Here is a 288,358-nt window from a genome sequence, read left to right on the forward strand (position 1 = left end):
CTAAAATTAGTGAACCAAAAAACACTTCGTGGCAGTTGGCCCCAGTTAATTCCGTACAAGACATATAGGAGAATTCGCGACAAGAACTAAACTCAATCGCGGAAATAGCGGTTAAATTATGTTTGGATGACCTAAAAATAATTTACGTAACATTATAACATGTATTATTTATTTATATTAACCGTTGGCGTAAGTGTATCGTTTCCGAAGGAGCAAAAGCTTTGAAGGCGATAAAATATATTTGAAAAACTAACTGACATTTTGTGTAGGATAATGATCACCGTTCTCCTACAAAAATGTCAGTTAGTTACCTGCCTACCTACCTACTAGGAATTTGATCAATGATTTTGAAATGCCTATTTGTCACCCAGCACCCTTCTTTTATGCAATATTATATTATTACTACTATATATTGTATTATGTGCATAATGTGCAGAGAAATATATTTTTTGATAAATAATTTAATCAAAATAACTAAAATAAGAATTACCCAACATAACAGCTACATATATGCTTGCTAGACACGTTCGACTATAGTTCTTCCTTGTCGTGTTTCATCAATAATCGCACACACGGCGTTTGTATTCTTATCTCTTTCACACTAATGAATTCACCTAAACTTGAGTTTTCTGTCACCCACGTCATCTGTCAAATCGTAGTTAAATGATGTTTTATCAAAGTTTTATTTTGATCATTCGATGTCAGATGTTTAACGTCAATCGTCAGTTGATATTTTTATCTCGATAAGTGCGCACGTAGCGAATGTTAAATAACACCTGTGAATTTAATAATTGAATTAAAATACAAAAGTCTGAGAAAACTCATAAGAGAACAATTAAGAAAAACAATGGCAAAGGTAAATCGATTTATTATGCATAGTTTAATGAGAAGTGGTGCTTTATTTACATTTAACCAGTACATGTTGCAAATACTTATATTTTTGCACCGCACATCAGGCCACCCTATGACGTACCTACATAAAATATATAAGAATGGTACGAATTCATATAATAAGCACATAATTATGATTTACTGTGAGTGAACTACATTGTCATCATTATGTACTTATTATTCCTTCTCTCTAAATATTTTATATTTTTTTTTATAATATTTTACTTGTTTAATATTTACAGTATTATTATAATGTTATTAGTTGTAGAAATGATTAGGTATGCAATATATTTTTTTTTGTAGAAAATACTAATCACAGAATAGTTAACTGTATAATTCCCTATTCTGTTAATTAGTCATAGCTAAAAGATAATTTAACAATCTAAATTGGTTTGTGTAAGAAAATACTATATTATGAACAATTTTTAATGGAGGGAAAGGACAAATAAGAGTTCAAACAAGTCATCGAATGCTATGTGGTCACTGCGACCAATAGCATCTTGTAACACAAGCAAAATTACAACAGTTTTGTAGACCTCCTTATGTATAAAAAACCACATGATTTCGAAAACGCCTTGGTGGGTAGCAGGCAAGGATCGAACTGGGAACACTGTGGTGAGAGTAGGTGGTTATACCTATTGTGCCCTCAACACTTGAATAATATATATAAAGGTATTAAAATTGAATGCATGGCATGTTAATAATAACATATATATTTATGCCCCAATACTAAGATGTAGAATATATTTAATGACATAAAATAAGTTTGTTGCACATTTTTAACATGCGAGGTAATTATTTTATTAATTAGATTTGTTTTCTATATTATGCTCACATAAAAACTTTCACATAGTTAAATCCTGTTCAAAACAATATTTTTCATAACTATTATGTACTCAGGTTTCATCAAATTAGGCATTGCTAATATTATAATCTATAATAGATAAAAGGATAAACAGCAAGGGAAAATATGAAACCTTCAAACTATATTATGGTTAAGATGATTATAATTTATTTGGCTCTTTCATAAACTGTCAGTGATAAATTTATGAAATTCTTACTAATCAGCTTAAGCTAATCAATAACTATCAACATGCTTTTAGTCAATTATATTACAAGACACCATTTGATATAAAAATTATGATTATTCCTTTTCTACATTTTACAGAGACTGTTTACAGCATTTTTGAATAATATTGAGTTTTAGTTTAATTAAATATTTGTCACAGCTTTGACAAAGGAACTAGGTGCATTTAAGTAATTTTTTGTTAATTTGTATTGAAGGTTAGCATACCAGGTTATATTTAAAGAAATGCTTATATTAATAAACTTTTATTATCATACAAATTATAATTATTATACTAATTGTAATTCGAAAGTACCTGTTGGAAATATATTTATTTTTGGCAACACCAATATGTCAATTGTCAAACTCACATTAAAAATCAATACCTACATACAATTCGCGAGTCCCGTGTTTTCCGCACCGGCCGGCGGGCGAGTGGCGGGAAGTGATATTTTTTGTAATACAGACGTGCTTTATTTATGATTTTTTCCAATAATAATGTCTTATTCAATTAAAAAAGCATTAACCCAGGTGAGAACCTGTTACCGGCGTTTTCTCGAAATGAATCGCAGCGACTGTTGGGTATGTTGGAATAGTTTCGGCTAATTAAATTAATTAACATGTTGGAAGAAGTGAGATAAATGAATTTTGAACACGAACGGGACTTATTAGAAAAATCTGATGATTCCTTTTTGCGCTCACTTTGTAATTTGTATCTTTGTACACATTACTCAAAACAGTAAAATACTGCCAACTTTTAAACTTTCAATGATTGAAAGAACAATAAATTAACGATATATAAGTAATGCCAGTTTTATCACCGTTAAATATTTTGTTTTGAAATGACAACAATGAATAAATTAATAGTCTTATTAAAATTGTTAAAATACTTACAGGTTATACTATTATTGTTTACCTTGAAACTCTTTAAGTCAATAATTAATGAATTTTATTTAATTTGATCATGTTGAAATACCACACCACAAATAGGCTCAAATAAAATTTTTATTGTTATTTTTTTCTTTCATGATCTTAGTATAATAACACACTTCAAGATATTATACTAGCATACTGTTAAGCATACTAGCTATTCTAATGAAGACACAGGGTTGTGTTGGACACAAACATTTTACATGATAAATAGCCAAAAATAAAAACAAATAACCTAAGAAAACAAAATATAGGTCAATCAAGAATTAACAAAAGTTTGCCAATCTTAAGAATTGTTTGGTTCAAGATTCTTGGTATGAAAAGGTTGGCTACACTCTTTTGATTCCTCTGGTGTTCCCATAAACTATAGAGTATGTGCCACTAATGGAATGATCACTCATAGCGATGATTCATATTTTAAAATTATAATAATTGAACACTCACCCAAATTGTAGCCTGTACAGACAATGAAACTGCAAGATTGGTTTATTTTAGTTCCTTCACAACATTGAGTCTTTCTTTATGCGGCAATGCTTCTCATATTTATTATAGCCTTGTGCTGCAGAAAAGAGGTGTTCCCATATGCTACATAATTATATTGTGGGACCGAGGGAGTCAGTTACATCTATATTTAAGGATTTTAAAATTATGACTGTTACTAACCAATGAATATTTCAATAATTTTGTATATGTTCATAAAAATGTCAATAGTTTATATGAAGATATCAAAGACAATATTAAAACAAACTCTTAACACCCAGCTGTAGGCTAAGTAAACTCTAAACATTATTCATCAGCAATAATGTTAGTTTTCCTAAAGTCTTTATAAAAATAAAACTTATTGAAAAGTCACATTAAAATGTTAAGGATTAAATGGTAGTAATCTTCGGGTGTGAATTGCTGTAAAGGTCTTAAGTTTTCAGTTAATTTTGGTAATTTATAAGTGAATAAACAAAATATTGAACTTTAATTATTGTAGGTGTTCAGCTTATATCTAGATACACATTTTTTTGTGTTATTTGGTTGAGTTCTTGCGTCAGGAGACTTTCAGCTCATATATTGTCGTGTGGGCTGTACCATCCCCATAAATATGGTTGTGAATGAATGGGTGCCACTTGTGGTGGCTGGATGATCCTGCAATAGGAAACTCAGTTTCAAGTTGTAAATTGTAATCATAAATGTTAATTAATATATTCATAGTTATATAAACTTGTATCTTTATAATAGACAATATAGTGTTCACATTACATTTTTATTTGTTTTCAGTATGTGTAGCCACAGTACTGTACTCAATAACTTTGTGGTTTTTACTTTTTATTATTAATTTATGTTTACTTTGTAACTTATGTTGAAGTAATTTTTTGATGTCAAATATATTTTTGTTGCATTTATATAACTTATATATATGTAATATAATATAATGTATAACATATAACTATAATTTATGTACCACCCACCAAAAGTACCACCTGTATTTTGTAATCCTGTTGTAAGGAGCAATATATTTCTCAAAACAAAAGACTCAGATCAGAAAAGCTAATATCTGCACCTGATGGTGTCCATGGTGTTTAGCTTACTACTGGTTAATTGTATATCTTTCTTTAGAAGCAGTCATTCAACACATTATGTTAGTAATTTTCCTTGTGTACGAACTCATATTCATAGTTTAGCTGATACTCTTGATTGGGCCATTGTGGATCTCAACTTATCTTCTTATCAACTGATTCAGAATCTCTCAGAAAGCTAGCAGGCTGCTATTAATCCTGGATTATGTGGGGGTGGCCAACCAACCGGCAAAAACCTTACTGAATACAATGTCTCTCCAAATCTGTGTACACCCCAGGAGTATTCTAAATTTCTGGAAGGAGCTGGGCTAGTTGGAATGACTAGTCAACACTGCACGCAAAATGGACCCAACTAAGTGGTCTAATTGCGGAAACAGTTCAGAAACAGAAACTGCTGTTGTTCAACCACAGTCTTGTGGTTTATGAATATATGCTGTGGCGTTTCCACTGTCTGCATATGCATCGTATGCATAAAAGGCTGTCACAGTTATAATAAATAGGTACTTTTTGCGGGCCTGCTATTACAATGTAATACCTATAGCTTGTGAGTGTCTGAAGTGGTATAAATGAGAATGCTGATTTGTTAATTGTTACGATTATGATGAACAGCTCATGAGTTAACTAAAGTCAAGTGCTGTGTCTGAGTATGAAACACCTTGCAATTACACTCATTAGATAATTATTTGTTTGTTGAATCAAGCGATAATTGTCGGCTATCAATGCAATGCAATACAAATACAAGCATAAGGTTCGTTACACACATATACTTTCATGTGCAGTGGCATAGTGTATATAAAAATTTGCATGGGTAAAGATTTCTTACAAAAGAAAAAAAAGGTTTGCATGAAATTAAAAGAAATATTTATTCATCATAATTATCTATGTCACTTCTTCCGAAATTTTTACAAACAATTCAAATTATATATACACTGTCCTTACCTTTATATATTTTTGTTTACGCGTGTCAGGGGCACCAGTGGCCCGGGGGCCCCGTATAATTGAATCGGCAGATACGGCAGTAGCTATGCCCCTGAGATTGTGTAAAACTTATGCATATAGGCATAGGCATAGGCATATTAAATTCAAATTCATAAAATATAGTTATTAACTTAGGTCAAAGAGTTACACTTGTGTATATATTTACCTAAACTTCGGAAAAGTTGAGCTCTAATGAGTAGTGGCAAGAAACTCATTGCCACTCTTATATATGTATAATCTATACAAAATGATGTTACAAAAAATACTCAAATATCGGAACAAATAGACAAAATATCGGAATACAATATTACGGAGCTGTATTTTTAACAGTACTGAATACTTTTCTGGCTTCTTCCCCTTCCGTGCTTCAGAGAGCTTCTCTTCATCTGGCCTTATCAGTAGATCCCCAATTTTCTTAAGTAATATTCTTGAACGCAAATAACTCATAACACTTTTAAACCGAGAAATAAATACCATAACTATTGTGGATCGGATCAGATTAATGCGGAAGCCAGGCGCAGTTATGTAGGAAGGCGAAAGATGTCGTCTTACCAAATAATACGAAGGTATACGGCCACGCCCTTGACCTAAATGTGTAATAAACGGCACGACCATAGGTTACGGGGGAAGCGAGCAGCAATCAGCAAGCAGCTTACCTGTGAATAATATTTTTAAATAATTTCTTGAATGTTTTTCGTGTAAATTTGTTTATTGAAAAAATAAATACTTAACTATTAAAAATCTAGGACAACAAATGCAGTTTATAAGTGATTGTACCCAAAGCGTTTCTCACTAATACTATTTTAATAGTTATAATAATAAACATATAAAACTCTATTAGAGTCAATTTCAAGTTGGTATTTTAAAAGATGACAACTTAATTCTGCTGCACCATTATGGCAAATGTCTAAATCATGTTCGTTTTGTGTGTATTCATGGGATTTGGTATTCGGCTGAATATTGCGCGAATCTCAGCCGACTTTCAAATATTCGTCACAACTGAGAGGCTTCTTAGCTAAGTGTGCTGGCTAGATAAGTACCACAGCGACAGTAAAGTGTCTTAAATAGTGAGATCAAAGGGCTATTGAAACTTAACATGTTATGCCTGAAGGAGCTGCTCATGTTTTTGTGTTATTCAAGAATGCTGAGCGGCACTACATTGTAATGTGCAGGGTGTATCACTAAGATACCATCAGCTGTTCTCGTCATCTCTTATCGTCATATAAAATTTCTAATAAGAATAATCAGAGTTGGCCCACGTTTTTGTTTTCTAGAACGCCATACAAAACCAACATACATAATCTTCCATTGCGACGCACAGATGGGTTAATATGTAATAAATTTTGTTTATAACTCTTTAATTTGCATGCAGTAAATATACCGGTATATTATCCGATATGGTGCAACAAGGATTTGTATTATATAGCTTTCTTGGGACAACCTTCTAGCGCTCTATAAGGCGCAGGTCGCGCTACATACGGAGTATTGCTGTCATCTCTGGTCTGGCGCACTCCAGTATCAGCTCGAACCAATTGATCGCGTGCAACGCAGAGCTGCACCTCATGGCACAAGGTTATATCATCGTACCAATTTGGATTTGTTTTTTTTTTCAAGGAGTTTTCGTTGTTGCTCAACCAAACTGAGGAATAAGCTTCCTCGCGTGGTTCTAGGACGATTGGACACCGGTACCATCGAAAACCCTAATAAAAATCAAAGACTTTCCTGTGGTTGTGTGTGGACGGATGTAGACACTTACTATTAGGTCGCCTGATAAACTTTTCCATAAAAATCCAATATAAAGTTAATGTTCTGTGACGAGTCAATATTATGATGAACATATTATCTGATTCCCTTGTTACATATTTTATTAATGATTACTGGTGCTGTGTGTGAAGACGTCATCACTGACACTGGAATCTTGTTTGTGTATGTTGAGAGAACAAACAACAAGATCATAATAACGTCTGGTATCTCTTGTAACTTGACTATGTTCTGAGTGACGTATTAATGTTTAATTGATAATTATGTCGCGGCAGCAAGCCCACGGTTACAATCATTGTTTCAGTGCTAGTTTCGTATTGTTGTCAGTACTAAAAGTAAAATACTGAGACAATCGACCGATGCTTATCAAATCAAATCATTTTAGGTATTATTTTCAGGTACTGAATCCATATTACATAAAGAAAGAAAAAAATACAATGAAATTATTACTACAGTAGAGCCTCGATAATCCGTACTCAGGCTAATCCGAACGTCACTATAATCCGAACTGCATACCCCACCCCACTTCCTCGCCTTCGCCTCGCTGCTATGTTGTTTATTAATTAGTCTGCAGTTACGACTGCCACGTTGCGCGTCCATTCCACGTTTTTCTGCTCTGTACTCGTGCGCGGCGTGTTTTTTGAGGTTATAAAGATGGTTCCAACACCAAAACGCAAACATAAAACTTTGACTATAGCCGAAAAGTGCACCATACTAGACAGTTTAAAGGACGGAGTGTCGGCAACTTCTCTTACTTGTAAGTATGGCGTTGGAAAATCAACAATTACAGACCTCAAGAAAAATGAGCAAAAATTGAGATCTTTTATAGCTAAAACTGAGAAAGGACCAGGGTTCAGAAAAACTCTAAAATTACCAGAGAATCCAGTGCTAGAAGAAGCACTGTTCACATGGTTTTTAGAACAAAGACGACGCCACATTCCATTGTCTGGTGAGGTCGTAATGGAAAAAGCGAGATTCTTCCATAAAAAACTAACAGGTTCGGATTTTTCTGCAAGTAGAGGATGGCTTGATAATTTTAAAAAACGTCATGGCATACGTCAGCTGAAAGTGTCAGGTGAGAAAGTCTCTAGCAATACGGAAGCTGTTCAACCATTCCAAGAAAAATTCCTAAACGAGATAAAAGAAAAGAACCTTTGCCCTGAACAAATTTACAATGCCGACGAATCAGGATTGTTTTGGAAGGTTCTGCCGGACAAAACTTTAGCCTCTTCTGCTGAAACTAGCGCTCCTGGGTCGAAAGTGTCTAAAGAGCGAATAACTTTTATGCCTTGCCCAAACTCTACAGGGAATCACAAATTACCATTGCTAGTTGTGGGGAAGGCAAAAAAGCCAAGATCTTTTGGATCTGTAAAATTACCAGTGCATTATGAAGGGCAGAGGCGTGCTTGGGTAACCAGAGATATTTTTCTCGAGTGGTTTAGAGGCCATTTTGTTCCTGAAGTCAAACGCCATTTAAAAAAAATGGGACTGCCACAAAAAGCATTGCTACTCTTAGACAATGCCCCTGGACATCCAAATGCTGAAGATTTGACAACAGAAGACGGCAACTTCTCTGTACTGTACATGCCTCCAAATTGTACGCCTTTGATCCAACCTATGGATCAAAACGTAATCCAAAATGTCTAGATAAATTACAAAAAGAAACTCCTGATTCAAATGTTCGTGCAGCAAGAAGCCGATGAGGCTTTAACCTTGCATGATGTTATAAAAAGCGTCACAATTAAAGATGCCATTTTTTCGCTAGCGCAATGTTGGGATCATGTATCATCGTCTCTTATCGAAAAATCTTGGAAGCCTCTTTGGCCTGAAAAAATAAATTCAACAGAAGATAGATCAGAAGAAAATTATGACTTCGACGTAGAAGACGATCTCCCGCTCAGTCTTTTACGTAATCGTGGTTATACAGAAGAAACCATTTCCACTTTCTTGTCCATGAGTGAAGAGGAGAATTGCACAGATCCTATAACTGATGATGAGATCATAACCCAAATAACGCAAGAGAATGACGAGTCTTTAGCTGAAGATTATTTTGCTTCAAATGTCAAGAAAATTACTCATTCACAAGCCATATCATCTTTGAACACTTGCTTGGAGTGGGCTGAAGAAAATGACCTGTCCTTATCGGAAAAGATGATGCTACGTAACTTGAGGGACAAAGCTTTTTTCTGGTCCATCAACAGGACTCGCCAAACTAAAATAGATCAGTTTATGACTAAATAGACAATTTACACCTTACGTATTTTATGGTACCTAATTATTATGTAAATGTACGGTAAGCAACGAGCCGGGCTTTTTATTTGCATTACGACTGTAGTCCTTACGCTGCTTGTAATAAGAGCGTTCCCAAGGTCAATATGTAAAGCCCAGCTCGTTGCTTACTGTACCTCTTAAACTATGTATATAATTAAACACTATTTTAAGAATAAAAATGTTTTTTTTTCTCCTTACATACTATAATCCGAACGCTTCGTGAGTCCGAACAGGGGTTAGTTTTTGCTAGTTCGGATTATCAAGGCTCTACTGTACTGTCATTATAAAACTTATTATTGCTAGGTATTGAATTCTATATGATGATTCAGAATTAAATTAATTTTTTCCGAGATAGCATTCGGAATGCTGCTGCCAGTACGCGATCCGTAATATTGTGAAGGTGATCAGAAGGATGTTGGTTTTTCTTATTTGAGCTAACAACTTTCCTTTGTACGTCTTGGTGGTCACGCTCGTGCCGGAGCGGTCGTGGTTGTCAGGAGGTTTTTTTTATCTGGGCAAATGTAATGTGCTTCAAAATTTGTCTTTTATCTCTCTCTGTTAGAGGTTATTCGAGTGCACTCCTGATCGGTTCGACACACAACAGATTCCATTTTGTCGGTCTATCGTATGGGTGACTTTTCGTGCGGTTTGGTGCCTCCTACTTCACCTTGGACTACAACAGCCAGTCATTCCACCACTGCACAAGGACGATGACTCGCTGATCCATGACGTGAAAGAGAAAGCTGATCTCGTGGGTTCCCTCTTTGAATTCAACTTGATTCTGGATGACAAAGGTGCACCACCAACGCATATTCCAGTTTACCAGTGGGAGGCTCCTTTACACAGGATGCCGGCTAGATTATGGGTACCATAACGGCGCTTATTTCTGATGTGAAGCAGAAACATTTCTGTGTTTCGGTCTGAAGGGCTCCGTATCTAATGAAATTACTGGGCAAATGAGACTTAAATTCTTATGTCTCAAGGTGATGTGCGCAATTATTCTAGTGCCGCTCAGAATTTTTGGGGTTTTCAAGAATCCGGAGCGTCACTGCAATGGGCAGGGCGTATCAACTACCATCAGCTGAACGTCATGCTCGTCTCGTTCCGTATTTTCTTTTAAAAAGAATCCACGGTGCGAGTCATACATGCCTGGGTTAAAATTCTGGTATGGCGCCGTGCTTAAGGTGCTCCTCACCTTGGACATTAATAAATCGAACGGGCCCGATGGCTTTCTCCCGATAGTGCTGCGAACATGTGATTCGGAATTGGCGTCGGTCCTTTTCCGCCTCCTGCCCATCAGGCGTAGTCCCAAAATTATGGATGGCGGCTTTAGTGCACCCGATCCCTAAGAAAGATGTACGCTCGGATCCGTCCAACTACCGCCCCATTGCCATTACCTCCATTTTCTCCAAAGTAATGCAGTCGATTATCAACCACTAGTTCTTGGGATACCTAGACGAGCACCAGCTGATGAGCAACTGCCAGTACGGTTTCCGTCAGGGTCGCTCAGCTGGTGATCTTCAAGCATACCTCACCCATAAATGGGTACAAACGTTTGAGCTATGGCGGTGTGTTTAGACAAAGCAAAGGCTTTCGACCGGGTGTAGCATAAAGCGCTTATAGCGATACTGCCATCCTACCCGATTCCCGCTGGTGTCCCGCAAGGTTGCGTGCTATCCCCTACACTGTTTCTTCTGCATATCAACAGTATTTATTGCTATGTTGACGACAGAACAGGGTATGCTTCATACAACTTCCGTGCCAACATGTCTCAGGATAGCGTCGAAGATAACTTGTCTCTAAAATCGAGACCATGCTTTGCAAAGTCTCGGAATGAGGCCGACAAAATTTAGTCCAATTCAACCTCAAGAAGACACAAATTTATGCGTTTACCGTTAAAAAGTCTCCCTTTGTCGTAACCCCTCTATTCGAGATCACTCCTCTAACTGCAACAGCCTGTATCGGCATACTTGGTGTCGATATATCGAGCGACGTTCAGTTCCGTGGTCACTTGAAAAAGAAGGCTAAACTAGCCTCTAAAGAGCTTGATGTACTCAGTAAGGCGAGACAGTACATTACTATAAGCCACCGCCTGCAACTATATAAGGCGCAAATTCGGCCTCACATGAAACCGAGTGAAGAAGCATAATTTCTCTTCATTATGTTTCTTCACTCGGTTGCCGCACTATTATTTTCTATTTTTCCCGATTTTTTTGGTAAATACGATAAAGAGCGTATAGGCTCGGTGTTACTAGGCCGATTATCAGGTTATCACACAATAAAGGTAATTATTATTGCGGGCTAAATCCCCAGCCGCCATCTTGGCACGTGGCGGACTATCTCCCCGTATTCTAGTAATTACATACGATATTGTGATAACGTGTCTTACGAAAGTGTGTATTAATTCCGATTGAGCGTTTATGTCTTTATAGCATCGTGGATATAGGCAGAAGTCATGCCTTAGTTAAAATAGAGGCAGTTTATATATACAAGAAGAAGAATATGTATGTATACAAGAAGTTAATATTATGTTGATCGGATGATCGCACAGAATATAATGAAAACTAGCTGACCCGGCAAACGTTGTTTTGCCATATAAAGTATAATTCACGCGATAGTTTTATAAGTAATACAATATTGCCTATATTATAGCCTGTACATCATTTTGTTCTATTGTCAATAGTTTTTGCAGCGCACGCAAAAATAGGTTTTCGATTTTACACCTTGTGTTACAAAATAGCAATTTTATTACGGATCCCTAATTTTGAAAAAAAAACATAGCCTGTAGCCTTCCTCGATAAATGGACCCAACACTGAAAGAATCATTCAAATCGGACCAGTAGTACCAGAGATTAGCGCGTTCAAACAAACAAACACTGCAGCTTTATAATATTAGTATAGATAATAACCACACAGTTAAATAACAAAACAATAAATACATAAAGCCTAAGTAAATAATACAAATCATTACTTAAAAAAGAAAGGTAGACGAAGAAGATACCTAGAAAAGAAAAAGTGTGCGGCTATTATTATGACCAAATGGAGCTGACTCAGTAAAAGGCATAAAAGGCATTTATTTTCTCAAAATTGATTTCTTTGGAATTCTTTTTGATGTCGTTTTTAACACTACCACCGCTTCGGAAACAAATAGCGCTCGAAGAAGAAGCGGTGCAAGCAACTCTCCCAGCATTCTTAATTGCGCTCTTTTTAAAAATATACAATATTTTTAAAAATAAGCTGCACTGTCGTGGTGGCAATGTAGCACTGGTTTTGAGTAGCCGCAACAATTGAAGTAGCTCCTGGAGTAGCAGATTATTTTTTTATAGTTAGGTATTATCAATATAACTGAATAAATAAAGCAAAATCAGTAAATGGAGTATAAATGGCAATATAAATAAATTTTATTCTTTTAGAATTATTATGGGTCATAGTCTAAGATTAAAAAATAGTTATGATCTATAGGTAGTTGGGACGTCACTTCACGTGAGATGGGGGATGCATAGTGAGCCAGATATATTGCCTTTTTATGAATGCCGTTAGAAGTCAGTCCGGTTGCAGTACTCTTCTAATATTGATTGGATCAGTTCAATTCTCCAATGTTTACCGACACATTTAATAACATCGTGAGGGTGGTGCATGTAACACCGCTCGCGCGGCGTCGATACATTGGGCATGATGGGTTACCACCGCGTCTGATGACCGTTCACAGCAACCTTCAGTCAATAACAACAGAAACATTTAATTAGCTCTTCCTGACATGTTTGCTTCAAGCGGGAACTGGTGAACGAGGACCGACTCGGGGTTTTCCGACATTACAATACGTTTGACTTTGCTAGAGCTGTTTCGCCAATATGATCTGTTACTCCGCCATTGTCCGCTTAATAAAACATTTAATTTAGTACGACTCCAAAAAAGAGGACAAAGAAGTTAGTTGTTTATCGTCTTTCATCATGCAAAAACTACATAAATTTGAGTAAATATCTATTTCTAGGTGATGCTATCATCTAAAATATAAATTTGGTAATATTTTGTAGCAGGCCTTGTTACAAGATTGTTATTTGATTATCTGTTATCAGTTTTTAGATTCATTTGGGGTTTCGTTGTAGAAGCATATATGTGCCTAGAATGGAAAGCGTATCGTACGCGGCGCTTTCTCGCGGACACATTCGTCATAATGTATTATTTTTATATACCTAATTAATTTTGAAGTTATTTTTGTTCTTTTGGCGCGTTAGGGGACAAATTATCAGATTTAATTATTTCGATTCGCGCGCACACTGTCACACAAATTCGACACTCTGACGATAGCTGGTCAACTACACCATTTGTTTCATACTTCAGCGACCATGCCTCTTGCAACACATATTTCTACGGAACCACATTGTATTTGTGTTAGTTTTAGGATCTTGGCTCCACAGTGAACGTGATGTGTGCGGAACCCCAGGAGGCGCGGCCCTGAGTGACCTTATCATCAAGATATCACAGCCGTTGTACGGTGCGCGTGCCCGATACGATACCGCTATCTCTAATACCAATACTACGCTTGTTGTTGATAAATAATAATTTCTATGAAAGAGCATCGCACATAATTTACTAGTACGTACTGACTCCGAAAATTATTTATTACTGAGCACTGAGACGTCAAGCGTCAAACGGGAAATACTGAACATCAAAGAGGATGTATAAACTACGTTATAAGTGGCGGGACTGAAGAACTGAGAGATCTTCAAAAATGGTGTCCATCTTATTCGTAACAGGACGACCAGGTCAAGATGCACCTTTGACATCAATTTTTCCGGACGGACACCGCTCAAACCAACCATGTTTGCATTGCAGTTTTTTCTTTTTTTAATAAAATAATGATAATCGAAGTGTATAGGATTTTTCATAAGTCGTACAAAACAAAAATAGCTGGGAATAACATTTTAGTAATATTTGATTCATTTTGTAAATTCAAAATTTAAATGTCATCAAAACCTACAAATAATACAGCCAAAGATATACGAGTATTAATACAAGTTTAAATTATGTAATATCTTTATAATTATACTTTTCCCCAGCTATTATTTAAATACTTATTATAAATGAGACCTACTCTTGATAAGCGTTGTCATTAAGTTAAAAATAATATGTCGTTGTCCGAGCGGCGAGTGCTCCATGCACTAATCAACACCAGCGTTTGAGAGTCGCTTACCGTTCTGCTGCAACGGAGTGACTGAATGTTGATATTTTGTGCTATAAAAACTGCAGATTTTCTTGTGGGAGGAGTAGGGCGATCTAGCTTACGGAAAACATAGCAAGTGATCACCGCCGCTCACGCACTTTGGCAACACCAGAGGAATCACAGGAGAGTGTCGAAATGCCAGGCATTAAAAAGGCGGGATGGGTGTGAAAAACCCCAGAATGCAACGGGGGTTTGGATAAACTACGTGTCTAATATTAACTGTTGGTGGCACAGTCGGGTAGGTAACCTCCTGGGGTAGTGGCTTTTGAAGGTATTTGGTTCAGGGATGTTCTCCACCATCAGCCTTATACCTCACAGACACCTTATACGGGGCGAATTCTTTCAGCTTTCATCATGTTAGGAAAACAGATCTTATTAAAGTCCACAGTAGCTAATAGCGATTGTTTATAAGTTGTGATTATTACCGTTCAGTACTTCGTGGGCGACCCCAATTGAGTGAATTGCTTGCATTGCAAATATGTAGGTATTAGAGTCTACCGGGTTATGAGGTCCATGTTCTCGACACCAAAGTATGCAAAACAGAGCTGCACTTGGGCGCCACTCAATAGTAGGAAGTAAGTTGGTCAAGTAAATGTCAGAGAGTGAGTTTGTCTGTTTGTTTGTGCGCCAGAAGCTGCAGATGTGCGGCTCGGAGTCGGAGATGCGCGAGGTGGCGGCTCGCATCTGCCGGAACTACCTGCACGGCGCCTGGAAGACCGTGGCGCCCGCAGACCTGGACTTCAAGAGGATCAGGTATCCAAACTAACACTGACAGCTCATCCGACTCAGTGATCGGGACCTGGTCTCACAGTACTCGCGTCATCACTGGTTGCTAGGGTCTCATTCTCCTGAACAAAGAACTGGTCAATGAACTTTTAAAACCTATATTTTAGGCCTACGTCCGTCTCTTTGTCAGCGATGTACATTTTGACAGAGTGTGTTAGGTTTTTTCCATTTGCAGTTGAGTTATTGTCCATATATGACAGAAATATATCGTGCCCTAAGTTGTCACGCCTATTGTTAAATATGTAATAACAATGTCTTAGTTTCCGCTACATTTCATCTTAATTCTACTAAGTGTTATATTCTGTTTAGATAAATAAAATTATGTTCTAATTTTCGAAAATGGTTTCTTGATTGAACCGCATGTGATACCACACCGTGTCGGTGCGATCTTGTTAGACCGGTGGATCTGCCTCGCTATCAACAAATAGTCTTATGAATCTCTGATAGTATTGCAAGCCTTCACATAAAGCTCCCTGATCTTCTTGTATTAAAATTCGATTTTTAAAACATTTATCGTTTAATCTACCACCTACTTTTTAGAATTGTTCAACGGACTTATTTTTCTTAAATTAGCAGTCGCTCGTGGTTTATGAGATAAAGTGACGAGACGAGCGATACGTACGTGATACGCCCTGCTTGTTTAAACGCTCAAGATTGTTGGAAAATGTTCGTCGACTTGAGATATACCTAACGTGTCCCTAGCTGCAGAACACAAGTAGTGCTTGGCAACACCAATAGACTCCGCTGGTTCCGACATATTGAGCAGACAAGCTTCGCACTGGTATTTTTGTCTGTAATTAATCACCTTTAACACACGTTTTGTACATTTTCTGGGATCCAGTTGTACAACCATATAATACGTAATTCGCCCAACAAAAGACTTATGAAATCCTTATCCGAGTAATAAGCATAACAAGTTTATATTCATTGTATATATCAAATGAACATATGATTTATGGTGTTATTATGCCGGTGATATCTGTGCAAAGTTTTTACTGATTATTGCGACCTTGTACAAGATGCTCGTGAAACAAACCAACATTGTCTATTCCAATAGTAAGTACTTCTTATCTCCGACCAGCGAACATTAATCGCAGTCTCAGTCACGTTGAGAGAACGTACTGTTATATGCAATCACCATAAACGTTATGTTGTTAGAAAGCTGATAACTCTTATCAATGAATGTGTGGCGTTCCTCCACAGTGCGGTTTTCAAGGACCTTTCTTCCACGTACCACAAAGCTGTGGATTGAGCTTCCTTGTGCGGTGTTTCCGTGCGATATACATGGGCACACCTCTTAAAGGCCGGCAACGCTCATGTAACTCCTCTGGTAATCACTTAACACCAAGTGATCCTTAAGCTCGTTTTTCCTCCTTTTCCACAAAATAAAATCCTTAAGTTAATCGCCTGCTCTTGGCTCGAGCTGGTCGTCTACAGGCTAGCTGAGATTTTGAGACTTAATACGCCTAAGTAAGCTCCGCCTGTTTGTGTCTAAGTCTGGAATAATCAGAGGACATGCCCCGCCTAAATCCTCTGAGGATCTTACGATTTTTAAAAGTAATAGGTCTCGAGGATATAATTTAAATCTCGGCACAGTAACACGTTTCCTAGTTAGTAGCCTCGATTCTTTTTCTTATCTCATTTTCTTAGACAGAGAGTTGAGGAAAGGTGTGCTAGCTAAAGCAGGGGCACAATAGATCCTCGGATTTTTGTGCATTTTTATCCCCAAATCATAATAATAATTAGTCTGTAATGCAGTCCTTGAATGTGATTAGCATCCTCTTCAAGGCGACATGATATTACTTAGGACTTGTATCATAATCCGGAGCACCAGGATATTCCAAAGATACCGTCACATTGTACTGCTGCAGCTGCCCCGGTGATGGAAGAACCGAAGCATACCACGACTGGTGACGACATCGTTAACAGGATTCATAGGGAAAATAGCAATTTCGTTTCATATAAATACATTTTACCTGTGGGAGGCTCCTCTGCACAGGATGCCGGCTAGATTATGGGTACCACAACGGCGCTTATTTCTACCGTAAAGCAGTAATGTGAAAGCTACTGTGTTTCGGTCTGAAGGGCGCCGTAGTTAGTGAAATTACTGGGACTTCACTGGGAAATAAATGAGACTTGACATCTTATGTCTCGAGGTGACAAGCGCAGTTGTAGTGTCGCTCAGAATTTTTGGGTTTTTCAATAATTCAGAGCGGCACTGCATTTTCATTAAAAAAAAATTCGCGCGCGGCGCAGTTAGGTATAATTACGGTGAATTTTGTAGATTTTTGTTTGTTTAAAATTGATTAGAATTTGTTTCTTTTTTCGAATAACGCGGTTTAAGTGACTAGAAAATTAAATAACCCGTACAGTGCCGTAAATTTAATTCATAAATAATTATCCAATATAACGCTAGTTCGCTATAAGAAATTATTTTTCATACGTGTTAACCAGTTTTGAAAAAATGTTTCTTTCATATTACGTACTTCATACAAATAAATGTTTGTTTGAACTTTTTAAAATATTGAACTTTAGAGTCCTCCAAAGCAGTCAACATTAATGATTTCATCTGTAAATGAAAGCAAAAAAGAATACTGGGGGACTTTCTTACAAAAATAAAATAAAATAAATTATGCATAAATATTATAAAGAGAAAACATTTGTGTTATGTATGTAACACATTTAAAAACTACTAGACCCATTTCAAAAATTATTTCACCATTAGAAAGCTGCACTGAGTGACATAATGCTATATCCCTTTTTTTTTAAATAGAGATCCCTAATAAAAATTCAAAAATATAACCCAAGGTGTAAAAAAATTATCATAAACAATCTGTCATCGCGTGCGCTGCGGAAACTATTGATGATAGAATAAAAAATGCTCTACAGTAATAGAGAACGCATTAATATCTACAAAAATGTCCGCGATACAATTTTTCCAATTACTGTAGCTATGTCACTATAATTTCTCTCTTTACATTTTAAAAGTTGACAATAATCAAACCATATTATTCATACCTCTGTTTTAATCCTTATTCCATTATATGATATTTAATTAAAAATACAATTACAGTTTCAGTGCCTGTAAAATACTTATTAAATTATTAAAATCGGCCATTCCATTTAAAAGATATATAACGAATTTAAAAATGTCAATCTTAAGAAAATAATGCTAATAATAAGTGAAATAAAACTTTTATGTTGACAAAAATAAATCTATACTTAGTCCGACTTTCGACTACCACGAGATCGTTATGTAAGCGAGTGAAACCGCGTGGCATTGCTAGTACTGAAATATATTACAGGTCCTTGCGGCCAATTATCTATAGGCAATACATATCGCTAATACATTGCATACTCCCTAAACTTTCATTTTAAAATAATTTCATGAAAAAAACGCGTACCTACCTGCAGAATCGAGCGATGGGATCCTAGGATATAAAGGAACAAATTTTTTACCTAAATGAATGACTTATTTATCTCTCTCTATAGTTTTATTTTATTTTTTAAGTAGTTGTCTAAAGTTCAGCTCTGAGAACGTGTCTATTTAAAAAAAAAGCACTCAGAACATGATTTGCTAACCACTTAAATACTTTTTGTTCGTTACGAAAACAAGAACCTTATTTTCTTTCTAGCGTCACCCAAATAGAGGTGTATCGTAAAAACCGAAGCGCAATAAAAAGGTAATCGCAATGTAATGTTGTTTAAAATTGACAAATACCAGGAAAACTTGAATGGGACGAGGTAAAAACGTATGAACAAAGCGGTTTTTGTGTCGTCGCCGATTTAGATTATCTGTTTGTTGTGGTACGCGCGGCCTTGGCTCCGCTGCCACTCGAGACGGAAGGTGTTTGTGATAGCGGTGTTAAAACTATAATTCGCCCTTATTATCTCCTGGTACACCTGCATCAACTCTTGCATACTCCATGATATATTATACTCTGGTAACAGGTATAAGTGACGGCACATAAGTCTAGCGCTGAACGAAACGTGGAGCAGAGAGGAGAGGGGATAAGCCGCGAAACTGACAGGCTATTTCCACCAAAGCGGAGAGGAGATGTGCGCTGTGCGAGCTCGAAATCAGTCAATTGATGTCTACGAAACGAAGACGTCATCACGCCCGCCTACACGCATCTACACTCTGTCGCGCCGCTTGATCGCTAGACTAGATTATGGCCTATGGGTACCACAACTGCGCCTATTTCTGCCGTGAATCAGTAATGTGTAAACATTACTGTGTTTCGGTCTGAAGGGCGCCGTAGTTAGTGAAATTACTGGGCAAATGAGACTTAACATCTTACGTCTCAAGGTGACGAGCGCAAGTGCAGTGCCGCTCAGAATTTTTGGGTTTTTCAAGAATCCTGATGGGCAAGGCGTATTAATTACCATCAGCTGTACGTCCTGCTCATATCGTCCCTTATTTTCATTAAAAGAAAGGCGCGGCACAGAATCCTATAGAAAAATCAAACATCACCTCACCGCTTGATCCATTTCCACTAAAGCTAAGCGGAGAGGAGTCGTGGAAATAACGAAATCTGATTGGTAATCAAAATACATCTCCTCTCCTCTCTGCTTTGGTACTACCACCGGGCCTTAGCCTTGTAAACAATTGCAATGTTTCAATGTAAAGCGCAATTACTAAAGTCTGCAATAAACAATAATAATAATAATTCATCTTTGTAAATTATTGCTGTACACGCACACATTCACATAATATTCATTGTGTTTACAGTTATCGTGTCTCGTGTTATTTTAACTTTATAATAATGTTAGTATCTGATCCGCAGTTTTACCCGCGTATTGTTCATTATATAGATATCATTAATATTTAATATTAAGCCAAAAAGTTTTCGCTCAGGGTGCGCTGTGCAAAATAAAACGCCACTTAGTCCAGGAGGAATCGGCGCATTAGTACTGAAAACTATTATTCCACCTCAATTTTTTATGCGATCCTTTTCAAATTGCTCTACTGATGATATAAATGCATGGGGCAACCCCGTCCCATATTGTTTAAACAAGGAATTGTTATTTTTTCAACCGGATAATTTAACAACCGTATAATCATTCTTTATTAAAATACAAATAAAAAAGGTCCTATGACTTTTCACGATAAAGCTAATATTTTTAAAGATATGAATTTTTAAAGGCCAACTTTCTATTTAGACTAAGTAGTATTTTTGGATTCAGTACCCATAAAATATAGACATGGAATTATTCAAAAATTATATAATTCATTTCTTAAATGAACATTTTTACTGTTTTGAGCCTTAATTGATAGTTTTTTTTATATTTTTAAAGAACTCTTCGTACCTAATACTTAATGCTGCTTTCATTAGTCCGATACTGGCTCTGTTGAGCTCATATTTCTTTATTCATCACAGAAAATATGCACTAAAATATTAAGGTAATTTGAATCACTGAATCTACTACATATTTTATGTTGGGAAAAAGATCAGCTCGTTAGAAGAACATAGATGAAACTCAACGGCGACTCTTTTCAATCAAAAAGACTATTTCACAATCGCTTTAATATACATAACAAATTAGTTTGTGAGGTGCTGCATCATGTTTAATTAATATTAAATATTTCATAAAATGTATTAAACTGTTTAAATATAAATTTTCGTATATTGGTTGCATCAACCTTTAGAGCTTGAATTCATTGTTTGCGTAAGGATGCCTCTTGAAAATGATGGTCGTGATTACTGTCACAATTAGTAGTTGCATTCAACAAATACAATTATTTATTAAGTATAACAGGTCGACCTGGCACCACAAGCAGCATCCGTTCACGAGTTGACGCATGTACTTGTTCAGTAACCGTACTGCCCACGTACAACCAAACTATGGAACGAACTTCGTTGGGCCATTCGTTCAGGTATTGAAATGACGACATGGATATTTTCATAAAAGGGAGTACCTATATGAAAAGCCGGCAGCGTTTCTGACTTTTCTGGAGCTGTAGGTATGTAAGCGGCTGGCGGTGACCATCACTAACCAACAAGGGAGTCGCTCGTATGTCCTCCATTCTCTACTTAACTCTATTTATTTCCGGCGATCTCCTTTATTTTTTATTCTCCCCTTCAGCTCAAAGTCTTCTGGTTGTGTTGTTGCTGTGTTATTGTTCAGACACTTCTATCTATTCTACATTTTACTATTAAATAAATATTCGTAAAACTACAAATTACCTTAGTTCATAGTTACAGTGGTCGCACATTCTTGAGACGATGACAAGTGTTTTTATGTAGGTATATTATTTACAAGTTTAGTGTGAGTCACGCAAATATTAATCTACCTTCAATATTGAAACAATTTTTAGTTTGTTTATTTTATGCCTAAGATTGGTTTATTTAGGTATAGTTTATGTTTTTGTTAAATGTGTAAACATTCTTATCCGTTGGAAAGAGCGGTCTTCCCTAAGACAGGTTCTGCGAACTTAAAAGGGAAGTCCTTCAAATACTATTTACTAAAATGCTAAATAAATAAATTTTTGATTTTTTTTTGACTTCTCGTTGTTGTATCGAGATATATGAACATATTATGACCCTTACAGATTTGTATTTCCAGAAATATTAACAGCATCGTATGTTAAGATTTTGTCTAGTTTCTACACTAAGTACTATATAAGATATCTTTCTGTCTCGCTGAGTTGAATAAATAATAAATAGAACTACTATATTAATTTAGGCCTTGAGAATATAGAATGTTTATACCATTTACCATATTAAACATGGCATGGTTTTATTCCTATAGCAATCAGTGTAGCGCATACCCGCAAACAATATTCGAAATAAAGCTAAACATTGTTCAATTAAAATAAATTTCTGGTTTTCGACACTAATTGCGATGTGCTAATTAATGGTCATTAATTGTAACTTATCGTGGACGTGGTCGAGACGAGTTAAAACCAAACCTATCTAATATCTCGCATGTTCCATTCGGTTTATTTTAGTTAATTTTTTACCTAATCCACCCCAGCGTTAACGCGATCAAAGTAATTATACAATTGGTACACATGATTCCTGAGATTTTGCAATATGGCAACGGCAAGTGTATTTATTATGTAAGGGTTAGATATCCGAAATATAAATGGCCAACGAGAAACTAAAATATGATGATGAGAGATGAGATATTATATCACACTAAAACTTATCTCATCAGCAAAAACCTAAGGGCGACAAACAACCAAGTACACTTCTCAAAGAATCTCTCGACTACTGAGGAGGCGCACTCGAGAAATTTCAGTATAATTTTTATTTATGACAGTCAGGGACGAGACGAGCAGGACGTTCAGCTGGTGGTAATTGATACGCTCTGCCCATTACAATGCAGTGCCTCTCAGGATTCTTGAAAAACCCAAAAATTCTGACCGGCACTACAATTGCGCTCGCCACCTTAGACATAAGATGTTAAGTCTCATTGGCCCAGTAACTTCACTAGCTACGGCGCCCTTCAAACCGAAACACACCAATACTCATACACATATACACATTACTGCTTCAAGGCAGAAATAGGCGTCGTTGTGGTACCCATAATCTAGCCGGCATCCTGTGCAATGGAGCCTCCCACTGGTAATACTATTATGCTTTTACTATTATTCACTATACTTAAATAGTCATTTACTAGATATCTTTCATGATGTGGGCTTCTGAATAGCTTCCTTATATTTCAGCGCTGTTATGGAGTGCCCTGTTTGGGTTTACTATACAATGTGTACCTTCACGTAAACCGTGTTCATGCAGGTTCACCCAAGGGTAAGTACTAGGTCCTATCCTTGATGTTTAGTTCAAACGGAAATAATTCCACTCGCTATCATAAAATAGCTTGGGCACGTCGTTATCTGCAGTATTATTCCGATGTCCCACATACTAGATAACATTGTAGCTCCGATCACTACAAGTTATACTGTATTTATTTATTGTTATAATTATCAAAACAACAATCTCATTACTCGCTCTTATTGACTCGGTACCAGTTTTCCAAGTATAAGTTGTTGTTTTTTTTTTTTTGTTATTGTTCGTGATCATCGGACCAATACGGGATGTTTTAAATTTTCGGTGATTACTTCGATACGTCCTTAATACTGCGCAGTCATTCGTGTATTCATTTATGGCTTGCGTATTCATACAAAAATTATCGCCGTCCCTTGCATTTAAGCGTGTTTACCGTGGTTGGTTATTGCGGTGGAATTATTTATTGAACATTAAACGAGAATAAACTCGTTTGACAACAAATACTCTTAAACGAGGAAAAATGTGCAATGCTCCAAGCAGGAATCTTGCATTTTGAATGTCATTATTTGTTTCTCCCTAGAGTTGAAATGCGTAGCAGTACTTAATAATCAATGTTAAATCTAACATACAACACGATTACACAATCTAATATTGATCTACGTGACGATAACCCTTCGCGTATTGCTAACACAGAGTAAGTTCGCTCTCCAAACGCAGGCGACTATCATCTGTTTCTTCTCATCTTGCAAGAGTGTAGGCGGTCTACCTCGGGTTGAGATTTCCACACCGGAGTCGACAGGAACCGTTTAACTAAGACTCTTTTGTGCGTCCGTGTGTGTAGATGACACAAAAGAAAGCGGAATACTTCATTGGCAAAGAAGGCTTACAACAGTAGATTATGTAGGAAATATAATTCTGAATGATACATCATATAGCATCATCTTATTGCTAGTTAACCCGGGGTTTGCCACAAACTTTACCTAGGTCTCATTAAAAGAATCGTAAATGAGTTCTCGGTTCATTAAGTTTGTTTTAGTGAGCTTGTATGGCACCCAAATATCGTCCATTATTGTGCACCTAGTTTTTCTTAAATTGTTCAAAACTGGGTTGTGGCTAATTCCCAATTCTTCTGCTATATCGTAACTAGTGATATGATCTGCTGATTAATAAAGCGTCAATTTTATCCGTAACAGGATGATCAGATCAAGGTGCATCTTTGACAGTAAAAATTCCCGGAATTAAAACGCTTAAGCCAACTTTGTGGTTCTCTTACTGCTTTTGTGAATGATTCGAATTTCTTTATTAGATTCACTCATTTTGGCAAAAAAAAAGAAAAAGAGCTGGAAACAAAATTTTAATAATTTAATTGTTTTTTTGTTAATGGAACCTTTTTAATGTCATCAAAACCAACGAGAAACAAATAGTACAACCTGAGATTTTGTTACAAGTTTACACATACTATTATGCGATACTATTATTATGCGAAAAGTTTTTCCCCGACTTATTAGTCAAATTAAAGTGCTTACTGCTCGAGAAAGTGATACAGGTGCATACGAATATAGCATGTATTTCAAAGTTATTAGAACACTTAATATCGAAATTTGGTTACAGTGTTCTTTTGCATTGATTGGCCAAATTAGATCGTGAATTGGAAAAATACTATTCACGAGTAATAAGAGTAGATTTGTGTGCATTATTATTATGTCATTGTTTTCTGTGTGTTACAAAAAAATATATCATCATATTTTTTTTATAATACACATCTAAAACATTTTACAAATTGGAAATAACACGAGAAGAATATGCTTACACTGCGATGTATATGCTTTTACAATATGACGTCAAAAAAAAATATAAATCAAAATTTGTAACGAAATTCAAAAGAATTGTTAAAAAACGTTTAAGTGGTAAAGGTTACTATAACATAAATGTCTTTCTTAGCACCACAGATTGGGAATGGAGCGACCGGCCTCAGGCTATTTATTAATTATTACATTTTATTGTAATCAAATTTTATTAAGAAACAGAAGCCTGCTGAGTTTTTTGCGCCAGTTTTTCTCAGGTCTGGGGCATATATTGTTTAATGGATGTGGGATTTTGACGTTCAATATGTGATTAAAAATGCTACTTTGAATAAATATATTTGAATTTGTCAAATGAAAAAACAAATATGGTTCTTCACCGTAGCTACGAAATATTATTTCTGGGGGTATTTCTGTTTCGCCACGGCAGCCGACCAATCACGGCGTGCCAGCGCATTCGACGTTTGTATAAAAGAACGTTGTTAGGCTTAAGGTCTCATTTAATTCATTCGTTCCAAAGTTTGGCGAGTCAATAGTCCTGAATATGCTTCGTGTAGAGGCGAAACATTTGTCGAATTCGTTTCAGCAGGGTTTCACATCACCAACTAACACGGTCTTCGAGTTCGATAGTTCAGCGACAAGGCGTAATCAGTCAAGTAGTGTAGTAGTGCTGGCGGGGGAGGTTGCATCCTGCATGTATTAACCAGAGGGAGGCTCGTTTGCACAGGATGTCGGCTAGATTATGGGTACCACAACGGGTGCCTATTTCTGCCGTGAAGCAGTAATGTGTAAGCATTATTGTGTTTCGGTGTGAAGGGTACCGTAGCTAGTGAAATTACTGGACAAATGACACTTAACATTTTATGTACGTTAAGGTGACGAGCGCAATTGTACCGCCGCTCAGAATTTTTGGGTTTTTTCAAGAATCCTGAGCGGCATTGCATTGTAATGGGCAGGGCGCATCAATTACCATCAGCTGAAAGTATTGTTCGTCTCGTCCCTTAAGAGTGTAGTCTAACAAAATTGAGCGGAATTAACACTAAAGTTATTGATTCATAATATTTAAATAATTATGGATTTCCGCAAAATAACGCCTCGTTTTAATTTGACAGTGTGTGAGTTTTGATAACATTGCTTCCGATTCCAAGGCAGTTTGAGAGCACTCACACTTGTTCTAAGCTTTTCCGCGCATGATATTTCCTGTTTCTTTACCAAAGTATTTCAAAACAACATGGTCTTCGGTATATCTTGTACATATTGTGTACGAAGTTATGGAACGAATTTCATTTTTATAAGTGAACGACATTAGTCCGGTTATGATTAACGTAAATGTCAATAAAGTGATAAGTAGTTCATTGTTTTAATTTCAATAAGTACTTAAACACAGAGTGTCTGCTCGCGAGATGTGAGCGAGGGTTTACGATGTCATTGTCAACTCGCGAGGTACTTTCCCATTAAGCACGTGATGATCAATATTTGTTGCTCACAAACAGTTGGAAACCAATTCGAAATTCGAATATCGAAGTTCATTCAGACGGTGCGATTGGAAAATTGGCCAAGATGGCGGAATTTGTAGGAAACAAAAATTTGTAATAATTTATTATTTGTCATTATTGATATAAAGAAACGAGAGCTCCCTTGTACGTTGTAATTGGACTAAAATGCATATTTTTTTTAATGGTTATGATGTTAATGAAGCTAATTAGCTTCGAAGAAGCTGGGCATCATATATAGAGAACAGTAATGCTTGAAGCCGGTCAACGTGCTGAGTATTTCTGTCATCTCTGGTCTGGCGCACTCCACTATCAGCTCGTACCATTTGACCACGTGCAACGCAGAGCAGCTCGAATTGTTTGTGGACCCAGTGCTCTGTGAAGTGCTGATCACTTGGCGTTGCGTAAAGACATCGCTCCATTGTGTGTCTTCTACCGCATTTATCACGGGGAGTGACACGTCACAAATTAGGATATTCCCCACCATCTGGATCTCCACAGTGGGGTTTTCAAGGAACTTTCTTCCACGTGCAACCAAGCTGCGGAATATAATTAAATTAAGCGTCTTTTATTAATAATCTGTTGAACTTAGTGGTGAAAGGTGATAAAAGGAAAGATTAAAGCTATTTTTTTTTATCAAATCAATATTCCTTGAGAGTTGTTTTTGATGTGAGATAATTCAATAACCACGCTTTTAAATAATCTGATCCAATCATAGAAATAAACAATACTCGAAGTATTATTTATTTACGCTGTTTAAAAAAATACCAGACGGTCATAGTCCCTGGCAGGCTAGTCGTTAAATATAGTTCTAACATTAACAGCGGATCCATTGTGTAATTTTTTTTTTATTTGGAGAAAACTCGAGATGGTGTATGTTAATGTAGCGTGATGGTTGTCTAACATTGGCGTGGTTGTTGACAGTGGTGGCCTGTCCAACTTCCTGTACTACGTGGCGCTGCCGCCACCTCCAGATCACGCCGGCGTCGCACCCGCGCTCCCGGAACCCGACGCGAACGCACGGGATGCCTCGCCCGACGCCGACGCGGCCACCCGCCTCCAGAAACATCTCAGCTCATTCTGCATGGACGAGCCTAGGAAGGTAATACACACCCTCTCCTCACCCCCGCCAAACATTTATTCATTGTCCAATTAGCATGGCTGTGCCACTTACACTAATACGACGAAACACAAAAACGAAAAATTACAAACAAAAAAGGAATATTAAAGAAAAATTAAATTAATTATTCAATTTATGACATAACGAAGGATTAACAGTGTAATATATATTTGTGTACAGAATCGCGGGAGTTGAATGCAGATTTCAGGAATGCGATAGTGCTGTGACCTAACCATAATAAGTGATGACCATAATCATTAGTGTTTCGATAAACTTGAACAATTCCTTAAGAACATTTTAACTCAATAATTAAATCTTAAATTTTTGTACTACCTTTCTTCAATACTCATGTCTAAAACATGTTTCACCAGATATCGTATTTGGCGATGAATTTTTTTTTGGTACGGAATCTAATGGACTCGGACCAGTCATTATAAAAATTAATAAATAACACGGGATCGCATCTTCATTATTAACGTGATATCACAGTAAGTGACGACTGCGGCACATCACTACACTAGGCGCGTGAGGCGAGGCGTGCGGAAAGCGGGGGGACTGCATTCAACTAGCGCGCTTAGTGTAGGTATAGTGGATAACCGAATACGAAGCCTGTTAGGATACTTATGTGCGACGAGGCATGGGTATCTGGTGACTAGGGAACCAGACGAGCAAGCAGGTCGCGGCTGGAGGCGTGTTACAGCGTATGCATGTGTGTGTGTGTGTCAGGTGCTGCTCCGGATCTACGGTCAGGTGCACGGTGAGCGCGCCATGGACGCCATCGTGACCGAGTCCGTCATCTTCACGCTGCTGTCGGAGCGTCGGCTGGGACCCAAGCTGCACGGCGTGTTCTCAGGCGGCCGCATTGAGCAGTACATTCCGGTGAGCTCCATGTCATTCACTGTTATCATAACTGAACTTCAGCCGAAAAAAAGAAAACAGGTCGCTAATCGAATGTAACTCGGATAGGCAGCGTTTCGGGATTCCGTAAAATCTTCTCGTCCCAAATATCACAGTGTCCCAAGACGAAGGTCTTTAACTAGTCTGTCGTCGCTAGCTATAGACCATATGAGACAGCTCACGGGCGCTCAGAGTGCAATAGATACAGTCATGGTCGAAGTTTGCCTGCGAGGTCGAATCATAGCCTGGATGATTTCGAATTATGATAACTTGCTACTTACTAATTCTAGTAGACATCATTCCAGACACAATAGACCAAAAAGCAAATGTTATAACGAGCGCTTTACGAGAAACTCCTTGACGTGGCTTTGGCTGTCCGCCAGCCACTTTGTGGAATCAATTTCCGGCTGCTGTTTTCTCGGACCAATTATACGACTCATAGATCTTTAAGCTTAGAGCATACTCCCATCTTACAGGCTGACAACGTTGTGGAATCAATCACCGGCTGCTGTTTTCTCGGACCAATTATACGACTTAGAGGCCCCCTTAAAGGCCGACAACGCACCTCGGTTTTGCGGATGTCCATGGGTGGTTGTTTCAGCACTTCCCACGTTACACTCTCGCCCTTTTGCCCCTTGTTATATATATATAAAAAAAGTGATAAATTTTATACCACCTTATTAAGCATAATGAAGGTACACCGAGAATGTTTATCGGCGCCCTTTTGTTGACGAGAAATGTATTGTAATTCAACTTTAATAATTATTTAACTTATTAAATAAAATAAATAACCTGTAGTGTGCATTGGAGGAATCTCCATACGTATGTATGTAGAATCTTTCTCCACTGGGTACTGTCTTGTCCTGTAAAATTTCTACAATATAGTATATTTCTCCAATATCTCTATTTGATGGAAAAATTGAATTTACACTACCATTTTATTTAATCCATATTAAGATCGCCATTTTCTGACGCCAGTCATTGTGCAAGCACCATTACTTGTTTATTATACGGTTTAAAGAGTATAGGAGCTAGTGAGAAATTGGGATTTTTAAGACTTAAAAACATGCCCCAGGGTAACGAGTTCCATAGCGATGCCGCCCAGTATTCTTGAGTTCCAAGAAACGGCAACGGGCTATAATGGACCGGGCGTAGCTAGTTACTAGCCATGAGGTGAACCTATTCCTCGTCTTATTATATTACAAGCATCTGCTTCATGGAGGACTCACAGCACTGTCTGTCAATGTTCCAGGCTCGCTCGCTACTGACCAAGGAGCTCTCGGAGCCGGCGCTGTCGATGAAGATCGCGGAGAAGATGGCGGCCATCCACAACATGGAGGTGCCGTTGTCCAAGGAGCCCAACTGGCTGTGGAAGACGATGGCCAAGTGGCTGCGGACCGTCAAGGAGGAGAGACTGGCCGAGGGGGCCAAGGGAAAGGTTGACTACCTTCTTTATATACATCAACGTTTCAACAACAGCAAGGGAACTGCATGCTTGTCTGTTGATAACTGATATACAATTATTATTATTTATTTATTAAAATACAATGTAACATTACAGAGTTTCACCAGTAGGAGGCTCCTTTGCACAGGATGCCGGCTAGATTATGTATACCACAACGGCGCCTATTTCTGACGTGAAGCAGTAATGTGTAAACATTACTATGTTTCGGTCTGAGAGCGCCGTAGCTAGTGAAATTACTGGGCAAATGAGACTTAACATTTTATGTCTCAAGGTGACGAGCGTAATTGTAGTGCCGCTCTGAATTTGTGGGTTTTTCAAGAATCCTGAGCGGCACTGCATTGTAATGGGCAGGGCGTATCAATTACCATCAGCTGAACGTCCTGCTCGTCTCGTCCCTTATTTTCATAAAAAAATCCACAACGTTACAAAGACAAACCTACTGGACAAGAAAGAAAAAAAAATAACTTAAAACTAAGTTATTGTATAGAGCTTGCTCAAATCTTTTCTTACATACTTTGGCCAAACATCAAATCGAGCTGGCAAATAAATTACACTATGATGTAATTACCTGTGTTTCGACTTTATAAGTAGGACTTATATTGTAATATTTGTGCCATCTCTCTGATCGTATGTTCACTGTATCAGAATGAGGATGAAGACCGCATCATAGCGCGGCTGCGTGCCGTGGACTGGGACGCCGAGATAGAATTCGTGAAGAAGCTGTGTGGCAACGTGCACTCTCCCGTCGTGTTCTGTCACAACGATATGCAGGAAGGTGGGTCCTTTCACATTGCTCCTGCGGCGATATCATGCGTTATAGTAGTTAGTATAGTTATAGTAGCGCTACATGCACTGTGCACTTCAATACCTCTTCCAAAGTATTTATTTAGATACCTTGCAAAGCTGTATATTTAAATTCGGAACTTATTTTGTGAAAAGCTTTATTTGTTTCGATTAATGCGTCTTAAGGCCTCGTCGTCATGTCGTGAAGGATATCGGCTCGAAGGACCACTGCTTGATGCTCAGCTCAAAGATCTTGAGCGTTACACAAAACATTTTGTTGTTTTTTATTAATATTGTAATTCATTACGATGACCGCGATCATCCATGTCTAATATTTGTAATCTACAGCTTAAGTAAATCGCTGTTTTCACACAAATTGTACTGTTAGTGTTACTAATAATATTTATGTGCACCTAGATAAAATAAAGTTATAGAAATGACTTCATTGAATAGCCAGGTTTCCCCCAGTTTTCGAGGACTCCTTCCCCTAAGACCATAATATTGTTTTATCTTATAGGTTTAATAAAGTCTGATCTGAAAGTTATAGAAATAAGTTTTGTAGGTATCACTATATATAAGACCTAAATTGTTAATTGCTTCTGTAATTAGGTAGTAAGCTCTTATTTAATAGTAAATAAAGAAAATTGAATTTTTTTTAAATTACTTCATATTGTGAAGGTTCTATATGTTTGGCCTAAATAGTCCATCACTGTTTTAACAGATTGTTCTATCTCTCCTTTATTTATGTTCGCCTGGTACCAACCAATAAATAAACAAAATATATTGCATCATATAATAATCGTAAGGAATAACTTATATAAGGATATTTTATAACAGGCAACATACTCCTGCTGGAAGACGAGGCCCCCTCGGGCGAGGAGGAGATGTCCCTGGCGCAGTACTCCCGCAGCCTGGAGGAACACTCGTCGGACAGCGTGTCGTCGCACCACAGCGACTTGGGCGAGCCCCGCCTCGTGCTCATCGACTTCGAGTACTGCGCCTACAACCACCGCGGCTTCGACATCGCCAACCACTTCCAGGAGTGGTGTTATGACTACACCAACCCGCACCACCCCTTCTACCACGAGCGCCAGGAGGATGCGCCCACCCTCGAGCAGCAGGTATTACCTCGTCCGCCGCAAGTCGTGCGCTTTATCAGGTCGTAGCTTAATCTTCTGGAAGGCCGGCAAATATTGCAAGTTCCAACTAAGCGCCCGTCACTCTAGAACACCACGTCGATCCAATCCTTTGGGCTATTATGGTTACGCGTCTAATCCCTTTAGACTTGCAGATTTTCCGATTCACGTGTTTGTAGCAATTTTTAATCCTCCTCCCTCAATTTATACGTCGGAAAGTTTGTTATTTTATACTTTAAGTGTGTCTGGTGACAATTCTAGAAATTGTACGCTCGAAACAAAAATAACTCAAGTGATTCACCCTTCTCATTGGTGCCTCACGTGATCAATGGATTGTCCCTAAGCGATTGAAACCTGCAGCCAGTCTGGCACCACAGCCGCATCCTTTGCCCTTCCGCAGACCTTGAGTAAGCAGATTTGACGTCTTATCTCGTATGTTAACTCTACGAACACACTACTATCGAAGTACCTTTGCTGGAAATACTGTGCGGAAAAATGCAAATGTAACTGTGTCTCCAAATTTTTTATTTTTATTGCTCCAACCTGAAGCCTGTGAACGCTGGAATGCCCCAAGGCTATGTGCTATCTCATACACTGTTTCTTCTGCATATCAATGATATGTTCGACACCTCCAACATACATTGCTATGGAGACGAAAGCATTGGTGATTGTGTCTTCAATCGAGTCCTCTCTTGAAAGGGTCGCGGAATGGGGTAAATTGAACCTTGTCTACTTTAACCCCCAGAAGATTAGTTTGCGCGTTTACCACTAAAAAAACCCCATTTGTACATACTGAATATATGGTCTCCAATTCAGCGGTCACCTGGAGGGCAAAGCCAAATTGTCTTCGAAGACGCTGTGCGTCATAAAGAGAGATCGGCAATACTTCAAGCCAGCCAACATTCTGGCGCTCTACAAAGCGCAGGGCCGGCCACATATGGAGTATTACTGTCATCTATGGCCTGGCTCACCTTAGTATCAGCTCGATCCATTTGATTCCTGCCACCGTATTCCACCTTCGACACGCCACAAATGGGATATCATCCCCACCATCCGGATGTGTGGCGGTCCTCCACAGTGCAGTTTTCAAGGAACACCGTTTCCAGGACGATATACATGGTGCCTTTAAAAAAAGCACGTACACATTCCTTAAAGGCCGGCAACGCTCCTGTGATTCCAATGGTATTGCAAGAGAACGTGGGCGGCGGTGATTCCTTAACGCCAGGTGACCCGTACGCTCGTGTTTTCACTAACTGTTCACGCTTTGTCTTTTCAATCAATATCTGTTACAGTAACAATCGATTCGCTTTCCTTTTCTATCTTGCTGTATCTCCGTTCTTATCTCTCGCACGCTTTGTTTGTCTATAGTCTAGATTACGTATTTCACTATCTGATTTTTTCTTTCTATTTTGACCCAATGGTGAATTATATAATTTCCTTTTTTTTAATTGTCTTTAATAGATTATAGTATTAGGTATATAGTTACAATAAACTTGTCCCATCACTCGGGGAAGTGACCCGACACATAGTAATGTGCGCCACTACGCAGCTTGTGTGAGTTCTGCTTCGTTATAGATCGCGTGACGCCGCGCGGCCGCGGGACTCTCGCGCCGGCTCGCGTGACACGCCCGCACCGCACCGCACGGGACGCGGCGTGACGCGAGCGTTACTAAGTACACCGGATTGATGACCTTAGGGTGGACACTAACGGCACAATACCAGTAATAGAACAGTACCGACTAAGTAACTCAGCGGTCTCATTGAAATTTATACCGCCAGAGCGCTAGGGTTGGTAAATACAAAAAGATTGACGATGCGGATGGCGCGGCGCAGATAATTTTTTGTTTATTTATTGATTCAGAAACAGAGAGTCTTACAAAGGAATTACTTAATTTAATAACAGATGCCAGACCTATAGTTTCCTTAATTAAAAAGTTTAATAGCGAACTTAAATTATAATTATACCTCCTCCTCGCGTTGTTTTCCTCATTACTGAGGGTCGTGACTCCCCCGCTGCATCAGTTTCTCCCGTACGATTCCCCTCCATCTGCTGCGATCCTTAGCCTTATGAAGGGCATCATGGAAGATGATGCTTAGAGCAGATCGTATTTGGTCCGACCATCTCGTGGGACGGCGTCCTCTGGGACGCCTGCCATCTACCTTGCCTGTCACCATCAGCTGTTCCAGATTATGACCCTTCTTACGAGCAATATGTCCAAAGAATTCCAGCATCCTACGAAGGCATATTGTGGAAAGTCTAGTTTTGACGTTAAGTGCTCTTAGAATAGACACTTATATACATACAATTATAATGATACAGACATATAAAAATACTTTAAGAGATCATACAAATCCTATGAGAATTTAAATAAAATTATTTTAATTTGTTTTTTAAATTTAACTCGGACAGCGACCAGTTGCAGCGGCGCACGCCTTGGCACTCAAAAATTTTTTTTTTTTTTATTATTTAAAGACTTAAAAAAGTGAACACAATTTACACCATAATTAATTGACGAAAGCATTAGACTAAAACTTAAGACAATCACCATAAGGCTGGTGATGGAACTGGAAGTCCAATTAGACCGAAGCCTTACCAAAATCGAAGTACGATGTTTCGGTTGGCGGAACGTACAATTTCCTATTACGAAATTTCGGATCCGAAGATCGATACGATGTTCGCGATTAGACATTTTGTCTTTCGTTTACTTTATTCGCAAATTCACTTGACATTTACTTTTTCATTGTTTAACATTATTATGATCGTAACTACAACTTCACTTTTTATGGTTATGTCTATGGTTTCGAAACGAAATCCATCCGCACTATTCAGATACGAAGTACTTTGGTAATAGGATTTAATTCGAAGTTCGTCGTTCTTTCGTTTCGGACCGAAACTTCGGCTTTCGATTTTGGTAATAGACCTCCTGTGCTAGGGCTTTCCAAATATCCTCGGCCAAATTGTAAAAAAAAAAAATTAAAGTTTTAATCTTGAATTTTAATTTTATGAATTATGTACCTAACTAAATTTAATTATTATTAGTTTTCTTTGGATTTTCATATATAAAAACTTAAAAATATATGAAAGTAAAGTTAAATTAAAATGAAAGTATGAAGTTAAAGTGCTGTTCTATTACTGTATCGTGCTAACGGGCAATCAATGTACAAACAATATATCGCTCACTTCTGGGATTAATTATACAAAATAAATTTGTAACCAAAATTTATGAACTCGGGACTCGAACCTGCGACCTCTCGGGTTCCGTCCGATCGCTCTTACCAAGTTAGCCAACAGTTCGAGTGACGCGTGGTTCGTAAATCTTGGTATGCCTTGTTCAACTCACTGGTTGGGGCTCCATCTACTGGATCTACTTTACAGTTGATAACCTGCTCAACCCCAATAATATGCAATTGTTGGGGTAGGGAACTTGACTTGAGATGTCGCTCTTTAAAATCTAAACTATTTGTTTTTTTTTAAGTGATATGCCTCAATTCTGGATTAGCTATACAAATTGAATTTGTAACCAAAATTCATGGATGGTGCAGGACTCGAACCCGCGACCTCTCGGGTTCCGTTCAAGCACACTTACCAAGTTAGCCAACAGTTTGAGTGACACTTCAAAAAATATATGCCAATTACAATAATATTAAGTCATTTTTTTATTTGTGAATAGTTTTTTGGCCGCATGCCTTATCGAATGGCTCCTCATTCTCAGAGCGATCACTAAGTCAGTGTGTACCAACAGGAAATCTTCCTGAAGGAGTACGTCAAGCACTTCTCGGGTGGCGCTGAGGGTCCCCGCGACGCCGGCATCGATGAGGTGAACCACCTGCTGATGGAGGTGGAGACGTTCGCGCTGCCCGTCAACATGTTCTGGACGCTGTGGAGCGTCGTGAACGCGTCCAAGAGTCAGATCCCCTTCGGTTACTGGGTGAGTACTGTGAAACACAGGCATGTCTGCACCAGTCCTTTGCACTGGATGCCGGCTAGGTTATGGGTACCACAACGGCGCCTATTTCTACCGTGAAGCAGTAATGTGTAAACAGTACTGTGTTTCAGTCCGAAGGGCGCCGTAGCTAGTGAAATTACTGGGCAAATGAGACTTAACATCTTATGTTCCAAGGTGACGAGCGCAATTGTTGTCGCTCAGAATTTTTGGGTTTTTCAAGAATCCTGAGCGGCACTACATTGTAATGGGCAGGGCGTATCAATTTCCATCAGCTGAACGTCATGCTCGTCTCGTCCCTTTTTTCATAAAAAAATGTCTTAATGTCAACAATCAACATATGACATCAGCGCTTTATTGATTTACCACTTGACTCGTCTCTTTAAATTAAAAGTATGACATCAGCGCTTTATTGACTTAACAAATGACTCGTCTCTTTAAATAAAATGTATGACAATCAGCACTTTATTGACTTAACAAATGACTCGTCTCTTTAAATAAAAAGTATGACATCAGCGCATTATTGACTTAACAAATTAATCGTCTCTCTAAATAAAAAGTATGACATCAGCGCTTTATTGACTTAACAAATGACTCGTCTCTCTAAATAAAAAGTATGACATCAGCGCTTTATTGACTTAACAAATGACTCGTCTCTCTAAATAAAAAGTATGACATCAGCGCTTTACTGACTTAACAAATGACACGTCTCTTTAAATAATAAGATGACATCAGCCCTTTATTGACTTACCACTGACTTGTCTCTCTAAATAAAAAAGATGACATCAGCCCTTTATTGATTTACCACTGATTCGTCCCATTAAAAATAAATAGACATCAGCGCTTTATTGACTTACCAGTGGTCCCTTCAAATAAAATATGACATCAGCGCTTTATTGACTCACCAGTGGTCCCTTCAAATAAAATATGACATCAGCGCTTTATTGAATCACCAGTGGTCCCTTCAAATAAAATATGACATCAGCGCTTTATTGACTCACCAGTGGTCCCTTCAAATAACATATGACATCAGCGCTTTATTGACTCACCAGTGGTCCCTTCAAATAAAATATGACATCAGCGCTTTATTGACTCACCAGTGGTCCCTTCAAATAAAATATGACATCAGCGCTTTATTGACTCACCAGTGGTCCCTTCAAAAAAAATATGACATCAGCGCTTTATTGACCCACCAGTGGTCCCTTCAAATAAAATATGACATCAGCGCTTTATTGGCTCACCAGTGGTCTCTTCAAATAAAATATGACATCAGCGCTTTATTGACTCACCAGTGGTCCCTTCAAATAAAATATGACATCAGCGCTTTATTGACTCACCAGTGGTCCCTTCAAATAAAATATGACATCAGCGCTTTATTGACTCACCAGTGGTCCCTTCAAATAAAATATGACATCAGCGCTTTATTGGCTCACCAGTGGTCTCTTCAAATAAAATATGACATCAGCGCTTTATTGACTCACCAGTGGTCCCTTCAAATAAAATATGACATCAGCGCTTTATTGACTCACCAGTGGTCCCTTCAAATAAAATATGACATCAGCGCTTTATTGACTCACCAGTGGTCCCTTCAAATAAAATATGACATCAGCGCTTTATTGACTCACCAGTGGTCCCTTCAAATAAAATATGACATCAGCGCTTTATTGACTCACCAGTGGTCCCTTTAAATAAAATATGACATCAGCGCTTTATTGACTCACCAGTGGTCCCTTCAAATAAAATATGACATCAGCGCTTTATTGACTCACCAGTGGTCCCTTCAAATAAAATATGACATCAGCGCTTTATTGACTCACCAGTGGTCCCTTCAAATAAAATATGACATCAGCGCTTTATTGACTCACCAGTGGTCCCTTCACATAAAATATGACATCAGCGCTTTGTTGACTCACCAGTGGTCCCTTCAAATAAAATATGACATCAGCGCTTTATTGACTTACCAGTGGTCCCTTCAAATAATCGTGCATTACTTTTGGTAAAATACAACATCACATGTCATAGATCTGGTATTTCATTGGCCGTATCTCAAAAACTGAGAAAATTTTCGGAAATGTAAACGCTGAATAAATAAAGCGAGACATATTAAGAAGTGGTATCAGTAGATGTTTTTTTATAGACATATATAAGAGGGGGCAAACCGACAAGAAGCTCACGGGATGGGGAGAGATGAGGCAACCGCCCATGGACATCCGCCACAACAGGTGTCAAGAAATGCGTTGCCGGCCTTTAAGGTGGGAGTATGCTTTTTTCTTGAAGGTCCCTAAGTCGTATTTGTTCGGCAAAACCGCAGCTGGTTATTGATTCCACAAAGTGGCTGTGTGAGGTGAGAAATTTCTTGCAAAACGTGCTGTTGTGAAATGCCAGACGTCAATGTGATGCGAGTGGTATTTTGCATTTTGACGTAATGTCCGGTGGTGGAATTCGGCCGCTGGAATCAACCCGAACAGCTCCTCTGAGCACTCCCCGTGATAAATGCGGTAGAAAATGCAGAGAGAACCCACATCTCTACGCAACGCCAAAGAATCAAGCCGATCGGAGATGACTTGAGCGTCGATGATTCGAGTCGCTATTCCTTGTATGCGGTCTAATGGAAGAAGCACCCACCCAGAGATGAGAACAGCATTCCATGTGAGGGCGAAATTGCGCAAAGTTGCAGGCGGTAGCTTTTAGTGAACTTCTGTCTTGCATTACTCAGTTTACTGATTAATGCGAGACAGAAGTTAAGTTGTTGGTTGAAGAAGTTAAGTTACTTGGTTTACCAAGCTTTTTAGAGGCTAGTTTGGCCTTCTTCCAAGTAACCACGGAACTGAACGTCCCTCGATATATCGACGCCAAGTATGCCAATACAGGCTGTGGCAGTTAGAGAAGTGTTCTCGAATGTGGAATACTTGTTCTTCTGATTCAAAATATAAGTTTGGTTGTGATTTAAATTGACAGCCAGTTAGCAGGAAATTTATTTTAGAGCTAAATTAGCTGCCCGTAAATACTTCGTTCCTTCGAGAAGTTCCTAAAGATCTAAACGTACATAGGGACAGACAGCGGAAAGCGACTTTATACGTTTTATACTATGTAGTGATATCGGGCCGGATGCAATAAAAAGTTTATAATAGCAAATATTTATTTGGATAAAAAATTATTTGAGTGTATGTTGCAGGAATATGCACTGGCTCGATTGGAGACTTACTACAGGCTGAAGCTGGAGATCGTGAAGAAGGACAAGTCAGGGTTGCCGCAGAAGAGGAAGATATGTGAAGTGGACATCTGAGCGGCGCCGCGCGCGCTCGATACGGACTCCGGCGCCGCAGTGTAGTGCCGCCATGTTGGATGACGTCACCAGTGTGTAGTGTGTGAGGCGCCACGTGCGCGGGTGGCGGCCATGTTGGATGACGTATAGTATGTGAGTTACTTGTGATAAATAGTTTAGCAGGAGTGTGTGTATGTTTCGGTAGTGAATTGTATATATATATATATTATATAATGTATGAACTGTATGTTTAGAACGGTATTGGATTACAATGGAGTGAATGTAACTCAAGGCGGCAGCATTCCGCGGTGATCACTTGCAGGTGACAGCGCGCGTATTCCGCGGTGTATATATTGTGTAATTACTTGTAACGATTGTGATATAGCTTTTATTGTGAGCGTTACACTCGACGACACGACCCCGATATGACCGTCGGTGTTAGAGCCGTAGGGAGAATGGAACCGCTTACATTCCTATTCGTATTGTAACTCAAACGTGGGCTTTGATTAAGTACTTACTATTGAGAGACATCATTAAACTTTGTCATTTAGTTGACTGAATCCATTGTATTTTCGAAAAACATCGGTCCACGTCCGACATTGTTGTCGTGCGTCGTCTCGTTGACGGTTTGTTTAACTCGCACAAACGTCACTCCTATTGTTTGTAATTCGCTTAACTGGCAAATATAAGTTAAATTGATAAAATATCTTCCTCCGCGATCACAATAATAATAATTTTAATAAAACATATACCCATCTCATTATGATGCATTCTGACGGTTTGGCGTAATTGAATATCAAACATACTATAAATAATAGTCTAGAGATTGTATCTAATAGAATATTGCCCGACTCAATCAACAGATGGCGCTATACGTTTGACACCACACGACAAAGTTGTTGTCAATGAGTGTCAATGTAAATAACTTACTGACTTTAAATGTAATACTTTTAAGAGGATCAGATACGTTGGAAATGATGCAAATAAAAATAGGGTGAATAAAGCAATAGGAAAAAAGACAACTAGTATTTGTGACTCGATACACTAATGTTACTAGCTGATAAAACCTACCCCAATCAGGACGTATTCCAGTGTAAAGGTACGGACAGACGTGCTCAAAAAAAGCGTGCTTTTAAGTATGCTCAAAGTTAGCATGCTCATGCAACTGTTCACATTTGCCAGCAATAAGCATGCTTGCTTAAGCATACTCATAAAGAAGCATGCTCAAAGCAGACATACCGGACAGACGTGCTGCTATTTGGCACCAGGCTCTTGGACAAAATGGATGTACAAAGATATAGTGACAGTGATATCCATACAGAACTCAATAAAATAATTATAGTCGCCCGCCGCGGATCGAGATCAAATCGATAATAGCATGCTAATAAGCAAACCTGTTCAGACGCGCTCGGAGCACGTCCCCTTCTACCCGCGCCTCAGGTAGCATGCTCAAAAATCAAACGTCGATTGATTTTTAAGCACGCTCTAAATAAGAATGCTCATTACAGTACACACGTGCTACTAATGAGCACATGCTCAATATAAGCATGCTTTCGTGCTAGTAATGAGCACATGCTCAATATAAGCATGCTTTCGTGCTAGTAATGAGCACATGCTCAATATAAGCATGCTTTCGTGCTAGTAATGAGCACATGCTCAATATAAGCATGCTTTCGGGCTAGTAATGAGCACATGCTCAATATAAGCATGCTTTCGGGCTAGTAATGAGCACATGCTCAATATAAGCATGCTTTCGGGCTAGTAATGAGCACATGCTCAATATAAGCATGCTTTCGTGCTAGTAATGAGCACATGCTCAATATAAGCATGCTTTCGTGCTAGTAATGAGCACATGCTCAATATAAGCATGCTTTCGGGCTAGTAATGAGCACATGCTCAATATAAGCATGCTTTCGGGCTAGTAATGAGCACATGCTCAATATAAGCATGCTTTCGTGCTAGTAATGAGCACGTCTGTCCGTACCTTCACGGTGCGCGTGCTCACTATATTACTGATTGTTCTAATGTATAAACAATATTATAATATATGATATTTATTTATCACCATTTTGTACATAAATAAATGCCTGTATAGTGTTTATTTTATATTGCCGGAATCAAAGGAGATATTTGGCTTGTTTTAATTATTGCAATTCAACAAAATGATTTATGTTTTCTTTAGTGTTAATTCCGCCAATATTTGTTTCTCTTGCCAGATTTTGACGAGACACGTCCTGAGGATGCCTCGTGTAGAGGCGAAACACGTGTCGATTTGTTTAAAAACAAATATTGGCGGAATTAACACTAAAGAAAACTTAATCATTTGTATAATTATGGATTTTCGCAAAGTAACGCCTGCTTCAATATTTTTTTTTATTGTAATTCAGGTTGTAATGTTATTGTTCATTGACAGTCGCTATCAAATCGGCAATTATATTATTTTTAAATTAAATAAATTTTATTAATGAGTTAGTAGATTGTTATAATCATTGTGTTAATGATGCTGGTTGTATCCAAGATACTGATTAGAGTGACGTCTGTTCTGTTACTATCTTATATACCTATACTATTATATTATTAAGGAATTGTTTCGAAATATTAAAAAGTTATGTAGAGTTGTAAAAGAATATATTGATTTCGTGCGGAAATGGAAGCGATACAATTTGTTGACTTAATGTGATCGGGTCTGGTGATAGTAATGTATCTGTGACGTCAGCAGGCAGTCCTCAGCTCACGAACGGTACAGAACAGTTTGTACTTTAGAAGTGTCGGGCATTATAAGGCTCGAGATCTATATAGCGTACTTAGAATTGGCTTAGTAAAGACTTACACGATTTTTTTAATTTATGCCCAATGCAAAGGTCCCACGCCCGGCCAAGTTTTACGCGAGTAATTTGATACGACATAAACACCTTTCATAAAAGCCGGCAATGCTCCTGTGATTTCTCTGGTGTTAAAAGGCATTTATTTTCTCAAAATTTATTCCTTTAGAATTCTTTTTGATGTCGTTTCTAATTTTTTTGCGCTTTTTTCAATAAAAATATACAATATTGTACAGTCATTTCTATCGCTTTAAAATAATCACAATCTTGTCCCAGGCTGTCCGATCATTTAGATATTCAGCAGTGGAGTAATAGGATTTAGTTGCTAGAGACGTGTGATCAGCGGTGGACGGCGGTGATCCCTTAACACCGGGTGACCCGTACGCTCGTTTGTCCTCCTTTTCCATAAAAAAAAGTCTGAGCCAAGTACGCTCTCTAAATATCAGCCTACGATGACCAGATGGACATGTTCTATAAAATGTGATGGATATAGAGATTTTAATTATTAGATTATGCTGTATTTATGACTGTAAACTATTTAGGACATCCTACTTTAATTCATAGAAAGATAATATTTAGTATTTTATTGTCTAGCTACAACATTATATTTAAAAAAAAGTCTATCTTTAAGTGTATGGCTTTGATCATACAAATAATTGTTGGTGATAAAAGTATTAAACCGAAATGGGTTACTTTGGACCTCCAACAGTTGGTTTTATTATTGCTAAGAAATTAAACTTACTTATTGGCACATATAACATAATAGTAGTCATTTCAAAGAAAAATGGAAAATACGCTTAAAATTGTCAGATTACTCATATAAGATTGTCTTGACCTCAGTGACCTGTACAAACACTGGACTGATTTAATTTGACTCCCTCCATTTTGACCCGCTGACAGCAAATGTGAGTGTACAGACTAAAGTTCACGTTTCATGCGGCGTCTCAATGTGTAATCCGTTATCAAGTGTTTAGTTGTCTCCAAAGGAATGTAATTACTACGTTATAAGAGGCGGGATTGCCTAAGTAAGTAATATGGCATTAAGCATAATCCGGCTATTTGAACGAAGCGAACAGTTGCTTAAGATGTAGTGTATTCCGGCTATCTCCGTTTTTTACAAGACTATAGCCGTCATCTGTCAATCTATCGCTTCTTTCTTAGAGAGTTTCGCTAGGTTGGTTCTCTCTTGTCGGACCTACCTGTGAGTTTAGTATATTGTAATGTTGTAAAGAACATTTACTGTTACATATTTTTTTTTACAATCGACATGAATACCTTAAATTCTATTAAAACGTTTACCTTGAACATATTGCATATTTACAATTAAATGTCAAAATAGTTTCACTGTACCCTCATTGTGGCGCCTCAGTTCCGACACAAGACGCAGCTCTCACGCTATCTCACGTGTAAGCGGGACGCGAGTCTAACGTGCGCGTTATAACGATCAGTGATTTAAGAGCACTGCTCCAAAAAGACTGCCATTTTTTTCACTGGCTGAACATTTCTATGAAATGCGAATGGTCTCATTTGGTAATATTTCACAAACATTTTTATGTTCAATCTTTATTGGGAGGGTAAATTGTGATCTGTTGATAAACATTTTTGGATTGTAATATAACCCTATGACTACGCCTTTACTTAAAAGTTTAACTATAAATGTTAATAAATTATATTGGGTTGTGTAACTTAATTTATTTAATGTTTCGATACTATCACTTCGAGTGTTGTAATGTTAAAAACTGTTAGTGTTAACTTCGTCAGCTCTTACACTATGTACGAATTGCAAAGAGCTTATCTATTGTATGTATTCGCGCAGGCGAAAAATTGTTCGATGACCTAAAGTAGTATGTTGCGTCGATAGAAAACTATATCTATCGCTCCGTTAGAAATTATTGTGCGGACTAGGCTGGGAAATGGTAATTTACTAAATATGTTAAATTGACATTTGAGACGACAACTTCAGTGACTGCGGATAAGTAGTATTGTATTTGCTCGAGCGATCAGTGTCACCGTTCACTGTCTCCTCGACTCATTAGGGCTGTCACGCACAGCGAATCTTACTTGTGCGTGTTTTCCAGCAACGCCACGTTATATGAAAATGTGTAAAGGCCAAAGAGACAAGATAAAAATTGTAAACAAACGGACCGTTACTAAGTTATGTTGTCATAAATACGGCTGATTCGACGAATCATCTTTGTCTAATACCTCTGTATTAGACAGCGATCAGAACAGGTAATCCATAATTGTATATAATTTATTTAAATACATTCTTTATCTCGTCTATACACATTCAAAAATAAAATCACTACCACGAAGAAAATACTTATCTCATATGATTGTTTATTGTTCGCCAATTACTAGTTCCCGTTAGTCATCTAGTCCTGAATATCTTCTATAGTATGTAGACGTTTTCTGTCGCCGCCACATCATACATCGGGTCATTGACCGATATTTCGCGTGCGCTAGCTGCTGTGTTTGTGATATTTGAGATGCGACGGCGTGGTAAAGAATATGTCAAGCAGATGTTGCTTCAGGAACGATGCGATTCGTAAACATGTGTAGCCCTGGGATGGATCTTAAGCGGTATCATGTAATGTGCCGCACAAAGCGTACGGAGAGGGGAGGAGCGGGTCAAGGTATTTCACATCGTTATATTTTGCCTTTGCTTTCAGTTCTGTTTAGGTACTGTCGCAAAATGGACGAGATTGAACCACCTTTGTTTAATGTGGTTACATTTGTAAATAAATAAATATCTAATCATAAACCTCTGTGACTCACGCTGTGTCATATGATCATGTTATAACTGTTACCACTCAATCATATCTCAATCTCTCGCACGAGCTCTCTTCATCTTAAGTCGGAGTCTGTGATATCCATAATCTTTGTATTTAAGCTGAAGGATGGCTCACTTCACTGTGATTTAATTGTTTCTTCTGGGAGAAACTTTTAATTGAGGTTTCGTGATGACAATAATTGATAGTGAGCACAATAAATGTCTTATCTTATGTTGTACTTGTCATTTTTGTGACGTAAACTTATTATTTTTGTTTTATTTATTTAGAGCAATCGTAACAAGACCATCAGCTCTAACCGAAATTCAATAACAGAAGAATATTTAAATCATTTTTCAATATACTCGATTATAATAATGGGCGGAAAAATTCTTGTAAGTTAGACCTCCATATCTGTCACTGCAACATAATTCTATTTCACTGTGACCAGATCATTAATGGCCGTTCGCAATATACTATCTACAGATAGAGATAAATTACTATGTTCTACTGTCAGTAATAAGCTGTCAATAATCTGAAACTGTCCCAATATAGCCGATAAGTAATTCTTATCGCCTTATTTCCATACAAACTTCTATCGCTGGTAATCTGTATGTCATCCCATTGACAGACAGCGTGTACGGATAAGCTGAGTTACCGTCGATAAGTTTATTGGGACAGAAAAGTCAACGATAGTTACGATTTTTATCTCAAGTAAGAGATAGACTGAATATTGGGAACGGCCGTAAGTGTCTTTATTGTACGTGATTGAGGGTCAACTAATGTATTTTTAATATAAAAAAGAAACATTACAGTATATATGATCCGCGTATGCGTATCAATCGCTCACCGCTAAGACCCATTCTGCGGCTTATACAACATATTGGCTCTTTTCTACTATAATAAATAATAATGAACATCATAACCACAATCACATGTCACCGCAGCATCTCGCGACATGACTCAATAATCGCCCTTTTATTATTTGTAACTAATAGTTGATAATTTGATAAATAAATAATTTTAAAACATTCTTGACGTTTTTCTTAATATAAATGACTAAAACCTTGTTTTAATAAATTGGTTGATTTTTCATAAGAGTATATTTAATGAGTCTGAGAGTTTATTACCGGCTGTTTTCAATAACATATCTCTAATTACGAATACATGGCTGTCATCATTTAATGACAAGATCTTATTTATCCATAGTTATGTCCAGTATAGTTACAGTCCAATGCTTTATGTCAATAGGTTATTGAAATGTAAGTAAGTGTAAAAGGATAAATAAACTAAGGATAGATAGGTTATTGAAAACGGCCGTAAGTAAATAAACTGAAGATCCTCATGTGTTTTGAACATTGAAACACAATCAAAAATTTTAACATTTTAATTAGTCTAACAATATTATATCAAGTAGTAGCTATATATGTTTTACTTGTCTAAAATGGCTATGGTGGTCCCTCACAAACACTGATGAAGGGCCACCGAACTATCCGAAACTAGTCAGTACCAACTCCGAAAATGTCAGTAAAGTTTATAATGTCTCACAAGACTTAATTATTTAGTAATAATTTATTAGGTATATATGTTTTTAAATTTGTACAATTATCAATAATATGCAAATATTATTATATTTTCTTTAGCAAAAAGCCTGGCTAACATTATATTTAGTAAATGTTTTATCTCTTTGATGAATTACTCACTTTGAGCGACCGAATATGTTGTTCACTGACCACAATAACCTCACTGGTAACATCACAGTGATATTTCCTCATGTGCACTTCCAACAATGCCTTCCGAACACTGGAGTAGCTACAGTGCTGGCACTTGTATGGTTTGTCTCCTGTGTGAAACGCCTCATGTGCCAACACACTCTCATTCCTAGAGGCTGTATAGTCACAGAATCTACATTTCAAACCATTACCCATATGAGTTGTAGAGACATGGTTCTCAAAATCATACTTTTGTCTACAAGAATATGAGCATAGACTACACTGATATGTGTTGTGTACTTTCTGATGACGCACAAACTGACATTTATATATCGATGTGAAAGGACACTCTGGGCATGACAGGGTATGGTCTGACTTGGATCTCTTATTGTGTAATGCTATTTGTTCTTTAGTCTTTGTTGCAAAATCACAGTTACTGCATTTGAAAGGGCGGTGTTGGTTGCCAGTGTGATGTCTTAGGAAGTGCCTCTGGATGACTGCTTTGAATTTAGATGTGAAATGACAAGCTGAGCACATGAACGGCTTGTCAATATCTACTGATTCCCGCACTACAGTTTGATTTTCATCAGTCAATGAACATTCTCCATTGTCTTTAGGGTCAGAGTTTGACAGAGATGCCAAGTTCTGAACAAGTTCTAAACCTGGAGAGGACTCCAATTTGCATTCCTCATTATCTATCTGAACATCAACCTCAACCATTTCTTTATAGTTATATATATCTTTCAAATGTATTGTTTTATGTTTTTTTATTTCACACTTGAAATGGCTTTCAAAAGGGCAGTGTCTACATTTCAACATTGTCTCCTGTTGACTTCTCTGCTTGTGGATGTTCAGCCTCCAGTTGACAATGGTGGAGAAATCACAGTATGGACAGTGAAAAGCATTCTCGGACACTATCTTATGTTTCTGAGCGAGGTGCCTGGCAATGTGTCCCCTGTGCTGTGTGACAAAAGGACATTGATCACATTGAAAGCTACCCTTGACATCATGTACTTCAGTATGCTTCTCGTAGTTATGTTTGTATGCAGTCTCGTAGTCACACTGTTCACATTTATAAGGTTTGTCCTTTTCATGTTTCCTCTTGTGTGAGCGGATATTACTCTTATAATAAGTTGTATAGTTGCACTCTTCCACATTACATTTGTACAGCAAAGGTGATTTCTGTGACAAAGTTTCCAACTTCTCATGCATTTCTTTCATGTGCACATTGTATGATGTTTGATGTTTGGTCCTATAGTTACATTCAGAGCACTCATATACATTCTTGTCTTGATGGGTGTGCAAGTGCTCGTCCATACTGTTTATATCTGCAGTGGTGAAGTCACATTCATCACAGCTGAACACTTTCATTGGTGCTTTCTTCTTTCTTTTCTTCCTGACTTGTTTACTACAATATAATTTAAAGTAGAGGTTAATTTTAATTAACATTCTTAGCTATAAGATAGTAAGGAAATATAAGATCAGATCTATCATTTAAGTAAATATTCATTAATTCATTTGCCTGCCTGCAATATTCTTGAAGCAATATGACTTTGAGCTTACATACTCAAATGGAATATGAATTCAGCACGACCTCTATAGTCCAAAACCCATAACCCAAACTGCTCTATAATCTTAATGCCCTACTCACTTAAATACATACCTTGATTGGGCTGACAAAGACATTCCTGTGCCAGAAAAATGCGTTTATGTAAGTTGTGAGACAAAGGTTTTTATTAATCATTAAATACCTTCCGACAAACTAAAATATTGGATTTATTTAAATAATTTTATAAATTTTATGTTTATAGGTATGTATATAATTTCACAATACAATTTTTATGAAATAAAACAAATATGTTTTATTTCATAAAAATATCCTGTAAATTCTCAGTGTACCATAATCCGAACGCTCCAGGAATCCGTGCGGTAAATTTTCGAATTAAAGAGGTCCTGCTCTTTTTGTATATTCTTACTTCAACAGCCAAAGTACGTTTCGCTTGAGACATTAAGGGTGTACAGAGATTTGAAAAAAAAAAACATATACCTATTTATAAACGAAAAGTTTGGCAAGCAAATTAATGATAATTTGAATTGTACTTTGTAGTGGTAAATAGCTAAGATTAATAAAATACCTTGCATCAAACATATTTTCTTCACATCCACTAGTATCTTTTTCAATTAACCAAACGTTTTCGAACTGAAAATTATCTGAATTTTCAGACATTTTTGTCAAGAAGTCGAATAATACATTCCCTTTAGAGATTACTTTAATAACATATTACTTAAAAAACACATTTATAATATATATGAAATTGTAAATAAAAATAAAAAACAAATTGCCTCTTTAAAAAAAGTTGCTTTTTGCCGCAGAGTCACAGACACTGTGCACTTGTGCAGGATATGTAGAGAGTACAGACTAGTGACTACAGACTACGGTAGGGGACTATTACTATAAGATTAGAAGAATTATCAATGATTCCTCCGAGGTCACAGGACATATTAGATTGTACAGACTTACCTTCTTTTTCTGTTCCGTAGAAAAGACCTATAAGAAGCGAGAGAGTAGGTGCATACATAGACTTAGAATATACCAGCGTATAGACGACCTCACAGCTTGGTAATGCGTGACGACATTTGATTTGTCAATGCGCGCGTTAGAAAGTGGCCTAAATCCTTAGAATATTAACGCTGCAGAAGAAGCGTCGGTAACATCTTAACAAATAGAAAGGACTATTGATCTTGCTCTATCGCGTAACCCATTTATTTGTTTGGCCAAATGTCAACTTTGGGACAAATGATCAAAGATCTGTCATGACAGATGACATATCATCGAGCTTGCAAATAGTATTTTAGTGATTTTATTGTTTTGAAACATATTTGTTTTGAGATACGGATGACTTTCAACTTATCAAAGTTAAGGCTTTGGTTGGGTGTTGTGTGTCTGGTTGCCAAGGCCGTAGTGAATGTAAAATCCAGGAGTTAGCTTCCACACGCAAGTATTGCTTTACCCTTTTTAATTATTAATTAATTTCTAAGTCTTTATTCACTCAAAGTGCATAGGTATGTAAACTTTCTTATTATTGATGAAATACTGGCTGGTTGTAAAAAAAAATCGATTATGTTTTGTTTTTTTCATAAAATTAAATGAAAGGGTATTTGTTTGAATTTAAGTGCGTTTTTATTGCTACGATTAGTCTTGATTTTATAATTTTACCAACCATTTAAATAAAGTTAGCGACAAAATTGAATTGTTAGATATTCTTTACGTCATGGAGCGACGTTATTTGACGGCAAATGAAATGCAAAGAGCTGTAGGGATGTTGCAAGCGGGAAGTAATCAATCTCAGGTATCTCGGCATTTTGACATTCATAGAAGTGTTATTTGTCGTCTTTGGCAGCGCTACAATAATACAATGAAACCCGTTGGATAGCATTCAGGCCATAAAAGGAGTACAACCACTCTAAAAGGTGGCAAGACCGGTACATACAACTGACTGCAAGACGCCAGCCGATGTTAACCGCTCGAGAGAGAAGTTTGAGGCTATAAAATTCAAGTGGTGTTGATGTAAGTCCCCAAACTGTGCGAAATCGACTGCATGAGTACGGCCTACGAGCTCGACGCCATTAGGTGCCCACCAATACGTCACGGGAATCCCGCTCGTCGAAATGAATGGTGTAGAGAACGCAGAACATGGACCCAGGAACAATGGGATAAAATTATGTTTTCCGATGAGTCGCGATTCGGGTTTAGAAGGGTGCGAGTGTACCGTCCGCCCGGAAACACTGAAAGCCTAGGGCGCAATAATTGTATATACGCCGCAGCTCGTAAAGCTTAAGGAACAAAGTTATGCACTTGACGCGTTATCCACGTGCGACAGTACACTACGGGCAGCGTTTATGCAAAAATTTTCGAGCGCCATTCGAGAGTGTCTCCAAGAACAGGTATACGGCGAGGTGGTGTCGCCTGGCTGCCGGGGTCTCCTAACCTCACGCCGCTCTACTTTTAACCATTAGGAACAAGTGAAAGAATACGCGTTTCAAAAAAGTTGTGACACTGAGGAGGAAATTAGAACCCGGATCATAACAGTATTCGATACGACTAACACGACGGTATTACAACTATCGTGAAATGTTGCACTAAATGTATCGGAGTCAATTGCGGTCACGTCGAGCAGAACCTAAGGTTGAGAGACTCTGAGCAAGTGGATATAATAATGAAGTAAGTATTTAATAACACAAAACTTTCGTGATTTGTGGCCCCCGCCCGCAATCCGCGCGTTTTTCGCAGGTAGCATGAATGAAATGGGTGTGTGGGCGGGAAATATGAAAATGGCTGCAGGCAGAGGTGTCCAAACTTTTATAATTGGGAACATTATTTCTCTTTTTTTTCACATTATTGTTTCCTGAAAATCGATATTTATATGTATATACTCGCTACTTAATACCAACATACGCCTTAAGATACTGCAACTCGTGAGAATCTGTGAATGGCTTTCTGTTATTTTATCATGTATCTATTATAAAGTATTCAGGTGGAAATTCTCCAATAACATAAATAAATAAATAAAGATATATTACAGGATTTTTTAAACAACCTGTGTAAAGTGAAGACAAATATAAAAAAAATAATAGTCATCATTTCATCATTATTTACTAAATTAATTAATGACCTCCTATGAATAAGAGTTTTCTAATGAGAGATTTTTTGACAGGACATAAGCCGCAGTACCAAATATTCAAAAACCGACCAGGGTACGAACGCACACGCAAGGATTACATACTAGGGATGTCTACTTAAAAAAGATATCGATTTTAATCGGCTTCGTCGCCAATAGTGTAAATACTATTACAAATCTCACTGCACGTTTCATACTAAATTATATTTCAATTTTTATTTAGGCAGTCCCGCCATATAATATATACTCTTTGATCTAGACTGTAGTGTCGTTATTGTGAAAAATTAAATTATTCTTTGATAATTGATTATAGTGTTTAAATTCTATTTGATATATTCTTTGGCCTTTGCTGATTGCTCTAGTGTTGGTCAAAGAGTACAATAATATATAGGGATTGGCCTAAAGGTCTAGAAACCAGGCCATAAACTCCAAAAAAAAAAATATATAGGGAATTATATGGTGTTGGTTTTAGCGATCAAAATATTAGTTACTTTGTGTTTGCTTTTATTTAACATAATCGTAATAACTTATTAGTGTTTATGTAATTTAAATATAGTGTAATGTCTGCACAAAATGTGAACGTTTGTGATATTGGGGAAGATGTTAAGGAAGTTCTCAAAAAGTTTCGTTTTCAAAAACACACTTCGAACAGTGCTCTAATACTAAAGGTATTTTTATAATATTTGATAAATATCTTAATGATACGTTCCACAATTTTATTGACATTGCTTTAGTATTATCCGTCTTACAAAATATCTTTACTCATTCCCATTCTATGACCAAGGCTTTGATGAAATTTTATGCAAGATTCTTGGAAAGTTTTTATTAATCTATTACTATTAGGTACATAATATTATATTTCTTGGTGTTTGAATATATTCTTTGTTATTACCTACTACCTACTATTAAATTAAAAATTGAATTGTATTGATAAAATTCTGATTTGTCATAATGTATTAAAAATGAATGAGACAACTCTAGTAAGCAAGACAAGAAGGTAATTGCCAAAAGCAAGCAAGAGCTGGTTAGGTTTTATGTTGCAATAAAAGTATACCATTCAATGTTGCCATGTTTTACAAAATGCTATATAAAGTATTTAAGTATATATTGCTTGCACCAAATAAAAAATTTCAAATTACATTTCATGAGTTAGTACTGAACTTATTAAGTATATCAAATATCAAAAACAAAAATAATTAAATAGAGTTTCCAAAATCACTGTGACAAAAATGTAACAATATTTATTCTTTGTTATGATAATTTAATATATAATGTATTATATATCCTGAGGGTGGTTGAACCATTCCCAATCTGTGGTATCATTAAGAAAGACATTTATTATATAGTAACCTTAAAAAATTATATTACTTTATTGACATGCCAGTATCTTGAACAGACTTTAAAAAAGGAGGAGGTTCTCAATTTGTCAGTATGTTTTTATTTTATTTTTATGTTTGCTATCTCAAAACTTTTGACTGGGTGAACAGATTTTGATAATTCTTTTTTTATTTGAAAGCTGGTGCTTTCCGTGAGAAAACCATAAAAGTCTAAAAAATTCTATACAATTATGTGGATGATAAATTTATGACTAACTCAATATCGTTCCAACCAATTTCTATGACTCTTTTTTTATTGTAAAGGATATACTTCAAAGACAGTTTGGTGAGAGTTTGGCTGGCTTCTGCTTACGGAATCCATGAAAAATTAGAGAACTTTTCAATTCTTAGGAGCAAATTAACTATACTAGGCTGAATCTTTTTATCTATGAATCTTTTTTATTCCATTAGGATATTTAAGTTATCTACCATAGTTATGGTCAAGACTCCTTAATGACTTACAGTTAGGGTGCAATTTGTGGCAGAATTTCTAACTGTCTGTAATCAAATTGCAAAGTGCTTACAATCATTGCTGCATTGAAAAATTTAGTATATACACATATTTATAGAGATAGTTAGTGTACATCAAATTCACTAAAAATTAAATAAATAAAAAAAAATTAACAAAAAACAAGGAATTTCAAAAACACCATTCCAAAACAATAGATATAATATGCATTAAAAAGTATAAAAATAATTGGGTATTTTTATACAATCTAATTAATTAGTCTAGTAACAATTTTTGTAATTTTTGGAGTTGGTGTCATCCAAGATAGGTTTGTTACTACATACATAGTTATAAGTGAGATGTGCATTAGTCGTGAGAAGGCGAGAGGTTAGAGTTGGGTCGCAGCGGGAGGACTCCGATTCCAAATATAACAATAATCATTACTAGAAATAGATTTATTAATTAGATTGTATAATAATACCCAATTATTTTTATACTTTTTAGAGCATATTATATCTATTGTCTTGCAATAGTGTTTTTGAAGTCATTTGTTTCTTGTTATAATTTTTTTTTGTTGCACCACTTAACAAATATTGTAACTGAAATTATTTGTAAAAGGATGAAGTTATAAATGTTTATTTGAGTGAGTGGTAGTGAGTTTTTTGCTACTTCTTCTCATTGGGGCTCAACCTTTTCGGAAGTGGTGGTAACTTAAAAAGAAAAGAAAGTTTTTCACATTAGTAAAAACAATTAATAAATGTTGACCTGATATGAATGATATGTATCAAGTGATCTTGATTTGACTTACATAATAACCTGTCGGCGGAGTTTCTGTATTGTAGTTAGGAGTCAAGTTAGAGACAAAAGTATCCGAAAGATCGGCTTTTACATATGCAATGTGGACGAGGGTGAGGGTGTCATTCCACATTTGAAGCTGCGACAGGGACGGCAGGGTGAAGTTACGAAGAGCATCTTTTGGTAAAGCTCAGAAAATTTATGTTCCAGACAGGTACTTCGAAAACTACTCACCAATTTTTACGACGTGCTTAGATATCTAACGGGTGATTTGCCGCTTAAATAAGCCACCCAGCTTCAGTCAGCTGCTGCATTTATTGACATATCGAACCAGGGCTGTGTCCACCAGTGGGTACTTTACGGTGTTTCGTGTGAAAATATCCATGCCCTGTAGTATTACATCTGCCACTGCAACGGCACCGTCTCTAGGATCATTCAAAAGGAAACAAAACCTGCCTGAAAGGTAGGATGCAAAATAGGAACACATCTTAATTCAAATCCCAATCTGCTGAACCTTCTGCCCAACCTTCTCTTTAATTTGCACCAGGTGAGTAACTTGCCTTGTGATAAACTGCATGTTCATTATTTTTATCGAAGAACAAATTCGTCTTACTTTGTCATTTAACTTAGTTCCGTGTGTGCGCAGGTTAACCGCGACAAGCAAGCTCTGGAAGTGGACGAGCAGCTCGAGGACATCGAGCTGGAACAGTTGCAGGACATCCTACCTTCGCACCAGCCTCGTTTCATTGTGTACAGGTCAGCTAACTGAAAAGGAATATAACTAAATGGTCTTCAGTTTCCAGGTCACACAGGGTGGTGAGGCTGAAATACATTGTGTTGCGCTACAAGTTAGTCATTTTGTGATGGATTAGGAATCAGCTTTTTGTTTCCGAAGTGATGGTAGTAATTATGAGTTACAAAAAGAATTACAACTGGTGGTAAGCAATACCTGCCACAACAATACCTATATGGACTCAGAATTCTTCATTCCACCCAATATTCTGTGGGGCATCGCAATTGCTTGTCACCTTGAGACATAAGATGTGAAGTTTGATTAGCACCAGTAGTTTCACTGACTACTTGTTCCTGTTCTATACGCTCTTGAGAAAGCGGTCCTGATTGTCAAGATGTTTCAATAGGGGCACATGTAATACGCGTCAGATCTCTCTCTGTTAGAGATGCACGGGGCCGCCCATAACAGACTTCAACTGATCAGTCCATCGTATAGGTGACCTTCTACGCGGTCGAATGCTCTCTACTTTACCCTGGACGACAAGGCGTTCTATGGACTTTTTTTTTCTCAAAATTAGGGAAGTGAAGAGCAGGACGTTCAGCTGATGGATACACCCTGCCCATTACAATGCAGTGCCGCTCAGGATTCTTGAAAAACTCCAAAAATTCTGAGCGGCACTGTAGGGCGTATCAATTACCATCAACTGAATGTCCTGCTCATCTCGTACCTTATTTTCATAAAAAACCAGCAGGCAACTTCTGCAAAGAAGGTTTAAATAAGAAGTAGTCTACTACACTGTAGTGTACAAGGAGTGTTGGTAGGAGTGAGGCCACTGTTGTAACAGCCTGTGTTGTTTCAGCTACAAGCTGGAACACAGTGATGGGCGCAGATCGTTCCCGATGTGCTTCATATTCTACACGCCCCGAGACGCACACATGGAGCTGCAGGTATTTCGCCAGTGTTTTCAAGAAAGATGAGGACAAACATATGTACGGGTCGCCTGGTGTTAAGTGATCACCGCCGCCCACATTCTGTTGCAACACCAGAGGAATCACAGAAGCGTTGCCGGCTTTTAAGAAAGGTGTGCGAGCTTTTTTAATGTCTTATCGTCCCGGAAAGACCGCTAGCTAATACTAGTGTTTGTTAAAACTTTGTGTAAATAAATGTTGTGTAATGTCAAAATGTGCCCCAAACAGGACGCTTTCGAGACATTCCATTAACGGGCTAATAACACTAGGGTTTCATACTGGAAGGAGAACTGGGGGGGAAGTCTGTCAGCGGACTGTACCTGTCTTATAAATGGCAATAAATAGACAGATGAAGTTGTAACAGAATGTTAACATATACATTGACATTTACAATATTTTCTAAAACATTATCATTTGATTAGAATAAATGCTTACATTTCCAAATAGTTTTAGAAATCTCTAGATCATTCTGAAATTTTCTAAAACATACCAAATCATTTTAGATTAATTTTTTGCGCCCAGACATAGGGAAAGGGCTACCCTCCGGGATAACGACGGGAGGGAGGTGGTGAATGCTCATGCATACCAACACAGCCTAAGTCTGCGTTGGTTATGTGGGGCTCACGTAAAACCTGTGGTGAATGCTCATGCATACCAACACAGCCTAAGTCTGCGTTGGTTATGTGGGGCTCACGTAAAACCTGTGGTGAATGCTCATGCATACCAACACAGCCTAAGTCTGCGTTGGTTATGTGGGGCTCACGTAAAACCTAAGTGCCTACCCACTAAACACCACCTGAGGTTGGCTTTGGGCAAGTGCCCTCTAAGCCTTCATCGAAGGCTACCTCCTCTTGGGGAGAGAGAGGCGCAAGCGGCACTCCCTATGGAGTATCCGCTGGGATATAGCACAGAAGGTGCTATCTAATTGGGACTAGTGACATCAGAAGGATGATCACAAACTAGAGAATCTAAATGAGTCTGAGGCGAAGAGGCGATCCAGGTCAGACGAGAGTTGGTTAGGGTGATCGGTGAGGGTGTTTCTGGGCCTCCTGACTTGGTGACGTGTAGGAGGGGGGCAGTATAATCCGCTGCCTCCTTAATCAGGGCATTGGGGTGATTGTCTGGGGACTGAAAGAAAGTTTCAGACAAGCGCTTAAAGTGTTGTTGGATGGTGGGGAGCTCTAAGTCCCGGTGAAGATCTGCGTCTCCGACGCACCAGTGAGCATTTACAGCCTTACGGCAGAAAATGGATTAGACCGTTTGGAGTTTATCAATAATGTTGAGTTTCGCATGAGCGAAGACTGGAGCGGCGTAAGTCATAACCGATCGAATGCAAACCTTGAAGAGTGTCCGCTTATTTCTAATAAAATTACTGTGCCTACTTAACATACTGTTTAGGCGGTACAGCTAGAAGCAGGCGATGCTGGTCACCTTCCGGCCGTAAGGCTTGAAGGTGAGCTGAGAGTCGAGGGTCACACCCAAGTACTTGGCTGTGGACCTGAAAGGGATAGGGGAGCCTAATAGACGAATGGGTCGATCCTGGCAGAAGCGTCTGCTCTTTAGATCGAAACGGACTGCGGAGCTTTTATTCGGGTTGAGTGTCGACGCTAGGACGCTAGAAAGACGTCGCATTTATAGACGTCTTCACCCTGTCCACCTGTCACTGTCAACAATATATAGATAACTAGCTTATATGGCAAACGTTGTTTTGCCATATAAATTATTTTAAGTGGTCAACCGTTTTTTATCCGCTTACTTAACAAATCCGACTAATACGAAAAAGTCTATCATTCTTCGGGTTAATATTTATATAAATACAAATTCAAATATTGTTATTCAAATCCTACTTTTTATATCATTTATTGAATGTCAAAGACGGTAGTCTTCATCAATCATCATAGTGGTAACTATGATACTCAAAAAATTGCAGTTTTCTATTGGTAACAGAATTTTCAATGAATTATAAACGCTATAGTTTGAAGGGATGGATAGGTAAGGAATGTAAAAGTTATAGGAAGCTACTGCAATATGCTCCTACAAACTATGTTGGTAAAAATACAAACGAAATAATCCCTTTAAGTCGATAAGAGATGGCGCTATTTGTATTCATTAGTAACAATCGCATTTCTTTTATATTTTGTTTAATTCACACTATAGTTTTATAAATTATAGCCTATTTGTTATTCTGGTGTGTAAGCTCTATTATTGTAAAGTTTCATCAAAATCTATTCAGCAGTTTTTGCGTTAAAGAAGTTCAAACATACATCCAGACATACAAACTTTAACATTTATAATATTACTAGTAGGATTGTTTGTGTCCAGGTTATGTACGCAGGCACACAGCGCGCCCTGGCCGCGGCAGTGGGAGCACCCCGCCTACTGGAGGTGCGGGAAATAGACGAGCTTACCACCGACTGGCTGCACGACAAGCTCACACGGTAGTCACTCCACTCCCAACACCCGACACCTGTTTATAAATCAAGATTAGGGAAGTTTTATTCAAATAATATCTATGTAGATGAAGCCACAACCTGAGTGTTGAACAAAGCATACAAGATTTTATGATGGTCACTTGAACGGTTAGCTCAGTTGGAAGAGCACTCGGACGAGAGGTCGTGGGTTCGAGTCCCGCATCGTTCATAAAATTTTGTTTCCGAATTTTATTAATTTAATATCCTTTGTTACTTGTCAGGCTGAAATCTATAGCGCGTACGCAGACTTTACTTACGTAAAACTTAGCTGATTGTGAGCTTATCATAATCTTTGTTTTCAAATCAATTACCAAGTAGGTCACGGAAATGACACTTATGAATGTCAAAAAAAAATTCTTAGTGAATCTACCGCTACTTCGTAAAGGGTTGAGCTAATGAGAAGAAGTAGCAAGAAACTCATTGCCACTCTTTTATATCGAGATTTACATTTAAGTAGATCGGTTTACAAATCATTTCAAATTACAATATAATATGTAAAATGTAAAATGATGCAACAGACACTCAAACGTCAAATAGTCAATGTCTTTGTCTTTGTCACGAGTAAGTCAAAATAGTAGTATACAAAAGTTATTGAGTACAGTAGCTGCATCATCCACATACACCATAGATAAATAAATAAATAAAAAAAATTTCGGTTTGCGTTCTTCTAATTACGCTATATAGATGTTCCTTTGTGTACGTGCGTCTACTGCACTGACCTCTACTATATACCACTGGACTGGCGGCTGTCAAAGTGCTTTTGTGCCCGTTTGATATTTGCCATTTTGGCGCTGTTGGCCATGTAGTGAGAGTCTGCGGTACTAAAACTAGTGTGATGACAGCCTCAGCAAACAACGATAGATCGTGGGAAACTATTTACAAAAAAAAATTGTGTACTTTATTACGGAAAAAATAAATAACACGGAAAACGAACGAAATTAATTCAAAATCTAAAAATACTTCAGTGTATTTAACGTTCCTTCGCAGCCATTTGTATTATATGTCAAAATTAGTTCTCTGGACGCTCGCGAGTGGCGCTTCAAAAAGCCATTAAATAATTTCTGTCAAACATATGGAACAGCCTATCCATTGGTATTTATGCAGGTCAGTGGTCTACTGTCATTAGGATGATGTCCTGCCACGTAACTTATTAATATTGTTATTAATGACTTATGTAACAATGATAATGATAATAACACATTTTGTATTTATCACCTTGTCACAGTTGTAATCCCATTACATTTATTATTATATATTAGCTGATGGTAATTGATACGCCCTGACCATGCAGTGCCGCTCTTGATTATTGAAAAACCCAAAAATTCTAAGCGGCACTACAATTGCGCTCGTCACTTTGAGACATAACATGTTAAGTCTCATTTGCCCAGTAATTTCACAAGCTACGGCGCCTTTCAGACCTTAACATTTAGCACAACTTTGTAAAAAGTTTATCTTTAGTGAGAAGAAATAGCAAGTAACTCATTGCCAGTCTTTTAAATCAACATTCCAAAAAATTTATCATAAATTCATATATGTCCGAAATTTTAATAAGTACCAATAACATACGAAATTACAAATAGGTGTTTTAATTTATTTTAATGAATAGTCTTCTATACAGTGTGTAACAGAAAGAGGGGGTTTTAGTTCAGTGTTTGGACGTGAGGGGGTCGAGTTAAGGCGACTCTAAATGCCAGCGACCTTGAGCGATATGAGTTCACGGCTGCCGGCCCGCCATCTATGTAACAAAGCCAATATTTTCAAAATTCTTGCGTGGAAAACAGTTTATATGCTTACAATCCTCGTTATTCACTACTAATCTGAATAAATGAACCTACACAAAAAAAGTACAAGCTATAAGAATAACTTTTCTGAGAGAAGTATCAAAAAATGCGTCACGCCATGCCAAAAAACTTGTTTAACTTCAAAGAAAAGTGGTAGTTCAAAAAGGCTCGGCAGTGTTAACTATAACCAACAGCAAGCATTAGCAACCTACAAATAAGACTTAAGGATATGTGTAACAGGATTAAGTAGTGTTCATAGCTCGAAATGCTATACTTTCACCACAAAACTTGTCTAAAAACACCATGTTTTGCGTGTTTTCTGCTTACTCTTCGCCTTAAGAGTATGTATGGAATGGACCCTCTTTGAGTGAAGGAATGATACTTCAAACACCTTTGATCGATCCCTCTGTAGGAACATACGTTACCGCATAATATTATGGAGTTATTTGTTTTATTGTGAATGTGTATATTGAGAATGTAATATATAAATTTGTCATAATTATTATCAAGTAATATTTTAGTGTGATAATGCATTTATACTTCTATTTAAAAATTAAGATGAAATTATTTTATAACAATATATTTACTTCAATGTAAGTTCGTTGTTTTATTTCTGTGCCTCATCATATATATATACAGGATGTCCCAAAGCTATGGGACAGTACAAGTAAAGTGAAGGGAAAGTACCTTAAATATCGTAGATAGGTTATTTTACTGAAAGAAGACTTTATGTTATTTTTAAAAGTTAGTAATTCTGCATTCAAAGATTTTCTAAAAAATACTAGCCTCGTCTGGGAATCGAACCGACTGAAATGTAAAAAAAACACCCCTACTTTTATGATATGTACATATGAGAAAGTAGTCAATTAATTATTTTTTTGTAAATAAATTAATTGAATGCTCAAAATGTGATCCCCTGAACTTTGGGACATCCTGTATATATATAAGAGATTTCCACGTATATAGTCACTCATCACGATATCTCTGGAACCATAAGGCGTAGAGACTTTACGATAATCCACCCACCAGATTTTTTTTATTATGAACAGAACGTTAACGTCTGTCGGGTCAGCTACTTAACAATAATTGCACTAACTGCAGCATTTTATTTTTTTCTAAATAGCGTTTCAAAGCTAAGAAAGAGTATAACTTAAATTTTTTAATCAAAATTGCGTTTTGACATCGCCATATATATCTTCTTAATATATATAAATTACGTGTCACGTTGTTTGTCCGCGATGGACTCCTGAACAGATTTTAATGGGGATTACTTCATGGAGTGCAGTTTAGTCTAACTTAAGAGATAGGATAGTTTTTATTTCGATTTGGGACCCATAATTATTTTTATTTTCAATATTTGTTTTGTATGAACATATTTTTTATGAGAGAATTTAGTGACGCACGGTTTGATAGTTCCACTGTGAAACAATTTCATTATAACAACAGGGAGCATTTTTTTACGAAGTAATTCTTGATGTTTTGAAATATTATTGGCAAATTCCTATAAAACAGTATTTTTTTTTATTTTCTACAAAACGTCTGTCGGGTCAGTTAGTACTTATATAATAAGAACTGTGCACTAGATTTCGCGACCTGAACATTCATACTGTTCTGAACTGTACTGTTATCCGTACACCTTATCGTAGAATACGAGAAACGAAGTCTTCTGGAATAGTAGTCATTCAGTAGTCTAATAAGTCAGTGTATTATTGTTCAAGTGAATAAATAAGTAATATCGTAATCCGCAACATAAATTGTTTATTATAATGCTCCGCCATCTGCAATAGTATGTGCCGCGAGGATAATATAATAATGTTCAAATATGTACGAAGGGAACGATGGCTGGTCCATGCGTCAACACGTCTGCGTCACGAGTGCTGCTTGTGGTGCCAGGTCGACCTGTTATAGTTAATGAATCATTGTATTTGTTGGATGCAATTACTAATTGTGACAGTAATCACGACCATCATGTTCACGAAGCATCGTTCCTTAAAGGCCGGCAACGCTCCTGTGATTCCTCTGGTGTTGCAAGAGAATGAGGGCGGCGGTGATCACTTAAGACCAGGTGACCCGTACGCTTGTTTGTGATCCTTTTCCATAAAAAAAATCCTTACTCAATCAATGAGTTCAAGCTCTAAAGGTTGATGCATCTAATATACGATAATTTATATTTATACATTTAATTCTTTATTACTTTTCATGAAATAATTTATTTTATTTAAACACGACTCATATATTGGATGCACCTTACAGACTAATTTGTTATGTACACCTATTATAGCCATGGTAAAATACTCTATTTGATTGAAGAGTGGCCGTTGAGTTATGGTAAATTCAGAAATTTAATAGAAATATTTGTAGCGACGATTCAGCAGCGCTTAGTTTAGGAATGTTTGAATAAAGTGTATTTGAATTTGACTTTGAATATAATTTGAACCTATGACGACCCCTATAGCCTACTGGTTAGTGACCCTGCCTACTGAGCTAGAGTGTGTGTGTTTCCGAATTATGGATGTTTATATGTATTTATGTATGTTTAAGTAAGTATATTGTATAAAATAAATCATTGTCCCGCACCCATCTAGTTAGGGCAAGATTATATTAAGTGTAAGAGTGTGTCAGTTACATGAATATGAACCTAGACCGACCTTTCCCAACACTCTCGTATGCATAATATTATTTTCTCACCTTTATTGACGAACTGTATAGCCGAGTGGTTAGCGATCCTACTAAGCTAGAGGTCCAGGGTTCGAATCCCGGTAGGTGCAAGCATTTATATGATGAATATGGATGTTTGTTTCCAAGTCATGGATGTTTAAATGTATTTATGTATGTTAAAGTAAGTATATTGTATTAAATATATCATTGTCTTGTAACCCATAACACAGGCTATAATATGTTTAACTTGGGGCAAGATAATTTGTGTAAAAAGTGTGTCAATATTATATTATATTCTGTGCTCTCAATACGTCAACGTTAACTTCGTTTCATCTGTTGCAACTTTCTGGAAATTGCGTTTCGCTGTTCAATCAATATAAAACATAAATAACATTTTATTATACTTCGTTCAGTTACCGTGTTGCAGGCAAATGATAGCAGCGTATGTTACTGTGTTTATTGGAGGTTTGTGTTGTTTTAATAAAATATGTAAAACTAACAAGTTCAACAAGTCACTGTTAGCTCAAATATCCCAGTTGATAAGCCACATGAGTCCAATTGTTAACCTATTATCACAATTAGAATATTAATCCTAGAAGTGAGGGTTATCACTTTAAAAACATAACAAATTGTTTAGATCTACAATAGCGACATCTCAAGTCAATCACCTAATATGCATATTGGGGTTGAGCAGTCAACTGTAAACTAGATCCTGTAGATGAAGCCACAACCTGAGAGTTGATCAAAGCATACAAGATTTTATGACCGTACGTCACTCGAACGGTTAGCTAAGTTGGAAGAGCACTCGAACGGAACGCGAGAGGTCGTGGGTTCGAGTCCCGTATCGTTCATCAAAATTTTATTTATGTATTAATCCTAGAAGTGAGGGTTATTACTTTTAAAAACATAACAAATTGTTTAGATCTACAAGAGCGACATCTCAAGTCAGTCACCTAATATGCAAATATTGGGGTTGAGCAGTTTGTCAACTGTAAAGTAGATCCTGTAGATGAAGCCACAACCTGAGAGTTGAGCAAAGCATACAAGATTTTTAACGTTCGTCACTGGAACGGTTAGCTCAGTTGGAAGAGCACTCGCAAGGAATATATAAATTTTATTTGTGTATTAATCCTAGAAGTGAGGGTTATCACCTTAAAAACATTACAAATTATCACAAGGAGGGTTTGTGTGTATGTACCTACCCAATATAAACATTTTTATCGGAATTGTTTTAATTGAGACTAAAAGAAAATGGCTAATGGATACTTTCTAGGTATAATATTTAAAATTTTAAAAAAAACAACTGACTTAAAAAAAAGTATTCCAAGACATTAATAATAGTTAATATGCACTAAAAAGTAAGAAAATAATTCTAGAACTTAATAATCTACACAGTTTTACAATTCTCCTATGTAAATTGAAATGGAAAATATTACACTTGGTACATAAAATTTAATCAAATTATTTCGACAATATAATGTAGTTACAATTATTGTTATTTTTGGGATCGGTGACATAACCCCATAGCTGGTCAAATTTTAATGGGTGTAATCATATAAAAATGACAAGTAGTTTGGTCGTATCATGATGTTAACCAGATACTGCCTACATCTCCCTATTTCTGAGTGGCTAAAGATATGTGTGGTTGTCATCGATAAAAGACGCTATCCTTTTTAATTGGTCAGTTCCGGAACATTCTCTTAATTTCTTGCATAATGCTTCACCTTACTAGTTGTTGGCAGTAGAGATCCGATTCCAATGTTCTGTTCGGCGTTAAAAGCTCATATGAATAATGCCAAATTTATTATATATTAAAACTAGCCGTTCCCGCCTGCTTCGCTGGGCGAATTTTAAAAGGAAGGAATGCTGGAATTCGAAAAATATGTATGATCCATCTAGGATAAATTTCGCATCGAATGGTGGTAGTTTCATGTCGATACGATCAGTGGTTTAGGCGTGATTGAGCTTCAAATAAAGACCATTTTCATTATATATGTATGTAGATTGTAGATATGACAGATCTGAGGGTCCACTACAAAAAAGGAGCAATAAAACCTGACCTACAGCACTGACATTATTGTCCCGAGACAGCCATGGTGAGCGTGTCCGAGCCGCGCAGATACGACCTGGAGGAGGAGTCCAAGAAGATGTACGGCCATGACGTCAGATCCGTGTTGGACAAGTTCCGGCGGACTCCCGATTACGTCACGATCCTGCATCAGGAGGTGAGTGACGTGTCTATCTCGGTGAGAAGTCCACAGAGCTGCGTTAACATTTTTTTAAATGGTTTTTATATCGCCAAGTTTATTTATTTTTTATATTTATCGCCACACTAAGACCGACTCCTAAAGCTGATTTTGTTCATAAGAAACGGCAAGAAACTCAGCTTGTTTTAAAATAAGGAGCGAGCTCTTGACAGAGGGATCTGGTTGGTCTTAAACACACACACACACACACAACTAACACGAACACACTAACAACGGAACACAATACTAACAGAAACAGTGATTGTCAAGTGCGGTCTAAAACAGTGTGGGTATCGAAAAGGGAAGTACCTACACGCCAGCGGGGACTTACGAGCAAGTAGTGACGCACGCGAGCTTTGTTCACCATCTACTTCACTGATTTTTTATGAAAATAAGGGACGAGACCAGCAGGACGTTCAGCTGATGGTAATTGATACACCCACCCATTACAATGCAGTGCCGCTCAGGATTCTTGAGAAACCCAAAAATTCTGAGCGGCACTACAATTACGCTTGTCACCTTGAGACATAAGATGTTAAGTCTAATTTGCCCAGTAATTTCACTAGCCACGGCGCCCTTCCTACCGAAACACAGTAATGTTTACACATTACTGCTTCACGGCAATAGGCGCTTTTGTGGTACCCATAGTCTCGCCGGCTTCCTGTGCAAAGGAGCCTCCCACTGGTAAAAACTGATCCGACCAATTATTTAAAAATATACCTATAATACCTATTTAGGTTAGGAACATAGTAGGACCATTACGATTTGATTAGAGTTAAATGAATTTCTGATGTTTGAAGTTGACGATCAGCTGTTTCGTTATAAGTTCTGGCCCTACCCTACCTTCTGACGTACTTTAACTACCACGATTTTATAATACATTCTTTGCCACGATATACATAATAATACTACTACGAGTAAGATCTAGGCTAGGTTTATTGTTGTTGTAGTTTATTTATAACATTTGAAATGTCATTTGATAAAAAATAGAGTATAGGCACATACCTAACTGGTACCTAAATATTATTCAGAATAAATTATTATTTATAAAGAAGACAACCCTAATGTCGTTAGAAGAGGTAAGAGTTACACGATTGAAAGAGAGGCAACTAATGTGTATATAACTGTAGGTAATTAGTGCTGTCCGATCTGAATTGCACTTATTGGACGTAGCAAGGGAATTCCCCATTCTTTTTCAAACAACAAATCAACGATTTGTATACACAAATAATGTCATAAAACTGAATTTTAATTTAATTTCTGTGCATAGTTATTATGATTATATTTTCCAAATACATAATTTCCATTCGCAGATCGCGGCATTGTACGACCACATGCTCATCAACGAGATCCAGAACAGATACTACTTCAACAACAAACTGAAGGAAAAAGTGTTCACGGTGGTCACCGGCAACATTACTGAGGCACCGTCTGCCGGGGCGAAGTTACGAACCGAGGGTGTCACTTACACGTAAGTACCTATTTTACATAATATCCGAGCATTATTCTATGAAACAGAATTATAAACGGGCTTGCGGGTAAGGAATCACTTCTGCCTCTGTTATTTCTGTATTCAATATGTTTGATAGAAGGTTCATGTTGAAGATCCGAATAACAGGACGTAGGTAAATGTTGAATAAAAATACTCTTGATGTGTCACGTACGGTCTCAGGAGCCAACGATCCTGGCTACACGTCCTCGAAGCTGAAACAGAAATACTGCTTTCTTACTACTTCAGCATTGCGACACAACAGTCGCTGTTTTGCCCCATAAAATTAAAAGATCTCGAGGATATAATTTAAATCTCGGCACAGTAACACATTTCCTCGTAGCCTCGATACTCTTCCTTACGTATTCGTCTGAATAGGGCGGTATAAAAATGGCATTTTCTACGATGTTTGAAGAGTCATATTTTCTTATGTCGTTAGTTGATTGAAAAAAACAAAATGAAAAATTGGAATACGTTTGTATGGAATAACGCTGCTAGCGTCCCTTCTTAACTTTTGAGTTGAGAGTAGGCGCGCTAGCGCAAGCAGGGAATAATAGCAATAGATCCTAGGATTTAAGTGCATTTTAATCCCCAAATCATAATAATAATAAGTAAACTCCGGAGCCAGTTCGGGAAAACAACCGTGCCAAGCTCTACTGGGACCGATCTATTATCACGGACAGAACTATCACTGATAATAAGCCTGATTGTGTTGGTAGATCGGTCAGGCGTTTATTGTTGATATCATCGTTCCGTGTGATGATAACCTTGTGAAAGCGGAAATAGACAAATTGTCGAAGTACCTAGACCTAGCAAACGCGGTCACTGACATTTGGGATGTTGATTCAACAATAATTGTCCCAATAGTCGTTTCCGTAAACGGTCTTATAGCAGAGCTTCGTCCATAATTTCAAGAGGCTCTCCCTTAATAACTGGATTAAGGCTCAGTTACAGAAAGCAGCTGTTTTGGGAACGGCACGCATCGTGCGGAAGTTCAGTCTGTTGCCCTAACCACCGGGGGAATGGTCGTGAACCAACGCCGGCGGGACTCTATTTTTTATATTTATATTTGTTATATGTTTTTTTTTTATAAATATGTTATATATATAAATGTGGGAAATAAGATAAAATTATAATAAAGAGTATAATAATAATAATAATTGCCCCATAAAATAGCCGATCCTCATCATCCTGATGTAAAGAATCTTCCCATCGGTGGTATTGTTAATACAAGTACCTACTTAGGGACTGATATAATCAGCCTAATAGAATTTTCTAATCTAATGCACACACATACGCGAACGCACAAATAGCATAAGAATCCCAGATTGATGTTATCTCATATCAAAACTCCAACGGTCTAGGTAGTAGCCTTTCCAAAATCTCGCTAACCAGCCAACTGCTTTGCAAGATCGAAGGTTGAGGGGATACATCTTTGTAGTTGTTCTGCACCGCTGTGTCTTTCATTAGAGGTCTTCGTTGCATTAGTAGGTAGATAACCTTATGGAAGATACAAAATACTACAGTCTTGTGGGATTTTAATGCTTGGGCAACTGAATGGCGTAGCGGGACCATAAAATAAAGGGGGCAGATATTCCTCGAAAGGTCTAGAAAGGACTGGACGTAGTTTTCTATAATAGGAGTCACGCAACATTTTTACAACGTAAGAGGTGAAGCGAACTTGATAATGGACGTAACCTTTGTAAGTAGTCTACTTCCAAAGTAAATATCAAAGGGAAAATTACGAAGACCTATAAAGCTGGTTACAACCAAGCCAGAAACATGTTTAACTATAAAATATAGAATGAAAACCAAAATTCTTGGATAAAAAACAGGCAACTTTTATTTCGAAGCTTTTGGAGCTCCACAAATTAAAAGGTAGCCTGATCTAAGTAATGCAATGAAGCAAACTTAATTATTAAGTTGCTGGAATACGCGAAACTAATGTTGATGGATTTGAGACTCACACCTTTTGATTTGACGTGAAAAATTTGCTAATTGAAATATTATATGGCTGCTTGAAGAAAAGCCATTTGAGCCCTATCGAGTTGTATCGAAGGATTCCTTTGTTTGACTGTAATTTGTGGTTTTTTTACTTTTTTGTTTACTAGTTTTGTGCGCTCACAGGTCGCTGGTGGGTCCTCACCGCCAGCCTGTCGTCCGGCAACACACACACAACATGAGCGCCGTAGAGCGGCTGCAGACCTACGGCAAGCTGAGCTCCCTGCTGACGCCGGAGAAGAGGAACCACATGATGGACTTGGGCTTCGAGTACGCCGGGTGAGTAGTGGAGGGGACTATTAGTGAACCAACATATCTTGCATTAGGCGATTTTCAGCTAAAGCTTGTTTACAGGCCGATGCAATATGGATATTACGAGAGAGTTTGGGCGTTTGCCATATTTCATTAAAAAAGTATCCATGCGATGACTTGTCATGATAGCGGGTATGTTTAGTAAGTGAACCGATATTCGGCCTTGTTCATGAACGGCATTCATTGAAAGAATATTGAATAATTGTAATTGATAATTCGGACCCTGTCTTGTTCTAAATTGAGCCAACTCTCTCATTGGATTCTTCGAAAGGGCGGGTTGTATACACTGACTATATATAACTATATATATATAACCTCTCCCTCGTGCTCACTCCATCTAAACCTTGTTCGCAGTCGGTGGCCACTGAATCAATTATTTCAATGTATGTAATATATTAATTGAGTTGTAAGAAAACTAATAGTCGTGAAACACGCGTTTTGAATAAAGAAAATAATTATCTCCCTTGTACCGAACAGGAAAAACAAGATTTTTTGAGGAAGGGTGACACTATGAATGACGTGTTGTAAATTATAGGAATAGATAATTCCTTGTATATCTATATGAAAACTTATATTCTAGGTACGCAATACACGGCTTAATCAAATCGATGGAGCCGTCTGGTAAATCGCTGTCAACTCTTAACCCTTTTGTTGGAGATAACGCAAAGACTTCTTTCCATGATCATAATCATCATCAGGTATGAAAAGAACATGTCTTAAAACAATTTTTATGAGAATTAGTCATTTTTAATAACAATATGTTTTTTGTTTCAATGGCCCTGCAATTTTTATTTTCAATTACTCATAATACATTTTTAAAAGAAATCTTTATTATTGCAACCTTATTATTACTAGATTAGGATTTTTTATTTGAGTATTGATTACGTAAAACTACCGGACGTTACGTAAAAATACGAAAGTATACCCGCATCATATTGACGTCGGTTATTCTATAACCGCGCGTCAAAAGGTCAAAAGTCGGCCAGGCTTTACAGACTCTGGCAAAACCCAGGCTAACCTGCGGTAATAGTAATAATAATAATCTCGACCATCATTTCAAAAGGCTCTCGTTAAATAACTGGATTAAGGGTCAGATCGCCACGTTCTTCGCGCAATTTCAGAAGTTCAACATGTTTTCGTAGGTGCTCGCTCTACCATAACTAATTTGTCGAAGCCCGCCTACAGGTGGATGCAATTTACACAGACTTCTCGAAAGCATTCGACAAAGTCAATCACAAATTGCTGATCGCAAAACTTTCTTCCTTTGGTTTCGGTGGACCGCTCTTCTCATGATTCTCTTCATACTTAGTTAATAGATGCTCATAAGTAGGAATTAAGGGCGATTCATCCCATTTATATTGCGCTTCGTCAGGCGTCCCTCAGGCATCTATTCAAGGACCACTTTTATTTAATATTTTTATCAACGATATTTCCAATTGTATACTTAATTATAACTGTTGATATTGATAGGATTACTGATTGGTGTCAATTAAATAGCACGGACCTTAATCCCACCAAATGTTATTGTAATAGTTTTACACGTAAACGCAATATATAGAAAGCAAATATAAAATTAACTGTCCTTTACAGTAACTGGAATCTGTACGTGATCTAGGGATTACCATCAACTATATCAGTAGATCGGCGCGTATAATGCTTGGCTTCTTATAAGAAGCATTCTGAATACAGAAATGAAAAACCGTTAAAAAACCTTAAAACTAAAAACATATCATTCGCCTTTACGATGTAAACTCGAGTATGGGACGATAATTTGGAACCCCAGTTACCAAATACACAATTTTTTAGAAAGTATCCAAAGACGGTTCACACAATTTTATTCCACTGGACATGACAAAAAACTACCTTACTTATATATCTCGCCTAAAAATATTCAAGTTGTACATGTACATGCTCTATTGAAGTTCCCGCTTTGGAATGGGATGTAGGCTTGTTTGATTTGTCCTTCTATATCATCTTGTATTTCGTTAGATATTTTATCATTGAGTGTGATCATATTTTGATATTTTTCTCAGTTAGTATTCTTAATGTTGATGATAGGTGGTGCAGAAGCACAACACAATAAGATATAACAGTAGCAGAAGCTAGTGCTATCGCTGTATATGTTTATATGTGTATATGTTCAGATTTGTTTAGAATAATAGCAGAATGTTCAGAGTTTAAGTAATAGGCGATTTATGACCTGGTGCAATTTATTTAAGAAGCAGAAATCTGACTATTTAATAATCACAGAGGCCGTGACTGGTGACAATAATATTCAAATATTGTCACGAGAGTGGGTCAGGGATTGGCAATTAATATACAGCTTAAAGGAACGAGCCTTAATTTTCGTTCACTTCCACGTACTTGCAGTTCGCCTATCTGCCGCTGTTCCTCTTCAGATGGCGGCGCCTTCACCAGATCACAACGCACCGAACACTCGTTCTCTTCTATCTTCTCCTCACTAAATCACTTTCCAGTATTCATACTCTTCACTACTTCTTCATCTTTTCCCTTTCACTTTCGAGTCTGAACTAGAACTGCCGTAGGCCACGCTTCCTGCGGCTTATATACCCCGGGGTCTGTTCTATTTTCAAAGTGATTCTCTTCCATCTTTAAATTTTAATTGTACTAGAAATTTTAGTAAACATTTTTCCGCTGTTGAAACTTGAACTGTTGAAATTATCAATGCTTTGAAGTTTGACAACTAACGGTATGTACGTCGAAGCGTCGCCACGCGGCGAATCGATTACATATGTTTATCGTACTGCGCCCGGAACCCTGAGACGGAGAACAGTATATTTTCATGTATTGCGTGCTACTGCGCCCATATGTATGTCTGTACTCTGTGGTGTCCGCAGGTGTCAACGCGAACGGTCATCGAACAAAGCGGCGACGACGAGGCGAGCACACCAGATGTGCGCAACGCGCGCGGTCACCGGGGATACAAAAACCATTAAAACAACACATATTTATATTTGAAATACAAATTGTATGTTATTTTTGTTCAAATTTATTCTGTTTCCGTCAATTTCTAGTAAAGGCTAGTCGTGTTACAAATAAAAACGTAGCTTAAATGGCGCCTCTATCGGCGATTACACGCGAGCTCGATCGTGTGGAGGGCTTTTTCGCTTCTAGTCGCTCGTCACTTGTCGGTTTTTCGGGCACAAATCAAAGGGAATTCGCGTACCCACACGATCACCGGTCATTCATTCACTGGAGGGCAGAGCGAAGCCGTACGTACTTCGCATCGTCGCCGTAGCGGCGTTGTTTTGTTTTCCTTTTATTAACCGACTTCAAAAAAGGCGGAGGTTCTCAATTCGTCGGTATGTTTTTTTTACATAGCGCGAGTACGAAAGAATGTCTACAGAGTGGTAAAATGAAGAAACATTAAAATTCATAGAACTAACCGAAAATATATTATTATATTGGACGTTTTAGTTTATTTTATTCAACTGACAGTCAGCCGGTTAGCTGACAGCCTCTTTTATTAAAATTCATTGATTTAATTTGGCAGCTCAGTATGTAATTCTAAAATTTACTAAATACTTTCTTCTGATTAGTTAGTACTAATAGCTAACTGATAATCCACCCGTCCAACAATCCAGATATGCCAGGAGCTGGTGGTCCACGGGGTTCCATGATTGTTGAGAACTGAGGCTATTGCAACAATACTATAGTAATACAAATGATTTGAGATTTGCGTTAATGTGTTAATTCCGTCAATAAACTAAAGAATACTCGAATCATTTGTATAATTATGGATTTCCGCAAAGTAACGCCCACTTCAATAAATTTTCAACAGTCCTATAGTTGTTTTCAATCATACTAAGCATATTTTTTTAACCTAACTACTTACATCAAAAAAACATTATATAAATATTACATAAAACATATTCTACATATTATCTTAAAAAATGGTACAAAAAGGATGTATGTACGATGTACAGATCAGTTCAAACATATTTAATTGTCTATGTGACAAGTCCTGTCCAGATGGACGAACAGAACCAAAAAAAAAATGTCTATGTGACAGACAAAGTTATCAATTGCCAGACGCCAACAAACAATTATGGGCATAGACAAACTCGATTATTTTGTTTTTTTCCGGGTTCGAATCCCGGTAGGTGCAAGCATTTAAATGATGAATATGGATGTTTGTTTCCGAGTTATGGATGTTTATATGTATTTATGTATGTTTAAGTAAGTATATCGTATTAAATATATCGTTGCTTTGCAACCGCACAGGCTATGCCTAATTTGGGCCAAGATAATTTGTGTAAAAGTGTGTCAATATTATTATTATTATGTTATGTCTATGAAGACTTATATAGAAGATTGTATTTAACAAAATGGACAATATTATGACAAAAAAGGGTATTAAAATACCTTAAAAGGTATAGAAAATAATACAACATCAAAATATAAACTCCTTTATTGCTACAGTAAAATAATATAATGTCTTAACATAACTAGTTTATAAACTTGTTCATAAAATTTTGTTCCAAAATTAATACGTGGGATATTATCATAAATAAAATTTCAAATTAAAAGTTAAACAAAATACCTAAATTAAATTAATAAATTAACACAGCATAAAACATTGCCAGAAGTAAATTAATAACAAAAATTATTTCAGATGTTAGAGTTGAAAGCAAAATATCATTTTATATAAACATAAAATATGTACTTTACAAATATTACTCCTACCGATAAATATTAACACATTTTTTTTTGCTTTACAGCACATAATAACAATAACACAAGTTTGGATTTCTTTAGAGTCTAAAAAGATCACTTAAAAAATTACAATCAATATGATGCAAATTAGGCTCTGTTTATATTCAATAGTCAGAATAACCATAGATTAAAAACAAGTTTTCAAGTTAATTAACTTTTATATTCTCTACATGAACTACCAAAACTCCAGATTTTCTGTCATCATTTAACAAACCTGTCAGTATTTATTTAAGTATAGTTAAAATAATAATCAGCAACTACGAATCTCTATATTATTACTTATAAACCTACTTCTATAAAATGCCGTCATTACTAGTATATTAGTTAACTTAAAATACTTAATTACTGTTAAATTATTATAATTAAGATTAGTGATAAAATAAATAGTTGCATAACGTATTTAGCGAAACAATAACTTAAATATGGTTGGTTAAAATACAGAATGAATAAAACGACATTAAAGATTAACGGCCTTACAAATAAAATTGGCGTAAAGTTATAACTAAGCATAAACCAAGAATATGTAAAATGTATACAAATAGACATTTAGCTTACGAATGGTTTGTTCGGACGTATAACGTTTCCCGCGTTTATTTGCAAAGCAGCTTGTCATTAGAAAAACTTCAGAATTAACATTGTATTGACAATGTTGTCAACGATAATGTAAATATTTTGCATTTTCTTTGTTTATAATCTGTTATAACTTTATACCAAGTTTATTTGTAAGGCCGTTAAAATAAATCTTTTGCTATAAGCGACATTAACTGTTATTTTACGTATTATTTATTGATATTAATCATATTAAATAGACTTAGAATATAATAACGTACATAGAATATATTATAGACGATCTCACACCGATTGTTGTTTGAGCGCCATCTAGTGACAGTAGATGAAAACATCATAGCGCTCTTATGGTTTATATACCAGTGATATAACAGTCGCGTTCAATTCCTTAATTAAATATATAACTAAAACCAGGGTGCCAATTATCAACCTTAAATATCCAAATATTTAATCTCAAATTTGAGTTCTGGGCGGTGGGTTGTATTAGGAGTTTCTAAGTTTTTAACAGTTTCTAGACATTTAATTTAGTCCTGTGTCGTCCAGGGTAGAAGAATACGATGGACTGATTAGATCAAATCTGCTGTGGGCGGCCCCATGTATGACTGGACTGGAATGCCCTCAAACAGAGAGATATGGCGAGAAATTGTGAGGCCCATTACATCTGCCCTTATTAAAACTTCTCGACAATCACGACCACTCTGTCAAGGCGTATTGACCGAGAAGAAAGTCCATTTATACAAATTTGACATGTTCCACTGAATATTAATTCTCACACTGCGAATCTGTATAAGCGAAAGACTGAAAGTGACATATTATAAGTACTCAGATGCATTTGTTGTGTCAATAATGCAATGAGTATAAATATTGTAAGTATTAAAAACTATGAGTAGAAGGTAAGTACAGAAGTGTGGTTCCCTCGCACGAAGAGCATGGGCGGTAGATCTCGGCTCATCATCTCCAACCACGACATATAGAGCGGTGCTGACACCGAGCCCTGAAATAACAGTAGCAATATTCATAAATTTGCCATTTTAAATTAGTTTCACTTCATCTAAGAATAATATGTATTTGCATAAATTTGAGGAGTTCTTTCGATTCCTAGTAGATTCACAATCAGATCTAATTGTGGTATAATGAGAACAATGTGGAAGTATATATACCCTTTAAATTGAGCCCTTATCCAAATTGATCGTAAAAAATGGAATTCTGCGATATCAAACATTAAATTTCACATGAATGGAGAACCTCCACAATTTTTCAAGTTGGCTGGATATATTAAAAATCTTGATCAGCTATATTTCTTATTACCTTTCTTGGCATTGGAAGTGACATGACGACTAATTGTGCGTCTTTTGAATTTGCGAGCAGCAACTCTCGAAGTCTCAGCTGACGGTTGGTCTTCTCGTGAAGCGTTGCCAGTTCTGTTTGACTTATCAAGCAATCTACAATGTTAAATACACATTACATAAGCAGAAACATTATTGTTCCCACCTTATCATTAACACCATCGGTGATCAATTACACAATAACACCAGGTGACCAGTACGCTCTGTTTTGTCGTCCATTTTCCATAAAAAAAGATGGTTTATCTTAAGCTATATTGTAAAGAAGATATTATTTCTGAATTCTATTCTCTACGTCATCTTTTATACTGGTCAGGAAACATTTGATAGTAAATGTGCATGTTAAATTGTAAGAGACTAGGATCATAATATAACTATATTATTGTTCTCTAATTTTAAAAATATCAAATAAATCAACCTTTTTGTTTAAACAGATTTTGAAGAATAAGAAGGAAGATGGACTGTTATTGCTTTTGAGACACGAAATGTGAGACTTAAACTTTACCTGGTCCCATGGCTTCTTCTGTAAACTTTCTGATTGTGTCATCGAACAGCTTCTTGGTCTCGGCTTTTGGGGCTTCTGTGATGTCCTGCACCATTGTCAATGAAGAATAGTCTATGCGAAACTTTGCTAACAGGTTGGCCATACTGCATCAAAAAAAAATATTATACTAGTGGACCCGACAGACGTTGTCCTGTACACACGTCTTAAATTTGAAAAATCGGTCCAGCCGTTAGGTGAAGTTCACTAACATACACATGAGCAGGAGAATTATATTAAATGGACGGAATTGAGAATCTAAACTAATCTCAAATTCAGTGGAACATACAAAAACAACATCAAAATCGGTTCAGCCGTTTAGGTGGTAGTTCAATTGTGAATCTAAACCATTTACGAATCCACCAGACGTTTAGGAGGAGTTCAGTTACAACAGACGCACAAAAGAAATATATATATATATATTAAGATTAATTTTGATTAATTAATGTTTTAATTCTAAAAGAAATTTATTTTCCAGCAACTTCCTAATTTTATTTTTCATTAAGATAATTACCTATTTATAAAATTAAAATATTTATTAAAATAGTATAATTTATGATTTAATAATGTATTTCTCTTTTTCAAATCAAATCAAATCTAAATGATACTTATGAATATCAAAAAACATCTTTTTACTTATTGATTTTACCACCACTTCGTAAAGGGTTGAGCTAATGAGAAGAAGTAGCAAGAAACTCATTGCCAATCTTTGCTTTCTCTTAAGGCGACACTAAATGCCGGCAACCTTGAGCGATATGAGTTCACGGCTCCTATCTAACAAAGCCAATATTTTCGAAATTCTTGGGTCGAAAATGTAACATTTTAACAGGCGCAAACTGTTTAATTGCTTACAATCCTCATTATTGATTATTAATCTGAATAAATGTACCTACATAAAAAAGTAAAATCTATAAGAACAACTTTTATGATAGTAGTATACTAAAGAAATGCATGATGCCGACAAAAAACTTGTTTAACTGCAAAGAAAACTGGTAGTTCATAATAGCTCTGGAGTGCTAACTTTAACCAACAATAAGCATTAGCAACCTACAAGTAAGACTTTAGGGTATGTGTAACAGGATAAAGTAGTGTTCATAGCTCTAAATCCTATATTTTCACCACAAAACTTGTCTTAAATATTTTCTGTTTACCCTTCGCCTTAACTGCTTTATTATTTTGACTTTTCATACACCACTGTTTGATCAAATGCCGGCCACAGTATTTCCGAGTAGATACGACATTGAGAATCCTCAAGCATAAAGCATACTCTCACTTCGAAAGTCTGCCCTTATTAGGTTTCAGAAACTTTATTTATCTCAAAAGAATTATAAAATTCACTTACTCAGATAATCTATTCTAGTAACAGACCAAAAAAAAAACATATATGCTACATAAATTAAAAATAATAACAAAAATAACATGAACTTTCTAAGTGATTGAAAATACCTACTTAAAGGGTAGTAACATATCTAATAATTTTTGTATTTATTTTAGTTAATAGCACAAAACTATTAAAATTATTTACTAAATGACACAATTTAGTTATTAGTGTTTATGAAAAATCCTTTAAAATGTGTGTATTTAACTATTTTTTTAAAGTATTTAACGATTTGGCTTCTTTTATATCTTGAGGCAATTTATTATATATGTTACGGGCAACGTGATTAACTGGGCATTATTAATAAGGACCGGCTATTATTAATAATGCCCAAGAGTCCGATGCCCGTGGTTCATGTTATAAGTCAGTGTTAGAAATAGCTTGAATTTATCACTTGGACCAGGCAATGACAATGATTTTTAGTTCATCATAGTGTATCGAGACCGCTTCTGTTAATTTTTCACGATAATTTTGTAATTTTAATTTCATTTGATAAACAAAAACACTACAATTCACCATATTATTATATATATAGTTTTATTACTTTGCCCAAGATAGGGTGGGCATTATCATGATGGCCGGAAAAAGTGATTAATCGTGCTGTTTTAATCACATTCTCCAATTGAGTCGGGCATTATGAATACAGAACGTCCATTATTAATAGTGCCCGGACTTATCAAATTGCCCGTAACATATATATATCTGCGCGCCTTCGTAACGTAATATATCTTCTTGCATAGTTTGTTTTTGTCTGAGTGCTTAGAAAAATATTAGGTTTTGCTTGACGAGTCATAATTGGACGTAGTTCCTAAAAACGTTCCAAACCACAAACATCACATTAGAATTCGTGTTTAAAGTTTAATAAATATTAATGTATTCCATACATGTGGGTTAGGCTACTAAGCCACGATGTCATTAAAGAGTGACAGTAGAGCTGCCATTTTTTGTCAGTCCGTTAATATGAATCACGTGACCAGTTTTGTGTTCTTAACTCAATTTCCATATGATTTTGGTTTGGATCGTTTTTCTGGAATTACGTCAAATATTTTGCACGTTTATCTTTTTTGTGAATTTTATTGTTAATGTTATTAACCTATTTTAATCCGATTAATAACATGTCTGTTTACCTCTTCTGCTGTAAAAAAGAAAACGCAATCTTGAACCATATAAAGTGAAAGGGTCTTACTTTCTCTCCTCCAATTCCATTTCGCTATTTCGATTTGCCAGGGCAAACACCCGGAGCTTACAATTAGCCCACGTCGATCGTTGCGAGATGATATACGGCAACAGGATGGTGAGGCCACCGTCGTCATACAACCACCATACATCCAGCGTCCCACCGTCCTATAAATATATTTAGAAAAATTATATTATATTGTAAGACGCTTAGGAAATAGAGAATGATAGGAGTCGTCATCAAGCCTAGCGAAACTCTCTAAGAAAAAAGCGCTTCAGTCAATTGTATGAGACGTGCTGTCATTGATAGATTGACAGATTTATTTATTTAGAAATACCAACATTTGTTTACATTGATGCATTACATATTTATAATACAGACTAAATATAATGTACTTAATGTAACAAACAATTACAGGTATCAACCACATGCTTTAATAATTTTCACAAATTAAATATAAGAAAAGAAAAAACATATTAAGTATATGCTAACAATTAATAATGTATAAATTATATTAGAGTATCTTTATATATATAATTCTTGTGTGCGTGTGTATGTCACTGAACTCCTCCTAGACGGCTGGACCGATTCTAATGAAACTTTCTGTGTGTATTCAGGTGGATTCGAGAATGGTTTAGATTCACAATTGTACTGCCTCCTAAACGGCTGGACCGATTTTGATGATATTTTTGTGTGTTCCAGTGAATTTGAGATTGGTGTGTGTCTTCAGGTGGATTTGAGAATGGTTTAGATTCACAATTAAACTACCTCCTAAACGGCTGGACCGATTTTGATGATTTTTTTGTTTGTTTCAGTGAATATGAGATTGGTTTAGATTCTCAAATCCGTCCATATAATATAATTCTCTTGCTCATGTGTATGTTAGTGTACTCCTTCTAAGGGCTGGACCGATTTTTCAAATTTAAGACGTGTGTTCAGGACAACGTCTGTTGGGTCCACTAGTTATTATATAAGACTAAGAAATATAATAATTACTAGCTCAACCGACAGACGTTGTACTGTACATAATAAATAAAATACTATTTTTTATGCATTTGTCAATAATTTTTCATAACATCAAAAATAATTTCGTACCGTATGCTCCTTGTTGTTATAATGAAATTGTTTCACAGCAGAACTGTCAAACCGTGCGTCAAAAAATTCTCTCGCAGAAAGTATGTCCATACAAAACAAATTTTGGAAATAATAATTATGGGTCCCAAATCGAAATAAAAAGTGTCCTATCTCTCAAGTTGGGCCTAACTACACTCCATGAAGTAATCCCCATTAAAATTCGTTCATTAGTTTAAGAGTCCATCGCGGACAAACAACGTGTCATGTAATTTATATATTATATATTTATTATGACTACATTTTATTCACGAAACATACATACAAATAATTTATGAACTGTATGGACAGAAGACGTGTAATTAATATCGATGTAATCACTATATTATGTGTTTACCATCTTGCACAGCCTAGGAATTGGAGAGCATACCAAACATACATCTTCGAACTGGTGGAACTCAGATGACAGCTATAATCTTGTAAAAACGGAAATAGCCAAAAACCAGTACGTTTTAAGCAATTGTTCGCTTTCAAACTTAGCCGGATTATACTTCGTCACCAATCGCCATAATGTCATTACTACTATTTCAACCTCGGTCCGTTTGGAAGGAAAGAAAACTTTTATTGTATTTTAGATTAGTATCCCTTTAAATTTTTAATTACGTTGTGATTCTTTTATTTTTCTCGTTTAAATTCCTACTAAGAGTATAAAAGTGTGTCAGTTATTGTGTTTTTCTATATCGAATTCACCTCAGGTGCCTTAAAATATTATATATAATTTTTGGTACAGCAAAAAACTTTTGTAGTAATAATAGTCCACTACTTTTTGTCAGGCTACTTAGAATATTGAAGAGATCGTAAATATGCATTATGCAGTCTTTTATTTAGATTGGAAATAGAGGAATTATCACTTCTTCAACTTTAAAAAAAATCCTGCCTTAGTTAAGTGCTCAATAATTTATTTATTTATATATATATTGACACTCTTTTACACAAATTATCTTGCTTCAAGCTAGGCATACCCTGTACTATAGGTACAAGACAACGAAATATTTAATACAATATAGTTATTTAAACATACATAAATACATATAAACATACATGACTCGGAAACAAACATCCATAATCATCATATAAATGATTGCACCTACTGGGATTCGAACCCGGGACCTCTAGCTTAGTAGTCAGGGTCACTAACTTTAGCTTCACTAGCCTTGTAAGGATTTTCTGCTTTCCTATGAAAAAGTTTTCTTATGTTTTGAGATTGTTTATAAAAATTGTCGAGGCAGCTAGAAACTAATTATCACCTTTTTTTTTTGGAATAGCGTCATTTGAGAGAGTTGGTCCATCGACAGCTCTATCCCTGAAGAGCTCTTGTACACTATTTGTCTGTGTATATCCGTCCCTTTCTTATCCTTCTTCTTTTCTTTGGTATCACTCTTCTCAGATATCGTAAAAGAACGAGACGTCGTCAATGTTAATAAATCTGAAAGAAGAACAAATCAAACTTTACAAATTTGCATAGACGAGACTAAGGAGACATGAGATAATTATTACTTGATACCCAAATAAAGGAAGGATGTTAAATGATCCTCAAGGCGTAGTGTTGGTAGACCCCCCAAAGTTGGACCGACGATTTGGTCAAGATCGCCGGAGTAGGTAGGATGAGGACAGCGCAGGACCGATCGTCGTGGAGATTTTTGGGGGAGGCCCCAAAGTACAGCATACATTCACATTTATAATACTAGTAGCAGGGGTGGGACAGACGCCTTAAAGTGACGTTTTCAGAAGACTGTAGTGCCATCTGTTAGTTGGCCCAAAAATGAAAGCTTTGTCAGCTGTCACTCGCTTTGAAACCTTTTAAGTTTTCTTTATTTGTGTCACTGCCCACTGGGCATAAAATGGCGGCTACTTCTAGCGTTTGCGCATGTATGTAGCTCTCGTGTTCCATTTTGCATATTTACACTACTAAATCTAACCTTTATGTTCTATGTTGTGGCAAAATTAAATAACTAACTCTACGCGCGATTTTAACATGGTAAAAAATTGCAATACCTACATTAAAAAGTAGAGTTAGTTATTTAATTGCGTCACAACATTAAAAATTAATTTTATAATTTCGAGCTTATATATAGTTATTTTCGGGGCCAATCTCCAGATGGCGCTAGTTTTCAAATAGACAGCTCGTAATGCGTAGAGAGGGCTCTCTTTTCCCTATATATTATTACACTCTTTTATTAGTAGGGATGAGAGATGAATTATGAAACGCATTTTTAGATGCGTGACAGCTATGGGTGGCAGCAAACAGTTGTTGTAATGACGCAAGGAATTGTTGATCTCCTTTTTATTCAAGATTATTATTCTATTATAGATATCAGCCTTAATATGAAAAAAAAAACAATTGTGTATTTTGACGTAGTTCCTGGAAAACGTTCCAAGCCACAAACGTCACATTTTAAGGAATTCGTTTTTAAGGTTTAATAAATATTAGTGTATTCCATGTATGTAGGTTTGGCTATTATGTCATGATTTCATTGAAAGAGTGACAGTAGGGCTGCCATTTTTCGTCAGTCCATTAACGTGGATCACGTGACCAGTTTTGTGTTCTTAACTACTGAGCTAAGAACACAAAACTGGTCACGTGTCTAAATTGTTAGACATGATTGTGGTTTGGAACGTTTTTCTGGACCAATTATAACTTGTAAAGTATTGTTAATAGGGTAATGAATACTGACTCAGATTGTGTCTGCTAGGTGGTCGCGAGTCCGCGTTACGTATATCTAGGTCGGAGTCCGCGTGCATGATTTGCGTCGTCCGGCGCACGCGCAAGTCGGCGCTACCGCTGGACGTGGCTGTCAGATCGCTTAGCCCGCTCGGCACCTCCTCTGACGTCACACAGCCGTAGTCAAGCCCACCCGACACTCGTAGTATCGCAACAGCCAGTTTCGTCTCAAACGCCGTACTGGAACACAAAACTGAAATGTCACGTAGGCACACAAGCATCAAATAGTTTTTTTTTTATGGAATAGGAGGACAAACGAGCGTACGGGTCACCTGTTGTTAAGTGATCACTGCCGCCCACAATCTCTTGCAACACCAGAGGAATCACAGGAGCGTTGCCGGCCTTTAAGGAAGGTGTACGCGCTTTTTTTGAAGGTACCCATGTCGTATCGTCTCTACGCAACGCCAAGTGATAGTTGATAATCAAATAGTTGCCATTGTAAAAAAGCTATTGTTCTTTGGTAGTGCGGTATCGATTATATGGTTCAACCTTGTGTTGTTTCACTGGTTTGCATTGTTTTGAAAATATGTTTAAACTTTTATGTAATTAATATGTATGTATCTGAATATTTTTTGTGATTGACGTTGACGGAGTCTTTTGATTTTATGTCAATAAAATATTTGACTTTGACTTTTTGACTTAATAATTGATTTATAAGTAAGTATACTTTGAGCATGTCAATTTACAATCGTTCCCAAACTATTCTCAATCTATATAATACTTGAGTATGTATCTTAGATAATTTATACGTATAGAATCTAGATAGAGTCTCTTGCTGTTAGACAACCGATAAAAACAGGCCAGGAATATTAGATTGGTGTGCGTGAATTGCTCGAAAGAGTGGTTAGTTTTAAACTACATTTACTTCTACGTTATCACAGCTGTGAGTCTATTTAGAGTTTAGACGTATAAGTGATCTAAGGTAATTTTATTCATCACGAATATACGATTTTAAAAAGTAGTTCACTGATAGATAATATTTAAATAGTGCAATTGACAGAATGTGTTTTATTTACAAAAAAAATAAGAATCCCAGTGTAAATTGAAATACTTAATTTAAAAATAGTTAAACATTGTAGACAATATTGGTTTTCAAAACTTAACTTAAAAGTAAAGATGATATTGTTTTTTTACTTTTCTTAACGTCTATTCAATTCAGCATGAATAAATTGGGAACGGTTGATATTCGTGGATTTCTTTTTTTTTTTTTAATAAGATGATGATAAGGGCTGTGGGTCATTGTGAAATACTGGATATAGACGTAGTGTGTGTGAAAAGTTTGAACCAGGGCGATTCCTCCAAAGTCACTTAACTCTAACTTCACTGACGACTGATTGACGCGGCGCAGAACTTCCACATTTGGTGACCTTATCGGTCCAACTTATGGCCAACATCAACACAATATTGACAATACGAAGAATTAATTAATTGTGATTTTAAGTTGCAGTTTTATCTCAAAGGTACAGAAAGTGTTAAGACAATGTAGTCAATTTTATAGACACAATGATCTTCCGTGGAATATACGCAAGTTTCTCAGGAATTGAGTTTGAGTTGGATACTGATCTGACGCAGGTTGAACCTTGGTCAAAATCAAAGTACTGGCATATCGATCTTCCTCGTCTTAGAGCTGGCATGGTTGGTGCACAGGTGGGTTTTCCTAACTTTAAGATTTACTTTAAGACTCGTACAACATTATTTTTATATATGGATATTTGAAACAGTCAAACTCCTACTGAAAACCGTAAATACTTTACAGCTTCATACCTATAACTTTTATACAGGGTGGCCGAGAAGTTGACGTCTAAAGCTAAAATTTGTAAGCTTCATGGTTATGAGTATCTGAATCACCCATGTTCTACGATTTTGCGTAGTTTAGGAGATAATCATTTTTTTACTCTTTTATCCGCTTTTTTCACCTAATTGTGGTTTAGGACTCTATTCTAATTTTTTTTTGAACACTTTTAGTTAATTTTATTGTTGATAATTATTAACTACAGTTGCAATAACCACATATGAAACTATGAATAGTTTAGACAATGCGGAGCTAGTTTAGAATTGAGACGTAAGTTCAAGATAACTGCTCCAACTAACTTCATGAAAATGTTCAAGGTATTAAAAAAATAAAATAAAATAGGGAGCCTATGACTTCTAACTATTTTTAAAAACTTCCCAGAACATTGGCCAATAAAATGAGCCAAATTCAAATTTTAGCTTTGGACTTCTTGGTAAACTTCTTAGTCACCAAGAATAACGCTTTATGGAATGCTGTGTAGGTAACACTTATATTTCTTAAATATAAGATAATATGAAGTTATAAGTGAAATAAAGGAAAATTTATAAGTATATATTATAAAGTAAAATGTATATAGATACTCACCATTATTTGTGGTGATTTAGACATAGATAGAGATTGTGTGAGTGAGTGAAGAATGTATTTTTTTTAGTTCAAATGTGTTGTTTAAAAAGTTACCTTCCCTTATCTTTTTTGTTGTTAGTAAGCAAACTAAGTAATAAACTTATTTCTGGATATACACAATGCCTATATATTAAGTTACTTCCTTCACTTATTTCCATAGAAAAAAAAACTCACTGCAGCACGTTGAAATACGAGACGAGGTCATTCGTCGGAGCGGTAGTCCAATCGCTCTTATAGCCCATGAGGAGTACATTGGGAGCAAGGCGGCCAACGCCGGTGGACTGCATGAGTGCTCGGGCACCAGTCTCGAAGCTGAACCCATTAACGTTAGTGCAGAATGCTCGCACCTTGCGCCCGCGCAGCCATTCGTCACTCGATCGCAAGCGGTACGAGCGCTCCTTGTATGATAATTTTTTCTGGAGATAAAACAAATATTTTATCATTGAATTGTAATTTGAAAATAGTAATGGCCCATTGGCCTTCTTATTGAAAACAGAGCTTAGTGATTGGTCATTGGACATTTACCTCATAAGCTCATATATTTTAACTTTGAATGAATGAAGCCTTTATTGCAAGCAAACTAAAAAGGTACTTTTCAATTTTGTTTGTTCGGGTCTCGGGATCAAGCAGCCATATAAGAATACTCCACCATAACTGTATTACTAATCACTTTATTTACACACAAGTACACTATATATATGTATACATACAATCCTAACTCCAAGCATTATTTGGGCTTAATGCTGAATGCTGATCAGGACTTTTCGTCCCCTGCAGCAAGGATCACTCGCCGCCCGTTGAAACGGGCGGGTCATTGGGGGTGAGAGTCGTTGCTCTCTGCGGTCGTCTTCTTTAATTTATGGTATATATGTTGGGGGAGCAGATGCCCCCCCTTGTGGTCATCTTTTTGGAGCTGAGGGAGCGCCTGTTCCCTCAGCTGAGATCCGGTGATTGTTGCCGGTTTGCGCGGGCCTTGACGATCAGCCCCGAAGAAGAGGGAGGGCGATCAGCCGAGCCGCGCGCAAACACGTCACTCTTCATCCTCGTCCCGCACGAGATCACGCGGGTAGCGGCGGCTGTCAGGTGGCCGCGCGTGCCAGGGGGCCAGACCTCGCAGATGATGGAGATCGGACGAGTCGGCACGCGCAAATTTGTTGACGGCGAGACGACGAGTGAAGTCGTCCAAGCCCTCGACTCTTAGGTCCCTCTGGATTGTTTGGTTCCTCACGTACCAGGGTGCGCCCGTGATGCGGCGGAGGATCTTGTTCTGCACGGTTTGCAACCTTTTCCGGTTAGTTAGATTCACGAGCGCGTACCATGCAGGCGCGGCGTACGTGAGTCGGCTGCGTAGGTGGGTCTTGTACACCAAGACCTTCACCCTCAGAGGGAGACTTGAGGAGAGCACTGGACGAAGTAAGGCCATCGCGACGTTTGTCGACGCGATGGTCTTCGTGACGTGCTCGTTCATGTTGAGCCGGCGGTCGATGGTGACCCCGAGGTACTTTACCGTCGGGGACCACGAAATGTCCTGTCCGCTTAGCTGCAACCTATGCTGGCCAGTGTGCACACTCCCAGTCGCGAGCGCCTGGGTTTTGCCAACGTTCACCGATAGCCGCCACTTCTTGAGCCATTCTGGCAGGGTGTCCAGCTGGCGCTGCATCTTCACGGCGGCGTGCGTTAGGTTGAGTGACGATGTAATATACGCCGCGTCATCTGCATACAGCGCCAGAGTCGCCGACGGTTCGAGCGGGATGTCATTTGTGTATTTTGCAGGGGAGACAGACAGCTCCCCTGCGGTACGCCAGCAGAGATAATCTTGGAAGCTGAAATGGCATCGTCTACCCTTACTCGAAACCGACGGTTTTCAAGGAAGTTGGCGACTATCCTCACCAGGCGGGGAGGTGTCGAGGTTGCAGCTAACTTGTGCACGAGTCCAGTATGCCAAACACGGTCGAACGCCTTCTCCATGTCCAGGAATACTGCCACAGCTTTCTCTCTTTTGTTGAGAGAAGCGGTGAGGGTGTGCAGTACCCTGGACAGCTGGAGCGTGGTGCTGTGTTCAGCGCGGAATCCAAACTGTTCTTCCCTAAGCTCTATGTAGGGTCTTAGGAGTGACAGCAGGAGAGATTCGAATATCTTAGACTGGGTCGCCAGAAGAGTGATGGGCCGGTAGCTATGTGCTAGTGCGGTGTCTTTCCCCGGCTTCGGGATCATAATGACGAGGCCTTCCTTCCAGATATTTGGAAAGTACCCCGAGCGCAGGATGCCATTGAACAGTCGCGTCATCGCCGCGATGGTTTGACGCGGCAGATGACGCTGGGCGGCGTTTGTGATACCATCGGCGCCCGGGGCTTTTTTGGGCCTCGTCCGAAGGATGCAACTTCTCACTTTAGTTGGGGATAAGAACACCGCATCTTCTAGTGCCTCTACCGGCCGTTCTAGATATTCGGCGATCTCTCTCTCTCAAGTGCTGTCACGTGCGATACGTCTTCAGTTGGATTCGGCTGGAGCTGGCGTTCAAGGTGTTCGGCGAAGATGTCGGCACGCTCTGCCGCTGCGTATCTCAAGGCTCCGTCGGGATGACGCAGAGGGCGCTAGATTTGTGATTTGGTGGCACAGACGATGAAGAACTGATACATCATCTGCGGCCTCGCCAATCGTTTCCTCCCAGCTCTCGGCGGCATCCTCTTCGAACTTTTTCTTGACTAGGCTGCCCAGCCTATTAAGACGAGTCTTGAGTGTTGGGCATCTGGTCACCTGCCATCTGCGGCGTAAAGCTCGTTTCTCGAGGATGAGTTGCCGCAGTCTTGCGGGCAACTCCGGCATCTTTCTGGACTCGGTCTCCGTTGTCGCGGTGGCCAGCGACCGCTGGATACTCCCCGTGAGGTCCACGACGAGGGCTTCGACGTCGGCAGCTGTCCCTAACTTATATATATTTTATTTATATTTAACTTATATATAATATGTACTATATAACTTGCTTATATCGTACCTATATTACGTATTAACCAATGTCAACGCGACCCAAGTAGAGCCTAGCGCCATCTATTATTCTAGTGCGAAAAACAATCCTAATTGAACAGGTACATTTTTAACATATGCTTACAACTTAATATACTAAATGATTTTAATTATATTTCACCTTATATATACTATATCTTATATGAAACATTTCTCGCTTGTCCGCCGACATAGGCCTCCTCCAGATCTTTCCACATTTTCCTGATAATAATAAGTAATAAATCCAGTCCACTCCAAAAATCCAAATGGAGAACACCCGTGTATAATAAAACTGTAACGTTAGGCGTGGTGGATGTGCAATCAGATGCACTCCGTCCGAATGAAAGATCGTAAAGCAAACACGACCGTTCCAACAAGCCAAATGGAGTGGCGCCAACATTTGCCAGTGTCTCACACAAATGTAGCGTTTGGCGCAGTTAGGTTGGCACACGGACTCCGTGTCACCTTACATAACAGTGAGGCATCAAAACAAGCCGGTAAACGTGTAAATACATAGCCCCACGCATACACTTACACTAATACAAGCCGATCGGCCGGATCAATTGTAAAACTATATGATTATTTAAGGGAGAAAAAATTGTGTAACTGGTATACCCCGTAACCGCACACACACTAGCATAAAGGTGCTTCGCTTGCTAATATCACGGCGCGGAATCCTTCTTTTTTTACTAGTCCGTGGGTTGGCATATCAAAATGCCAGCGCGCCATCCGAAAGGAACTATCGCGAAACAAAACTCAACGCCACCGTGCCAAGCCAAACGGCTTATGGCGTCATCTGCCCAGTAATTTCACTAGCTACGGAGCCCTTCAGACCGAAACACAGAAATGTTTACACATTACTGCTTCACGGCAGAAATAGGCTCCGTTGTGGCACCCATAATCTAGCCGGCATCCTGTGCAATGGAGCCTTTTGGATGGAGGATTTTGATGCAGTTTTTTTATTGATAGAGTGAATCAAGAGGAAGATTTATATGCAAAATACATTCATAATATATTAGAGAAATAACTCATAATTTTAGAGGTTTGTAATTTGATGTCGTAAATGAATACATATTTTGCGCTTACATTTCTAAGCCTTTCTAACCCTACGAGAAAGAAGGAAATGTATTACAGTATTGTGCATCTTAAAAAAGTCTCCGATGGTATATGTCTATCTCTCACCCACAACCATTTAAAAATAATAACATTATAGGTATGTGGTAAACGCATTTCATTAACAGCCGTCAATACTGAAACTAGGTCATGATCAAGCCTTTGTCATAAAATACAGGATACATTAAGAACATAATATTGACTTACAAGTTACAGCGAAATTTGCCTTTGTTTCCTTAACATACGGAAAACATATCTTATTTTTTTCTTAACGTACACGTAATGTTATAAAAATGGAATATAAATTGAAGGTTGTCCAAAAATAATATATGATTACACAAATTAAATTTGTAAACAAAACTTATGAACGATGCGGGACTCGAACCCGCGACCTGTCGTTCCTTGCGATCTCTGAGCCAACCGTTCGAGTGACGAATCTATATATGTAAATAAAATTTAAGTGTCTGTTTGTAATATTGAAATAACAGTTTTTTACTACATGTATATGAATATATATACGGTACATAAACCAAATTAACATTTTTAACAATTTTTGTCTGACTGTCTGTTTGTTCCGGCTAATCCCTGAAATATCTGGACCGATTTTAACGGGACTTTTACTGGCAGGTTGCTGATGCAATAAGGAGTAACTTAGGCTGTTAGTTTATTTTAGAAAATTTCTTTTATTTTAGAAAAATAAAGTAATGTTGGAATGTCCAAGAAACGGTCTAACTCTAAAAATAATTTATATGGCAAAATAACGTTTGCCGGGTGATCGTCATAAAACTTGATATTGAGTGGAAGAGTGCTCGCACGGAACGCGAGAGGTCGTGGGTTCGTGTCCCTCATCGTTACTAAATTTTGTTTTCAAATTTAATTTGTGTAATTAATCACAGAAGTAAGAGTTATCACTTTAAAAATAATAACAAATTGTTTAGAATATATGATTACGTAGTTAAAAATTTTTACTTTGTAAATTCGTTTAATAATGTTGAAGTTAATTAATAATCTTCTCCATAAAGTAGGTTTTGCTCTTAATAGTGATTTTCATTATTATAACACTAGAAATAAGGGATTGCTTGTAACTAATTCTAGTAGGCTTCATAAGATACATAATAGCTTTAAGGGTAAACGTATACACTATTATAAAGTCCCAGCCACTGTTCAGGCATTATCTATAAATAAATTACGAAAAAATAAACGGCTCTGTCGTAAATTCTACTACTCCACAGCTGAATATCTAAGTGATCGGACAGCCTGGGTTATGATTGTTTTATAGCTATAGAAATGACAGTACAATATTGTATATTTTTATTGAAAAGAGCGCAAAAAAAAGAATTCTGGGAGAGTTTCTTGCGCCGCTTCTTTACTCTCAGAGCGCCATTTGTTTCCAAAGTATCTTAGAAATGACATCAAAAAGAATACTAAAGGAATCAATTTTGCGAAAATTAATGCCTTTTATTTACCTGTAATATATCGCCAACAATCATTAGAGATCCAGCTTTAGTAATGAGATGGCCCAGGTCCACCAACGCGGGCCTGTCCTGGGGTTTGCCAGACAGCACCAACAGTTGAGGCCAGTAGTTCTTTACGTGTTCTCCTGTCCGCGCCAGATTATGAGCACTTGATAACGCTGTCTTGTACATCTGAGCTTGAGTACTGCTGCCCCAGTTAACATCTGTACCAATCCAAGATAGGATATGAGCGTTTAAACAAAGTCGGTTCCCGTTGTCTGTCCCTATGTTTTTATTATGAAAACTAGCTGACCCGACAGACGTTGTTCTGTATATAATAAATAAAATAATGTTTTTATATGAATTTGTCAATAATATATCATAACATCAAAAATTACTTCGTAAAATATGCACCCTGCTTTGATTACGACAATCAAATTGTTTCACAGCAGAACTGTCAAACCGTGCGTCAATAAATTCTCTCATAGAAATTATGTATGGACACATCAAAGGAAAAACAAATTTGGTGTTTTTATTTAATTTTGCACCATTTTCCTATTTATTCACCTTTTTAACCTTCTCTGGACTTCCACAAATAATTCAAGACCAAAATTAGCCAAATCAGTCCAGCCGTTCTCGAGTTTTAGCGAGACTAACGAACAGCAATTCATTTTTATATATATAGATTAGAGACGAGACGATTAGAACGTTCAGCTGATGGTAATTGATACGCCATGCCTATTTAAATTCAGTGCCAATCAGAAGTCTTGAAAAACCCAAAAATTCTGAGCGGCACTACAATTGCGCTCGTCACTTTGAGATGTGAGATGTTAGGTCTCATTTGCAGAGTAATTTCACTAGCTACGGCGCCCTTCAGACCGAAACACAGAAATGTTTACACATTACTGCTTCACAGCAGAAATAGGCGCCGTTGTGGTACCCATAATCTAGCCGGCATCCTGTGCAAAGGAGGTGTGTTTTTTTTACATTAAAGTCGGTTCGAGTCCTAGACGAGGCAAGTAATTTTTAGAAAATCTTTGAACGCAGAATTACTTACTTTGAAAAATAACATAAAGTCTTCTTTCAGTAAAATACCCTATCTACGATATTTAAGATACTTTCCCTTCATGTCCCATAACTTTGGGACAACCTGTATATATATACAAGGATTGCTCGTTGAAAGATATAAGACATTAATCATAGGTACAACCGTAGAAATCGATACTAAATGATTATAGAACCATATTTGTTTACGTTATGGTTTCAATCACTCATTGTACAAAATAGATTTAGCCGTGTCGTCACCATCCATTACAGTTCCTAGTATCTTTCAATGATAAATTACTGTACCTAGACTTCAGCAGCTATTTTCGTTAAAGCTGTGGAATTTATGGAATGAGTGGCTGAAATAATATTGATGAGTTGTAGTTGCAAATATTTTAACAGCTACGTTAGCCGTATCGTTTTCGGTGAAGCGTAGATAAAGCGTTCATAATGTTATTGTGGTATGATAATAGAAATAGTAAAAAACGTAAAAAAAATATTTGTGCTTCATGTTTGAATTTACCATATGTTCGTAAAAAGTTGATCTCGTAAGAAGAACACACAAGAAACTCAATGGCCACTCTTTTCAATCAAATAGAGTATTTTAAAATGGCTGTCATATACATAACGAATTAGTTTGTAAGGTGCTGCATTAATTGCGTAAATTATATTATTTTAAGTCGACTAGTCGTCATAAAATAATTTAATTTATTTCATGAAAAGTAATAAATAATTAAATGTATAAATAGGTTATCGTATATTGCATGCATCAACCTGAACTCATTGTTTGTGAAAAGTTGCTTTATTTTTAGAGTTTGATAACTGAACCGTATCAATAAGCTGTCGTCTGTGTGTGTAACATTTAAAGGTGAGTCCTATAATCATTAACGTACAGACACTAGACTCACAATCATACTCAAAATTATCTCAAACAAAACTCGCTTTTTCTATCAGTTGTGTTTTGACCGCGCTTTGAATACAAAGCCACGCAATGAACAATAACAGGATTTCCAAACTTAAAATGGCTGGAGTATCCTATTTCAGGTAAGTGTCCTATTAAATTAACAAAATTGGGTAACTAACTAATTAGCTATTTACCTAAAGGCGACAGCAATGTATAAAATCTCCGAATACCAAGGCAAGAGCAAAAAAAAATTACATAAAAATCAAATCTAAATTTGTCTTACCAGGATGCCGATAATGCACGATCAGATAAAGGGTGAAGAATATCGCGAATGTGATGAGTGACATGACCCAACTGATCAGCAACATGATGGCAACACACAGCAGGAAACCCAGCAACGACACCCACACGTTGTAGTACTGAAAACAACATAACTGAGTCAAGTTTTTTGCAACATGAGATGTCCCTTATACGATATCGGATCTCTCGGAAAGTATTTATTTCCGTTACGTTCATAAATCAAAATAACTTTATTCATGTAAGTCACGTTAATGACACTTATGAATGTCAAAAGAAAATATTTTTTCTAATTGAATACCGCTACGTCGTAAAGTGTTTGAGCTGTTGTTGAGAAGCAGTAGCAAGAAACTCATTGGCACTCTTTTAAATCATAATTTACATTTTAATCGTTTTATAAAAGGTTTTCAAATACGGTATGATATGTAAAGTGATGCAACAAACATACTCATACGTCAAATAGTCAATGGCCATACACGAGTAAGTCAAAAAAGTAAATGTGAATTTATGTAAAACAAAAGTTATTGAGTACAGTAGCTGCATCATCCACACACACCGTAAATAAAGGTATTCTGTGAGCATTTTATAAGGGATTATATATTAAAAAATATATATACCTACATAATAACTCTTAAGAATCTGAAGCCGAGCCCCCGCAACAGCATCATCCAGCCACCACTAGTAGCACTCATTCACGAGCATGACGCATGAGCCAGCCATCGCCTCCCTTCAACCATATTTAAGGGAGGGGATGACCCGTCCCATGTCGCTGCCACAAGCTGTGACATTTAAGCGAGCATGACGAAGTCTCACGTTTTGGGAAGTAATACGCCCTGCCCATCGCAATATACTCTCAGGGTTCTTCATTGAAGCCAGACTCTGAGTGGCTACACAATTTCACTCGTCACTTTAAGACTTTGAGATGTTAAGTCCCATGAGCGCAGTAATTTATTTATACAGCACCTTTCAAACCGAAACACTTACACATTACTGCTTCAAGGTAGAAAAAGAGCTGCTGTGGTACCGAACTCGCCAGTACCCTGTGCAATAATAATTCCCACTAAAGTTACGTGTGAAATAAACTTGGCGATATGAGGTCGAATTTTCGTCGTATATAGTTACAGACGGTGGCTTGAAGTGAAGTCCTGTCTTATCTTACTTACGGTTACGGTTTTTAGAAGCCAAATAGGTATACTCTTTCAAGTGACCGCGGAATATTGCTCGATATCGACAGCTTGTGGCAGTTAACGATCTTGAATCGAGGGGATACGACAAAGGGAGACTTTTCTTCTTGTAGTTAAGCTAGACAAAATTTTGCTAGCCCCATTCTGAGACCTTGCATAGCATAGTGCTTTTTTTATGAAAATTAGATTAGCGACGAGACGAGCAGGACGCTCAGCTGATGGTAATTGTTACGCCACGCCCAGTACAATGAAATGCTGCTCAGGATTCTTGAAAAACCCAAAAATTCTGAGCGGCACTACAATTGCGCTTGTCTCCTTGAGACATAAGATGTTAAGTCTCATTTGCCCAGTAAGCTAGTGGCTCATTTCCGTAACCTCTCAGGAGGCCCATAGGATGAAACCGATGTCTAGTAACTATACTTAGTATATGGATACAAATGGATTCTATAAGATAATCTTGTCATGTCACTCGCGCGTCAATGTAATTACGTACTCGTCTTTCGCTACACGCGGCTTCCTCTCAGCACATGTGGCGTTCCCACTGCGAGTACGTGGCGCGTGGAATCAAATGAAATATTTAGCTCAAAACTACTGCTATACAATTCACCATGGTCAAGCGGAAATTCTATAGCAAATCATCGCGGTTGATTCCGCTTAAAAAAATACCCCACTACTTAATTATCTTTCTGTAGCGAATCGCGTCGATACGGAGACTTAATAGTAGCTCGTCAAATGAAAATATTTACAAAATCATAACATGATTTAATATGAAAATTTATTGAAGTAGGCGTTACTTTGCGGAAATCCATAATTATTATACAAATGATTTAATTTTTCTTTAGTGTTAATTCCGCCAATATTTGTTTTTAAACAATTCGACACGTGTTTCGCCTCTACACGAGGCATCCTCAGGACGTGTTGTCTCACCAAAATCGGGCACGAGCCTCGAGTCTCGATTTCAAATCAAATCATAAATTAAAACATTTGTATGATTCAATAAGCCCAAAATAACAATGTTATGAAATTTTCATATGTTTTGGTAATAGAACACCATCTTAGATTTTCCTTCAATGACTCACAAGGGCACGTGTGTACAAATGACTCATTACCTAATAATATTTAGGTAGAAAGAACTCTGAATTGAGGTACACACATATTAAAAAAATAAAAAACTAAAAATATTTACTGCTTTTTTAAATATACCACAGTAAAACTTGTTAAGTAACTGAATACATTCCTTTAATAAATCCCTAGGTAGACTAACTTTGACAACCATGACCTGTTTTGCGAACTTCTTGCCTCGCACAGACACTTTTTGGAATCAATTACCGGCTGAAGTTTTTTTTTATGAAAATACGGGATATAACGAGCAGGACTTTCAGCTAATGGTAATTAATACGTCATGCCTATTACAATGCAGTGCCGATCAGGATTTTTGAAAAACGCAAAAATTCTGAGTGGCACTACAGTTGCGCTCGTCACCTTGAGACAATAGTTGTCAAGTCTCATTTGCCCAGTAATTTCACAAGCTATGGCGCCCTTCAGACCGGAACACCATAATGTTTACTTATTACTGCTTCACGGCAGAAATAGGCGCCATTGTGGTACCCATAATCTAGCCGGCTTCCTGAGCAAAGGAGCCTGGTGCTTGACCCCACTTATATAAAAATATTGGCAGTTGAAGGGACTGCCGATAGAAGCGAAAATTTAAAACTTTTAGTATTAAAATTTGGAATTTCATAATGTTCAAGAACAATTAAATTATTAATTTCAATTAAGTTTTAAAACTTATTTTCAATAAAATATTAATTAAACAAAAAACACAATTTCAACAATGCACAGTATATACATATTGAACTTTTCACTAAATCCATTCAATTTCAATTATAAGATATAACACAGCACTAATGTTGCACAATACGTCAGCTGTATAGCTACAGATATACTGCTTTTAGCATTTCGGTGACGCGAACATCTAAAAAGTATGTAGCTATATCTATTTATGTATTTATATATTTTTTGAATTATTTATTTACCGCGTGCGTCACTCATGGACATGTAGGTGACGCGGACCTATAAGATTTTCATAGAAGTTTTCAATTCAAAAAAATACTGCGAACATCCCCGCTTACTAACCTAAATGCCCAACAAGGGCGTGCATATATCATATAGGCAATTAGGCAGTCCCTACCTCGTTATGAACCTAAATATAATGTATAGTGCACTATTGTTAAAGTTAATTTACTACCTACGGTAGGCAGTCTACAGATTGCATATATGAAGCAAGCAGCGTTTCGGTCGTACTGTCGAACTAAAGCGTAACTACGACTAGTTACATCTACAGTGTCTACCTTGCTAGAAAACCAATGCGCGCCCCTGATGCCACATCTACCAGTGGGAGGCTTTGCACAGGAAGCCGACTAGATTATGGGTACCACAACGGCGCCTATTTCTGCCGTGAAGCAGTAATGTGTAAGTATTGGCGTTTCGGTCTGAAGGGTGCCGTAGCTAGTGAAATTACTGGGCAAATGAGACTTACCGTTGAAATCATATTTAAGCGAAAGAGTTCAGATAGTCGATGTAAATGGCAAACGGTCTTCGGGTAAACCTGTGGGAATAGGTGTTCCACAGGGTTCTATTCTCGGTCCTTTCTTGTTTCTTATATATATTTACCGATCTACCGTTTGTGGTAGATGATAGCCATGAGATTGTATTGTTTGCTGATGATACTTCACTTATTTTTAAAGTGAAGCGACGTGCGGATATTGATGACGAGGTAAGCAATGCACTCTCAAAGATAGTGCGTTGGTTTGAGACGAATAATCTGCACTTAAACAGTAAAAAAACAAAGTGTTTACGGTTCATTACACCAAACACAGCGGAGGTCAAACCAACGTACTTATAAATGACCAGAGATTGGAACTTGTGGACACTACGGTCTTCTTGGGTATCACGTTAGATAAAAAGCTTCAGTGGGGTCCACATATTACCCATCTAGCAGATAGACTCAGCTCTGCGGCATATGCAGTTAGAAAGATTAGAGAGTACACGAATGTTGCGACCGCTAGATTAGTGTACTTTAGTTATTTTCACAGCATCATGACGTACGGTATATTACTATGGGGTCATGCTTCTGACATTGATATAGTGTTTGCACTGCAAAAGAGAGCTGTTCGTGCTATATATCAGCTTGGTTATAGACAGTCTCTCAAAGAAAAATTTAAAGAAATAAATATTATGACTGTTTATTGTCAGTACATTTATGAAAATTTAATATATGTTCACAAAAATCGTCACCTTTTTGCTCTTAATAGTGATTTTCATTATTATAACACTAGAAATAAGGGATTGCTTGTAACTAATTCTAGTAGGCTTCATAAGATACATAATAGCTTTAAGGGTAAATGTATACACTTCTACAATAAAGTCCCAGCCACTGTTAAGGCATTATCTATAAATAAATTTAAATGTTTTATAAAAAAATGGCTCTGTCGTAAATCCTATTACTCCACTGCTGAATATCTAAATGATCGGACAGCCTGGAACTAGATTGTGATTATTTTATAGCGACTGTACAATATTGTATATTTTTATTGAAAAGAGCGCATAAAAAAAGAATGCTGGGAGAGTTTCTTGCGCCGCTGCTTCTCTCTCAGAGCGCCATTTGTTTCCGAAGCGGTAGTAGTATCTAGTAGTATAAGAAATGACATCAAAAATAATTCTACCAATATCTATAACCATCAGCTGAACGTCTTGCTCGTCTCGTCCCTTATTTTCATAAAAATAAAAATTTACATCTACAGGCCCTACCTTGCTGGAAAACCAATGCTCACCCCTGATGCCAGATAGTAAATAGGAACTTGTTACTAACCCGGAATGTAGGGCGCCACCCTAGAGGACGTACAAGGGCCGCGTGGAATGTACAAAAGTTGATGAGGGCATACGAAGCCAAGTAGAAATTCGAGATGAGTGGTGCAATCGTATTCAGTTCACCTGGAAAATATAAACATATCTTATTACTCATTATAACTTATACGACACATATTGACTTGCTTAAGACCACATTCACGTATTCACGTCTTATAAACTGTTGGTAGAACAAACGGGCCATCTGCTAGTAAGTGATTACCTCCGCCCATGCCAGAGGAATTACATGAACTTTGCCGGCTTTTAAGTGTACGTGTTTTTTAACGTATCCAAGTCATATCGACCATGATTGCTCAGAGAGCAATGGAGAGGGCTATACTCGGAGTTTCCCTGCGAGATCTAATCATAAATGAGGTGATCCGTAGGAGAACCAAAGTAACCGACAGAGTTCAAACGATTGCGAAACTGAAGTGGCAGTGGGCAGGGCACATAGTTTGACGGAAAGATGTTGGGGCAGTAAAGTCCTCTAATGGCGACCACGTACCGGAAGACGCAGTGTTGGTAGGCCAAGATCGCCGGAATACGTTGGATGAGGGCAGCGCAGGACCGATCGTCGAGGAAATCTATGGGGGAGGCCTTTGTGCAGCAGTGGACGTCTTCCGGCTGATGAGGATGTCATATCAACCGAGAAATACTGCAAGCATGTTCAGTAGAAGATCTCGACATCATGTTGGAGAATGTTCCTTGCTCTGTTAAGGGTTCTTACACATCCAGGTGGTACAATCCAAATTTAGTTTCAGCTGCAGAGTTGCAAGTCATCAATAATTGAGCAATTTCTTTATTGATTTAATACACCAATAGAATAAATTATACAGAAGCTACAATTGCAACATTAAAATTAAAGTAAATTACTATTAACGGGGGCTACCAACTAGTAGACGCGCGCTAGCATAAGCATTGATATCAGCTGCTTGTCCCACGCCCCGCCGTATCTGTTCAGAACTAGTAAGTGAGTAGCACCCGCGTAAAAGGTGATTGAATTTTTTTTATCATTGACGTACAATAAACAACTAGACTCACAATCACGCTAACAAAATTTAGAATTTTCGTTCAGTTGTGTTTCGATCGCGCTTTGAATACCCCCGCAACGACAAAGTGTTTGGTAAAAAACACCATGTCCAAACTTCAAAGGATGTAGTATCGTATATCAGGTAAGGGCCCTTTAAATAAACAAAATTGTGAAGTTAACTTGACGTTTTTTTAAGGGAGTTTGGACATGATGGGTGGAAGTGGGTGGTAAAAATGTGAAATTATATACATCTGTCCTTCTCTAACTAATGTAAACTTCTGTAAAATTCTAAAAATCTCGGGAATGATCTAGAAAGTTCTAGAATGTGTGCAACTGATATAATCAATCTAGAAAGTTCGAAAGCTTTCCGGAATGATCTAGAAAGTTCTTCTACTTTAGAAAATGGATCCTTAAATATTTCTCATACCAATATTTCTTTCTTTTACCTGTGCAACGCCGGGTTTCGCTGCTAGTACTCACTAAATACCTCTTAAGGCTTGTCTATTTACAGCTAAGCTAAAAGATATAATTATTATACGCAGCTTACCTATAAGCAGAAAGAGAAGAGAGACGATAAATGTCAGAACGTATCCTCTATAGGGTTCTCCGTGCTTGCCGTAGGGCTTGGAGAAGAATATGAGACCGGGGTAGATGCGGTCGATGCCGAGTGCTTGGATCAGACGCGGCACTGATAGAAGATTTGTTAGTGCTGTCGACAGAGTCGCCGCCCAACATCCAGCGTAAATAAACGGTCCCCACGCAGACATAAGCTGCATCACCTAATACATAAATAAGACAAATTAAAAAATGATGTGGTGTCGTGGGACACCAGGTAGGAACGAAGTTCCTTCGGCTAATGTAGAATCGACACAAATTCTACTCGCTTGTGTATGCGACTGTCGCGCCTGCGCACGTCTCATTTAACGGTTTAATTTCACGCACTTTTCCACGCACTTTTTTTCACGGATTTTTTCTTACGGTTTTACTATCACATTTTTTTCAGTTCGGTCGCGCAGTAAAATCCCTATCCCCTCCAAGCCTGCCGTAAGGAACTTCATTCCAAAAAGTGTGTGTGTCAACTCCGACGCACGACTGGAGTTTACTCCTCAAGAACGATTGTCTTTGAATAGGTACTAAACAAAATATTTGCTTACCTATTTATAGGCATTATTGCTGCAATTTCAAAATTTGGCTAAACAAAACTCCTGCTAAAAAATTCTATAAAAATCAAATAAATCCTTAACGCTCAAAATATGTCAGGAAATGCCCAAACACAACTCCTTTTAAAAGCAGAACTGAAAATTCCAATTTTAAAAGGTCCATCAAGGAAGTTACATTTTGGCACACCCTAATAGGTATATAATACTACATGCGTAAGCTATCACGCAGTATACTGTGAATGCTGGCTACACACAAGTATACACACACACACACACACACACACACACAACTGAAAAGTGAAAGGTGCTCCAGAAATGATGAGTAGGTTTTACTCTCCATATTTGTCTCATACCGGGTGCCTTAAATGAAAATCGATTCTTAAGGAGTAAACTCCAAAAATATAGTATAATATAAACACTGCTTTGTGCCTTTTCTGCTATTTACAACTATCTTCTAGCCCAAAAACTAAATAATAAAACAGATTAAAAAAAAACTAAAAAACACGCTATGATGAAAAGATATGGTAGATAATGGTTGAAATTTAAAATGAATATCAATTACTGACTTATCGACGATAGATGAAAAAATTACATAGATTAACAAAAATCTTATTTTGCAAATTGAAAAATGGAATTATTTTATCAAATTAATGTACTGTCATCGGTCTTTGATAAATAAACGAAGTTTGAACGAAATCTGGCCGTTTGAGTGGGTCAAAATCGTACCCAAATGAGTCGGTTACAAACAAACATACAGGTGAAGCTGTGTGAAAAGTATGTAGATCCAATTGCTTAGATTCTTTTCAAAAATTTGTCCTGTCGTTTTTTTATCCAAAGGGAACAGATGGATAACACATGAATATATATTTATACTCAAAAATATCCAGACTTGTGTGAGTGAACTTATCGAAAATCTTATTGAAAATTTTCATAGCAGTGTAGAGGAAAATAATTCAGTTTATTTTCCCCTCGTTATGTAGCGAATGACCTCACTCACTTCGCCCGTGCGTTCAACTTCGCTTTCGTGCGCACTCGATAACTTGTCGCACGAGTTGCAAAATATACTATTCTAATACTTACGGAATAGCTGTTATGAAGTCCAAATTGACATCCCATAGTAGTGTTGACACAGTTTCTAAGAGCACTGTGGTTCATTACGGTGCCGTTCATCACAACAAGGTCCGTCACGTTTCCACTGGCGTCTCTCAAGGCACCTCCTCCGGAGATCAGCACCATTGCTGCATAACTGATCATGGATATCAACAAGGCCAATAAGGTTCCCTTTGGAATAGCTGATGCAGGGTCCTGAAATTTCACAATTTAATTAAAATCTATGCAGTGTTTTTCAATCTGTAGGTCGCGACTACTAGGGGGGTCGCAAAGCCTTTTTTTATGAAAATAAGGGACGAGACGTTTAGCTGTTGGTAATTGAAACGCCCTGCCCATTACAATGCAGTAATGATTCCGCTCAGGATTCTTGAAAGACCCATAAATTTCTAGCGGCACTACAACTGGGCTCGTCACCTTGAGACATAACTTGTCAGTCTCAATTGCCCAGTAATTTCACTAGCTACGGCGCCCTTAAGACCGAACCACAGTAATGCTTACACATTACTGCTTCACGGCAAAAGTAGGTGCCGTTGTGTTACCCATAATCTAGCCGGCATCCTGTGCATAAGAGCCTGGTAGGTAAAGCCTTACTTGGGGGGTCACCGACAAAAGGAAAATGTCAAGGCAAAAATCACAATTTAGTGAAAAGGACAGACTTGTTAAATTTCAAAAGTCAAATCGTGCTGCTATTTTTGACATTTTAAAATCAAACCATGGTCATAATCCAAGTCTATTTCTCTCTTAAGTTTTAATGTCTACCATTAAAGAGAATCTAAGTTAAAACTGGTATGAAGTGGGGAATGTAACTAATAACTTTAGATCTTCCCTTGTAAGGTCTAGATATTTTTGTTTTCCTTTCATCCAAAACACGTCGACACTTATCATAAAATCATTATGGTAGTAGTCTTTTATAATTAAATTATAAATTATTCTGACTTGAAAAGGGAGGTGCCAGAATATTTAAAGCTGTAATGGGGTCAGTAAATAAGATTGAAAATTACTGATCTATAGAATAGTATATACTTTGTTTACCAAGCAAAAATAAAAGCGATTAAGGAAATAAGAAATAAATGTAGCTGCGAGCTGTTCCTCCTGAAAATGATGATGTGGTATGAAATAAACATGACACTGGACTGAATAATATTAAATTCGCGATACAAAAATAATCGTAGACGGGTGAAAATTTGTAGTTGTATGTAATTTTTAATGCTAAATCATAATAAAATAAAAAAAAAATTTCAAAAACATAAAATATTTGAAGGTCACCCTTAACATTTAGGGGTATGAAAAAGGGCTGGCCGATTTTCAGACTTACCCGATATATACACAAAATTTCATACAAATCTTTGGACAAGAAGGACTTTGGTAAAGAAACCGGGACACGGGAATTTTATATATAAGAAATACACACACACATACATATATACAGACGTATGGATTCCATCGTGGTAATAGTCAGGGAAGATTCGTAGGACCTTAAAACGGCGAGATCTGATGATAACAACTTAAAACAAAATTTTCATGCAGTTATTATAAAACAATGGTCCTAATTTGTTCCCCCGATGTGTAAAGGACAGAAAAATTACTGCGTGAATAATTACACTTTTCATGAAAATAAAACACATGGCGTAATACATGCGGTCCGTCAAATAGATGTATATCAGTAGTGAGTTTACTAGTGGGAGGCTCCTTTGCACAGGATGCCGGCTAGATTATGGGTAAAACAACAGCGCCTATTTCTGCCGTGAAGCAGAACTGTGTAAGCATTACTGAGTTTCGGTCTGAAGGGCATCGTAGCTAGTGTAATTACTGGGCAAATGAGACTTAACATCTTATGTCTCAAGGTGACGAGCGCTGCTGTAATGCCGCTCAGAGTTTTTGGGGATTTTCAAGAATCCTGAGCGGCACTGCATTGTAATGGGCAGGGCGTATCAATTACCATCAGCTGAACGTCCTGCTTGTCTGGTCCCTTATTTGATAAAAAAAGTGATATGTAGATATCATAAAAGAAAGTCCTCCGCTGCGTCCGTCTGTCTGTCTGTTCGCGATAAACTCACAAACTTTTGCACCGATTTTCATGCTGTTTTCACCAAGACATAGCGGTTCTCGAGGAAGGTTTTAGTATATAAATTGGTAAGTTTTTGTAAACATGTACACAAACACAAATAAAATTAGAAAAACAAAATTTTACGGACGATGCGGGACTCGAACCCACGACCTCCGTCGTTCCGTGCTCTAACCAACTAAGGTAACCGTTCGAGTGACGAGTGAGAGTTGAACAAAGCGTACAAGATTTTATGACGATACGTCTGTGAGTAACATACTATATCTATTGTTTCATTTCTCACTAATTAAACAATGATAACAGATTTTCCGATGGTTTTACACTACATTTTTCCCGTTTAAATATAATAGATTGCATAATATATTGAATGCCAAGAAAAAATTAAGAGCAATCAACAATATTAAGAGTACACCTTTTTTTATTTATGCACTTATTAATGTGAAACTTATATGACAACATGTGAAATTATTACGTTCTTAGATAACAAACTAACTACTGCCAGAAAACCGATGAAAACAGGCCAGGCCAGGAAATTACAATTCACGCATCCCAATATAAGTCGATAAGAATGACTTATCGGTTAAATTGGGACAGCTTCACATTGTTGACAGCTATTTACTGACAGTAGAAGGTAGTAATGTAATTGTTTTCTTTCATTTGATTATTATGCTGATATTAATATGTTTTTCTGTGAAAAAGCTTCATCTTCATCATGGTTTCATAATACCGCATATTTGTTTTTTTTATTTAAATATATTTTTTCGAAAGCTGACCAAGTTAAGAGAGTCATCAAATATCGACCTCAGAAAAGTCTGTCCACTTAAAAATTATTGAAGTGAAACTTTTATATCGAAGTATGAGTGAAATTTTATAGCAAATCGTCAAGATTTTCGGTTACGCGCCATTTTATTTAAATCCAAGATGGCCGCCGCGCAAAATTATGATTTCAACATTATAGAATACGCATCCGAGGTTCTCGAGGGTGCAGAGTACGAATTTGGGATCATTTTTAGAAACCAAGATCGCCGCCACGCAAAATTATGAATTCAATAATATATATATCGTATCTGAGGTTGTCGAACGTGCAGAGTACGAATTTGGAATCATTTTTAAAAACCAAGATGGCCGCCGCGCAAATTTATGATTTATGGATATCGTAGCCGAGGTTCTCGAGGGTGCAGATAACGAATTTGGCATAATTTTTTAAATTAATGATGGCCGCCGCGCAAATTTATGATTTCAACAATATTGATATCGTATCCGAGGTTCTCGGAATCGAGTAAGTAGAAAATCTTCACTCCTACCGTTGTATCGTGCAGGTTTAGCGGGTGGCCGCGAGTAATTAGAACATCTTATTATTACTAATGATGACTAAAAACATTCGGTTTAGAGAACAGATTAGAATAATTAATATAAACGAGATTAAAATTGTTTTCCAAAGAAGTTTCACTTCTGACATGTGTACTTTGTACACACAGAATTTTTATTGTTTATGAATGTATTAAAACATTTAGAATAAGTTGGGACAATAGTTTAGCATTCTTATGCGAAGTCGTTAAGTTGTAAACTCTATAATCGAAACCTTTTCACAATTTCAATAGCCTATTTTATTCCATTATATCTAATATAATAGTAAATTTTATGCATATTAGTTACATACATACATTTAAAATTACGTTTTCGTATTCTGAATTTGAACTTGGCAATGTTGGTAAATATGCGCGAAGTTTATAGTAATTTTCAAACAATGAATAGTAATTCATAAGTGTGTCATAACCGAGGTAAGAATGTAACGGACATAACATGACGTAAAGATAACATTATTATCAATGTATGTATGTAAATATGTTATTACTGCCCAAACAACTTTTATAATCGTAAAATTCATAAATTAGATTGGTAAGGCATAAAGGAATAAAAGGCATTTATTTTCTCAAAATTAATTCCTTTAGAATTCTTTTTGATGTCATTTCTAATATACTAGATACTACTACCGCTTCGGAAACAAATGGCGCTTTGAGAGAGAAGAAGCGGCGCAAGAAACTCTCAAAGTATTCTTTTTTTGCGCTCTTTTTAATTAAAATATACAATATTGTACTGCCATTGCTTTGCCTGAACAGTGGCTGGGACTTTATTATTAAAGTGTATACATTTACCCTTAAAGCTATTATGTATCTTATGAAGCCTACTAGAATTAGTCACAAGCAATCCCTTATTTCTAGTGTTATAATAATGAAAATTACTATTAAGAGCAAAAAGGTGACGATTATTGTGAACGTATATCAAATTTTCATAAATGTGTTATAAGTTAAAGTTAAATTGTTGTATTAAAAAGGTTTGAGGGTATTTTATAAAAAGTTGCGTGTAATGTAGTAAGCACATGTATCTGCGCAATTATGCTTTAAAGCAAATACATGTTAATATAGGTCAAATTAGCCTGGACTTGAGCAGTAGGCGCAATTTTCACTATAAACTACAGAGCAATAGCTAGAATCGATTACCTAACTTGGGTTAACACATTCGTTAATTTTCATCACCATGGACCCAGTCGGCGCATACGAATACGTGAGCAGAAGCCTGTATATAAATATTCTACCTGACCTGACAGACGTTGCTCTGTCCATAATAAAAAATAATTTGGAAAATGGTTGACCCTAAAAAATTGAATGTACTAGAGGCTAGTTTATTTGTTAAGAAAAATTCAACTTTTACAACAATTCAACAACTCGGCGGGGCGACTGTTCTTTGTTTCCATCGCGTGATCCTACTAGACTTCGAGTACCCCACATTAGTACCACTTTGTACCAAAAAAACTGTCATGCTATGTGTGTAAAAATATTTAATAAATTACCAAAAGAAATAAGAGAGGAGACAGTATTAAATAGATTTAAATTTAAATTATTAACACTATTAAAGATATTGTTTTTACTCAATACACAAAGTGGTAACTGGCACCAATTAATGTCACTGCTTGTGGCGGCGACATGGGACGGGTCGACCCCTTCCCTAAAATATGGTTGAGGGAAGCGATGGCTGGCTCATGCGTCATGCTCGTGAACGGGCGCTGCTTGTCGTAGCGGGGTGATCCTGTTGCCGGGGACTCGGTTTCAGATTCTTAAAAGTTATTGTGTATTTATATATGTATGGATATATACATGTTTATTTATTTATAATCGCTTATAAAATGCTCACAGAATACCTTTATTGATTTATGGTGTATGTGGATGATGCAGCTACTGTACTCAATAACTTTTGTATTAATTTACATTTATTTTTTTGACTTACTCGTGTAAGACATTGACTATTTGACGTTTGAGTAGGTTTGTTGTATCATTTTACATTTTACATATTATATTGTAATTGAAATGATCTGTAAATCTTGATATAAAAGAGTGGCAATGAGTTTCTTGCTACTTCTTCTCATTAGCTCAACCCTTTACGAAGTAGCGCTAGATTCAATAAGAAAAATATTTTATTTTTTTTGACATTCATAAGTGTCATTTTCGTGACCTACTTGAATAAACTGATTTTGATTGATTGATTGATTGATTGATTGATTGATTGATTGATTGATTGAATACTATTTTTACCAATAACACTATATTTTTTTGTAATTATTTTTACTACATTATCTCTTAGCATTTTATTAATTATTGTAACTGTGTATTGTAGGGTATTTTAGTAGGCTTTACGTTGGTCAAATTAAATGTAGCAGTAATTGTTGATTGTGTTGGGTTTATAATATTGTGAAGCGAAACCACAAAAATATTTGCATGTCTATCAAGACAAAACATATGCCTGCTCTTAAATTTGTAACAACTTTACTTGTGAATGTTTCTGGCAAATCAAGATCTTTGACTTTGACTTTGAAAGGCCATCCTTGCAACATCCGGTAATTCCATACACAAACGCTTTGAATTGTATTTATGTCTATTTTGAGCTCTTTGATCTCATATAGCTGTTCTATATTTTTGTCAGGTAAAAGTTTAATAAAACACAATTTATTGAATTTTCAAACGGCAATAAAATTTTAAATGAATGAACCGATTTTCACGCCATTCTACGCAGTATTTTGAGCCAAAGAATCTTCGAGTTTCAATTGATCGAACCCGGAATTTCGAGGTTATTCCGAAATTCCGTAGTTCTATGAGATTACTTAAAAATACAAGTCCGAATCGGTCCGAAAATGTTTTCAAAATCTATGTTTGGTCAAGCCCTTTTATATGGTGCCGCGATGAAATCGTTCAAGCCGTTCAAGAGTTATAAGAGGTTTACATAGATCCATACATACACTCACACACACACACACACATACATACAGACGTAGGGACACCATCGCGGGAATAGTCAGGGAAGCTTCTTAGGACCCTAAAACGTCGAGTTTGATAAAAACTCGATTTTCGAAAAACGGGGTAAAACCAATAACATCCCGAATTTTCGAAAATGTTCAATTTTCTCAGCGGGAAGTTAAAAACTCTTGCGGGTGGAATTTTGTAAGTACCGTTCTTATCTGACCTCTACACGGCGATAGGAATATTCCTACCAAATTTCAAGTCTCTACGCCTAATTGTTCCAGAGATGAGTCAATGCTGTTACTATTGTTTTGGTAAATCTAAAAATACATTCACTAGAACAAAATGACAGCAATATTGATAGAGTTTAACGAATTGATTCAATACAAGAGAACAACTTCTTAAATTAAAGGGTTAATCAAATTGACACCGCTGATTGGCGAAGTGTATACATTTGAAGCTGTCTGCTGTCATAAATTAAAATTTGCAGGCAACGAACTAATGTTCTTAATAACTACTTACAAAATGAATTGTATTCCAGCGTCTCGCCTCGACTCTGTGCAAATTTCCTTTCGACGATAGAACTAACAGCTGTTGCGGATTTTGTAAGAAAAACAATACTTTAGCAGTAGTATTCTTCATGGTCGATACGCTCTCGACACAGCAGCCGTGATTCTCAAAAAGTTTCAATAGGAGCAGATGTAATGGGCCTCACAATTTCTCGCCATCTCTCTCTGTTAGAGGTCATTCGAGTGCACTCATGCCGCCCACAGCAGATTTGATCTGATCGTACCATCGTATAAGTGACCCTCCATGCCGTCCAATGCCTTCCACTTTACCCTGAACGATAAGGCGTTGTATGGACTGGCTGCGTTGTCTCGAAACATGTCCAAAGAAAGCGAGTATTTTTTTAAAATGACAATAAGGGACGAGTCATTGATACACCCTACCCAATACAATGCAGTGTCGCTCAGGATTCTTGAAAAACACAAAAGTTCTGAGCGGAACTACAATTGCGCTCGTCACCTTGAGACATAAAGGCAAAAAAGGCATTAATTTTCTCAAAATTGATTCCTTTAGAATTCTTTTTGATGTCATTTCTAATATACCAAATACTACTACCACTTCGGAAAAAAATGGCGCTCTGAGAGTGAAGAAGCGGCGCAAGAAACTCTCCCTTCTTTCTTCTTTTTTTTTTCGCTCTTTTTAATAAAAATATACAATATTGTACTGTCATTGCTATTGCTATAAATTAATCATAATCTAGTTTCAGGCTGTCCGATCACTTAGATATTCAGCTGTGGAGTATTAGGATTTACGGATTTACCATTTTTTAATAAAACATTTAAATTTATTTATAGATAAAAGCTTTACCCTTAAAGCTATCTAGTATCTTATGTCTCATAAGATGTTAAGTCTCATTTGCCCAATAATTGCACTAGCTACGTCGCTTTTCAGACCGAAACACAGTAATGTTTACACATTACTGCTTACGGCAGAAATAGGCGCCGTGGTGGTACCCATTATCTAGCCGGCTTTATGTGCAAACGAGCCTCCCACTGGTATGGAGTATGCGAGACTGCAATGTGAAAGAGAAACGCTGTTTGATTTTTGATTCCTGCAGTATCGAAACGTTCGTCCGATAGTCTTTCCACGACACATGAAGCATCATCCTCCAGCATCATATTTCTAGACAGTCTATCTTCTTCTTTTCAACCTCTCGCAATGTCTACGTTTCAGCGGAATATAAAAATATGGGTAACATTAGCGTTCGCATAAACCTGGTCTTAGTGGCTTTTGTAATGTTCCTGTCTCTCCATATTTTAGTCATTTTCTCCTCTGCAATTCTTGTTAGAGCCATACGCCTCTTTATTTTCTCAATTGTTGTACCCACCATTGTTCGAGATCAATATTCCAAGATTCTAACGAAAATATTTCCTTGACAACGATTTAAATGATCAATTAACAGATGTAGAAAGACAAATGGCTGAGATGATTGCATTATTAATATCATCTATAACCCCACAAAAGAATAGCTCCTTTAAATTAGCAAATTGTATTGCAAAAATAAAAGATAAAATGTCAAGAATCTAATCAGACAGTCAGAAAGTCTCTCAAAGAAAAATTAAAAGAAATAAATATTATGACTGTTCATTGTCAGTACATTTATGAAAATTTATAATACGTTTACAAAAATCTTCACCTTTTTGCTCTTAATAGTGATTTTCATTATTATAACACTAGAAATAAGGGATTGCTTGTAACTAATTCTAGTAGGCTTCATAAGATACATAATAGCTTTAGGGGTAAATGTATACACTTCTATAATAAAGTCCCAGCCACTGTTCAGGCATTATCTATAAATAAATTTAAATGTTTGATAAAAATGGCTTTGTCGTAAATCCTATTACTCCACTGCTGAATATCTAAATGATCGGACAGCCTGGGACTAGATTGTGATTATTTTATAGCGATAGAAATGACTGTACAATATTGTATATTTTTAATGAAAAGAGCGCAAAAAAAGAATGCTGGGAGAGTTTCTTGCGCCGCTTCTTCTCTCTCAGAGCGCCATTTGTTTCCGAAGCGGTAGTAGTATCTAGTAGTTATTAGAAATGACATCAACAGAATTCTAAAGGAATCAATTTTGATAAAATAAATGACTTTTATGCCTTTTTATGCCTTAATATTTTGAAGGTGCCTATGTCGTATCGTCCCAGAAACACCGTAGGAAGGACACATCCAGATGGTGGGGATGATATCCTAATTTGTGGCGTGTCGTGCGAAGGTGGAATTCGGCGGCAGGAATCAACCATCCAGGTGACGCATCAAATGAAATTTGTGGCTCCATCTACAGGATCTACTTTACAGTCGATAACCTGCTCAATCCTAATAATTGCATATTAGGAAATTGACTTGAGATGTCGCTCTTATAAATCTAAACAATGTACTACTGAACTATTGTGAAGCTATAACTTCCTTATAGAAATATGAACAGGAACAACTTAACTACGACTTTTTTGACACAATTATCGTAAAGTTTGTGACCTTTAAATCTCCCAAGGTCAAGTAATAGCCTCACTTCATCTTTGTTTATCTAAGTAAACAATTTTCCTTGTTCTTAAAAATGTATTTATTATTTTGTCAAATTTAGGAGGTGTCTACTAAATGGTGGTAAAATATCACGTGTTTTTGAAGACATAATATTATAATAACATGAGCGGATATTAAGTAAGTGTTGTTCGCGGCTTCGAACTATTGAAAACCTTTTTGAGAAAATGATAAGTGAAAACATTTGAAACTTGTAACAAAAAATACTTTTTAATAAAGTCAAAAGTCAAATAAACTTTATTCAAATATTCCTAAACTAAGCATTTCTGAATCGTCACTATAAATATTTCTTATAAATTACCGAATTTACCATATGTTCGTAAAAAGTTGAGCTCGTGAGAAGAACATATAAGAAACTCAACGGCCACTCTTTTCAATCAAATAGAGTATTTTACAATGGCTGTAATATACATAACAAATTTGTTTGTAAGGTGCTGCATCCAATATGTGAGTTGTGTTTGAATAATATAAATTATTTCATGAAAAAGAATAAAGAATTAAATGCATAAATATAATATTCGTATATTGGATGCATCAACCTTTAAAGCTTGAACTCATTGTTTGTGTAAGGATGCTTTGTGAACACGATGGTCGTGATTACTGTCACAATTAGTAATTGCATCCAACAAATACAATGATCCATTATCAACTATAACAAGTCGACCTGGCACCACAAGCAGCACCCGTTCACGAGTTGACATGGACCAGCTATCGTTCCTCTTGCACAATAGTAATACTTAGCTAAATAATCCCGTAGTCCCGAAAGGATTTTTATTTCTCAGCAATCACAGTAAGTATAGACCCCAATTGAATATATTTTTGAGAAGATTTTAATGAGATTAACTTAAAATCGTTCGGGTTTCTAGGTTCAAACATTTCCCTTCGAGTAACATTGAAATTGTTCACTAGAAGGTGACAACAATAGTCATTTTTAAACAAATTGGTTTGTTTAAAGCCAGGCATTCATACACGGGCAGGATACACACTAGAGACGAGCGGATCACTAGTATAAGATATTGGTAATATGGTCTTACAGCGAACTTCCTCAAAGATCTCCACGATGGGCCTCTGCTGCCCTCATTCAACCTATTTCTGTGATCTTGACCAGATCGTCGGTCCATCTTGTGGGGGGCAACCAATACTAAGCCTTCCGGTCGCAATTGGAGGACTTTACTGCCCCAACAGCCATCTGTCCGTCGAGCTATGTGCCCTGCCCACTGTCACTTGAGTTCCGCAATCATTTGGGCTATGTCGGTGACTACAGATCTCTTTTCTGATTTGATTTTGCAGCGAAACTCCACTCCCTTTCCTATTTTGTCTGAGGGACCATGAGCTTTCTCATCAAGCCCATAAATAGCGGCCACGTCTATGTTCTTTCAGTCATCACTGGCAACATACACTGGTTAAAAATATTTGGACACTGTGGTATACATATGAGGTTGATATTAGTAGTAAGGAAGGTATTCCTAAATAGAATTATAATAAATATAAACGCTTAGAATAAAACGTAAAATGGGACGAGATGAGAACCATTTCATTTCTTCATTTTTTTTAATCTGTTATGTGTTTTTCTTAATTTTGTCACTACGATTTTTACAAAGAATGTTTAGTAAAATTTCCATATGCAACTAAACTAACTTTACCACGGTATATAACATTACGTATTAAGATAAGTTCTGGTTCTAATCGCCCGGAAAAATTACGAATGAGATCACAAACACAGCCATCGTACAAAGACTGTATGTTATCCAACCGCCGATCATATAAGCCCATGAATATTATTAGGTCATACCAACGATGCATGCTACGCCACAGGTCGTTTCAATGTCATATAACTATTTTTAAAAAAGAGGCCAAGTGCGAGTCGGGTTCGCCACTGAAGGGTTCCGAACCAGCAAGTAACATAAAATAAAAGTTATATAGAAAAGGAAATTATATAAAATTATTTAAATAGAAAAGGTAAAAAATCTTTGTTCTAAATCAAGAAGCAAATGACCTGTCGTTATTTATACATTAAAAAAAAACTACTTCCTAGATCTCGTTTAAACCAATTTTAGGTGGAAGGTTGCATGGTAATGTACATAATATATTTTTTATCATTCTCATTTTAAAAGTTACAGGGGGGGGACACATTTTACCACTTTGGAATTGTCTCTTGCGCAATCTTTTGAAGACCTTTCCATAGATACACGTATGGGTTTGATGAAAAAAACTTTTTGACTAAGTATGGGGAACCCCCAAAATTTATTGTTTTTATTTCTATTTTTGTGTGAAAATTTTAATGCTGTTAACAGAATACATCTACTTACCAAGTATCAACAGTATAGTTCTTATAGTTTTGGAAAAAAGTGGCTGTGACATACACGGACAGACAGACAGACATGAGGAATCTATAAATATAATTTTTATTATTGGAACATAATATCTATCTATAAGGGTTCCTCTTTTAGCGTTTCTGTGTTGGAAATACTGCCCATATTCTGCCATCTATTAGTAAATACAGCACGTGCTAATGTGTATGAATGACAAACATTGACGGTATACCGAGAACTGCTTCGTTTCATTAGTTAATTTCAGCCACTGACGTCATCACAGTTCGACCAATCGTCAACCAGAGCTTTTGATTGCCCCGTATTTAGGTATCAATTTCCTGCTGCCGTAAATTACGCGACATATATTCCTAAGAATTAGGTATATCCCGGCAATTTATCCACCGCAAACAAGAATCCGCTAGGTTTAATTTTGAATCGATCTTCCTGTAGGCACAAGCAATCAAAAGAAAGCCCTTTAGTACTTTATCACAGCCACATTATATTGTGTATTAACAAAATAGAGTATATTGAAATGTGTGATAGATCTTTGGACATTGGTTGTGAGAGGCTCTTATAGTCCATATATCTATACATATAAATAAAATTGGAGTGTCTGTTTGTAATATTGAAATAACATTTATATGAAAATAGATACGGTAAATAAACCAAAATAACATTTTTTATAATTTTTGTCTGTCTGTCTGTTCCGGCTAATCTCGGAAATGGCTAGACAGATTTTGACGGCACTTTTATTGGCAGGTAGCTGATGTAATAAGGAGTAACTTAGGCTAACGTTTATTTTAGAAAAAATCTTTTATTGATTGCAATGTCCAAAAACGGTCTAAGTCTAAAAATAATTTATATGGCGAAACAACGTTTGCCGGGTTAGCTAGTATATATATAGTGAAAATGGTCATTGTTTGAGGCTCTTTCACGCCTAAACGACTGATTGTATCGACATGAAACTACCACCATTCGATGCGAAATTTATCCTAGATGGTTTAGGGCTACTAATTTTCCCAATTACAATGTTCCTTTGAAGCGGGCGGGAACGGCTAGTTTATAAATAAACGTGAAGTTTATAAATAAAAGTGAAACGTTAACTGACATAGATACGGCGAGATTAGTATACTTTAGTTATTTTCATAGTATTATATCCTATGGTATATTGTTATGGGGCAGTGCGGCCGATATTAATACTATCTTTGTGCTGCAGAAGAGGGCTATTCGCGCGATTTATAACCTAGGTCCTAAAGAATCATTAAGAAAAAAATTTAAAGAAATAAACATTTTGACTGTTGCTTCTCAATACATTTTTGATAATGTTTTGTATAGAAAATTTATTGAATTAGGCGTTACTTTGCGGAAATCCATAATTATACAAATGATCTAGGTTTTCTTTAGTGTTAATTCCGCCAATATTTGTTTTTAAAACAATTCGACACGTGTTTCGCCTCTACACGAGGCATACACAGGACGTGTTGTCTCGCCAAAATCTGGCACCAGACTGAATCAAATGAGCCGGAAGCCGCTCTTTTATACCCTCGTCCCATGAAATGACGCGCTGTGATTGGTCGGCTGTTGTGACGTATTACCCCCGGAAGAGACACGTAACAAAGGTGATGGGACTAAATTAGTTTGTTCATTCAACAATGTAGACATGTTATTTTTGTGTTTTATTATTTCTAATTGCTCTAACACATTTAAGCGAAATCCTTTTTCACATATATGTAAAATATTAAAATTATTATTGTTTCCGAGTGAGTGACCTGTATCAATTAAATGTTTCGCGAAGTGTGATTTTTCGGGGTGATTATTCCTAAATGTGGCAATATTAATCTAATTTCGAAATTTCGACCTGTTTGACCTATATATACCCCGTTACAACTGTCACAACTTAGTTTATAAACGCCGGATTTTTCGGAATTATTTAATTACATATTCGACTGACATTGTGATTCGTTCGGAAGGACACATTAATATTGTTTTTCCTAAATATTTCAGCTATTTTATCCGATATTGGACCAATATATGTCAAACTACCCACATATTTGGTATTTGATTGTGGTGGGACGGGATAAAGTTCTGAATTAATTATATGTTTTTGTTTATTTTTAATAAATTTGTTCACTAACTGTTTTGTATAGCCATTGGAAACCGCGATTTGGTATATTATATTAAGTTCTTTCGCGAAGCTGTCACGGGACAGTGGGACTGTCATTAATCTGTGAACATAGCAGCGGAAGGCCGCTAGTTTATGTTATACCTACTACTCGGTTGGGTCGAGTTAGTAAGTCGTTTGTTGGGCGATGTATATGCTTCTACAATATGATCCCAGAAAATGTACAAAACAAATGTGTTACGAAATTTAAAAGAATTGTTAAAAAACAATTGTGTGGGAAAGGTTATTATAACATAAACGATTTTCTTAATGACACCACGGACTGGGAATAAAGCGAACACCCTCAGGCTCTTTAATTATAAATGTTTATTGTACGATATTACATTGTAATCCATATTTTATATTAAAAAAAAAGCCCGCTGAGTTTCTTGCGCCCATTTTTCTCAGGTCTGAGGCAGTCTCTTTTGAATGAGTGGTAGATTTTGACGAAGTGATTTTAAATCCTATTTTGAATAAAAATATTTGAATTTGAAGAATGTTTCTTATAAGCTGGTTACAGTTTTTTTCTTAATGTAATTAACTGTTTCCATTTTAATTGTTGTTAAAGATATTCGTCTTGTTATTTTAATTGTATTCGTTTTTTTGGTTCTATTTTTTTTCTTTTTGTGTATTTTATTAGTACTGCTAAGTAGTAATAGTGCAGTTTAAAACGCTGTTTTTTTTAATATTAAATAGCGAATGATGTATTTTCCCGTAATTGGTAATATATAAAAATATAAATTAGATATATATTGTAAATGTATAATATGTATAAAGATGGAGATACATATGAATAAATATTTAAAATTCCAAAATATGGTCTTAGAGAAAATGTTTAGTTGTGTATGAACAAGACAATCAAATATCCATGACACATTTTTTTTTTATGCAATAGGAGGACAAACGAGCGTACGGGTAACCTGGTGTTTGGTTGCCGGCCTTTAAGGAAGGTGTACGCGCATACATACATACATCCATCTTTTTTTATTTTTTTTTACACACAAAAAAGTAATTTACAATTTACCTCAATTTAAGTACAAATATAAACCCATTCGGATTTTACCGTGTACTACACTCGTCGCATGTTATAAATAACTAAGAGAAAACTAAAGTATACTAAATGACATAATATCAGTACTTCAAACTAATTACAATATGACTTCAAAGCATTAATAACATGAAACACTTATTCTAATTTTTATACATACCTTAAGATCACCAGAAATGTTGGCACCAGCTTGTATCCCGGTCACGGACGGGAAGAATATGGCAAAAACAGTGAAGAAGTCCTGATCTAATTTCTCGCTGTACCGGAAATCCGGATTGAAATTCTCCACAAACGTAGTTGCTGCCAAAAGATGATTCATTGAGAGTACGAAATAAATTACTTTGATGAATTTCTGATAAATATGATGATTTGTTCTAAATATATTTGATTGTATTATTGATGATGCTATTTCCATTCAATTTGTTGTGTTTTTAAAGTGATAACCCACACTTCTAGGATTAATACACAAATAAAAAAATTAAAAACAAAATTTTGTGAACGATGTGGGACTCGAACCAACGAACTCTGGCGTTCCGTGCCATTTTTCATTGTATTTATTAGTTAAAGTTAAAAAAAAATAACAATTTTCGTAAAATGTCTTATAGAATCTACTTAACATGAGATTTGACGATTCGATTCTTGAAAAACCCAAAAATTCTGTGCGGCACTTGACAATACAATCGTCACCTTGAGGCATAAGATGTTAAGTCTCATTTGCCCAGGAATTACACTAGCCCTTCATACCGAAACACAATAACGCTTACACATTACTGCTTCACGGCAGAAAAGGCACCGTTGTGTTACCCATAATCTAACCGGCATCATGTGCCAAGAAGCTCAGCGGGCTTCTTTTTTTCTATATTTTTTCTATGAAATACCTTATCAATCTTAATATTTCAAACTAAGTCATTTCTAATAAACTTGTCATCATATATTTTTTTTAAACCATTTATTCTTGGTTACATCAACACAGTCATCATTTAAGGTATTATTTCTAAGTGACATTCGTAGAAACAATAGTTTTAATCATCATAAACAGCGGACGCTAATAGTTATTACAATGGGGTATTCTCTCATGAAACCAAATTAGCATCTCTGTGATAAATAATAAATAAAGACCAGTGGCATATTAATAAATAAACGTTAGCCTCAGTAATTTCATTTAATAAGCAGTTTACGCAGTATATACCTACTCATGAGAAGAAAACCTCTTTTCTTTGTATGTTCATAAGTACATTGAGGAATTTTCTAGAAACTGTGACATTCATAATGTTAACACAGGGAACAAACATAAACTTGTGCCTACGACTCGGTTGGGTCGAGTTAGTAAGTCTTTTGTTTGGCGATGTATATGCTTCTACAATATGATCCCAGAAAATGTATGAAACAAATGTGTTACAAAATTTAAAAGAATTGTTAAAAACATAAACGATTTTCAGGAAAGGAAGCTGACAATCGAAAGACAACAATTTACCAGTGGGAGGCTCCTTTGCACAGGATGCCGGCTAGATTATGGGTACCACAACGTCGCCCTTTTTCTGCCGTGAAGCAGTAATGTGTAAGCATTACTGTGTTTCGGTCTGAAAGGCGCCGTAGCTAGTGAAATTACTGGGCAAATGAGACTTAACATCTTATGTCTCAAGGTGACGAGCGCAGTTGTAGTTGCGCTCAGAATTTTTGGGGTTTTTCAATAATCCTGAGCGGCACTGCATTGTAATGGGCAGGGCGTATCAATTACCATCAGCTGAACGTCCTGCTCGTCACGTCCCTTATTTTCATTAAAAAACAAATGTGTTACAAAATTTAAAAGAATTGTTAAAAACATAAACGATTTTCTTTATGACACCACGGACTGGGAATGAACCTCAGGCTCTTTAATTATAAATGTTTATTGTACGATATCACATTGTTATCCATACTTTTATATAAAAAAAATCCCGCTGAGTTTGTTGCGCCAATTCTTCTCAGGTCTGAGGCAGTTTCTTTTGAATGGGTGGTAGTTTTTGACGTTCAATAAGTGATTTTAAATCCTATTTTGAATAAAAACATTTGAATTTGAATTATTTTTGCCTTAAAGCTTATATACTCATATATGTCATATTTAAAACGGCACATGAAAACCTAAACAGTTTTAAAGTTTAAAGTGTTTTCTAGTGTCAGTAAGTGACCTTATAAAGCAGTACAGTAATAACTGTGCCGAAAGTCTCACGGCTATGCCACATTGAGGAGAAGTACCTTAAATATTGCAGATGTAATATTTAACTTAAAGAATTCTTAATTTAAATTAAAAAAAAAAATAAAACTCCATTCATAGATTTTCAAATAATTGCCTGATTGAACGAGGAATCGAACAAAATAATTTCAACAACTGAAGTCTATACGGCAATATCTTTACATTTTTGACTGAACAAAGTTATACAAAAAATATTTAAATAAAACACTTTTAAAGCGTAAAATTAAAACGCGTGTAATTGTAACGGTTTTAGATTAGATGTTTGCGTAAAAGTTACATTTTTATTTTAGTTAACCCGAAGTTTCATGAACATTCCAGATCTCGTTTTCAGTGGGACTGCGAGATAGAAACTCGCGTTAATCAAAGAAAATACTACATAAAAATATGTTAAAATTAATAGTCTTCCTTTTTTTCTGATGCTGCGTTATGGAAGCGGTAAACAGGTCTTATAATTGTCTTATAATGAAGCCTTTCGATCGAAATGACAAAGCTACAGGGTATTTTTTTCTCGTGTGGGTTATATTCATATTTCAATCTGGCAATTATTTTAAATTCTAAAAACGTAGTTAAAATTATCTATTTAAATTAAAGTAAAGTCTCATTTCAGTAAAATGTTATGCAATAATTAAAGTACTCACCTCCATGGGGCATAGCCGTGCGACACCCTGTATATTATCAATGCAAACAATTCAGCCAACTAACTGAGGTGAGCGGGCGCGGGTTACTGATCGCCTATTGGTCAGGTAATGATCGCATCATATCGTCGAAATGCTACTGGCTTTTTGTAATATTCGTTTATTATTATACGTTGAGATATTATACGTTTATGAGTTATAAGATCAATGAGTACAGTTTTGGATTAACTTTAGAATATCTAGAAAATGCCTGGTCCGTGTACATATTACGGCGAAGGACCGCGAAAGGAAGCTGACGATCGAAAGATAACAATTTACCAGTGGGAGGCTCCTTTGCGCAGGATGCCGGCTAGATTATGGGTACCACAATGTCGCCTATTTCTGCCGTGAAGCAGTAATGTGTAAGCATTACTGTGTGTCGGTCTGAAGGGCGCCGTGAAATTACTGGGCAAATGAGACTTAACATCTTATGTCTCAAGGTGACGAGCGCATTTGTAGTGCTGCTCAGAATTTTTGGGGTTTTTCAATAATCCTGAGCGGCACTGCATTGTAATGGGCAGGGCGTATCAATTACCATCAGCTGAACGTCCTGCTCGTCACGTCCCTTATTTTCATTAAAAAAAAATCTGAATAAGCTTCCTTAAAAGTGAATGTGGGTGGCGGTGATCACTGAACATCATGAGACCCGTACGCTCCTTTGTCCTGATCTTCAAAAAAAAAAAAAAAACTTAAAGAGATGGGACAACTTTCTCCCTTAAAAAAGGGAGAAAGTTGTCCCTTTTTTAAGGGAGAAAGTTCACTTTTATTCTTTGTATGTAGATAAGGGTTAAGTTGGATCCTTACCACTCAATCCAACAAAGCCTTCAGCAACTTCAGTCAAATCTTTGGGCCCCATAATAGTGCCCACTACAAAGTCCACCATTGCACCAACGATGATAGCTATCAGGAAGTTCTGCAACAAAATAAACAATTTGTTATGTTTTTTTAAAGTGGTAACCCTCACTTCTAGGATTAATACACAAATAAAATTTAAAAAATAAAATTTTATGACGATACGTCACTCGAACGGTTAGCTCAGTTGGTTAGAGCACCGGCACGGAACGCCGGAGGTTGTGGGTTCGAGTCAAATATCGTTCATAGAATTTTGTTTTTCAAATTTAATTGTAAAATAAAAAAAAAATTAAATCGTCTAAGTCTGTAGATTTTGGATTGGTACAAAGTGTATTTTAGTACTCAGTTTTTAATAGAGTTATTAGATTTTCCACATGATCGACGCCCGTTATTACAGTAACAATTCAGATAAAGTACGTATCATAAAACGATCAAAATCATACTCCAACCATATCATACTGCGTCCGTCACCGGCACTCACGCAGGACAAACCAACGACTCATATTTTTTATTTTACTAATTTACTATTATTTTTCTACTATCTCCATGCTTTGTTCCTCGAGTCAAACAGAAGTATTTTTTTAGTAACTGTGTTTCCCGGCTTTTGTGTTACAAGTTACCTTGCTTAGTGTAGACCCACTAAATAGACTACAATGTACTCAAATATTCATAGTTTCCTGTTAACTTTAATTACTTTGCATGTATCTTTTAGTAATTAATTTAATATTATTATTATATATACCCCAGTGGTTAGTGTCCCTGCCTTATGTATGTAGTTCAAGCTATGCCTAGTTTGGATGCCCCAAATAATAATTTGTGTAAGAGTATGAAAAACACACTGTGACATAAATTATCTAGCACAGGGCCGGACTGTAAGTTTGCAGGGCCCTGGGCTAATACTTCTTAGGGGTCCGCCTAATTAAGCAACTAATTGCCGTTCACGGACGAGTAAAAAAAGAAGGACTCCACGCCGTGATATTAGCAAGTCAAGCACCGTTATGCTAGTGTGTGTGCGGTTACGGAGGATACTAGTTACACAATTTTTTCTCCCTTAAATAATCATATATGGCCAGAAATACTTATATAGTATCGTTTTAACACTTTTCAACAACGCACGACGGCATTTTTAAAATATTTTATTGAGACGCAAACTGATCTTTCACAGACGATGACAATTCTCATAATGGCCGCCTATCGGCCTGTAGTAGTGTAAGTGTGTGCGTGGGGCTATGTATTTATCTATTTATTTATATACGTTAATCGGCTTGTTTTGGTGCTACAATGCTATGTTAGGTGACATGGAGTCCGTATTTTTTTACTAGTCCGTATTGCCGTTATGTCAAAATCCTGGTTTCGATAATTTGTACTAAATCTGTTTAACTTAACTTTGACACAGAAAGCATGTGTAAGATTTTATTGCAAAGTTGCAATAATTTGATACACGCATTTTGTTTACATGACCAACTGACCTCATGAATTCTTCAACATGGCGTCCAGTATATTCACCAAATTACATGCGAAAATTTAAATGCATTTTTGTGGAATTTATCATTGAATAAAAAGTTATTTAGTTTATTAAAACAGAAAACATGCAAACAAGGTGTTTTTAGACAAGTTTTGTGGTGAAAATATAGGATTTGGAGCTATGAACACTACTTTATCCTGTTACACATACCCTAAAGTCTTACTTGTAGGTTGCTAATGCTTATTGTTGGTTAAAGTTAGCACTCTAAAGGTATTATGAACTACCAGTTTTCTTTGAAGTTAAACAAGTTTTTTCTCGGCATCATGCATTTGTTTAGTATACTACTATCATAAAAGTTGTTCTTATAGATTTTACTTTTTAATGTCGGTACATTTATTCAGATTAGTAATCAATAATGAGGATTGTAAGCAATTAAGCAGTTTGCGCCTGTTAAAATGTTACATTTTCAACCCAAGAATTTCGAAAATATTGGCTTTGCTACATAGGAGCCGTGAACTCATATCGCTCAAGGTCGCCGGCATTTAGTGTCGCCTTAATATCCATAGAATTGAGATAATGACGTCACATCATTTGTTACGGTGTGCAAAACAAGCATGACTTATCTATACATATAAATAAAATTGGAGTGTCTGTTTGTAATATTGAAATAACAGTTTTGTACAACATGTATATGAATATATATACGGTACATACACCAAAATAACATTTTTTTTACAATTTTTGTCTGTCTGTCTGTTTGTTCCGGCTAATCTCTGAAATGGCTGGACCGATTTTGACGGGATTTTTATTAGCAAGTAGCTGATGTAATAAGGAGTAACTTAGGCTACGTTAATTTTTAAAAAAATCTTTTATTTTAGATAAATAAAGTAATGTTGCAATGTCCAAGAAAAGGTCTAACTCTAAAAATAATTTATATGGCAAAACAACGTTTGCCGGGTCAGCTAGTTATTAATAAATAAACAACGATTTATTATTTTTTCAGTATTTTATATTGATGTAAAGGTATTATATTGTGATGCTGATTACTATTATTATAATGATAAAAAATCTATGAAAGAATCTGGGTTACGCAAAGTTCTTACATTATTACTAGCTGACCCAGCAAACGTTGTATTGCCGATATTAAAATCACGATACAAAAGTAAATGTTGATCGTAGATGGGTGAAAATTCGAAGTTGTATGTATTTTTAATGCTGACTCATAATCAAACAAATTTAAAAAAAAATGTCAAAAAAATTAAAAACCGTGTGGACCACCCTTAACATTTAGGGGGATGGAAAATAGATGTTGTCTGATTCTCAGACCTAAAATTTCATGAGAATCGGTCGAGCCGTTTCGGAGGAGTTCGGTCCCGCACAACGTGACACGAGAATTTTATATATAAGATTATAACTCCAACACAGGTTCAGCGAATTTTAAAAAAGAAAAAGTCCTTTAAATTGTATCAAACTAAAATATGCCAAAAGTTACATTTTATTATTATTTAAGTCCCTAGTATTATTTTAGACCTTTCCAGAGCACGTTTTTCAGGGGGACTGCAGTTGAAATTAGTCAAGATAGTTTTTGTCGTAGTATCAATATGAAGTTTAGCGTCATTTGTTGCCTCGAAGGTGGTATTATTTTTGTTACGTGTATTTTTGGGTTTTAATTTAGAGATTATTGAATCCCAGATGTTAGATAATTTTAGCCCGTCTTCTCTATTTAAATTTGGGTGTTTTTTTTTTTTAATTTCAATGGCTTACGTCTTGGGAGAAATGTTTTCTCTTTTGCCAAAACTTCCATCTATTAGGCTCCGTGTTATATTTCATAATAAACTCCCAAATGATATTAAAAAATTAAATGTATAGTAAAAATAATTTACATCTAAGGCCTATTATAATGTGAAAGATTATTTGTATGATAAAGATATTTGGAATCAATGTTCAAAATTTTGTTAATGAATATTATTATACTCATTTTAATGCTATTGTAACTTTTGTACTTCATCCTGACTTGACTGACGTGAATAAAGTTTTTTTTGACTTTGACTTTGACTTTTGGTTGAACGAAGCGGATATAGTGGTTTGTACGGTCTGTTATGTGTTCACATACAGCTGACATTGATTTACAATTATACGCATTTAATCTTTTATAAAGTATTTTATTTAAATTAAACTCGCGTTGATAAAAAAAATACAAAAATATGCTAAATAAATAAAAGTATTTTTTTTTATTTTAATTTTCTATATAGGGCTTATTTATTCAAGCCAAGCCGACCCACTAACAGCACAGTTCCATTTAATAATTATAATAATAATATTGACACACTCTTACACAAATTATCTTGCCCCAAACTAGGCATAGCCTGTACTATTGGTACAAGACAACGATATATTTAATACAATATACTAACTTAAACAAATAGAAATACATATATGTATACATCCATGACTCGGAAACAAACATTCATATTCGTCATATAAATGTTTGTATCTACCGGGATTTGAACCCGGGACCTCTAGCTCAGTAGGCTGGGTCACTAACCTAACTGGGCTATAGGGGTCGTCATATATATAACATACTGGGTGGCCGAGAAGTTGACGTCCAAAGCTAAAATTTGAAGTTGGCTCATTTTATTGGCCAATGTTCTAGAAAGTTTTTAAAAAAAGTTAGAAGGCATAGGCTCCCCATTTTTTTTGATACCTTGAACATTTTCATGAATTTAGCTGGATGTATATAATACCATACATGTTTCTTTACAGTCTTGGATGTTTACAGATTATTTATTTATAATTTTATATACATCGTCTGGCTTGATGATTTGTGTGAAAATGTTTAAATCGTTATTAACTATGTGATTAGTTATATAATTCAAACAATAAGCTAAGGGATGTAATCATTAAATTGAAATAATTGATTTGAAAGCAATGTGCGTGGAAACCTACACGAACTAATGAAATAGTGGAATGGTGACCTCATTCACTTCAATGTCCCTAGACGAGCTTATATGTGTATAAGTGATAAGAATTGAGATAATAAAGTTTGTTTCATTATACTATTGCAGCTAGCCATATATACATATAAAAAAGGATTGTGTTGTTTTATGAAACCACGGTAAAAGTGAAGCTTTTTTTCACATTATAGACATTTAACTAAAACACTCACTAGCTGTGTCGTTGTTTACCAAAAGCAAATAAAAATTTTACTTTAATAAATAACAACATTTACATTAAACACTGACAAAAACAAACAAAATAGCGTGGAGCACTGGCACAAATGAGTATTAGTCTGTACACTACACGGTCAGCTGCTGCGAACTATAGGCGCCGCCCCACCGTCACGCGATTAGCACAGACGAAAAAGTTTGAGACGGTGTAATAAAAGTTTCACTTTAATAAACAAATCATACATACTATAATAATATGTAACAAATTTATATATTTCGTAGACAATGTCGTCTTCAGAGACAACTTATAGCTAAAAGGGTGGTTTTTTGAGAAGGGCGGTGATGGCCAAGTCGGAAACTACGAGACTTAGAGGAAAGTCGTGAAAGGAATCATGTTCTCGATTTATGTTAACAAATGTATATTTAGTTTTTTTAAATATTTGAACTTTTGACGGAAATCGACCTGAATGTTTTAAAAAAAAATACATCCTGTGTTATTGAACCAATGGACTCTGTTGCTGATAAGGATCACACGAAGTTAAACAAGTTTTTTGGCATGGCGTGACGCATTTTTTTGGTACTTCTCTCAGAAAAGTTATTCTTATAGCTTGTACTTTTATGTGTAGGTTCATTTATTCAGATTAGTAGTGAATAACGAGGATTGTAAGCATATAAACTGTTTTCCACCCAAGAATTTTGAAAATATTGGCTTTGTTACGTAATTGGCGGGCCGACAGCCGTGAACTCATATCGCTCAAGGTCGCTGGCATTTAGTGTCGCCTTAAATAAGAAGCTTTGATTTCCTTTTTAATACTTACAACTACAGGCAGACAACGCAGAAATCAATATGAGTTTTTTTCTATTAAAAGTAACACCCCTAGGAATTACTGGAATATGACACTCAAATATTACTAAATACTTATCATTTTACTTGTTCATTTACAAAGAAACAATGATTAAGGACATAACATAAATAGCAAATTTATCGTCTGCTAGTAAACTTTATTTATCTTGAAAATAAAACGCATTAATTTCCACGATAACGGTACAAGGTGAGAGTTTAATTTGTGTTAGAAGCAAGGGCGTTGTTTGCTGGAGGAAACGCGAAGGGCATTGTCCAGCCCCGACCCAATCGTTATATATTCTGATCAATGTAAACATCACTATAGCTAGTATAAATTGGCACGTGGTGAAAATATGAACAAATAATTTATTATGATTAATAGGAAAAGGAATTGATATATTATATTACAAAATGGAGTAACAAATGACACTATAATTATTCTAATATATTTAATCTGTAATTTCATTCTAAGGAGGTCAATGAAGATAATATAACACTAATAAACGCCAAAGCGCCCCCATTTTAGTGCCAACATACACTGGTCACACGTGTATTCATATAATTAGTAATTTTCTACGATGTCCGCGACTGTTTACTCACAATTTAGATAAGGAAATGTAGATGACAGGAAGATAGGCACGAATAAAAACTCCTTGTTTTAAAACTAATATTATGTTAAAGATTACTGTCGACCCCTTTTCGTTTCTATTTATATTTAGAATTTTAATAAGCTATGAATAGTGAGGACTGCTGAATGAAATGAAAAATAAACACTTTGAAATAAGATCTTAAAAATCACTATAGGTGTACCTATAGTGATTTTTTAAACATCCAACGTATTCCGGCGATCTTGACCAGATCGTCGGTCCATCTTGTGACGATCCTACCAACACTGCGTCTTCGAGCACTTCACTGCCCTAACGGCCATCAGTTCGTCGAACTATGTGCCCTCTGCCCACTGCCACTTCAGTTTCGCAATCATTTGGACTATATAGGTAACTTTGGTTCTCCTACGGATCTCCTCATTTCTGATTAGATCTCGCAGGGAAACTACGAGCCTAGCAATCTCCATTGCCCTCTGAGCGACCATGAGCTTTCTCATAAGAAGGAATAAGAATTCGTTATTGAATTTTTTAATTCTCTTCTCGACTCTTGGTTTGATAAGATCTGAAGTTTCAATTGGAAAATAAGGGCAATACAACTGCGCTCGTATCTCTAAAATATTAGTTTTGGAAAAGATAAAACTAATAAACCAAAAACTTATCGGTTATTTGAATTTTTCACATAAATTTGGAGATTATGTGTAAAAATTGTAAATACAAAAGTTGTAGATTTTTTTATTACCTATAACTTTGCGATTTGACTTTTATCCATAGAAATTGCAGTTTTGCCGGAAATCGAGTTATCCCCCCCCCTTTACACTTCCCGACCTCAGATCGCCCGTAATTTATTTTTCCTTTCATTTTGTTATATTCTCTTCCGTTTCCAATGGGTTTTATCCTACTATTCATTTTTTTTAATAAATATAAAGTTAATTTAGTCTAACATAAAGTTTGCCTAAACAAATTTTACGCTATATGCACGAATATATATTATATTATATAAAAATTCTACCATTTATTATTATGTGCTATTTACCCAGTTTTTTATGGAAAAGGAGGACAAACCAGCGTACGGATCACCTGGTGCTGGGTGATCACCACCATATTATCTTGCAACACCAGAGGAATGATGGTGATGAGCGTTGCCAAACGTGTTTTTTTTTAGCTATTGGCGTAACTTTTTTTTCTTATAATGCAACATATGCCGGGTAAACTTATTTCATAATAGTTTATAATGTAGTATAATTTTAAATTCAAAAAATATTTCATGGTCCATGGAAGAATTACGATTTCGGGACGGGTTGAGTTGATATAAATGTTTTATTATGGAGGTAATTTTTATACCACCAATAATTACAGTGAAAAAGGCTCCTTTGCACAGGATGCCGGCTAGATTCTTGGTACCACAACGGCGCCTATTTCGGCCGTGAAGCAGTAATGTGTAAGCATTACTCTGTTTCGGTCTGAGTCTAAGTCTAGGTATGCAAACGTTCTTCACCTGGAAATAACTATTTAAAACCTATTGATTTCTTATACAAGAAATTACTGGGCAAATGAGATTTAACATCCTATGTCTCAAGGTGACGAGCGCAGTTGCAGAGCCGCTCAGATTTTTTGGGTTTTTCAAGAATCCTGAGCGGCATTGCATTGTTATGGGCAGGGCGTACCAATTACCATCAGCTGAACGTCCTGCTCGTCTTGTCTCTTATTTTAAATTCTTAGTTGCTGTTTACTTGTCTGAGTCATATTTAATAAATAAATATCTTACTGTCCCCCTTTTTTCCTCTACCGTGTTAGTACCCAGTAAAAATAACATTAAACATATTGACATAACAACAATCACCTAAGACAGGGCCCTTAGTATTAGCCCAGGGCCCCGCAAATTAACAGCTCGTCCCTGCCTTGTTTCTAACAATTAAAATGATATATTGACTTCCATTAAAATTGAAACGAATAAAAACATTTTGCTAAGAAAGTTTCTAATCTAAGGATCATATTTTGCATACAGACTGAGCCTACTTTCGATTGATGAAAACCAGGTTTATTAATTTGAATATGCATACATAATTTATTATACGTAGTATTATAAAAACATTAAAGAAGATTATTTTAAATAATCTATCAATTAAAACATTCTCATTTGAGTGACTTTTAGTTTTTAATGAGAAAAGTATATATCTAAACCTGACATGAATATAATAACATAAATTATATATTATTTAATATATATGTAACATAATCTAATCTCATTTTATTGGTCCATCAAGAAAATTTAATAAATATAATTAAAATTTAATGGGTGTGTCGGCTTTTATAATATAGCAAAAAACCTAACCATACCATTTTATAAGAAACAAATTTAAACAGGATTCCTTAAGGTGAGTAGGCCCTTCGAAAATAGAACACTACTAGCCGTTCCGACCCGCTTCGCTGGGCGAATTTTAAAAGGAAATAAATAAAATTTTTAAATATAACAAAATACAATAAAAAAAATAAGTAGCCATAAACCATCTAGGATAAATTTCGCATCGAATGGTGGTAGTTTCATGTCGATACGATCTATGGTTTAGGCTTGAATGAGCCTCAAACAAAGACCATTTTCATTATTTATATAGATTTACCTGAGCTTTGCTCTCCCAGTCCATCCCGACCGCACAGATGATACACATGACCAGCAGTGCCACTGCACCCACTATCCTCACGTCATTGATACTGTTGTCAATTATCTTCAGACCCTGGCTTTGGAGAAGCTCGTTCAAGGAATCACAGAAGCCAATAGTGTTCATACTTGCTGCGACAGCGTTTGCGAACGCGAATATGATGCCGACAGAAGCGCCGAACTCTGGACCCAGTGATCTTGATATTATGTAGTAAATACCACCTGACAAGCAAAATTAGCAAAAGTCTATATAAATACATTTTATTTGAACAACAAACAATACATTTTTCACGGATCAAGATCACGGATCAAATGCCTCCCGTCCAACGATATGAAAAGATTTACAACAATAAAAAAATTTCAAAGAAGTTGCAAGTTAGATTCTAGCATATTGACTTTAGACTCTGTTTCATGAAAGAAGTGTCGTGGGTATGGCGTGTCGCAAAATAAAATAACTTGATTTTTAATATTTTTTCTATCTTACCTCTTTTTACAGAAACAATATCAGATTAAGATACAAATAATACAAATTTATTTGATTTCTGTCCTACTTCCAATGTTGATTTTTACCTTTTAGTACACTACTCGCCGTGGGACTTCTTTCATGAAACCCTAAATGAAGTGTACAATCCCAGTGAATAGAGAAAAGAATATGAAACAGCTGCTTGTCCTTACAATTACAGCAGTACAGTTAGCAAAAAAAGTAATACTCGTTTTTAATATAAATAAACTGCACTTTGCTCATTGATTGAGTTAGAGGTATTATGCCATTTATTTACAACTGATAATCAATCACTAGTTTTTGATTACCAAAACAAATCTGACTATGTGGAATAGATTGTAAATTTGTAATATTTTTTTATTCTGGAAAATAAAAGAATTATAATTTACATGTTATTTTTTTCAAATAGTAAGTAATATTAATAATTGAAATTTGTATTATATTTTTATATGTGAGATAATTTTTTAATTTAAAAAAATATTTCTATTTGTTCCCTCATAAATTCGTTCACTAATTGTAACTAATAAAACAGATTATTTTCGTAATTTTAGAATAGCGGTATTAGCATATTATTTAAATAGAGCATGTGTGAAACAGAATGACTACCGACACGATTAAAAGGCATAAAAAGATTTATTTTCTCAAAATTTATTCCTTTAGAATTCTTTTTGATGTAATTTCTAATTTACGTAGTACCTACTATACATATACTACTACCGCTTCGGAAACAAATGATGATTTAAGATTATTTTCTCTATTGGCTCGGCTTACGCCAAACCACCATTGATTCATTCATTCATAACTTGTTAAGATAATTCACTTACCTCCTTTCACTTCTCCGTTGGTACAAATCGCGCTCATAGATAAAGTTGTAATGACGCACACGATAGCCGATATCGCTATTATCACCAGAGACATGCCGATACCAGCTTGCGACACCACCCACGAAATCCGAAGAAACAGCATCACGCCCCATATGTTCAGCAAACATGGTATCAGCACTCCCTAGAAAACCTTGAACCCTTAATATTGAACAAGTGCAGCGCTCAATTAATAGTAACAGCCTGGCTTTAAACTTACCAGCAACTACTAAAGATAAGAATACATACATAGTGGTAGTACTTATTAAAACAAAACCACGACCTGAAGAAGTCTAAGCAGCGGGAAATCGAGCACATTCTATAGACACCATCATCTAGATGTAAAGCGTAATGTTTGGGGTTGTATAGTGTTGCACTGCACTTTTTCACCATGGATCATTCAGACAAATGTTATGTTAATGGAAGAAAACGAATAACGAATTTACAGGTCATCTGACGTGAGGTGATCATCGCCAGTTTCAATACTCCAATACTCTCTCTCTAGTCGTTCCCTCATGACTGAGGATCGTGGTCACCAACAAGTGGAGTGAATTATTTGTTTCTATTGGCTTCTGTCCATCACGGCCCTGACGACGGAGCTAAGCCTAGGGCACCTGGAGTCTTTGATTTGGTCGGTCCATTTAGTAGGGGTTCAGCTCGGGCTCGCTTGCCATTTGTGTTCCCAACTACGATCAATTTCTCCAGGCTCTAATTACCGTTCGCATTATGTGGTCAAAATTCCAATACAAGGGCAATAAAATAGGGGCTTAGGTTCTGTGTGGCAGTAGGGCCATTTGTGACGTGTAAATCGACGGTGGAACTCGGAATTTAGATCAAACAGCTCTTTGGTAGTTTAGGTAGGTACTTTACATTAATTTACTCGCATGTCACTGATTTCCAAGTAATCTGCCGCACACCTCAAATCTTTGGAATGACGTTGCAGTTTACAAGTCAATATAGCAGTAATACTTTAAAAAAATTTAATTTAATACACCTCTTATGTAAACCTTTACCATTAATATTAATAACATACTATTATTTATATGTGCTACCTATTGATAGATTTTAAGTCAAAATTTTTAGTTATTTGATACTTTTCAGTTTTTGAAGTCGGTTTTTTTAAACGTAGTTTATTTTTTACATTTTAGTGTCAGTAAATAATAATAATATATAATCAACCGGAATAAAAACTACTAAAACCGTACATAAAAAACAATTACATCATCCACGTAAACAAAAATGTTCATAAAAACTAAAAGTCTGGGCCAAACTATGTAAAATTTCTATGGAACCAAATGGCAAACATTTCGTATCAAACTAGAGAAAAAACAGGAAAATCGGATCATAAATCTCAGAGTAATCGGTGTGCATACGTAAAATAAAAAAATCCGATCGAATTGTGAACCTCCTTCTTTTTGAAGTCGGTTAAAAAGGACGTACTATCATCCGTTATAGGCAAACAGTCTTAGTATTTATTTCCTTTGGTTTCCGCAGCGGGAATAAATTTCTAACAGACGATCTGAGAGCTTACATGTTTTTTGAAACTGATCATCATACATATACTTAAGTAGTTTCTAAGTTCTTTGAACAGTGAGGGCGGACTTTATATGATGTGTTAGAAGGACAGACGTGCGTACGGGTAACACGAGAGTAACAGGAGTGTTATCTATTATGTACTCTTTTTGAAGAAACTCCTTTCATATCCTGGGAGAGAGTTCCTCCGACAGTAGAGATAATATCCACATGAAGATGATGATGTGAGATTGTTTCTTGCCTGTGGTTTGATTATAGAAGAAGCGCGGCAGGAATTTGGTCAAAAATTTCAGAACACTACAATGATTGATTCGAGCATAGGGATTTGAAAAACATTAATGCTGTAGGTCTTTTTCTTCCGAATCGTCGACGGAATTCTTTTGTAGAACCAGCGCACCTTGTAAGGGATGGGCTATGATCATATCAATGACTCCGTGATTGGAAAAGCAGGGCTGCTTGCACAGTTTATTCCTAGATTTGACGTTACTAAGATGGCGACCTGTCCCTATCACAATGCGCGCGTATTATATGCCATATTGCTGAAGTCGTGGCCAGGCTGTTGTGCTTAAATAATATGAATTCTTACTTGAATCCATCCTAGTTTGATACCGCCGGCTGGTGTTGGTGATTTAGTGTCCCGCTGGGTTTGCTTTATATCCTGAAAAGTTACAAGCATTTACTTTCTTATGCCACTATAACAAATAGTTGGACGTAATTCCAGAAAAATGTTCCAAACCACAATCATGTCGAAATTGAGTTAAGAACACAAAACTGGTCACGTGATTCATATTAACGGACTGACAAAAAATTGCAGCCCTACTGTCACTCTTTAAATGACATCATGACTTAGTAGCCCAAGCCACATGTATGGAACACACAAATATTTTATTAAACTTTATACATAAATTCCTTTAAATGTGATGTTTGTGGCTTGGAACTTTTTTCAGAAACTACGCCCAGTTATCAAATGTGTTTAATCTTATTAGATTAAACAAGAATATTTTCTTGCCCTGTTGCTTTTAAAATATAGGTTTAGAAGTATTCACGAGTTAATGTTTTTCTGAGGATATAACTAGTATTTAAGTGTTATAACTATCAATTCTTAGTTACCATTTACCAGTGGGAGGCTTCTTTGCACCGGATGCCGGCTAGATTATGGGTACCACAACGGCACCTACTTCCGCCGTGAAGCAGTAATGTGTAAGCATTACTGTGTTTCGGTCTGAAGGGCGCCGTAACTAGTGAAATTACTGGGCAAATGAGACTTGACAACTTGTTTCAAGGTGACGAGCGCAGTTGTAGTGCCGCTCAGATTTTTTTTTTGTTTTTAAATAATCCTGAGCTGCAACTGCATTGTAATGGGCAGGGCTTATCAGTTACCACCAGCAGGATTATTACAATTATGTCCTGCTCGTCTCGTCGCTTACTGTCCTAAAAAATTTATATATTGCTATGCCAATATTTAGTGTACCTTTGAATCCTCTTTGACAATTGAAACGATGTATAATGTTTCAAGGATTTTTAGAGCGAAACATTAAAATAGCTAGGTCTCATCTCCCCTTTCCCAGGAAAAGGCTTGTTTCCGAGCGCGTTTACACAACGTAAAAAGGTACATTAACGTAAGGGTTGGTCTAAGATTTTTTTTTCAAAGTTAACGTCAAATAAACTTTATTTAAATAGGCGCTTCTGAATCGTCACTATAAATATTTCTTATAAATTACTGAATTTACCATATGTTCGTAAAAAGTTGAGCTCGTGAGAAGAACATATAAGAAACTTAACAGCCACTCTTTTCAATCAAATGGAGTATTTTACAATGGCTGAAATATATATAACAAATTAGTTGGTAAGGTGCTGCACCCAATATATGAGTTATGTTTAAATAATATAAATTATTTCACGAAAAGTAATAAAGAATTAATTGCACAGCCACTTTGTGGTATCAATTACCGGCTGCGGTTTTACCGAACAGATACGACTTAGGGACCTTCAAGAAAAGCATACTTCCACCAACGGCCACCAGAGGCCGGCATCGCATTTCTTGACACCTGTTTTTGCGGATGTCCATGGGCGGTTGCCTCATCTCACCCCTTTCCGTGAGCCTCTTGCCCGTTTGCCCCCTCTTATATAAAAAAAATACATAAATATAAATTATCGTATATTGGATGCATCAACCATTAAAGCTTGGGCTCATTCTTTGTGTAAGGATGCTTCGTGAACATGATGGTCGTGATTAATGTTAAACTAGTAATTGCATCTAACAAATACAATGTTTTATTAACTATAACAGGTCGACCTGGCACCACAAACAGCACCCGTTCACGAGTAGACGGAAGGTGGAAGGAAGAGTGAAAGAGACGAACATTTAGTGAACATGACGACCCATGTCATAGCATAACAACTCTTGGTAAACGAATATTTTCTAATCTCTTTTAACTTTGTTATATCAAGGTTGCGTTCTAGTGGACAAACAAAGTGAAGTGTACAATTTAATCATGTATGTCCAATCACGACAGTAACTGTAATATGCGTAAATCTTAACTCTTACAACTTTGTCGTTGGTTGCACATCTACGTTTAGTTTTACATTTTAAGTTTTCCACGATATATCTATGCATTATATGAATAAATCCACAATCTGCCTAAAAATAATTGTGAGATACTTTGGAGAGTGGGAGGCTCCTTTGCACAGGATGCCGGCTGGATTATGGCGGCGCCTATTTCTGCCGTGAAGCAGTAATGTGTAAGCATTCCTGTGTTTGGGTCTGAAGGGCAACATTGCTAGTGAAATTACTTGGCTAATGAGACTTAACATCTTATGTCTCAAGGTGACGAGCGCAGTTGTAGTGCCGCACAGAATTTTTAGGGTTTGTCAAGAATCCTGAGCGGCACTTGTAATGGGCAGGGCGCATCAATTACCATCAACTGAACATCTTGCTCGTCTCGTCCCTTATTTTCATTAAAAAAAACTTTGACCACATTACTCGCACTAGTGCCAATAATTTGAAGCGTCTTATGGTGACAGGGAAGGTAGAAGGAAAGAAACTGAGAGGTCGGATTCCCATACGGTGGTCTTACCAAATTTCCAAAGAGCTGGAGGTGCCAAAGAATTCAAATTATTTTTTTCAAAATAGGATGTGACATCACTTATTGAAAGTCAAAAACTAACACCCATCCCAAAACGAATACCTCAGACTTGAGAAGAACGGGCGCAACAAACACAGCGGGCTTTTTTTATCATCGAAAAAATATGTTCTGTTAATAATGTTTCAATACATCAGGCAACGGAACGCAATCAATGGTGACATTTAGTGGACATGATCAGAAGGAGTCACGATCCTCAGCAGTGAGGGAAACGATTGAGAAGAAGAATATAAATAAAATTGAAGGTTTATTAGGAGAAACATTTATATATACCTGATGAGAAATTCAGCTTTTGAAATATTTCGTCTGTCTGTATGTTTGTTCTAGTTTTAAATCTCCGAAGCAGGTTGACTTATTTAAATAGCTAAAACTTTTTACAGCTGCGCGCATGAAATCGTTAACAAAGTAAAACATCTTGTTAGCTTCGAAGCGAAAATGTTTTTATTTATTAAAAAAAAAACACAAATTAATTTAAAAACAAGATTTTTGAACGATGCGGGACTCGAACCCGCGACCTCTCGCGTTCCGTGTGAGCGCTCTTCCAATGAGTCAACCGTTCCAGTGACGTAAAGTTCATAAAAGTTGATATGTCTTGGTTCCACTCGCAAGTTGTGGCTTTACCTACAGGATCTAATTTACAGTTGATAACCTGCTCAACCCCAATATTTGCATATTAGGAAACTGACTTGATACGCTCTTTCAAAACCAAACAATTTTTTTTTTAATGATAACCCTCACTTCTGGGAACTTCTTCTATTACTATTATAATCAGACAAATTAATTTAAAAACATAATTTATGTGAACGACGCGGGACTCGAAACCGCGACCTCTCGCGTTCCGTGTGAGCGCTCTTCCACTGAGCCAACCGTTTGAGTGACGTAAGTTCATAAATCTTGATATTCTATTTCGAAAGATTTCATATTAAAACAAACATAATAACATCATAATAAAATCATTGTCTTCGAATCAATCATAGTGATAAAATATTCAAAGTTATTCAAGTAAATAATAACATGCGTAAATTATTCACATAACACCAAGTCTTAGCATTATTAATATTAACAACAACTTTGAATCACCCTGTATTAAATAATTAATTATTCGTAATAATGCAAACAGAGTGATTTCTTGAGACAATATGACTTATGTCACTATGTCACATTGTTATTGTAGATTACAATCAGATTTGCGGGAATCGCCATCAAATGTCACTATTATAACATTGTTAAGGCCACATATGGGTTATAATGGTGATGATAAACATCTGTCTGGCTTTGTAGAAATTTTATTGGTATGCATTTCATTGCATGTGTACGGACGCCTAAAATTAGGTTCAAAGAGTTTATTTCTCAAAAAGAACAAATGTTCACATACATGAGAACAATTATTCTAAATAAATATAAAAGAAAACATAAACTTTATAGTTACGGTTACTTTAAATAATGATAAATTCAAAACACGCTATGCTCTAAGGTAGGGCTCAGACCAGTGGGAGGCTCCTTTGCACAGGATGCCGGCTAGATTATGGGTACCACAACTATATATATATATATTGCACAAATAAAATTTGAAAAACAAAATTTTATGAACGATGCGGGATTCGAACCCACGACCTCCGGCGTTCCGTGCCGGTGCTCTAAACCACTGAGCTGACTTCATAAAATTTTGTTTTTCAAATTTTATTTGTGTATTAATCCTAGAAGTGAGGGTTATCACTTTAAAAACATAACAAATTGTATATATATTGCTTGGTCAATCCCTATGACAAAGATTGATAAACGTCGTCATATTCACGTATAGTAGATATATTTAATTTTCTTACACATTTCTTTTTAATTAATATAGGTTATCTTTAAAAAATAGAGTACTGCGTATATAAATGTAAAACAAATTATAGCAGTTTAGTAGACACCATAAATATATTTTTTTTTTATTAATATCCCTTAAAACACAGATCAATAACGATAAAAACACTAAAATTAAAACGTGGTCCAATGACAGGAGACTAATGGACAATAAATTGTTTCAAAACGGTTCCACAGGCCATCTATTCCGTCTCTTTCTCACACTTAGGTTTTTGTGTTAGTTTTCTCACTCTCACGCAGGGTTCGTGTATTACAGCTACACATATCATAAAAAGTATTTATAGATTGGTGCTTTGTTTACGTAATACATTGATTTTGTAAAATGAGGGTAGATTGATGCACCTAAGCTGTACTTGCAGCCGTTTTGAGGTGTTCTATAATTTATTTCCTTTTAACTCAAAACGATCTATAAATACTAATTTATGTTGCATTATCTTGCAGAGATTGGAAATGAGTTTCTTCACATTAAATTTCTTTTCTACTAATAAAAGCTCGTTATTTCGTAAAGCATAATCGTTATTTTTTATTTAATTGAGTAACGGCCGATTTGAATAACGTATCTTTAGTTACGGATACATTGCTGTCACCGTTTAATAACAAGATATTATCTATCCATAGTTATGTCCAATATAGTTTATACGGCCGTTTTCAATAAACGATTGATATTACCGTTTATTTAGAAGATCTTATCTATCCATAGTTATGTCCAATATAGTTATATTATTAGTTATAGTCCAATGCTATCTGTCGATAGGTTATTGAAATGTAAGTAAGCGTAAAAGGATAGATTTGTCTACCTCTAGTAAGTTAAACTAAGGATAGATAGGTTATTGAAAACGGCCGTTAATGAGCATCGAAAGTGAATTGATTTACGGGGTAGGTTGTTTTATGATTCTTTCTTTATATATATAACAACACTTTTAAAAGTATTCAGTAGTTTAGTAAATATTTATATGAAACAAGCGGAACCGACAGACGTTGTCCTGTACATACGTCTCAAATATGAAAATTCGGTCCAGCATTAGGAGGAGTTCACTAGCATACACATGAGCAGGAGAATTATATTATATGGACGGAATTGAGAATCTAAACCAATCTCAAATTCACTGGAACACACAAAAAATCATCAAAATCGGTCCAGCCGTTAAGGAGGTGTTCAGTTACAACAGATGTACAAGAGAAATACATACATTAAGACTAGCTTACGAACAGACGTTGTTCTGTACATAATAAATAAAATTCTGCTTTTTAAGAATTTGTAAATCATATAATTTCATAACATCAAGATTTATTTCGTAAAATATGCTCCCTGTTTCACAGCGGAACTGTCAAGCCGTGCGTCAACAAATTCTCATAGAAAATATGTCCATACAAAACAAATATTGGAAATTAAAATTATTATGGGTCCCAAATCGAAATAATAACTATCCTATCTCTCAAGTTCGATTAAACTATACTCCATGAAGTAATCTCTATTAGAATCCGTTCATTAGCTTAGGACTTCACTGGAAACAAACATCAGGACACTGGATTTATATATATTTATTACTAGCTGACCCGACAGACGTTGCTCTGTAGATAATGAAAAAAATACTGTTTTATAGGAATTTGTTAATAATATATCAAAACATCAAGAATTATTTAGAAAGTAATGCCCGCTGTTGTTATAATGAAATTGTTTCACAGCGGAACTGTCAAACCGTGCGTCACTAAATTCTCTCATAGAAAGTATGTCCATACAAAACAAATATTGAAAATAAAAATAATTATGGTTCCCAAATCGAAATATGCACCCCATGAATGGGGATTCCATTTAAATCCGTTCATTAGTTTAGGAGTCCATCGTGGACAAACAACGTGACACGTATCTTTACTAATATTATAAAGCTGCAGTGTTTGTTTGTTTGTTTGAACGCGCTAATCTCTGGTACTTCTGGTCCGATTTGAATGATTCTTTCAGTGTTGGGCAGTCCATTTATCGAGGAAGGCTATAGGCTATGTTTTTTTTTCAAAATTAGGGATCCGTAATAAAATTGCTATTTTGTAACACAAGGTGTAAAATCGAAAACCGATTTTTGCGTGCGCTGCAAAAACTATTGACAATAGAACAAAATGATGTACAGGCTATAATATATGCAATATTTTATTACTTATAAAACTATCGCGTGAATTATACTTTATATGGCAAAACAACGTTTGCCGGGTCAGCTAGTTTATATATATATATATATATATATTAAAATAAATCAATTCAGGGAACGCACTTTAGTTAAAGTTTATTGCCTCTGTATAATGCTTTATGATTTAGTTCGGAAGCAAGTACTGTTCATATTTTTATGTTCAAGGGCGATATCTTTTGATAAATGTAAACATAGCGTATTTCTGTCTAATATTAGTTTCATTGCTATTTTACTATTTTATAAGTCTGTTTGCATATCCGTGTGAAGGTTCACTGTTCAGGGTTTGATCTCTTAAGCTTATATATGCTACTTGTGTTGCCAGGTCGACCTGTTATAGTTAATAAATCATTGTACCTATTTGTTTGATGCTATTACTAATTATGACTGTAATCACGATCATCATGTTCACGAAGCATCCTTACACAAACAATTAATTTAAACTCTAAAGGTTGATGCATCCTATTTACGACAATTTATATTTATACAGTTACTAGCTGACCCAGCAAACGCCGTATTGCCATTTAACATATTTAAAAAAAAACAATTATTAATATTTTGATGCAACCGATTCTCAGACCTTCCAAATACATCGTACTACAATTATTGTATTCGATTGCCATCTGGCAACCCTATATCGGTTTGGTGGATGGAACAGAATAATATAAAAATCGTGATACAAAAATAGTTGTAGATCGTAGAAGGTCGAAAATTTATATTTGTATGTATTTTTCAATGCTGAATCATAATAAAATTAAAATAAAAAAAATTGTCAAAACATTAAAAAAACCAATTGGGGACTACCCTTAACATTTAGGGATATGAAAAATAGATAGTAGCCGATTCTCAGACCTACTGAATATGCATATAAAATTTGGTAAAAATCAGTAAAGCCGTTTCGGAGGAGGTAACTAACATTGTGACATGAGAATTTTATATTTAAGATTTATTTCTTTTTATGAAATGGTTTATATTATTTAAACATATATTTGACCTTAAAAACTAATTTGTTTTGTATTATTATTGTATTAGAGCCATTGTCAAATGCTCAATTTTATTGAAAAGAGTTGCCGCTGAGTTTCTTATAATAATATGTTCTACTCACGAGCTCTACTTTTTACGAACATAATATGTTTAATTCAGTAATTTAAAAGAAATATTTGTAGTGAATTTGAATAAAGTTTCTTAACATGGGTTGCGTGGGGCTGTAAGAGATTGTGACATTAGTTAAAAGCGTTATACCTGGTTCAGAATCAGAATATCTTTATTCAATAAAATCTCGGGAATCACATTGAATCGTCACAAAATAAATTATTCTAATATACAAAAATACAAAGTTGTATCCATAATTATACTATTGCACTATATTATACGAATACTAGTCATAGCTCTACACCGGTTTACAAGAACCTAAGGTATTGTCAAGCTGTCATTGCGAGATGGAGCGACATCTGGCCAAGATACCATGGCATTTATAAAATCATCTATTCTATAATAGGCTTCCTTAATTAATTGTTTTTAATATAAGATTTGAAATGACGAATTGATAGGTTGGTTCGGTTCCGTGTGGTATCATTCCATGTTTAAGCCATTGATTTTTATGGAAGAGAAGGATAAATGAGTGTACGGGTCACCTGATGTTAAGTGATCACCGCCGCTCACATGAACTTGCAACACCAGAGGAATGACAGGAGTGTTGCCGGCCCTTTGGAAAGGTATACGTTTGTATCGTCCTGGAAACACCGCACAAGGAAGCTCATTCTACAACTTCGTTGTACATGGAAGAAACATCTTTTTTTTAAGAAAATACGGGACGAGACGAGCAAGACGTTCAGCTGATGGTAATTCATACGCCCTGCCCAAGCCCAAAAATTCTGAGCGGCACTAACATTGCGCTCGTCACCTTGAGACATACGATGTTAAGTCTTATTTGCCCAGTAATTTACTCGCTACGGCGCCCTTTAGACCGAAACACAGTAATATTTACACATTACTGCTTCACGGCAGAAATAGGCGCAGTTGTGGTACCCATAATCTAGCCGGCATCATGTGCAAAGGAGCCTTCCACTGGTAAATGGTGGGGATGATATCGTTATTTGTGACGTGTCGTGTGAAGGTGGAATGCGGTGGCAGGAATCAGGTCAAATGGCTCTTCGAAATATTTCTCGTGATAAATGCGATAGAAGACACATAATGAAGGGACCTCTCTTCGCAAAGCCAAGTGACCCAACCGTTCACAAAGCACTGGATCCCCGATAGTTCGAGCAGCTTTGCGTTGCACCCGGTTAAAGGGTTCAAGCTGATAAGGATACTGGGGTGCGCCAGAGCAGAGATGACAGAAATACTCCATATGTGGTCAGATTTGCACTTTGTAGAGCGCATGAATAGGGCCTAGGAATTGCCGTGCTCTATTTATGACGCCTAGCTTCTTCAAAGCCAATTTAGCTTTGCCTTCCAAATTATAAAATTATAAATAATCGAGACCTAGTACTCCGATACTAGGCAAGGCTTTAATGGAAGTTCCCTTTTGTAACGCGCAATTTTGAGTCTACTGGCGGTTCAACAAGGTTCAATTTTATACAAATTATTTAAGTTTTCTTTAGTGTTAATTCCGCCAATATTTGTCTTTAAAACAATTCGACACGTGTTTCGCCTCTACACGAGGCATCCTCAGGACGTGTTGTCTCGCCAAAGTAACGCCTAATTCAATAAATTTTCTAAGGTTCAATTTACCACATTTCTGAGCGGCATCTTAAGAAATTAGTTGTAAAAAACAAAGAAGTGGCAGAAAAACAGAATCAGTACTAGAATTACTGCTTGGCGTGAGAAAAGAAAGTAGAAAATTGTCTGATCGACTGTCACGGAAGATAAGTTTGACATAACAGCTAATTTTCTATTTACTTAAAAGCTTAGATTAAGAGACGGTCTTCACTGTGCTCCAACTAGATACCGCAGGTGTAGTCGCAAAGTGCGACAACTAATACTACATCCAATCTCGAACATTGTGACGTTGACATGCCACATGTTCTGTTAAACTTTGCTAATAATTGAAACTAAAATGCCGGGTTGCGTGGTAAAAACTTTGTAAAAAATAATACTACAAGAAATAATAAAGACACTGGGATCACATATCATGAGTTAGTATTTTATTAATTTCAATGTAAAATCACACGAAGCGTATGTTACAAAATTTGAAAGATGCCATTGAGTGACTCACGCACACAAGCATCTTATGCTGCCGTAATAAAAAAGTCTAGTCAAGACCACTTAATGACAAGTTATCACCGCCAATACTCGCCAATTGTAAGTCGATGATCAGTTACCGGAGTGATGAAATACCAACAATTGAGGTTCATACTGCTTCATGACTGACGTGAAACAAATATCTTAGCAGTTGGCTGTATAATGTTACAGTACTCAAACTAATTAAAGTACGTCCGGTGGCGACTGGTTCACACCGGTTCACGGCAAATCAGCACCGGTTCCGCTCTGGACAACTCCAAGTCTAAGCTAAGTGCGCTCGCCGATCTACTGAAACGAATACCACTTTAATATACAGGGTGATACGATTAATTACTTGATTACTTTAAAGAATAAATTTAAGCGAAATGGTTATTATTGTTTGAAATGAATAGTCTGCATGTCGCATTCATATAATATATAGATATATTTACATATAACTATTAACTAGTCCCTTCATATACTTCATATAATGTTATAAAATGAGTACTTTACTTTTAAAAATGAATTCTATGCTCGGTTTTCGAAGTAGTTTTCAATTTTATAAGTTTTAAATATTTTACGTGGTACTCTAACACATTTTCTTAAATAAAAGTAGCGATTTTGCCATAAAATTAGGTCCGGTTGTTTGAGATGTTAGACGAAACATACAGACACTTCTAATCCATTCCTCTATCTGTCACAGCTAGCTAGTATTGGCATAATCGGCGTCGATATATCGAGCGACGTTTTCATGGTCACTTTGAAGAGAAGGTCAAATTGCCCTCTAAAAAGCTTGGTGTACTCAGTAGGGCAAGACAGTACTTCACTATAAGTCACCGCCTGCAACTATATAAGGCGCAAATTCGGCCTCACATGCAGTACCAGCTTCTTCCAATTGACTGCATCCAATGAAGAGCGGCATGTCATCTCCGATCGGTTTGATTCTTTAGCGTAGCGTAAAGATATAGATTCTCTGTGAATCTTCTACCGCAAATATCACAGGAAGTGCTCAGTTAAGTTGTTCGGTTTGATACCAGCAGCCGAATCCTACCACCAAAAAATGTGAAATTCCACCCCCATATGTTGATGAACATCCATCTAACTTCGCACCGTCAGTTTTTTTTTCTTTAATGAAAATACGGGACGAGACGAGCCGGACGTTCGGTTGATGGTAATTGATACGCCCTGCCCATAACAATGGCGGCTCAGGATTCTTGAAAAGCCCAAAAATTCTCAGCGGCACTACAATTGCGCTTGTCATCTTGCATAAGATGTTAAGTCTCATTTGCCCAGTAATTTCACTAGCTACGGCGCCCTTCAGTCCGAAACACAGTAATGTTTACACATTACTACTTCACGTCAGAAATAGGCGCCGTTGTGGTACCCATAATGTAGCCGGCATCCTGTGCAAAGGAGCTTCCCACTGGTAAATTAATTAAGTTTGTGGAATTAATTACCAGCTACAGTTTCCTAGTATAAAAATATACTCCCGTATTGCAATAACCGCGCGCGTGCGCTCTTCGCTGTCTACTGACACGTAAATACAATGTTACACAGAGTTACAAATAAATAAAATGTTATAAATACAATGTTACATGTTTATTACAAACTCATCTTAATGTATATAAATTACATGTCACGATGTTTGTCCGTTTGACTCCTAAACTAATGGACGGATTTCAATGGGGATTACTTCATGGAGTGCAGTTTAGTCCAACTTGAGAGATTGGATAGTTTTTATTTCGATTTGGGACCCATAATTATTTTTATTTCCAATATTTGTTTTGCATGGACATTATTTCTATGAGAGTATTTATTAATGCACGGTTTGACAGTTCCGCTGTGAAACAATTTCATTATAACAACAGGGAGCATATTTTACGAAATATTTCTCGATGTTATAAAATATTATTGACAAATTCAGAAAAAACAGAATTTTATTTATTATGTACAGAACAACGTCTGTCCGGTCAGCTAGTGTTATATAAGTATGAATCCTCACATCTAAAAATAAGTATTTAACAATAGTTATTTTACTACAAACTACTGATCCTTAAGTCACTATATATTATTGACTACTGCACCGATATTCATCTTGTCTCCACTAATGGATAGTGTGATTCACAAGAAAGGTATAAGAATTGATAATAATTTGTTAGGTTTATATACACATTTTTGTATACATTAACGATATTTGTTGGAGGTTTCGGAAAATATATCCATTTTAATACTTTAAAAAATTGGCAATTATAAATGCCATTCAGACTACATTATTCCCGAATACTTACATCATAATTTTTTACTTCTAATATATAAAATTCTCATGTCGCGGTGTTTGTAGTTCAACTTCTTCGAAACGGCTTGACCGATTCTCATGAAATTTTGAGTGCATATTGGGTAGGTCTGAGAATCGGACAAGATCTATTTTTCATTCCCCTAAATGTTAAGGGTGGTTCACGCCAAATTCTTTTTTTAATTTTTTTGACATTTTTTTTTAAATTTATACAACTTCAAATTTTCAACCATCTACGATAAACAGTTACTTTTGTATCGCGATTTTAATATCGGAAATACACCGTTTGCTGGTTCAGCTAGTATATAATAAAATTGTAGAGACACCGTGTATGAACAATTAGTAATTTTTAAATCTTAAAAAACCGTGGAAACAACATTGTACCTACCAACTAATACCATGAACACATTCGCACAAAAGGACCAATTTGACGTAACGACATTTTAAACATGGAAAATTATAGTCATTATTTGTTATTTTAACAGCTTCTGCTTTCCTAATTCGTATTACATAAATACCGATGCAAACATCACGACTATTTTATATAATTAAGCATTTATGTGACGGTTATAACCAAATCATTATCGGCCTAGCAAATAAAGTTTGTATAAAGTTTTTTATTTATTTATTCAAGCCTTACAACTACTTTTAACTATAAAAAAAACTGTTATTCTGATATAAGTTATAGTTTATACTTCATCCCACTGCTGGGCGAAGGCCTCCCCCTTTTTCTTCCACAATATTTGGTCCAGAGTACTACTTCATAGGCAATTAATTCGTCGATCGACCTGGTGGTAGGACTGCCTCTTGTACGTTTTGCGTCTCTCGGATACCATGATGTGACCAGACTACTCCAGCTATTGCTAGATCTTTTTGTATGTCCTGCCCTGTTCCATTTCATTCTTTTCGTTACTCTTGCAACAACTTGTAGTTGACTTTTTTATCTTATGTTTTTATTTGGTCTGATCTTATCTATTAACCTTATGTTTAAAAAAAATCTTTCCATGTTTCGCTGTGCTGTTTTGACTTTGACAACCATACGTTAGGGACGAGATTATACAGCTATTGAAAGTCTTCGTTTTTAAGCTTACAGGTATATCTCTGTATTTAAAAATGAACTTTAGACTCCAATATTTATTCCAGCTTTGTTGAATTCCTCTTTCAATTTCTGTATCTTGCCAATTATTGAAAGATATTGTTTGACCTAGATATGTGTAAATGTCTACAACTTCTAGTTTGCAATTATTTATAGTAATACATAAAGGTTCTTCATTACTTCCCATTAACTTGGTCTTATTCATATTCATCAACAGTCCTGCTTTTTTGCTTTCTTGTTGTAAATCCTGAATCATTGTTTTTAAGTTCAGAATTATGTTGGCAAATAGTACCACATCGTCTGCAAATCTTAAATTTGTTAACTGTTGACCATTTATCTTTATACCAAAGCCTTCCCATTTATTGTCAGGCTTAAAAATTTATTTTGAAGGACCGAGTATAAAGTTATACCTAACAATAGACCAGCTTTAAGAGTGGGAGGCACCTTTGCACAGGAAGCCGGCTAGATTATGGGTACCACAACGGAGCCTATTTCTGCCGTGAAGCAGTAATGTGTAAGCATTACTGTGTTTCGGTCTAAAGGGCGCCGTAGCTAGTGAAATTATGAGACTTAACATCTTATATCTCAAGGTGACGAGTGCAGTTGTAGTGCCGCTCAGAATTTTTGAGGGTTTTCAAGAATCCTGAGCGGCACTGCAATGTAATGGGCAGGGCGCATCAATTACCTATAGCTCAACGTCCTGCTCGTCTTGACCCTCATTTTCATTAAAAAAAACCAAGATTATGCAAAATGTTTACAAATAGATACATTTAAATACATTTTGATTATGATTGGTTAATTCGGACGTATAACGTTTCGCACGTTTATTTGCAATCGGAAAACTTCAGAATTATCATTGTATTGACAGTGTCAGCGATTTACATTTTGCATATTCTTAGTTTATTCTCAGGTTTAACTTTTTAACCAAAATCTATTTGTAAGGCCGTATAAGATTTGGGCCAGTCAATATTGTCGTCTGTGTGATGTTAAGGGCATATTTTCCAAATATTTATATATCTACCACCCTAATTAAACACAAAAGGGAATTTGAATTCAAATTTGAATTTGTGTAGGATGATTGTACGTGCTGCAAGGTGGAATTTCGCAGCTGGAATGAAGTCAAACAACTTTGAGAACATCCGCCTACATATTTCCCCATTTTACCTAAGCAAGTGATAATATGGTGAGTAATTCATACATATAGTATAATAGAGTCATCGAAAATTTTGGAATTTATATAACAAACTCAAATATTCTTCAGTTTTCAATACAAGGCAATACAATAACTATTACTATTTTTACTATGCAATTGTAGTGCCGCTCAGAATTTTTGGGTTTTTTCAAAAATCCTAAGTGATACTGCATTGTAATGGGCAGGGCGTATCAATTACCATCGGTTGAACGTCATGCTCATCTCGTCCCTTATTTTCATAAAAAAAATAATTCCATATTATGTTTACTCGGTATTTAAAAACTAAAATATAATTTTCCGGTCTGTCTGTCTTTTCTCCGAAATCCCCGCTCTGAGTTTGAACGACTTTTTATTACTTATAGAGCGTTACCTTTATTTTTTTTTAATATTGAATTAGAACTCCTAGCAAGTAACGAAAATATACCAAAAGAATGCTGGGAGAGTTTCTTCTTATTCTTCGGTCAGCGGTGGAAGTGTTTGAAATGACATCAAAAAGAATGCTAAAGGAATAAATTTTGAGAAAATAAATGCCTTTTATACGTTTTATGCCTTTCAAAGGCTTACTGTACAGATTGTAACGTAAACTAACGGCCGTTTTCAATAACCTATCTATCCTTAGTTTAACTTACTAGAGGTAGACAAATCTATCCTTTTACGCTTACTTACATTTCAATAACCTATCGACATAAAGGATTGGACTATAATTATATTGGACATAACTTCATCTCTTAACAGATCTTATCTATCCATAGATAAGATCTTGTCAGGATAAACGGTGACAGCAATGTATCCGTAACTAGAGATACGTTATTGAAAACGGCCGTAAATGTCCGCAGACAGAATCACTGACAGTTGCTACTATTGAAAAAGAATGCGATTATAAACACACCTGCTACAAACATACTTTTTCTTCGAACAAAGCATCATCAGAGAAAGTTAACTCCACTGGTGTTGATGTAATGTGCATCCGAAATGGGCAATCCATTGTGTGAGAATTATGTGATTTTCACGATACCGGCTGACCTTGTTTGGGGACCAATGTTCAATGAAACTAGGGCTGCCAAACCCTACTATATAATATAGTATCCTACTATTTAATGTTCCCGCCCGCTTCGCTGGGCGAATTATAAGAGGAAATAAAATAAACAATAAAAAAAATAAATAAATTTTGCATCGAATGGTGGTAGTTTCATGTCGATACGATCAGTGGTTTAGGCGTGATTGAGCCTGAAACAATGACCATTTTTATTATCTATACTAATATTATAAAGCTGCAGAATTTGATTGTTTGTTTGTTTGTTTGTTTGAACGCGCTAATCTCTGGTACTACTGGTCCGATTTGAATGATTCTTTCAGTGTTGGGTAGTCCATCTATCGAGGAAGGCTATAGGCTATGCTTTTTTTTTCAAAATTAGGGATCCGTAATAAAATTGCTATTTTGTAACACAAGGTGTAAAATCGAAAACCTATTTTTGCGTGCGCTGCAAAACTATTGACAATAGAACAAAATGATGTACAGGCTATAATATAGGCAATATTTTATTACTTATAAAACTATCGCGCGAATTATACTTTATATGGCAAAACAACGTTTGCCGGGTCAGCTAGTATAATTTATATGGCAAAACAACGTTTGCCAGGTCAGCTAGTACATATACGAGTATAAAGAAAGACTAGCCGTTTCTGCCCGCTTCGCTGGGCGAATTTTAAAAGGAAATATATTAAGTAATAAAAAAATAAGTAGCCATAACCCATCTAGGATAAATATCGCATCGAATGGAGGTAGTTCCATGTCCATTCGATCAGTGGTTCATTCGTGATTGAGCCTCAAACAAAGACCATTTTCATTATATACATTTATATAGATTAGGCGCAACTATATTTTATCAGTATACACGGGGTATATTTTCTGTGATGAACAGAGTGGAACGATGATCGCAATAGAGTATCCGTCTGATAAAATAAGAGTTAATGATTAGTTTTTTATGGATGTATGGTATAAAAGTATTTGTCCCTGTCCACAGTATATTGTTGGTACTGAATACAAAAATACTATATTTGGTCCAAAAAAAAAGTTTGCAGCCCTAATGTAACACACGCATTTTAAGAATTAGTATTAATTTTACGCATACTTTAATGCATAAAAATTGTATGTTTACATTTATTGAAGTGAAAACTGCTTTAGGCACGCATTTATTTTATGGGCATTGAATGAGACTGAGTCGTCACGCTCGGATATGTAACGCTAGTTCTGGTAAAGTCGTTATGTATTTCGTGTCTGTTTTATCTTTTATCTTTAAACGAGCAATTCTTGTATATATCTTATCTTAACACAATATATTTAATTACGTGACACGTTGTTTGTCCGCGATAGACTCCTAAACTAATGAAGTATGTAATGAGTGCAGTTTGGTCCAACTTGAGAGATAGGATAGTTTTTATTTCGATTTGGGACCCATAATTATTTTTATTTCCAATATTTGTTTTGTATGTATGGGCATACATATTATTTTCTATGAGAGAATTTATTGACGCACGGTTTAACAGTTCCGCTGTGTAACAATTTCATTATAACGACAGAGAGCATTTTTTACGAAATAATTCTTGATGATTTCAAATATTATTGGAAAATTCCTATATATTTTATAATAACAATATTTTTTATTATCAACAGAACCACGTTTGTCGGGCCAGCTAGTATAGACTCTAAAAATAACAATAATCGTAACTAGAATAAGATTAATAAATTAGATTGTATAAAAATACGCAATTATTTTTATACTTTTTAGTGCATATTATATCTATTGTTTTGGAATAGTGTTTTTGAAGTCGATTGTTTTTTTGTAAAAATATTTTTTGATTTTAAGTGAATTTGAAGTACACTAACCAAATATGTGTAGATATACTAAATTTTTCAATGCAGCAATGGAAAACCTAAAAATAAATGTAAATTTATCATGGATGCCAGTGTCAGATTTGTACTAAATTACAATGGGACCACACGGAAAGCACCAGCTTTCAAATAAAAAAATAATTATCAAAATCCGTTCACCCAGTCGAAAGTTTTGAGGTAACAAACATAAATAATACCGACGAATTGAGAACCTCCTCCTTTTTTGAAGTCGATTAATAAGTTGTAATGCGGCAGTTACCACTTTCCAGTTTATATGAGAAAACATTATGGAAACGCATTTCTATAAAATAGTTTTCCTCCTGGTTGCTATAATTATACTTTCTTACCTCCTCTATCAGATGATCACCGTGAAGTTCACCAAGACTGGGTCGTTTCAAGGCTCGTTTAGAGTTTCTATAATTTTCCATCCTCGGCAAGGCTTCCCTCGTGAGTTGGGCCAGTGACCTCTTCCGTCTCCATCCGGCGTCATGCAGCCAGGTGTCAGGTTGAGGGTTGGGGTCCCCTCGTTCCACCGTCTCCACAGAAGACCGCAGTGGCCGTGTGATGATAGCAGCACCCACGTGTATGCCATTCTTCTTGTTATCATTCGTAACGGGATAAACTGTAAATCTTGGGACCTCACTGAAAAATACTCTTCAATTACAAATTATTTCTATGGAGGAATCTAATTTATAATAGATCGTAACAGATAATTCGAAAATTTAAAGTGGAAAATAGTATCAACGCTAAATGCAGATTGAATTAAATATAGTATAGTACATAAAATACACCCAAAACCTTTTTAATTTTTATAATAAGTTTATAAAGGGATTGTAAGAACTATTTAAAAATATAAATTCGGCGGAATTCCTAGTACTTAGTTACGAGAACGGATATTTAAATTGCTTAATGAGTTTAATTAATGTATGGGGGATTCATTTTTGTTTTTTTTTCTAAATTAACTCGCCGTGTGAGCTCTTATGCGTTATGTCAAGTAGTTATTTGAGCTGAAAATATGTAATGTGTGCTCCTCAATCACCAGGTAAGCGACCAAACCTTCCAAAAGGTTGCATGAAGTTGGTCTTCCTGCTCGAAGACCGCTAAAGTTCCAACATTTGTAATTTAAGTTAACAATCACGTTTTTCTTTGGAAGGGAGAAATGCAGGAACCCTAGAATTCTGAACTTTTTTGTTGACTATGTAGTCTTATTCTTCTTATAATAGTTTTATAGTAGTTAATAGAGAACCAAAGTCACCGACATAGCCAGATAGTTGTGGAACTGAAGTGGCAGTGGACAGGGCACATAAGCTCGAAGAACAGACGGCTGTTGGAGCAGTAAAGGTTCTGGAATGGCGACCACGTACCGGAAGACGTAGTGTTGGTAGACCCCCCACAAATGGACCGACGATCTGGTCATGATCGCCGGAGTAGGTTGGATGAGGGCAGCACACGGCCGTCGTCATGGCGATCTTTGGGGGAGGCCTTTGTCGAGTAGTGGACGTCTTTCGGCTGAAATAGATGGAAATCAAATATAGTTTATCGACTTAAATATCTCACCTGTCATCCTTTGTACCCATTCTCGTATTCTTCACTGCTTTCCTTTAGTCGTGTGTGCTTGTGCAAATCTAGGGTGGAAGAATTGTATTTTTCAACTTAAATATCCACCTCATATTCTCGCATCTGAAACAACGAAAATGTTATATACAGTGTTGATATTAAACAATAAGAAAGATTTGCAATAAGTTATTAATGAAATCAATTCAAATCTGTATCATATTCTTGGGCGTTATATTGTAAAGATTTTAAAAATATGCGTTATATTTATTTGTATTCACCGCCATTTTGGAAACTAATCGGCAAGAATTATATCAGATTTTGTTTGGTAAGTATTTAAACATTAACATTGTACAAATATACAATATGTTTTTGATATTCCTTATTTTTGTGCGTTATATTTACAGTTAGTGCAAACAGCGATACTAGTTTTGTGTAAATGTGTCGTAAAATGCCTTGTAGGAAAGTGTATGTTCAAATTCAAATATTTTTAATCAAAATAGGGTTCAAAATCTGTTGATGCTAAAACTAAACTTAAAAAAGTACAACCCATTCGAAAATATATGCCTCAGACCTGAGAATAACAGGCGCCAGAAACTCAGCGGGATATTTCTATAACTCGACTTATTTCAAGATATATATTACTATAGATACTGAAGTCGAAGTCGAGGGCTTACTATACGAGTATTTAAATACCAATTTCCTCACATATTGTGTCACACAACAATTTTTTTCGATACATTTACGAAAAAACAGTACAAATAGGTAATGAATAAAAATGAAAGTAGCAACAAATTTTGACGTTTCTAAGGATAAATGGCGCGAATTTTTAAAAGGTCTCCCGATCTTGTGGTGGACATTAGATCTGTCGTTTCGTCTCAATTTCATTATTGTTATTTTATTTTTGGATGTCATGTATCTTTGAATATTTAAAAACATTGTTTAATTGCAATAATAACGAAAAAAGTTCATGGAACTTTTTTTTGAGTCATGAAAGTTTGTACCTGTGTTTTTTTTAATCAAACGAAATTTAAGTTCACGACTAATAAAATCAAATATTGCCAAGCTCGTTTGACCTACTTCATAAATTTTAAAACTCTACTGTCAATTTAAATAACATGAATACGAATTGCCTTATATAAAAAGTTCTTAGTAAAAACTAATGAATGAGTGTTGATTTAATTATTCTACAACTATCATCATTGATGGCGCCTTCGTATTAATCTGTTCATATTAATGTGCGTCATTGTAAAAAGCTTATTACTAAACAGGTTTATATTAGAAGCCAATGTTCTAGAGTCCACACACAAGGCTTACACGATGGCTTTCGCGCCAGTTATAACCAGTTACAGTCAGCATAAGCCAGTGAGCAAGTGACGTCATGCCCCAGGCCCCTCGTGGTCGACTATCACAGTATTCTTGGAACTTTTATAAAAAAAAAAAAAAAATTTTCGATTTGAATATGGATAGATTTGAACACGATTGAAAAACTGGTTTGTTACGTTTATTCATCCTCTTGCTTTCGTTCATAGCAATATACAAAGGTACTATGAGTTCATAGATAATAATTATGTAAACAGATAAGTAATGCTAATTGAGCTCAGCCATATTATAGTTCTCATTTAGACCAGGATGGCGCTAGTTTAAGTTGATAAATATTATGCTAGTTGAGCTTAGCCATATAGTTCTCATTTAGACCACCATGGCGCTAGTTCCGTTCCCGCGTACTTAAATCATTAAGATTAACAAAATCATCATAATATATACATTTATTCGACACGATTACGATCAAAACTTGAATGCGTGACCTTGATTTTGAATTGTTAATATGTACGATATCTAGTTAGTAATCCAATAGGATATCTAGTTAGTTAATACTCAAAAAACTAAGGCCTAAGGAAATACATCGGGCTGACTGTACACGACTTGTCAATAAAAACCAGTCACAGTTACAATAACTTCCTTTTTTTATGATAATAAGGGACGACACGAGCAGGATGTTCAGCTAATGATTATTGATACGTCTTGCGCATTAAAATGCAGTGCCGCTCAGGATTATTGAAAACACAAAAATTCTCGTCACCTTGGGACATGTAGCTTGGGGCATCTTAATAGCGAGCGGTGGGCACGACGAGGTAATGTTGCCACACTACGACTCTGCCTCCATTCCTCGCTACTTCCCATGCCACTGGTCAAGTGTGTGGCAGGCCTATGACAAACACTCAACACATTTACATTTCACATACATTCATAACATACGCACAGACGGGAATAGACAGTTATGCTTTAACACAGGTTGTGTTCATTGTTTATACTGAGTGCCTACTCAGATATAGCTAAGGCTATATGTTGATATAAGTATCAAGCTTTATATCATAGTAATATTTAAATAAAACACTAGAATTTATTAGCTATATGTTTTACACTTATTAGAATCGCATTAAGCGCCTAAATATTATTGAAAGTGATGTGCCTATGTGTACAACAAATTCTGTTTATTAATCTCTCTCCTTCTCATTACGGAGACTGCTGGCAGGTCCGGACTTTAATAATATAATTTTTGACAATTTTATTTAAATGTAAAACAAGATCCATTTTACTCAACAAAGCAATATTTATTTACTCATACTACAAGAAAATATTTTCACTAAATTAATAATATTTTTACTTATTACAAAACTTTCGTAAATTGCTTTTATCTACACCCATGCTTCAAATCCTCAATTAAAGATTCTGAAACAATTAGATTATTGCCAAAACTAAAACACCCAATGTTCTAATAACCATTACATCATCCAAACGAGTGTTGTAATGTTGTACTGAATTTCATAACAACACTCCTATTTTTTTTACAATCCCTTCATGCTCAAAGAGTTTTAACAGACAGTCACATTCTTATTGCTCGATGCGTGGTATCTGTATGAATTTCAAAAAAAGAGCATTTTCGTTTACGCGCGTTCCACACTACCAGAACGTCGCGCGCCGTAAAAAAAAGTAGTTTATTTCAATCCCCGCCATTTTTCTTAGATATTTTTATTGCTTTGTTTACAAAAAATGAGCGATTCATTTTAAACGCTGCAAAAGAACATAATATTCAAGTGAATTTTAATTATTGCACTATACAAAATGTAAATTACTACTAAAATGATTCTTTCGATAATATTTAGTTTATTTGTATATAATCAGTAATGTATGATATTAGGTTACTACTAGGACTGGCTGTTTTAATGTTAGTAGTAAGCTAACTGTTTCAGAATCTTTTAGAGGATTCATATTATGGTTGTAGATAAAGTCTTGTATGCAACTGTTGATAATTAGGTATTAAAACACTCATGTGATACTATTATCACACTCGGCTTCAAATCCACTTTCGTGTTTTAATACCCCTTATTACACAACAGTTGCATAAATAACTATTAGTCCATTTGTTAGCTATTAGCTATAATTGGGGTAAAAGAGTGAAAAACAGACATGCACTGGGCGGCAATTTAGTTTAATATAATTTAAATAAAAAAAAGATGACGTAATTTGAAAAACAAATAATTAATGAGAACATAATGTATAGCTTTTTATATACTTAAATACAAATTAAAATTCAATTATAAATTAATTAATTGATACGTTTTTAATGACAAAAAAATATGAATGTTTTTTATCTCAAATTAGGCTTAAATTGATAAAATACAGTTATAGAAATCAATATTCTTATAACTAGTGACGACTAGATCGTCTCTCTAACTCTATAGTCTATAAGAACGTTCCAGTAAACAAACCTCACATTCAATATAACTCTATGGAAAATGTTTGCGCCTGAAAAGTTATGGATCCCGACCACCTAGAAACCCAACGATTTTAAGTTTATTTTTTTTATGAAAATAAGGGACGACACGAGCAGGACGTTCAGCTGATGGTAATTTATGCGGCCTGCCCATTACAATGCAGTGCAGGATTCTTGAAAAACCCCAATAATTCTGAGCTGAACTGCGCTCGTCACCTTGAGACAAAAGATGTTAAGTCTCATTTGCCCAGTATTTCACTAGCTACGGCGCCCTTCAGACCAAAACAGAATAATGCTTACAGATTACTGCATCACGGCAGAAATAGGCGCCGTTGTGGTACCCATAATCTAGCCGGCATCCTGTGCTAAGCAGCCTCCACTGGTGTAAGTTTTCTCATCAAGACATTTCCAACGATATTTTTTGCTTGTTGAGGAATTAAAGTTTCAATATATAGGTAAGGTTATCTTAAACGTGTGAATTTCGAGTAAAAATTGTATCCAACTTTTAACATGATAAGAATATTTTTCAGTTGTTGGGGTGCATCGACTTCCGGTAAAACGGAACGTATCTGCTGGATATATACGAGTCCCTCAGTAGTTAGTCAAAAAGTGTGAAGACATCACGAGTACTGAGTTTTTGGCAATAACTTTTTGCATATAATATCGGTTTTATATTAACATTGAAGGCGTATTATTATTTGGATTACATTGATACAGGTATATACAACAAAAGCTGAGCCGACAGACGTCGTTCTGTGCACAAAAAAAAAGTGTGTGTGTACGTATGTATGCACCCAAGAACTTATACTTCTTTGGCCTAACAAAGCAAAAATCTTTAAAATTATTTATTGAAGTGAAAACCTATTTAGAATCGTTGTGAATTGAAAGTCGATGAAACGAAAAAACGAGGCTATAAAAAGAGACAGACACATGAATTCATAAGATTTCATGGGAGAAAATGTGATAGCAAGCAGTGTTTTGGTACCAGGCGATCATAGTTGAAGAAGAGATAGTCTTATGTATGACGCGAGTTTACCGCAATATATTCTGACGCATGCGGACGACGTATTACTACATAGACACCAGGAGAAGATTTTTGTTTCACTTCTACGTGTGAATTGCAAACATGATTTTTTATTCCTCGTGCTATTCTACGTTTGTAGAAAGTATACAATATTGTTAAAATCTTGCAACGATGGCTTTGACAATTAATTATTAAATAACGAATACGGCTGTACGGGCTTGAACCCTTTGCCTATCCTGATAATGGACGAAGAAACCAAAAAAATAATAACGAATGACGCAAACATCTAAATATTTTAGGAACCAACTTCAGCCTGTTACTTGTGTTACAATGATGCGCGCGCATCTTAAAATTTCACTCTCATAATTTTTTCGCAACATGCCTAAAGAAGTATAACTTCAAAACTCTTGCGGGTGGACTTGACGTGAAATCAGTTCAAAGCTGATCTCTACTTGGCGAAAGGAATATTAAAAGGCATTAAAGGCATTTATTTTCTCAAAATTGATTCCTTTAGAATTCTTTTTGATGTCATTACTACCCAAGTCTCTACGCCTTATACTTCCAGAGATATTGTGATTAGTACATAGGTGGAAATCTCTTTTATAAATATACTAGCCGTTCCAGCCCGTTTCGCTGTGTGAATTTTAAAAGAAAATATATTAATGAAGGAACGTTGGAATTCAAAAAATAATCTAAGATATATTTCGCATCGAATGGTGGTAGTTTCATGTCGTTAACGATCAGTGGTTTAGGGGGAAAGAGCCTCAAACAAAGACCATTTTCATTATATATATATCTTAATATATATAAATTACGTGACACATTGTTTGTCCGCGATGGACTCCTAAACGAATGAACGGATTTTAATGGGGATTACTTCATGGAGTGCAGTTTAGTCCAACTTGAGAGATAGGATACTTTTTAATTCGATTTGGGACCCAAAATTATTTTTATTTCCAATATTTGTTTTGTGTGGACATATTTTCTATGAGAGAATTAAGTGACGCATGGTTTGACAGTTCTGCTGTGAAACAATTTCATTATAACAACAAGGAGTCTGTCGGGTCAGCTAGTATATATATATATATATATATACTCGTAGATTTATAGAAACAGAAGTAGGCTGTTATCAATATTTGTTGATTGTAAGACGCTGGAAGCCCAGCAAACATTACACAATAATTGTGTCCATTAAAGGGATTATTATCGTCTCGCAAATTCACACTTGTATCTTACGATACTCAAGGAAAATAAATACCCGTGTTAAACTACTTTATATGTGCAGTGCCTAATTAATTACGTCATATATATGAACACATAATATTTATTGTTAACTATGTATATAGTATTATTTGTGGGCAGTTAAGGTCTTTAGTTATTAAGTGAATAGTTAATGGATAGAATGAGAACATTTTTTGTACATGACTGTTTTTTTGAAATAAAATAAAAAACAATAAAATTATGTTTAACTTGTACTGTAACATGCCTTTTTTTGTATAATATTTTATATTTATATATAAATAAGGGACGAGACGAGCAGGACGTTCAGCTGATGGTAATTATCATTACAATGCACTACGACTGCGCTCGTAACCATGAGACATAAGATGTTAAGTCTCATTTGCCAATTTCAAGCTACGGCGACCTTCACACGGAAACACAGTAATCCCTACACATTACTGCTTCACGGCAGAAATAGGCGCCTTTGTGGTACCCATAATCTAGCCGGCTTCCTGTGCAAAGGAGACACCCACTGGTAAATGGCATGTTTTAATAAATCTTAATGAGAACTTCAGAGTTTGGTTGGGTCGATATTTTTTTAGAGTTATAATTATTTATTCTCTAATCTAACAATTTACATTATTGCTTCTCATTGTCATAATTAATTCTAATTAAATGATTTCTTTGGAATTATTTAAGGCGAGGTATTCCCAACACTTTAGGCAAAAAGCGCTCGTATAACATCGACGCGGGTATGGCTGAAACACGAACCGAACGATGCGATGATTTTTTAAAACTTACAGTTGCGCAAGACTGCGAAATGCTGTGATATTTTTATGCATTTTTTACTATAATGCCATGTAAAAGTTTAGGTCTTAATCTATCCAAAAGATAAAGCTTCAATTTGTCGATCAAAGATGAATAGAAAATTATACAGATTAATATTTTGTTGTTGGAGCAAGTGAGTTTCAATGTTAACCGCTGATTTTATTCATTTTGCGTGTGCAACCCAAATTGTTGCACGAAAATCTCCTTGACGAGATGTAGATGCTTTAATTTGGTGATTTATTAAATTTTATTTGTTGATGCCACAATAATCAGAAAATTAAAACTTTTTTTCTAGTATTTTGCTAGACATAATACAGTACAAAATAATATTCATATATTTCTTTATAATACGCCAAAGTTAACTTGAGACGTAAGAGTATTTGTCCATGACCTTCTCACTTACCGCTACTCCTTGCTAATTGCTGAAGTCATTACATTGAATTGTCTAGTAAATTTTGACAATCATTAGAATTAATACAATTATAGAGTTGATTACTTATTTGTTACAGAAAATAGTTTTAGGATATGATTGTTTCATTACCACAAGCGTATTAGCTGATATAGTACTGTCTCTTATAGGAGTTCCACCACAGCATAATGCACCAAATAGAGATGATTACATAGTCGTAAACAAAAACAATATATTACCAGGTTCGTATTTAAGTAGAATTATACAATCTTGTTATTAGTTCTCGTAACTAAACTACGTAATTGTACTAAAAATATTTATTTCCTGTGGGCAGATACAAATCTACGAAGAATTTTGAAATTTCAGATTAATCTAGTCTTGAGCTTTTTCTAAATGCAATAATTGATTCAAATTCAAATCGTTTATTTCAAATTAGAAGTATTAAATCACTTATTGCACAAACGAATCAACAACCCATTCGAAAAGATATGGCTCAGATCTGAGAAGAAAGAGCACAAGAGTTCCAGTGGGCTGCTTTGTAATTAAAGATCCTTTAGTCTATTCCCGAGGTGTGATATTATTCTTTAAAAAGTTACAAATACTATATTAGATATTAAAAATAAATAGAGAAATATACCTCAAAAAAGATTATTCAAATTGATTTGGCGAGGTAGTGAAACAGGAGATGAGAACATTTGTTTTAAATATATATATATATTAAAACAATAATTATATGTTCTAGAAAAACTACATTTATTTGAAAAATTAAAAGATGACGAGTGGTTATTTTATGATATTGACTATGATTTCAATAGCGCTGGCCATTTTGGGCCCCATAAACATACCACCAATGGATTTTCCACGATAGCACCAAAGGTAAGGATGTTTTCTTGAAGATGAATTGAATAAAAAGTTGCTGCCGTGAATAACATTGCGATTTTTTTACAGATTGAAAACTTTAAAATACGTATTGGCGATAGTAAAGGTTTCAGTTTATATGACATCATCAAAATAAATTTGCTCTATAATTATATTTCTAAATATAAAGGAGACGAGAAAAAAACATTGTCTAAATGTGACAAACTATTTGAGCCTGGTGAAATGTTGAACCATGTAAAGTTAGCTGTTGAGATTAAAAATCCGAAACCAAGAAAAAAGCCTAGTAAATATCTAGTTTTACCTGTTGAAAATGATAATGAAAACAAGAACGATAAAAATATTAACGAAAGTAGCGAAGAAAGTGATAATCAAGATACTAATTTGATGATTGTTCCTCCGCATGGTCGCCAGATTCACCCATTAAAAGAAAAATCAAAAATGGAATTACTCGAATTATCTGATTATGGATCTGATGACTCTAAATTTGATCCTAAGAAATTTCGGGGTGTTGGATGAGATTTATTACCAAATAAACTGTTGGCACACATGAGAATGTGGTTCTTATTTTTTGCATTATCTTTAACAGTTATAGTGAAAGTATGTACTTATATCGACAACATTTTAAACATAATAATGTATTAGAGAAGCCATTTTATCTTTCATAGGTTAGTAAATAATTGTCAATGTCAAAATCAGCGAGAATGTGATTTATTGAAAGACTAAACAGGTTTTTTCTGACAGATTACTTTTAAATCATTAGTAATACCACTATTTAAGATGTTTTTAATTTACAAGTTGACTAGTGCCGTGATGTGAACGCAATAGAATAGATTTCGTAGCTTGGTGATTTCGATAATCGATAAAAATAACGAAGTATTCTAATCTACTCTACACGGAAGTATTAACATGCCATTTAGTTTGAATGACGTTAAAGGGAAGTGCGGTGTACATTTTTCATATATATTCTTATTTTTTTTAATTAAAATATGTTAAAGTTTAATTAAGACACTTATTTTTAAATTTATATTAAATACAAACGATTTACTCATATCTTTAGAAATTATATTAATTATTATGACATCTAGTTATAACAACTAGGGAGGATACTATACCATTAGTTAGATAAAAAATTAAATGGAAGAAATCTCAAAAATCAAAAAATACCAACCGAGTAACTAAATTCTCTGTTCTGTAGTGATTCTGTATTCTGTAGTGATTTAATTAGAAAATGTTTATTTTTAATTATTATTGAAGTGAAACTTCTTTATCGACGTGTGTGACAAATTTGATAGCGAATCGTCACGATATTCGGTTACACGCCATGTTGTTTTTGTTTTAGGTACTCACAACTGACAACTCTGTCATTTAAAGTTTATTTTAAATCCAAGATGGCCGCCGCGCAAAATTATGATTTCATTACATTAAGGATATACGAGGTTCTCAAGGGTGCAGAGAATGCATTTGGGGAAGAAGTATAATCGCGGCGAATTTTTTCTATAATTTGAATAATAAATAATTATTAATAGCAGGATCAATCTACCAGTGCATGCCTCCAGATTCGTCTGGAATAAACAGATGGAGTAAAAACTAAATTTATAATTAATATATTGGTATAAATACCAAGAAAACATTCTGTTGAATTTCTTAAAGACAGGTCAAGTCCGAGTCACACTTACACACGTATGGTTCTCTACCACCGTATAAGATCCCTATAGCACTGTGTAATTTTAAAGTTTTATTTATTTGAAAGAAAGAAAGAAAAACTTCTTATTGACGTCATTATACATTCTGATAATAGTTCTTAAAGTAATACTAGTCTAATTATGATCTAATGACGCCAATGGGCTCCCAACTCAGCATAGTTGTGGTTTCGAAAGAATCCACAACACTGGTCTTCCGTGGAAACCCAGAGAGCGCTACTAACGCACAGTCCTGTCACACGAAGGTGTACAAACTATTAATTCTCTATGAGCACAAAACACAAAAAATAGTGAAACTCTGATCTAAAATTAAAGCTAACAAAAAAATCAAAACAATTAAACTAGATTTAAACTTTCCATTGCCACACAAAACAAAAAAAAAAATTTTTTAATATTTTAAATTGATTTTTGGACATTAATAAGATATTCCTATTATATTTAATTAAATTGCGTTACATGCGACTTAGTTACTAAACAAAATTGTAGTACTAAATAATTATCACATGCACCTCGTAAGGCATAGAGCAATGAACAACAGAGGCGCAGACATTCAATTATTTTTTTCCTCTAAGTATTCATTAATAGAATAATAACTTTTTACCAAAAGTAATTTTTCAAAGATTTTTTTTTTTTAATATTGGTTTTAAGTGTTCTGGTAACTTATCATAAATTTTAACTGACATTCGGTAGGGACCGGAACTGTATAACGTTAATTTAGATTTAATTTGTAAAAGATTATTTTTATAGCGAGGTGTTGTGCCGGGGCACGTCTATGATTTTAGTGTAAAGATTTGGGTGTTTACCTACAAACTTACAAATTTAAGTGATAACTTCTTCTGGAATGGTAAGCCGATTCGTAACGTAACACGTTACACACAAAATCTATTAGTATTAAAAACTAAAATTGGAAAGTGAATATTGTATGTCAATGTGTGCGTTCGCTAGTGTTTTGATATTCACAATACTAAGGAGCCAATTAATATCAAGCGTGGCTGACTTTTTACGACTTGTTCATCAAAATCGGTTACAGTCATAATAGATTCGCTTATCATTTCTATCTCGCTGTACATCCCTGTTAGTGGTGTATTTCTCTCTAGTCCGTTTTGTGGTCTATATATCGAGGGTATTCTGGCAGAACTGAATAAGTGCACTTTATGCAATAATGAGAAAAACGCACTTAAAGTTATAGTTAAACGTAGAAGTGTAATATAAATATCATAATAGTTATTATAGTTGGAAATGTTATCTAACAAGTATCAAATACATTAATTTTATGCACGGACTAGTGAAAAAATAAGGACTCCGTGCCACCTTACATAACAGTGTAGCACCAAAACAAGCCGATTAACGTGTAAATACATAGCCCCACGCACACACTTACCCCCTTATTCATAGTGGTCCGCTAACTTTAAACAGCCGCTAAGGAGTGTTTTTTCTCATTCTGACTTAGGTCAACAGAAGAAGACAGAGTGACAATTAGCAATGCTTTAAGTTAGAAGACTATTATGAATAAGGGGGTTTCACTAATACAGGCCGATAGGCGGCCATTATGAGAATTGTCATAGTCTGTGACAGATCAGTTTGCGTCTCAATAAAATATTTAAAAAATGCCGTCGTGCGTTGTGATATAGTGTAAAAACGATACGATATAAGTATTTGTGGCCATATATGATTATTTAAGGGAGAAAAAATTGTGTAACTAGTATCCCCCGTAACCGCACACACACTAGCATAACGGTGCTTCACTTGCTCATATCACGGCTAATATCGTCTATAAATCCTTAAAACACCAAATATACCTGTCATACTAACAAGAGATCACTATATCACCGTAACTCAGTATGTGTTAAAAAACTAAAATAATCTTATATTTAAGTGAGCAATAAACAGAATTATTCGAGGTTGTCTGTTTTTACTTTAGCAGGATTTTTACTCCAGTGACGGTGACAGTAAACAACAAACATTGTTTTAATGATTGGGCAACAATGGGTATCCACAAAACTCGTAAACGCTTATATGACCTTTATTATGAGAAACATTACAATAATAGCGAAGAATTTAAAATACTTATATGTAAAAAAATACTCTAAGCTCTTTAAAGTAGTTTGTCTTCCTCGCCACACAAAACGTTTTACTCTTCAATATCTTAAGGAACACTATTCAACGTTTTTAAATTTTTACACCAAGGCTCCAATCCCTCCGGTATTATATTCTTATTAATCAAATACATTAACGGCCGTTCCCAATATTCTGTCTATGTCATACTAGAGATAAAAATCGTAACTATAGTTGACTTTTCAGTCTCAATAAACTTATCGACGGTAACTCACCTTATCCGCACACGCTGTCTGTCAATGGGACGACGTACAGCTTACCAGTGATAGAAGTTTGTATGGAAATTGCAATTAACGCGTCCCAATATGAGGCGATAAGAATGACTTATCGGGTATATTGGGACAGCTTCAGATTATTGACAGCTAATTACTGACAGTAGAAGGTAGTAATTTATCTGTATCTGTAGATAGTATATTGGTAACGGCCGTAAGTAAATCCATTTTTTTGGCCTTAGATAATATATAGTCTATGGTGTAAACAATAACAACGTTATCATTAAATTGTTCAACCAGCTGACATAACTATGTGTAGGTAATTACCCAAACCCATGTGACTTCTGCTAAGTTTATTTCAATTACAAGATTACAGTAATATAGTGGCTGATCTAATCGCTTAAATTACGACACACCTATGAAAATGGGCAGGGCGAGGGTCATTTTAGTTGGTTTTCTTAAGTGTACACTAGACGACGGCTCGAATTCGTCGCACCAACATCATGCGCGAAAGTGATACTCGCTGTCAAGTGCAGTAAGAAGCTTAACCGCTCAGACACACACTGGTATAATAAATCTTCAATATATATATATATATATATATATATATATATATATATATATATAATGAAAATGGTCTTTGTTTGAGGCTCAACAATGCCTAAACCACTGATCGTATCGACATGAAACTACCAACATTCGATGCGAAATTTATCCTAGCAAGCTGATCTGTCACATTCGATGACAATTCTCATAATGGCCGCCTATCGGCCTGTAGTAGTGTAAGTGTGTGCGTGCGACTATGTATTTACACGTTAATCGGCTTGTTTAGGTGCTACACTGTTATGTATGGTGACACGGAGTCCTTATTTTTTTATTAGTCCGTGGGCTTATGGCTCCTTATTTTTTAATTTCAACGTTCCTTCCTTTTAAAATTGGCCCAGCGATGCGGGCGGGAACGGCTAGGCTTCTATATATATATATATATATAATGAAAATGTTCATTGTTTGAGTCTCTTTCAAGCCTAAACCACTGATCGTATCGACATGAAACTACCACCATTCGATGCGAAATATCCTTGTCTTTATAAATGAAAATAAAATAAATAAATTATCCTAGATGGTTTATGGCTACTTATTTTTGAAATTCCAACATTCCTTCATTAATTTATTTACTTTTAAAATTCGCTCAGCGAAGCGGGCTAATGTTTTATAACGAAAACGAGGGTTGGATTGGAGACGGAAAAATGTGATCTTAGTTCAGAGCACAAGTGGTCTGCTTTGAATGACTCTGAGAAGGAAGACATCAATTTCAACGCTTGGAATAGTATTACTGACTCTTACTATCAGCTGAAAAACCCGCATTTGCTGTTCTTTCCCTTTGCGGTTCTACATATATGCAAACAATCTTTATCAAGCGTGAACATTGTCAGGAGTTAACTGATAAGTCGTCTTATTGACGAGAACTTGAATCATGCTTACATAACATTAAAAACAATAACATACAACCCTGACTTACTCATACTTTCCATGGAGATGCAAGCAAATTTAGTTTAATTTAGTATACTACTTATTCAGTGTTATAAAAAATTACTAAACAAGCAGATTTGGCTCTCAATTTTTTTACTGTTTTAATGTTCATAATTTGCTCTTTGGCTAATAAGTTTGCCGACCACTGTCATCAGTGATCTAGCGAATAAATAATCTAAGCCTTAGCCGTTAATTTTGATATGCTTGTTTCGTTATAAGAAAAAGCCAAATAAATACGTACTAACTGCGTAATTCAATTGAGTTACGTTCATGATAACATGCGACATCTGATTACATAGAAAAGTATATAATATTTCATTTTTGAAAATCAAAAGATGAAAATATCCGGCTCTACATTTATACAAAGAATTTGTAAATCATTTCTTTTTCTATCAAAACAAATAAAATGGATAGCTGAAAGTTTTGGTAATAAATTGATATCACCAGTGGGAGGCTCCTTTGCACCGGATGCCGGCTAAATTATGGGTACCACAACGGCGCCTATTACTGCCGTGAAGCAGTAATGTGTAAACATTGCTTTGTTTCGGTCTGAAGGACGTCCTAGCTAGTGAAATTACTGGGCAAACGAGAGTTGACATCATATGTCTCAAGGTGACATTACTTTGTTTCGGTCTGAAGGACGTCGTAGCTAGTGAAATTACTGGGTAAACGAGAGTTGACATCATATGTCTCAAGGTGACGAGCGCAGTTGAAGTGCCACTCAGAATTTTTTTGGTTTTTCAATAATCTTGAGCGGCACTGCATTGCAATGGGCAGGTCGTATCAATTACCATCAGCTGAACGTCCTGCTTGTCTCATCCCTTAATTTCATAAACAAAACATACTATATAAATATATTAATTACTCATTAAATGGTGTTTGTACGTTCAAATTCCGATATATTGACTTGAATTAAATAACACTTTATAAGTGCATTTGAATACCTATATCATGTGGACTTGGTCAGTTGCTTGACAACAAGATTATATAGAAATAACGGGGCGTACTACCACCTGCAGTTCAATCAATATCATTATTGGGTTGGGTGTCGCCTGTCTACTTAGCAGACATCTATTACGAGTTGATTAATACCGTGAACGCATTATGATACAGTTTGTGTTCTGGTCAGCTGATTGTAAGTCTTTTTGCAGCCCATTTTGTTTTTATAATAATAAGGGACGAGACGAGCAGGACGTACGGCTAATGGTAATTGATAAGTCCTGCCCATTACAATGCAGTGTTGTTCAGGATTCCAGAAAATTCTGAGCGGCACTACAATTACGCTCGCCACCTTGAGACATAAGATGTTAAATCTCGTTTGCCTAGTAATTTCACTAGCTACGGCGCCCTTCAGACCGAAGCACAGTAATAATTCTTAAAATATTTGCACCATTTCTCATCATCAATATTTAAAACTCGTTTTTTTTGGGGTTAGTTATTAGTTATCATTAATTAAAATAGCACAACTTCAGTATTAACTCGACAACACGGTAATCGACGACTACGACACTGTAGGCGCGTGCGTAAAGAGGGGGGAGATGCTTCCGCTCTTTACTCCAGGCCCCGACTGAATACAATCAGCCGGGCGCGCTAACTTTTAATTCATAGTAATTGAACCTCAATATTCAATAGCTCTACAGATGATTTCCGGCTTATAATAAACCATTTATCGATAGTTGACAACAGCAGCCGGCACGCACGACGCGACGATGGTACGGTAGCAGATCGCAGCGCGGCCGCGCCGCCAGCTGCGTGAATAATATGGAGAGCGCGGTAGGTGCGGGGACAACATCTCGGCCGTTAGCAGATACAACACCCTTAATATCCATTCAAACATTCATATACCTATTTTGTATATGATGTTTGCATCGTTCGGGATTTGAAATTGCTTAGACGTCAGCGTCAGTGATCACTTGTCTATAAGCTCGTCAATATGGTTGCCTGATAAGCTTTAGAGGAATTTAACAAAGTACGTACTACGCAGAGCAGCTCGAATTGTCAGGGACCCAGAGCTCTGTGAACGGCTGGATTACTTGGCGTTGCGTAGAGACGTCGCTTCATTGTGTGTCTTTTATCCGCATGTATCACGGGGAGTGTTCCGAAGAGCTGTTTAACCTGATTCCTGCCGCCGAATTCCACTTTCGCACGACACGCCACAAGTTAGGGTATAATCCGTACCATCTGGATGTGTGGTGGTCCTCCACAGTGCGGTTTTCAAGGAGCTTCCTTTCACGCACTACAAAGCTGTGGAATGAGCTTCCTCGTGCAATGTTTCCGGGACGCTACGACATGGGTACCTTCAAAAAATGCCCGTACACTTTCCTTAAAGGCCGACAACGCTCCTGTGATTCCAAAAAACTGTAAAGACTTCCAGACTCCAAAGTACGATAACTTCCAAGTACGCTTAAAAACCAACCGCTAGACCATTCAATACAAATAATATAAGATATACATAAATACCCAAGGTCCTGTTATAAACTGAATATTATTTAGCGGAAAAGTAAATTATAAAACATGATTATTTATATAAACAACGTCTACACAGAATCTGTTTAATTTCATGCTCGTATCATTTCTGTAACACACTGTAAGGTGGAATTTAGCTTCACCAGAGCTACTCACACAAATTCAAATTCAAGAGAAAACATCCAATTTAATATAGATACTGAGAGAAACTTCTGATAAGTACAAAGTATTTAGTCTTTATCTTTCAAGAAGATGGCCAAATCCTAAGCTATTAGGAAGACCTTGATTGAAACTAAAACCGCAAAATACTGACAGGATGAAAGAGAGGTTCATATATTTAAAGCGACGAGACGAGCAGGACATTCAGCTGAAGATAATTGATACGCCCTACCCATTAGAATGCAGTGCCGCTCAGGATTCTTGATAAACCCAAAAATTCTGAGCGGCACTACAATTACGCTCGTCACCTTGAGACATAAGATGTTAAGTCTCGTTTGCCCAGTAATTTCACTAGATATTGGCGACCGAAACAAAGATGAATAATGTTTACACATTACTGCTTCACGGCAGAAATAGGCGCCGTTTTGGTACCCATAATCTAGCCGGCTTCCTGTGCAAAGGAGCCTCCCACTGGTAAACGTGGTGGTATAATGAAAAGTGACCGTCGCTACTGTGCAGTGCTGCTCAGTGATTTTTGACTCAAAATTCTTAGCAGCATTGCGATTTTTATCTAACTTTGAGACATAAGATGAAAAAGTCTCAGGACCCCGGTTATTTTACTAACTTCGGCATCCTTCAAACAAAAAAATACAAGAATGCCTGCACATTCAACCAGTGGGAGGCTCCTTTGTACAATATGCCGGATATATTATGGGTACCACAACGGCGCCTATTTCTGCCGTGAAGCAGTAATGTGTAAGCATTACTGTGTTTCGGTCTGAAGGGCGCCGTAGCTAGTGAAATTACTGGGTAAATGAGACTTAGCATCTTATGCCTCAAGGTGACGAGCGCAATTGTAGTACCGCTCAGAGTTTTTGGGTTTTTCGAGAATCGAGAATCCTAAGCGGCACTGCATTGTAACGCGCAGCGCGTATCAATTAAATTCAGTATATATCTTGGCTTAACCATATGACAATATAATTATATTTAATTTAGTGGGACGTGCACTTGCGCTGGCTACCTCGCCTACAGTGAGGGGGCCCGCCCATCCGTTTGCTCTGCTGCAAATCGCGCCTTTCAAACTTCAACGGAACCAACCATAATTTTTTTAAATTAAAATGCTCAGGGCACGATTTACAAACCATTAACTTCAACTAATACCTATGTATCCATCCCTTTCTGTGATATTAAATACATAAAGTCTTGTGCTAAGCGCCATCTAGTGTCAATAACATTATACAACTACAACACAATCGAAAAGCGTTAGGAACTAAGTAAAAATTATTGGTGTTTGTTCTTACTGCTCACCACTGTCGCTCGTCCACTGACCTCTACTATTTACGACTGGACTGGCGGGTATCAAAGTGCTTTTAGGCCTGTTTGATGTTCGGCATTTTGGCGCTGTTGGCCATGTAGCGAGAGTCGGCGGTACTAAAACCAGTATTGACAACCTCAGCTAAGCAAACATCGATAGGAAAACCATTTACAAAAAAAATGTGAATTTTATTTCGTTGATCCCTGAAGTATAAATAACACGGAAAACGACCGAAATTAATTCAAAATGCAAAAAACTTCAGAGTATTATACGGATCCCTCGCAGCCATTTGTATTATACGTCAAAATTAGTTCTCTGGACACTCGCGAGTGGCGCTTCAAATAGGCACAAATAAATTGCTGTCAAACATATGGAACAGCCTGTCCAGTGGTATTTATACAGGTCAGTACGCTCGTCCTATGCGCTTTACGGTAGTTTCATTAATAGAATATTTGACATTTAACTGTAAAATAGCACTTAGACTGCAAATATAGCATCTGTTTCGCCGTTACAAATTGTCCTGAAAATTATGCAGGTAAGAGTACTACTGTTTAATGTTGAATTGTAAAAGTCGTGGCGTGCAAATTGTTAATTATTCTGTTTCGAATAACAATACAATACCTATCCATAAAGAATCTTATGAATAAAAATCGTGCAACCCGCAGCACTTCACGTCAAATCTTACATATACTACAAATTAACAATAAAACAAAATATATTAAATTATGAACAGCTTCTAAGATTTTACTCGTGAACGGTGTTGCGGGAATTGGTTTTCCTGACATCGGGAACTTAGCCTAATGTGGATAGAATTTTATCTCACCCACCAATGGGAGGCTCCTTTGCACAGGATGCGGGCTAGATTATGGGCACCACAACGGCACCTATTTCTGCCGTAAAGTAGTAATGTGTAAACTTTACTGTTTTTCGATCTGAAGGGCGCCGTAGCTAGTGAAAATACTGGGCAAATGAGACTTAACATCTTATGTCTCATGGTGACGAGCGCAATTTAGTGCCACTTAGAATTTTTGGGCTTTTCAAGAATCCTGAGCGGCACCTGCATATAAAACATTTTTATCAAGTCATCATCACTTCAGCCGGAAGACGTCCACTGCTGGACAAAAGCCTTCCCCAAAGATCGCCATGACGATCGGTCCTGCGAGCCCCCATCCAACGATGATAACACATAATTATTTTTATTTCCAATTTTTGTTTTGTAGGGACATATTCTCTATGAGAGAATTTACAGTTCTGCTGTGTAATAATTTCATAATAACAACAGGGAGCATATTTTACGAAATGATTCTTGATGTTATGAAATATTACTGACAAATTCATAAATAAAAGTATTTTATTTATTATGTACAGAACAACGTCTGTCGGGTCAGCTAGTGTCTTTATATATAAACAAATTTGGTGCACATTGTTTGTAGCGTGATGTAAAACAAGTAATTCCAAATTTTATTTTTGTACTAGGCGAGGTTTTCCCAACACTTTAGGCAAAAAGCGCTCGAACGTATATCTATAGCATTAGATATACGTTCGGCGTGGACATGGAATGGTCACGAACCGAGCGGTGCGGGGCAGCGACCCCCACCCCGGAAGGACCGCGTAATATTTTATAAAACTTACAGTTGCGCAAGAGTACGAAATGTTGTGATATTTTTATGCATTTTGAAGTGAAGCTTCTTTAGGCGCATGAGGATATTTTTTTTTACAAATGAAACGGAATAAAGCGTCACGGAAATTTGAGACGTTTTTGTTCAAGAAGAGGCGGAGGTTTTTGTTCAAGGATGAGAGAGATTGACACCGATTGAGGACGAGTATTTCAGTGCAGAGAACGAATTTGTCATCATTTTAGAAATCCAAGATGGCCGCCGCGCAAGTTTATGATTTCAACAATATAGATATCGAATCCGAGGTTCTCGAGGGTGCAGAGAACGAAATTGGGATCAGTTTTTGAAATCCAATATGTTTCTATGACAGAGAAGACCAGGAAGCAACGAAATAATTGTTGATTGAAATTCTAGAAATTAAAAAAAAAATTAAAAGATTTTAAATTTTGAGAAAATAAATGCCTTTTATGCCTTTTAATGTATGTACAGCGAAGTCTAGTCTTCTATCTAGTATTATATTTATAAGAGATTTCCACCTATGTACTTGAAATTTGGTAGGAATATTCCTTTCATTAACGCGAGTGTTACACATTTAAATGAAACACTTTTAAAGAATTAAAACGCGTGTAGTTGTTACTGTGATTTTTGCAAAAAAGTAACATTTATATTTTATTTTAGCTAACCCGACGTTTCAAGACCCTTCCAGATTTCGTTTTCAGGGGGAATCCCCGGGGAGGTATTTATTGTTTTATTTAAATATTCCTTTCGTCTAGTAAAGGTCGGCTAAGAACTGATTTTAACGAAATTTCACCTGCAAGGGGATTGCGGGAGGATAATTAAATAGTGTTTTTTTTAATATAGCACTTATATGTATAAAACTTGGCCAGATAGACTATATATTATCACGCTATAAATCAAATCAAATCAAAATCACTCTAATCATGTAGGTCACGTAAATGACACTTATGAATGTCAAAAAAATTTCTTTACCATTTGAATTTACCGCCACTTGGTAAAGGGTTGAGCTAATGAGAAGAAGTGGCAAGAAACTCGTCGTTTTACAAATAATTTTAATTACAATAAATCTGAAGTGATGCAACAAAGTACTCAATGCTTTACACTTACGTATCTTATTTTCATAGTCATATGGCCATAATATTTTTGCTGATTATAGCATCCACGTGGACGAAGCTGCGGGCAGCAGCTAGTATATTAAATACTTCATCTAATGATCAATTCACACTATGGGATTCCTAATTTATGTGTATAATTGTCATCATGTCATCATTTGCACACAATTGCTGTTCAAGTCTCTCAATATCCCAGAGACTACAGATATACTGCTATAAGCATGTCGGTGACGCGAGATTTGAGCCATCCAAAAAGTGTCTTACTAGGTATAAATATTTATATTTATTTTTTTAATTATTTATTTATCGCATGCGCCAGTCATGAGTTATGTCGGTGACGCGAACCCATAAGATTTTCACCATAAAGTGCCTCCTCCTCTCCAACTCCTAATAATATAAAAAATAAATCTACGTTTAAAAAACCTGAAAAGTATCAAGTAACTAAAAATTTAATTTAATACACTTTACCTTTAATATTAATAAAAGCTATTATTTATATGTGCTACCTATTGGTAGGTTGTAAGTCAGTGCCAAGCCCTAAACAAATTAAAACTTAATATTATATACTTACTGTAATTGCTAAGGTTGTCTGGCCACGCGTGTCTGTCCGCTTGGGTTCATCATCGAGGTAAACAATAATTTTCAAAAAAATTGTTAATAAAATGAAAACTACTGGGCCAAACTATGTAAAATTTTTATGGGAACAAATGGAATCTATTCTGCATCGAACTAAAGAAAAGTTACGTAAATTGGATCACAAAGATCACAGTAATCGGTGTACTTACATAAAAAAATACCGATCGAATTGATAACCTCCTCCTTTTTGAAGTCAGTTAAAAAGTAGCAATCATTCCTATGACTAGACGATCTAACACGTGATTTCAAATGAGGCGCTTGTATTTACAAATATAAATCGATATCTTTGAATTATTTACGGGCTTACTAACGCGCAGATTTCAATGCGAGGTGAATCACCGGTTCCTCTTAATATTATATATAATAGCATTTACTTTAGTTTTGAATTGACCGTCTGCCAGAAACTTACTCTTTCATGTTTCATACCATAACAATTAACGATGATATTATGTTTACTAATCAAATGAGACTCTCCTATTTTTGAGCTTATACAACAATATATAGCAGCTTATAATAACGTCATTGGTCACTTACATAAAAACAAAACTAAAACTAGCTAATATTTTTGTTAACAACTCAAAAAAAAATTTAAAGAAATAAATATTATGACTGTTCATTGTCGCCATGAAAATTTAATATACGTTCACAAAAATCGTCACCTTTTTGCTCTTAATAGTGATTTTCATTATTATAACACTAGAAATAAGGGATTGCTTGTAACTAATTCTAGTAGGCTTCATAAGATACATAATAGCTTTAAGGGTAAATGTATACACTTCTATAATAAAGTCCCAGCCACTGTTCAGGCATTATCTATAAATAAATTAAATTTTTTTATAAAAAAAATGGCTCTGTCGTAAATCCTATTAATCCACTGCTGAATATCTAAATGATCGGACAGCCTGGGACTAGATTGTGATTATTTTATAGCGATAAAAATGACTGTACAATATTGTATATTTTTATTGAAAAGAGCGCAAAAAAAGAATGCTGGAAAAAGTTTCTTGCGCCGCCTCTTCTCTCTCAGAGCGCCATTTGTTTCCGAAGCGGTAGTAATATCTAGTAGTTATTAGAAATGACATCAAAAATAATTTTAAAGGAATCAATTTTGAAAAAATAAATGCCTTTTTATGCCTTAACAGTTAGCATGTTAAACCGCCCAACTAAATTTGCTTAAGTGAAAACTTCCCACAAACATTAGAAGCATTATTTCATACGAACGTTGTCGATATATTTCGCCCTGGTGTTTAGTACTATATCGATATTTGTTTAAAAAAATAAGGAAAATGGTTGACCCTAAAGGCCATCCCTGCTACTTCCCGCTAATTCTATGTCTAAATGCTTCAAATTTTCTTTCGTAAACGATAACTAAAGAATGCGTTTAATCTTCAATTCATTAATCAACCGATTTTAACCGGCTTAGTGGCGATGGACGTGGTTTTGTAATATTAAGAGCTGATTAGGTTTTAGAATTGATCGGTAAAGCCGTTTAAAAATTATTCCAAAAAAAAACACTTCTAAAAAAGATCGTAGTTTTTTTTAAATTTCTTAAAATTGACCCTTCCGAATCGGTTCGTTTTACAAAATTGTATTCAAAATTTAAGTTCGGTCAAGCCCTTTCGAATGGCGCTGAAATAGATCGCGCCATTCAAAAGTTATAAGAGGTTACACACACACACACACTATACATATATACAGACGTACACCATCGCGGGAATACACAGCGAAGCTTCCTCGGACCTTAAAACGTCGAGATCTAAAGAAAACTCCATTTTCGAAAAACGGAGTAAAACAATAACTTTCCGATTTTTGAAAATTTTCAAATTTCTAAGAGTCAAAAAAGCAATATGTTATTTGAAACATATATTATCGTCTGTCAAGTTTGCTTTTTTGTTGATATTTTTTTTTCCTCTACTACATTGCCTACTGAAAATAGCCTAGTCATTGAAACTAAAATGCCGGGTTGCGTAGTAAAACTTTATAAAAATAATACTACAAACAATTCCACCTTCGCAAGACACGCTACAAGTTAGGATATCATCCCCATCATCTGGATGTGTGGCGGTCCTCCACAGTGCGGTTTTCAAGGAGCTTTCTTCCACGTACTACAAAGCTGTGGAATGAGCTTCCTTGTGCGGTGTTTCCGGAACGATACGACATGGGTACCTTCAAAAAAAGCGCGTACACCTTCCTAAAAGGCCGGCAACGCTCTTGTGATTCCTCTGGTGTTGCAAGAGAATGTGGGCGGCGGAGATCACTCAACACCAGGTGACCTGTACGCTCGTTTGTCCTCCTATTCCATAAAAAAAAACAATAATAATAAGAAAGGCACTGGGATCACCAGTCATCAGTAAGTATTTTGTATTTTATTAATTTCAATGTAAAATAACACGAAGCGTATGTTACAAAATTTGAAGGATGCCATTGAGTGTCAAGATGCCACGCACACAAGCATCTATTAGTTGCCGTAATAAAATAGTTCTTAGGTAGTGCGCTATCCAGTTGGAGCGCAGTGGAGGCCAATCCTTTATTTAAGTTTGCTAAGAAAATAATTCTGAGAAAGGCCTTTAAAGTTATCTCTAAAGGCTGTTGAACACGACGCAAAGTGATAGAAAATTGAAGTAATGTCACCAAAATGTATATTAGTATGTATGTCTATAGCTGTAACTGTACGCACCAATTGTTTTGGATGGATAAATCGCCTATCTCTGCCGTGAAGCAGTAATGTGTGAGCATTACTGTGTTTCGGTCTGAAGGGCGCCGTAGCTAGTGAAATAACTGGGCCAATGAGACTTAACATCTTATATCGTGACGAGCGCCGTTGTAGTGCCATTCAGAATTTTTGGGGTTTTTCAAGAACCCTGAGCGGCAGTGCATTGTAATGGGCAGAGCGTATTAATTACCATCAACTGAACATACAGCTTGTCTCGTCCCATTTTCATTAAAAAAATAACATAATGCATAAATGTAAATTAATATCTCAATTAAAATGTATTTATTTATACAGCCCATAACTATTATATGCATTCATTAATAAATTAAATATTATAGAATTTTTGCTTGGAGTACGGATAAGTACAAATAGTAAGCAATTTTAATTTATAATTACGTTTTTTTTTACCATTTAAAGCTTACTTGGCAGGCCTCATTGGATATATATTATTTTTGTCAATAATCTATATATGTAAAATGAATTGCTGTTCGTTAGTCTCGCTAAAACTCGAGAACGGCTGGATCGATTTGGCTAATTTTGGTCTTGAATTATTTGTGGATGTCTAGAGAAGGTTTAAAAGGTGAAGAAATAGGAAAATGCTGCTAAATAAAAATTTTGTATTTCCTTTGATGTGTCCATACATAATTTCTATGAGAGAGTTTATTGACGCACGGTCTGACAGTTCTGCTGTGAAACAATTTCATTACGACAGCAGGGTGCGTATTTTACGAAGTAATCTCTGATGTTATGATATATTATTGACAAATTCAAAAAAAAACATAATTTTATTTATTATATACAGAACAACGTCTGTCGGGTCAACTAGTTTATAAATATAAATTGTTAAGTACTAAATAATTGTTCATCATTATAACACCAGAAATAAGGGATTGCTTGTAACCAATTCTAGTAGGCTTCATAATATACATAATACCTTTAAGGGTAAATATATACACATTCGGGCATTATCTATAAATAAATTTAAATGTTTTGTTAAAAAATGTCTGTCGTACATCGTACTATTCAAGAGTTGATCAGATGACTAGATTATGATTACTTAATAGCTTTTTTTTGCTTTATAGATTTTGAAAATTTTATTATTATTACTATTTTTTTTAAGTTAGCTCTAATTCTGTGTTATTTGTTTCATTGTACTAGAACCAGCTAGTTGACTGTTACAGCTTGTTGGATTTTATAATATTTTGTTCCTCTTTTTTTTTCGTTTCTTCTGCCTCTAACTAGTATCTCTTTTTCAATCTCTAAGTGGGTCTACAATTTAAAAATAATATGTAAGTACCTCATATTGTTTAGTTTAATAATAAACCAGTGGGAGGCTCCTTTGCACAGGAAGCCGGCTAGATTATGGGTACCACAACGGCGCCTATTTCTGCCGTGAAGCAGAAATGTGTAAGCATTACTGTGTTTCGGTCTGAAGGGCGCCGTAGCTAGTGAAATTACTGGGCAAATGAGGCTTAACATGTTATGTCTCAAGGTGACGAGCGCAATTGTAGTGCCAGAATTTTTGGGTTTTTTGAGAATCCTGAGCGGCACTGCATTGTAATGGGCATGGCGTCCCTTATTATCATAAAAAAAATACAATTTTGTATTTTTATTAAAAACAGCGCAAAAAAAGAATGCTCTGAGAGTTTCTTGCGCCGCTTCTTCTATATCAGAACGCCATTTGTTTGCGAAGCGGTTGTATTGTTAGAGATGACATTAAAAAGAATTCTAAAGGAATTAATTTTGAGAAAATAAATGCCTTTTTTAGTTTTCGTGCGGCTAATTTGTGTCATAAAATATAATTAAACTTTGAACTGTATTTATTAGAATTACAATATAGAATAGAAGTGCAATACATATGGTTATGGTAACACCATAACCATTGTGCTTTATAATAAACATTACAGCTGATAATATTCAAAATAACATAAAAAGTTAAATTTTTAAATTTAGATATCGAATGCTATTTAAAATTCCATACTGATAACCAACCTAATAGATTTGAATATTAAAAAGCGAATTTGAAGGTATCTTAACAAAAATGAAATTATTTACTAAAATTAGAGAACTATTTGTATTTAAGAGTCATTGTTATAATTTATTAGATAATTGTAAATGTTAAAATTATTTATTTATTTTATTTCAATTAATTAACTTGTTTTATTTCTAACGCAGCGTATCTCGTAATGAAACTGGAGTAGGTATAAAATATTTAAACAAATCTTAACAAATATTACAGTATCTGTTACTTATCTTGTTTAGTTATGGTTATCGTAAAATCTTAAACACAATTATAAGATAAAATTGTGACTTACCGGTAGCAGAAATTAGTAATTTTTTAACGAATACATTCACACTATCACAAGTTAACAATTCCACAATATCACATCAAAATGTAACGCGTTCGTTGTAATAAATGTATTTGTAATGAGTCGATTATTTTATTATAATTTTACGTCTATTCGCGATGAGGAAAACAGCATAATACACGTGCTGACTTCGTTATGGTCTGCGCATCAGAGTCGCGAAGCCTTCGAGACGCGAATTTATAACGCGAACGCGCCCTTACATTTGTACTGTAAACATTTTTAATTACTTCAGCTGTTATTAGTTCTAGTTTTGACGAGATTTCTACCAGTTATGACAGCATGTACGCAACCCGTGCCTCAGTTCGTTTGTTCCCATGCCACACCATTACCGTTTATTTATAGTACTGTACTCAACAAGTAATATATTTTCTGTACGTCGATTCGTTAGTCGATGGTCAGATATAAAATTCAAGAGAATTTCAAAGAACAGAAATATTATACAAAATATATAGGTGGGCACTTGTGAATTTGCCCACGCAGTTTTATACAAATGATTTAAGTTTTCTTTAGTGTTAATTCTGCCAATATTTGTTTTTAAAACAATTCGACACGTGTTTCGCCCCTACACGAGGCATCCACAGGACGTGTTGTCTCGCCAAAATCTGGCACGATTATGGCCAGATTTTTTTCGTTCATCGTCATGTCATTTGTATAATTATGGATTTCCGCAAAGTAACGCCTAATTCAAAAAAAAATTCCACGCAGTTTTGTTTATGAACCGAACCGTTTTTAAGGAAACTAATGTTAAGGGGGGCTTGCCAAAATACATCAGTGAAAACCGCATTCAAACATTAGGGTACTACTTAGTACTTATACCTATTTGCCAGTGGGAGGCTCCTTTGCACAGGCTGCCGGCTAGATGGGTACCACAACGGCGCCTATTTCTGCCGTGAAGCATTTATAATAATATAATAATAATAATATTGACACACTTTTCACACAAATTATCTTGCCCCAAGTTAAGCATATATAGCCTGTGTTATGGGTTTCAAGATAATGATATATTTAATACAATATACTTACTTAAACATACATAAATTCATATAAACATACATAAATACATTTAAACATCCATGACTCGGAAACAAACATCTGTATTCATCATATAAATGCTAGCACCTACCGGGACTCGAACCCGGGGCCTCTAGCTTAGTAGGTAGGATCGCTAACCACTCGGCTATACAGGTCGTCGTACATATTTACTTATGTGTAAACATTACCGTGTTTCGGTGTGAAGGGCGCCGTAGCTAGTGAAATTACTGGGCAAATGAGATTTAACATCTTATGTCTCAAGGTGACGAGCGCAATTGTATGGCCGCTTAGAATTTTTCGATTTTTCAAAAATTCTGAGCGGCACTGCATTGTAATGGGTAGGACGTATCAATTACCATCTGAACGTCCTGCTCGTCTCGTCCCTTATTTTAATAAAAAAAGATATCGGTGTGTCTTTTTTCTGAGCCTTACAGACAAACATTTAAAAGTTTATTACTTGGCCTGCTTTCATAAACTATTGTAAGCATATCATTTATTTGTATTTTTAAATATAATTATTATTAAAAAAATATGTGAACATCAAATATCGCAAACAATTTACAATACTTAAAAAGCGAGCTGTTAAAAATTTATGACAGTCTAAAATTTTATTTATTTATTGAAAAACCAAAATTGATGTGTATACCAATAAATTTAGAGGAGTCTACCATCGATGGATTCGACTCCACCAGATTATATTATCCAAATGTACGAGTCATCATAAAAAATAATAAACAATTTGTTATGTTTTTAAAGTGACCCTCAACGAAACCCTCACTTCTGGGATTAATACAGAAATAAAATTTGAACACAACATTTTATGAACGATGACGTGGGGTTATCTGAGGTCCGAAGACAGGGTGAGGACTCGATAATCCTAAATGCCGGACGCATGCTCTACTTCTGGGAGGGCGACCAACTGTCCCAGGTTGGTGTCGGGCTCCTCGTTCACAAGTCTCTCGTCAACAACGTAACTGATGTGGGGAGCGTGTCGACTAGGGTAAGGTAGCGTACCTAATACTCAGAATTACAGAACGGTATTCGTTGAAGGTCATACAGGTTTACGCTCCGACTTCAATACACTCAGGCGAGGTCGAGGTCATGTATGAGGACATCTCAACAGCCATTCACACTCCGAAGACCCACTTAAACGTTGTCATGGGAGACTTCAACGCAAAACTGGGCAAACGTAGTGGCGATAAGTTGAGAATGGGGCAGTTTCGGTATGGAAATCGGAACGCCCGAGGCCAGAGGCTGACTTCATGGAGAACGGGATCTCTAAATGATAAACTACTTTTTCATGAAGCCAGAACAACACAAATAGACTTGAATCAGTCCCGATGGTGCCACCAAAAGTGAGATCGACTTAGCTATGTGGACCAAAAAGATACATATTCAATTATGTCTCCGTGATCAACTCAGTCAAAACTGGGAGTGATCACCGTATATTAAGAGGCACATTGAATATTAATCCAAAACTGGAGCGGTCTCGTCTGGTGAAGTCTACGCTCCGACCCGCACCCATTTAGATCCAAAACCCCGAAAACTTTCGACTCGAATTGGAAAACGGCTTCGAATGCCTCGGTGACGCATAGACGTGGACGAGTATAATAACAGGTTCATGGCCAGCCGTTCAAAGGGAAAAATCTCAGACTATACCCTGACATTGATGGATGTAAGACGCCAAATGACCCTTCAGTCCCCGGACGATGCTTCCCAGTATAGGCAGCTAAATAGACAGATCTCCAAGTCATTGACTCGCGATATACGCCGTCACAATACAGATTGTGTGAAGGCGGCTATAGAGTGTAACAAAGGCTCAAAAGTATTCGCACGAGATTTGTCTATTACGCAGAGCTAACTGACGAAGCTGAAGACCGTTGACGGCAGGGTCGTTTCGTCTAAGCCTGAACTTTTCAGGGAAGTCGAGAAGTTTTACTGACAGTTATACATGACCGCACGGGCACCTAGCTGGCGTATCCAAGACGCCAGCCTGTACAAGGCTAGTATGGCGCTAAAACAGCTTAAAAACAACAAGGCGCCGGGTGATGATGGAATTAGGATGGAGCTGAGATTCTGAGAGCTGGTGGTACCCCTGTACTTAAGACCCTCCAGAAACTATTCAATTCCGTCATCCTCGAAGGCAAAACGCCGCAAGCATGGCTCAGAAGTATAGTGGTGCTGTTTTTCAAAAAGGGCGATAAAATGCTTTTGAAGAACTATAGGCTCATATCACTTCTGAGCCATGTATATAAGCTGTTTTCTAGGGTAATTACGAATCGTCTCGTGCATAGGCTTGACAACTTCCAGCCTCCTGAACAAGCCGGATTCCGAAAAGGCTTTAGCACAATGGACTACATACATATGCTGCGCAGCTTATACAGAAGACAGAGGAGTATAACCAGCCACTATGCTTGGCGTTCGTGGACTATGAGAAAGCGTTTGATTTGATCGAGACCTGGTCGGTGCTTCAGTCTCTCCAGAGGTGCCACATTGATTACCGATATATCGAAGCGTTGAAGTGTTTGTATGGAAACGCCACCATGTCAGACCGTCTCAAGGATCTGATCTCGAACTGCAGCGGAGTCAGACAAGGCGATGTCATATCGCCCAAGCTGTTCACCGCTGCATTGGAAGATGTCTTTAAGTTTCTGGACTGGAACGGTCTGAGCATCAACATCAACGGCGAATACATCACTCACGTTCGATTCGCAGACGATATCGTAATCATGGCAGAGACCATGGAAGACTTAAGCCATATGCTCGATGGCCTCAATACAGCTTCCCAAGGAGTAGATCTTAAAAATGAACATGGACAAGACGAAGATCATGTCAAATGTCCATATCGCACCTACTCTCATAACAATTGAGAACTGTACTTTCGAAATTGTCGACGAGTACGTCTACCTCCTACCTACGAATGCTACGAGTATCTTGGACACAACGCCGCACAAACGTCTCGATACTTGAAGAGCTCAAGGTGAAAGAAATCTCATATTGATAAATGTACCTACGAGGGAAGGCTGGTAAGTAATCTACCTAACTATGAAAGAAAAGACTTTGATGGCTAGTTTTTTTTTATTTTTCTATATAGTCTCCTGCAAGTGAAATACACTTATGACATTTGCAAATAAGTGACATCATGCCGTTATAATAGTAATTTTTATTTTGCTCGTCAAAATGGTCAGTCACAGCCTCCTTCATTTCTTCGTCCGTCGAAAATCTGCGGCCCCTCAATTTTTTCTTTAAATCTTTGAATAAGAAATAGTCACAGGGAGCCAGTACTGGACTATAAGGTGGATGGTTAATTTCTGTGAAGCCGTTTTTGCTCAGGGCTGACCTCGCCGTTAAGGCTGTGTGTACAGGAGCATTTTCTTGTAAAATCAGAACACCTTTGCTGAGTTTGCCTCTCCGCTTTTCTTTGATTTGTTCACGAAGCTGGTCAAGCAAGTTTGCATAATATTCAGCATTCATTGTTGTATTTTTAGGCAAGTAATCTATCATCAAAATCCCTTCGACAAAATACGGTGGCCATTAGTTTTCCAGCCGACGGCCGAACCTTGAACTTCCTTGGCGGCTTTTCTCCTTTAAATTTCGATTGCATTGACTCTTGTTTGCTTTCCGGATCCCACTGGCGAATCCAAGTTTGTCACAGGTCACAATTCGAGAGATAGTCTCTTCTTCTTTACCTTTGACCAGGTCTAGAAATGCCTGACAACATTCTACTCGCCTTTTTTTGTCAAAGGGGGTCAACATTCTAGGGACCCAACGCGCGCTCACCTTGGACATGCCCAAATGTTCGTGAATAATTTCATGAACTCGTTCCTTGCTAATGCCCACATCTCTGGCTATCTCCCACTGCTTGATTCGCCGATCTGCAAGAATCAGGTTCTTCACCTTTTCAACATTATCTGCGGTAACAGCAGAAATTGGCCTTCCACTATGTGGGTCGTCTTCCAGGCTCTCACGGCCATGTTTAAATTGCTTCGACCAAAACTTTATGACGAATTCAGAAGGACTTGAATCACCAAACACCTTTAACATGCGCTCTCTGATCTGCGTAGGCGTATTTCCATTTCCTTCTTTACTTAGGAATTTAATCACTGCTCGATGCTCAAATTTCATCATTTTACAATTTTCTTTCGACATGGTGAAATCAAAGCCGCGCCAAAAAAACAAAAGCAAGCGAAAAAAAATAAGCGTCATAATTTTGAAAAAGGAATAAATATAGAATATGATTTTGCAGTGGCCAGTTCGATTTTCAAAACTTTCTTTAACAAAGTAGATTTTATATCAACCACCCCTCGTAATTATAGTTAAATAAGAATTTATAATGATCTGTTTTGAAAAGAGCAACCTTAGATTTTTTTGCTCGTTCCTCCCCTGGGGAAATTTGCCTTCGGAATTATGCTGTATTTTAAAAATAAATAACATATTTCGAATGTAATCTGATTAACTTACAAAATAAAATATTTTTGATTTGATTTGATTTACAAAGCCTGTGCTTCCTCAGGGCATAAAAAGAATAGGGAAGTCCTAGGCCTAAATGTCGTAAGAGGACTAAGAGCATTTATCAATGGAAGGTTCCTTTGCACAGGATACCGGCTAGATTATGGGTAACACAACGGCGCCTTTTTCTGCCGTGAAGCAGTAATGTGTAAGCATTCTTGTGTTTCGGTCTGAAGGGCGTGGCTAGTGAAATTACTGGGCAAATGAGACTTAACATCTTATGTCTCAAGGTGATGAGCGCAATTGTAGTGCCACTCAGAATTTTTGGGGTTTTTCTGAATCCTGAGCGGCACCGCATTGTAATGGGCAGGGCGTATAAATTTATCAGCTGAACGTTCTGCTCGTCTCGTCCCTTATTGTCATATAAAATTGTAGGTAGATACCTATAATGTAGGTAACACGCGCCAAATTTAAGGGCAGAGTACGTATACAATTTTTTTGGCGAGAACATAACCGCGCTGTATAAAAATCAGTCGCGCGCGCACGTTGTTGGGCGGTCGCCGATTGTGTGCTATAGTGATTAAGTCCGTGTCTAGTGCAAAAGCGGTTAAGTGTACGAGCTGTAACATAGTTATTTCGGAAGTTCTTGTTTTCATACGAAATAGACACGACGTGGTAGACAATGAAATCTTGATAAAAATCTGTCCATCACCTTTTGCTGAAGAAGAGATCGATGAAGCTAAGAAATTGTTATTTGTTTCTACGAAGACTAACCAGAAACAAGTGTCAAGACGTAAAAATAAAAAACAGAAAGACTTGGAGGATATGATTACTGTTTTTAAGACCATAGATCCCGAGCAAATACCAATGTTTGTGGCATATAACCTTCACAAATTGGCACCAGTTTGTTTTGATCACGTAGATGTGACGAAATTATTGAAGGGTTTGTTGGTTCTACAGTCTGATGTTAACGCTATCAAAAGCGATTATGTTACTAAAGAACAGTTAAAAGATAAAATTAGATGAGAGAAAATCCAAATCAATAAAGTCGAATAATTATATTAACACCAAAAGAGGAGGGTATATCGAAGAAGACTGTTCAATAGTGGATGTACCGCCGAATGTAGCCTGTGCATCGGTTCAGAGTGAACCGAGTGCCAGCTCTAAAACGATGAATCACGAACGGGTGAGCGCTGAGCCGATGTATACCTCACTCACTCTCGCCCACTCGTCGCGTTCTACGACGATACCTATCAGTGAGAACCATAGGCCGGTTTCGCGTCAACAATCGAAACAACAGACTATGGCCGAGATTGTGAGAAATGGTGAGCGGAAAGAAAATAAGAAAGATGTCGAATGGACCCTGGTGCAGAGGTCGAATCGCAGAAACCGTTTCACTGGTATGACGGGGAAAGCGATACCGCACTACCTAAAAACAATAGTTGTTCTATTATGGCACTATTAGATGCTTGTGTGTGTGGCATCTTGACACTCAATGGCGTTTTTCAAATTTTGTGACATACGTTTCGTGTTTGAAATTAATAAAATATAAAATACTTACTGATGATATGTGAACCCAGTGACTTTCTTATTTCTTGTAGTATTATTTATACAAAGTTTTACTTCGCAACCCGGCATTTTAGTTTCAATTATTAGCAAAGTTTAACAGATCATGTGGCACGTCAACGTCACAATTTCAACATTGCTGTGAGTGAGTACGCCCACTTGGGCGTAGTATTAAATGTCGCAATTTGCGACTACGCCTGCGGTACCTACTTGGAGCGTAGCTGAGACCAATCCTTAATCTGAGGCGCCTGGCTAATGAAGTTACAAAGCAACTAAGACTAATAATTTACCTCTGAAAGAGATAGTTATCGCACTGTGTCAAACTGAATTGTAAATAGTGCCTTTTCCGCCACTTTTTTGCAGTAGAAAAATCCTCCGCGGAATTAACACGAGGAACAAGCATAAACTTCATATGCCTACTACTCGGCTAAGTCGAGTTAGTCTTTTGTTGGGCGATGTATAATATGCTTTTACAACAAGATCCCAGAAAATGTTCAAAACAAAAGTACTACGATATTCAAAAGAATTGTTAAAGAACGTTTGTGTGGTAAAGGTTACTTTATATTTGAGTTACTACATAAATAACATAAATTACTTTCTTAATGATTCCACAGATTGGGAATGGAACAACCGTCAGGCTATTACATGATAAGTCTAATTGTATAATATTACTTTGTTAACATATTTTTTGATGATATAAAAAAGCCCGCTGAGTTTGTTGAGCCCGTTCTTCTCAGGTCTGAGACATTATTTTTGGAATAGGTGGTAGTTTTTGACTTTCTATAAGTGATGTCATATCCTACTTTGAAGAAAAATATTTGAATTTGAATTACTGCTAGGCGCAAAACAAAGGCGCAGCATAATACTATATGTTAACAAATTAATAATTGTTATGACTAGTGTGACAACAATTTGTGTATTATATTAGCAATATTATTATTAACAATCGTGTGTGTTAGGTTTAGTAAAATAAATAATGGCTTGTGTACGTATTATTCTAACCACTTCATAGTTTGTCAGCACACAATGATAATATTACATAAGTAATATACGCGCTATATTATTTTAATATATTCTTTAATGGAAAAAGGAGGACAAACTAGCGTACGGGTCACCTGTTGTTAAGTCATCACCGCCGCCCACAATCGCTTGCAACACCAGAGGAATCACAGTAGCGTTGCCGGCCTTTAAGGAAGGTGTACGCGGTTTTTTTGAAGTTTAGTTGAACGAAAAGTTGTGAAAAAAGATAGAAGAAGAGATGATGGTGGTGTTTGAGCATTTATCTTAATAGAATGATGAAAATGAAAAATATACATATACCTTCTTCTTCTTCTAGTGCCATCTCCTATGACAGGTTGGCGATCATTAAGGCTAACTGGATTTTGTTCACCACTGCCTTAAACAGCTATTTTGTACTCATATTGAACAACTGGCGAAGGTGGCGAAGACTTAAGCCAGGATGTTCATCTGCGGTCAGGTCTTCGTTTGCCTTTTGTCTTTTATCTAAATATACCTATCCAAGTAAAATGAACTAACCAGTGGGAGGCTCCTTTGCACAGGATGGCGGCTAGTTTATGAGTAGGTACCACAACGGCACCTAATTCTGCCGTGAAGCAGTCATGTGTAAACGTTACTGTGTTTCGGTCTGAAGGGCGCCGTAGCTAGTGAAATTAGTGGGCAAATGAGACTTAACTTAATGTCTCAAGGTGACGAGCGCAATTGTAGTACCGCTCAGAATTTTTGGGTTTTTCGTATCGTCCCGGAAACACCGCACAAGGAAGCTCATTCCACAGCTTTGCCGCCTCACATCCATATGGTGGGGATGATATGCTAACTTGTGGCGTGTCGTGCGAAGGTGGAATTCGGCGGCAGGAATCAGGTTTAACAGTCAGTGCTACTCTAGATAGTAGATAGAGATACAATAGTGGACGTTCCTCATCATTCAACAGTCATAAGTAAGAAAGAAAGAAAAGTCAAATCAATAAGGTCAAAATGATAAAAGATTTTACCCCCACATCGGAAAAGTTGAGCTTTAGTGAGAACAAGTGGTAAGACACTCTATGCCACTCTTTTTATCTATATTTACATTTTTAGCATTTTACATTATATTTCAAACAATACGTAGAGTGATGCACCAAAATTACTCAAACGTTTTGAATTACCTACTTGCGGAAGTTTAAAAATTAAAAAGAACATTACACTGTAAGTAAATAAAGGTATTATGCGATAAAAATCCCCGAAGACAGGAAGGACCAGGCACCACAAGTAGCGCCTGTTGACGAGCATGACGCATGACCCAGCCATCGCTTCCCTCACACATAATATGTTAGGGATGTAATGATTCACCACAGGACGCCGCCACGAGCAGTGCCATTTTGGCCCGGTATACGCCAAAGCGGAGAGAGAGGGGGTGAGAGGAGATAAGCCGCGAAGCTGTCAGGTTATTTCCACCGAAGTGGAGAGGAGATATGAGCTGTGCATAGCGGAGATGTGAGCTGTGAGAGCTCAGTGAAATCAGTGAAGTGATGTCTACGAAAGAAAGACGTCATTTCGTAACAAAAGTTATATTTTAACTTGCTTTAGGAAGAGGAAATAGAGGTTGAAGAGGAAATAGAGGTTCAATGCAATCAATTCTACAATAATTAAACTATCTAAGGGAACTTAGATTCTAGAAAGAAATCATATAAAATACTCCGCTCTGACGCGCCGCTTGATCGCTCAACACCGCACAAAATTCTATAGAAAATTGAGACATCTCCTCTCCTCTCCGCTTGATACATTTCCACTGAAGCTAAGCTTAGAGGAGACATGGAAATAACGAAATCTAATCGGTTATCCAAATACATCTCCTCTCCTCTTTCGTGGATGCCTTAAAAGAACTTAACAAGCCCTGCCTCGGGAACTCAACTAAAAAATCCTAACAGATGTGTGACAGACATACCTTTACAATTATAGACCTCCTAAAATTCCCCTTCCTACATCCTTTATGTATCTCTGTTCCCTGGTTTTTACGCCATATTGTAAATATTTATATTAGGAAAAATAAGATTAAGCTTTGAGTAACACTCTTAACACTAGCATAAGTATTTATATAATAGTCATTTTCTATTTTTACTAACTGCTTGTGTACCCATGTCGTATCGTCCCGGAAACACCGCACACGGAAGCTCATTCCACAGCTTCGTGGTACGAGGAAGAAAGCTCCTTGAAAACCGCACTGTGGAGGACCGCCACACATCCAGATGGTGGGGATGAAATCCTAACTTGTGGCGTGTCGTGCGAAGGTGGAATTCGGCGGCAGGAATCAGGTTGAACAGCTCTTCGGAACACTCCCCGTGATAGATGCGGTAGAAAACACACAATGAAGCGACGTCTCTACGCAACGCCAAATGATCCAGCCGTTCACAGAGTACAGGTTCCCGACAATTCGAGCTGCTCTGCGTTGCACGCGGTCAAATGGATCGAGCTGATACTGGGGTGCGCCAGACCAGAGATGACAGCAATACTCCATGTGAGGCCGGACCTGCGCTTTGTAGAGCGCTAGAATGTGGGCCGGCTTGAAGTATTGCCGTGCTCTATTTATGACGCCCAGTTTCTTTGAAGCCAGTTTGGCTTTGCCCTCCAGATGGCCACGGAATTGTCAATTGCTCGAGATTTCGAGACCCAGTATTCCGATACTAGGCGAGGCTTTAAGGGAAGTGTTCTCGAAGAGCGGTGATACGGCAAATGGGTTTTTTTTAGTGGTAAACGCGCAAACTTGAGTCTTCTGGGGGTTAAATTGGACAAGGTTCAACTTACCCCATTCCGCGACCTTCTCGAGAGAGGACTCGATAGAAGACACAAGTTTCTCCCGGCACTGGTCGACGAGAGAGACCTGCATGGCCCGTGTATACGGCATCACCAGTGCTGTCGTCTGCATAGCAATGCATGTTGGCGGTGTCCAACATATCATTGATATGCAGAAGAAACAGCGTGGGAGATAGCACACAGCCTTGGGGAACTCCAGCGTTCACGGGCTTGGGATTCGAGCAATAACCGTCGATAACGACCTGTATGCTGCGCCCAGTGAGGAAGCTGGAGATCCACTTGCATAAGCTCTCGGGAAGCCCAAATGATGGAAGTTTTGCGAGGAGCGCCTTGTGCCATACACGATCAAAGGCCTTCGCTATATCCAGACCAACTGCCAGGCCTTCCCCCTTGCTTTCAATAGCCGCCGCCCATCTATGTGTTAGGTATACCAGAAGATCGCCAGTCGACCGACCATTGCGAAAGCCGTACTGCCGGTCGTTGATCAACTGGTGACCCTCAAGGTATACCAAGAGCTGGCGGTTAATTATGCTCTCCATGATTTTGGAGAGTAGGGAGGTAATCGCAATAGGCCTGTAGTTTGCCGGATCCGAACTGTCTCCTTTTTTTGGGATCGGATGGACAAGGACTGACTTCCATGAATCAGGGACTACGCCTTTTGAATAAGAGTGCCGGAATAAACGCGTTAGCACCGGCGTCAACTCAGGGGCACACGTTCTAAGCACGATTGGAGAAATGCCATCCGGCCCGCTCGACTTCCTGACGTCCAACGAAAACAGAGCTCGCCTAACAGTTTTCTGTCGGAACTGTACTTCAGGCATGGAGCTCTGACACCGCGGGATGGTCGGCGGTGTTTTTCCGTTGTCGTCAAGAGTCGAGTTGGACGCAAAAAGAGTGCACAGGAGATCGGCTTTCTCTTTTGCCGTATGGGCCAGGGTGTCATTCCTCATGTGCAACGGCGGCATGGACGGCTGGTTGAAGTAACCAAGAGCAGCTTTCGACAACGACCAGAACTTGCGTGTTCCGGTCGGGTAACTGGAAAGCTGCTCGCCAATTTTGACGACGTGCTTTGATTTCGGACGGGCGATTTGCCGCTTAAAAAATCTGGAGGCACGGTTATATTTCCTCTTCAGAACTTTGCAGTTCGGATCCTTTGAGCCCAGCGCCGCAACCCAAGTTCGATACGCCTGTTTTTTGCAGTCAGATGCTGCTTTAACTGACGCATCGAACCAGGGCTGTGATCTGCCACCGATCGGTACTACAGAGCTTGGTATAAAAATATCCATGCCCTGCAGTATCACATCGGCTATTGCAACGGCGCAGGCACTAGGATCATCCGAAGGGAAACAAACCCTGCCCCAAGGGTAGGATGCAAAAAGGGAACGCATCCTATCCCAATCTGCTGACTTGTAGTGCCAAACGCGGCGGGTCGCTGGTGGTCTGCGACGTTGGCGTCGGATAGGCACTACACTCCTGACCAGGCAATGGTCGGACGTTCCGAGAGGGGCGTCGACAGAGACCTGGTAACCATCGGGATGTGTAGTCAGCAGAAGATCTAATAAGGACGGCATGTGGCTATCCACATCCGGGAGCCGCGTCGGCGACTCAACCAATTGGGACAGACCATACGCCAATGCAAAATTATGCACAGATCGCCCTGCGTAGTCTGTGGTACGTGATCCAAGCCATTCGGCATTGTGCCCGTTGAAATCACCCAAGACTACGATTTCAGCGGAGGGGATCTGAGCAAGCACGTCATCAAATGCCGCTTGAACGCAGCCCATGAGGTGATCCGTTTCTGCGTTACCACAATGGGACCTGTAGACACACGCATAGATGCGGACGCGGTCCTCTAAATCTACGCGGAGCCAGAGAGTAGACAGGCCCCTACCCTCAAAATTGCCGAGACGGCGACAGCAGATATCCTCCCTAACGTACACACATACCCCGGCATGAGGCATGAAATTATGCTCAATTTTGTACCCGGGGTACGTTAAATATGACGTATCGCTAGGTCGAGATATCTGCGTCTCCGTAAGGAAACACAAGGCCGGCTGCGACGTCTCAAGGTGGTGGTGGACGGCGTTTAAGTTGGAGTGAATTCCCCGGATGTTACAAAAGTCCACATTAAGCGTGGAGCGGGGTGGTGTTGCTGCCCTGTTTGTCCTGTGACATACACGGTACTGTGCCCTCCCCAGAATACGAGGGGAGGGATTCTCTGGCTCTACAAGAGCCGGTACCCTCCTGGGGTAATTTCTCTTTAAATACCGCTCTCATATTTTGTGGGGGGGGGGGGGGATTGGCCTCCGGTCCTCGACACTAACCTATGCGAAACATAGCGGCACTAGGCCGCTACTTCACGCCGGTATTCTGTGCGAGTGTGGTAAGTAACCCGGACGAGTCTGGCCCGATTGTGCTGACGTCATGAGACAGCAGCGTGACTCTCCCACTTTCAAAAAGCCCGTAGTCGCCTCTTACGACACCCTTGGACCTGGGACTACCCTATTCGTTTTACGCCCCGGGGCAGCACAGGGCAAAATCATCATCATCATAAGGTGGAAGACGTCCACTGCTGAATAAAGGCCTCCCCCAAAGATCTCCACGATGATCGGTCCTGCGCTGCCCTCATCCAACGTATTCCGGCGAACTTGACCACATCGTCGGTACATCTTGTCGGTACCTATCATACCAATCCAACACAAAATCTTCCGGTACGTGGTTGGCATTCGAGGACTTTCTGTCCGTCGTACTATATGCCCTGCCTGTTTCGCAATCATGCAGGCTATATCGGTGACTTTGCTTCTCCTACGAGATCCGTACGTCAATTCTGATTCGATCTCGCAGGGACACTCGGAGCATAGTCCTCTGAGCGACCATGAACTTTCTGATCAGTCCCATAGTTAGCGACCACGTCTGCGTTACGTAAGTCGCAAAGTCACAGTCAAAGCCACAAAATAAAGAATAGAATAGACTGTTCGCTATTTTAAGGCGCCTGTAGGTTTTTATGCGCAATCATACTCATAGACGTGTTACTAAATTGTACACATAAGGGTCTAAAATTAGAAACGTTTAGTCTGTTGAAATAACAACTTCGTTGAGTTTTTTTTTATGTATAGCGAGATTGTTAATGTAGAGCCAATATTTATTAATATAAAATACCACAAATTATTCGTGTATAATTAAGTCCGATAAATATGCCGACACCTATTAGATAACTTATTATTTTTAATGTTTTGTTTTATATTGTGTTACCCTTAGTAAACTACCTTCACAATAAAGGATGTATATTCTACGGATCTATGTTGACGAGATGGACATTACCTGAATTAAAAGCCTACTAATAATAAAACCATATCAGTTTACTGGAATAATTCACGACTGTTCGCTATTTTAAAGCGCCTGTAGGTGTTTATGCGCAATTATTCTCGCAAACATGATACTAATTGTATGAAGGAAATGTATACAATTAGTAAAGTTTGCCTCTAAATTGTTGAAATAACAAGTTCTTTCAGTTTTTTTACTTATAGTAATTTAAAGACCAATTATTCACGAGTATATAACACCAACAATCATTCGTGTACAATAAATTCGATAACTATGCCGACCTCTATAGAAAAATTTGCTATCTCCGAAGCAAAATATTCAAAAGTTCTCAGTTTCCAAACTTATCACATGTAGAATGTCTTTATGAGGGTATTCGGATATACTTTCAACATTTGAAAGCCCTATGCATGATGACTTAATGTACAGATTTGAAGATAATCTGACGATATCATTTGGGATTAATCCGGATGTGGCTAATGTAAAATTACACGAGGAGCTATTCGAGCTGAACATAAAATGAGGAGTTGAATGTGAAATTTATGAAAAGGATTTTGGGCACTTCATTTAGTACCCAATTACAATCATGGGCTGTGAGAAATCTTTCGATAGCGCTTCTCTGGTCAGACCTACAAGGTCTAAAAAAGTTTTAGAACCATGACAAACCTATTAACATGTGGCAGATTGAACATCACAGAATGGGGATTTTTGCGGATATTCCATAGACCAAGTATAGTAACTAGACATCGGTTTGGCGTACCCAAGATGAGACAGATAATATCCTATATGTTCTTTCACTATCACTTTTACATCGAAAAACACAACATCGCACCATATTTCCTTCGATTCTACTTAAAATAGTCACTGATGTTGAATAAATAGTGGATATTTCACACGTTTCACAACAATAATAGCTTATTTTTATAGACGCAAATAAAAGTAAACAAAATATTTGTGCAGCTCTGTCAAGTTTGTTTAGCACACCGGGTGTGCTGACCTTGAAGAAACCGGCACGCATGGCGAAACAAAATAACTAATCACTCTATCTCATTTCTTTACATAAGACTCGCATACGTTTTTCTTTTTCTCGTGAGTGAGACAGAAGCTATCAATTAGTGTAGTTACTATACTTGGTCTATGGAATATTATTACAAAACTGAAGCCAAATATCGATAATTTGCTATCAGTCCATGAAATAGGTAGGTACATCCCTCAAATTAAAATTGTCTCGTCACTTAGGATATTAATTGTTTCATTTTTATTCTCTAAAGTATTTAATCATATTGGTTTAAGATCTATTTTTTTTATACTATTTTTTTACTACCTACTCTGAATTTATGGTTGGAAATTGGACTTAGCCAACCATCATAAGTTAATCTGTGATCATTAGATGCAATTTTCACATGTGAGTATTATTATCATATTCATATTCTCGTTGTCACATGTTTTCACGAGTTTTTACTTTTTAAAATATAGTAGTAACATAGAGGATGTAAATATTACGTATTAAGAGGCGGGATTGCCTAAGTAAAATGAAATTAATTATATTTATGAAACGTGCAGTCTTTTGACATATAAGTTTGAACACGACCGTCTGTGATCATTAATTAAAATTATTGAACTGCAGTCCTTCAAGATGGACGTGGAGTTTATATTTATTTTATAAATTTTTTGCCGATATTTCGATCCAATTGCATGAATCGTGTCACGACGGAACTTATCTATGGACGGAACTGCGGGGGCAGCGAGAATCACTTGACACATTGACACTTGACACTAATAGTACATCAATCTGTCCACTTGGCGCCTAGTTCGTTTTGTTCGTTGTCTTTGATTCTCTAATTTAAGACTAAATTAAAGTAACGACGGCAGTGTGTGTCGTGATTTCCATACTTTCGGATCTTTTGGTTGCATTCGTACTGCAGAGAGAGACCACGGAATTCCATGTTTGCGGTAGCCTAAAACCATCCTCCCTATTAAAATTGTTAGAACGATTTTCATGGATCTTCCTTATTAAAAACTTATCTATATTACAACAAGAGTCGTCGATTAAACGAAAATCGGAATATACTGTTGGTACATTAAATTGTATATTTTGCTACTCAGGTATTAACTTATTCTTATTACTTATACGCAATACAATTTTTCGGAATGTTTACAATTCATGTACCTATAATATTAAAATGTAAAACATTCTATATAAAGTTTATTTCTATGTGATTGAACAAAAATCCAATTGTTGTTACAAAGAGGTCCCATATGTTTATATTGCCGGACATGAAATCCATTTGGCACTCTGACGGTAAGACATTGATAACGTTTGTCATTAGTTCACTCTCACATCGGGGGTTTGAGCGCGTCGGAAACACACTTATGACGTCACAGATGTAACTGCGAGATATATTTGCTACTGGGAAATGTGTAACTAAAAGAACTCGGTTCAATTCCATTATGCGGAGTAGGCAATGCTAAACAACAATACAAATTATAAGTCTGTGCGTTTACTATTAGCATCTTTAATATAAAAAACAATCTTGTTGTTAGAACTATAACTATTTATTATAAACTTAGTGGTAATTTTAAACCTACAGGTAAGTAGATGTCTAAAGTTATCGACAGGCTCGAGATATAATTGTGTGGGCGTAAGACGGCCGGCTGCAGGATGTTTTGACTACTTAAAAGAAATGGCATTTGTTATGTCTTCAAGCTGGAACGATAGCGTCAGCATTGTCGCTTCTAAACTGGCTAAGACAGAATCGATTTCAGATTTTATATTTAAATGAATACGGCCGTTCCCAATATACTATCTACAGATAGAGATAAATTGCTACTTTCTACTGTCAGTAATTAGCTGTCAATAATCTTAAGCTGTCCCAATATACCCGATACGTCATTCTTATCGCCAGTTCACTGTTGCAATTTCCATACGAACTTCTATCCCTGGTAAGCTATACGTCGTCCCATTGACAGACAGCGTGTACAGATAAGATGAGTTATTTGATAAGTTTATTGGGACAGAAAAGTCAACGATAGTTACGATTTGTTATCTCAAGTAAGCCACAACCGGAGATAGACTGAAAATTGGGAATGGCCGTTAGATAGGTTGGATAAATTTTGATATTTAAGGGAGACGTTGTCGATAGCTTCTATAAGGTTGGCTTTTCGTTTAGAGTTCCAAATATAGTTTTGTAGAGGGTACCAATACCTCCAAACCATGCCCCTCGTTTGGGCCTGTTACTGACCAAGTGTGAAAATGATGAATATTCGGATACTATCTCATTATATCTGACTTTTAATGGTTTCAGAATGTTATCACACTCAATATCAGTTATTTGGTATTGAACTTTATTCCATAAAAACCGTAAGTATATCAGTTTAAAGGTCATTTATTCTCATTAAAAACATACCAAACTGTCACTTACATGAGAACAATATTTATAAATAATTATCTATGAATCGTCTTTATGATAAACATATATAAAAAAACAGGTATAAAACTAAATATAAGTGTGTACTAGAAAAAGGAAGTATCATCTGTAATACATTTCGCTAAGCGAAACTTGAATAAATTAAAAGTGACTGCATCTTTGAAATGCCTCCTAAACGGCTGGACTGATTTTGATGTTTTTTTTTGTGTTCCAGTGAATTTGAGATTGGTTTAGATTCTCAATTCCGTCCATATATCTTAATCTTTATATATATATTTCTTGTGTGCGTGTGTATGTCACTGAACTCCTCCTAGACGGCTGAACCGATTTTGATGAAATTTTTTGTGTTAGTTCAAGGGGATTCGAGGATGGTTTAGATTCACAATTGAACTACCTCCTAAACGGCTGGACCGATTTTGATGTTTTTTTGTGTGTTCCAGTGAATTTGAGATTGGTGTGTGTCTTTAGGTAGATTCGAGAATTGTTTAGATTCACAATTGAACTACCTTCTGAACGAATGGACCGATTTTGATGATTTTTTTGTGTGTTCCAGTGAATTTGAGATTGGTTTAGATTCTCAATTCCGTCTATATAATATAATTCTCCTGCTTATGTGTATGTTAGTGAACTCCTCCTAACGGCTGGAACGATTTTTCAAATTTAAGACGTGCGTACAGGACAACGTCTGTCGGATCCACTGGTTAATAATATAAATGCTGGAACTACCTGTTAAGTAGCAGGTGACTAATTCTCAAAAAGAATTGTTTTAAGACATGTTCTTTTCAAACCTGATGATGATTATGATCGTGGAAAGAAGTCTTTGTGTTATCTCCAACAAAAGGGTGAAGAGTTGACAGCAGCCAGTCGGATCCATCGATTTAATTAAGCCATGCTATGCGTGCCTAGAATATAAGTTTTCATATGTATATATGTCGCAGGGATATGATAAAAACAGTGATTTGGTCAAATCATTGAAGATGTTATAAAATAACAACACGGTTTTATCATTTCTCGAAACAAATCTAGTGATTTGACCATTTGGTCAGCATTTGCTAGAGATGGTTCCGTGAAGTGACAAAAAGTATTTTCTTTGGTATTTATAAGGTTCATTTGGTAAGACTTAGACATAATTTGGTAAGAATTTAGTATCGTGTCGCAGGTGGAGGGGTTAGAGGGTAGGGGGAGGGAGGGAGATGTCTTCTGTCCCCTGGCTCACTACCTCACTCCCATGAAAAGGTAACCCACCAGTCTCTTGAAAATCAAATTAATGTAACCTAACCTCAAAACAGATAAAAGTTTCTCTAAAGAGTATCTCGTATTTTCATTAAAAGACAGGGTCTGTTTTTTTAATGAAAATACAGGACCCGTCGAGCAGGACATTCAGCTGGTGGTAATTGACACGCACTGCCCATTACAATGCAGTGCCGCTCCGGATTCTTGAAAAGCCCAAAAATTATGAGCGTCACCTTAAGACATAAGATGTTAAGTCTCATTTGCCCAGTAATTTTACTAGCTATGGCGTCCTTCTAACCGAAACATTGTAATGTTTACACATTACAGATTCACGGCAGAAACAGGCGCCGTTGTGGTACCCATAATCTAGCCGGCATCCTGTGCAAAGGAGCCTCCCACAATGTTCAATATTATTTCAATGAATGACGATCATGCCCGCTATCATGACACACAAGTCATCACATGGGTTCATTTTTAATGAAATATGACAAACGCCGTGCACACTCTCTCGTAACACCCATATTGCATTGGCCTGGAAACAACTTGTTGCCGAGAAACAAGACAAGAAATGTTGGTTTAGTAAAAGTCCCCTCCAAAACTCACCCGGCGTACTCGAAGCCCAAGTCCATCATGTGGTTCCTCTTCTCCGGCGTCAGCAGGGAGCTCAGCTTGCCGTAGGTCTGCAGCCGCTCTACGGCGCTCATGTTGTGTGTGTGTTGCCGGACGACAGGCTGGCGGTGAGGACCCACCAGCGACCTGTGAGCGCACAAAACTCTATATTAAAAAATCACAATTTACAGTCAAACAAAGGAATCCTTCGATACAAATCTATATGGCTCAAATGGCTTTTCTTCAAGCAGCCATATATTTCAATTAGCAAATTGGATAACAAAACACTCTCAAATACTTTACCAGTGGGAAGGCTCCTTTGCGATGGATGCCGGCTAGATTATGGGTACCACAACGGCAATCTTAAAGGCCGGTATCGCTCCTGTGATTCCTCTGGTGTTGCAAGAGATTGTGGGCGGCGGTGATCACTTAACAACAGGTGACCCGTACGTTCGTTTGTCCTCCTATTCCATAAAAAAAAATGTTAGTACTTTTTATTTTGATATCAGTTAAAACAAAGATACTGCAAACAAGAAATGGGCACAGGTATCAAACCCCCAATCCTTACTTTCAAAGTGTTACTGTTTTTTTATGTAATTTATTTATTTACTCATACTATGCCTGTGATATTTATTAATATTTTAGGAAACAATCTAACTACCAGAAATTAATTAATCTGAGTTAAACGTATTGTGGCTATATAATATAATATATATATAAATAACGGGATATAATTTGTATTACCTGGTATCCCCCGTAACTGCACACACACTAACTTAAAGGGTCTTATTTAATCGCTCGTGCTGTAATTAAGTAGTTTAAGTTAACTATTATATATATATATATATATATATATATATATATATATATACTAGTAATGAAGGCATTTTATAGAAGTACATGTTTAAATAATAATATAGAGATTCATAATAGCTTATAACTTGATTATTATTTTAACTATGCTTAAATACTGATAGGTACTATTGAAATATGTCGACATTAAATACACTGGCCTGCAAAAGTAAGTATCACACTTTTCAAATTAAATTTTTTTCTTAACTATAGAAGGTAGAGATTTAAGATTAAAAACGTTTTGTTGCAAATTTTATAGGCTTTAATTCTTAGAAACTAAAATTATACATTAGTAACATTTTTAACTTAAAAAAGACATTTTTAGTTTAGTGTAAAAAAATTCAACTAAAATGTATTACATGTTATTTAATTTTTAATAACTGGTATTGCCTCCTCGAGCTCTGATTACAGCTTCGAGCCGGTTTGGCATACTGAACACTAGGTTTCGGAGCCGATGTTGGGGAATATTCTCCCATTCTTCTACCAGGGCCTGCTTTAGTGCCCTGAGGGTAGTAGGTGGTGGTCTGCGATTTCTGACTAGCCTCCCAAGCTCATCCCAGGCGTGTTCAATCGGGTTGAGATCAGGACTTCTTGATGGCCAAGCCGTCACGCTGATACCGACCTCCTGAATATACTCTTGTACGATATGAGCCGTGTGTCCCGGGCATTATCATGCATCAGCATCGATCCATCACCCATATTTGCTAAATACGGCCCTGCATACTCATTGAGAATCTCTTGAGCATATCTTTGCCCAGTGAGGGTGCCATTTTCTATGGCTATTAGCTCTGTGCGACCTTCTGAAGATATGCCAGCCCATACATGTACACTGCCTCCACCGTATTGGACTCTTTCTGAGATGCAGGCTTGAAGGTATCGCTCACCAGGTCGCCTGTAAACACTTCGCCTTACATCAGAAGTGTAAAGGGAGAATCGAGACTCATCTGCAAACAAAATTCTTGACCATTCTTCTTCATCCCACTGCATGTGTTCACGGGCGTAACGCAGTCTCGCTACTCGATGCTGTCTCTCGAGTTTTGGGCCACTCGCTGGTCTTCGGGGTTTCAAATTTGCTTCAGCAAGTCTTCTTCTCACTGTACTGTCACTAATGTAGTCCCTCCGGGTCTGAAGTAGCTGTTGCTGGACTTCAACTGCATTTTGGTGGCGATTTCTTAACACAGTGGAAATAATATAACGATCTTCTCGGGCACTGGTACACCTGGGTCTGCCATTACAAGGTCTCCTCAGATGGTGTCCAGTCTCTTCGTACCTTCGCTTTACTTTCTGAACCGTTCGTACCGTCACACCCACCATTCTTGCAGTGCGACGCATACTGATGCCTAGTTCCAGAAAAGCCATGATCCTAGCACATTCTTCAACTGAAAGAGGCATGATAAATAAATGTTATGTGCTTTTTAGCATAAATTTTTAAAACAAGACCCATTGATCTTGAAAAAAATTTAAAACAGAAAGAAAAACGTGAATGGTAAAATTCTTATTCGGAAACGTCCACTTTGAAAAAGGAATGGTTTTGTTTTTGAAGTTTTTTTTCAGCCAATTCTTAAAAGAAGGTTACCGACTATAAAGTTTTTATGTACAAAATTAAATTCTCTTTCGAGTCCTGTTTATTTCGAAAGTATATCTTGTGAACTTAAAACGTTATCCCAATTTTAAAAGTGTGATACTTTTGAAGGCCAGTGTATGATCCCAGAAAATGTACAAAACAAATGTATTACAAAATTTAAAAGAATTATTAAAAAACGTTTGTGTGGGAAAGGCAAATAACATAAACGATTTTCTTAATGACACTACGGACTGGGAATAAAGCAAGCACCCTCAGGCTCTTTAATTATAACCCCCTTATTCATAATGGTCCGCTAACTTTAAACAGCCGCTAAGGAGTATTTTTTCTCATTCTGACTTAGGTCAATAGAAGAAGACAGAGTGAGAATAAGCAATGCTTTAAGTTAGCAGACTATTATGAATAAGGGGGTAAATATTTATTGTACGATATCACATTGTAATCCATATTTTTACATTTAAAAAAAAGCCCGCTGAGTTTCTTGCGCCCATTCTTCTCAGGTCTGAGGCAGTCTCTTTTGGATGGGTGGTAGTTTTTGACGTTCAAAAAGTGATTTTGAATCCGATTTTGAATAAAAATATTTGAATTTGAAATTTGAAATTTCGAAGATAGCCATAAAAGATAGTTAATAACATAATATATTAAACAGAGACTTTTAAAACAGAGATTGTAAGTTTAACAAGAACTATTAAGATGCAATTTAATCTTTTGACGGTTTGTTAAATGATGATAGAAAATCTGGAGTTTTGGTAGTTCTATGTAATGAATATTGGGTAGTTTGAAAAATATATAGTTTATTAACTTATCGGCAGGCCGTATCAGTCGTCACGCCAGCATTAATGAAGTCTTCCGCAGGGCATTTGCCGCTCTTAATATACCAGCTGTTTTAGAGCCAAATGGTATTACCCGCCGCGATGACAAGCGTCCTGATGGAATGACGCTGGTGGCTTGGGCACGGGGAAGGGCGCTGGTGTGGGACGCTACTTGCGTCGACACTCTGGCTCCTTCTCATGTCCAAGTTACGTCAGTTGGTGCTGGGGCTGCTGCTTCGACTGCCGAAGACAGCAAGCGTCGCAAATATGTTGGTCTCAGTGAGTCATACATCTTTCTGCCGTTTGGTGTCGAGACACTTGGCCCGTGGGGCCCAGAGGCGCGGAGAATGTTCAAAATACTATCTTCGCGCCTCAATAAGGCTACTGGAAACCCAAGCGCTGGCAGCTATTTCGGTCAACGGATCAGCCTTGCTATCCAACGCGGTAATGCTGCCAGTATTCTTGGTACGCTTCCACGTAATGATAGTTTTAATTTTATGTAGTCGTAGTATTGTAAATATAGTTATAAGATTTGTTTTGATTAAATAAATAATATTTTAACTGTTTTTATCAATGGTTACTCTGACTATTGAATATAAATACAGCAAAATTTACATCATATTGATCGTAATTTTTGAAGTGATCTTTCTAGACGCCAATGAAATCCAGACTAGATTTACTGTTATTATGTGCTGTAAACCAAAAAAAAATAGTTAATATTCATCGGAAATTGTAATATTTGTAAAGCATATTTATGTTTGTATAAAATGATATTTTGCTTTCAACTCTTACATCTGAAATAATTTCTGTTATTAATTTACTTCTGGCAATGTTTATGTGTTCATTTATTTATTTTATTTAACTTTTAATTTTAAGTTTGATTTATAATTTTAATAAAAATGATAATATCCCACGTATTAATCTAATCACAAAATATTTATAAACAAGTGTATAAACTAGTTATGTTAAGACTTTATATTATTTTACTGTAGCAATAAAGGAGTTTATATTTTGATTTTGTATTTTTTTTATGGAATAGGAGGACAAACGATCGTGCGGGTCACCTGTTGTTAAGTGATCACCGCCGCCCACACTCTCTTGCAACACCAGAGGAATCACAGGAGCGTTGCTGGCCTTTTAGGAAGGTGTACGCGCTTTTTTTTAAGGTACCCATGTCGTATCGTTTCGGAAATACCGCACAAGGAAGTTCATTCCACAGCTTTGTAGTACGTGGAAGAAAGCTCCTTGTAAACCGCACTGTGGAGGACCGCCACACATCCAGATGGTGAGGATGATATCCTAACTTGTGGCGTGTCGGGCGAAGGTGGAATTCGGCGGCAGGAATTAGGTTAAACAGCTCTTCGGAACACTCCCCGTGATAAATGCGTTAGAAGACACACAATGAAGCGACGTCTCTACGCAACGCCAAGTGATCCAGCCGTTCACAGAGTACTGGGTCCCCGACAATTCGAGCTGCTCTGCGTTGCACGCGGTCAAATGGATCGAGCTGATACTAGGGTGCGCCAGACCAGAGATGACAGCAATACTCCATGTGTGGCCGGACCTGCGCTTTGTACAGCGCTAGAATGTGGGCCGGCTTGAAGTATTGCCGTGCTCTATTAATGACGCCCAGTTTCTTTGAAGCCAATTTGGCTTTGCCCTCCAGATGGCCGCGGAATTGGCAATCGCTCGAGATTTCGAGACCCAGTATTCCGATACTAGGCGAGGCTTTTAGGGAAGTGTTGTCGAAGAGCGGTGATATTATATATTGTACCTATGTATTATTTTCAACACTTTAAAAAACAGACTATTTTGATAATATTGTCCATTTTGTTAAAAATAATCTTCGAAATAAGTCTTCATATACATAACATAACAATAGAGTTTGTCTATGCCCGTAATAGTTTGTTGACATCTGTCACATACACAATTAAATGTGTCTGAAGTCATCTGTACATCATACATACAACCTGTTACCAATGATATTATAGTATTCCTGTTACCACCATTTTTTAAGATATTATGTAGTATATGATTTATGTGATATATATACATTTAATGATTTTCGATGTAGGTAGGTTAATAAATATGCTTAGTACCTATGATTGAAAACAATAATAAGCCTATTTCAATTGCCTCTGTTCTCAAGAATCATGGAACCCCATGGATATCCAGCTCGTGGCAGATCTGGATATTGGATTGAGAGGTAGCGATTTTCTATTGCTAATCTTAGAACTAGTTTAGAACTACATACTGTGCTACTAAAGTAAACCAATGAATCTTAATAAAAGAGGCTGTCAGCTAACCGGCTGACTGTCGGTTGAATAAAATAAACTAAATCGTCTAATAACATTATAATTTTTCTTTCACTCATCGCATACAGATAACAGGCGTTTGAGTATAAACCGTCAATTTGGCGTACAGGCTCCATTGGATTAAAATAAAACCAAGTAGGTTGAAGGATTTTAGGGTGAAACTGCACATGACATAGCTGTCATGTTTCTATATTTGAAAAGTAAAACATTGTATTTGTTGACTTTCAATTTATTTTTAATTCAGCTTTAAAAGTAAAAGTGAGTAATTTTAATTGAATTGCTTTCGATGTTAGGGGCTGATTTGCATAAAACCACCGACGAATAAGTGGCTTCATTTTATGTAAGCATACCTACGCACAATATTTACCTATTTACATCAAATCGGTAAATAGAAAATCTTGAAAAAATTGGGGTTGACAGTTAAGCTCTATTTTGAGTAATGCACGCAAACTAGCACAAATCGCGAGTGTAAGACGTAGCCTTGCACGCTTACTAATGTAGTAAACCAGGCCTGTTTTCATCGGTTATCTAGCAGCAAGAAGTTATATCTAGACGTATAAATTATCGAAGGTTTACCTAAAAAACCAAAATTTTTCATTTTACATTACTAAACGGGTTTTACTTGAACCACTAAAAAGTAAAAACCCTTATCGAGAATGAGTTTGAGTTACACTTTAGATGCCTACAGGTTTTTTATTTCGAGTTTAGATTAACAAGTCATATAGCGATAGCTTTTATATTATCAAAGAGTGATCGATCGTGGACATATAGTAAAAGTATTTTAGTGAAAATAGCGCCATCTTTTCTTTCCACTAAGAAACACTTAGTCTTTAATCTTTGGATTTGTGCATCTTCAACAATAAGGTCCGGGCATTGTGTCAGTGTTTTACTATTGAAAAGATAGATGGTGCTTTGTGCGAAATTATTGTTTTGAACGTATTTTTTTTTGAATTGATCGGACTGGGACACGTAATAGAAGAACATGATAAATAACCTGTTGCACCTGGAACAGTTTTATAGATATTTATTTTTTATTTTTATTTGACGAACTGTGCTCAAACCATTTTTGTATATTTTAAAGGTCAATCATTTGAGTATTTTGTCAAAAGTTTGACAATTTTTTAATATTATAAAAAATGCATACTTAATTATATTAGTAATTTCGATTTTGTTAATATTAGGTACCTGAAAAACATCTTGTTCTTCTTCTTAAGTTCCTTTTTTTGGAGAGAAGGAAAATACATTTACTTATTGAAGACCCCGAACGGGGCTCATTTGTCGGGCTCCAGTGTAATACCATTAGCGACTATTATCGAGGTATATACGATTATAACGATAAAAATAAAAAGGATTTTTTTAAAAGTGAAGCCGGGCGGGGTCCTTGGAGGCCGAAAGTGTAGCTCACAGGCGCGGGCCGTCTCGGAAGGAGACTCGAACCTTGGACCGCCTGCTGGCTATGCTGGATGGAGAGAAGATCACTAACGATCTAATATATTTGTTTGTCCAATGTACTCTATGTTGGAAGTATGTATGTGTGTTTGTAATTATGTGTGAATGTATGTGTATAAGGTGTGGGACTATTTATATGTAGTATAATTGGAGGTTATGATTTATGATGTGAGTGTGAGTGTAGTCACCAGTGGGAGGCTCCTTTGCACAGGATGCCGGCTAGATTATGGGTACCACAACGGCGCCTATTTCTGCCGTCATGCAGTAATGTGTAAGCATTACTGTGTTTCGGTCACCGTAGCTAGTGAAATTACTGGGCAAATGAAACTTAACATCTTTAACTGTCTCAAGGTGACGAGCGCAATTGTAGTGCCGCTCTGAATTTTTGAGTTTTTCAAGAATCCTGAGCGGCACTGCATTGTAATGGGCATGGCGTATCAATTACCATCAGCTGAACTTCCTGCTCGTCTCGTCCCTTATTATCATAAAAAAAAGTTAATCGAGGAAAAGTTAAAAATTACAACACGAGGACTATCTCGTCGGGCTTCTTACAAAGTATGTGAATCGTATTATATTAAGTTAAGGCCATCGTCAAAGTCAATCTCCATCGACCGATTGGTCCTGCGCATCTCTCTTGATTTCACTCTTGGTCTTTTTGATGTCTTTCGCTTCCACAATGACAATCCGCCGCCTCGTTTGCATTCTCTTTGAGGGTTCCAGTCTAGGCCTTGCCTTGGTATATGGTTAGTTTGTGGCCTAACCAGCTCCATTTTCGGCGTTTAATCTGTTGGTCAAGTGAGACATCATGACATCGTTGCCAAAGATGATCCTAGGACCAGTGAATACCTAAGATATTGCGTCAGGCAATAGACATCGGTTAATGTAAGCCTGAATTTGATGAGAGATGAACTTAGTGACCTTCCACGTCACACACCCATTCAACAATGCGGTGTTCACGTTGGACCGGAATATCTTCAGCTTACTCTCGATCGAATTCGTGGAAAAGTTGTGCGTGATTTATCGATCCGTGGAGTAATATCCTCTTCAGTCCCTCCAGTCTCTGACATGCAGCTCACGATTTAAGAGAATTTCACCACTCACTAGGGAGGATATCTGGACAAAACCCAGGATGCCCGTTGGCTCCGAGATAGCATCCTCACCCATAGGCTAGGGTATACTGGGCAAATCACTCGCTTACCCGAATTCAAACAAATTGTCGAAGCAGACACACATGTATAATCTGTATTTTTATATATGGCTGCCGAAATTTCTAATTTGGTGCAAAGGGAATAACAATACCTTCCTTAAAGGCCGGCAACGCTCTTGTGATTCCTCTGGTGTTGCAAAAGAATGTGGGCTTCGGTTATCACTTAACACCAGGTGACCCGTACACTCGTTTGTCCTCCTATTCCATAAAAAAAGGGAACTCATTCCCATTAAATCTAGTTATAAATTTCCTCATGATATACTTAGTTCAAGTCATTCGTTCCATTATAAACAGACAATAACTAATACTATTGAATTAAGTTAATTATATGGTTCAAAACTTCAGACGAGAGCGGCTAATAAAGTTTTAAGACAGGTACTTAGAAATACGAAGCGTGTTTCAATACAGAAAGCAGTTCATTATTTAGTTCTTGTAAATTAAGATTTTAGCGAATTCGAAGAAGAGCTTTAGTTATGAATATTTATGATACTTGTCTACTGTTATTAAAATACACACTCCCTTATATCGGACATTCTCCTAATTTAAAACTACTCCAGAAATTTGTTTTAACAATTTCTTGGAAGTCATATTAGCTTTGCCTTCAGATTTCCGCGGCTGATACTAATTATTGAGACATTAAGGGGAGAGGACCTGTGATAACCTCCAGGAAGCTGGTGATTCATTTACAAAAACTATGAAGAAGTCAATATACATATAGGAACAAAATTTCGAGAACAGATTTCGCGTTATGCAATACACGATTGAAAGCCCTCGCTATATCGAAACTAACTGCCAAGCTATGTTTCCAATGGACGCCAATCTAGGTGCAAGGAATATTACAATATCGGCAGCTAATCTAACATGGTGAAAGCCGTACGATAGATCATTGATTAACTTTCGTTCCATAATATTGGAGCAGGAAGGCTATCGCAATAGGCCGGTAGCCTGATCCAATGTTGCCTTTTTTGGGATCAATGGACAAGGACTTACTTCCAGGCATTTGGGACTACGCCTTTTGAGTCTGTGTGCTGGAATAAACGGGCACACTTTATGAGCACGATGGGAAAATGCCATTTTGCTCGACTTATTACAATCCTAGGAAACAGAGCATGCCTAACAACTCACCGTCTGAACTTACTTCGGTGATGTCCTTCATTATCGGTAAGAGTCGAGTTAAAGGAAAAATGAGTGCCCAGAGGCATCTTTGAGGTTTATAAAGCGCTTTACTCAAGGTTAATAGAAACCTCAAAGATGCTTGGTCGTCACTGTGAGGAGGAACTCATTAATTATAGTCTTTCAGTAGACAAATATACAAGTACCCACATTTTGTTAAATAAATGCAACATGAGAGTTTTACACAGGTATAAAATTACCCTCAATTTAATGAGGGCACAGACGCTTGCTGAACGTCGTTTCAGCTGTAATTAAAATAGCACGTAACCTCTTTACACCTTGATTTATTGCACTTGTTGAAGAGTCGTGTAATTAGTGACAGTAATGGCAGCCCCGTTTCTTGAACGTTCGAACACTTTTAGTGGTTGAATTTGGTCATGGGAAAAACTAAGCTCTTCGTTTTTTCGATGAAAATTTTTGGATTAAAATATGTACTTCTGCTCTAAACTTTTGTAATGGAAACTGCAATAGTTTAATAGTGAATATTGTGTGCTTCAACGGCATTTCGCGGAAGTGTTCCAAAGAGCTGTTTTACCTGGGTAACCTGGAGCCGAACTGTACCATGGCACCACACGTCACAACCTAAAATATAATCATAACCAATTGGATGATTGGCAGTCCACTTTATTTCGTTATTCAATACCCTTTCTTTCTTAGGTTAACCAAGCTATAGAATGGAGTTCCGATGCGCAGTATATATAGGTATATTAGGACAATACGACATGGTTCAAAGAAGCGCTTACATCTTTTTTTTAATGAAAATAAGGGACGAGACGAGCAGGACGTCCAGCTGATGGTAATTGATACGCCCTGCCCATCACAATGCAGTGCCACTCAGGATTCTTGAAAAACCCCAAAAGTTCTGAGCGGCAATACAACTGCGCTCGTCACCTTGAGACATAAGATGTTAAGTCTCATTTGCCCAGTAAATTCACTAGCTACTGCGCCATTCAGACCGATAAATAGTAATGCTTACACATTATTGCTTCACGGCAGAAATAGGCACCGTTGTCGTACCCATCTAGCCGGCATCCTGTGCAAAGGAGCCTCCCTCTGGTCTATATCACATCTATATAAAAGTCTAAAACTACTTTTATTTCTCCAGTGCTGCTTGAGAATATGTGCGACGGTGATCACTTATCATCAGATGACCCGTCGCTCCTGTATCCTGCCATTCCAAGAAAAACAAGAAATAAAAATTAGTCAGAATATACGACATCAAATGCGATTTGAGTTTGTTCACTTTATAATTCCGAATACTGAACACGTTATGCGGTTTTATATTTATTTTAAAACCATCAGATAATGTTAACGTCACATTTAACCCGAAATGCGGATTCAAATGCTTTGAAAATTTAAGTTATAATTTTTTGTGACTGTTTTGATGCAACTTTAATTTTAAAGGGAGGTTTTATTTCGTGCTTTTTGCATTTTGTGTATTTTTATGATATTTAGCATGGAAATGTTTTCGCTTCTTTTTACTATTTTAATTTTGCTTTAAAAATTAACTAAATTTATTTTACTTCAGAAATGATAGGGCAGTGAAGAGCTTATTGCACACTGCGGACAGTTTGTGTCTTCCAAACACTCGAACTTAAGACAAAAATTCTGCCAATGAAGCATTATTCAAGTAATTGTTAGAGTTAGGTATATAATATACAAAAGGTAATTTTACCTAAAAATGGAAGTGAACTCCCTTTGCACTTTTCTGACCCTAATTTGATTATTAACACTTCTTGAAGGCACATACAGTTTTCACCACACAGCTTTCTTAGATTACCTTTTTGGAATATCATAAATTTAATATAATTTCACCTTGAAACGACATCTATGAACACTTTAATAACAACTTTAAAATCATTGAAATCCAAAGCTGTAGGATGTGATGGCATTAGCTTAAATTTGATTTTGTTGTCTTTACCAGATCCTTTAGATGCAATTAAATGTATTACAATATACTTTCATAAAAACTGGTGTTTATTCTGGTGTCGTGAGGGATGTGCATTAAGTTTCTCACTCTGCTGAGGTGAATGATCTCAGACCTATCCAAGAGATCTTGCCAAGTCTCTCAATGGTACTAGAGATAGTGATGTGTAAGCAGACTACAGGTTACCTGGAGAAAAATAATATGTTACCAGGGACACAATCAGGTTTTAGTAAATGTCGGAGTCTTCTAATGGTCTTTTTTCTTATATTCGATTTGGGAAGCTCTTTTGCACGGGTAGCCGGCTAGATTATGGGTACTGCAACGGCGTGAGGCAGTAATGTGTAAGCATTCTTGTGTTTCAGTCCGAGGGTCATCGCAGCTAAATGAAGCTGAAATTACTGGGCAAATGAGACAACATTTTATGTCTCCAGATGACGAGCGCAATTGTAGTGCCGCTCAGAGTTTTTGGGTTTTCCAGGAGTCCTGAGCAGCACTGAATTGTAATGGACAGGGCGAATCAATTACCATCCTGCTCGTCTCGTCCCTTATATGCTATATATAAAAAAATGCTATCAAAATAACAATTATTATATAATTTAATCAGTTTCAGTCGCGAAATAATATCTTTTTTTTCCTATAGGAAAATCATCACAGAGCTGATTACATCCTGAATCCACTAAGCCAGGAGCTACGAGTTGTAATTTCATGATACAATTAACTCTAATAAATGTGTATTCATTTCTTTGCTTACCTTCAGCTTAAGCAATAAAACAGTTCTTCAGAACTAATCCTACAAGTTATATTGTTTTATTATAAAATTATTTCTATACTTACCCTTAATTGTATTTAACGCTTAGCGTCCACATCTGTAAATGAAAGCTACTAAACGAATCAAGAAGCCACTTTTACTAGATATAGTTCCACGCCAGCCGAACTAAATAGAATTTGATTTTGTTTTCTGATAGCATATCTAGCTGTAGATGAGGTAATTGATGATTTGAAAATGGTTATTAACTTAAAATTTGCCTTATCAATAACTCTTAATTAATTGTTATTTTATTGTGATTTTTATGAGTTTACACACGGGTTGAAATATACAAATTTAATCTATACCAACATTTAATGAAGATGCGGGATTCGTAAGGATTCGGAAAGCAGTTGAAACAGTCTCCAGGGATTCGGTTCTCGTATCCCTTCATATATTTTGGAATAAAATAAATTAGTAAAGGAGCTAACGTTATATCATAGAAACAACCACAGTTTCCACACATAAAAGGTTTATATGCTATAATTAGTTAGTATAATAATCTTAAAGCTTTATCATATAAAGAGTTTATTGAATTGCGCTCTCATTGAAACTCTCTCTTACTCAGAAACTCATTTGAATGAATCTAAATACATTGAAACTTTTAAATCCTTATTACTTATCGCCGTTTTCATTTGCTGATGGATTAATGTATAACAGACAATTGTATTAACTTTTAAAAGGAAACGGTTGAAACTTGAATGTATTGTTTTAATTCGTTAATAATATCGTTTCGTAGAACATTAATAAATAGGAACAAATTAATACAGTCTTTAAAATTGTTGTTAAATTATGACGTACATATTTTGTTGTTTAGAACTTCAATTAAACATCAGATGAGGTGTATAAGGGTTTATTTCTATATTTTTTTAAACAAGAACTTTAATTAAATATCAGATGAGGTGTTCAAGAGTTCATTTCAATAGGTCTTGCACGTTTCGAGAATAAATGCTATTGCCGAAGGTTATTTGTAGTATTGTAATAGTGGCTTTAATAATAATTATTTATGTAACTTATCTTCTTACACGTATTTGAAAATTGTTGAATGACAAAAGTTTGCAACGTTATATAGCTTAGTTGGTTAGTTATTAGTTAGTAGCACAGTTAATTATTTTTTTAATTGAGGTTACTAGGTGCACAAAAATAAAGTAAAAATAAGGTGTAGGTATAAATAATATTAATATAAGCAAGGATTATAAGTTCTAGGAGAATTAATTAATAATCTGTGCAGGGTTTCGGGGTGGAAGGGCCTTGGATTTCCGGATAGTAGTTTGCTGTCAATCAAGTACAAACTAACAGTACCTACTTAACCTCCACTTTGATTAGAGAATGCATATTGGAATAAATTTTCATTATTATTTTAATGCTGAGATTTTTCATTTTGTATTAAATTTTCTATTCAAAATTCTTGGTGTTGGAGATGCTTATCTCTGTATATATAATATCTCTCGTAACATGTACATAACATGGGGCACATTAAAAGTTTTGCACTTCTAGCGAATTGAAACTATTTGAATTTCGAGTGTTATAGTTTTTGAAATGTTGCAACCTTCTTACTAATTAAAAAATAATTGGCGGGAAATCATTTGACAATTGTTTTTTATCATACATCAAAGTTATACGTACGCAACTAAAATGGAATTAAGTCGAAAAGATTTTAGAGCGATGATTTCTTATGATGTAAAAAGTTCTCTCTCTCTCCGCAAGACTGTGCCGCTCATCAAAATGCTTTTGTGAGAGAAGCACCATGCTTGAGCATCGTGAGGCGATGGTTTGCTGAATTTGAGAGAGGTCGGGCTTCTTTACATGACGAATTTCTTTCTTGCGGCCTTCAAATGCCGTCAACGAAAATAATGCGGCTACTGTTAACAGTAACGGCTAATTGAAGAAAACCTGCGGATTACCTATGAGACAAATCGAGGACTTTTGGGGATTGGTATGAGCCAAATTCAGAAAATTTTACACGAAGAATTTAAAGTTCGGAAACTTTGTTGTCGTTGGATCCCTCATGAACTGACAGCGGAGCAGAAGCGGGCTCGCGTGGAATGGTGCTCTCAGATGCTAATGAAGTACGACAACGTACATTCTAATGCTGTTTATGACATTGTCACAGGAGACGAAACGTGGAGTTATTGTTTTGAACCAGAAAAAAACAGCAATCTTGTGAATCGGTGTTTGAAAATGAGAACAGGCCAACAAAAGTGAGGCAGGCGAATAACGTTGGTAAAAAAATTATTGCATTTTTTTTCTCAGCTACGGGTCTGCACAATCCCACTTGAAGATCAAAAGAGTTTTAATGCCGAGTGATATTCTACCATTTGTTTACCTGGGTTTTAAAATAAATTCGCGAAAGAAGACAAAAAAGCCACGTTCTCCTACATTATGACAACGCTTCTTCACACACGGCCAACAAAACTGAGTCATTTTTAGCTTTCGAAAAAGTATAACTCGTCACCCATCCTGCAAATAGCTCCGACCTAGCACCCTGTGATTTCTGTATTATCCCCAAAATCAGAGATTTGATGAGAGGTTTCACTTTTACCAATTCCGAAGAGGTAGTGATAGCGTTCAATCAGCACGTAGAAAACATGCCTTCACATCTGTGGTGTTCTTGTTTTAAAAAATGGTTCAATCGCATGAAAAAATTATATTTATTATTTAAAAATTATATTTTTTATTTATAGATAATTTAAAAAGTAAAAGAGAGTATTTTGAAAAGCAATAAACATAATATTTTGGTTATAACATGTTGTATTTTTTAAGTTAAGCAAAACTTTTAGTGTGACCTACGTACACATAGACACCATCGCTAACAATCTAGCATTAAAGATCCAAACACGATTTATATGGCATCATTCTAATCAATCCAATCTATGCAATACATTAAAAAACTATTCCGAATTCTTGCATTATTTTAAGATACACACACTGTCTGATAGAATATAAAAAGAAATGCAATGTACTCCACATTGCATCTCTTTTTATATAAAATTTTTAACGATGGAATTGACTGCCCCGATATTCTCTCATTAATTAATGTATCCGCTTCCATGAGGCTTCCGAAAATCTTTCGAAAAATTGAGGTCACTTTCGTACTGTTGATCGTAATGATCGTAATGATGATAAATTCTCTGCTTTTCGACATAAGCTTCGAAAATCGTAATGTCGCTAGACAGAAATTTATTTTGCTATTCAAAAAATTTATACATGTTATGTAATATTTCAGTTCTGCCGTTAGTAATATTAATTTTGTTGATTTTTATTAATTCCACTTTACTTTATTAATTAAACTAATTATATAATTGCATTTCTTATATTAGTTCATTTATTGCACAATAAAAATACTAAATTGATGTATAGGTATGTAATATTTGCACGTAGTCTTTGCCTGTTATTGCAATAACAGTTAGACCTATGTAGAATAATATTTATCGTAATTAATTAGTGATTATTATGTTGGCGATAAGTGTCTGAAGACGAAGGTTTTCATCCAGTGTGTGTTGCCAGTGATGACTTACGGTACGCAGACGTGGTTGCTAACTATGGGCCTTTTGAGAAAGCTCATGGTCGCTCAGAGGGCAATGGAGAGGGCTATGCTCGGAAATTCCCTGCGAGATCGAATCAGGAATGAGGAGATTCGTAGGAGGACCAAAGTAACCGACATCGTCCAAACGATTGTGGAACTATAGTGGGCAGGGCACATAGTTCGACGGACCGATGGCCGTTGGGGCAGTAAAGTCCTCTAAAAAAAATGATGACGACGTGGAAGATGCAGTGTTGGTAGGCCCCCCACAAGATGGACCGACGATCTTCTAGATCGCTGAAATACGTTGGATGAGGGCAGCGCAGGACCGACCGTCGTGGAAATCTTTGGGGGAGGCCTTTGTCCGGCAATGGACGTCTTCCGGCTGATGATGATGATGATGTTGGCGATGCTTATAAATAAATAAGTGTATCTATCATTATGATTGTAACGTTTGTTGTTAATAGTGATACCGTGTGTTTGTAAGAGTGTGTTGTACTTGCTGTCGTTATCAACGTCTACAATAATGGACAATCACTGAGATCCTGACCATGCCACCGGCCTTGCACTACCATATGTAGTTTCATAATGTTTTCAATAAACCTGGTGTTTTTTATTAAATTAACATTTTTTTAACTTACTCGAGTTAATCATGATGTTTGAGCATTTTTGAACGATTCGCTTAGGCTTTTAACAATACGAGCGATTCTCTCGCCGCGGGAAACTGCTCCAGATTCAATATACATTATGACAGTAATTGTATTCTAGCTGTATTCTACACTGTGCGTGTTCCCGCCGCGGTTTTTTTTTTTTTTTTTTTTTTTTTTTTTTTTTTTTTTTTTTTTTTTTTTTTTTTTGAGAGGAGGAAATACTGTTACGTATTTACGCTCCGGAACGGGGCGTAATATGTCGGACTCGAGTGTCCGCGTAAGCGGACACCCCATACCGACTAAAACCTCCTCTGTGCTGTTAGCAGCTCTGGCTTTCACAGCGAAGTAGGACGTGGGCCGTGGAGGCCGCAAAGTCTACGCAACAACAGTCGCGGGGCGTCTCCTAAGGAGACTCGAACCTCAGACCGGCTGTGTGCTTGTGGGAAGGAGAGAGAATGAAAATGAAGATGAAAGATGAAAAGGTGATAAGAGCACACTCGCCGGCGAGTGTGGTGATGTTTTGTGTAATGTATGTAAGTGTGTATGTATGTGTTTATGATTGCATGTATGTGTGTTTGTATGTATGTACGTAGTGTAAATGTTTGTGTGCATGTATGTTTGTGTTTGTGTCTGTTTGTGGAGTGTGTTTGTGATTGTGTAAGTGGTGTATGTCAGTCCGTCAGTCAGTCCGTGTGTGAGTGAGTGTAGTGAAGCGATTACAGGACGAGGACTAACGTCTCGTCGGGTATCAAAACAATGTGTGATGTATCTAGGGTGCGGGCCGCTGGCCATCGTCAGAGTGACGAGTGCCAGTGGTTTGCGGTGGTTGACCGCGCCTACGCCTGCGAAGGCGGTGTGTGCGTGTCTGTGTCGGTGTTTGTGTGGGTGTCGCGTTCGCGATGGTGATGTCGTCATCCGGGTCTACCGTTACATGTCTGGGACGTCTTATTGGGTTGAGACTATGGTGAAGGGGGGTGTACCCGCATGCCCTCCTAACCAAGATGTTGGGATGGTTAGGCGCCTTGTCAAAGAAGCGTCGCGAGATCTCTTTAAAGTGTTGAGCTATTGTCGGAAGCTCTAGGTCGCGGTGAAGGTCAACGTTTCGGATGAACCACGGGGCTCCGGTTGCCATGCGCGTGAATTTATTTTGAACTACTTGTAAACGACGTAAGTAGCTCGGTCGGGTGTGCGCGAAAACGACGCTTGCGTATGACAGTATGGGCCGTACGATGGTTTTGTACAGCGTCACTTTGTGTTTGAGCGGAAGTTTGCTTCGCCCACACACAAGTGGATAGAGGCGACTGAGGACAAATCTGGCTCTATTGCATACCGTATCAATATGTTTCTTGAAGTTCATATTGCTGTTGAACGTTACTCCTAAATATTTGTAATCCTTCACCCACGGTATGGGTGTTTCATACAGTTTAATAACGTCAGTCGGTTGTTTTTTAGCGCGGATGCTATTCGCGTTACCGAAGAGTACCGCTGCACTCTTGGTGGGGTTCACTTCAATCCGCCATTTTCTGAACCAGTTGCCTAGTTCATCGACGGCGGCTTGAAGCACTTTAATGTTCTTGCTCAAGGTTGAGCGGTTGGAGCCGAAGTAGAGTGCCGTGTCGTCAGCGTACTGAGCGAGCTGGACACTCGGAAACTTGGGAATGTCGCTCGTGAAGAGCGAGAAAAGAGTGGGAGAGAGGACCGAGCCCTGTGGCACGCCAGACCTGATGGGTCTGGGTGAGGATAGGGTGCCCTCTACTCGATATCGGAAGGAGCGATCGGTAAGGTAGGCTCGAATGATGCGCACGAGCCTGTCTGGCACTCCCAGTTGATACAGCTTGAATACTAAGCCGTTGTGCCATACCTTGTCGAAGGCCTTCGCGACATCGAAGAACACGGCTGCCGTGGTAGCGTGAAATTGACGCCGTATGAGAATGTACTCGGTGAGTCGGTGAGCCTGCTGGGGACACGAGTGAGCGGTTCTGAATCCGAACTGTATGTCGGGTATCAGGTTAAGCTCCGCGATGTAATGATTAAGACGCGCGAGAATTAATCTTTCGTAAAGTTTCCCGATCGAGTTAATTAAACTAATAGGCCTATAGCTACTCGGATTAGCTTTAGGTTTATTGGGTTTTGGGATACCGATAACAATGGAATCCTTCCATTGTTCGGGGAACGCGCTGTTAGACAATAGAATATTAAAAATGGTAACCAATAAAGTAATAAGGGTCGAGGGTAGGATTTTAAGAACCCTATTGTTTATAGTGTCGGGCCCCGGGGCCTTCTTGGAGTGAAGCTCCTTAATGATTAGTTTCACCTCTTCGTAAGAGGTGGGTTTTATGACGTCGCCTGAAGGGCTCAGAGCGGAGCGACGTTCAACTTCACGATCAACTTCATCAACGTGTGTCGGGTCGGCTGCTGCATTTGGAGAGCACTGACTCTCGAGACTATCGGCGAGGCATTCAGCCTTCTCATCGTCATCGAGCGCCGGCTGCAGTCCCGGTCTGTCCAAAGGAGGCATGACAGTGGGCGGCTCCTGTTTGAACGCGCGAGGCAGCTTCCAGAAAGCCACATGTGATGGCTTAAGGTTGCCGAGCAAGCGGTCCCAACGTTCGCCGCGGAGTTCCGCGATACGTTCCCGTACCACCCGCTGTAGGTAGCGGAGGTGGCGCCTATTCTCGACCGACGGATACCTGTCGTAAAGTCTAGTGGCTCTGTGCTTCTGTGTGAGTAAGTTCCTGACCTCTGGAGGCAGGTTTAGGCGATGCGGTTGCATCGTCGGAACCTGCCTGGAGCAGGCCTTGATCCTACTCTGTATGTGTGACGTCACATGAGAGATAGCACTGTGAGCCGTGTCGACCGAGTCGATGACGTCCGGTATACGGTCAAGGTCGTCGGACTTGATAGACTCGAGATCCTTTTCCAGCCGTTGCCAGTCGATCACTGTTTTCGTCGGTGGTTGAAAGTTAACCGGTGGGCCTAGATTTAGGACGACGGGCCGGTGGTCTGACTCTAATTCGTGAAGAACCTCGATTGAATTTACATTGAGCGTTACGTTTTTAAGTAACGCAATGTCTAGAATGTCGGGTCGGTGCGCGACGTTATCCGGATAACGTGTTGGTTCGTCGGGTGCTATTACTGAAAAGTTCCGCGTGTCTGTGAGAGAGTCTAATAAAATTCCGTTTCTATTTGTGGCTCTACTGTTCCAGCTAGAGTGTTTGGCGTTAAGATCGCCGCCCACTATGACTGCGGCCCCGTGGCCGAGTAATGCTTCTATATCTGTGTCTAATATATGTTTGTTCGGCGGAAGATAAGCTGAAATAACAGTGATCGGCTGGTGATTCGCCATACTGACCCGGATGGCAGAGGCCTCGATGTTAGTGAGGACCGGAGGATCTATAGGTATACAGTGTAGAGACCTTTTAAAATAAATGAGGGTGCCGCCCATACGGGTGGTGCGATCATTCCTAACTAAGTTATAATTAGCGATACGCGGATCGCGTATACGTGGTTTTAAAAATGTCTCTTGCACTAAGAATAGGTCTAATTGATGTTCGTGAGCGAACTCCTTCACCAAGTCTAGTTGAGGCTTAAGGCCTTGGGCGTTAAAATACGCTATACGGAGCGTATGTGGTTTGACCCGTCCACTTACGTAATTAGGCATCGCGAATGTTGTTTTTATACTTTAGCCCTATTTCGGTGAGGGCACGGAATATTTTGCCGTTGTCTGCCATAACTTGCAGGAGCGACGGCGGGTCTTCCCGGACAGCATCGAGCCTGCTGGCCAGGGCTGTTATTTCGTCAATGTCGAACATCTCTGACAGTTCGAACATGAAAGCAAAGGTGCTGCCGCCTTTGCTACCTGTTGCCGCGGACGCGGGCGCCGGTGGCCTCGGTCGCGGGACCGACGCCGCCGGGCGGGACGCTAGCGGAGGCCGGAGGGGCGCGGGGGCCGCGAAAGTGGCCTCTGTGGCAGCGTTGGCAGCCGGAGGAGACCTCGCCCAGGCGTTTACCTTTGGAGGCGGCGCAGGTTTGAAGGTTGGAGTGAACTCCACCTTCTCTGTTCTGCCTTGCGGCTGGCGGCGCCCTGGGTGACGCTTGTGTTTGGGTGCCTTGGGACACCCGCGATAGCTCGCGGGGTGCCCCTTCTCCCCGCACAAGACGCAGGCCGGGGGCTCCGCGCATTGCGCTGGTCGAGGGCACTCTGGCGTGCCGTGTTTCCCGAGGCACTTCACACACCTCGGGGTGTGTTCGCAATTTCGTGCTGAGTGCCCGTATAATTGGCATCTGTGGCACTGACCGGGCCCCCCGCGGTTGCGAGGAGCTTCGGTACGGATGCCCTGAAGGGAACAAACCGATTTTATATTGAAGATTTCCTTTCCCTCTTGCGTGAGGTCGAGGACTACGAGAACCATGTTAAATGGTTGTTTATTGTTGGTTCCGCGCATACGGTGCACCTCGTGTGCAGGGTAGCCCTGCTCTTTGAGGTCCGACAGAATGTCGGCCTCGTCTAATTCTTTGGGGACGTTTCTAATAACGACCCTCAGACGCTTCTCCTCAGGCAGGGCGTACGTGTGGAAACCCACACTCAGCTCTCTAAGAAGAGATGTCAGGGCGCGGTGGTCCGCTACCTCTCTGGTCTCTAGTTTGATTAGAGATTGGTACGCCCTCGCCTGGAAGGAGAGCGTCTTCGGGATCCTGTTTTTGACGGTTAACCATCGGCCTCGGTCCCCTATAAAAATAGGAGGCGGGCGCTTGGTCGGAGGCGGTACGCGGGCTTTAGCGGGCGCGGGCGCGGACGCGGGAGCGGAGCCAGTCGTGGCCGCGGCTTTCTTCGCGGGTGTGCTATCCAGAGAAGGCGATTCACGACCGCGCTTCTTCTTGCGACTGACGGTGATGAAGCCGTCAGCATCCGACGCGACACTCTCCGCTCTCGACTGTAGTGCGGTTTCCGGCCGGGCCGGTGAAGCACTGGAAGCCTGAGGGGCTACCGTGCGGTCAGGACTGACCGCGGGGACCTTAGGGGTCGCCTGCGCGTCAAAGTACGCCTGAAGGACAGGCGGACGGGCTGATCGGGTGATCACTTTCCTCGGTTTGACCGAGGCCACGGAACTTGCGTCGGACGCATTACCTAACTCCATTTCGGATTCCCCGTCGGAACTCGAAACGTCAGTTGTCGATTTGTATTTTTTGGATTTCGCTTTAATAGCGGCATCCACTGTCTCATTTATAGATTCCTTCATTAACGGAGCGATCTTCTCCGTGAATAATCTATCTAAGAGAGCGCTGAAGAAGCCCTCGTCGGGAACCATTGGTGAAGCCATGGTTGTTATTATAAGTTAAGCGGGTGACAACCCCCGCTGCCCGAGTCAGGCAGAGGGGGAATATAATGATAAAGTGGACAACTATACTTTTGTTGTACACTTGCACATTAATAAAATACTATTAATAATAATGAAATATACAAAAATTAAAAGAAATTAATAATAATAATTAAGCCTAAGACTTAGCTTTGCTGGATGTAGACTGGCTGGGCCGGAACCCCGATGTACGCTGTGCAGGCCCCCACGGAGAAGACACACACGGCACGATCTGCAACACTCACAACACACACGATTAGCGTGCAGAATCACGAAACACAGCACAGGTGCTAACTAACACGATCGTAAAACCGGGTAATTAACACTTATAATCACTAAGCTACGTTCCGCGAAGGAACGTAACAGGTGCGAGACTCAAAGAGTCCCGAACAATAGCGCGCGATAACAATAGCTAGCCCAGGTGGCCTGAGCAGATAGTGCGATAACGCAGGTAATAAAAATATTCGAAGGAGGACAGATAACGCGGCACGTGTGCTCGCGTTGCCTGCCTGAATCGAACTCCCCGCCGCGGTTCACAATCGGGATAAAACCGACCGCCGCACGCAGCGTCAAACCGCCGGTACGGAGCTGGTAATAACAATAGGCGTATATAATAACAAAATTTTATCGTTTATTAATAGGGATAAATAGAAAAATAATCGTTTGTATAAGTGCCACATTATAATGGTGTATTTTCGAATGAAAACTTAGGCACAATTGAGATCTGCCGCATGTGAGAAATAATATTTTTTTGTATACATTAAAGGGGCAACTAGTTGAATGTTTGGAAATTGTATAGTATGTAATTGTATTTATTTATATTAGGGGGGCTGACAGCCATAATACAGAGTTAAATGTAAGTAAATGCCATTTACGAGCCTCCACAAACTTGTGGAGGCTAAAAGATTTTAACTAAAAACACCAAAAAATTACAATGGTTCACACTTTCTAGGTATAACATTTGCGAGATTTAAAACTTATAAACGAGATTATATACAATACAATCCTATTTAGGATTAAGCCCAACTCAGATCAAGCAAGTTACAATTAGCCAAAATTATTTTAGCTGATTGCACATCAGGGCAGAATTGGTCAATATTATCCAAGTGTTTTAATTTATTGAAAATATTTGAAGTGCGGTGGACAAATGCGTTAGCTCTGTAATTGGAACGGCTACGCGGGACACTGAGAAGGTTTCTTTTCTGAGAGTGCTGTTATTGTACATATAAACTAACTTTGGAAAGGAGGTATGGATAATTGATTTTAGATAGAGCTATTATCATCAATTATGAGATGTCGTCGATATTTCTACGTAATGAGAGTGATAAAAGATGTAAAAGTTTACAATGGTTTTCATAAGATATATCAGATGTATCAGGTATTTTAAACTTATAGCTTAAACTTATGTTTGTGCTATTTGTAAATATGTATTAACTGCATTCAAAATATTTCCATTTCTAGTATTCTTTCACAAAATGGTTGTTCGTATTTCCAGAAAGCATTCAGTGTAAAATACACCATCTCAATTCCTCGGGGTTCAGTAGAGCGGTATATAAGTAGAGCTCTCTTGAGAGTTCACTATTCATGTTTAAGAAAATATACCAGTTCTTCACAAAAATAATACGGGAGTTTATTTACTTTTAGTTATGACTGTGCACTATTGTTTTGTCAAAATTTTATAGTACTACTGCTACATTGTTTTGTGAAAGTTTTTTACTAAAAATGAGAATGTTCTCACAGATGTCTGTTTGTCTTACTGTTTTTTTTTTAATAAGGGACGACGAGGACCAAGTTGATGTTATCTGATACGCTTTGCCAATTACAATGCAGTTCCACTCAGGATTCTTGAAAAACCCAAATATTCTGAGCGGCACTACAAATGGGCTCATCACCTTGAGACATAAGATGTTAAGTCTCATTTGCCCAGTAATTTCACTAGCTAAATCGCCCTGCAGACCGAAACACAAATATGTTTACACATTACTGCTTCACGGCGGAAATAGACACCGTTGTGGTACCCATAATCTAGCCGGAATCCTGTGTAAAGGAGCGTCCCACTGATAAAATTAACAGTTACTAAACAATCTGCGATAACTCAGAAACCGCTGGAATTTTTTTGGTGGGAATTTTACTAGCATTTACATTTTACAGAAGATAACTTAAGGCGACATGTGAAGTGATAAACTTACATCGATGATGAAGTTCTTTTGAAAAATAATCTAAAGGAATCGTTTGTACAATTATCCAAACAAAAAATAATTACCAGTGGGAGGCTCCTTTGCACACGATGCCGGCTAGATTATGGGTACCACAACGGCGCCTATTTCTGCCGTGAAGCAGTAATGTGTAAACATTACTGTGTTTCAGTCTGAAGGGCGCCATCGCTAGTGAAAATACTGGGAAAATGAGACGTAACATCTTACTTATATCTCAAGGTGACGAGCGCAGTTGTAGCGCCGCTCAGAATTTTTGGGTTTTTCAAGAATTCTGAGCGGCACTACATTGTAATGGGCAGGGCGTATCAATTGCCATCAGCTGAACGTACTGCTCGTCCCGTCCCATATTTTTATAAAAAAATTGATTATTAAGCGAATCAACCATTTTATTTCATATTATTTTAAGTTGGTGAGTAAACCACACATTTAATGAAAATTTTGTTGTTGTATAAACTTAATTTCATCATAGAAACAACCACAGTTTCCACACATAAAGGTTCTAATTAGTTATGATAATAATCTCAAAGCTTTATCATATAAAGAGCTTTTTGAAGTGCGCTCTGATTGAAACTCTCTCTTGCGCAGAAACTCATTTGAATGAATCTAAATACATTGAAACTTTTCAATCCTTATTACTTATCGCCGTTTTCATTTGCTGATAGATTAATATATAACAGACAATTGTATTAATTTTTAAAAGGAAACGGTTGAAACATAAATGTATTGTTTTAATTCGTCAATAATATCGTTTCTTAGACTAATAATAAATAGCCACAACTTAATACAGTCTATTTAAAATTCTCGGGTTTCGGTGTTTGTTACCAAATTCCTTCGAAACGGCTAAGCCAATTTGTTTGAAAATTTGTGCATATCGGGTAGGTCTGAGAATCCCCCAACATCTATTTTTCATACCCCTAAATGATAAGGATCACACACCGCTAAATATATTTATTAATTTTTTTGACATTTTTTTTTATGTTTATTTTATTACAATTTATCACTAAAAATACACAAAACTTAAAAATTTCAGCAGTCTTCGATCAATACCTATTTTTGTATCGCAATTTTAATATTTCTCTATCCTTCCACCCACAGATACGCAATAGAGTTGCAAGATGGCAATCGAATATAATGATTATTGTAGTACGATATGTTTGATACGTCTGAAAATCGATCGTAATCTTTTTTATACCCCAAAAATTATAATTATTGAATTTTTTTTTATTACTTTATATGGCAATACAACCTTTGCTGGCTTTTACAGTTTATAAAATTGTTGTCAAATTATGACGTACGTATGGTTTTTTGTTTAAATAGTTCTTCACTTCAATTAAACATCAGATGAGGTATTTAAGGGTTTATTTCAATAAAATTTATTGAATTTGTTGCAAATCGTTATTTTGCGGATATCCATAACTATCCAAATGTTTTAAGTTTTCTTGATTGTTAATTTCGCCAATATTTATCTTCAATTTGACACGTGTTTCGCCTCTACATGAAAGCATCCTCAGGAGATGTTGACTCGCTAAACTCTGGCACGAGACCAAAGGTCTGGTCACTCTGGTCATCATCTCATATCTCCTGAGGATAATTGCCGCTGCCATTGACGTTCTTTAGAAATTCAAAATTCTTGGTATTGGAGATGTTTATCTGTCTCGCACGCTTTATTTGTCTTTACGATAGTATATTGTAAGTATATGTATGAGTGAAACTAAGACGCGTTCCACGAAACTTATGAAAGATTTGAACAACACCCGTTACACATTTATATTGAATAATCGATTTATTTATACAAACCTTGTATCAATTACAACTCAACATTTGAATGGGCTAGTATTCATATACTAGACATTTAATACTAATTAGCTATTTGACTTTAAATCATATTTATGTTATATGCAACTTATATATATTGTAAGGTTCTGTTCTAATAAATATTGAATTACTGTTAAAATGTTGCATTATATACATTAAGAAAAAATAAATTATAAATAAAATAAGTAACACTTTTAATATCATTCTAGAATCTAGGCCAACCATATAATTTCATCCAACTTTTTATTTTTTTTTCTTATGAAAATAAGAGACGAGACGAGCAGGACGTTTAGCTGATGGTAATTGATACCCTACCAATTACAATGCAGTGCCGCTCAGGATTCTTGAAATACCCAAAAATTCTGAGCGGCACTACAATTGCGCTCGTCACCTTGAGCCATAAGATGATAAGTCTCATATGCCCAGCAATATCACTAGATGCGGCGCCCTTCAGACCGAAACACAGTAATGTTTACACATTACTGCTTCACGATAGAAATAGGCAGAAATAAATAATTGACGTGTCTTTAGGGTTGGCTAGTTTTAAAAAAAATGTAAATTATAAAACAAAGGCTAAAGATTAACGTTTGACTGTAAACAAATTTAACAAAGCAAGCATTTCCAGACTCGAGACTAGGATTTTAAAAGTTGCTAATTCAGTTATAATCCCTAATATTGTTACTTAAAAACTGCTGACTTTACAGACCTCTTTTAACGTTCACAGTATTAAACTTTTTACAGTTTTACAGTTTTGGAACTATGTAAAGGATGTCCGCGATAGAATTTTCAATTTTAAATTTAAATAAAAAAACGTTCTGTGATTTATTTTTAAAAACAATTGAAGTTAAATGTTTTCCGCAGACAAACACTTTTATTCCAACGAAACACCATATTTCTGAACACATTCTGGCATGTTTGCTGCGGAATTCTTCAAATTTCATTGCGAATATTTATTTTTAAGAGCTCTAAATTTCTCGGTTTATTGACGTAAACTTTTGAAACCCAAGGAGAAGTCCGCAGGTGATGTCACCGAGTCGAAAGTGCCGAACTGCTTCAACTGCATTCACTAGCATTGTTCGAGTCGGGCCTCTCCCATGTCCCATTAAAAGGTCCTTGTTCACGAAAGCTTCGCAACGAACTGCCAATAAGTTGCGTACTCGGACAAGCTCGAAGTCGCCGAATATGGAAATGTCTGGCAAACAGCCTGCGCCTGGCCACGGGAGAATCTTTGCTTTTGAAATATGCCTCTACGGCAAACGCGCGATACTTCACTTAGTCCCATATACTGGGACTATATCAATCAATATGTGTAATAAGTCCCAGAAATGAAGGTTATCACTTTAAAAAATGACAAAATGTTTTTCTCTATTTTGTTTATAGACAACATAATAATATAATGAGTTGATACAAAAGTCAAGGCATTGAAAAATCTACAAAATGCTTAACAAATACAGGGCTTATTTGACATAGAAATAATCTAATGTAATTATATTTTCAACCTTTGGAACTTAATGTTAATGTATGGTAAAAAAATGATGTGAATAAGTTTTGTCCTACACAATGTCAAGCTAATATTCCATTGTCTGACCGTACTCTTAAATATACGACCAACTATAAAGTTCGCTCCAAAAATATTGGACAGATATAACTTTACTTATGCCAATAGTTCTTTGAGATAACTTAATACCAGGGGCGGGCTTATAAGTGTCATATTAAATTTATGGTGATATTATATGTGATTGATTATTTCTCCGGAAGTGTTCATTTATTTCGAACATTTTTTGGGATAAGCACAGCAAAATGTAATCATTACAAATATTATCTATTTATAGAAAAGAACAAAAAGACCTTTGGTTTTTATGGTATACATTTTATATATTTGTTTTGGAAACAAACGGTTTTAACAATAAATATAGATTAGAAATACATTATTAAAACTTAACCAATAACAGTTCGCAATGTTACAATAATACATATTATATTAAAGTTGGGAAAGAAGATGCAAAACATATTAGAATTAATAATATAAATAAAAATCTAACTAATTAATCAAAGCTAAGAATGTAGACAATTAAATATCTCATAAGCAAAACAAAGACTTTCATGGCTCACTTGGAAACCCTGCATATATGAATTATGAAGAAACTTAAGAGAGTCAGAGAGAAGTAAGCATTTGGCTTAAAATGTTCTCTATAACAAAATTATTTTAATTTATTTTTGCCGCTCATTAATACTGGATCCCGAAGAATCCAGTGGCTCTGCATTGCACGCTGTCAAAAAGTTTTCGGTTATACTGGAGTGCATAACACCAGAGATGATGCCTATATATGTGGGAGGCTCCTTTGCACATTATGCCGGCTAGATTATGGGTACCACAACGGCGCCTATATCTGCCTTGAACCAGTAATGAGTAAACATTTCTGTGTTTCGGAAGGGCGGCGCCGTAGCTATTGAAATAACTGTTCAAATGAGATATCCTATGTCTAAAGGTTACGAGCGCAATTGTAGTGCCCCTAAAAATTTTGGGCTTTTCAAGAATTCGGAGTGACACTACATTGTAATGGGAAGGGCGTATCAATTACCATCAGCTGAACGCCCTGCTCGTCTCGTCCTGTATTTACATAAAAAAAGAAAAAAAATATATATATGCCTACCTCCGCCTTATACGACAGCATAATATAGATGTTATATACAAATAACAACTCTTTAAGGATGTCATAAGTCTGTTTGAATCCATAAGTCTTATTTGTTGAAGACTGTATAACTTGCTTTTCTTTTTATTAATTTTTTTGTTTGTTAAGTTAATTTTTTTTTTCTTTTGTACTCAAACAAAAGTAAATGTACTTAGATTATAATGGAGCTGTCATGTACATACATATAAAAGCCCTTAAATAAATAAAGAAAAAAAATAACAACTCCTTGCTATAGTACTAAAGGAAGCAGAGAAGTAAATAGTTTTTTTTTATGGAAGAGAGGACAACTAGCGTACGAGTCACCTGATTGTTCTGGAAACACCGCACAAGGAAGCTCATTCCACAGCTTCGTCGTACGTGGAAGAAAGTTCCTTGAAAACCGCACTTTGGAGGAACGTTAATCTAGGTGGGGATCCTAATTTGTGGCGCGTTGTGTCAAGGTAGAATTCGGCGGCAGGAATCAAGGCAAACAGCTCTTCGGAACACTTATAAATGGTTATGATTATCAACCTATTTCAATATCATTAACAAAACTGTCTTCAAACAAAATAAAAGTGTTTGAAAATACAAAAATTTCTTCCAAAGAAATCTAAAAGAGCTTTCAAATATTCATTCTTAAATTCGAAGCACATTTCATTCTGCGCTCTAGATAGGGCATGTGTTTTTCCAGTGCTGTGTATTATTCGGCTCTGATAGATTATCGACGGTTCTGGCTCAACGACGCGTACCATGTGCTGACACGTCGAAATATTTCAAGGTTTTTAATTCTTCAGCGTCGTACATGATTTCATTCAAGTTGTCGCATGTTCTACATTTTTTCTTTTTGCTGTTAAATTTGAATTTTCACGCTTTTAGAGATTAGACAATGAATTTCATAATAAATGTTAAATTTTGAGATGCTTTTAATAATTGGCGATCTTCTGATATACCTAACACATATTACCCTGGATATAGCGAAGGCCTTTGATCGTGTATGGCACAAGGCATTCCTATAAAAACTACCATCATTTGGGCTTCCCGAGAGCTTATGCAAGTGGACCTCCAGCTTCCTCACAGAGCGCAGCATACAGGTAGTTATCGACGGTTATTGCTAAAACCTGAAGCCCGTGAACGCTGGAGTGCTCCAAAGCTGTGTGCTATTGTCTCCCACGCTGTTTCTTCTGCATATCAATGATTTGTTGGACACCTCCAACATACATTGTACTTGTGTCTTCTATCGAGTCGGTTACAAACAAACATACATACAAATAAAGCTAATAAAAAAACGTGTAAAAAGACTGCATAATAACGATCTCTTAATATTTGCCCGACTGTTTTTTTAATAACAAAAAACTCACTGTGAACATATCCTTCAAAAATCACGTCTTCAAATATCACTTATTCTTTCACAATTAAATTATTTACTTTATAAGTATTTGGAATTATATAATAATTAGTCACAAAAAGTTTAAACAAAAATGATATTATTCGCCTTATAAATCAAGTTATAAGGTATAAATTGGTGCAAAATTATTTTGAGCTAAAACAGACGTCTCTGAGTAATATCTTAGAAAAGAAAAATGCGCCGGGAGCATTGGGACAGTAGATTTTTTTTTCATCTATTGCTTACTCAGACAAACTTAGGCATACGCATAAAAACTTAACAGAAAATGCTATTTTTTGTACCGTTAGCAGTTCTTTTAAAAGTACGTATGTAAGGGTGTTACAGCAGTTAAAATAATTCCAAATTAGCCACATGCCAGAAGCTAAAACTGCATTGTACATGAACCTCTAAGCTACACATACATACATACGTATATGTTGCCAGGATGACACATGATTTCAACCGCTTTAAAGACATTACTATCACCGCTACCATATTTATGTTCTCCGTGTCAATGTAGTAATACGTGGTGCGCATTTTGTCAGAATATATAAAGATATACTCGCGTCACACATATGACAATCATCAACTATGATTTCATTTTCTCCCACGTTAAATCAGTCTCTTTTTACTGTCACACTTTTTCGTTTCATCCACAATCAAATCACAACGATGCTATAAAAGTTTTAACTCCAAAAGTTTGTTTCGAATTTGATATAGAAACACAACGCCTATCTACCTTATTATTGACACCATCGAATGGGGCAATAATTAAATAATACAGAGTATGTTTTTTTTTAAATCAAAGGTAAATTCCTTAGATAGACTTGTAGAAAACTTGTTTTAGTTTTGATCAAAATCGGCTCCGAGACTCCTCTGAGTACTTTTCGCTATTCTTTACAGTTTCATACTTGGCCTTCCACGTACTTTTGAAAAATTCACCTGAATGTTGCTGAAGACGATCTCTGCTTTTTTTATGAAATTGAGGGTCGAGAGGAGTAGGACGTTCAGCTGATGGTAATTGATACGCCCTACCCATTACAATGCAATGCCAATCAGGATTCTTGAAAAACCCAACCCAGTTGTCTCATTTGCCCAGTAATTTCTCTAGCGATGGCGCCCTTCGGACCGAAACACAATAATGCTTAGACATTACTACTTCATTGCAGAAAAATGCCCATAATCTAGCTGGCATCCTGTACAAAGGTGCCTCCCACTGATGGAAACTGGAGGTAGATATTAAAAATTTATTTCCATTAAATAGTTCGGATTGATATTAAAACATGTACTCTTTCATATCCTATATATATGTAAGGATAACAATTAATATTCAAAATTGGTTTAATTTTTTTTAATGACTGTTAGAATCTGACAGTTACTGCCAATCATCAAAAGAAGTGCCTCTGACCTAAGTAGAACGGGTCATTTATGTATAAATATAGTATTTATCGTGAAGTAAAATAATTGAGAATAAAATGATTTGTAATGAGACGCCGGAACTAGCTTAATAATATTCGTATCATCAATCAAATACCGTTAATCTTGTCACCAGCTGTAGATCCCATAATTGGATTCATTGCCAGGGTTAAGGAATTATTACACCCATTTATCGTCTCGGTCTTATTGACGAAAACTTGTGAACGAGAAAACGGAATAACGTTACCAGGATAATACCTATTATTTGTCTTTTAATGGCCATTCACTGTCATCTTATTGGAATTGTTGCTTTTAATGTAAATAATGGTCGAATTTACGATCAAGTATACACTCTTTTGGAACCGATGACTGAGAAATATACATGTTATTGCTTTAAAACATAAACAAGTTTGCGTTCTCTTCCCAATATTTTCTTACTTCGTTCTCTTATATGCGAATGAATATTATATCTAAACGAGTAGGTGTCGGAATAAACGCCCTATAATTTCTCTACTTAAATGAAATAGGGCTGTTTCTTCGACACGGCAATGTAATATTGACACACTTAATTATAATATTGACACACTTTTATACAAATTATCTTGCCCCAAACTAGGCATAGCCTGTACTTTAGATACAAGACAACGATATATTAATTAATACAATATACTTACTTAAACATACATAAATACATATAAACATCCATGACTCGGAAACAAATATCCATATTCATCATATAAATGATTGCACCTACCGGGACTCGAACCCGTGACCTCTAGCTAAGTAGTCAGGGTCACTAACCATTCGGCTATATGGGTCGTCAAATGTATTTTTCACTAATTGCTAATAAAAAAGGCATAAAAGGCATTTATAGGCAATATTTAAATTTATTTATAGCCTTAATTATTAACTAACAATATTCACTTTAAGCACATGTACGTAAATAAATCAATATTCTCTTTTTGATCGATATTTTCGATGAATACTCAGAGTTTTCCATATTATGTTGCTATATGCATCTTTTTTATGCATATTTAGTTCGGGATCGAAACCATAAACCTAAGAGTCACATACCACTATCCCTAAGGATGCTTTCTCTTCCAATGCAAGTGAGGAGCCATACAAAGAAGAAAAGTACATGACTACAATGTCAGTAAAATATAAACGATTTGTAAAATTGATGGTTACTATAGGATGTTGTTAGGTTAGCTCATTACGTAATAACTTAAGACAGAAGGACCTTTAAGTTACTGAATAAATTGCCCATCATGGTATTATGGATCCCAAACATTTCTGGTAGAAGTACTGAGTTGCGAGACTTGTTTTTTTTTAAATGTTATGCTTTTGATGGCATTGAGATATTATACGTGAGTAACGCCCAATTTATGAGACAACGTTTATACATAAAAATAAATCTGGTTGAGCGAAATTATACTAAAACACATGTAAATACATATAAAACATCCATGACTCCGAAACAAACATTCAAGATTCCTCATATAAATGTTTGCACCTACTGGGATTCAAACTCGGGACCTATAGCTTAGGAGACAGTGTTACAACTCGGCTAAATGGGTTATCAAATAATTTATCAAATAAGGCAAGCAAATAAAATTATCAACTTTATATTACATGATATTCGAGTTAACACACTTTAAAGTTGTCTTATACACTTACCAAACTAAATTTGCAAACCCGACAAAGTAATGAATACTTTGAACATAAGTTACATTATGAAGTTTGAACATCAACTTAAAAGATGAACATTAAAACTTTTGCTGTCCTAGAAAAATGCTTTATAATGCGATGGATATTAAGAACTAAGTTCATTCCGGATGATAATTGTCTTCTTTGGTTATTTTCGTAATATTTTTGCTATCAATATATTGTGTCAATTGGAAAACTCACATTTCATTAAATACTAAAATCTTTAAAATCAACTTAGTAATATTTTTGTTATTATATACGTATACCTTAAAATTTTGAACTTTCTAATTTATTTTTGTGTCAATATTTTGCGTATCTCGGCATAGGCTCTACCAATTCGGATAAAACCAAAGAGGATGTAAATACTAAGTAATAAGAGGCGGGGATGTTTGAGTAAAAATTGAAATTTAGTTTAGTATAAAACGTGCAGTCATTTGACATTAGTTTGAAATAGAAAGTACAAGATTTTGGCGACGAAGTATAATCCGGCTAAGTTTGAAAGTGAACACTTGCTTTAAACGTAGTGTATTTCGGCTATCTTCGTTTTTTACAAGATTACAGCCATCATCTGTCAATCTATCAATCACAGCACGTTTCATACAATCGAGTGAATCGCTTTTTTTCTTAGAGAGTTTCACTAGGCTGGATAAAATTTACTTCAAAATTTAAAAACGGATCTAGCTAAAATTTATCTATGGAAAATCGCGTATTCCTGAGTTTTATCATGGAGTAGGTCTCGCTCACTCAGATGTATTTCTTAAGTTATGCTTAACACAACGTTTATACATAAAATAAAAACAAGTCTCGCAACTCAGTTCTTCTACCTTCAAAAGTTGTGAGATCCATGTAATACCATGTCGGGCAATTTATTCAGTCCCATCTTTAGGGTCCTTCTGTCTTATTTTTTTTTATGGAATAGGAGGATAAACGAGCGTACGGGTCACCTGGTGTTAAGTGATCACCGCCGCCCACATTCTCATGCAACACCAGAGGAATCACAAGAGGGTTGCCGGCCTTTAAGGAAGATGTATGCGCTTTTTTTGAAGGTACCCATGTCGTATCATCCCGGAAATACCGCACAAAGAAGCTCATTCCACAGCTTCGTAGTACGAGGAAGAAAGCTCCTTGAAAACCGCACTGTGGAGGACCGCCACACATCCAGATGGTGGGGATGATATCCTAACTTGTGGCGTGTCGTGCGAAGGTGGAATTCCTTCTATCTTATTATTAAGTTATAAATTATTTAGTAATTAGCTAAACGAGCAATATCTTATAGTAACCATAAATTTTACAAATCCTTTATATTTTACTGACGCTGTCGTTACTTTCCTTCTTTGTATGGAGGAGGCGGCTACCTTGATGGCTCCACACTCAAATTGAAGGAGAAAGCATCCTTAGGGATAACGGTATGTGACTGTTAGATTTATTATTTCTATACCGAACTTAATAATGGAAAATGTTGTAATTAGCAATATAAGTATATGGAAAAATCTGAGTATTCAACGAAAATATCGAACACAGAGAATTTTTTTACGAAAATAAGGAACGAGACTATTAGAAAACACAAAAATTCTGAGCGGCACTACTAGTGCACTCGTCACCTTGAGACATAAGATGTCAAGTCTCATTTGCCCAGTAATTTCACTAGCTACGGCACCCTTCAGACCGAAACACAGTAATGCTTACATATAACTGCTTCACGGCGGAAAAAGGCGCCGTTGCGGTACCCATAGTCTGGACGGCATCCTGTGCAAAGGAGCATCCCACTGGTAAAAATATCAATGACCGCATGTGTGCTTAAAGTGAATAGAGTTATTAGCTATTAGTGAATAGTACACGGACCTTTCGACGACACAGCCCACTGCAATTTTAGTAGAGAAATAATAGGGCGTTTATTCCGACAACTATAGATATAATACGCAATCACATATATGAGGACAAAATAAGTGGGAAGGGAACAAAACTTGTTTATGTATTAAAGCAAAAACATGTATATTTCAGAGTCATCATTGTCCAAAAGAGTGTATAATTGATCGTAAATTCGCCCATTATTTACAACAACAGTAACAATTCCAATAAGATGACAGTGAATGGCCATTAAAAGACAAATAATAGGTATTATCCTGGTAACGTTATTCCGTCATCTCGTTCACAAGTTGTCGTCAATAAGACCGAGACGATAAATGGGTGTAATAATTCCTTAACCCTGGCAATGAATCCAATTATGGGATCTACAGCTGGTGACAAGATTAATGTTCTTTGATTGATGATAAACATACATAATATGTTTAAGTATGTATATCGTATTAAATATTTCATTGTCTTGCAGCCTTAGGTAACCAATGTAGGCTATGCCATTTTTTTTAATTAAAATAATGGACGAGACGAGCAGGACGATCGGCTGTTGGTAATTGATACGCCCTGCCCATTACAATGCAGTGCCGCTCAGGATTAGTGCAAAACCCAAAAATTCTGAGCGGCACTACAATTGCGCTCGTCACCTTGAGACGTAAGATGTTAAGTCTCATTTGCCCAGTAATTTCACTAGCTACGGCGCACTTCAGACCGAAACACAATAATGTTTACACATTACTGCTTCACGGTATAAATAGGCACTGTTGTGGTACCCATAATCTAGCCGGCATCCTGTGCAAAGGAGGCTCCCACTGGAAATGCCTAGTTTGTAGTAAGATAGTTTGTGTAAAAGTCTGTCAATATAATAACAAAATTCAATGTTTTATGTGTTGGCACCATTTCCATCTGTGCCGCAATATAAAAATGTATTTAATCCAGTTGGTTGCTAGAGTACAGGTACATAATATGATATGCTTTCACAAATCTCAGACTTGTGCATTTTGTTACGATCGGGATTATGTTAGCATTGCTCTACTAAAACTGAGTTTTAACGCGGCATCAATTGAGCTATGGTGTAGAGCGTCAAGTTTTATACTATATATTACATTTTTTTAAGCCGAACTCTTATCTATTTTGTTAAATAAAAAAAAAGCTATACCTTATTTCCAGTTAACAGTTTCGCCAAAGTAGGTCCGTCGTTTTGGAAATGACTCGGAATAGACAGATAAACATTTTTTTTTAATTGACATTCATTTATAAGCTTAAAGCTGTCAATTTACGACGAAAAACATGCACTTAAATTATCTAAAACTTAATTATAAATAAAATGCCAATTGGCAATTCCAAAATACTTCAGTATAATATTTGTAATTTGTACTAATAATTATTTATCTTGATTTATCTTGGACACATCAATCAGTAACCTTCATCGCAAACTTTTTTCTTATTGTTCTTGTATTACAAATACTCTCTGGAATGTTATATACTGTGCAGAACCGTATACTTCGTCCAAGAAAGAAGAAGTAATAAGTCTTGCTAGCTCGACATAGCCGAGTACGCATCACATATTATTTTTTACCGGTAATAATATGATAATTACAGTTTATAAGCGATTTGTTTACGTCCCTATTATTTGCCACTATCAAAGATGTCCAATATCAAATAAGTTATTTTTTTTTGCCGTTGGGTATCCGGCTGAGTAGAATAGACCTCCCTCATTCTTACCAAGGCGTCGTAAAAGGCGACTAAGTTACTTCGACGTCCGTAACATAATCAAGCATTTCACGTCTCCAATCTTAGAGAAGGAAAAATTGAAATTTGGTATTCTGTCCTACCGTTTAGGGGCTGGCTTTCAAACTCCAAAGGCAACATATAGCCTCACAATAATAACCGGCTCTGAAATCTCTGAACAGGGATTCTCGAGCCTGTGTTCAGATTAATGGTGCCTATACAGGCTGGTTTGATATCTTCAAACTGTCAGACAAGGTTGTGTAGCCTCGCCTTGTTTGTTCTACTTATTCATGGATGAATAATATGAGATTAATGCAATGTGCTTGTCACCACGTTAATGGACGGAAGTGAGAGTTGGGTATAGCAGAAGAAGTATAAAAGCAGAATTAACGCAGTTGAGATTCGATCACTGCTTAGTATGTGTGGGGTGAGACTGATTGATAGAATTCCGAATGAGGTAATAAGAGCGTGCTATGGTGGAAAGAAGATGTTGTGACAAGGAGTGAGAAAGGAATGCTGAAATGGTTTGGACACGTGGAGCGAATGAGTGAAGAAAGAATGACTTATCAAATATTTAAGACATGTGTGTGTGGGCAAGTCGGTCGCGGGATACGTCGTAGAACATACGTCCACTAAATTGTGGACGTTTTGAGAAAAGGAAAGGTACCGAAACCACCGAAACCGGCAAGCATGTATGAAAATAGTAATGAATGCAGAAGCGGAAGCGCGTGAGGTTTGTAAGGATAGAAGCAAGTTAGCGTTCTATTGTCTGACTCTGTCTTGTGTGTGTTAATTTTTTTTTTGGAATTGCTTTCTGCCATAAAATGACCATAATATGTCTCAATGATTAAAAAAAATATATTTATTGTAAAACTACGATCATCGGTCTACCACTTGTACTACTTCAATATACAGACGTCAGTTTGATTGTCTTATTATCATTAATGACGTATTGACGTATATACCTTTTCTTAAAAGCGAAGTACAGTTTGCTCATTAAGGCCCTACTTGGGATTGGTAAAGAGTTGTTAAGTTTTTAATGACCATTAGTGCAATATTTCGTAAATGTTTTGCATAATTCTAATTCTACTGTAATTAATAACAAATTTATTATTATATTTTTTTTTATGAAATATTTGATATTAGACACGATTAATACCTGCTATATTGGATGCAGCACCTTACAAACTAAAGCTTAATTTAAGCCTAATTGAATAAAGTTTAAAACAAATCTTAAGGTTTCAATTGTTTCTTGAAGTTTCTGATTAAGTTATGAAATACTTGAGTTAAAGAAAAACGGCGATAAGCATCCTGGAAGATAACTATAAAGATAGTCACGAACTGGAATATTACCTCGTTTTATTACGTCCCATAAATTAGAAGTCTCGACCCGTTCGCCTCCTTTGATTCCAAGGGACAATCGCCTGGTTACTACATGTTCATAAATTGATGCTTTGTGATTCTTGGCAAAATTTATCTGTAGCTTCTCTCGATAAGATTTTAGAAATAGTCTCCTTAACCTCGGTTGCATTAAAGTATTTTAGCACCTGTATAAATCTATATAACACTAGCGGACCCGACAGACGTTGTCCTGTATACACGTCTTAAATTTGAAAATCTGTCGAACCTTTGAGAGGAGTTCACGGACATACATGTGGGCAGGAGAATGATATATGGACTCATTCACAGATTCACTGAAACACAGAAATAATCATCAAAATCAGTCCAGCTGCATAGGAGGTAGTTCAATTGTGAATTTAAACTATCCTTGAATCCACTTGAACACACAAAAAAATTCATTCAAATCGGTCCAGCCGTTTAGGAGGAGTTCACTGTCAACACACGTACAGAAGAATTATATATATAAAGATGTTGAGAAACATGTTGTCGCGTAGCAATGCTTTGAACTACATGACGAGAGTTGTCAAACTTTAAGGCATTGATTGTTCGGTACGGTGTGATCTGCTGAAGGCACTGCCATCTAAAGAGGAATAATATGTTTTGAAGTGCAATGTTCAGTTAAAGAAGATATAGTGCCAGTTATTGAGAAGGAACTGTTGAGGTGGCTTGGTAATACGGACTAGGGTTGATTGAAAGCATATTAAACTCATAAATTTATCCAGCAAACGTGGAAGTGTTAGGATAGGTGAACCTGGGCCCAAAGACTAAACATAAGAGAGATTATATAATAATATATAAAAAGGGTCGATGTTAATTTTAAAATCCCTAATATTATAGCAACTCGAAACTTGTTGACTATTTCGGCTGATTATATCTCTAGTTACAATATCTCATAATATCAATTATTCATTCCACTGAAATCCAAGCAAGCAGCTATCGAATATAATATCCAAATAATAACAAACCTTTCTCAATATTATCAATAACAAGATTGGCTAAGCGTTTCGGTGTCAAGGACGTTATGAATTTTAGATTATTAATTATGAAACCTGTACTCATATTTTTTATACCTATATTTTAAGTCAACTCTTTATAAATACATGTGTAGAAGTCACACCTTGAGTGACACCACCAGTGGTAGAAGTGAAACCTTCAAAAATTGTGGCTTCAAGATAATGAGATGAATGTAAAATTTCAGGAAGAGGATAATTGTATGTTTTAGTAATGATCATAGTGATACAAAGTTTGATAATATTTTACATTTTTTTCGTATATATTACAAAGAGCGCAAACAAAGTATGCTGGGAGAGTTTCTTGCGCCGCTTCTTCGCTGTCAGAGCGCCATTTGTTTCCGAACCGGTAGTAGTGTCTAGTATATTAGAAATGACATCAAAAAGCATTCTGAAGGAATCAATTTTGAGAAAATAAATGCCTTTTATACCTTTAATAGATTTGCCATGAGATAGGTGAGAAATTTTATAAATATCAACGCTTTATAAGCTATGTTTGAGGATACAGTAAGTCGTCTTGAATAAAACGGTATTATTGTACGGGTTCGAGAAGCCATATACTCAATAATAAGAACAATACAATAATGTATGTATATTTATTCATACAAAACAAATCGTATGACTATATTTGTAATACTATTATGACACAACATTAAAAGTATCACTTCGGGGAAGTGTGCCAAAAATACTGGCAGCATTTCCACGTTGGTGGCTAGGCTGATTCGTTGACCAAAATAGCTGCCAGCTCTTGGGTTGCCAGTATTGCCCTATTTATTTATTTTGATTAAAACGGTTACAACACCAATTACAACAATCAAGTGTATTAAACTATAATTGTTAGACGCTATTATGCGAGGACTCACAAAGTTGGAGCAGCAACTGCACCAACACTTCAAGTCTATTAGTAAATAGATCACAATCAGGGCGGGCTTCTACGAGGTGATTAAACAATTTAAAGACTCGCGGCACGGGCGCCGCAGTGCGTGCTACCGTGCGACACGCGGGTACCGCCAGCAGACGGTGATTTCTACAACGAATATAATTGTCAGGTGTATACTATTGGGGCGAGAAGAAGTACTTTGTACATTCTCCGCACCTCTGGGCCCAAAGGGCCAAGTGTCTCGACACCAAACGGCACAAAAATGTAAGACTCATTGAGATTACATATTTGTAAGTACATTTATATTTTGTGTTTAGAAATTTGCAAAATTTGTTCAGGATATTCACTCCTATGCGTTAGGTTCTTGATATAGTGGGGTACAGAGCCTGGAAACTAGAAGTAAAAGAACTAAAGAAACTAGTTAGGTTTCTACAATGCAATCACTTACATATAGATCTCTTCTTTGACTAAACTAAAGTTTTATTGTAGTCTATCACATTGTAAACTTTAAGGTTAGGTTTGCTCTATACCTTGTTTTAGAAAATAATATAATTTAAGATCTGTCGTAACGAAAATATCATTGTCTAAACCGCAATCATAAATATTCGACCATTTAAACATATTTTCTCTGCCAACATTTCGGTCAGTAATAACTTTACATAGCCACGGTATAACATATTTATCATCGGGTGCGGATTTATAAACGTCATATTCAAAGAAGAGTTGGGGTTCCCGTGAAGGATTGTTCCAGAGTTTGTGATATCTTGTATGACTGATTATTCTTTTGTCTGTTGATGTCACATTTAGTTTACATATTATAAATATAAGGGATCAGTGACGATTGTTGTTAAAATGTTTGACAAAATACAAAGTGGCTAAATTTTAATAGTACTGTAATAATATCAAATATTAACACGGCTCCTACAACCTCTGTTATTATTGTAGGAGGCTCCTTTGCACAGGTTGCCGGCTAGATTATGGGTACTACAACGGCGCCTATTTCTGCCGTGAAGCAGTAATGTGTGAGCATTACTGTGTTTCGGTCTGAAGGGCGCCGAAGCTAGTGAAATTACTGGGCAAATGAGACTTGACATCTTATGTCTCAAGGTGACATGCATAGTTCTAGTGCCACTCAGAACTTTTGGGTCTTTCAAGAATCCTGAGCGGTTCTGCATTGCAATAGGCAGGACGTTTTAATTACCATCAGCTGAACGTCCTGCTCTTCACTAACTGTAATAAAAACGTAAAAATAAATACATTCCATATTCAGTATAGCCGTCCGCAATGCTTGTTCAGACGTCCAAAGGGACACAACACAAAAAATATATTTACTATTTTCCTTTTTCTTTTTACAAATGGGGAGTTTTCTAAAGACTTCAATCGATTAAAATACCTGGTGTTCAACGTAACTTAAAAATTTCTGATTATTTATTTATCAAAGTACTTCAATTTGACGGTAGTAGGTACACATATAATATATTAAGATTCAAGTAAAGCGCTGGCAGCTATTTCGGTCAACGGATCAGCCTAGCTATCCAGCGCGGAAATGCTTCCAGTGTTCTTGGTACGCTTCCACGTAATTATAGTTTAAATTTTATCTAGTCATAGAATTGTAAATATAGTTAGATTTGTTTTGTTTGAATAAATGTATATTTCTGGTTAAGTAAAGCGCTTATTACACTTGACTGAATTAAGTGGTCTAAATTCAGAAGCAGCTTACAAATTAGAAGCTTCTGATCACACTGTCCTAAATTTAGTTACTGAATCAGTTAACACTTAAAGCGTGACGAAGTCGGACGGTGTCGTATACGATGAGTCCAGTATTGTTCACCGAAAAATTGGCTTTAATTTAGCCCTAGCGGTTAGATCAATTAAAATAGAAAAAAGAAAATTAAAGTTAGCAAAGATTACAAAGAGAATAGGTGTTTTGGGACCTGCAGGCTTCAGAAATAATCCAGGAATGGATTCGAGATCGTTTGACATAATATAATTAAATCTTGTGACACAGCTTATTCAAAGGCAAGATCACGATTACGAGACAGTATTAGTGCAAAAGAAAAATTGGTCGTAACACTAAGATTTCTTGCAATAGGAAATTCACATCAAGATTTAAATCTCATTTCTTTAATATCCCACGCCCTGCTGATAAAAACTATCCCTGAAACTTGGGCAGGCTGTTACTATTATTCGGGATAAGATTCACTAGCGATTGAAATCTGCAACTAAATGTAATAACACTTTCTTAAATATTTTTCTAACTAGGCTTCTAAATGATCCAGTCATTCAGAAACCACCCATACTTCTGAATTTAGGAAGCTAGGTTGCTGAATGCAATTATTCTATTCTATGTCTAAATTCAGTCCTCCACAGTGCGGTTTTCAAGGAGCTTTCTTTCACGTACTACAAAGCTGTGGAATGAGTTTCCTTGTGCGGTGTTTCCGGGACGATACGACTTGGGTACCTTCAAAAAAAGCGCGTACACCTTCATTCAAGGCCGGCAACGCTACTGGGATTCCACTGGTGTTGCAAGAGATTGTGGGCGGCGGTGATCACTTAACACTAGGTGACCCATTCGCTCGTTTGTCCTCCTTTTCCATAAAAAAAAAGTAACGACTAGACGACTATTTAGACGACTAAATTCAGTTAAACGTAATAAGCGCTTAATGCAGGAAAACTAATTCCAATACACTAATGCTGATTATGTTAATAGTGTATGATTGTGGTGGGAATTCTCAGTCAGTCTCAAGAGTGAATAGCAATTGGATCATACAAAAGTTAATTTGGGATGCTTTAGGGAATTGAAAGTATTCAAATGCAAACATGCTATATGCAAACAGTTTTCTTGAAGGTGTTCATAATTATTTTATTGATAGTAAAGTAATAGCCAAGTCTTCTGTGGACCCATGTAGGTGTGGACACCTGGACCACTTTGGAAACTAATGATATAACCGAAAGGCATCATTGATCATAGGTATATAAATAGATAGGTAACCAAATTACGAAAAACACTCGGAAAATTTTGAACATTCTAATATTATTTAACCTTCATAGTATCTCTTATACCCCTAGGTTATAGGAATATTATATTAATACATTTCGATTTCGAACCATAACATATTATGTAAGGGCATAATATACTTTGATAACCACAAATATAAGCACACATGGAAGAGCACACAATGCTCCTAGCGGGAATCGAAACGTATATTACTTAACCAAACAGCAAGTCGTCGTTATAAAAAAAATTGACTACTAAATGCACTAAATCACTCGCTGAACGAATCTAACGATGTATGGAAAATTTTGTCGAAATGACTCGGCCATTTGAAGTCCATATTGTTTGTGTTATATATTAATCTGAGCTTAAGCAATTTAAAAACATATGTGGAAGTATAAAATTTGTAAAAATGGCTGTAAGTTTCCCAACTAAAATAAAAATAAACGAAAAAACTAATCAACACAGATTATAGAATACTAATATAAATTTTTTAATGTAGTCCATACTAGACAGCATGCTAAATGAAGTTAAATCAGTGAAAAAAAAGGTTCTGTGACGATAAATATTCATGGCAATAACTATATCAATAACATTTAATTTCTTACCAGAGATAGGCTCCTTTCCACAGGATGCCTGCTAGATTACCACAACCACAACGGTGCCTATTTCTGCTATGAAGCAGTAATGTATAAGCATGACTGTGTTTCGGTCTGAAGGGCACCGTAGCTAGCGAAATAACTGTTTAAATGGGACTTAACATCTTATGTCTCTAGGTGACGAGCGCAATTGTAGTGCCGCTCAAAATTTGGGTTCTTCAAAAATCCTGAGTGTCGCTGCATTGTAATGGGCAGGGCGTATCAATTACCATCAACTCAATGCCCCGCTCATCTCGCCCCTTATTCTCAGAAAAAAGAACTTGCCAGATCTAAGATTTTGCTCTTAATAGTGATTTTCATTATTATAACACTAGAAATAAGGGATTGCTTGTAATAAATTCTAGTAGGCTTCATAAGATACATAATAGCTTTAAGGGTAAATGTTTACACTTTTATAATTAAGTCCCAGGCACTGTCTAGGCATTATCTATAAATAAATTTAAATGTCTTATTAAAAATGGCTCTGTCGTAAATCCCACATCTCCACAGCTGAATATCTAAGTGAGCGGACAGCATGGGACTAGATTATGATTATTATATAGCAATAGCAATGACAGTACAATATTGTATATTTTTATTAAAAAGAGTGCAAAAAAAAATGCTGGTTGAGTTTCTTGCGCCACTTCTTCTCTCTCAGAGCGCCATTTGTATCCGAGGCGCTAGTAGTATTTTAGAAATGACATCAAAAAGAATTCTAAAGCAATCAATTTTGATGAAATAAATGCCTTTTAAATTATAACTTGATACATAACAGTAGTTGACCCGAATAACTTATTCGAGATTCGTAATGTCGTAGGCGGGTGTATAAATGACACGTAAAAAGGATGAGGTGATCTGAGAGACTGGGGTAGAATTTATGATAACTTTTATGACTGATTGTGTACAGTTGTATTGTAGTAAATTTTACTTGATTATACTAGTTTTGGCGTTGGACAAAATTAAGGTTATTTTCCCTATTATTCACACCTATTTTTAGTAACCAAGACATATTGTTAACATTATAAATGTCAACATTTATCAATTACTAATTCATGCTTAAGCAGCTAGATGATTTTAGACGAAAAAAGAAAAATAAATTACTACTTAGACACTTATATTAACTACGATCCGATTAAAATTGAATTTTGTCTCGATAATTTTCCTTGTGTTAAGTAATATACTTACAAAGCTTAATCAGACTCAAGATTTTATTTTTATGAAAATAAGGGACGAGACGAGCAGGACGTTCAGGTGATGGTTATTGATACGCCCTACACATTACAATGCAGTGCCGCTCAGGATTCTTGAAAAACGCAAAAATTCTGAGCGGCACTACAATTGCGCTCAGCACTTTGAGACATAAGATGAGTCTCATAAGATGTTAAGTATCATTTGCCCAGTAGTTTCACTAGATACGGCGCCCTTCAGACCGAAACACAGTAATATAAACATTACTGCTTCACGGCAGAAATAGACGCCGTTGTGGTACCCATAATCTATCCGACTTCATGTGCAAAGGAGCCTCCCACTGGTAAGACTAAAACTAATTTAGACAAGATTAGAACTAATCAAAAGGGCAAGTAGATTTAAGCTAAGTATTGGTTATGGATTTTATCGTATCATGTGGGATTTGAAGTAAAAGAACAGATACTATTATTAATGTTAGTATCTATAGCTTAAATCTGTGCTATTGCAAGACTTTTTTCATCGAAAAAGAAGAAGTTTTATTAAAAGCGCGTCTTAAATCAAAATTATCAATTAATTAAAGGAAATTACTCTCAACCAACACATAATTGTATTCATTGCCATTGCTGAGGATTTATCTCCTGGTCTTAGTGACGACGACTTGGGCACAAGATAACGAGATAAATGCCTATTATTTCTCTTTTAATAGCAATTCCATGTCAAATTATTGGCATTCAGGATATAAACAAAAACGAGTAAGTACTTTTGTTTGTATGTATCTCACAAATTATAAATTAATTCGTGTATTATTTTAAGGCTAGTTACATAATTCCATCTCCAACTAGGTACGTTACACAATCCAATAAAAGAAATAAATAAATAAGAAGTAAATAATTAGATATAATAATATACCATAGATAATTTAAGCGACTATATAGACTGTGACAATTGTGAATACGTCAAAAAAATAGCGGCGAACTTTTGACCTCTATTTTCAGCAAATTTACATACATATTGCGAGTGTAAGACGTAGCTTGTCATGCACACTAAAGTATCAAAATGATTTGAGTTTTCTTTAGTGTTAATTCCGCCAATATTTGTCTTTAAACAATTCGACACGTGTGTCGCCTTTACACGAGGCATCCTCAGGAGGTGTTGATTCGCCAAAATCTGGCACGAGGCTGCTATTTATTTAAAATTAACACTAATTAACACTAAAGAAAACTCAAATCATTTTGATAATTATGGATTAACAAAGTAACGCTTACTTCAATAAATTTTCACACTAAAGTTATAAAACTGGCATGTTGTCATGATTTGCCTAAAAGCAGGAGGCTCTATGTAGACATATTTATTATCTTAGCAATATACCGGAAATGATGAATTAAGAAGTTACTATTTGCGAAGAATTTTGCGCATTTTTTAAAAGTATATTAGTAGGTACTGAATCTCATAATTTTATATTTAAAGTGGCACCCACCATCTTCAATAGACTGTTTGTAAGTTTTTTACTTAACTTAGATTTTTTTCTTTATTCAAGAAAATCTTATTAGTACCTATAATACTGAAAATAAAATCCAAACAAATAAAACGTTCTATATAGAATTTTTATATGTTTGTCCATTTAACGGCTAAAATTATTAAATGTATTGCAGATGGGGTTTTTTCCAATTTAATGAAATGTAGTGTAATGTAATTCAAGTCTGCGGATAAATGTGATCCCACTAATTTTTGTCCTATATCCATTTTGCCAAAATGAAGTAAAATATTTAAGAAAGCTATTTACAACCAATTACTTTCTCATTTTACACTGAATAAACTGTTTCATGACAGACAGTTCAGTTTTACTAAGGGTAGAAATACGACAGATAGTGTTGCATTAATGAAACATATATTTAATGCCTGGGGAAATAAACAAGATGCTCTAGGAGTCTTCTGTGACTTGTGTAAGGCCTTCGACTGGGTAGAACATAAAATTGTGCAAATTGCAACATTAAATTCAATTAAAACTAAATGTCATACAGGTCAGTACAAATATTAAAATTAACGAAGAAATAATGCAAAGTATTTTTAGGAATAACTTTAGATTCACGTCTGCAATGGAATCCTACCTTATACTGCCTGATCAGGAAAACTCAGCTCGACTGTTTATGCTGCAAAAAAAATTGATTTCTGTCTGATGTTGAGATTGCAAGGCTCAGTTACTTCCCTGTGGGGATCAGCAGCTGCTATTTAGGTCATTTTTGTATTACAAAAGAGAGCCATACACGCCAATTATAAATTAAGATCTCGTGATTTGCTTAGAGGTTTACATAAAAAAAAAATATTTTGACAGTTGCTTCCCAATATGTATATGACAAGACAGTTTTTTCTGAACCGTGAATAAGACTATGTTTATTTAAAAAAAATATACGTACAGTTTGGGGATAAATGATTTTTCACAATAAAAACACTAGAAGTAGAAACAGACTTGCTGTTCTAACTTTCTTTATAATTATATTTTATAATAACATATTTTAAGTAAGTTCGTTTTAACATGTCTGAAATGAACCTTCCAGTCTTAAAAGACTTAGATCTACCTGTTGAACGATATTATCTGCACTTTGAGACTGTGCTTTTAGCGTTGACTAGAGACTAGGTAACAAATACAGTCTGCACTTCGTCAATTCATTCATTTGCAAATTAATACATACTAAGACGAGGAAAAACTACAATGCTGTCATCGGGGGCACCCCTTGAAAACCGTGTCAACAAATGTTTAATTTCGTTTGGTTTTTGAATGAAAAAGCATAAAAGAGTCCGTGAATGAATTTTCGTGTGAATGTTACTTCTCAAAATTGGACTGGTAGTAATGGAATGTAACATATGACAGTGTATTAATTAATACATACGGTCTAGTATTCCCAATGGTACGTATCATACAACAATTATTGATGCTATATGCACGCGACGGTATTATAACCTTACGATTTTTATGGTACTGGTGACCTGATGTTAATAAGTGATTACCGCCGCCCACAATATCCTGTCATACCAGAGGAATCACAGGAGTGTTTGTGTTTGTTATAAGAACCTTATTATAAGGTACCTATGTCGTATCGTCCCGGAAAAACCGCACAAAGAAGCTTAGGTTGATTTTACGTGGAAGAAAGTTATAAAACCGCACTGTGGAGGAACCCATAATGATAATGGGGATGATATGATACGATTTAGTAGTACGCCATTCGTAAACTCGTCTCATGGTATTCAGTACGAATAAATCGTACTTAAAAAACTAAAAAACACACTTTTTATTGATTTTTTAGTTTGGTTTATTTATAAAAGCGTGTTTTTTTTTAAACTTGTTAAAAAATTCTCTTTGGTATTCGAAAATTTCTAATATTAGATAAATCGGTTAAAGATAATGGTTGAAATTTAAAATTGACATCAATTCCAGTAATATAGGCGATAGACGAAAATTATAAATTATACTTATAAATTAACAAAAATCTTAGAAAAATTGAATAATTTTATCAAATTGATGTATTGTCATCAGTTCTCGATAAATCTACGAAGTTTGAACGGAATCTGGCCGCTTAAAGTGGGTCAAAATTGCGCCTAAATGAGTTGCTTACAAACAAACATACATACAGGTGAAGGTAATAAAATTCGTCATGTCTGCGGTCAGGTATATTCAGCAAAATCCTTTAATGTCCAATGTACGAGGTTCCTTCCACGTAGATACGCGAAGGATTAATGGTGCACTTAGTTACCGCAGTTTCGACATTACCGTGGGACAAGTTTTAAAGGGGCTTTATTTTGTTATTCATCAAATATGTTGATATTATATTTGTAATTTGTGTTAAAAGACTAAAGGAACTTGCGGAACCTTCAAATAATGAGTGATTAACATATTATGCTGAATAAACATTTTTTTATTAATGAAAATAAGGGACGAGGCGAGCAGGACGTTCAGGTGATGGAAATTGATACGCCCTGCCTATAACAATGCAGTGCCGCTAAATATTCTTGAAAAACTCATAAATCTGATCGGCACTACAATTGCGCTCGTCACCTTGAGACATAAGATGTTAAGTCTCATTTGACTGGTAATTTCACTAGCTACGGCGCCCTTCAGACCGAAACACAATAATACTTACAGATTACTGCTTCACGGCAGAAATAGGCGCTGTTGTGGTACTCATAATCTAGCCAGCATCCTATGCAAAGGAGCCCCCACTGGAGATTTAGTATGGACTTTTACTATTAATTTAAATGTACCTTGCAATGAATAATTTTGATTTTAATTTCAGTAATTAACTACACATATTTCAGTTATGCGGACACTGCCACTCGTGTCATATTCAAAGAATACAAAAATTAAATTGTTTGTGTTAATTTTATTTTAGATTGAGCATAAATTGTGTGGCATTGATAGACGATATGTAACTCATCATCATTATTATTCTTGAAGAAAGAAACCAGTATTATATTAATTGAGAGTTGAATAATGTTACAAAGATTTTTTTTAATCACAATAACGAGCAGGACGTTCAGCTGATGGTAATAGATACGCCGTACCCATTACAATGAAGTGCCGGTAAGGATTCTTGAAAAACTGAAAAATCTGATCAGTAATGCAATTGCGCTAGTCACCTCTAGGCGGGTGCTCCCCAGTACCAGCTTCTTCCATTTGACCGCATACAACGAAGAGCGGCTCGAATCATCGACGATCAAGTCATCTCCGATCGGCTTGATTCTCTAGCATTGCGTAGAGATGTGGGTTCTCTCTGCATCTTCTACCGCATTTATCACGGGGAGTGCTCAGAGGAGCTGTTCGGGTTGATTCCAGCGGCCGAATTCCACCATCGGACATTACGAGCAAAGTACCATCCGCATCACGTAGACGTCTGGCATTCCACAACCGCGCGTTTTGTTCGAAATTTCTTGCCTCTCACAGCCACTTTGTGGAATCAACTACCGGCAGCGGTCTTCCCGAACAGATACGACTTAGGGACCTTCGAGAAAAAAGCATACTCCCACCTTAAAGGCCGGCAACACATTTCTTGACACACCTGTTGTTGCGGATGTCCATGGGCGGTTACCTCACCTCTCCCCATCCCGTGAGCCTTTTGCCCATTTGCCCCCTCTCATATAAAAAAAAAAACCTTGAGATATAAGATGTTAATTCTCATTTGCCCAGTAATTTCACTAGCTACGACGCCCTTCAGACCGAAACACAGTAATGCTTACACATTACTGCTGCGCGGCGGAAATAGACGCCGTTGTACCCTTTATCTTGCCGGCATCGTATCCAATAGAGCCTCCCACTAGTATAATTGTGTTTAGTATTATAAACTTAAATATAACATAAAATTCTTATGGATCTCGAATAAATGGGGTCGTACAGCCACCTATGAACCAACCGTGGCCTCACTCCACCATATATTAGAGCGACCTGCCCCACAACGTCACCACAAGCAATTTCTAATCGGGACTTCCGATCAGTGTGTTGAGTAGGAGCGAAATTGGCCAATAATTTATTGTATAATAAAAAAAAATATGAATATAAAAACATATATGTCCACATTTTGCCCAGAATTTCGTTTACTATCAACATAGTTAGGACACGAAACCCAAATTTAATGAATAAATAGTAGAATGATAAATCTAAAGATCGGTCACGTTCCAACTGAGGAAATTAATTCAGCCATTAATTCTTCACGTATCTACCTGGAAAGAACATTTAGTAGCGACGATGCCGTTTCATTACGGTCATATCAATAAAAACGTTGAAGTTTTTGAATTTATAATGAAAATTGCTACGATCATTAGTAATTTAATATGCATCACACCATACACTTTACACAACAACAACACATACAATAACTATACGAAAGTATACCTACACAACTTAGTAATAACTCACATTCACACTAAAAAACTGTTTTACACACATAATACATCACAACTCTTTCACAAAACAATTTCTTTTACAGTAATTTCAAAAATAATAATGTATTTCCAAACACTTGCAAAAAGTTTTGTATCAATATTTTTTATACTTATTTTCCTGATAGTAGATACTGTATATATATTATATTCCCGTCACATATTAGTTAGTGCTGATAACTCTCGGTTACAATCAACTAATAATTACATAAAATTACAAATAAAATTTAAATCATTATTTTCTATTCAATTTATCATTAACTTTTACGTGACAATTCTTAAAATAATTACTTATTTATTTATTCATTATGTCTTCCACACTGAATAGGCAAAATATAGGATTAAACTTAATCTATCAAAATGTAAGAGGACTGCGGACAAAGACAAACATATTTTTTAATAACCTATCAATATCACAAATAGATATAGCACTTATTACTGAGTCGTGGTTATGTCCTAGTATTTTAGACTCGGAATTGTGCGATTCTGCGCGATTCGACGTATTTCGTCGTGACCGTACCACGAGTGGTGATGCGTTTGGTGGGGGAGTATTAATTGCTTGTGCGAAGCGATTCGGTGCTCGCCGGCGCTTTGACCTTGAACACGATGATCTGGAATGTATGTGCATATCTATACCTGCCCGCACTCTAGGCTCACTATGTGACTTAAATATCATTTGTGCTTATATTCCTCCTAACCAGATACTTCCATCACGGATACAGAAACTCTGCGAGATATTATCGCAATTATTTAATTCCCACCCTGATGATCATTTTATTCTGGCAGGGGATTTTAATTTGCCATGTATTGATTGGAAACAGGGGCATCCTATTGTACTAAAAAAAGGAAGCATCGTTATCCAGAATACTGCCACGGAGTTATTAAATTTAACAGCATTTCTTGGGTTAATACAATATAATTTCTTTTTTAATACCCATAACAACCTACTAGACTTAATTTATTCCAATACATCTTTAATTATCAATAAATCAAAATCACCTTTAGTTAAAGAGGATATTTTCCACCCTGCAATTGATATTTGTGTTATTGATATCGTATTACCGTCAATAAAACGTACTAATACGAAACGTTATTTATATAATAAGGTAGATTATAATGCTGTAAACTACTTTTTTTCTAATTACGATTGGACTTCGCTTGAATGCTTACCACTGCACGACGCGATCGATAAATTTTACTCCATATTGTATGAATCGATATCGCAATTTGTACCTCATAAAACTGTTTCGCACACTTACACATATCCTGTGTGGTACACTAAGGCTCTCATAAATATAATAAAAGAGAAAGCAAAATATCATCATCTATGGAAAAAATACAATAATCCGAACGACTATGCTTCCTTTTCTAAATTACGTCGGCGTGTTAAAAATGTTGAAAAAAGTTGCTATTCAGAATATATTAGGAACTCTGAGGATAAAATAAAATCTACACCTAAATTAATCTGGACTTATGTTAAATCCAAAAGAAATAATAAATCTGCTTACCCTGGCGTGATGCTTTATAAAGATGAGACTATCTCAAATCAATATGATATTTGTAATGCTTTTAATGATTTCTTCTTCAAAAATTTTGTTTCACCTGCATCGCAATATAAAGTTTTTTCAGAGGAACGGTCTATTTGTCATGATACAATTAGCAATATTCAACTTACGATTGACGAGGTAAAAAAATTACTAAAAACTCTTGATACATCAAAAGGCCCGGGTTGTGATAAAATTCCACCAAGCTTTCTGGTCGCTTGTTCTGCATCACTATCAGCGCCTATAACACTAATTTTTAATCGCTGCTTTCTTGAAGGATATTTCCCAAAAATATGGAAAACTGCTAATATTGTACCAATACATAAAAAAGGGTCTAAAGCATCTGTTGAAAATTATAGGCCTATATCAATACTTAATACGTTAGGTAAATTAATGGAAAGGGTAGCACACAATTACCTGTACCCCATAATCATTCGTCACTTACCTCTAGAGCAGCATGGTTTCATACATGGTCGCTCCACTAATACCAATCTTGCTGTTTTTACTAATTATGTTCAGCGTGGAATGGATGACGGTTATCAAATTGACGTAATTTATACTGATTTTGAGAAGGCGTTTGATCGAGTCGACCATATTATACTTTTACGCAAGTTGCAGGAACTAGGGATTCGTGGTGATCTTCTTCGTTGGATGGAGTCTTACCTGTACAATCGTTCGCAAGCTGTGGTCTTGGCTGGGCATCGTTCTGACCTTGTGGATGTTCCTTCTGGAGTTCCGCAAGGGTCAATTTTGGGACCATTACTATATTTATCTTAATTATATGATATTGGCGACTGTTTCCAGTTTGCTAAATTTCTTATGTATGCTGACGACACTAAAATTTACGCTCGCATTAAGACTGAAATAGATTCAATAAACCTTCAGAGTGATTTAATCAGACTGTGTGACTATTATCATGACAACCGTATTGGAGTCAATGTAACTAAATGTTTTCAAATCACTTTTACGCGAAAAAGAAATAAATTAGAATACCAATACACATTACTTGATGTTCCTTTAACACGAACGAATAGCATCAGGGACTTAGGAATAGTGTTTGATACAAAAATGTCAATGTCAGATCACATTGCTGCAATAACTGAAAAAGCTTACAGGAATCTAGGTTTCGTTATACGTGTAAGTCAACCTTTTTCAGGTTTAGAGTGTATAAAAGTTCTTTATTTCTCATATGTTCGTAGCGTCTTAGAATACTGCTGTAATATCTGGAACCCATATTATAGGATATATATCGATGAAATAGAGAATATACAATCAAAATTTGTAAAGGTATTAGAATATCGCCTTCAGCATTATGGTTCTAGTTACGAGGAATCCTGTAGCCACCATAAATTAATGCAATTAAAAGACCGGCGAACTTTACTAGATATGTTATTTCTGTATGACGTGTGCAACAACAAAATTGACTGCCCCGAACTTACATCTTCATTCATGCAATTTAGAATCCCGATTAAGCGTACAAGGCATACCACCCTTTTTAATGTCCCAATTACTCACTCTATTTATGCACAGAATTCGGTGGTCTGCCGTACCCTTAGCTGCTATAATAAACATTTCTTACCAATAGATATATTCGTCCATACTAAAAGCTCTTTCAAAAAGGAAATCATTTTAAGTATACTGTAATCGAAGAGTTGAAAACGACTTAAGACATACGCACATACACCCATACGCACATACACTCATACACACATACACTCATACACACCTTTATATTTATTAGTTAATTATTTTTTATTTTGATTTAATCATAGTTTAACTAGAGCGTTAAATGTTATACCATAAATAGTGTGAACCTGTAATTGGCAGTCGGCCATCGCATAATATTTTTGTTATTAGTTTAATTTTTGTGTGCTGTTGGTTCAATAATAAATAAAAAAAAAAAAAAAAAACATTCTAGATAGACTGTGACAGTTGTGAAAACGTCTAAAAATTGCGGCTTACAGTTCACCAAAATTTTGAGCAATTCACGCACACTAACACAAAGTCTAAGATGTAGCTTGTTACGCACTCTAAAGTAAGAAACCTGACCCGTTTTCATCGGTTGTCTAGCAGCAAGAGACATAATATAAATTGTGTAAGGAAAATTGTATTTTGATTTTTTATTAAAATAGGATAATTGGCTTTTTTCGGAAACACATAAATTTAACTAAAAACCAAATTTTAATATATAGATTTTATACGATCGATTATTTTACTATTATTAGTCGATATTTTACGTATTTCTATTATAATTACTATTTCTATTAGATTCTTACCAATTCAAATTAAATTATAAATGTACGAATTTGTCAAATCCAAACAAAAAAATATTATTTTCGTTTTGAAAAAAGAGGTGTGATTATTTACCATAAGTATACCGACGATCTATAATGTCATTTAAAAAAATCCACAATTCATCCCACTTCTGATCGGAATTGGAAGCGTGAGCAATGATGTAATGATGTACCTCGGGCAACCACCATATGTTGCCGTATAATTTATAAAACAGCCAACATGCATTTTCATAAACATAAACAATAAATCAAATTAGGTTGGATCTCATCAACATACATGAATAGGAAAACATTGAATTGATCCATTTCACAGCTTTGAATCGACAGCCTATTGAAATATCGCTTTCAATTATATTAAACTTTTCAAAATGTCAATAGAATCGTAGAATCAATTGAATCTATGTAACATAATCACAAACGCTTTAAACTTATCCAATATCCATACAAATATATGTTTTTTTAAGCAGTCTGGTTCTTTGAGTTTCTTTTTAAATTATCTGTGTTTCGGCTCGTTGCTAAACAAAAAAATTAGAGAAATATTAAAATAGGTCAATCCATTTCTGAGCCTTCGCAAGTCTAAGAAACATTATCGTAGATTCAGTAGTTTAAGAAGAAATATTTATTGTGACGATTCAAAAGCACTTTAGTTTAAGCTTAATTGAATAAAGTTTATTTGACATTGAAATCTTATTATTTTATTGTCTTCCATTAAAAGGTTCTTATCTTCTGCACACAATAACGAAATAATGACCAAATCCTCACTATCGCTCATCTTGTAATGTTGCTCGCACGCAACTGCAATAGAAATGACGCGAGCTGGTGCTTACTGCAGTTGTAATACTTGTAATGCGATAGGTACCGTCGAGCGAGGTGCAGCGACGCGCAGCGCAGCGCCGCTGTAATGCGTTTCGACCTTAATGAGGCTATCGTCATTCCGTCAATTTCATATTTAAGCGAACATACTAAGCCTAAGCACATTACAATCACGTTCAAACGTGATGACACGTGTATACAGAAAACTATATTTAAAATAAAAAATGCGGGTTGCACTCCGGGATTGTCGGCATATTAAGTGAAAACTAAAACATGAACGTTGTGCAAATTTAAAAATTTTTGGAATGGTTCGAGAATAATTTCGCGTGAATTGCTTCATTTATCAGTATAAAAGTACTAGAATTTATGTTGTTAAATACAATATTTCGCACGAATTGCTTCATATACCAGCATAAAAGTATTAGAATTTATGTTGTTCAATACAATATTTCGCACGAATTGCTTCATATACCAGTATAAAAGTACTAGAATTTATGTTGTTAAATAAAATATTCACTTACTGCACTATCGTACACAAAAATGACAAATACATAAAAAAATTACATTAAAAAGTTTATCTCTCAGAAAAATCAACTTTCATCCATTATAAACAATAAAAATATTTCACGGCTGCAATTCGATCCCTCGAACTCGCGATGTTTCGGTTTCGTAATCACAATGATTCAACCAATGACCGTATGATAATTCAGTTGAAATAGCCGAACTATAATTAGAAGGATAAATCTTTCATCTGTAATTTCAATGACTGTCTTACGAATTTTCGATCAGGCCACGTGACTTGACGCTAGCTTAACATTTTATTTCTAAGAGAAGTGATCAACACTGCTAAAGAAGTTTTCACTTCCAAATTTTAATAGAAAACATAATGCAACGGAGAAGTCTAACAGAAATCATGTATGGCTTCGATAAACAAAATGCTTGAAATATCTCGACTTGTCAGTACATGGTATGCACCGCTGAGCTGAGAAGCGTCGATGTAATCTATCAGAGTCGAATAACACACTTCCGCGGAGATACAAATGGAAATATGTTTTGAACTTTCGACTAAATATTTAAAAGCTTTGTAGTTGTATAAAATAGGATGGTACATTTTGTAATAGCATAATGATACTAGAGAGACGTAAAATAAAGAACTAGACTCCCAATCGCCTATTAAAAGGTTGTCAAAAATATCCGAGCGGAGTTGTATATACGTATACATTAACTTATACAGATGACATTAAAGCATTCATTCAAATTAACACATTAATTCGTCGCAGTAATGTTCAAAATGTATTGTAGCTCGTCAGAAGCTAAGAATAATAGAATAGAGTTAATAAAGAGATCAATAAAATGGAAATGCAGTAATATCTTGCATAATTCAGGTATGGAGTCGTCCGTAATTTTCAACACATATCAAAGCTCTGTAAAAAATCATTAAAGACGGTGGTGACCACGTGCTGTTAGATAAAAAAAAGCTGTTTAATGCTGTTTTAATGAAATATTGTCTTATTTATTAAAATTTATAGCGTATTGTCAATAATGGATTAAAGGTAGGTTTCTAGATGCAAATCCCTTCCAAATTCAATTCTAACATAACACTCTAATAACTTTACAAATCTATACCGGCGCGGTGGTTGGGATAACATATTCCAGAACCTGGCTGTTTCGTGAACGAATATATTAATATCACGTACAAAGAGGAACGAGGCATGAACGAATGACTTATTGAGCAGGGATTTGTACTGGTGTATTATGTATTTGTGAAATCTTAGTAGATTTAATTTCTGTAGAACATAATTAATAAACATTTTCTGATATAATTGTATGAGGGTAGGATAATAAAAGATGACTCGTTGACTGTGATTCGAGCACTCTATACAAAAGTTTACAAAATATTGCGCGGGGACGTAAGAGTACTTGCCGTACGCCATAATGAGTAGTTATTTCCGTGAGTGCGCTGAGTTTTTGATTGTTTTTGGATTTATACCCTACATTCGGTAAGTTGTTGTAACACAATTTTATTATGTAAGCTATCATATTATATAATTATAATAGCATGGATATATAGTATTTGTTGATATAAATAAGACTTGAAATAGGACCCTATTTATTTCGTTATTCACATCGAATAACGACTTTGAAGCGTAGTTTCCTTTGCTTGTTTTTTTTTAGGTTCTTTTAGTTTGGAATATGTTAAAATATGTTTACTTTACTTGGAAAATTATCGTACATTGTAGTTCAATATTAATAATTTTAACTGTTTCACTATAGCGGTTATAAAATGAATAAATATCCGGTTGATAAACCTGTGTACAGAAATCTGATAAGTGAGTGACGAACGAAGAATGAAATAACACTGTAGCATCCACGACCACTCTGACAAGAGTGACTGATTGAGAAGAACAATTTGCCTTTCCTCTTTGGACACAATGCGAAATTTCATGCAGACAGAATTGCGGGCACATGTTTGTAACGAATAAAGTGTTGCATTTTGGTAGCGGTGACGTGTAAGCAAACACTTCAGTGCCGGGGTGTTTCATTCATACGTACGTTCAAAAAGCTCTTGTGTGAATTAGGGCTTAATTTGATCATTTCGATGGGATATCTGCATATTGGCAAATGTAGCTTAATCCGACTAAGGCTTTAGCAATTCATCAAATCATGCGGAATCGGATAAAACTGCCAAAATAGAATTTAGCCTGTGCAAAGCAGGATGAGTAAAATATAGTCCACTTTTTCTTTCTTACTTTATTTATCCTAAAAAAGGTACTTCTAGTTAAGAATCTACTAGACAGATACTTAATACTATTTTTTTTATGGAATAGGAGGACAAACGAGCGAACGGGTCACCTGGTGTTAAGTGATCACCGCCACCCACATTCTCTTGCAACACAACAGCGTTGCCGGCCTTTAAGGAAGGTGTACGCGCTTTTTTTTGAAGGTACCCATGTCGTATCATCCCGGAAACACCGCACAAGGAAGCTCGTTCCACAGCTTAGTAGTACGAGGAAGAAAGCTCCTTGAAAACCGCACTGTGGAGGACCGCCACACATCCAGAGGGTGGGGATGATATCTTAATTTGTGGCGTGTCGTGCGAAGGTGGAATTCGGCGGCAGGTATCAGGTTAAACAGCTCTTCGGAAAACTCCCCGTGATAAATGCGGTAGAAGATACACAACGAAGCGTCTCTACGCAACGCCAAGTGATCCAGCCGTTCACAGAGCACTGGGTCCCCGACAATTCGAGCTGCTCTGCGTTGCACGCGGTCAAATGGATCGAGCTGATACTGGGGTGCGCCAGGCCAGAGGTGACAGCAATACTCCATGTGTGGCCGGACGTGCGCTTTGTAGAGTGCTAGTCACTAATCACTTATTATTAAACATTTTTTTTGCCTTTAAAACATAAAATACAGGTTAATAAACAAGTTTTTTCTTGGAAATTATTTTTGAAGTTAAACTTCGTTAGAATCATTGCAATTTGAAACTCGATGAAACGAAAACGCGAGACGATATAAGCACATCTTATAACTATTATACAAGTGCTTACCAGTTGTTAAATTAAAAGGGTACCAACTTTTAGATTATTCCAATTAGAAAAAATTCATGAGTTATTGAGAAAACCCATAAAGTTTTCGGCATTTGTATGCAGAGGGTATAATTTGATGAAATGTAACTAATGATGAAGACCACAAATGACCAAATGAATATTTCAATTATAACTATTTCACTTATAATCAGAATATACTTAAGCTATTATGACTTTAACTAGCAATGTTTCTATCGTTAGAAGTATTACCTATACTCGTAATTTAAAAGTTTAAAATATAAAATATTTGCAAGAAAAGTTCTAATTGTAATATGTGAATAGAAAAATCATTTCTACGGGAAATATACGGGTAATAATGAATCTCTTTCAAAGTATTCCCCTCTTCATGTTCAGCTTCCAAGCGGGACAAATATGGGAAATTCAAGCAGATCAAGTAATTACCATCTTGCATTTTAACAGTATAGACAACAGTACAGAGTGTTACAAGCCGACGTCAATTTATAACTTGAACCCAATGTTTTAGATGTTTACGTATCGCATACTAAATACCATTGGACTGGCAGCTGTCAAAGTGATTTTGTGATTGTTTGATATTCGCCATTTTGGCGCTGTTGGCAGCGAGTAGCGAGAGTCTGCAGTACTAAAACTATTAATGACAACCTCACCTAAACAACGATCGATAGGAAACAAATTACAAAAAAAGTGTGTACTTTATGACGTTGATTCCTGAAGTACAAGTAACACGGAAAACGACCGAAATTAATTCAAAATGCATTCATACTTCAGAGTATTGTACGTTCCTTCGCAGCCATTTGTATTTCACGTCAAAATTAGTTCTCTGGACGCTCGCGAGTGGCGCTTCAAATAGGCACCAAAAATTTACTGTCAAAGGTAAGGAACAATGACGCTGCTAAAATTCGCACTATCACACTATTATAAAAAAATATATAAGATAAACATACAGCACGAAATTGTAAAAATTAAATCTTAAATATTATAATATATTGGATTGTGACACGATATGTAAAAAATTAATCGATGTAGCACCCGTAAAGTGATAGGTCTACTATGAGTACTTCTAAACTCCAAAAAGACAACTCCAAACTAAAAAAGCATGATGCATAAATTACCCATATCCTCTCCAAACACAGCAATTATATTGCTAGCTTTATCTGTTGCGGTGATCCCACAATAATTAACTCGTATTCACAAATAACTCTTAGGTACCTACAATGTATCCTTTACTTCTAAAGCCGATTGAAAAGCAATCGAAAGTTTTGATCCTCGTCGCAGAGATTATCACGTTTCACTGAAAATCCAATTTTGTAAATCTGTAATGTTCTAGAAATAAAGGTTAACTAACGAAGGATGTTTTACTTAATCCAAAGGTGTCAGTGAACCTATTTTATAATCACCACGAACACAATATTATCAAAAGTCAATATTTAAAACATTATACTGGAATAGCAATAGAATAAAATCGCTGTCTTTCTTCGTAAAAAATCCTTTTTTTGTGCAGCGATAAAATAGTAACAAATAAACAAGGAACAAATAAGTCGGTTTGTCCTGTCGCGTGCACAGTTTTGTAAAGGTTCAAATACATTGCACAGCTCTGGATTTTGCACAGTAGTAACGGAAGTTGTAGTAAATACTAGCTAAATTGAAACGTTGGTTAATGTTATTTTCGTATTATTTAGATAGTATATTTATTTAAGTAAATAGTTTCAAATGTTTATAAAATTTTGTTCTCGACACGCAGTTCTTATTTGTTAAAATCCTTTATTAGAGATGTTATAAAGCAAATGGATGCTGGATTATTTTACCTACATCAAAAGTCTTATATGCGGAGCCTTATGCTCCAAAGATGATCAAGCGTGTTTGACTAATGGCCGGTCCCAATATACTATCTACAGATAGAGATAAATTACTTTCTTCTACTGCCAGTAATTAGCTGTCAACAATCTGAAGCTGTCCCAATATACACAATAAGTCAGCCTTGTATTTGGACGCGTGAATTGCAATTCCCATAAAAACTTCTATTGCTGGTAAGCTATACGTCCTCCCATTGACAGACAGCGCGTACGGATAAACGGTCGATAAGTTTATTGGTACAGAAAACTCAACGATAGTTACGATTTTTATCTCAAGTAGGCCACAACCAGAGATAGACTGAATATTGGGAACGGCCGTTAGGCCATCGTGGCCCTACTATATACTGGCTATTACAATACAATACAAAAGTTCGCCAGAGACTTCAACTATGTTAAATTTTACGTGTTCATTTTCAAGTTTTACAATTATAGAACGAGAATTAACAATGAAAAATTTTTTTAAATAAAAACCGTTTATATTTTTGGTAAATTTGTTTGAGTCAGCCTCGTTTCAGCGTTTCGAACTATATCCGAAGCAGTAAAATTATGTTTGATGAAGTATTTAGATGCTGACTGTTGGTCGCGTAAAAAGGTCGCGCATTTTTTTTATCTGAACAACATATCCTATACGAATCACGAACATATATTTCAAACTTTAGAGATTGCCGTTCACTGAGAATTTCAGAAACTCAATTTCATGTCGGTAATCAGATAAAATATATCTGAGCCGAGTCCCTAAACTTTGTTAAATTTGAATATCGTTTTGTGAATCGAGAAATTCTTAATATTGTTCTTTTTACCTTTTCTTTACCTTTGAATATAGAAGGCTCCATTCTCGTTAAGATTACATCAATAAAACATAACCTATGACTTAATCCAGCTAAAAAACTGTTTGTTTCATAATTGATTCAGATCCAATCAGCCGTTTTAGCGTGATTTACTAAAACACATCCTAATAATTTATTCTTATCAGCATTATTCTGCAAAATAATATCATCTCCATTATTTCGACAATATCAATAAGGGGCTCATGGGTCTAGAAAATGTTACGGCTTCTGGGTTCATGCCAGGTTTTCTAATCATTATAAATTGTGGAATTTTCCACTGCGGAGGTATCGTTGTTATTCCAAATATGGAGTTATAGTTTGAGAAATCGTATACCATGGGGATCCATTCGGTCGATCCAACAATTCATTAATTTTATATTTGAAATGGCTTAACTCAGATTTCTTAGGTCTATGTACCTACCAACTAACTTCAGGCTATTCGGAGATCCTTTATCAGGGAGAGTGAGGTGAGTTCGCGGTCGCGCCCGTCTTGCATTACGCGCTTTGGCTCGTAACGCGTGAATTGACAAGGCGGGGGGCGCGTGTGCGACGGCGTAGCGAATACGGCATGAATTATATATGTAATGATAAAAGTGTTTGATAGAATCTAATTTGGTTTTAATTTCAGCTTTATGTTTAGAGGCACCAGTATACTAAAAAAACTTAAGCCCGCGGTATGGTATGGTATAGGGGCTCTTGTTTCCGCGATTAAACCACTAGTATGGGTCCATTTTGCGTGCAGTATTTGGGCAGTTACTCCAACCAGAAGTTCCTTCCAGAAGTTCATAACATTCTTAGGGTGTTCGCAGACCTCGTATTATTCGCGCCACCGCCGCATAATCCAGGAAGCTCGCTATTATATTTTAAAAATCTCTTCATGCTATTCAAACATAGGCTAGGTCAAATAACAAAACAAATATTAAAAAGATATGAATACTGAATATTAAAAAAAATATTTGCTAAATTTATTGCCCACACAGAATATCACTATTTCTCGAAAATCAAATATCCTTCTTTACATGAATGAGGATATATTTTTAGTGATCAAGAGTTACAAATGTACCATTTCCCTCAAAAAATTCCTACCTTTGAAAAACATTTTTCATGAATAGACCGCAATTAAGTCAATCGCTCGTGTTCAGTATTTCTTCATTTCTCACACGATTTGCATTCCCCGCCACGACGCTCGCAACCTTAAATGTTATTTCATGGAATCGTTTCAGAACGAATTCCGAATGTAAAGTTTGGAATCCTTCGTAAGAATAACTCCTACGAGTGCCGGATTGTAATAAACTACTGAATACTATACGGCCTTCTTCAGGATAAATGAAAATTAAGGAATTTTAGTTTTAAGTTACTTAAGGATTGCTGACTTTTGTATTCTTAGACAAAGTATTCTGTTAGTTAAATTCATTATTATTATGGCCGAAAATCTTCTCTGATTCTCATAATATTTGATATTTAAATTATCTATAAGCATTTTATTTTAATACTAGTCAAACCTGACCATGTAAAACTATGGTGCGTTCTTTCTTATATCATAACAATCAAACTTTTCAAAAACCAATACAAATGCTCTCATTTTCATAATAATTAGAATTTTAATTAATTTAATTGTAATCTAATCACTTAGCGTTGAGTAGGGACGTTACATCATTGTGTGTCTTCTACTGAATTTATCACGGGCATGTTCCAAGGAGCTTTTGGATCTGATTTCTGCCATCGGACTCCACCTTCGATACACAACAAATTAAGGTTATCATTCACACCATCTGTATGTCTGGCTTTGGATAGATATATTCGAATATTAATAAATAGAAATTTCTTCCACGTACAAACAAAATATAAAATTATACTTTCCTAAAAGGCAGGTGATACCTCTGGTGATGCAAGAGGATGTGGGCGGCGGTGATCACTTAACATGATGTCCAGCCGTTTTGGAGTCAGTCAGTTTTATAAACATATATTACAATAATTCGTATTATCTTTTCATTATTAGCTTGTTTATACCCTATATATTATTATCTATTATTCAACGTAGCTAAGCTCCTAATGAACACTAGACTTTTGTTAATTCTACTGCTACTAACCCATTTTATGTCAGAAAAAAACCCTGTATGAGAATTAATAAATTTTAGGTCAAGAATTTATGTACGTTTTACATAATATTATCCCTAAAACTTAAAGAGCGATTTAACTAAGTAAAAATAGAACACACGCAGATTATCAGCGTTCTTAATCCTTGCAAACGCAAGCGATTATTCAATTTTCGTAATAGTGTCAAGGAAATTCACCGCACTCATGCAAAAAGCAACGTGTCCCGTAGCGAAAGTGGCGACACTTATATTAATTGTGCCGAATCAACCCAATTGTTTGTGCACCCTTGCCTTTTCAACAAATAATGCCTGTTATGTTCTCAGTAAACGAAATGAAGCACAATTTTAGGGAAAATTCACACTTATATAAATTGTACTAACTAACAAATTTTCTATTGAAGTGGAACTGCTTGAGGCGAATGAATCCCAAAATCCTTGCCTGAGCTCCTTTACTATAATGTTTGGTACATGGTATGTTTATGACTTATGAACTATATTATGAAAGGCTCATGACAATTGATTAGTTGACATCACTAAATTCTTTACATGAAAGTGTATAATAATGGTAGAAGTGCTATGTAGAGATAGACACTAATAGAAAGTTGTAAAATATGAAATATAAATTTGTATTAAAAGCCATTAAGCTTGTGTTACGTTATTTCGTATAAGAAACAGTTTTTTTTTATATTTATTTTATCAAACGGAATTATTGAGTGCGAGGTTGCCAAACCGACCTACTTATAAGTCTAGTAAATGAACATAGCGGTGAAATGGTGCTTTCATGCCTCTTCAACAAATAATGCCTGTCATGTTCTCATTTAAACGAAACGAACCACAATTTAAGGGCAATTTCACGCTTATATAAATTATTATTCTAAGGAATGGTTTAAGTTTTTCTATAGAAATGAAACTTCGTGAGGCCCACTTTATTTTGTTGGTATAGAATGAAACTGGAGGTTAATTACCAAAACCGAAAGCCGAAGTTTCGGTCCAAAATGAAAGAACAGCGAACTTCGAACTAAATCCTATAACAAAAGTGCTGACGGATTTCGTTTCGGAACCATATACTTAAAAATTTGGTAACAAGGTAAACAAAAGACAAAATGTCTAATCGCAAACTTTGTATCGATCTTCGGATCCGAAACACTTTCGTAATAGGAAAATCTACGATTCGTCCACCGAAACTTCGTATTTAGATTTTGGTAATAGGGTTCCTGAAACGCAACGTTCACTCGGGGAAAGTTGGCTCAAGTCGAGTAAGGGAGAACGCCCCCGTTCATTATTTTATATTATCACCTCAATAAATTAGATCGGTGCCATATCGTGATATATGTGAAAACTTTTGTGATTACGCTATTTTAGTCAAGCGTCCGCGTTACTGACAACAATCGGTTTGCTATTATTTACTTATTAGTATGACTTAATTACTTATTAGTATGAAGCCAATGATATTTAAAAGTATAAATAGGTTACCTAGACAACATTCGGTGTTTGTAAATTATACACTTACGCACACATGAATAATTAAACATTGCAATAGCACACTACGTTACGATTCCACGTCAAGAAGAATTGCTTCGTATTTGAACAGAAAAATATAGAATAATTCATCAGATATGATTTTTTATCGTACACCTTGCTTTATGCCTAAAATACTATTCATTCATGAGTTCATGTAGTAAAAGTTATAAAGTAGTAAAAATGCATTGAAATTAGGCAAATAAAGTGTCATTGATTTGATTAAAAAAATAGATTAAAACATTTAGCCACATTGATGATTTTAATTATTTGTACATAAAATAATAAAAAACATACAGACAGAACAAAACAAAACCGAAATGTAGAGTAAGGGTCCATTTTTACAATTTTACCAACGACGGATCCCGAAAAGCTTTAAGTTTACAATTATTATTTTTTGCATATTATATTATTTATGAAAGTCTTTTTGTTGAGGGTTTATTACAATAAGATTATGGGAGAAGAGGAAAATTATCCATTGATTGTTCTACAGTTCTTCTTCTTCTTCTTCTTCATACGGGCGCTTTCCGCAACTCGACGTCCATATGCGCCTATTTTGCGTGCGAGGGTGGTAGAGGCTACTCCAACCAGCCAAGCTCCTCCAAGAAGTCACCCAACCTCTTAACGTCACGGAAGACTTCCCGAAGAGCGCCTGGTGACCCCAGGTGCTTCGCTCTGTAGTTTGCCACCTCACTGCATTCCAGCAGAACGTGAGCGGCTGTTTCCTCTGCCCCCAGGCAACCTCTGCATAGAGGGCTGTCCGTGACACCTAAATTAAAGAGATGCCTGTTAAAATTGCCGTGACCTGTGGCCACACATAATATTAATCTTAGTCGACACCGATTAAGTTGTAAGATTTCCCTGGTAAAACGCAAGTCGGCGCAAGGTAAAGCTGCTTTGGCTTGCCTGCACTCCTCAAGGCTATCCCAGTATTGTTGATGTAGTGCTTTTATCTTTTGATTTAAGTGGTGCCTGAACCAACTATGTGGCAGAGACAGGAAAGGCTCTGATCCAACCGGTTGGGTCTCAGAACCCCTTCTAGCAAGTTGGTCTGCCCCCTCGTTGCCCCTAACCCCACTGTGACCTTTGATCCACTGAAGTGTTAGGTTGTTGTTTTTACCAGCCACCTTATTTAATGCTGAGTGGCATTCAAGTAATAGGCTGGAATTGATTATCTTACCTTGAAGGGATTGTAATACCGATTTGCTATCAGAGAGTATTCTAATGGAGTGATCATGAACCTCTCTGGCCAAGATAGCGTTGGCAGCTCGCAAAATCCCCATGCATTCAGCCTGGTATACAGTGTTAAGCTTACCCAAGGGCTCGGATATGCTGATATTTAGATCTTCCGAGAAGACTCCCGTACCTGTGCCTGAATACGTCTTCGAACCATTTGTGTAGAGGTCGAGCTCATAATGTGTAATCACACTGTCGTTCCTTTCCTCGAGCTCTATTCTGTATTTTTTGTCAAAAATGAAAGTCCGCTCTATTTTATCACTAGCTGCTTCCACAAGTGGGATAGCTGACCATGCTTCTGAAAGTATGCTAAGATGTCTTACATTGTCAATTCTCTGTGTTTTCAGATGTTTTAATCTTAGCGCAGCCATTGCCGCTTCTTGATATATGAATAAGTGTAGCGGAGGGATGCTCAGGGCTATTTCTAAGGCGGCGGTAGGAGTTGTTCTCATGCATCCGGTCACCGCACAGCATGCTTGCCTTCGAAATTTTTGTAATTTGGCGATGCAAGTTATGAGTCTGGTCCTGGTCCACCACACTACACAGCCATAAGTGAGCATTGGTCTCACCACTGCTGTGTAAAGCCATAAGGTGAGCTTTGGTTGGAGACCCCATCTCTTGCCAATCATCTTGCGGCATTGCCATAAGGTGATACTCGCGGAGTTGATTTTGTATTCAAGGTGGCTGCTCCAGTTCAGTTTGCTGTCTAGAATCACACCTAGGTATTTGACCTCTTTTGATAACTGAAGTCTTGTATTGAAGATAGTGGGCAGTCTGTGGTTCCCTACCAATCCTTTGTTAGAGAAGAGTACTACCTGTGTTTTCTGTGGGTTTACAGAGAGCTCATGGTCTTTACACCATTCCTCGACAAGTCGAAGAGCTGCTTGTAACCTATCACATACCATGCTGGCATTATTGCCTGTGTTTAAAATGGTGATGTCATCAGCATACCCTATTGTGTAAAAATATTGGTTTTTCAGTTTGGAGATCAGGTCGTTCACTACTAAGTTCCACAGAAGCGGAGAGAGAACACCTCCCTGCGGACAGCCGCGGGCTACAAGGGCGCCTTTCGTGTCTTCCCCTGTTACCCTTATAATTCTATTGCTTAACATATTAATTATCCATTCAATAAGCAGTGTCTGTACTCCGTGTCTGCGAAGTGCTATGTTGATACTGGTGAAGTTGGTCTTGTCAAAGGCTCCCTCTATACTACTTTGTTCTACAGTTAGCAAGGGATATACCGGAAGGGACAGTGTTACTGAAAAAACTCCTACGTTAGCAAACAGCACTCACTGTTTACGTCCGCTACCTACCCTAAAACTTGTTTTTGTAGTTTGATAGTTCAGCTACACACTTGTTTATTAAAAATTACTACATTTCGTATTACATTCACTGCATCAACGCCCTTTTTACATCATTTCCTAAAATAAACTACCTCGATCATCCCGCAACAGACAGCATCTATATTTCGTCGTTTCTGTACGTTAATCTATGTCCGCACTCGAGAGTCGAGTCTCGTTGTCATGGCGACATATCTATATTGTTAGAGAAATAGTGAAATCACATAAATTTTGTTATTCGTTATATCATAACTGTGGTATGTAATTCTATGATTTTTTTTACGACGGCATTTTAATTTTGTGCCTACATCAAATTGTAAGAAATTCTGTCAACAACAAACGCGTGCGTACCGTTTTCGTATCGACAGAGCGACTACGGCCAAAGGGACCTATTGTCTCCATTGAGGCGATTCATTATCGGCTCGCTAGTGACATATCTACCTCTTTTAATACTACGAGTATAATATCATTGTATGAAGCGTTCTCCTTGATGAGCATTGAATATAAATAATAATTATGATTTAAAAAATTTCGACGTTTTCAGAGTTGTCATAGTCTATCTAAACGTATAAATGATCTGATATAAGTTTCATTTCTATTGTTAGATGCAACGACTGCCCTTTTTTATTTTTATATACATGTGTTACATAAACCACACGTAGAAATTTGTGTGGTGGTAGAACGTACATACGTTATCAACAATATACCATTAGTTCACTGTAAAAGATCGAGTATTTTTTCTGGGCTCTTGAATAAAAAGCTCTCTATAAATTAAAAATAAAAATCATGAAAAGTTACAGCTCATAAGGTCTTCATCAAATCTTTTGAAATCCGTGATACTTTGACGTAGGATCCTTCATAATAAATGCATAATTCAATAATATTATGACTGTTCATTGTCAGTATATTTTTGAAAAAATAATATACGTTCAAAAAAATCGACACCACATTTTCATTATTATAAGTAGGTTATAAATTTAAATGTTTTATAAAAAAATGCCTCTGTTGTAAATCCTACTATTCCACAGCTGAATAAGTGTTTGCTACTACTCCACATCTGAATATCAAAGTGTTCGGACACCCTGGGAATAGATTATGATTCTTTTATAGCAATAATAATGACAGTACAACATTTTATATTTTATTAAAAAGAGCGCAAAAAAAGAATGCTGGGAGAGTTTCTTACGCCGCTTCTTCTCTCTTATCTTACATCAAAAATGACTCTATTATAAATAACATAAAAAAAAATCTAAAACAATCAATTTTTAGAAAATAAATACCTTTATGCCTTTACATGCCTTTTCCTGATCTGAGTTAGGTATTTAGGCTACAATGGAAGCACATTAATAACAGAAAAATTTGAAATTCTCCTCGTTCAACCAACTTTGAAAAGAGGTGAAAACTGTACATAAAAACAGAAAGAAATTAAATCTCATTTCAATTAAATTTAATTGCTAAAAACTCAGAAGTTCCAAATGATTTCGCAAAAAAAAACAACAGTATTTGTAGTTTCTTCAAATTCTAATTTAAATACTTATTGAAAGTTCTACCACCCATTCCAAAAGATATGCCTCAGACCTGAAAAAAATGGGTGCAACAAACTCAGCGGGCTTCTTTTTATATAAAAATATGGTTAAAATGTAAAATCGTACTATAAAATTTATAATTTAATAGCCTGTGGGCGGTCGCTCAATTCCCAATCAGTGGTATCATTGAGTGAGTCATTTATGTTATAGTAACATTTACCACACAAACGTTTTTTAACAATTCTTTTGTATTTCGTAATACATACATACATCGTTTTAAACATTATCTGGAAGCTTGTTGTAAAAGCATATACAACGCCCCACAAAAGACTTACTAACTCGACTTAGCTGAAGTAATAGGCATTATAAGTTTATGTCTGTTCCTGGTGTCAACATTATGGTTATGACAGTTTCTAGCAGATTCTTACTTAACTTGAATTCTTCGAAACCGAATATCGAATTTCACGTTTATTTTGAAAGGATAATTTTCTTTATTAATAGGTAGTAGTAGTAGAGGAGGAGAAACGAGCGTACGGGTCACCTGGTGTTAAGTGATCACCGCCGCCCACATTCTCTTGCAACACCAGAGGAATCACAGGAGCGTTACCGGCCTTTAAGGAAGGTGTACGCGCTTTTCTTGAAGGTACCCATGTCGTATCGTAACCAGAAACACCGCATAAGGAAGTTCATTCCACAGCTTTGTAGTACGCGGAAGAAAGCGCCTTGAGAACCGCGCTCTGAAGGACCGCCATACATCCAGATGGTGGGGATGATTAGCAGGTGAAAGGCTTAAATATTAGCAGAGATTTTTACTAATGGGGTTTATTAAGATATATAAACCCACTAAACAGAATCTGAAAGTGAACCATTAAACTTACTTCTCGAAATTATAATTTGCAATATTTTGTAGAATAATGAGCTTAATCAATTCAGAAGTGTCATAATTACTATGAACATAGTAATTTATTTTCTGAATTACTGAAAATAAGAGCACAAAATACAAAAAGGCTCACAGTGAAAATACCTTAATACAAAGGCATTAATCGCGTGAGTCACAACGCAACACGGTAGCAGTGACAGGAACAAATCACTTTAATTTTGGCACAACAATTGTCATGAATTTATTAACTTGTAACCTGCCTTTGTTTTATGAAAATCAGTTGATTGTTTATACTAAATAAATTTTTAATTTTCAACATGTGATACATTTAAATTGTTTTCATATGAAGTAGTTGAACTTTTGTATGTGCGTGTTCTTATGGGACAGTACTCCGACACCATACCTATTTCTGCCAACAATACAAGTGCAGCGCTGTTTTGCGGGTTCATAAATTTATGATTTGGTTTAATGTTTACCAGCTCCTTTGCACAGGATGCCGGCTTAATTATGGGTACCACAACGGCGCCTATTTCTGCTGTGAAGCAGTAATGTGTAAGTAAACATTACTGTGTTTCGGTCTGAAGGGCGTTATAGCTAGCGTAATTACTGGGCAAATGAGACTACCAATAGGTAATATTATATTACTTTAGGTTATTTTTCCCATTAATACAATATTATTTGGTAACGACAATGCTAAATTACATTTAGTATCCTAACATCTATCCTTGTTACGACGACATAATAAGAATGGCACCGTAAGCAGGTACAAATAATTCATCTTTATTATAACAAACGATCTAAGAGACATCAGGTATTGTGTTGTATTCCAGTCACGAGTTTGTATAAGACGTCAGTTCACCAGTGGCATGTACCTTTATATATTTCGGGCCAATTTCTTTCGTTAAGGGTCTCTAGTACAGTTACAGTATTATCTCCTCTGTGATACTTCTTACCACTATTTCTTGCTTTGTATTTTAATTTCAAGTTCTTGTTCTTTTATTTTTTATTCATTCAATGCAGTGTTTCCAGGATGATACCTTCAAAAAAAAGCGCGTACACTTTTCTAAGGCTGGTGTTGCAAGAATATATGAACGGTGATCACTTAACATCAGCGATCTATACGCTCGTTTGTCCTCCTCTATCATCATCATCATCAGCCGGAAGACGTCCACTACTGGACAAAGGCTTCCCATAAAGATTTCCACGACGATCGGTCCTGCGCTACCCTCATCCAACGTATTCCGGCAATATTGACCAGATCGTCGGTCCATCTTAGTCCTCCTCTACCATACTAAATTATATTGAAGAGTTCCACTCTCAACACAAAAATTGTTCAAAACGTTTTAATGGAAATTTATTTAAAAATTTGTAATAACAAATTCTAGCAATTTCAAGAAAAGATCCCAAATAAAATCGACAGACTGTTTGATATACAAATGTAATGATCAATTGTAACAACATTCATTCATTGATTGCAGACATAAAAAACCAGCAAAGGCTAGCTATAAATTTATGACAAGGATTCGAAATAATTTATAACATGAATCTCATTTCACAGATCGTCGATTAAACCTGTAAAAATAATATTAAGAACCTTCATAAGAAATTTGATAATTTCATAAGTTTTCAAATTAAAAACTAATTTTACACTTTTCAAACACAAATAACCGAGAACCAGCTTGCAACGAAGATGCCCTTGAATTTATTGCAGATCGACGATTCTATATTCCTACAAATATTATAAATGGCAATGTAAGTTTGTTTGTTAGGCTTTCACGCCTAAATCACCGAACTTCTTCTGATGAAATTTTGTACAGAGATTGACTATAGCTTGAAAAAGGACATGGGCTACAATAAAATATGGAGGGGTTGAAATAAGGGATGAAGGTTTGTATTGAAGGTATAGCATTTTTATTTTTCGACCTGTATGGGGATTAAATTGGGGATGATAGTTCGTATGGAAGCCCAAACGAAGTCACGCTTTCACGCCTAACTCCAAATTAAATTTTGCTTATATTTGGTACAAACATATAACGCATTTAAGTTGCAGGAGTAAATTAAGAAAAAAATTGTTTTTCCAATGGCTAACTTTATGTGGCATGCTTACGAGTATCAAACCTGCAAAAAAGTAGTTTATAAAAATGTATTAAAATTAAATTTATTATTACGTATTTTTTTTATGAAAATAAGGCATGATTCGAGCAAGTCGATTAGCTATTGGGAATTGATACGCCCTGCCCATTACAATGAAGTGGCGCTTAGGATTATTGAAAAACCCAAAAATTCTGAGCGGTACTGCAACTGCGCTCGTCACCTTGAGACATAACATGTCAACCCTCATTTGCCCGGTAATTTCACAACCCTTCAGAAAGAAACAAAGTAATGCTTACACATTACTGCTTCAAGGCAAAAATAGGCGCCGTTGTGGTACCCATAATGTAGCCGGCATCCGGTGCAAAGGAGCCTCCCACTGGTATTAATTAAGTTATTGACAAGTAAATGTTATAATTAGGTTCCTAAATGGTGGGATATAGATCTAACTATATGCGATTACTATATGATCTAAATATATTTGAGTTTTATATTATAGTTGTAGATCTCGTTCAAACCAATTTTCGGTGGAATATAATTATTTATATATAAATATAAAAGAAAGAATTATTATTATACGTCATATATATTTTTTTAATTTTATCATTCTCTTACGTTAGAAGTTATGGGGGGGGGGGGGACATTTTACCACTTTGGCAGTGTCTCTCGCGCAAACTATTCAGTTTAGGAAAAAATTATATAAGAAACCTCAATATCATTTTGGAAAACATATTCATAGATAAATACCACACGCATGGGTTTGATGAAAAAAAATGTTGAGTTTCAGTTCTCAGTATAGGGAACCCCCAAATTTTTTTATATCTTTGTGTAAAAATCTTAATGCCATTTACAAAATACATCTAGTAACCAAGTTTGAACATATAGTTTCGGAAAAAAGTGGCTGTGACATACGGACAGACAGACAGCCGTGACGAATCCATATGGGTTAGGTTTTTTGCCATATGGCTTTTGGAACTCTAAAAATTGTCTTTTGTTAAAATTGCTTACATACTTCAATTTAAATAAATTAAAAGTTTTGAGTCGTGTCAGAAAAATGTTTATTCATTTATTTCAACCTCAATAAAAGTTAAATATAAATGTCAAATATAGATTCTCTAATAAAAAGACTTTGACACAAAACGACTTTGGAAACAAAGTTCCAGTAATCTATTTATGCTCTTTTAAAAATTTAATTAATGAATCTTGTGCAAAATTATTGCCACAAAATGATTCAAATTCAAATCGACGCCGGAAAGCAATCATGTCGTAACTCGAAAACTGCAACTTTACATTATATACATTTTTAAACTTTACACTATATTACATTCATAACTTATAAACTATAGGACAGCCCGAAAATCGTCATCAATTTTGATTTTTGAATGTGTGCGTTAACCATTTGCTGATTGTTCACGACGACTTCTCAATCAAATTCTGTTACAGTCACTCTTAATTCACTTACCTTCTCTCTCTTACTACCAGTGGGAGGTTCCTTTGCACAGGATGCCGGCCATAAAATGGGTACCATGGGAAGCGCAATTGTAGTGACGCTCAGAAGTTTTGGATTTTTCAAGAATCCTGAGCGGCACTGCATTGTTATAGGCAGGGCGTATCAATTATCATCAGCTGAAGGTCTATACGTTTCAACCTTAACTTCTGAATCTCTTGTCTTTACTTTTAGAAGAAAAACTTTAAGAAAATCTTGAAGAAAACCAAATTTAGCTTATCCAATCATAACTGATTTATTAAGTCTTTTTACAAGACTTTATACACATTTAAAGAAAACCTGAATCCATAATTACCTGAAGTAATCATTGGTAACATCAAGTTTCTAAGTCACTCCACTGCACGCCATTTGTAAATTTTCGTGATAGTTTGGAGTAAATTCAGACCAAAACACAACGTTTCCCGCTGCGAAAGTGGCGGCGACACGTTTTATTGCTCACGATGGCCGGATTAATCCACTTGTTCAAACGTTTTTTAATTTTTATAAAACTAGCTTGTCAGGGTTTTATTAGCAACAGGGGCAGTAGGAGAGAACATCGATTAGATCAAGCTTAGATCAAGGATTGGTCTCCGCTGCGGCCAAACTAGACACTACCTAAGAACAATAGCTTTCATATTACGGCAACTATTCGATGCTTGTGTGCGTTGAAATCTTCCAAAGTTTGTAACATATGCATCGTGTTATTTTCATTGAAGTTATTAAAATTCAAAATACTCACTGATGGTATGTGATCCCAGTGTCTTCTTTATTACTTGTAGTATTTTTTTACAAAGTTTTAATATGTAACTCGGCATTTAAGTTTCAATTATTTGAAGTTTAACATAAAATGTGGCACGTCAACGTCACACATTGTTCGAGACTGTCTCGAATACGCCTACTTGGGCGTTATATTAGTTGCCGGACTTTGTGACTACGCCTGCGGTATCTAGTTGGTGCACAGCGGAGACTAATCCTTAGTCTAAGATCTATATTATTGAATGCAATAATTTTTTTCCGTTTTGTTCCAATTCTTTGTATGTTCTAGACATGTGACATAAAACTGACTTTGTTGCAAAACATGTACAATATTTCTAACGTTCACTTTTTTAAGGAAGAAGAAAACAAAGTGATCACCGCCGCTCACAGACTCTTGCACTGCCAAAGGAATCACAGGAGCGTTGTCGGCATTTTAGAAAGACAACGATACGAAAAAATGATATTGTATTTTTAGACGTTAGAATTGCTTCTCGACTGAGATCCAATTTCCCATATCCGATATTATCTATTATAGGAAGAGGAAAAATATTAGAGGTAAAGTGAACTAAGTCATAAAATATCTAATATATAGAATCCATGTTTTTTATTTGTGTGGTTAAAGGATTCAAAATTAAAAAAAAAAACAACAATAATTTAGCCATTGAGTTTTTAAAATATTTTTTTAGGAGTGAATTGATCATTCTTTCGTTTGTAGAACAACAGTTTTTCGGTTTTTTGGGTGCATGGACACGTTTTTGACCGTACGGTACCCATATCGTATCAACTTCAAAAACAAATTGAAAGTCAGTCAATTTGGTTGCACTTGATACCTAGATCATATTATATTTGAGAAAACAATAGATTTCTTTCGTTTTTATAATCTTTATAATCTATGTTGGAGATGGTAAATATTATGCTTAAATCAAAATAATAATTTATATTATTTCACCTGCTGACATACTATAATTTAAATTAATTATAAGTCATGTCAGAAAAATGTTTATAACTTTTCATCGAGAGCTAATACCCTTCGATCCCCGCAACCTACTAATGCTTTTTCTATTTTAGAATTAATATGATTTGAGCCCTGGCGTCTACGAAATTCCATACGAGTACGACAAAAGCTACATTGGTGAAAAGGAACACAACATAAAAACCAGACTCCCCGAGCATATCCGCAGTGTACGAAAATTGGACACCTCGGCAGAGCACAGCATGTCCCACATTATATTAGGTTTGATAGGTTTGTATTTGCCCGTGATAAAAACTTTGTGTCTTGAAAGCTTCTGGAAGCCAACAAGGGTTGGGCTCTGCTACATACTTGGAAACCCATGTTGTTAAACGCATCTCGCATAAGATCCCTAGTGCCGATGATCACGTAGTGGACATTGTGAGTACATATGGTCAGTGATATCACCCCGCGCCCCCCGCCCTGTCCAGCCGCGCACTACGAGCACAAGTCCGCAGTATGAGACGGGACGTTATCGCGAACCCACTACACTCACCCTGATGAAGGAACACCGAACAGTCCGAAACTAACGGGTACCCACACAGATAAATCGTAAGTTGTATTAATAAGTAAGAAGTATAATATCTTTTACAGTGAAGTTGATCTTCGCGAGGAAACTGGACTCAAAAGTGCTTATACCCAGGACGGGTTACATGCAAAATAAGCGCAAATTAGAAGTCAATTTGCGCAAAATACCCCGGGATTACTTATACGTACCTATACAAATTGAGTTAATAAAAATACATTAGATCCATTCTCTACATACAATCTTGTGTTATTATCCCATCTTATGCTGGCATACTCGGACTAAGCCCGGACGAATGAATAACAAAACACTTAATATTTTACATGTTAGATCCTTCTCAAGTTGATGTATTATTAAAATTAATCCCTTATACTATGTAGTAAAATTTATTTTGTAATAAAAAATAAGCGATGTATGTAATTTTAATTTACTCGTATATTGCGAAACTTTTTCGTTTGTGAGAATTTGACTAGGCAAATAAAACAGTCCCTCTGTAAAGGCAATCCTGAAATGAATCCTGAATCGACGGGTGGACGAAAAGCCGTGGTATTCTGGGAAATCAGACAGAAGTGAAAACTTGAACAATGCCGGTTCGTCTCTTTCCCTCAAATATTGCGTCAACACGTGAACGGGTGCAGCTGCAGCTGGAGCCAGGTCAATCTGTTGTAGTTAATAAATCATTGTATTTGTTGGATGTAATTACTAATTGTGACAGTAATCACGACCATCATGTTCACGAAGCATCTTTACACAAATTATGAGTTCGAGTTGTAAAGGTTGATGCATCCAATATACAATTATTTATATTTATACAATTAAGACTTTACTACTTTTTATGAAATAGTTTTTTTTGTTAAAACACAACTCATATATTGGATGCAGCACCTAACAAACAATTGAATTATTTTATGTATATTACAGCCATTGTAAAATACTAACCTTTGAGTTTCTTATATAATGTTCATCTCACGAGTTCAACTGCTTACGAACTTATGGTAAATTCAACAAACAAATAGACAGTTTTACTTCCCTCATCATAACCTGACCAATGAGCATTCAGTACCTCGTGCCCGCTAACTTCAGTTGGTTTAGTGAAATGTTTGCATTGGAGTCTACTGTGATATAAGGTCGAAATTTCATATTACATTAGTTATAAGCAGGAATCAAGTTAAAGTTGATTATCTATATGAGAGGCCAAAACATAAGGCTGAAAGGCATTTGTCTACTTATAAAGAAATTTTTAACTTCATAATCTAATACTTAATGAGAACAGTCTTTCTAATTTTAGTGATCTTGTCGTAAAGGGAAAGTTTTAGCAGAGCAAGAAACTAATATAATTAACAAGCCCCAGGCATTACTCGCATCTTACAAATTTTGTCATAAAATACCTATTGTGGTTTTTGTATATGCCATTAAAAACATTATTTTTAAAAATAACCAAGTCTCGCAACTCATTTCTTCCTCCGTAAAATGTTGTGAGTTCCATCTAATACCAAGTATGTTAATTTATTTAATCCCTTCCTAAGGGTCCTTTTGCCTTAATTACATAAGTAGATCACCTAACAACATCTTATAGTGGTCATAATATTATCAATATTGAAATAATTTTATGTTTTAAATGGCTGTAACTGTCTATCTTATGAGCTTTTCTTATTTATGTAGGTAGTCTTCCTCTTTTCTTTTCCGCTACTACTTATTGAGCTACGGGTTTTATCAAAGCCCATCAATGTCTCTATGGGATTTCTCGGAGGCTTTGATGTTACAATTTATCACAAATCTGCACGGTAAATGCTACTTAGTCTATTGAATTGCTGCGCCTTAACACTTCCAAAGTCGACACGTAGTTTTTCCTTGACTTGTACGCTAAACTCTAATACCATTCAAAATTTGAAGCTTCTATATCTGCTGGAAGTGACTTAGACTTTTGATGATGGATCAGTCAGTGAGTGACGAAATTAAGAAACTTTGACTAGTTATAATTCTTAAACTACGGGTTTAAATTGACTGAAATTTTAAATATACCTTGCTAATACAATGTCTGCTTGTTGACTAAATTACTAAATTCAGGCTTTTTCATATTATCCACAACGAAGTTATAGGGGGTCGAAAATTGCCTGAACTGCTTCGAGAAAAGGATGGTACGGCCGTGCCGCTTCTTTTACTCGACTTGCGGGGGCACTACCGTGCCTCCAGATAGACATATAATATCCCCGATTTCTTTAGAAGTACTAGAACCACGATAAGACTTTTCTTCAAAAAGATTCCTATACTTATTAATACAAATAAGTAATGCATAAAATAAAATGTACTTTTATAATAAAATCTCAGTCATTGTTGGCTCTTAACAAATTAAAATCTCCATTAAAAATGTCTCTGCAGTTACAATTATTAATCAACTGCAGATTATCTAAAAGATGTGGCACTGTTTGACTAGAATAAATCTCTCTAAATTGCGATTATTTAACAACAGTAAATACTTGCGAAGTGTAATGTCATTGTAATATTAAGTAACGCTTTTATTTATTGAAGTGAAAACTGCTTTCGGTGCCTTGGGCAATTTTGAACTGGGAAAAAACGATTCAACTCCCGATATCTCTGTATATTGATCATATATTGTGTATATGTACGACATAGATACAAATGCTACATAGATACATTTTTTGAGTTGGAGAAACCCATCGAACTCGCAAAACTGCGTTACCGTTATCAAAAACACTTCATTAAAAGTATTTCCACCACAATAAAATATTTCCTGACTGTTCAAATAATACACGCATAACTTCAAAGTCAAATTCAAACTTTATTCAATTTTTATTCAATTAGGCTTAAACTAAGCGCTGTTGTATCGTCACTACAAATATTTGTTTTAAATTACGGAATTCACCATATGTTCGTAAATAGTTGAACTCGTGAGAAGAACATAATATAAGACCCTCAACGGCCACTCTTTTCAATCAAATAGATTATTTTACAATGGCTGTAATATAAATAACATAGTTAAATAGTTTGTTAGGTGCTGCATCCAGTATATGAGTTGTGTTTAAATTAAATAAACTATTTCATAAAAAGTAATAAATACTTAACTGTATAAATATAAATTATCGTATATTAGATGCATCAACCTTTACAATTTGAACTCATTGCTTGTGTAAGGATGCTTCGTGAACGTGATTACTGTCATAAATAGTAATTATATCCAACAAATAGACAGTTATATTTTCCCTCCGTAAGCCACAAAAACCTGAGCGATAGTTATATAACACGTTTATTGTTTCTAAAAATTTAATTCTGTTATACCAACCCAGACCCCAAGCTTTTTAAATTTAAGAAGAATTCAACGAGAATTCCAACGAAAAAATTCTAAAATTAACTTAAGTAGACAAAAGCTTCAGAAATTGTGGTGAGGTCACGGAAATGTACATCACAAGCGACGACTCATTATAAAATCCGAGCTCAGTCCTCGTGCGTTTACTTTTTATATGCATATTCATTTAAGATAACTTTTACGTCAAAAGTTTGAGCATTAGAAAAATATTTTAAAGTATTCGAATATTTTATATTAAAGTGTGATGATATTCCTTCAAGTTATGACCACTGTTTTCACCTCGGTGTTGGCTTCTAGGAAGTTGGTAAACCATCTTCCATTTGACGACATACAACGAAGATCGGCTCGAATTATCGAAGATGAATGAATTTCTTGAATTTGACGAAACTGGTACGATCTTTGACTGCACAAACTGTAGAAGATTAACTTAATACATGTACAATGGATAGTGTAATAAAATAAAAATAAATTTAACTTATATACTTTCGAGTCTACCAACCTTAATGATGTCTAGTAAATAAAGCTGCAATTAAATAATCATTCGTAAATATGACATTTCAAGTACTTTTAAATTTATAATGAATACTTTTTAATTAATTCAAATTATGTAATTATTATCAAAAGTTATCTAGCAATAAAGATGCAGTTTAGTATTCATAATGACGAATTCAGTTCAGGTTTTCACTGTGGAGATTATTTTCAATCTTTTAAGCCTATTTAATCTAAATTAAATATTTAACATCATTATTGATAAAACGAAAACAATGGTTGAAACAAAGCATACAATACATCTTTACTTAATATTATAAATGTGAATGTAAGTTTGTTTGTTACGTTTTCACGCCTTAACCACCGAACAGATTTTGATAAAGTTTAGTACAGAGATAGACTAGACCTCGAAAAAGAAAACAGACTAACTTTTACTGCAAAATAGTAAATGGAGGGGTTGATATAGGGAATGGTAGTTTGAATGGAAATTTGTCATTATCGAAGATAAAACCATGAAACTTTGTATTTAGACACTTGATAAGAAATTTATGAACATTTGTTCGAGCATTTTTGGACTATCATTTACCTGGGGATTAAATAGGATATTAAAGGTCACAGGAAAACACTATTAAAGAGACCACAATGATAAGGGATATGCGCTGTATCATAAAAGAGCGCTGCCAGCAGCGGAAAGAGCATTTTGTGTATGTATTATTTGAAAAGTATCCTAAAAGATAAAAAAAAATGCCCAAAGTAACTATTCAACGTGGATGTAGTCGCGGGTAAAAGCTAGTTTGACATAAATACAGTTACATAACTATTGATACCATGCACCCTGCGCTTTTTTATTATTACAATAAAATCATTTTTTCTTACAATATTTTTAATTCAAATTTATTAAGATTTATTTTCTATTTTTTAGTGGGATTTTCTATAAAAGCGTATTATTTTGTTTTTTTTCTAAACCATTATTTATTTTACGGATGAAACGCAATATGGATGTCTTAAATGCCTTAAAATGATAAGTACACTAAATAATCCAAAGACAATTTTATATATTCAATGTACTTTCTGTGTTGTAACGGTGTAATGTGTTCGGACTTCGGACTTATATAAACTGAAAAGCTATTATTAAATGTAAGATTCTATCAATTCATAGTTACGTTTGGATGTTGTTGTCTCACTGATAAATCACTTTCATTAGTTTAAATCTCTTGACCTTTCACGACCACATTCTTTTGTCCGAGTGAACATAAGGAAGAAATCTATTTATATCCCAAATCAATCGTAGTCCCCTTAACATTCAGTACAATAACATGGCAAAGTTCTACTTATCTATTTTATCTTATCATAGTTATTGGAAAAGAATGGAATTAAAGTAAAAAAAAAGAGATAAATATATGACATAATATAGTATTATGATTGGTCGTGACAGAATGGAACATATTATTATTGTGAAGTAGTTTGTACATTTGGGAAGTTTAGTTACTAGAGACGAAAAGTGTGAAGATGACATTGAAAGGGGAATTAACTGATAAATCATTCTGTTATGTGTATATTAACGAAGATTTTTGAAAGTGGGAGAGTCACGCTGCTGTCTCATGACGTCAGCACAATCGGGCCAGACTCGTCCGGGTTACTTACCACACTCGCACAGAATACCGGTGTGAAGTAGCGGCCTAGTGCCGCTATGTTTCGCATAGGTTAGTGTCGAGGACCGGAGGCCATTCTCCCCCGTCCTTCCCCCCCCCCCAACAAAATATGAGAGCATTGGTATTTAAAGAGAAATTACCCCAGGAGAGTACCGGCTCTTGTAGAGCCAGAGAATCCCTCCCCGAGCATTCGCGCCCGGGCTGCCCTTCGTATTCTGGGGAGGGCACAGTACCGTGTATGTCACAGGACAAACAGGGCAGCAACACCACGGCACCCCGCTCCACGCTTAATGTGGACTTTTGTAACATCCGGGGAATTCACTCCAACTTAAACGCCGTCCACCACCACCTTGAGACGTCGCAGCCGGCCTTGTGTTTCCTTACGGAGACGCAGATATCTCGACCTAGCGATACGTCATATTTAACGTACCCCGGGTACAAAATTGAGCATAATTTCATGCCTCATGCCGGGGTATGTGTGTACGTTAGGGAGGATATTTGCTGTCGCCGTCTCGGCAATTTTGAGGGTAGGGGCCTGTCTACTCTCTGGCTCCGCGTAGATTTAGAGGACCGCGTCCGCATCTATGCGTGTGTCTACAGGTCCCATAGTGGTAACGCAGAAACGGATCACCTCATGGGCTGCGTTCAAGCGGCATTTGATGACGTGCTTGCTCAGATCCCCTCCGCTGAAATCGTAGTCTTGGGTGATTTCAACGGGCACAATGCCGAATGGCTTGGATCACGTACCACAGACTACGCAGGGCGATCTGTGCATAATTTTGCATTGGCGTATGGTCTGTCCCAATTGGTTGAGTCGCCGACGCGGCTCCCGGATGTGGATAGCCACATGCCGTCCTTATTAGATCTTCTGCTGACTACACATCCCGATGGTTACCAGGTCTCTGTCGACGCCCCTCTCGGAACGTCCGACCATTGCCTGGTCAGGAGTGTAGTGCCTATCCGACGCCAACGTCGCAGACCACCAGCGACCCGCCGCGTTTGGCACTACAAGTCAGCAGATTGGGATAGGATGCGTTCCTTTTTTGCATCCTACCCTTGGGGCAGGGTTTGTTTCCCTTCGGATGATCCTAGTGCCTGCGCCGTTGCAGTAGCCGATGTGATACTGCAGGGCATGGATATTTTTATACCAAGCTCTGTAGTACCGATCGGTGGCAGATCACAGCCCTGGTTCGATGCGTCAGTTAAAGCAGCATCTGACTGCAAAAAACAGGCGTATCGAACTTGGGTTGCGGCGCTGGGCTCAAAGGATCCGAACTGCAAAGTTCTGAAGAGGAAATATAACCGTGCCTCCAGATTTTTTAAGCGGCAAATCGCCCGTGCGAAATCGAAGCACATCGTCAAAATTGGCGAGCAGCTTTCCAGTTACCCGACCGGAACACGCAAGTTCTGGTCGTTGTCGAAAGCTGCTCTTGGTAACTTCAACCAGCCGTCCATGCCGCCGTTGCACATGAGGAATGACACCCTGGCCCATACGGCAAAAGAGAAAGCCGATCTCCTGTGCACTCTTTTTGCCTCCAACTCGACTCTTGACGACAACGGAAAAACACCGCCGACCATCCCGCGGTGTCAGAGCTCCATGCCTGAAGTACAGTTCCGACAGAAAACTGTTAGGCGAGCTCTGTTTTCGTTGGACGTCAGGAAGTCAAGCGGGCCGGATGGCATTTCTCCAATCGTGCTTAGAACGTGTGCCCCTGAGTTGACGCCGGTGCTAACGCGTTTATTCCGGCACTCTTATTCAAAAGGCGTAGTCCCTGATTCATGGAAGTCAGCCCTTGTCCATCCGATCCCAAAAAAAGGAGACAGTTCGGATCCGGCAAACTACAGGCCTATTGCGATTACCTCCCTACTCTCCAAAATCATGGAGAGCATAATTAACCGCCAGCTCTTGGTATACCTTGAGGGTCACCAGTTGATCAACGACCGGCAGTACGGCTTTCGCAATGGTCGGTCGACTGGCGATCTTCTGGTATACCTAACACATAGATGGGCGGCGGCTATTGAAAGCAAGGGGGAAGGCCTGGCAGTTGGTCTGGATATAGCAAAGGCCTTTGATCGTGTATGGCACAAGGCGCTCCTCGCAAAACTTCCATCATTTGGGCTTCCCGAGAGCTTATGCAAGTGGACCTCCAGCTTCCTCACTGGGCGCAGCATACAGGTCGTTATCGACGGTTATTGCTCGAATCCCAAGCCCGTGAACGCTGGAGTTCCCCAAGGCTGTGTGCTATCTCCCACGCTGTTTCTTCTGCATATCAATGATATGTTGGACACCGCCAACATGCATTGCTATGCAGACGACAGCACTGGTGATGCCGTATACACGGGCCATGCAGGTCTCTCTCGGGAAAACGTCGACCAGTGCCGGGAGAAACTTGTGTCTTCTATCGAGTCCTCTCTCGAGAAGGTCGCGGAATGGGGTAAGTTGAACCTTGTCCAATTTAACCCCCAGAAGACTCAAGTTTGCGCGTTTACCACTAAAAAAACCCCATTTGCCGTATCACCGCTCTTCGAGAACACTTCCCTTAAAGCCTCGCCTAGTATCGGAATATTGGGTCTCGAAATCTCGAGCAATTGCCAATTCCGTGGCCATCTGGAGGGCAAAGCCAAACTGGCTTCAAAGAAACTGGGCGTCATAAATAGAGCACGGCAATACTTCAAGCCGGCCCACATTCTAGCGCTCTACAAAGCGCAGGTCCGGCCTCACATGGAGTATTGCTGTCATCTCTGGTCTGGCGCACCTCAGTATCAGCTCGATCCATTTGACCGCGTGCAACGCAGAGCAGCTCGAATTGTCGGGAACCCAGTACTCTGTGAACGGCTGGATCATTTGGCGTTGCGTAGAGACGTCGCTTCATTGTGTGTTTTCTACCGCATCTATCACGGGGAGTGTTCCGAAGAGCTGTTCAACCTGATTCCTGCCGCCGAACTCCACCTTCGCACGACACGCCACAAGTTAGGATTTCATCCCCATCATCTGGATGTGTGGCGGTCCTCCACAGTGCGGTTTTCAAGGAGCTTTCTTCCTCGTACCACGAAGCTGTGGAATGAGCTTCCGTGTGCGGTGTTTCCGGGACGATACGACATGGGTACCTTCAAGAAAAGCGCGTACACCTTCCTTAAAGGCCGGCAACGCTCTTGTGATTCCTCTGGTGTTGCAGGAGAGTGTGGGCGGCGGTGATCACTTAAAACCAGGTGACCCGTACGCTCGTTTGTCCTCCTATTCCATAAAAAAAAAAAGAAGATGTTTTGAATAATTAATTAAAAATATGCATTATATATAGGTATATTTGTAGATCTTTTTAATTTAAATTAAAAACATTCGTAGATTATTGTTAGCTATTGGCAAAGACAATAGGGGTCCTATTCCGTAATGAAAAATTCAGCCTAATTTTTAAATATTGGTTATAATGCATACTCATTATTTTGAACTGTTATTCAACTCCAGATGAATAAGGAGAGGAAATTTATTAATACAATCCCATTGGGACGACGAGCATCTGCTCAAAATCTACAGGACTTAGGTTCTAAATCCTTGCAGAGCTCTCAGTGAAATAAAACTAATTGGTGTTGGGTATATTCATGTAGTTCTCCTTCTAAGTTCTTAACAGTGTGGTCGTGAGATGAGAAGAAAGCGAAAAAAAAACGTACTCTGAACTGATCCTTATACATAGCATAATGTTACTGTACATAAAGATATTTTATTGATATAATATTATTATTATACACTCATTTATTTCAATCGATGGATAAGTAGTTTTATAATATTATATATTTACTTATTTATTTATATACTATATAAGTAATATTTTAAAAATACCTTTACCCAAGAGCTTAGATATTTTATACTTAATACTTAACTTTTATAAGCTTCGGCACGTATGAAATAATGACATATCTCAGATTAAATATATAAACTGTTAATTATTTTGTAATATTTTTAGCCAGTTCAAACTTAATACTTGGACAAAAGATTAGATAGAACACAGATTCTTAAAAGTTATTATATTTTTTTTATAATCGCTTATGAAATGCTTTCAAAATACCTTTATTTATTTACGGTGTGTGTGGATGATGCAGCTCGCTTCTCAATAACTTTTGTTTTGTATTAACTTACATTTACTTGTTTGACTTATACGTGTAAAGCATTGACTATTTGACATTTGAGTATTTTTGGTGCATCACTTTATATTTGAAATGTTTTGTAAAACAATGAAAATGTAAATGTTTATTAAGAGCGGCACTGTTCAATCTTCTCATTAGGTCAACCCTTTATGAAGTAGCGGTAAATCCAATAAGATTTTTTTTACATTCATAAGTATCAATTCCGTGACCTACATAAATAAAGTGATTTTGATTTGATTTGATAATACATTTCGTTTTATCTACCACTTGGCTTAAAACAATCCACATATATATTTAATAAATAAGTAGAATAAGTAAATAAATTAATAAAAAACAGGACATTAAAATAATTTCAAGAAACATCTCAATGTTAACGTTTTATACTTTAAACTTGAAATTACTTGTAACACATTTACTGAAACAAACACAGCTTACTGAAAAGTTTAAATAAAATTGAAGCAAACAAAATTATTTCCCCAACAGCTGCTGTGGTTGTATGCATTTTATGTTAATGGCTGGCGTGCTTAGGAACGCTTTAGCACCTTCGAATTACTTTTGCCTTCTGTAGTAGAAGTTAAAATATTATTTATTTAAGTGTTTCAATATGTTATTGTACCTTCGTGAATTTGAATGGCAAAAATTGTAAAATTCTGTGGATATAAATTTTGTTAGCTATTTATTTGGATAATTCCTTTTTATTAATATTTTTAATCAATTATTTTTTCTTAAATCAAATTTACGGCGCCCGTTAGTGCGACAACACAATAATGTTTACAAGTTACTTATTGCTTCACGGCAGAAATAGGAGCCGTTGTGGTACCCATAATCCAGCCGGCATCCCGTGCAAAGGAGCCGAACACTGACAGAACATAGAAGATGGCTTGCTCCAATAGTTAAGAATTTATAACACACAGGAAAACGGGAAATTGAAAATTTTGTTAGTTAAACCTATTGTGTAATAGAAAATAGAATGTCAATCATTATATTTAAAATAATGAATATTCTTATTTAACACGCTTTTTATTAGCTTCACCTGTATGTTTGTTTGTAATCGACAATTTTGGGCGCGATTTTGACCCACTTTAAACGGCCAGGTTTCGTTGAAACTTCGTAGATTTACCAAGGACCGATAACATCACATTAATTTGATAAAATTATTCAATTTGCAAAATAAGATTTTGTTTATTTATATAATTTTCATCTATCGTCTATAAGGCAGGAATTGATGTTATTTTTTAAATTTCAACCATTATGTTCAACTGATTATCTAATATTAGAAAATTATAGAAGAGAGAAAATTAAAGAGAAATTTAAATAGTGCAAATAATAGTTTATAAAACTAAAAAAACACGCTTCTATAATAAATAAACCACAATAAAGTAGGAAATATTTTCTATTTTTTCGTTCGGTTTTCTATAAAAGCCGTATTTTTTTAACTACTATTTATTATATTAGACGAAACTGTAGAAAAATTATCACTCCAATATCAAAACACAAATATTACTGTAAGATGTTGAGTTTGATTCATACTGTTTGCATTAGCTGACCGTACAGTGCCCCTTTGAGGCTCACAGGAGCGAATATAATAGTTGTTTGTATAAGACACACATACGATGTTCGATTGCAACGCTCCTTTATGACTATTTAGCCGTACTTAATGTTAGTAATGTGATTGGCTACGTACAGCACCTATTGCACGACGCCAGATACAGTGATACTAATTTAACAGACTATAAAAGTAAAAATATTTCTTGTTAAAACTTTATCTGTGTAAAATACGATAGGCCGTCAAAATGCGGTCAGCCGTTAAAATTATCTGTAGCAGTCGATTTAAAAATTCTTTTTTGTATTATCAATGATTATTTAGTAACTATTTCATTACTAATTAGTAACTTTGAAGTATGTTTTAGTTATAAAAAATTACTACAGTCATTAGTAATAATCGAAATGTAATCTGTAGGTAAATCTAAAAAAATCATAAAATATGCATGACTTTAAACAAAATTTGTTTAAATTACGCAGTATCGATTGTTTATGTTATCTAACAAAGCGCTAGCTTCTTTAATAACAAGAGCATTGACGTTCGTTTTTATAAACAAGCCGAAACACTTCAAAAGCAATAAATTTTATTGTGTAACCCTAGCCCGTTGACCTTGGCGTCGGTAACGCGCGGCGGCCTGACTGGCCATGGAGCCACGCGCTTTGTGGCAGCTTAGCCACTGACGGGTTACAGATTTACACCAAAACCCATACACGTACTTCAAACCGGAACTTATCAGCAGTGCAGTTTTGCTTGGTGATAGATATTATATCATATTATATATATTATATGATAGATATTACGACCAGCTAAAAATTTTACGAGGAGACGTTGATGCTCCAGATCTTCATGAGCAATTAACAACGAAAGTAAAACTCTGGGCCCCACGGGTTAAGTGTCTCGGCACCATTGTCACACAGACCGACATTTTTCCCACGCTTGCTGTCTTCGGTAGTCGAGGCAGCAGCTCCAGCACAATCTGACGTAACTTGGACATGATAAGGAGCCAGAGTGTCGACGCAACATTTAATCATTTGTAAAAACAACGCAACAATAGCACAATTATTTGTAAAGAAAAAGTCTTACATGTACATACAGGCACACGAGTCGTTAAATGTATTGTTCACATAAAATATCAAAATCCCCTTTAGTTTATTGTGGAAGTAAACATTGAAGGTATAAAGTTACGCAAACATTGCAATTCGCAACATAATCCATGTTAATTTTACAAAAGCATTTTTACGTTTGGAGTTTTTAGTGAAAATTTTTACTTCTTTAGCCGACGAATGTTTATAGAACTATTTACTGCGCAATATAAGTATAACACGTGAATATGACGGAAATTTCATTTATCTACACCCATGCTTTAAATACTCTATTAAAGATTCTAAAACAGTTAGGTTATTGCCAACATTCAAACATCCATTGTCCTATAGTTATTTATGCAACTGTTGTGTAATAAGGGGTATTAAAACACATCATCCAAACGAGTGTTGTAATGAAATTCAGTACAATATTATGTCATCCGTTTTCATAATAACATATATTTGGATGATGAAATGAAATGAAATTTTATTTGCAGGAAACATTGTACTTAAGATGTTAACATAATATTATTGATAATCCAATATGTTTCGTCAATTGACATGCAAAATATGTTACAAAATTGTCTAAACACTACTCGTACTGTTATACCGATACATGTCGGATTTCACAATGCTATCATTAATATTTATAAAATTAAAATTTTAAGATATCATAATATGAGACGTAAATAACTTAATAATTCATTTAGTACCTATGTATAATATTAACAAATTCAATGTCATAAAAGTATATTCAGTTACATATATTATTATCAAATAGACTAATTCATTTTGTATTGAAAAATTCATTTAAACTATAGAAGCACTTATTTGTTAACCAATGATGCAGTCTTCTTTTAAAAACTTTGAACGGTAAATCTTTCAATTCATTGGGCAATTTATTATATATTTTCACAGACATGCTGTAACAATTTCTACTAAAAGATGCATGGTTACTAAGACTGGCTTTTTAATGTTAGCAGTAAGCTAGAACTGTTTCGGGATCTTTTAAAGAGGATTCATATTATGGGTGTAGATAAAGTATTGTATGCAACTGTTGATATTTGGGTCTAATATATACTCAAATACTCATGTTCATGTTTTAATACCCCTTATTACACAACATTGGCATAAATTACTATAAAATAAGTTGTATTTATACCTTTGGGTATAAAATTATCTAAATAATTTACAAAAGCTACGATTCTAAGTACAGCATTAAAAATAATAATTGTTTTACTTTTGTCTGTTAAAGCTTTCTGCAGTCAGTCTAAGAAATATTTATTTAAGTCTGAAACTGCAGAGTTGGTCACGTATCCGCGACTGAAATAATGGCTGCATTCAAACAATTTACTGGCGGAGCAAATTTTAAAAATACTCAATAGAGCAACTCTTCCTAAATAATCTAGATTGCATTTATTTTAATATCGTACTGTAACTCACCGTATTCACGCTTATTCCTGGTATGTCAATATGACTGAGGGACCTTTCACCAGTGAGAGGCTCGACAACGGCACCCATTTCTGCCGTGAAGCAGTAATGTGTAAACATTACTTTGTTTCGGTCTGACGGGCGCCGTGGCTAGAGAAATTACTGGGCAAATGAAAGTTAACATCTTGTGTCTTAAGGTGACGAGCGCAATTGCAGTGCCACTCAGAATTTTTGGGTTTTTCATGAATCCTAAGCGGCACTGCATTGTTATGGGCAGGGCGTATTAATTACCATCACCTGAACGCCCTGCTCGTCTCATCCCTTATTTTCATAAAAATAAACCTAGATACAATATCGTTTGCATTAATTGCCTTGACAAGTCGACGGTACCTATAATGATTGATTCGATACGATACGATTGATTCCATTTGATTATTGAAAATCGAATGCAAGCAATCGCTGTTTTGAGTGTGCATGAAACTTTGTAAATACGCTTATTCCTGGTGTGACAATATAATTGAGGGACCTCTACAATGTCATTACTGACAAAATAACTTAAAGCATATAAAAATAGCCATCAACGCAGAGACACAACCACTGACATTATAGTTCATGACCCAAAACAAAGAAGCAGTGAGGATTGGCTGAAAACTGGCCAAAAACTTTTGTTAACATAATTTTAAAGCAATAAAATCCATGTCTCATTTTTGTTTAGTGTGTTTTCTTTATTTTGCATTCACTGAACTGAAACCAAACTGCGATGCCCTATGAAATATTAAATGAAGTAAAAAAGCTACGTCAATAGTTTTAAACATCTGCGTGTTTGTTAAATTAAATATCAAAGTTTTTTTATAACAGCAACATTACAAAGCAAAAATAATATATAGCCTTAATATAAGCCTCATGACAACATGGTATAATTTATTTATCTGCCTTCAACTGTCAACGCCAAAATGTTTGTATAGCAAGAACAGTAGATAGAAGACTGTTCATCTTCTATCTGCGGCTGTAAGAGAGAGACCTCCTCTCAATTTGACATTTTTGATTGGCACTTGAAAGATAAAGCTTTGGAAATAAAAAAATAAAAATATGTGACTGGCTGACGGGTAGCATGTACCACAGAGTACTTTTAGACATACTGCATGTACATTGTACAAATCCGATACTTACATAAATGATATTTAGATATTTTAAATTGAAAATCAAAACATTAATATAAATGATAAAAATACCAGTATATGCTATTTTTACAATTAACCGGACCTTACAATAAAACCGGATTCGATGAAGTACTCTCATCGAATCCATACAAAAATAATTATAAAAAATAAGAGTTTTTGATGTTAAAAATTATTTTAATCATCAAATAAAGCTAGATTGTAAGGCCTTAATCTGAAAACTTTCAATTATAAAGTTTAATGAATAAAAATATAAGGACCACTTCGGAACAAGTCCTTTAATAGTTGTCTATTTACACATTTATTTCAATTCAATACATAAATATTTCCTTTAGCTCATGATAAATTCAAACTTAAATTATTATTAAAATTCATTGAAATAATATAATAAGTGAAAATAACATTTGTAATGAATAGACCGTGAAACGTACCTCCAGCAAACGTTAGACCGTAATAAATCACGGAGAGACAATAGGACCAATACTTAGCATACAATAAATCTCATGTTTTAAACGTTAGCCAACTATTAGTCACAGAGTGATTTGCGATCGTAGTTTGTGAGACTGAAGCGTTTTAGTTATGAGCTGATGAAAACTATTTGTTTCATGGAGCCATAGCATTCTTGTATGCTATTGAATATAATGCTACAAAATCAAAAGTGCCGGTAGAAACTGCATTTCATATGAAGGCTTTCTTACCATTGTGGGAGACAATGTTCATTGTAAATACTTTTTTTAACACCAAGAGAGGGCGCTATTGGTTTTGGTAGTTTTTCAAAATTTCAGCTGCTTATTACGGTTTTTCACGAAAATAAGGGACGAGACGAGTATGACGTCCAGCTGATGGTAATTGATACGCTCTGCTCATTGCAGTGCCGCTCAGGATTCTTGAAAGACCCAAAAATTCTGAGCGGCACTACAACAGCGCTCGTCACCCTGAGACATAAGATGTTAAGTCTCATTTGCCCAGTAATTTCACTAGCTACGGCGCCCTTCAGATCGAAACACAGTAATGCTTATACATTACTGCTTGACGGCAGAAATAGGCACCGTTGTGGTTGGTACCCATAATCTAGCTGGCATCCTGTGCAAAAGAACCTCCTACTGATTTGTAGTATACAGCCCACTAAACAAATATTGCAATTTCGATATCAGAGTTTCAATACCTGTGCAATACACAGCTTCTGACAATTTTTATATAATTTTATCAAGCTTTGCTGATGTTATTCTAATTACTGCATGTTACGCTGATTAACTACAGGATTCTCTTGGCAACCCTGACATTTGTATCAATGTGCTCTGGATCTGTGTTCAACGGACTTAAGAATGCTTATTTATAAAGTACTAGCTGACTTTAGATTGCCATATAAATTGTATTGATCTTGTGCTTGCTAGTTGATAAGAGATGGCGCTAGTTGTATTCATTAGTAACAATCACACTTCTTTTATATTTTGTATCATTCACACTATAAGTTTTATAAATTAATAGCCTATATGTTATTCTGGTGTGTTAGTTATATTATTGTAAAGTTTCATCAAAATCTATTCAGTAGATTTTGCATTAAAGAACTTCAAACATACATCCAGACATACAAACTTTCACATATATAATATTAGTAGTATAAGTTATATAATTTTTTTATTTTTTGAAGTGATAACCCTCACTTCTGGGATTAATTACACAAATTAAATGTGTTCTTTTTGGTAGCGGGTTCGAGACCCGC

General features: G+C 36.5%; 4 protein-coding genes and 2 long non-coding RNA genes across 9 annotated transcripts; 4 read left to right on the top strand and 2 right to left on the bottom strand.

Annotated features, from left to right (window-relative positions):
- The first annotated feature begins 707 nt into the window (after positions 1 to 707).
- On the top strand, positions 708 to 45,734 carry LOC126980152 (choline/ethanolamine kinase). Of its 2 annotated transcripts, none has more exons than XM_050829741.1 (9): positions 708 to 856; positions 15,318 to 15,439; positions 27,425 to 27,602; positions 28,347 to 28,499; positions 29,770 to 29,955; positions 30,628 to 30,757; positions 31,603 to 31,886; positions 35,645 to 35,830; positions 39,021 to 45,734. In XM_050829741.1, exons 1-9 carry the CDS (start codon positions 848 to 850, stop codon positions 39,129 to 39,131), a joined length of 1,359 nt encoding a protein of 452 aa, XP_050685698.1. In that variant the 5' UTR covers positions 708 to 847; the 3' UTR covers positions 39,132 to 45,734. The 2 variants fall into 2 exon arrangements, with proteins under 2 accessions (XP_050685698.1, XP_050685697.1); XM_050829740.1 differs by lacking the exon at positions 708 to 856 and adding an exon at positions 2,375 to 2,539.
- A 341-nt stretch (positions 45,735 to 46,075) lies between these two features.
- Positions 46,076 to 48,777, bottom strand: LOC126980149 (zinc finger protein 845-like). Of its 2 annotated transcripts, none has more exons than XM_050829731.1 (2): positions 48,551 to 48,777; positions 46,076 to 47,823 (listed from the first exon to the last, which is right to left on the bottom strand). In XM_050829731.1, exons 1-2 carry the CDS (start codon positions 48,640 to 48,642, stop codon positions 46,383 to 46,385), a joined length of 1,533 nt encoding a protein of 510 aa, XP_050685688.1. In that variant the 5' UTR covers positions 48,643 to 48,777; the 3' UTR covers positions 46,076 to 46,382. The 2 variants fall into 2 exon arrangements, with proteins under 2 accessions (XP_050685688.1, XP_050685689.1); XM_050829732.1 differs by lacking the exon at positions 48,551 to 48,777 and adding an exon at positions 48,079 to 48,433.
- A 2,770-nt stretch (positions 48,778 to 51,547) lies between these two features.
- LOC126980162 (glia maturation factor beta) lies at positions 51,548 to 60,263 on the top strand. The gene is made up of 4 exons (XM_050829755.1): positions 51,548 to 51,762; positions 54,360 to 54,469; positions 55,306 to 55,393; positions 57,737 to 60,263. The coding sequence occupies exons 1-4, from the start codon at positions 51,655 to 51,657 to the stop codon at positions 57,854 to 57,856; spliced, it is 426 nt and encodes a 141-aa protein (XP_050685712.1). The 5' UTR covers positions 51,548 to 51,654; the 3' UTR covers positions 57,857 to 60,263.
- A 2,421-nt stretch (positions 60,264 to 62,684) lies between these two features.
- On the top strand, positions 62,685 to 71,371 carry LOC126980163 (uncharacterized). Its single transcript, XR_007732962.1, has 6 exons — positions 62,685 to 62,789; positions 64,416 to 64,549; positions 65,884 to 66,041; positions 68,187 to 68,339; positions 68,953 to 69,070; positions 71,231 to 71,371. It is a non-coding gene; the product is annotated as an uncharacterized LOC126980163 (long non-coding RNA).
- A 1,417-nt stretch (positions 71,372 to 72,788) lies between these two features.
- On the bottom strand, positions 72,789 to 176,793 carry LOC126980138 (bumetanide-sensitive sodium-(potassium)-chloride cotransporter). Of its 2 annotated transcripts, XM_050829713.1 has the most exons (20): positions 176,449 to 176,791; positions 150,406 to 150,528; positions 149,196 to 149,490; positions 131,553 to 131,624; positions 129,398 to 129,578; positions 128,034 to 128,293; positions 119,287 to 119,395; positions 115,736 to 115,875; positions 100,557 to 100,781; positions 98,864 to 99,095; positions 97,252 to 97,373; positions 92,183 to 92,318; positions 89,964 to 90,175; positions 84,559 to 84,800; positions 81,922 to 82,148; positions 80,494 to 80,672; positions 78,125 to 78,282; positions 75,525 to 75,667; positions 74,985 to 75,118; positions 72,789 to 74,670 (listed from the first exon to the last, which is right to left on the bottom strand). In XM_050829713.1, exons 2-20 carry the CDS (start codon positions 150,423 to 150,425, stop codon positions 74,557 to 74,559), a joined length of 3,201 nt encoding a protein of 1,066 aa, XP_050685670.1. In that variant the 5' UTR covers positions 150,426 to 150,528; positions 176,449 to 176,791; the 3' UTR covers positions 72,789 to 74,556. The 2 variants fall into 2 exon arrangements, with proteins under 2 accessions (XP_050685670.1, XP_050685671.1); XM_050829714.1 differs by lacking the exons at positions 72,789 to 74,670; positions 74,985 to 75,118 and having other exon boundaries at positions 78,125 to 78,284; positions 80,495 to 80,672; positions 176,449 to 176,793.
- On the top strand, positions 157,785 to 159,042 carry LOC126980166 (uncharacterized). The gene is made up of 3 exons (XR_007732965.1): positions 157,785 to 157,904; positions 158,405 to 158,538; positions 158,611 to 159,042. It is a non-coding gene; the product is annotated as an uncharacterized LOC126980166 (long non-coding RNA).
- Positions 176,794 to 288,358: the final 111,565 nt, after the last annotated feature.

This window comes from Leptidea sinapis, chromosome 5, assembly GCF_905404315.1.
Source record: "Leptidea sinapis chromosome 5, ilLepSina1.1, whole genome shotgun sequence".
NCBI classification, from domain to species: domain Eukaryota; kingdom Metazoa; phylum Arthropoda; class Insecta; order Lepidoptera; family Pieridae; genus Leptidea; species Leptidea sinapis.

What these genes read in the sequence shown, in the direction of transcription:
- LOC126980152 (XM_050829740.1), top strand. Translation starts at nt 2,456, where the DNA reads ATGTCTTATTCAATTAAAAAAGCATTAACCCAGGTGAGAACCTGTTAC. An exon ending in TGAATCGCAGCGACTGTTGG is followed by an intron (nt 2,540 to 15,317) that starts GTATGTTGGAAT and finishes TTTGTGCGCCAG; the next exon opens with AAGCTGCAGATGTGCGGCTC. An exon ending in CGCCCACCCTCGAGCAGCAG is followed by an intron (nt 31,887 to 35,644) that starts GTATTACCTCGT and finishes GTGTACCAACAG; the next exon opens with GAAATCTTCCTGAAGGAGTA.
- LOC126980149 (XM_050829731.1), bottom strand. Translation starts at nt 48,642, where the DNA reads ATGTCTGAAAATTCAGATAATTTTCAGTTCGAAAACGTTTGGTTAATT. An exon ending in GAAAATATGTTTGATGCAAG is followed by an intron (nt 47,824 to 48,550) that starts GTATTTTATTAA and finishes ATTATATTGTAG; the next exon opens with TAAACAAGTCAGGAAGAAAA.
- LOC126980162 (XM_050829755.1), top strand. Translation starts at nt 51,655, where the DNA reads ATGTCTGCACAAAATGTGAACGTTTGTGATATTGGGGAAGATGTTAAG. An exon ending in CCTCGTTTCATTGTGTACAG is followed by an intron (nt 54,470 to 55,305) that starts GTCAGCTAACTG and finishes GTGTTGTTTCAG; the next exon opens with CTACAAGCTGGAACACAGTG. An exon ending in ACGCACACATGGAGCTGCAG is followed by an intron (nt 55,394 to 57,736) that starts GTATTTCGCCAG and finishes GTTTGTGTCCAG; the next exon opens with GTTATGTACGCAGGCACACA.
- LOC126980138 (XM_050829713.1), bottom strand. Translation starts at nt 150,425, where the DNA reads ATGGGTACAAAGGATGACAG. An exon ending in TCAAACTAGGATGGATTCAA is followed by an intron (nt 129,579 to 131,552) that starts GTAAGAATTCAT and finishes AAGGTTTTCTAG; the next exon opens with GGAGTGCTGATACCATGTTT. An exon ending in TCGTATTTCAACGTGCTGCA is followed by an intron (nt 82,149 to 84,558) that starts GTGAGTTTTTTT and finishes TTTGTGTTCCAG; the next exon opens with TACGGCGTTTGAGACGAAAC.